This window comes from Ursus americanus, chromosome 30, assembly GCF_024610735.1.
Source record: "Ursus americanus isolate L20-20 chromosome 30, mUrsAme1.1.p, whole genome shotgun sequence".
NCBI classification, from domain to species: Eukaryota; Metazoa; Chordata; class Mammalia; order Carnivora; family Ursidae; genus Ursus; species Ursus americanus.
In genome coordinates, this window is record NC_142156.1 from 35,003,316 (window position 1) to 35,284,293 (window position 280,978).

Below are 280,978 nucleotides of genomic sequence, written 5' to 3' on the forward strand. Positions count from 1 at the left end.
TTCATCACATCTGTTGATTGCTTTGGATACGATGGACATGTTCACATAATTAACTCTTCCAGTTAAGGAGCATGGCGTAAGCTTCCATTTGTTTGTGTTGCCTTCCAAGTCTTTGACCCATACATTCTGCCCCCCTCGACACTCATGTTTTTCATTTCTTTTCTGTCATGTGTTGAGTGTACTATGTCTTTCTCATTTTTGGTTACTTTTATTCCTAGATTTTTTTGGTGCAATTGTAAAAGGCATTGCTTTTTTAATTTCTCTTTGTGAAAGTGTGTCATCAGTATACAGAAATGCAAGAAGTTGGGTCATCTGGGTGGCCCCATAGGTGAAGCGTCTGCCTTCAGCTCAGGTCATGAACCCAGAGTTCTGGGATCGAGCCCCGTGTTGGGCTCCCTGCTTAGCGAGGGTCTGCTTCTCCCTCTTTCTGACACTCCCCCTGCTCGTGCTTTTTCTTTTCCTGTCAAATAAATAAATAAAATCTGAAAACAAATAAAGACAACAGGTCTCTGTATATTGACTTTATATCCTGCAGTTTTCTTGCATTTGTTTATTCTAACAGTTTTTTTTTTTTTATGTGTGGAATCTTTCAGGATTTCATGTCATTTGCAAATAGTGACAGTTTTCCTGTATGGATTACATATCTTTCTCTTTTTTAAAAAGATGTTAGTGACCCTACAGTACTTCATTTGTTTTTGATGTAGTGTTCCATGATTCATTGTTTGCATATAACACCTAGTGCTCATTATGACACGTGCCCTCCTTAATACCCATCACCAGGATAACCCATTCCCCTATCCCTCCTTTTCTGCAACCTTCAGTTTGTTTCCCAGTGTCAATAGTCTCTCGTGGTTCATCTCCCCCTCTCATTCCCCCCCTTCACTTTTCCCTTCCTTCTTCTAATGTCCTCCATGCTATTCCTTCCATTCCACATAGGAGTCAAACCTTATGATAATTGTCTTTCTCTGCTTGACTTAATTTCACTTAGCATAATCCCCTCCTGGTCCATCCACGTTGGTGCAAGTGGTGGGTATTCAACCTTTCTGATGACTGAGTAATATTCCATTGTATAGATGAACCACATCTTCTTTGTCCATTCATCTGCTGAAGGACATCTTGGCCTCTTCTACAGTTTGGCTATTATGGACATTGCTGCTATGAACACTGGGCTACAGGTGCCCCCTCTTTTCATTACTCTGTGTCTATGGGGTAAATACCCAGTAGTGCAATTGGTGGGTCGTAGGATAGCTCTGTGTTTAACGTCTTGAGGAACCTCCATATTGTTTTCAAAAGTGGCTGTACCAGCTTGAATTCTCACGAGTAGTGTAAGAGGGCTCCCCTTTCTCCACATCCTGACTTTCTTTTATTTCCTGTCTTGTTAATTTTTCCCCAAGATTTTATTGATTTATTCCACAGAGATAGAGACACCAGAGAGAGAGGGAACACAAGCAGGGGGAGTGGGAGAGGAAGAAGAAGGCTCATAACGGAGGAGCCTTATGTGGAGCTCGATCCCTTAACACCAGGATCACGCCCTGAGCCGAAGGCAGACGCTTAACCTCTGTGCCACCCAGGTGCCCCCTGCCTTGTTAATTTTAACCATTCTAACTGGTGTAAGGTGGTATCTCATTGTCGTTTTGATTTGTATTTGCCTGATGGCAAGTGATGTGGAGCATTTTTTCATGTGTCTGTTGGCCATTTGTATATCTTCTCTGGAGAAGTATCTCTTCGTGTCTTCTGCCCATTTTTTGGGTGTCGAGTTTGAGGAGTTCTTTATAGATCTTGGATACCAGCCCTTTATCTGTAATATCATTTGCAGATATCTTCTTCGATTCCATAGGTTGCCTTTTTGTTTTGTTGATCGTTTGCTTTGCTGAGCAGAAGCTTTTTATCCTGATGAAGTGCCAATAGTTCATTTTTGCTTTTATTTCCTTTGGTTTTAGAGACGTGGCTTGCAAGAAGTTGTTGTGTCCAAGTTTGAAGAGTTTTTTTGACTTTGATATGAGACAGGAATCCATTATCTTTCTTTCCTGATTGTATTCGAGTCCTCTGTCTTTCTTGGTGAGCCTAGCTAAGTTTGTCACTTTTATCTTTCCAAAAAAGGCAGCTCTCATTTTCATGTTTTTTTTTTTCTTTATACTCTCTGTTGGATTTATTCATGCATTCCTTTTTGTTATTTCCTTATTTCTACTAATTTGGGGCTTTTTTTGTTGTTTTATTTTCTACTTCTTTACCACATAAATCAGGTTGTTTATTGGAGAGCATTCTCATGGATTGATGAAGACTTGAATTTCTATGAATGTCCCTAGTAGAGCTACTTTTGCTGCATCCCATAAGTTTTTGTAGGTTGTCTTTTTCATCAGTGACCAGGTACTTCTAATTTTTTTTTTATTTCTTCTTTGACCGTTGGTTGTTCAGTAGCATGTTCTTAAATCTTCACATATTTTTTTAAGATTTTTTTAGTATCTGACAGACAGTGAGACAGCGAGAGAGGGAATGCAAGCAGGGGGTTGGGAGAGGGAGAAGCGGGCTTCCGACTGAGCAAGGAGCCTGATTCAGGGCTAGATCCCAGGATCCTGGGATCACGACCCGAGCTGATGGCAGATCCTTAAGACTGAGCCACCCAGGCCCCCCAATCTCCACCTATTTTTTACTGTCCCATTTTTTTCTTGAGACTGATTTCTAGTTTCATATCATTGTGGTTGGACAAGATTTGAAGCAGAAGGTGAAGAGAGCATTCAGATGAAAGGTTTGTTTCCTAGATGGTTTTCTGAGGGCAGACCATGAGTTCTGTGGGGACGGAGGAAGGTTTTGTGATTCGGGGGTGGGGTTAACCCTTGCTAGAATTACTGACTACTACCATGCAGGCTGTGTGCTACCATTCACACCATAGTCCTGATGGACTTGTACTTCATTTGAAATATTTTCTAGGAGGTGTAGGCATAGCCTTCTCTAAAAGAAAGTTGCCATGTGAGTTCATGGCATGACCCCAGGTCAGCAACCAGGATGTATGGTATTGTGGGGGATCAGAAACAGGCTTTCTGTGGGAAGTGACAGAAATAGGGTATGGTGAGCTCCATGACCATAGGTGAGGTCCCGAGTGACCCACTGGGTGTTAGGTTCTGTGGATCGGTCTCATCAGGTGCTGTGGAGTTCAGGGACACCCTCCTACCTGTGGATTTGTGTGGAGACAGGTAGACATCAGTGTCTGGCCAGGCACGAGGGTCGCACTGGACCACCACCAGAGGTGCAGCGTGTGGGGGATCCACTGCTTGGTGTCCACGAAAGCTGACCAGGGTCTGTGACCGTGATTCCTAGCAGCTGCAAGGGGAGAGGAGGCCGGGGGTGGTGCACACTTCCTATACTTGTGGTCAGGACTAGACTGGAGCCGACTGAAGTCAGCCACACGGGGCACAGAAGGCACCCAGTCAGTGTAGCTGTGGGCACTGCTCCCATGGCACTTTTGGGCCGGCTCCCTGCTGCCGCCTCCTGCTTTTCATCATCATCTTCAAGGTCATGTGCCTCTGCTCTTGCCCCATGGCCTCCGGGGTATTGTCCGTCCTCCATCTGGCCCTCGTCCCTGGTGCCCTGTGCAGTCCGATGCCAGGGTAGCCTTCTCGAGACAAACATCTGGCCCTGATGGAACACTTCCATGGATCTCGTTTGATGCGGGGATGATGCCCTGCCCTGGAAGGGGGCTGCAGGTCCCCAATCAGGAGAGCCATGTCTCCCTTTTCAGCATGGCCTGCCCTCCCCTCAGTCTTCTTCAGGGAAGCTCTCCCCACTTCCTGAGATGACAGCTCTGAACTTGAAAATGAATGTTATTTTACATATCTCTATGCCTTAGTTCATCCATGGCATGTTTTTCAACCCCGTTAGTGGTTTTTTTTTTTTTTTAAGCAGTTCTGAAGGGCTGTCTGCTCAAGGAGGGGATGACCTCGGTGGGGCAGCATTCCTTCTCATCTCCCTTAGCATGTCTCTGAGCCCTGGGGCCAGCTGTCCCACTGAGGATTGAGGGACGGGAGCCAGCCCCTCCTGAGCCCAGGCTGTGTCAGTTGTGTAGACGGATGCGCGTCGGAGAGGTGGGCAGCTGGTATGGGTCAGGGGCAGGCAGTGTCTCCTCATTCCTTCCCTCCTTTCCTCCCAGAGGTAGCCCAGAGCTGCCTTCAACCCCTGCATCTCCAGATCCCTTGACCTATGCCTCCTGTGTTCAGCTGGTGACCTTGGAGTTTCACATGGATTCTACCTCCCCTACCCTCTGCTGTAGCAGTTCCTGGATCAGGGAAGGGTTCAGACCCTTGTCCGCTTTTGGTCTTCTTCCTGTCCCGCACCAAGCCCACCCACCTTTGCATCTTCCATGTATGTGCTTGGAAGCAAGCTCATCCACAGGGAACGTATTAGCCAAATGGATCCAGGCAATGAACATTGAAGTAGAGATCCAGGATCCATAATATACCTGCTCTGAAACCTGTCCCAAAGTCTGTGACTCTCTTACACTGAAACAGAAACAATAATAGCTTTCTGGACTGTGAAGTGACATGTGTCTCTACTTCCAATCTTGAATGCATAGGTGCTGAGACTGGACAGAAAAGGACCATGGCTCCCGTGGGCTAGGATCCACAGTAAGAACTCAGTGAAATCTGAATTCAAGGCATAGAGAGAATAATTATTGTAGAGTGAATTCTCCCAGGTAGGGCTTATGCACAGTGCACAGGAAAAGCTTTTTCAAAGAGGTTCCTGAAAGAAAAATCTTTTTTAAAAATTTATTTTAATTCCAGTAGTGGTAACATACAGTGTTACATTCGTTGCAGATGTACAATAGAGTGATTCAGTAATTCTATATATTAGTGGTCATCAAAAAAGTGTCCTCTTAATCCGCTTCATCTATTTCACTCATCCCTCTATCCACCTCCTCTCTGGTAACCATCCGTTTGTTCTCTCTTGTTAAGAGTTTGTATTTTGGTGTGTCTCCTTTTTCTCTTTTATTTATTTATATTTGTTTGTTTCTTAAATTCCCCATAAGAGTGACATCGTATGGGATTTGTCTTTCTCTGACTGACTGATTTTAGTTAGGATAATACTCTCTAGCTCCATCCATGTGTATGCAAATGGCAAGGTTTCATTCTTTTTCAAGCCGAGTAGTACTCCATTGTGTGTGTGTGTGTGTGTGTGTGTGTGTGTGTGTGTGTGAATACACACATCTATCATCTCATTTGTCAATTTTTCTACAGACACTTGTGTTGCTTCCATATTATGATATTGTAAATAATGGTGCAAGAAACATAGGGGCGCACGTATCCTTTTAAGTTTCTGTTTTCCTAGTCTTTGAGGAAATATCAGTAGAGTGATTGTTGGATTGTAGGGTAGTTCTATATTTCATTTTTTGAGGAACCTTCATACTGTTTTCCACGGTGGCCACCGCAGTTTGCATTCCCACCCACAGTTTGCGAGGATTCCCCTTTATCCACATCCTCCCAACACCTGCTCTTTGTTGTGCTTTTGATGTTAGCCATTCTGACAGGTTTGAGATATTACCTCATTGTCCTTTGGATTTACATTTTCCTGATGATGCGTGATGGTGAACATCTTTTCATGGGACTGTTGGCCATTTGTATTTCTTCTTTGGAGAAATGTCTGTCCATGTCTTCTGCCTATTTTTTAACTGGATTATTTTTTGGGGGTGGTCGAATAGTATCAGTTGTATATGTTTTGGACACTATCCCTTTATTGCATATGATCATTGCAAATATCTTCTCCCTTTGAGTAGGTTTTCTTATTATTTTTACGTTTTCATTGTTCTTCTGCCGTGTGGAAACTTTTTATTTTGCTGTATTCCCAATAGTTTATTTTTGCTTTCATTTCCTTTGCCTCAGGAGACAGTCCAGAAAAACGTTGGTATGGTCCATGTCAAGAAGTTACTGTCTTCCCTCCCGTAGGATTTTTATGGTTTCAGGTCTCATATTGAGGTCTTGAAACTGTTTTGTGTTTGTTTGTATTGTGTAAGAAAGCAGTCTAATTTCATTCTTTTGTGCGTAGCTGTCTAGGTTTCCCAACACCATTCGTTGTAGATACTGACCTTTTCCCTTTTGATATCATTGCTTGCTTTGTGGAAGATTCATGGACCACATAATTGTGGGTTTCTGTCTGAACTTGTATCCTGTTCCTTTGGTCACTGTGTCTATTTTTGTGCCGTACTGTCTTGTTAGGATGACTGCAGCTTTGTAGTATAACCTGAAATCTGAAATTGTGAGTCCTCCAGCTTTGTTTTTCTTTTCCACATTGCACTGGCTGTTTGGAATCTTTAGTGGTTCCATAAAAATGTTTAGGATTGTTTATTCGAGGTCTTTTATTCTTTAATTTAAATTCAATTAGGCAACTTACAGTACATCATTAGTTTCAGATGTAGTCTTCAATAAATTTTCAGTCGTGTGTAACACCCATTGCTCATTGTATTGTGTGGCCTCCTTAATGCCACTCATCCAGTTACCCCCCCCCACTTCTCCTCCAGCAATCATCAGTTTGTTGCGATAGTTAAGAGTCTATCATGGGTTTTCTCCCTCTCTGATGACTTCCCATTCTATTTTCCCTTCCTTCCCCTATGGTCTTCTTCCTTGTTTCTGATATTCCATATAAGAGTGAAAGCATATGATCATTCCCTTTCTTTCATTGACTTATTCCACTCAGCATAATACCCTCCAGCTCCACCCAGGTCCGTGTGATGGTAAGTACTCATCCTTTCTGATGGCTGAGTAATATTCCATTATATATATGATCCATATCTTCTTTATCCATTCTTCTGTCCATGGTCATCTGCACTCTTTCCACAGTTTGTCTATTATGGATATTGCTGCTATGAACACTGGGGTGCATGTGTCCCGTCTTCACTACCTCTGTCTCTTTGGGGTAAACACCCAGTAGTGCAATTCCTGGGGCATAGGGTAGGTTTATTTATAACTTCTTGAGGAAACTCCGTACCATTTTCAAGAGTGGCTCTACCGGACTGCATTCGCACAGGGGTGTAAGAGGGTTCCTGTTTCTCCACATCCTCTCCAACATGTATAGTTTCATGTCTTCTTATTTTTAGATATTCGGCCTCGTGTGATATGGCATCTATAGGGGTTTAGATTTGCATTTCCCTGAAGCCAAGTGATATGAAGGAATTATGCATGTATCTATTGGTCACCAGTATGTCGTCATCAGTGAAATAACTTCCCATTTTAATCCATCTCAAGACCTAAAGCTGGGTAAGGCACTGAAGCTGGATGATGCCATCGGTTGGAAGTGTGGAGAATTTCAAAAGATCTCCGTGGAGAGCAAGTTTAAAGGTCAGTGTGAAGCTACTAATTGGATCCGGGGAGATCTCTGAAAGTGGCAGTTCCCTGGGATGGGCTGAGGGGGCCCTCCGATTTTCCTACTATGAATCCTTGCTGTAGCCCCAAACGGACAGTTTCCTGCTGTGGGGCAGGCTGAGTCCTCTAGTCGTGCAGAGGTGAGCCCAATGCCTGGTACCTTGGAATCAGGCAAACGGTGAGGGGACCCTCAGCAGAAGACCCAGGGTTAGTTTAGGCTTCAAGAGACAGCAGGTCTGAACTGCCCAGTACTCAGAGAACTCCCAGGCCGACTGAGGAGAGTGCACAAGGGCGGGTGAATGTGAGCCTTGGGGTTTCATCCAGAAGGGCCCACAAATGTCAGAGTTCACCAGCAGGGGCTCTCAGGGGGTGCCCCAATTCTCTTGCTCTGAATGCTCTGTTGTGCCCCAAAACGGTACAGTTTCCTGTGGGCTGCAGGCTGAGTCCTACTGTGGGTCTCAGGTGTCCCCAATCCCCCAGAGTGGGGTGCCAGGACCCTGGGGAGGGGCCCCTCTCTGGTCAACCTAGGGTAAGGATTAGGGTCCAGGAGCCCAGCAGTGCCAATCTGCAGGCTCTGCGGCGAGCTCCATGGAGGGCTGAGATGAGGCCATTGGGGAGGGTGAGCATGGGCCTCAGGGTTGGGGCACGGGGGCTGCCAAAGCTGAGGACAGGCTCCGGGGGCCTCCCCATGTTCTCGAGCCCTGTATGCTCCATAGAGCCCCAAGGGGCACGGTTTCCTGCGGGGTGGCAGTCTTTGTCCTGCAGTGGGGCTCAGGTATCCCCAGTTCCCAGTGCTGCAGCCCCGGGCCCCGCGGGAGGGCCCTCCACAGCCGACCTAGGGTCAGGGCTACGCCCCAGGAACCCGGCAGGCCTGATCTGCCCGCTTTCCGACGAGTTCGGTGGCAGGCTGAAGGGAAGGCATGGGGCGGGATGAGCGTGGGCATTAGGGTTGGGGTGTAGGGAACCGCTGAGGATTGCTGGGGGCTCAGGTGGGCCCTACCAGTTCTCCTGCACGGGATGCTCTGCGGCGCCCCAAGGGGCATGGTTTACTGAGGGGTGACAGCCTGAGTCCCGTGGTGGGGTTCAGGTGTGCCCAATCTGCAGGGTTAGGGTACAGATTAGAGTACGGTTTAGGGTTAGGTATGGGTTACTGTTAGGGTTCGGGTGAGGGTAGGGGTTAGGGTTAGGGTAAGGTGAGGGTATGGGTTGGGGTTTTCTTTAGGGGTTACAGGTTAGGGGTTATGGGTTAGGGTACGGATTAAGGTTTAGGGTATAGTTTAGGGACTAGGGTTTGGGTTTAGGGTTAGGGTTAGGGTTGGAGTTCGGGTTAGTGTTAAGGTATGGGTTAGGGTTAGTGTACGGGTTAGGGTACGCATTAGGTACGGTTTAGGGTATGGGTTAGGGTACGGTTTAGGGTACGGTTTAGGGTTAGTGTACGGGTTAGGGTTACGGTACGGGTTTGGTTACGGTTTAGGGTTAGAGTTAGGATATGAGTTAGGGAACAGGTTAGGGATAGGGCACGGTTTAGGATTAGGGTATGGGTTAGGGTACATGTTAGGGTTAGGTACGGGTTAGGGTATGGGTTAGGGTCCGGTTTAGGGATAGGGTACGGGTTAGCATATGGGTTAGGGTACGGGTTAGGGTTTGGGTTAGGGGTAGGGTTAGCTAAAGGGGTAGGGTTAGGGGTAGGGTTGGGGGTAGGGTAGGGGTCGGGGTAGGTTTAGGGTTTTGGGTTAGGGTTTGGGATTAGCGGTTAGGGTTAGGGTTTAGAGTTTAAGCTTTCGGGTTTAGGGTTAGGGGTTAAGGTTTAGGGATTAGTGTTAGGGTTAGGGTTTAGGGTTTAAGGTTTATGGTTTAGGGTTAGGTTTAGGGTTAGGGTAGGGTTAGGGTAAGGTTTAGGGTTTAGGGTTAGGGTTAGGGTTAAGGGTTAGGGTTTAGTGCTTAGGGTTAGGGGTTAGGGGTTAGGGTTAGGGATAGACCCCAGAAGGCCAGCAGGCCCGATCCGCCTGCTGTGCCACGAGCAGATGGTCGGGCCGAGGTGAGGGCGATGTTGAGTGGGAGTGTGGGCCCCTGAGTTTTGGTGTGAGGGGCCTTCAAAGGTCGCCGGGGGCTCTGAGGGACCTGCCCATACTTCCGGCCTGAATGACTGGCAGCGCCCCTAGCGGACCAGGTGGCGACGTGGCAGCTGGGTGAGTGAGGTGCTGGTGCTCGGTGTCCCCAATCCCTGGCATTGCTGTGCTAGGCCCCTTGTGTGAGGCCCCTCAGTGGCCCACCTAGTGTTAGGGTTAACCGCCAGGTTAACGCCAGGGCCGATCTGCCGGCTGTGCGGTGAATGAAGGTGTGGGCCTAGGTGAGGGCGCTGGTGAGCGGGAGCGTAGTACCCAGCGTTTTGGCGCAGGGGGCCTTCGAATGTTGCCGGGGGCTAGTTTTGCCTTGCCCCTTCTCCCGCCCTGAATTACCGGTGGCGCCCCTAGAGGCCCAGGTGGCGGCGGGCCAAATGGTGAATCTGGTGCTGTGGCTTGGGGATTCCCAATCCCAGGCGTTGTGGCGCCAGGCCCCTAGGATGGGCCCTTCGGTGGGCAACCTATGGTTAGATTTAGCCCCCAGGAGCCCGGCAGGCCCAATCTGCCAGTTGTGCGGTGAGTGGAGGGGTGGACCGAGGTGAGGGCGCTGGCGAGCAGTGGCATGGTCCCAAGCGTTTTGTCCCAGGTTGCCTTCGAAGGTCGCCGGGGGCTCCGAGGGCCCTGCCCGTTCTCCCTCGCTGAATGACCGGCGGCGCCCCTAGTGGCCCGGGTGGCAGCGGGGCAGCCGGGTGTGTCCGGCGCTGGAGCTCTGGGTTCCCCAATCCCCGGTGTTGCGACTCTAGGCCCCTTGTTAAGGGCCCCTAGGGGGCCAACCTATGGTTAGATTTAGCCCCCAGGAGGCAGTCAGCCTGATCCGCCAGCTCTGTGGCGAGCAGAGAGGCGGGCGGAGGTGAGGCCGCTGGCGAGCGGGACCGTGGGCCCAGGCGTTTTGGCGCGGGGGTCCTTCGAAAGTCGCCGGGGGCTTGGAGGGCCCTGTATGTTCTTCTGCCCTGAATGACCTGTGGCTCCCCTAGCGGCCCGGGTGGAGGAGGGGCGGTAGGGTGAGTCGGGCGCTGGGGCTTGGGGGTCCCCAATCCTCAGCGTTGGGGCACCAGGCCCCTTCGGAAGGGCTCTAGGGGGCCGACCGAGCCTTACTGTTAGCCCACAGGAGGCCGGCAGACCCGATCTGCTGGCTGTGTGGCGAGCAGAGGGGCGGGTCGAGGTGAGGGCACTGGCAAGCGGGAGCGTGGGTTGAAGCATTTTGGTGTGGGGGGCATTCGAATGTCGCTGGGGGCTCAGAGCACCCTTCCCGTTAAAACGCGCTGAATGCCTGACGGTGCACCTAGCGGTCCGGGTTGCAGAGGGGTGGCAGGGTGAGTCCAGTGCTGGGGCTCGGGGGTCCCCGAACCCAGGCATTGCGGCACCAGGCCCCTTCGGAGGAGCCCCTCAGGGGACAACCTAGGGTTATGTGTAGCCCCCAGGAGGAGGGCAGGCCTCATCCGCCGGGTGTGCGGCGAAGGGATGGGCCGAGGTGAGGGCGCTGGCGAGTGGGAGCGTGTGCCCAAACGTTTTGGCGCAGGGGGCCTTCAAAAGTCACCGGGGGCTCGGAGGGCCCTGCCCGTTCTCCCGCCCTGAATGACCGGCGGCACCCCTAGCAGCCCGGGTAGCAGCGGGGTGACAGGGTGAGTCTGGCGCTGGGGCTCGGGGGTCCCCAATCACCTGCGTTGCAGAGCCAGGCCCCTTGGGATATGCCCCTCGGGGGCTTACCTATGGTTCGGGTTAGCCCCTAGGAGGCCGGCAGGCCCGATCCACCGGCTGTTTGGAGAGCGGAGGTGCGACCCGAGGTGAGGGTGCTGGCAAGCGGCAGCATTGGTCCAAGTGTTTTGGCGTGGGGGGCCTTCGAAAGTCACCGGGGTCTCGGAGGGCCCCACCCGTTCTCCCACCCTGAATGACCAGCGGCGCCCCTAGTGGCCCGGGTGGCGGCAGGGCGGCACGGTGAGTCTGGCGCTGGGGCTCGGGGATCAGAAATCCCAGGCGTTGTGGCGCCAGGCCCCATCGGTCGGGCCCCTCGAGGGCCAACCTAGGGTTAGTGTTAGCCCACAAGAGGCAGGCAGGCCTCATCAGAAGGTTGTGCGGCGAGCGGAGCGGTGGGCCGTGGAGAGGGCGCTGGTGAGCGGGAAGGTGGGCCCAAGCGTTTTAGCACGGGAGGTCTTTGAAAGTCGCCGAGGGCTCAGAGGGCCCTGTCCCTTCTCCCTTCTTGAATGACTGGCGGTGCCCCTACCGGCCCAGTTGGCGGCGGGGCGGCAGGGAGAGTTTGGCGCTGGGGCTCCGGTGTCCCCAATCCCCTGCGTTGCGGCGCAAGGCCCCTTGGGTGGGGCCACTCGTGGGCTGACCAAGTGTTAGGGTTAGCCCCCAGGATGCCGGCAGGCCTGATCTGCTGGCTGTGCAGCGAGCGGAGGGGCGGGCTGAGATGTGGGCGCTGGCGAGCGGGAGCGTGGGCCCAAGCGTTTTCACAAGTGGGGCCTTCGAAGATCTCCAGGGGCTCGAAGGGCCCTGCCTGTTCTCCCACACTGAATGACTGACGGCGCCCATAGTGGCTCGGGTGGTGTCGGGGCGGCAGGGTGAGTCCGGCGCTGGAGCTCAGGGGTCCCCAATCCCCGGCGTTGCGGCGCCAGGCCCCTTGGGAAGGCCCCCTCGGGGGTCGACCTAGGGTTGGGGTTACCCCCAGGAGGCGGGCAGGCCTGATCCGCCAGCTGTGCGGTGAGTGGAGGGGCGGGCCGAGGTAAGGGCGCTGGCGAGCAGGAGCGTGGGCCGAAGTGTTTTGTCACGGGGGGCCTTCAAAGGTCTCCGGGGGCTCAGAGGGCCCTACCTGTTCTCCCGCACTGAATGACTGGCGGCTCCCCTAGCAGCCAGGTTGTCGGCGGGGCGGCAGGGTGAGTCTGGCGCTAGAGCTCCGGGGACCCCAATCCCCGGCGTTGCGGCACCAGGCCCCTTGGGATGGACCCCTAGGGGGCCTACTTAGGGTTAGGGTTTGCCCCCAGGAGGCTGGGAGGCCCGATCCGCCAGCTGTGCGGCGAGCGGAGGGGCCGGCCGAGGTAAGGGCGATGGCGAGCGGGAGCGTGGTCCCAAGCACTTTGGCGCGGGGGGCCTTTGAAGGTCGCTGTGGGCTCATAGGGCCCTGCCTGTTCTCTCACCCTGAATGACCAGCGGTGCCCCTAGTGGCCCAGGTGGAGGCGGGGGGCATGGTGAGTCCTGCGCTGGGGCTCGGGAGTCCCCAATCCCCATCGTTGTGGCGCCAGACCCCTTGGGAGGGCCACTAGGGGGCCGACCTAGGTTTAGGGTTAGCCCCCAGAAGGCCCGCAGGCCCGATCTGCCAGCTGTGCGGTGAGCGGAGGGGAGGGCCGAGGTAAGGACGCTGGCCAGAGGGAGCGTGGGCCCAAGCGTTTTGGTGCGGGGGGCCTTCGAAGGTCGCCGGGGGCTTGGAGGGCCCTGCCTGTTCTCCCTCCCTGAATGACCGGCAGCGCCCCTAGCGGCCCAGGTGGTGGTAGGGCAGGAGGGTGAGTCCGGCGCTGGGGATCCGGAGTCCCCAATCCCCGGTGATGCGGCAATAGGAACCTGGGATGGGCTCCTCGGGAGCCCACCAATGGTTAGGGTAACACCCAGGAGGCCTGCAGTCCTGATCCACTGGCTCTACAGCGAGCGGAGGGGCTGACCGAGGTGAGGGCGCAGGCGAGCAGGAGCATGGGCCCAAGTGTTTTGGCATGGGGGGTCTTAGAAGGTCACCAGGGGCTCAGAGGGATCTGCCCATTCTCCCTCCCTGAATGACCGACGGTGCTCCTAGTGGCCTGGGTGGCAGCGGGGGGCATGGTGAGTCTGGCGCTGGGGCTCGGGGGTCCCCAATCCCAGGCATTGCGGTGCCAGGCCCATTCGGAGGAGCCCCTCAGGGGAAAACCTAGGGTTATGGGTAGCCCCCAGGAGGAGGGCAGGCCTCATCCGCCGGCTCTGTGGCGACCAGAGGGGCGGGCCGAGGTGAGGGCGCTGAGGAGCAGGAACGTGGGCTCAAGCGTTTTGGATGGGGGGCCTTCGAAGGTCGCCGTGGGCTCGGAGGGCCCTGCCCGTTCTCCCGCCCTGATGACCAGCGGCACCCATAGCGGCCCGGGTGGCGGCGGGGGTGGCAGGGTGAGTCCGGCGCTGGAGATCGAGGGTCCCTAATACCGGGCGTTGCAGCGCCACGCCCCTTGGGACGGGCCCCTCGGGGGCCGACCTAGGGTTAGGTTTAGCCCCCAGGAAGCTGGCAGGCTCGTTCCGCCCATGTGCGGTGAATGGAGGTGTGGGTCGAGGTGAGGTAGCTGGTGAGTGGGAGCGTGGGCCAGAGCATTTTGGCTTTGGCTCGGGGTGCCTTCGAAGGTCGCAGGTGTCTTGGATGGTTCTGCCACTTCTGTCGCCCTGAAGGACTGGTGACGCCCCTAGCACCCCATGTGGCGGCAGGGTGGCAGGATTCATCAGGCGCTGGGACGTGCGGGTCCCCAATCCCTGGCATGCGGCGCCAGGCTACTTGGGAGGGGCCCCTCGGGGGCGATCTAGGGATAGGGTTAGCCCCCAGGAAGCCAGCAGGCCCGATCTGCCAGCTCTGCAGCGAGAGGAGGGGTGGGCCGAGGTTAGGGCGCTGGGGAGCAGGAGCCCGGGAGCCAGAGTTTTTGCGCCGGGGGGCCTTTGAAGGTCAAAGGAGGATCGGAGGGCCCTGCCCGTTCTCCCTTCACGAATGAATGGCAACGCCCCTAGCACCCTGGGTGCTTGTGGGGTGGCAGAGTGAGTCCAGCACTGGGGCTCAGGGGTCCCAAATCCCCGGCATTGCGGTGCCAGGCTCCTTGGGAGGGGCCCCTCGGGGGCCGACCTAGGGTAAGTGTTACCCCCAGGAGTCCAGCAGGCCCGTTCTGCCAGCTCTGTGGCAGGCAGAGGGGCAGGCCGAGGTGAGGGCGCTGGCAAAAGGGAGTGTGGGCCCAAGCGTTTTGGCGCAGGGGGCCTTCGAAGGTCACTGGGGGCTTGGAGGGCCCTGCCTGTTCTCTTGCCCTGAAAGACTGGCAGCGCCCCTAGCAGCCCGGGTTGCTGCAGGGCGGCAGGGTGACTCCGGCGCTGGGCTCGGGAGTCCCCAATCCCCAGCGTTGTGGCGCCAGGCCCCTTGGGAGGGGCCCCCCGGGGGCTGACCTAGGGTTAGGGTTCGTCCCCAGGAGGCCCGCAAGCCCGGCGCTACGTGGCTCTGGCAATGTAACAAAAATGCCATACACTTATCTGTAAGAAATAACAGTGTACAGGAACCCTCTTAGCTCTAACATCATCATTTGTGAATACAGAAGCCAGCCCCAAAGTGGTCGTGGAAGTCTGACGAAAGGGCTAAGCACTTTTCTCTGAGTCACCACACTATACAGGGAAAGACCAATGTACATCATCTTTCACGAGTAGGAAGCATTAATGAAAAGGTTCTGGATTTCGAGGACTCTGACCCATTCTTATTGGTAATAAACCACTGTGTACAGGAAAACACCTTCAACTCTCATAAGCCTCCTCAATCCTGATTCTGATTCAACTTTGGGTGTGTAGGACTAGGGAAATGGCCACACCTTATTGCTAAGAAAGAACGATGTCAGGGTAATGCCCTTCAAGTCACATCAGCCTTGCTGAAGACGGAAGCAGGACTCAAGGTGGTTATGTTACCATGAGGTAAGGAAGATGAGCGTATAAGTGAGAAACAACAGTGGGCAGGACCTCTCTTCCAAGGAACAATATCTTTGCTTAATGTTGAATCCCTATGGTAAGTGGTTGTGGGCATTTGTGAGGTCAATATCTTAAGTGTTTTGTTAAACCTCTTGGCCATTCACAGATGAGACTAAGGTAGTTGGGGACTCCTAGGCAGTGATTTGTCCACTGTCAAAAATATGAAAAGATAAAAGAGACAGATGAGGTCTCCTCAGGCATTGTCCTTTATCCTCATCCTCCGTGAGGATGGCCATCTCTGGACAGCTCAGTGACAGGGTCTCATTCACAGTGGGGGCATCTGTTCCTCACAGACATCAGGCAGGGAAATGGATTTGGTTCTCTGTGCCAGCCCAGCCGCAGCTGAGTGTCACAGCACCCTCTTGTAGGCTCATAAGAGTTTCACTGTCACCAGGCAGGTCATTGTATTTGATAAACCACTGTGAGAGTTTGCAATCGTCTTCATCTGCAACCTCCTAGAGGCAAATGCAGATCTCTGGTACCATGTGAAGTCATGTGAAGGCATTGTGAGAAAGTGTCCTTTTGCTTAAGAAAAACATGGCTGGGGCTCCTGGCTGGCTCAGCCAGTTAAGCATGTGCCTTTGGCTCAGGTTATGATCCCAGGGTTCTGGGATCGAGCCCAGGCTCCCTGCTCAGCAGGAAAGGAGGTAGGGAAATAGCTTAGAACCCACAGAGAATGTGAATAAAGGGGAGTGAAATGGAACTTGGTCTGTGTTTTGCTTTAGGGATTGGAAGTTAGTTTTTTCTCAATTGTGATTGTTCTTGAAACAGAAAAGCTGTATTGGTTTTTTTTTACCTTTAATATTTTTTCTAATAATAATTTTTTAGTATGATATGTTAGTCACTATACAGTATTTCCTTAGTTTTTGATGTAGTGTTCCGTGATTCATTATTTGCATATAACACGCAGTGCTCCGTGCAATATGTACCTTCCTTAATACCCATCACTGGCCCATCCCAATCCCCCACCCCTCTCCCCTCTGAAGCCCTCAGTTTGTTTCCCAGAGTCCATAGTCTCTCGTGGTTCATTCCCCCTTCTGTTTAGGGTCCATTGTCTAAAGGGACAGACAGTGGAAGTTCACCAAATATAAGATCGAAATTTCATTGTTCATTATAGATGCCGCCAAGTAGTTCCCAGACATTTCATTCTACTGTAGTAATTCATTATACCTCTGCAGGTGCACGTGGAAGACAATTGATGCATGTATAGTGGTAATAAAACACGCCCCTCAGTAGTAGAATAAGAGAGGATGCATATGTGTAAAATTATTCGACTACAGCTTCCATGCTTTCCCTTTGGTTCCTTATTATCTATGAAATTGGACAATTTTTCTTCTCTAGGCTTAAAACTCATTGTCAGTATTTAGAGTTTTTCAATGCTGATCTTCTCCTGTATAAGTTACCAAACACCTAAAATATGTATGAACTTTAAAAAACGCTATATTGAAAATGACAGCAGGGAAGTTCCATTTTGTGAATATTGTGTCAATGGATCTCTATTTTGACATCAGTGTTCATTAGAAATGATGACATTTCATGTGAGTATAAATATCAATGTGAAAAAGAAAAGGTAGGAAGAACCTTGAATGTTTAAGTAATTGGTGAAATGACAGGTGTGTGTGTGTGTGGTGTGTGTGTGTGTGTGTGTGTGTGTGTGTGTGCTTGTGTGTGTGCAATTGATTTTCAGTGAATGGTTCAGCTTCTTGTAGGGCCTCCGAGAGAGCCCAGGTGAACCTTTCAATTAGTTGGTATCTGTTTTCAGAACATGGAAATCTCTTAATCCAATAGTAAATCAGGCAAGCTTTGAGGTCTTGAAGAGTTTCAGTCCTCAGCGATGGTGTTGCAGACCCTTGTGAGCAAACCCTACGGTATGCTCAGAGCCCCCATCAGCTAGTACCAACGTGTGACGATTTCAGACAGCATTTCCCAAAGAAGTACTTCTTGATTCTCTGACCTTGTCAGTTCCCTACACTTCCTTACACTACTTATATGATCAGTGTGTTTCAGGATAATCCCCACATGTGATATTTGCTATTTCCTACTAGTCCTATCTGTTTCTCATCTTCTTCTTTTATGGTAGGGGTTGGGAAGCAACATGTGTGGTGTAGGAAGGGGTGTGGTAGTTGTCCGCCTTCAGAGGACTGAATGATGTCTAGAAATTGTACTGTAGTTTGAGGTCAATTGTCCATCCTCTGAGTGTCAGGAATTCCATCACTTTACTTTGATGCTAGTCTGTTCTTCAAGCTGTCCTCAGAAATAAGGACGTCATCCATCTAGGGAATACTGGATTTTTATGTATGTTTTCATTTTAGGAAAGGCCTTGCTGTTCCTGAAAATAATACTGTAGAGCACCCTTTCCTGTTCTTATTGGCCATCAGTCAATCTTTGGGAAGTATTCGTTTATAAATAGACTTTTTATGGTTGATGAGCAGGAATTCTTTATTGACAAGTCTTTGTCAGTGTGTGTATTGCAAATTTTTACTTCCCAGCCTGTGGTTCACTTTTTCATTTTCTTATGGTCATAAGATAAGGAGAAATGTCACATTTTTATGAAGTCCCACTGAATTTTTTTAAAAGGTTAGTGCACCCTATGTCCTATCCCAGGATTGACAGGCTCTACGTTTTCTTTCAGAAACTGTCCAATGGGAAGCTACAATCCATCTCAAATTTATAAATTGAATTTTTAATTCTAATAGGGTATTTATAGACTGTTTTGGATTTTCTATGTACACATCGTATTATCTGTGAATAGTCACAATTATCCCCTCAATTCTTATACTTGCCTTCTAACACTGGTAGATTCTCCGATGCCACGTTCAATAGAGCAGCATTGTTTGAAGATTTTAATATACCTTTCTCAATATCTGACAGAAAAAGCAGACAAATCATTGGTAACAAATGTGACCTAATTGACATATAGGGAACATTGCATAATAAGTGCAGAATACATTATTTTCAAGTGGTCATAGACTCTTTACCCAAATAGACGATAGGTGGGGCCAGGAATCAAGTCTACAAATGTTAAACCCTGAAATTAACTAGATTCTATTCTTAGACCACAGGGGAATTGAGCCACAGTCATAGTGAAAAGAAAACCAGGAAGTCCTTCAATGTTTAAAAATTAAATGGAACTTTGCTACATATCCTAAAGGTCAGAGAGGGAATCTCAATGGAAATTCTGAACCTTTTCTACGTGAGGGCTCACACACAATGTCACTTTATTTGTGAAGAGAATTATAATAAACTAGAGAGTAGTTGAGCCTTAAGTCAGAGTTCTGCCTGCCCCAGCCACACCTGGCAGCCATGGCCTGTGGTCCGCCTCAGCTGTCCTTTCTGGTGGCCCTGAGCTAAGTGGTCAACATGGCCATATAGAAATGGGAAGCTGCCCACTCATAGTGATGGCAGTGCCCCCTCCCCAGCTGCCCTTTCTGGTGGCTCTGAGCTAAGTGGGTCAACATGGCCATATGGAAATTAGAAGCTCCCTACTCTTAGTGATGACGTTGTTATTGTATAGTCCTCACCAGTCCAACAACATGATTTCTGAGTGAACTATGACACAAGAGCAACTTCTTGGCCTTCCTTCAGGTTTGAAAATCATCTGGTGAGTCATGTATGAGAAATATGGATTCAACATGTGTTCTTTCTTCTGGAAAAGAAATAGACCCAATAGCAATTATGGCTTCCTGAGCACCTGTTCTTGAGAGACATCATACTGGCTCTTTGTAGCATTCTGCCTCTTAAACTTCAAACTAGGGTGTAGATATTTTTAGGCACATTTTCAGACGGTTAGAAAGGGACTCAGATGATATGAGTCACAGAGGATTTTAGTGTCAGAAACCTAAGTGGGACCCCCAAATTGACTCCAAATCCCTTGTTGTTCCATACAGGGTACTATTTCCCTCTTATCTCTGGTCTTTTCTATCAGGAAACCTATCAAGTATCAGGATTTTCTTGTCATGTGGACAACTGGAACGCATTCAGCGGGCCTTTTCACCTCTGCCCACGGTGATCTTTAAGATCATTATCTCAGTGGAGGACCTCTGGGTAAGATACTCAAAGATCCTTAGGAATACAGACAGTATAATATTTTCTGGTATTAAAGTTCCTAAAACCAACTAACTTTTTTAGTCCATTCAGTCTCTGGTATGTTCAGAGGGTGCTGCAAAACAGGTCTGAAATAGTATTTAAAAACACTCAGCTCAGCCTCTTCTACAAACTGAGCCAATGCTTATAAACATGGCTAAAATATTCCCTTACCTACGATGACTTCCCAGGCATCGTAGTGTTTACATGGTATGACTGTGACTTACATTAGTCAACATTTGCAGAGAAAGAACTTAGTGCATCCAGGGGGCACTTCATGTTGAAATTAGTTTGTGACTAGAGCTACTGTGTTTTATTCTGCAGTCCAAGGGAATGGTGCCAGACATCTCTAAGGTGTCTAGCAGTTCTACAATTCTGATTTTAAGCGGTCTGTGTGCTTCAGAGATTTGGGCAAGAGAAGGGCAGGAGTCCAGAGGCTGTGAACACTTCTGTTACCTGTGCTGACCATGGAGCAGGTAGCCTTCCGTGGGCATCATTTTGATTTCTTGGTACTCTTGTGAAAGGTGCTTTTGTCTCAAATTCCTACATTTAGTAGTAATTATAAAGATGAAAGTAATTTTTATCTTATATCATCTGTGGGCCCTGATCCTGGGATCCCAGGGAACCTATCCTTTAACATTTTACCCGGGTCAAAATGATTGGGCAAAAACTCAAGGCATGGGCCCTATTTCTGCCCCAAGCACATGTTGTACATCTGCTTCGAGAAGAAAACAATAACCAAAAACGCAAACATAAAGATAAGAAAAATAAAGAACCTCTTTGGCTCCCATAAGATTAAAGTCATACTGACATATACATACTGAAAATGCATGAAATCATTGCATTTCCTAAAGCCCAAGCCTTGGAGGGTCTGAGAGACACTGACCTTGCCCAGAAACAGGCACACCCCAGCAGGGAGGGCTGGTGCAGAAACGGAAAGGGCAGGACTCTGAGGGTGGTCTGCAGCTAGAGGGTTCCCTGGAAGGGGCCAGGTGTGTGGGGAGCCCGGCCCAGGACCCCACACATGCCTGTGCTGGGTGTTGGGTAGAGGAGGCACTTCTTGGACCCCCTGCACTTTCAGGGTTCCAGGGGCTTGAGGTTGGGTTGCCTGGCATCCCAGGGGTTGGGGCACCACCCTCCCTGACCAATCACCGCTTCGGGGTGGAGCTACATCTCTCTGGGCTATTCCAGAGTTGCAGTGGGGTGCAGACCTGGGTCAGAAGAAGGGGCACTGGGAGAGCGAGAGTTGCCCTGCGGAGGTCCCGGCTGGTGAGTGAGCAGCATGCACCAGGGGCGGGGGGGTCCGGGGGTAGGGTGCACCCCAGGTGGGAGGCAGGGTTCTGGAAGGGCACGTGGAGAGGGTTCATTGTGGGGACATGGGGATTCTTCTGCCCGATGTCCTCAACTGGCCTTATTCCCCATGCCCATGAACTCCAGGGCACCCACTCACCTGAGCTTTTGTGGGATGGGTTGCAGAATTTCAGGGTTTGCCTTGTTCCCCGGGAAGGGTGCGGGTAAGGACCTCACAGAGTCCCCACCTTCAGTGATGTGTCCCCCTGTTCTCTGACACAGTGCAGGTGATGCATTTTGAGCAGTACCCCGATTTCAGCAGGGTGTGCCCTGGTCCCCCAGGCACAGGTGTGGCAGTAGCAAGCCCCAGAGCCGTCCCCCAACTTCAGCATTATGCCCCGTGTGCCGCCGGGTTTGTGGTAATTGGCTGTTAGAATCATGCAGGGAAATCCTCCAGGTGGGGGCCTGGAGGCGGGCGTAAACCAGACCCCACTCTAGTTGTATTGGGAATAGACGAATTGAGGGTTTCATTAGAAGAGTAAGTCTGCTTTCCAGAAAAGGCAAGGTCATTGGTCTATTGAGAATGAAGATAATTACTGCTAAACAACAAGTATGTGTTGCCCCTTCACCCAGAAACCGAAGCAGCTGTGCAGGCTTTAGGTTAGAGGTGCCTTCTTCTCCACAGCTGACAGCACTTCTCTGCTCTGACACCAAGACAACCGAGGTTTTGAAGGTCAGCATCTGAGTCAGCGAGGAAGCTTGTCACAGGACGCCAGTGTTCAGAGAAAGCACAGGTATGTTTGGCAAAATGTCCTATCTATGTCAGGGCTGGAGGTAAAACCTCTCATTACCCCAAAACCTCCTGGGCTTTTCTCTTTTCTCTAGTTGAGCCACAAAGTAAATTTGAAGTAACTGTCAGCATTCTGGGTTTGGTGGAAGAATTACTTAGTCTCCCTGCTGCTAGAACTTTGCAGGGGATCACATTTCTCTGTCCATTTATTGATTACAAATGTATTTTGACCATCTGTTTCCTAGGAACCCTCTTTTATTAGAAAGGGAAGGCGAGATTCACTCTGTGCCTGTTTGTAACATCTAATTTGTTCCTTCATCTTACACTGTTTATTCAATTGGGCCTAAGATATGGTTGAGTGGCCAGCATCTAGAGTTAGGTGGCTTTTTTCATCTGATACAGACTTGGATGATGTCAATTATCAAAGGTGATGTTTCATCATTGATTAGTTTATTCATCAGAAGAGTTAAAATTAGGGTGGAGGGAAAATTGAAAATTATCCAAAGTGGCCTGTTCCTGTTTAAAAGTTGAGCTTGACTTTCTAGTTTTACTAAATGTATTATCTCGATATTTTGAGGTGCCATATTCTCTCTGTAGTTTCTTTGGTGGTGGAGTCAGAAGGAGAGTCTGGGAATTCTTTTGGATAGTGGCATGCTGGTGGCTTCAAGGGGCTTGGCGTCAGGAGCCTTGGGTGAATTCTGCAACTGCTTGCCTGACCCTGGGTGCATCTCCCAGAGGTTTTGTTTCCTCTTATGAAATTGCCGGCAGATAATGTTCTGCTTAAAGGGGAACCCTTCCATCCTGTTGGTGGCAATGCAAAGTGGTGCAGCCAGTCTGGGAAACAGTGTGGGGGTTCCTCAAAAAGTTAAACATTGAACAACCCCATGATCCAACAATTGCTCTCCTAGGTATTTACCCAAAGGATACAAAAATGCATATTCGAAGGGGGAACATGCACCATAATGTTTATAACAGCAATGTCCACAGTAGCCAAACTATGGAGAAAATCCCAAAGTCCATGCACTGTTGAATGAATAAAGAAGATGTGGGATATATATATATATATAATGGAATATGACCCAGCTTCAAAAAGAATGAAATCTTACCATTTGCAAGGATGTAGATGGACCTAGAGTGTATTAAGCTAAGCAAAATCATTGAGGAAAGACAAATATCCTATGCTCTCACGCTTGTGGAATTTCAGAAAGAAAACAGATGAACAGAGTGGAGGGGTGATGAGAGAGGCAAACAAGGAAATAGACTCAACCTTGGAGAACAAACTGAGTGTTGCTGCAGGACAGGGGCATGGGGGGAAGAGTTAAATGGGTGAGGGGTATTAAGGAGGGCACTTGTGATGAGCACCGGGTTCTGTATGCAGGTGAGGAATCACTAAATCTTACCCTTGAAGCGAATATTCCATGGCATGTGAACTAACTGGAATTTAAGTAAAAGAAGAAAGGAAAAAGTGTTCTGGTTCATGAAGAGTGAGGTAAAATTGTAGTGAATTGGGCTGTAGTCTTCTATAGATGATAGTTGTAAAACACCCTGTTGTAGGATACACTAGTTGCTTATCACATAAGGAGTCCTCAGAAAGCTGCAATGAAAGATTCAGGTCTCAGAGCATGTTCATGTTCCACTGATATGTTACAGTTTGCACAGGTAGGAAAGAAGGTGGAGAGAAAGGCAACAGAAGGGGAAAGAAGTGTGAACCTTTCATTAGTTAGCATTATAGCTTTCTCATGAAAGCCCTGCACCAGTGTGATTTTGGAAGCAGAGGAGGAATCAGGGAGCTTTTCAGAAGACGGGGGAGTTCCAGGTGTAGGTAATGCTGACAAAGGTCCCATAGGAGAGCTGAATGCATTCTGCAGCAAGGTGTGGGCAAGGTGGGCTCCAGGGGTGGCTGTGGGTCTCCTGGGTGAGAGTTATAACAGGTGAGGGCTGTGTGCAAGTTCCTGGCTGAGGACAAGTGAGGCACAGGTGGAGAGCTGGCAGAGAACCTTCTTCTGGGCCACCAGCCTCACCCAACACAGACAGCCTCATCTTCTGTCCCTGTCACTCCAATTCAGACTTCTCCGAAGGTGAGTGAGAACACATCAAGACCATTCGAAACAGAAGGGAAAGCATGTGCAATGGCTCTGGGGCAGGAGAATTCCAGGTATGTCCAGGAGCAGCAAGAAGGCCCTGTGGCCACAGGAGACAGCGTAGGACATGAGCTCATAGAGGTGACAGAGGGTGACAGAAAACCATTCCAGGGCTATAACCCCATGAGACCCTGTTTCACTGGGCCATCCTGGCTACAGTGTTGAGAACAGATGAGAGAGGTTGAAGATGGCAAGGCAGGTCTATGACAAAGCTTTTCCAGGAACTCAGGCACTGTGGACCAGACAGGTGGCCTTGGATGGAGTGGTTAGAAATATTCTGGGTCCATTTTGAAGATGGAGCTCACAGGATTTGCTGATGGGTTAGCTATTAGGAGCAGAAGAACGGAGGAATTGGGGTAGCTCCCAGCTGTTGTGGGTTGTCCTGATCGAGGGGAAGGAGAGGGTTTCTGGTTGTAGGAGGTAGTCCGTGTTCTGCATGCTGAGGAAGGTGCCTTTCCCGGTGGATCTGCTGAGTTTTGTGTCTGGGAGAACCTTTCACATCTCCTCCTTCAACAATGCTCAAGTACAAGTATCCCCCACTTTTTAAACATTCGCAGTAAGACACTGGGCTTTCTTGAAAGAACTACGTTATTACCCAGTTTCAGTAAGAGGAAGAGACCTGAAGAGGATTTCCCTCTTATGAAAAAAGGTGAACAGTGAGAATGGCGTTCAGCATCTGTTTTGGGGAGAAGCACGACAGAGGCGGCTTGCACCCCAACCAGCTCCTTCCACTGGGAACCACTCTCTGCATCCAGCCACCAGCACTTTGAATTGTGTCTGTGGGCTTCTGCTGTGCTTTATCTTCATTTATTCTGGGCCTCCGTTAGAAACTTGTGTGCTGAGGCCTAAGAAAAGCCAAAGAGAAGGAATTTTGGAGTCTGAGCAAACTGTCTAATTGTTCGTGTAAATTAATGGTCATTCCTTCTTGACACCATTTCTGCAGTGCAAGGTTTCTCAGAAGCCCTGTACTTTCAAAGAGCAGGGAAACCTGTACCCCATGCTGCGGGGTTAGTTTTAGTCTCCATGCTGGACAGAACATTTCATGATTGTCGGATTTTCTCATTCAAACATTGAGACTTTGACCACCTTCATCTGTTTCTACCACCCCATCCCCGAATCTGGCACCTACCAATCTGCTCTCAGTATCCATCCGTTCAGTATTTGTTTATTCCTCGTGGACTGTACATGAAAGCATCTGGTATTGGTCTTTTTGTGTCTGAGTTACTTGGCATAAGGCCCCCAAGTTCTGTGTTTCCTTGTCTGATTCTTGTGAATAATGCTGCCGTGAACGTGGGAGTGCATCTGTCTTTTTGAGGCATTATTTTTGTGTTCTCCGAATCAATACTCAGTAGAGCCATTACTGGGTCATGTGGTAGTTGCATTTATTTTTTCAGGAACCTCCATTCCGTTTGTCACAGTGGCTGCACCAATTTCCATTCCCACCAACAGTGCACAGTGTCTCGTCATCTGCACCCCCTTGACCCCACTTGCAGTCTGTCAACAGGTCTCTATATTGACTTTATATCCTGCACCTTTCTTGAATTTGTTTATTCTAACAGGTTTTTGTGTGTGTGTGTGTGTGTGTGTGTGGAATCTTTCAGGATTTCATGTCATTTGCAAATAGTGACAGTTTTCCTGTATGGATTTCATATTTTTCTCTTTTTTTAAAAATTGTTATTCACCCTACAGTACTTCATTTGTTTTTGATGTAGTGTTCCAAGATTCATTGTTTGCATATAACACCTAGTGCTCTTTATGACACATGCCCTCCTTTTTTTTTAAAGAATTTGTTTATTTATTCGACAGAGATAGACACAGCCAGCGAGAGAGGGAACACAAGCAGGGGGAGTGGGAGAGGAAGAAGCAGGTTCACAACGGTGGAGCCTGATGTGGGGCTCGATCCCATAATGCCGGGATCACGCCCTGAGCCGAAGGCAGACGCTTAACCGCTGTGCCACCCAGGTGCCCTAACACGTGGCCTCCTTAACCCATCACCAGGATAACCCATTCCCCTTCCCCTCCCTTTCTGCAACTTTCAGTTTGTTTCCCAGTGTCAGTAGTCTCTCATGGGTCATCTCCCCCTCTCAGTCCCCCCTTCACTTTTCCCTTCCTTCTTCTAATGTCCTCCATGCTATTCCTTCCATTCCACATAGGAGTGAAACCATATGATAATTGTCTTTCTCTGCTTGACTTAATTTCACTTAGCATAATCCCCTCCTGGTCCATCCACGTTGGTGCAAATGGTGGGTATTCATCCTTTCTGATGACTGAGTAATATATCACTGTATAGATGAACCACATCTTCTTTGTCCATTCATCTGTTGAAGGACATCTTGGCTCCTTCCACAGTTTGGCTATTATGGAAATTGCTGCTATGAACATTGGGCTACAGGTGCCCCTTCTATTCATTACTCTGTGTCTATGGGGTAAATACCCAGTAGTGCAATTGGTGGGTCATAGAATAGCTCTGTGTTTAACATCTTGAGGAACCTCCATATTGTTTTCAAAAGTGGCTGTACCAGCTTGAATTCTCACGAGTAGTGTAAGAGAGCTCCCCTTTCTCCACATCCTCTCTGACTTTTTTTATTTCCTGTCTCGTTAATTTTTTTCAAGATTTTATTTATTTATTCCACAGAGATAGAGACAGCCAGCGAGAGAGGGAACACAAGCAGGGGGAGTGGGAGAGGAAGATCCAGGCTCATAGCAGAGGAGCCTGATGTGGGTTCGATTCCATAATGCCAGGATCACGCCCTTAGCCGAAGGCAGACGCTTAACTGCTGTGCCACACTGGTGCCCCCAGCCTTGTTAATTTTAACCATTCTAACTGGTGTAAAGTGGTATCTCATTGTCGTTTTGATTTGTATTTGCCTGATGGCAAGTGATGTGGAGCATTTTTTCATGTGTCTGTTGGCCATTTGTATGTCTTCTCTGGAGAAGTATCTCTTTGTGTCTTCTGCCCATTTTTTGGGTGTCGAGTTTGAGGAGTTCTTTATAGATCTTGGATACCAGCCCTTTATTTGTAATATCATTGGCAGATATCTTCTTCGATTCCATAGGTTGACTTTTTGTTTTGTTGATCGTTTGCTTTGCCGAGCAGAAGCATTTTATCCTGATGAAGTGCCAATAGTTCATTTTTGCTTTTATTTCCTTTGCCTTTAGAGACGTGGCTTGCAAGAAGTTGTTGTGTCCAAGTTTGAAGAGTTCTTTTGATTTTGATATGAGACAGGAATCCATTATCTTTCTTTCCTGATTGTATTCGTGTCCTCTGTCTTTCTTGGTGAGTCTAGCTAAGTTTGTCAGTTTTGTTTATCTTTCCAAAAAAGGCACCTCTCATTTTCATTGTTTTTTTTTTTGTCTTTTTAATCTCCATTGGATTTATTCATGCATTCCTTTTTGTTATTTCCTTATTTCTACTAATTTGGGGCTTTGATGGTTGTTTTTTTTTTTCTACTTCTTTACCACATAAATCAGGTTGTTTATTGGAGAGCATTCTCATGGATTGATGAAGACTTGAATTTCCATGAATGTCCCCCATAAGGCTACTTTTGCTGCGTCCCATAAGTTTTTGTAGGTTGTCTTTTTCATCAGTGTCAAGGTACTTCTAAAATTTTTTTTATTTCTTCTTTGACTGTTGGTTGTTCAGTAGCATGTTTTTAAATCTCCACATATTTTTTTAATATTATTTAAGTATCTGACAGATAGTGAGACAGCGAGAGAGGGAACGCAAGCAGGGGGGTGGGAGAGGGAGAAGCGGGCTTCCCATTGAGCAAGGAGCCTGATTCGGGGCTAGATCCCAGGATCCTGGGATCACGACCTGAGGTGAAAGCAGATCCTTAATGACTGAGCCACCCAGGCCCCCCAATCTCCACCTATTTTTTACTGTCCCATTTTTTTCGTGAGACTGATTTCTAGTTTCATATCATTGTGGTTGGACAAGATTTGAATCAGAAGTTGAAGAGAAGATTCAGATGAAAGGTTTGTTTCCTGGAGGGTTTTCTGAGGGCAGACCATGAGTTCCGTGGGGATGGAGGAAGGTTAAGTGAGACGGGGGGGGGTGGGGTTAACCCTTGTTAGAATTACTGACTACTACCATGCAGGCTGTGTGCTACCATTCGCACCGTAGTCTTCATGGACTTGTACATCAGTAGAAATATTTTCTAGGAGGTGTAGGCATAGCCTTCTCTTAAGGAAAGGTGCCATGTGGGTTTATGGCATGACCCCAGGTCAGCAACCAGGATGTATGGTATTGTGGGGGATCAGAAGCAGGCTTTCTGTGGGAAGTGACAGAAATAGGGTATGGTGAGCTCCATGACCATAGGTGAGGTCCCGAGTGACCCACTGGGTGTTGGGTTCTGTGGATCTGTCTCATCAGGTGCTGTGGAATTCAGGGACACCCTCCTGTCTGTGGAATTGTGTGGAGACAGGTAGACATCAGTATCTGGCCAGGCACGAGGGTCGCACTGGACCACCACCAGAGGTGCAGCGTGCGGGGGAGCCACTGCTTGGTTTCCACGAAAGCTGACCAGGGTCTGTGACCGTGATTCCTAGCAGCTGCAAGGGGAGAGGAGGCCGGGGGTGGTGCACACTTCCTAGACTTGTGGTCAGGACTAGTCTGGAGCACACTGAAGTCAGCCACACCTGGCACAGAAGGCACCCAGTCAGTGTAGCTGTGGGCACTGCTCTGATGGTACTTTCGGGCCGCCTCCATGCTGCCACCTCCTGCTTTTCATCATCATCTTAAAGGTCATGTGCCTCTGCTCTTGCCCCATGGCCTCCGGGGTATTGTCCGTCCTCCATCTGACCCTCGTCCCTGGTGCCCTGTGCAGTCCGATGCCAGGGTAGCCTTCTCGAGACAAACATCTGGCCCTGATGGAACACTTCCATGGATCTCGTGTGATGTGAGAATGATGCCCAGGCCTGAAGGGGGCTGCAGGTCCCCAATCAGGAGAGCCATGTCTCCCTTTTCAGCATGGCCTGCCCTCCCCTCAGTCTTCTTCAGGGAAGCTCTCCCCACTTCCTGAGATGACAGCTCTGAACTTAAAAATGAATGTTATTTTACATATCTCTATGCCTTAGTTCATCCATGGCATGTCTTTCAACCCCGTTAGTGGGTATTTTTAGCAGTTTTGAAGGGCTGTCTGCTCAAGGTGGGCTCACCTGGGCGGGGCAGCTTTCCCTCTCATCTCCCTTAGCATGTCTCTGAGCCCTGGGGCCAGCTGTCCCAGTGAGGATTGAGGGACCTGAGCCAGCCCATCCTGAGCCCAGTCTGTGTCAGCTCATAGACTGATGCGTGTCGGAGTAGTGGGAAGATGGCATTGACCAGGTGCAGGCAGTGTCTCCTTCTCATTCCTTCCCTCCCTTCCTCCCAGAGGTGGCTCAGAGGAGCCTTCAACCCCTGCATCTCCAGATCCCTTGACCTGTGCCTCTTGTGTTCAGCTGTTGACCTTGGAGTTTCGCATGGATTCTACCTCCCGTACCCTCTCCCGTAGCAGTTCCTGGATCAGGGGAGGTGTCGGACCCTTGTCTGATTTTGGTCTTCTTCCTGTCCCACACCAAGCCCACCCACCTTTGCATCTTCCATGTATGTGCTTGGAAGCAAGCTCATCCACAGGGAACGTATTAGCCAAATGGATCCAGGCAATGAACATTGAAGTAGAGATCCAGGATCCATAATAAACCTGCTCTGAAACCTGTCCCAAAGTCTGTGACTCTCTCACACTGAAACAGAAACAATAATAGCTTTCTGGACTGTGAAGTGACATGTGTCTCTACTTCCAATCTTGAATGCATAGGTGCTGAGACTGGACAGAAAAGGACCATGGCTCCCGTGGGCTGGGATCCACGGTAAGAACTCAGTGAAATCTGAATTTGAGGCATGGAGTGAATAATTATTGTAGAGTGAATCCTCCCAAGTAGGGCTTATGCACATTGCACAGGAAAAGCTTTTTCAAAGAGGTTCCTGAAAGAAAAATCTTTTTTAAAAATTTATTTTAATTCCAGTGGAGGTAACATACAGTGTTATATTAGTTGCAGATGTACAATAGAGTGATTCAGTAATTCTATATATTATTCAGTGGTCATCAAGAAATCCCCTTCATCCCCTTAATCCCCTTCATCTATTTCACTCATCCCTCTATCCACCTCCTCTCTGGTAACGATCCGTTTGTTCTCTTGTTAAGAGATTGTATTTTGGTGTGTTTCCTTTTTCTCTTTTAGTTATGTATTTTTGTTTGTTTTTTAAATTCCCCATTAGAGTGACATCGTATGGGATTTGTCTTTCTCTGACTGAGTGATTTTAGTTAGGATAATACTCTCCAGCTCCATCCATGTGGCTGCAAATGGCAAGGTTTCATTCTTTTCAAGCCGAATAATACTCCATTGGGTGTGTGTGTATGTGTGTGTGTGTGTGTGTGTGTGTGTGTGTGTGTGTGTGTGTGAATACACACATCTATCATCTCATTTGTCAATTTTTCTACAGATACTTGGGTTACTTCCATATTGTGATATTGTAAATAATGGTGCAAGAAACATAGGGGTGCACGTATCCTTTTAAGTTACTGTTTGCCTATTCTTTGGGTAAATAGGAGTAGTGTGATTGTCGGATCGTAGGGTAGTTCTATATTTAATTTTTTGAGGAAACTTCATACTGTTTTCCACTGTGGCCACCACAGTTTGCATTCCCACCCACAGTTCGCAAGGATTCCCCTTTATCCACATCCTCCCAACACCTGCTCTTTGTTGTGCTTTTGATGTTAGCCATTCTGACAGGTTTGAGGTATTACCTCATTGTCCTTTGGATTTACATTTTCCTGATGATGGGTGATGGTGAACATCTTTTCACGGGACTGTTGGCCATTTGTATTTCTTCTTTGGAGAAATGTCTGTCCATGTCTTCTGCCTATTTTTTAACTGGATTATTTGTTTTTTTGGGGTCGAGTAGTATCAGTTCTATATGTTTTGGACACTATCCCTTTATTGCATATGATCTTTGCAAATATCTTCTCCCTTTGAGTAGGTTGTCTTATTATTTTTACGTTTTCATTGTTCTTCTGCTGTGGGGAAACTTTTTATTTTGCTGTATTCCCAATAGTTTATTTTTGCCTTCATTTCCTTTGCCTCAGGACACAGTCTAGAAAAACGTTGGTATGGTCCATGTCAAGAAGTTACTGTCTTCCCTCCTGTAGCATTTTTATGGATTCAGGTCTCATATTGAGGTCTTGAAACTGTTTTGTGTTTGTCTTTATTGTGTAAGAAAGCAGTCTAATTTCATTCTTTTGTGCATCGCTGTCTAGTTTTCCCAATACCATTTATTGTAGAGACTGTCCTTTTCCCTTTTGATATCGTTGCTTGCTTTGTGGAAGATTCATGGACCACATAATTGTGGGTTTCTGTCTGAACCTGTATCCTGTTCCTTTAGTCGCTGTGTCTATTTTTGTGCTGTACTGTCTTGTTAGGATGACTGCAGCTTTGTAGTATAACCTGAAATCTGAAATTGTGAGTCGTCCAGCTTTGTTTTTCTTTTCCACATTTCACTGGCTGTTCGGAATCTTTAGTGGTTCCATACAAATGTTTAGGATTGTGTATTCGAGGTCTTTTGTTCTTTAATTTAAATTCAATTAGCCAACTTACAGTACATCATTAGTTTCAGATGTAGTCTTCAATAAATTTTCAGTCGTGTGTAACACCCAGTGCTCATTGTATCGTGTGGCCTCCTTAATGCTACTCACCCAGTTACCCCCCCCCCCCAACTTCTCCTCCAGCAATCATCAGTTTCTTGGGATAGTTAAGAGTCCATCATGGGTTTTCTCTCTCTCTGATGACTTCCCATTCTATTTTCCCTTCCTTCCCCTATGGTCTCCTTCCTTGTTTCTGATATTCCACATAGGAGTGAAAGCATATGATCATTGTCTTTCTTTCATTGACTTATTCCACTCAGCATAATACCCTCAAGCTCCACCCAGGTAGGTGTGATGGTAAGTATTCATCCTTTCTGATGGCTGAGTAATATTCCATTATATATATAATCCACATCTTCTTTATCCATTCATCTATCCATGGTCATCTGCACTCCTTCCACAGTTTGTCTATTATGGATATTGCTGCTATGAACACTGGGGTGCATGTGTCCCATCTTAACTACCTCTGTCTCTTTGGGGTAAATACCCAGTAGTGCAATTGCTGGGACATAGGGTAGCTTTATTTATAACTTCTTGAGGAAATCCGTACCACTTTCAAGAGTTGCTGTACCGGACTGCATTCGTACAGGGTTGTAAGAGGGTTCCCGTTTCTCCACATCCCCTCCAACATGTATAGTTTCATGTCTTCTTATTTTTAGATATTCGGCCTCGTATAATATGGCATCTATAGGGGTTTAGATTTGCATTTCCCTGAAGCCAAGTGATATGAAGCATTTATGCATGTATCTTTTGGTCACCAATATGTCGTCATCAGTGAAATGACTTCCCATTTTAATCCATCTCAAGACCTAAAGCTGGGTAAGGCACTGAAGCTGGATGATGCCATCAGTTGGAACTGTGGAGAATTTCAAAAGATCTCCGTGGGCAGCAAGTTTAAAGGTCAGTGTGAAGCTCCTAATTGGATCCGGGGAGATCTCTTAAAGTGGGGGTTGCCTGGGATGGGCTGAGGGGGGCCCTCTGATTTTCCTGTGAATCCTTGCTGCAGCCCCAAATGGACAGTTTCCTGCTGTGGGGCAGGCTGAGTCCTCTAGTCGTGCAGAGGTGAGCCTAATGCCTGGTGCCTTGGAGGCAGGCAAATCTGGAGGGACCTTCAGCAGAAGACCCAGGGTTAGTTTAGGCCTCAAGAGACAGCAGGTCTGAACTGCCCAGTGCTCAGAGAACTCCCAGGCCGAGTGAGATGAGGGCACAAGGGCGGGTGAGTGTGAGCTTTGGGGATTCATCCGGAAGGGCCCACAAAGGTCGGGGTTCACCAGAAGGGGCTCTCAGGGGCTGCCCCAATTCTCTTGCCCTGCATGCTCTGTTGTGCCCGAAAATGGTACAGTTTACTGTGGGCTGCAGGCTGAGTCCTACGGTGGGACTTGGGTGTCCCGAATCCCCCGGAGTGTGGTGCCAGGACCCTGGGGAGGGGCCCCTCTGTGGCCAACCTAAGGTAAGGGTTAGGTCCAGGAGCCCGGCATGGACAATCTGCAGGCTGTGCGATGAGCTTTGTGGAGGGCTGAGAGGAGGCCATGGGGGAGGGTGAGCATGGGCCTCAGGGTTGGGTCACGGGGGACTGCCAAAGGTGGGGACGGGCTCCGGGGGCCTCCCCAAGTTCTCGTGCCCTGTAGGCTCTGTAGAGCCCCAAGGGGCACGGTTTCCTGTTGGGTGGCAAGCTGAGTCCTGCGGTGGGGCACAGGTATCCCAATTCCCTGGGGCTGCAGTGTAAGGCTCCTGGGGAGGCCCCCACACCTGCGGCCGACCTAGGGCTAGGGTTAGGCCCCAGGAGCCCCACAGGCCCGATCTGTTGGCTGTATGGCGAAGTGAGGGTGTGGGGAGGGTGAGCGTGGGCCTCAGAGTTGGGGTGCGGGAGGCCGCCGAAGTTCAGTGGTGCCTCTGGAGGGCCCTCCTGGTTCTCCTGCCCTGAATGCTCTATTGCCTCCCAAGGCGCATGGTTTCCTGCGGGGTGGCAGACTGAGTCCTGCTGTGGGGCTCAAGTGTCCCAAATCCCCGCGGTTGTGGCTCCAGGCTCCTGGGGAGGGGCCCCTCCACAGATGAACTAGGGTTAGGGTTGTGGCCCAGGAACCCTGCAGGCCAGATCTGCCCACTATGTGGCGAGCTCCGCCATGGGCTGAGGTGAGGGTGCAGGGTGGGGTGAGCATGGGCTTCAAGGTTGGGTTTAGGGATCACTGAAGTTCGCCAGGGGCTCTGGGGGCCCTCCTGGTTCTCCCGCCCTGAATGCTCTACAGCCTCCCAAAGGGCACGGTTTCCTGCAGGCTGGCAAGCATTGACCTGCAGTGGGGCTCAGGTGTCCCCATTCCCTGGGGCTGCGGCACCGGGCCCCAGGGGAGGGGCCCTACCCAGCCGACCTAGGGTCAGGTCTAGGCCCCAGGAACCCGGCAGGCCTGATCTGCCGGCTCTGCGACGAGCTCAGTGGCAAGCTGAAGGGAAGGTGTGGGTTGGGATGAGCGTGGGCCTCAGGGTTGTGGTGTACGGGGCCGCCGAGGATCGCTGGGGGCTCAGGGGGGCCCTACCAGTTCTCCTGCACGGGATGCTCTGTGGCGCCCCAAGGGGCATGGTTTCCTGAGGGGTGGCAGGCTGAGTCCCGTGGTGGGGCTCAGGTGTACCCAATCCCCGGGGTTAGGGTACAGATTAGGGTATGGGTTAAGGTTAGGGTATGGGTTACGGTTAGGGTATGGGTGAGTTTAGGGGTTAGGGTTAGGGTAAGGAGAGGGTACGGGTTAGGGTTGGGTTTAGGGGTTACAGGTTAGAGGTTATGGGTTAAGGTTGGAGTACGGTTAGGTTTAGGGTACGGGTTAGGATTAGGGTACGGGTTAGGGTACGCAGTAGGGTACGGTTTAGGGTATGGGTTAGGGTATGGGTTAGGGTACGGTTTAGGGTAAGTGTTGGCGTACGGATTTGGGTACAGTTTAGGGTACGGGTTAGGGTTAGGGTACGGGTTAGGTTTAGGGTACAGTTTAGGGTTATGGTCCAGGTTAGGTTACGGTTTAGGGTTAGGGTTAGGGTACGGGTTAGGGAACGGGTTAGGGATAGGGATAGGGTACGGTTTAGGGTTAGGGTATGGGTTAGGGTACGGGTTAGGGTACAGGTTAGGGTTAGGTATGGGTTAGGGTATGGGTTAGGGTCCGGGTTAGGGATAGGGTACAGGTTAGTGTATGGGTTAGGGTACAGGTTAGGGTATGGGTTAAGGTTAAGGTAAGGGTACTGGTTAGGGTTAGGGTACGGGTTACGGTTTAGGGTTTAGGGTTACGGTTAGGGTACGGGTCAGGGTTAGGTTAGGGGTAGGGTTAAGGTACAGGTTATGGTACGAGTTAGGGTATGGGTTAGGGTCGGGGTTAACGGTTTAGGGTTAAGGTTAGGGTACGGCTTAGGGTACTTGTTAGGGTTACGTTTAGGTTTAGGGTACGGTTTAAGTTATGGGTTAGGGTACAGTTTAGGGTTAGGGTTAGGGTACGTGTTAGGGTACGGGTTAGAGTTAGGGTTAAAGTACGGGTTAGGGTACAGGTTAGGGTTAGGTTTAGGGTTAGGTTACGGGTTAGGGGTGGGTTAGCTGAAAGGGTCGGGTTAAGGATAGGGTTAGGGTTTGGGGTTTGGGGTTAGTGGTTAAGGTTAGGGTTTAGTGTTTAGGGCTTCGGGATTAGGGTTAGGGTTTAGGGTTTAGTGTTAATGTTAGGGTTTAGGGTTTAAGGATTAGGGTTTAGGGTTAGGTTTAGGGTAGGGTTAGGGTAAGGGTTAGGGGTTAGGTTTAGTGTTAGGGTTCGGGGTTAAGGTTTAGGTTTTAAGGTTAGGGGTTAGGGTTTAGGGTTAGGTTTAGACCCCAGTAGGTCAGCAGGACCGATACGCTGGCTGTGCGTCGAGCAGAGGAGTGGGCCGAGGTGAGGTCGCTGGTGAGCGGGATTATGGTATCCAGCGTTTTGGCATAGGGGGCCTTTGAAAGTCGCTAGAGGCTCGGAGGGCCCTGCCTGTTCTCCTGCCCTGAATAACCGGCGACGCCCTAGCGGCTCCGATTGTGGTGGGGCGGCCGGGTGAGTCCCACGCTGCGGCTCGGGGATCACCAATCCCCGGCGTGGTGGCACCAGGCCCCTTGGGAGGTGCCCCTCTGGGGCCTACCTAGCTTTAGGGTTAGCCCCCAGGAGGCCGGCAGGCCCGATCCGCCGGCTGTGCGGTGAACGCAGGGGCATGCCGATGTGAATGCGCCCGCGCGGTAGCGTGAGCCCAAGCGTTTTGGCGTGGCGGGCCTTCGAAGGTCGCCGGGGCTCAGAGGGCCCTGCCCATTCTTCCGCCCTGAAATAGGACAGCACCCCCAGCGGGTAGGGTCACGGTGAGGCGGTAGGGTGAGTCCGGTGCTGGTGCTTGGGGGTCCCCAATCCCTGGCGTGGCGGCACCAGGCCCCTTGGGAAGGGCCCCTCGTGAGCTGTCCTAGGGTTAGAGTTAGATACCAGGAGGCCGGTAGGCCTGGTGCGCCAGCTGTGCGGCGAGCAGAGGAGCGTGCCGAGGTGAGGGCGCTGGTGAGCGGGAGCGTGGGCCCTAGCGATTTGGCGTGTGAGGCCTTCTAATGTCACTGGGGGATCGGAGGGCCCTGCCCGCTCTCCCGCCCTGAATGCCCGGTGGCGCCCTAGCGGCCAGGGTGGCGGCGGGGTGGCAGGGTGAGTCCGGAGCTGGGGCTTGGGGGTCCCCAATACCCGGCGTGGCACTGCCTGGCCCCTTGGGAGGGATCCCTCAGGGGCCGACCTAGGGTTATCGATAGCCCAAAGGAGGCCGGCAGGCCCGGTTTGCCGGCTATGTGGCATGCGGAGGAGCTGGCCTAGGTGAGTGCGCTGGTGAGCTGGAACGTGGGCCCAAGCGTTTTGGCACGGGGGGCCGTCGAAAGTCACCGGGGGCTCGAAGGGCTCAGCAAGTTCTTTCGCCCTGAATGACCGGCGGTGCCCTAGCGGCCCAGGTGGCGGCGGGGCGGCAGGGTTAGCCCAGAGCTGGGGCTCCGGGGTCCCCAAGCCCCAGCGTGGCGGCACCAGGTCCTTTGGGAGGGGCCCCTCGGGGGCTGAGGTAGGGTTTGGGTTAGCCCCCAGGGGGCCGGCAGGCCTGATCCGACAGCTCTAAGGCATGCAGAGGGGCTGGCTGAGGCAGGGCACTGGCGAGCAGGAGCGTGGACCCTAGGGTTTTGGCACCGGGAGCCTTTGAATGTCGGCGGGGGCTCGGAGGGCCTTGCCCGTTCTCCCTCCCTGAATGACCGGTGGCGCTCCTAGTGGCCCGGATCACGGCGGGATGGCAGGATGCGTCCGGCGGTGTGGCTCGGGGATCCTGAATCCCAGGCGTGGTGGCTCCAGGCCCCTTGGGAGGGGCCCCTCTGGGACCGACGTAGCGTTAGGGTTAGTCCCCAGGAGGCCGGCAGGCCCGATCCACTGCCTCTGCCGCATGCGGACAGGCTAGCCGAGGTGAGGGCGCTGGCGAGCGGGAGTGTGGGCCCAAGCGTTTTGGCGCGGCAGGCCTTCGAAGGTCGCCAGGGGCTCAGAGGGCCATGCCCGTTCTGCCATCTTGAATGAGGACGGTGCCCCTAGCGGGTCGGGTCGCGGCGGGGCGGCAGGGTGAGTCTGGCGCTGCTGCTCAGGGGTCCCCAATCCCCGGCGTGGCGGTGCCAGGCCCCTTGGGAAGGGCCACACGAAGGGTTTGGGTTAGCCCCAGGAGGCCAGCAGGCCCGATCCGCCTGCTGTGCGGCGTATGGAGGGGCTGGCCGAGGTGAGGACGCTGACGAGTGGGAGCGTGGGCCCAAGAGTTTTTGCGCGGGACCTTCGATGTTCGCTGGGGGCTCAGAGGGCACTGCACGTTCTCCCGCCCTGAATGACCGGTGGCGCCCCTAGCGGCCAGGGTGGCGGCGGGGCTGCAGGGTGAGTCCGGCGCTAGGGCTGGGGCATCTCCAATCCCTGGCGTGGTGACGCCAGGCCCCTTGGGAGGGGCCCCTCGGGGGCCGACGTAGGTTTTGGAGTTAGCTCCCAGGAGGCCGACAGGCCCGATCCGCCGGCTGTGTGGCGTGTGGAGGGGCTGGCCGAGGTGAGGGCGCTGGCAAGCGGGAGCGTGGGTCCAAGATTTTTGGCGAGGGGGTCTTTGAAGTTCGCCTGGGGCTCTGAGGGCCCTGCCCGTTCTCCCACCCTGAATGACTGGCGATGCCCCAGCCCGCCAGGTCACGGCAGGGCGGCAGGTGGGTCAGGCACTGGTGCTCGGGGGTCCCCAATCCCTGGCGTGGTTGCGCCAGGCCCCTTGCGAGGGGCCCCTCGTGAGCCCACCTAGGGTTAATGTTAGCCCCCAGGAGGCCAGCAGGCCCGATCCACTGGCTGTGCTCCAGTGTACGGGCAGGCTGAGGTGAGCACGCTGGCGCGCGGGAGCGTGGGCCCATGCGTTTTGGCGCAGGGGGTCTTCAAAGATCGACGGGGGCTCGGAGGGCCCTGCCGTTCTCCCGCCCTGAATGACCGGCGGCGCCCTAGCGGCCCGTGTGGTGGTGGGGTGGCAGGGTAAGTGCGGCGCGGGGCTCGGGCATCCCGAATTCCCAGCGTGGCGATGTCAGGTTCCTTGGGAGGGGCCCCTCGGGGGCCGACCTAGGGTTATGGTTAGCCCAAAGGAGGCCGGCAGGCCCGACTGCCAGCTGTGCGGCGAGAGGAGCGGTGGGCCGAGGTGAGGGCGGTGGCAAACGGGAGCGTGGGCCCAAGTGTTTTGGCCCGGGGTCGTTTGAATGTCACCGGGGCCTCGGAGGGCCCTGCCCGTTCTCCCGCCTGAATGAGGACAGCGCCCCGAGCAGGCCGGGTCACGGCGTGGAGGCAGAGTGAGACTGCCACCGGTGCTCGGGGGTCCCCAAGCCCCAGCGTGGCAGAGCCAGGCCCCTTGGGAGGGGCCCCTCTGGCGCCGACGTAGGGATTGTGTTAGCTCCAGGAGGCCGGCAGGACCTATCCGTAGGCTGTACAGCGAGCGGAGGGGCAGGTCGACGTGAATGCACTGGCGAGCGGGAGCGTGGGCCCAAGCATTTTGGCGAGCGGGCATTCGAAGTTTGCTGGCGGCTCGGAGAGCCCTGCCCATTCTAACGCCTTGAATGACTGGCGGCGCCCCTAGCGGCCCGGGTGGCGGCAGGGCGGCAGGGTGAGTCAGGCGATGGGGCTTGGGGGACCACAATCCCAGGAGTGGTGGCGCCAGGCACCTTGGAGGGGCCCCTTGGGGGCCAACCTAGGTTTAGGGTTAGCCCCCAGGAAGCCGGCAGGCCTGATCCGCCAGCTGTGTGGCGAGCAGAGGATGGGCCGAGGCAAGGGCGCTGGCGAACGGGAGCTTGGGCCCAAGCGTTTTGGCATGGGGGGACTTCGAAGGTCACCGGGGGCTCGGAGGGCCCTGCCCGATCTCCCGCCCTGAATGAAGACAGCGCCCCTAGCGGGCCGGGTCGCAGCGGGGCGGCAGGGTGAGTTCGGCGCTGGTGCTCGGGGGTCCCCAATCCCCGGCGTGGCAGCACCAGGCCCCTTGGGAGGGGCCCCTCTTGAGCCGACCTAGGGTTAGGGTTAGCCCAAAGGAGGCCGGCAGGCCTCATCCACCGGCTGTGCGGATTACGGAGTGGCGGGCCAAGGTGAGGGCGCTGGCGAATGGGAGTGTGGGCCCAGGCATTTTGGCGCAGGGGCCTTCGAATTTCGAGGGTGGCTTGAAAGGCTCTGCATGTTCTCCAGCTGGGAATGACCGGCGGCGCCCCTAGTGGCCCGGGTGGTGGTGGGGTGGCAGGGTGCGTCTGGCGTTGCGGCTCGGGGATCCCCAATCCCTGGCATGGCAGCGCCAGGCCCCTTGGGACGGTCCCCTCTGGGACCGACCTAGGGTTAAGGTTAGCCCCCAGGAGGATGGCAGGTCCGATCCGCCAGCTGTGCAGAGAGTGGAGGGGTGGGCCGACGTGAGGGCGCTGGTGAGTGGTAGCGTTGGCCCAAGCGTTTTGGTGCAGGAGGCCTTGGATGTTCGCAGGGGGCTCGGAAGGCCCTGCTCGTTCTCCCGCCCCGTGAGGACATTGCCCCTAGTGGGCTGGGTCATGGCCAGGCGGCAGGGTGAGCCCGCAGCAAGTGCTCGCGGGTCCCCAATCCCCAGCGTGGCGGCGCCAGGCACTTGGGAGTGGTCCCTCGGGGGCCGACCTAGGGTTAGGGTTAGCCCCAAGGAGGCCGGCAGGCCCGATCCGCCGGCTGTGCGGCAAGCAGAGGGGCGGGCTGAGGAGAGGGTGCTGGCGAGCAGGAGCGTAAGCCCAAGCATTTTGGTGCGGGGGGACTTCGAAGGTCACTGGGGGTTCGGAGGGCCCTGCCCGTTCTCCCACCCTAAATGACCGGCGGCGCCCCTAGCAGCCCGGGTGGCAGCGGGGTGGCAGGGTAAGTAATGCGCTGGGGCTCGAGGGTCCCCAATTCCCAGCGTGGTGGTGCAGGGCCCCTTGGGAGTGGCCCCTCGTGAGCAGACCTTGGGTTAGGGTTAGTCCCCAGGAGGCCGGCAGAACCGATCCGCTGGCTATATGGCGAAAGGGGGGGTGGGCTGAGGTGAGCGCGCTGGCGCGCGGGACCGTGAGCCCAAGCGTTTTGGCGCAGGGAGCCTTCAAAGGTCGCTGGGGGCTCAGAGAGTCCTGCCCGTTCTCCCACCCTGAATGAGAATGGCGCCCCTAGTGGGCAACAGGGTGAGTCTGGCGCTGGTGCTCAGGGGTCCCCAAGCCCGGGTGTGGCGGCGCTAGGCCCCTTGGGAGGGGCCCTCGGGCCCGACGTAGGGTTTGGGGTTAGCTCCCAGGTTGATGGCAGGCCCGATCTGCCGGATGTGCGGAGACCGGAGGGGTGGGCGAGGTGAGGGCGCTGACGAGTGGGAGTGTGGGCCCAAGTGTTTTGGCGCAGGGGACCTTTGAAGGTCGCCAGGGGCTCGGAGGGCCCTGCCTGTTCTCCGGCCCTGAATGACTGGCGGCACCCCTAGCGGCCATGGTGGCGGCTAGCGGCAGGGTGAATCTGGAGCTGGGGCTTGGGGGTCCCCAATCCCCAGCGTGGCGGCTCCAGGCACTTGGGAGGGGTCCCTCAGGGGCTGACCTAGGGTTAGTGTTAGCTCAAAGGAGGCCGGCAGGCCCGATACACTGGCTGTGCGGTGAGGGGAGTGGCGGGCCGAGGTCAGGGTGCTGGCAAGCAGGAGCGTGGGCCCAAGCGTTTTGGAGCAGGGGTCCTATTAAGGTCACCGGGGGCTCGGAGGGCCCTGAACTTTCTTCCGCCTTGCATGAGGACGGCACCCCTAGCGGGCCAGGTCGCGGTGGGGCGGAAGGGTGAGTCCGACGATGGTGCTCGGGGGTCCCCAATCCCCGGCGTGGTGGCCCCAGGCACTTGGGAGTGGTCCCTCAGGGTCCGACCTAGGGTTAGGATTAGCCCAAAGGAGGCCGGCAGACCCGAGCTGCCAGCTGTGCGGCGAGCAGAGGGGCGGGCCGACATAAATGCGCCTGGCGAGCGGGAGCGTGGGCCCAAGCGTTTTGGCACTGGGGGAGCCTTCAAAGCTCACCGGGGGTTCGGAGGGCCCAGCAAGTTCTCCCTCGCTGAATGTCCAGCAGCGCCCTAGCGGCCCGGGTGGCGGCGGGGCGGCAGGGTGAGCCCAGAGCTGGGGCTCCGGTGTCCCCAATCCCTCGTGTGGCGGAGCCAGGCCCCTTGGGAGGAGCCCATTGTGAGCCGACCTAGGGTTAGGGTTAGTCCCCAGGAGGTCTGTAGGCCCAATCCGCCAGCTGTGCGGCAAGAGGAGGGGCTGGCCGAGATGAGGGTGCTGGCGAGCTGGAGCGTGAGCCCAAGTGTTTTTTTGCGATGGGCCTTCAAAGGTCACCGGGGGCTCAGAGGGTCCTGCCCATTCTCCCGCACTGAATGACCGGCGGCGCCCCTAGAGGAGCAGGTGGCGGCGGGATGGCCAGGTGAGTCTGTCGCTGGGGCTTGGGGTTCCCCAATCCCCAGCGTTGCGGCTCCAGGCCCCTTGCTAGGGGCCCCTTGGGGGCCGACCTATGGTTAGGGTTGGCCCCCAGGAGGCCCGCAGGCCTGATCTGCCAGCTATGCGGCGAGCGGAGGGGCGGTCGGAGGTAAGGCCGCTGGCGATCAGGAGAGTGGGCCCAGGCGTTTTGGTGCGGGGGCCCTTCGAAGTTTGCCAGGGGTTCGGAGGCCCCTACCCGTTCTCCCGCCCTGAATGACGGGCGGCTCCCCTAGTGGCCCTGGTGGAGGAGGGGCATTAGGGTGCGTCGGGCGCTGGGGCTCGGGGGTTCCCAATCCTCGGCTTTGGGGTGCCAGGCCCCTTCGGAAGGGCTCTCAGGGGCCGACCGAGAGTTAGTGTTACCCCCAGGAGGCCGGCAGACCCGATCCGCCGGCTGTGTGGTGAGCAGAGGTATGGGCCGAGGTGAGGGCGCTGGAGAGCGGGAGCGTGGGCCCACGCGTTTTGGTGTGGGGGGCATTCGAAAGTCGCCGGGGGCTCAGAGCTCCCTTCCCGTTGTACCGCGCTGAATGCCGGAAGGTGCACCTAGCGGCCCGAGTCCCCAATCCCCGCGGTTGCGGCGCCACGCCCCTTGGGATTGGCCCCGAGGGGGCCGACCAAGGGATATTGTTAGCCCCCAGGGGTGGGGTGGGCTCGAATCGCCAGCTGTAGGGCCAGTGGAGTGGCAGGCCAAAGGGAGGGCGCTGGCGAGCGGGAGTGTGGGCCCAAGCGTTTTGGTGCAGATGGCCTTTGAAGGTCGCTGGGGGCTCGGAGGGCCCTGCCCATTCTCCCGCCCTGAATGACCGGTGCTGCCCCAAGCAGCCCGGGTGGCGGAGGGGCTGTAGGTTGAGTCGGGTGCTGTGGCTCGGGGGTCCCCAATCCCCGACATTGCAGCGCCAAGCCCCTTGGGAGGTGCCCCTCAGGTCTGACCTAGGGTTAGGGTTAGCCCCCAGGAGCCCGGCAGGCCCAATCCGCCAGCTGTGCTGTGAGCGGAGGGGCGGGCAGAGGGGCGGGCGCTAGAGAGCGGCAGCGTGGTCCTAAGCGTTTTGGCGCGGGGGGCCTTCGAAGTTCGCCGGGGGCTCGGAGGGCCCTACCCGTTCTCCCGCTCTGAATGACTTGCGGCACCCCTAGTGGCCTGGATGGCGGCGGGGCAGCAGCATGAGTTTGGCTCTGGGGCTCGGTGTCCCCAATCCCTGTATTGTGGCACCAGGCCCCTTGGGAGGGGCCCATCAGGGGCTGACCAAGGGTTAGGGTTAGCACCTAGGAGGCCGGCAGGCCCGATCCACCCACTGTGCGACTAGTGGAGGGGCGGGCCGAGGTGAGGGCGCTGGCGAGCGGGAGCGTGGACCCAAGCGTTTTGGCGCGGGGGTCCTTCGAAGGTCGCAGGGGGCTCGGAAGGGCCTGCCCGTTCTGCCACCCTGAATGACCGGCGGCGCACCCAGCAGCCCGGTGGCCTCGCGGCAGCTGTGTGAGTCCGGCGCTGGGGCTTGGGGGTCCCAATCCCCAGAGTTGGGCAGCCAGGCCCCTTGGGAGATTCCCTCGGGGGCCGACCTAGGGTTAGGGTTATCCCCCAAGAGCCTGTTAGGCCCGATCCGCCAGCTGTGCGGCGAGTGGAGGGGCGGGCCGAGGTGAGGGCGCTGAGGAGCCAGAGCGTGGGCTCAAGCGTTTTGGATGGGGAGGCCTTCAAAGGTCGCCGCAGGCTCGGAGGGCCCTGTCCTTCTCCCGCCCTGAATGACCAGTGGCACCCCTAGTGGACCGGGTGGCGGTGGGGCGGCAGGGTGAGTCCGGCGCTGGGGCTCGGCGGTCCCCAATCCCCGGCATTGCAGCGCCAGGCCCCTTGGGATGGGCCCCTAGGGGACCTACCTAGGGTTCGGGTTAGCCCCCAGGAGGCTGGGAGGCCCGATTCGCCAGCTGTGCGGCGAGTGGAGGGGCAGGCCGAGGTAAGGGCGATGGCGAGCAGGAGCGTGGTCCCAATCACTTTGGCGCGGGGGGCCTTTGAAGGTCGCTGGGGGCTTGGAGGGCCCTGCCCATTCTCCCGCCCTGAATGAACGGCGGTGCCCCTAGTGGCCCGGGTGGCGGCGGGGCGGAAGGGTGAGTCCGGCGCTGGGGCTCGGGGGTCCCCAATCCCCCAGCGTTGTGGCGCAAGGCCAGTTGGGAGGGGCAGCTCCGGGACCGTCCTAGGGTAAGGGTGAGCCCCCAGGAAGCCGACAGGTCCGATCCAGCAGCTGTGCGGTGAGAGGAGGGGCGGGCCGAGGTGAGGGCGTTGGCGAGCAGGAGTGTGGGCCAAAGGGTTTTGGCGCGGGGGGCCTTCGAAAGTCGCTGGGGGCTTGGAGGGCCCTGCCCGTTCTCCCGCCCTGAATGACCGGCGGTGCCGCTAGCGCCCCAGGTGTCGGTGGGGCGGCACGGTGGTTCTGGCGCTGCGGCTCGGGGTTCAGCAATCAGAGACGTGGTGCCAGGCCCCATCGGACGAGCCCCTCGGGGGCTGACATAGGTTTAGGGCTAGCCCCCAGGAGGCCAGAGGCCCGAACCGCCGGCTCTGCAGCGAGCGGAGGGGCAGGCCGAGGTGTGGGTGCTGACAAGCGGGAGAGTGAGCCCAAGCGCTTTGGTGCGGGGGGCCTTCGAAGGTCGTTGGTGGCTCGGAAGGCCCTACTCGTTGTCCCGCCCTGAATGACCGGCGGCACCCGGAGCTGCCTGGGTGGCGGTGGTCCGGCAGGGTGAGTCCGGCGCTGGGGCTCGGGGGTCCCCATCACCGCTTTGCTGCCCCAGGCCCCTTGGGATGGGCTCCTCGGGGGCCTACCTAGGGTTAGGGTTAGCCCCAGGAGGCCAGCAGTCTGATCTGCTGGCTGTGCGGCAAGCGTAGGGGCGGGCCAAGGTAAGGGCGCTGGTGAACGGGAGCGTGGTCCCAAGCTTTTTGGCGTGGGGGGCCTTCGAAGGTCTCCAGTGGCTCGGAAGGCCCTACCCGTTCTTCCACCATGAGTGACCGGCGGCGCCCCTAGCGGCCCGGATGGTGGCGGGGCGGCAGGGTGACTCTGGTGCTCGGGCTCGGGGGTCCTCAATCCCAGTTTGCAGGGATAGGCCCCTTCAGATGGGTCCCTCGGGGTCTGATCTAGGGTTTGAGTTAGCCCCCAGGAGGTCAGCAGGACCGATCCGCCAGCTCTGCAATGAGCAGAGGGGCGGTTCAAGATGAGGGCGCAGGGGAGCGGGACTGTCGGACCAAGCATTTTGGCGCGGGGCACCTTTGAATGTTGCCGTGGGCTCGGAGGGCCCTGCCTGTTCTCCTGCACTGAATGACCAGTGGCGCCCCTAGTGGCCCGGGTGGCGGCGGGACGACAAGGTGAGTCCTGGCTGGGGCTCGGGGGTCCCCAATCCCAGGCGTTGCGGTGCCAGTCCCCTTGGGAGGGGGCCCTCAGGGGCCGACCTAGGGTTAGTATAGCCCCCAGGAGACCGTCAGGCCCAATCTGTCGGTTGTGCGGCGTGCGGAGGGGCGGGCGGAGGTGAGGGCGCTGGCTAGTGGGAGCGAGGGCCCAAGCGTTTTGGCGCGGGGGGCCTTCGATTGTCACTGGGGGCTCAGAGGGTCCTGCCTGTTCCCCCGCCCTGAATGACCGGTGGCGCCCCTAGAAGCCAGGGTGGCGGCGGGGCGGCAGGGTGAGTCCGGAGCTGGGGCTCAGGGTTCCCCAATCCCCGACATGGCAGCGCCAGGCCCCTTGGGAGGGGCCCCTCGGGGGCGGACCTAGGGTTAATGATAGCCCCCAGAAGGCTGGCAGGCCAGATCTGCCGGTTGTGCGGCGAGCGGAGAGGCGGGCTGAGGTGAGAGCGCTGGTGAGCGGGAGCATGGGCCCAAGCGTTTTGGCGCGGTGGGTGTTTGAAGTACAACAGAGGCTCGGAGGACCCTGCCCGTTCTCCCACCTAAATGACCATAGGAGTCCCTAGCGGCCTCGGTTGAGGTGGAGTGGCAAAGTGAGACCGGCGCTGCGGCTTGGGGGTCCCCAATCCCCGGCGTTGTGGCACCAGGCCCCTTGGGACGGGCCCCTCGGGGGCCGACCTAGGGTTCGGGTTAGCCCCCAGAAGGCCCACATGCCCGATCCGCCAGCTGTGCGGCGAGCGGAGGGGAGGGCCGAGGTAAGGGCGCTGGCGAGCAGGAGCATGGGCCCAAGCGTTTTGGTGCCAGGGGCCTTCGAAGTTCGCTGGTGACTTGGAGTGCCCAGCCGTTCTCCCTTCCTGAATGACCAGCGGTGCCCCTAGCGGCCCAGGTGGCGGTAGGGCATGAGGGTGAGTTGGGCGCTGGGGCTCGGGAGTCCCCAATCCCTGGTGTTGCGGCAATAGGAACCTGGGATGGGCCCTTCGGGGGCCCACCAACGGTTAGATTAACACCCAGGAGGCTGGCAGTCCCCATCCAACGGCTGTGTAGCGAGCGGAGGGGCGGACCGAGGTGAGGGCGCAGGCGAGCGGGAGCATGGGCCCAAGCATTTTGGCGCGGGGGGCCTTCGAAGGTCACCAGGGGCTCGGAGGGATCTGCCCGTTCTCCCTCCCTGAATCACCGACAGTGCTCCTAGCAGCCCGGGTGGTGGTCGTGGGGCGACGCGGTGAGTCCGGCGCTGGGGCTCGGGGGTCCCCAATCCGAGGCATTGCATGCCAGGCCACTTCAGAGGGGCCCCTCAGCGCCCAACCTAGCGTTATGGGTAGCCCCCAGGAGGAGGGCAGGCCTCATCCACCAGCTCTGCAGTGAGCGGAGGGGCGGGCCGAGGTGAGGGCGCTGAGGAGCAGGAGCATGGGCTCAAGTGTTTTGGATGAGGGCGCCTTCAAAGGTCGCCTTGGGCTCGGAGAGCCCTGCCCGTTCTCCCACCCTGAATGACCAGCGGCACCCCTAGCGGCCCGGGTGGCGGCGGGGCGGCAGGGTGAGTCCGGCGCTGGGGCTCGGGGGTCCCTAATACCCGGCATTGCGGCACCAGGCCCCTTGGGACGGGCCCCTCGTGGGCCGACCTAGGGTTATGGTTAGCCCCCAGGAGGCTAGCAGGCTAGTTCCGCCCATGTGCGGTGAATGGAGGTGTGGGTCGAGGTGAGGTAGCTGGGGAGCGGGAGTGTGGGCCAGAGCATTTTGGCTTTGGCTCGGGATGCCTTCGAAGGTTGCAGGTGGCTCGGAGTGTCCTGCCCATTCTGTTGCCCTGAAGGACTGGCGACGCCCCTAGTGCCCCATGTGGTGGTGGGGCGGCAGGGTGTGTCTGGCGCTGGGACTTGGGGGTCCCCAATCCCTGGCATGCGGCACCAGGCCCCTTGTGAGGAGCCCCTCGGGGGCGACCAAGGGATAGGGTTAGCCCCCAGGAAGCCAGCAGTCCCGATCCACCAGCTCTGCGGCAGGCGGAGGGGCAGGCCGAGGTGAGGGCGCTGGTGAGAGGGAGTGTGGGCCCAAGCGTTTTGGCGCGGGGGCCTTCGAAAGTCACCGGGGGCTTGGAGGGCCCTGCCCATTCTCTTGCCCTGAAAGACTGGCGGCGGCCCTACCAGCCTGGGTTGCTGCGAGGCGGGAGGGTGACTCCGGCGCTGGGCTCGGGTGTCCCCAATCCACAGCGTTGTGGCGCCAGGCCACTTGGGAGGGGCCCCCCGGGGGCCGACCTAGGGTTAGGGTTTGTCCTCAGGAGTCAAGCAAGCCCGGTGCTAAGTGGTTCTGGCAATGTAACAAAAAAGCCATACACTTATCTGTAAGAAATAACAGTGTACAGGAACCCTCTTAGCCCTAACATCATCCTTTGTGAATATGGAAGCCAGCCCCAAAGTGGTCGTGGAAGTCTGACGAAAAGGCTGAGCACTTTTCTCTGAGTCACCACACTATACAGGGAAAGACCAATGTATATCATCTTTCACGAGTAGGAAGCATTAATGAAAAGGTTCTGGAAATTTGAGGACTCTGACCCATCCTTATTGGTAATAAACCACCCTGTACAGGAAAACACCTTCAACTCTCATCAGCCTCCTCAATCCTGATTCCGATTCAACTTTGGGTGTGTAGGACTAGAGAAACGCCCACATCTTATTGCTAAGAAAGAACAATGTCAGGGTAATGCCCTTCAAGTCACATCAGCCTTCCTGAAGACGGAAGCAGGAATCTAGGTGGTTATGTTACCATGAGGTAAGGAAGATGAGCGTATAAGTGAGAAACAACAGTGGGCAGGACCTCTCTTCCAAGGAACAATATCTTTGCTTAATGTTGAATCCCTATGGTAAGTGGTGGTGGGCATTTGTGAGGTCAAAATCTTAAGTGTTTTGTAAAACCTCTTGGTCATTCACAGATGAGACTAAGGTATTTGGGGACTCCTAGGCAGTGATTTGTCCACTGTCAAAAATATGAAAAGATAAAAGAGACAGATGAGGTCTCCTCAGGCATTGTCCTTTATCCTCATCCTCCGTGAGGATGGCCATCTCTGGACAGCTCAGTGGCGGGGTCTCATTCACAGTGGGGGCATCTGTTCCTCACAGACATCAGGCAGGGAAATGGACTTGGTTCTCTGTGCCAGCCCAGCCACAGCTGAGTGTCACAGCACCCTCTGGTGGGCTCATAAGAGTTTCACTGTCACCAGGCAGGTCATTGTATTTGATAAACCACTGGGAGAGTTTGCAATTGCCTTCATCTGCAACCTCCTAGAGGCAAATGCAGGTCTCTGGTACCATGTGAAGTCATGTGAAGGCATTGTGAGAAAGTGTCCTTTTGCTTATGAAAAACATGGCTGGGGTTCCTGGCTAGCTCAGCTAGTTAAGCATATGCCTTTTGCTCAGGTTATGATCCCAGGGTTCTGGGATCGAGCCCAGGCTCCCTGCTCAGCAGGAAAGGAGGTAGGGAAATAGCTTAGAACCCACAGAGAATGTGAATAAAGGGGAGTGAAATGGAACTTGGTCTGTGTTTTGCTTTAGGGATTGGAAGTTAGTTTTTTCTCAATTGTGATTGTTTTTGAAACAGAAAAGCTGTATTGGTTTTTTTTTTTTACCTTTATTTTTTTTTCTAAAAATAATTTTTTATTATGATATGTTAGTCACTGTACAGTATTTCCTTAGTTTTTGATGTAGTGTTCCGTGATTCATTATGTGCATATAACACCCAGTGCTCCATCAATATGTACCTTCCTTAATACCCATCACTGGCCCATCCCAATCCCCCACCCCTCTCCCCTCTGAAGCCCTCAGTTTGTTTCCCAGAGTCCATAGTCTCTCGTGGTTCATTCCCCCTTCTGTTTAGGGTCCATTGTCTAAAGGGACAGACAGTGGAAGTTCACCAAATATAAGATCGAAATTGAATTGTTCATTATAGATGCCGCCAAGTAGTTCTCAGACATTTCATTCTACTGTAGTAATTCATTATACCTGTGCAGTTGCACGTGGAAGACAATTGATGCATGTATATTGGAAATAAAACACGCCCCTCAGTAGTAGAATAAGAGAGGATGCATATGTGTAAAATTATTCGACTACAGCTTCCATGCTTTCCCTTTGGTTCCTTATTATCTATGAAATTGGACAATTTTTGTTCTCTAGGCTTAAAACTCATTGTCAGTATTCAGAGTTTTTCAATGCTGATCTTCTCCTGTATAAGTTACCAAACACCTAAAATATGTATGAACTTTAAAAAAATGCTATATTGAAAATGACAGCAGGGAAGTTCCATTTTGTGAATATTGTGTCAATGGATCTCTATTTTGACATCAGTGTTCATTAGAAATGATGACATTTCATGTGAGTATAAATATCAATGTGAAAAAGAAAAGGTAGGAAGAACCTTGAATGTTTAAGTAATTGGTGAAATGACAGGTGTGTGTGTGTGTGTGTGTGTGTGTGTGTGTGTGTGTGTGTGATTGATTTTCAGTGAATGGTTCAGCTACTTGTAGGACCTCCGAGAGAGCCCAGGTGAACCTTTCAATTAGTTGGTATCTGTTTTCAGAACATGGGAATCTCTTAGTCCAATAGTCAATCAGGCAACCTTTGAGGTCTTGAAGAGTTTCAGTCCTCAGCGATGGTGTTGCAGACCCTTGTGAGCTAACCCTAGGGTATGCTCAGAGCGCGCATTAGCTGGTACCAACGTGTGACGATTTCAGACAGCATTTCCCAAAGAAGTACCTCTTGAGTCTCTGTCCTTGTCAGTTCCCTACACTTTCTTACACTACTTATGTGAACAGTGTGTTTCAGGGTAATCCCCACATGTGATTTTTGCTATTTCCTACTAGTCCTATCTGTTTCTCATCTTCTTCTTTTATGGTAGGGGTTGGGAAGCAACGTGTGTGGTGTAGGAAGGGGTGTGGTAGTTGTCTGCCTTCAGAGGACCGAATGATGCCTAGAAATTGTACTGTAATTTCAGGTCAATTGTCCATCCTCTGAGTGTCAGGAATTCCATCACTTTACTTTGATGCTAGTCTGTTCTTCAAGCTGTCCTCAGAAATAAGGACGTCATCCATCTAGGGAATACTGGTTTGTGTGTATGTTTTCATTTTAGGAAAGGCCTTGCTGTGCCTGAAAATAATACTGTAGAGCACCCTTTCCTGTTCTTATTGGCGATCCGTCAATCTTTTGTGAAGTATTCGTTTATAAATAGACTTTTTATGGTTGATGAGCAGGGATTCTTTATTGACAAGTCTTTGTCAGTGTGTGTTTTGCAAATCTTTACTTTGCAGCCTGCGGTTCACTTTTTCATTTTCTTATGGTCATAAGATAAGGAGAAATGTCACATTTTTATGAAGTCCTGCTGAATTCTTTTAAATGGTTAGTGCACACTATGTCTTACCCCAAGATTGACAGGTTCTACGTTTTCTTTCAGAAACTGTCCAATGGGAAGCTACAATTCATCTCAAATTTATAAATTGCATATTTAATTCTAATAGGGTATTTATAGACTGTTTTGGATTTTCTATGTACACAATCGTATTATCTGTGAATAGGCACAATTATCCCCTCAATTCTTATACTTTTTGTTTCTCTTGCCTTCTAACACTGGTAGATTCTCCGATGCCACGTTGAATAGAGCAGCATTGTTTGAAGATTTTAATATACCTTTCTCAATATCTGACAGAAAAAGCAGACAAAACATTGGTAAAAATGTGACCTAATTGACATATAGGGAACATTCCATAATAAGTGCAGAATACATTACTTTCAAGTGGTCATAGACTCTTTACCCAAATAGATGATAGGTGGGGCCACGAATCAAGTCTACAACTGTTAAACCCTGAAATTAACTAGATTCTATTCTTAGACCACAGGGGAATTGAGCCACAGTCATAGTGAAAAGAAAACCAGGAAGTCCTTCAGTGTTTAAAAATTAAATGGAACTTTGCTACATATCCTAAAGATCAGAGAGGGAATCTCAGTGGAAATTCTGAACCTTTTCTACATGAGGGCTCACACACAATGGCACTTTCTTTGTGAAGAGCATTATAATAACCTAGACAGGAGTTGAGCCTTAAGTCAGAGTTCTGCCTGCCCCAGCCACACCTGGCAGCCTTGCCCTGTGGTCCCCCTCAGCTGTCCTATCTGGTGGCCCTGAGCTAAGGGGGTCAACATGGTCATATGGAAATGGGAAGCTCACCACTCATAGTGATGGCAGTGCCCCCTCCCCAGCTGCCCTTTCTGGTGGCTCTGAGCTAAGGGGGTCAACATGGCCATATGGAAATTAGAAGCTCCCCACTCTTAGTGATGACGTTGCTATCGTATCATCCTCACCAGTCCAACAACATGATTTCTGAGTGAAATATGACACAAGAGCGACTTCTTAGCCTTCCTTCAGGTTTGAAAATCATCTGGTGAGTCATCTATTCGAAATATGGATTCAACATGTGTTCTTTCTTCTGGAAAAGAAATAGACCCAGTAGCAATTATGGCTTCCTGAGCACCTGTTCTTGAGAGACATCATATGGCTCTTTGTAGCATTTTGCCTCTTAAACTTCAAACTAGGGTGTAGATATTTTTAGGCATATTTTCAGGTGGTTAGACAGGGACTCAGATGATATGTGTCACAGAGGATTTTAGTGTCAGAAACCTAAGCGGGATCCCCAAATTGACTCCAAATCCCTTGTTGTTCCACACCGGGTACTATTTCCCTCTTATCTCTGGTCTTCTCGATCTGGAAACCTATCAAGTATCAGGATTTTCTTGTCATGTGGACAACTGGAACTAATTCAGCGGGCCTTTTCACCTCTGCCCATGGTGATCATTAAGATCATTATCTCAGTGGAGGACCTCTGGGTAAGATACTCAAAGATCCTTAGGAATAGAGACAGTATAATATTTTTCTGGTATTAAAGTTACTGAAGGCAACTATCATTTTTAGTCCATTCAGGCTCTGGTGTGTTCAGAGGGTGCTGAAAAACAGGTCTGAAATAGTATTTAAAAACACTCAGCTCAGCCTCTTCCACAAAGTGAGCCAATGCTTATAAACATGGCTAAAATATTCCCTTACCTACGATGACTTCCCAGCCATCGTAGTGTTTATATGGTATGACTGTGACTTACATTAGTCAACATTTGCAGAGAAAGAACTTAGTGCATCCAGGGGACACTTCATGTTGAAATTAGTTTGTGACAACGAGCTACTGTGTTTTATTCTGCAGTCCAAGGGAATGGTGCCAGACATCTCTAAGGTGTCTAGCAGTTCTACAATTCTGATTTTAAGTGGTCTGTGTGCTTCAGAGATTTGGGCAGGAGAAGGGCAGGTGTCCAGAGACTGTGAACACTTCTGTTACCTGTGCTGACCATGGAGCAGGTAGTCTTCTGTGGGCATCATTTTGATTTCTTGGTACTCTTGTGAAAGGTGCTTTTGTCTCAGATTCCTCCATTTCGGAGTAATTATAATGATAAATGGAATTTTTATCTTATATCATCTGTGGGCCCTGATCCTGGGCTCCCAGGGAAGCTATCCTCTAACATTTTACCCGGCTCAGAATGACTGGGCAAAACCTTAAAGCCTGGGCCCTATTTCTGCCCCAATCACATGTTGTACATCTGCTTCGAGAAGAAAACAATAACCAAAAATGCCAACATAAAGATAAGAAAAAATAAAGAACCTCTTTGGCTCCCATAAGATTAAAATCATACTGACATGTACATACTGAAAACATAAGAAAGAGTCTGTCACTTTCTGGAATCTAAGAAGATCCTCATTGTGGTGTGTAACTCTATACGTAAAACAAAACAGAAAAAAATATATAAACCTGCCCCAAATGTTCCTTCCCCGGAGAACTCCCTTCTTGGTGAAGATTGTGTCTCCCAGGCAGCTGTCCTGACTTGTTTTTGAATAAAGGTCTCTTCCTTTCTCTCTAAAATGCTTTTAAAAGTTCATTCACGCAATGTCGACAATAAAGTGTTTTCTATTTAAGTGAGAAATAAGTGTTCCACTCTAGTTACATTGGGAATAGACGAATTGAGGGTTTCTTTAGAAGAGTAAGTCTGCTATCCATAAAAGGCAAGGTCATTGGTCTATTGAGAATGAAGATAATTACTGCTAAACAACAAATATGTGTTGCCCCTTCGCCCAGAAACCGAAGCAGGTGTGCGGGCTTTAGGTCAGAGGTGCCTTCTTCTCCACAGCTGACAGCACTTCTCTCCTCTGGCTCCAAGACACCCGAGGTTTTGAACGTCAGCATCGGAGTCAGCGAGGCAGCTTGTCACAGGACGCCAGTGTTCAGAGAAAGCACAGGTATGTTTGGCAAAATGTCCTATCTATGTCAGGGCTGGAGGTAAAACCTCTCATTATCCCAAAACCTCCTGGGCTTTTCTCTTTTCTCTAGTTGAGCCACAAAGTAAAATTGAAGTAGCTGTCAGCATTCTGGGTTTGGTGCAAGAATTACTTAGTTTCTCTGCTGGTAGAACTTTGCAGGGGATCACAATTTCTCTGTCCATTTATTGCTTACAAATGTATTTTGACAATTTGTTTCCTAGGAACCCTCTTTTATTAGAAAGGGAAGGTGAGATTCACTCTGTGCCTGTTTGTAACATCTAATTTGTTCCTTCATCTAACAGTGTTTATTCAATTGGGACTACGATATGGTTGAGTGGCCAGCCTCTAGAGTTAGGTGGTTTTTTTTCATCTGATACAGACTTGGATGATGTCATTTGACAAAGGTGATGTTTCATCATTGATTAGTTTATTTATCAGAAGAGTTAAAATTAGGGTGGAGGGAAAATTGAAAATTATCCAAAGCGGCCTGTTCCTGTTTAAAAGTTGAGCTTGAGGGGCGCCTGGGTGGCACAGTGGTTAAGCGTCTGCCTTCGGCTCAGGGCGTGATCCCGGAGTCCTGGGATCGAGACCCACATCTGGCTCCTCTGCTGTGAGCCTGCTTCTTCCTCTCCCACTCCCCCTGCTTGTGTTCCCTCTCTCGCTGGTTCTCTCTCTCTCTGTCAAATAAATGAAATCTTAAAAAAAAAATTGAGCTTGACTTTCTAGTTTTACTAAATGTATTATCTCGACATTTTGTGGTGCCATATTCTCTCTGTAGTTTCTTTGGTGGTGTAGTCAGAAGGAGAGTCTGGGAATTCTTTTGGATAGTGGCATGCTGGTTGCTTCAAGGGGCTTGACGTCAGGAGCCTTGGGGTGAAGTCTGCACCTGCTTGCCTGACCCTGGGGGCATCTCCCAGAGGTTTTGTTTCCTCTTATGAAATTGCCGGCAGATAATGTTCTGCTTAAAGGGGAACCCTCCCATCCAGTTGGTGGCAATGCAAAGTGGTGCAGGCAGTCTGGGAAACAGTGTGGGGTTCCACAAAAAGTTAAACATTGAACAACTGCATGATCCAGCAATTGCTGTCCTAGGTATTTACCCAAAGGATACAAAAATGCAGATTCAAAGGGGGAATATGCACCATGATGTTTATAGCAGCAATGTCGACAGTAGCCAAACTATGGAGAGAATCCCAAAGTCCATGCACTGATGAATGGATAAAGCAGATGTGGGATACATATATATAATGGAATATGACCCAGCTTCAAAAAGAATGAAATCCTACCATTTGCAAGGATGTGGATGGATATAGTGTGTATTAAGCTAAGCAAAATCATTGAGGAAAGATAAATATCCTATGCTCTCATGCTTGTGGAATTTCAGAAAGAAAACAGATTAACAGAGTGGAGGGGTGATGAGACAGGCAAACAAGGAAATAGACTCAACCTTGGAGAACAAACTGAGTGTTGCTGCAGGACAGGGGCGTGGGGGGAAGAGTTAAATGGGTGAGGGGTATTAAGGAGGGCACTTGTGATGAGCACCGGGTACTGTATGCAGGTGAGGAATCACTAAATCCTACCCCTGAAGCGAATATTCCATGGCATGTGAACTATCTGGAATTTAAGTAAGAGAAGAAAGGAAAAAGTGTTCTGCTTCATGAAGAATGAGGTAAAATTGTAGTGAATTGGGCTGTAGTCTTCTATAGATGAGAGTTGTAAAACACCCTGTTGTAGGATACACTAGTTTCTTATCACCTAAGGAGTCCTCAGAAAGCTGCAATGAAAGATTCAGATCTCAGAGCATGTTCATGTTCCACTGATATGTTACAGTTTGCACAGGTAGGAAAGAAGGTGGAGAAAAAGGCAACAGAGGGGGAAAGTAGGTGTGAACCTTTCATTAGTTAGTGTTATAGCTTTCTCATGAAAGCCTTGTGCCTGTGTGATTTTGGAAGAAGAGGAGGAATCCGGGAGTTTTGCAGGAGACGGGGGAGTTCCAGGTCTGGCTAAAGCTGACAGGGTCCCAGAGGAGAGCTGAATGCATTCTGCTGCAGGGTGTGGGCAGGGTGGGCTCCAGGGGTGGCTGTGGGTCTCCTGGGTGAGAGTTGTGACAGGTGAGGGCTGTGTGCAAGTTCCTGGCTGAGGACAAGGGAGGCACAGGCGGAGAGCTGGCAGAGAACCTTCTTCTGGGCCACCAGCCTCACCCAACACACACAGCCTCATCTTCTGTCCCTGTCACTCCAATTCAGACTTCTCCGAAGGTGAGTGAGAACACATCAAGAGCATTCGAAACAGAAGGGAAAGCATGTGCAAAGGCTCTGGGGCAGGAGAATTCCAGGTATGTCCAGGAGCAGCAAGAAGGCCCTGTGGCCACAGGAGACAGCTTAGGACATGAACTCGGAGAGGTGACAGAGGGTGATAGAAAGCCATTTCAGGGCTATAACCCCATGAGACCCTGTTTCACTGGGCCATCCTGGCTACAGTGTTGAGAACAGATGACAGAGCGTTGAAGATGGTAAGGCAGGTCAATGACGAAGCTTTTCCAGGAACTCAGGCACTGTGGACCAGACAGGTGGCCTTGGATGGAGTGGTTAGACCTATTCTGGGTCCATTTTGAAGATGGAGCTCACAGGATTTGCTGATGGGTTAGCTATTAGGAGCAGGAGAATGGAGGAATTGGGGTAACTCCCAGCTGTTGTGGGTTGTCCTGATCGAGGGGAAGGAGAGGGTTTCTCGGGGGGTAGGAGGTAGTCCATGTTCCGCATGCTGAGGAAGGTGCCTTTCCTGGTGTATCTGCTGAGGTTTGTGTCTGGGAGAACCTTTCACATCTCCTCCCTCAGCAATGCTCAAGTACAAGTATCCTCCACTTTTTAAACGTTCACAGTGAGACACTTGGTCTTCATGAAAGAACTACGTTATTACCCAGCTTCAGTAAGAGGATGAGACCTGAAGAGGATTTCCCTCTTATGAAAAAAGGTGAACAGTGAGAATCGCGTTCAGCATCTGTTTTGGGGAGAAGCACGACAGAGGCGGCGTGCACCCTAACTAGCTCCTTCCACTGGGAACCGCTCTCCGCATCCAGCCACCAGCACTTTGAATGGTGTCTGTGAGTCTCTGCTGTGCTTTATCTTCTTTTATGCTGGGCCTCCATTAGAAACTTGTGTCCTGAAGCCTAAGAAAAGCCAAAGAGAAGGAATTTTGGAGTCTGAGCACACTGTCTAATTGTTCTATGTAAAGTAATGGCCATTCCTTCTTGACACCATTTCTGCTGTGCAAGGTTTCTCAGAAGCCCTGTACTTTCAAAGAGCAGGGAAACCTATACCTCATTCTGGGGGGTTAGTTTTAGTCTCCATGCTGGACAGAACATTTCATGACTGTCGGATTTTCTCACTCAAACATTGAGACTTTGACCACCTTCACCCATTTCTACCACCCCATCCCTGAATCTGGCACCTGCCAATCTGCTCTCACTATCCATGCATTCAGTATTTGTTTATTCCACGTGGAATGTACATGAGAGCATCTGGTATTGGTCTTTCTGTCTCTGAGTTACTTGGCATAAAGCCCCCAAGTTCTGTGTTTCCATGTCTGGTTCTTTTGAATAATGCTGCAGTGAATGTGGGAGTGCATCTGTCTTTTTGAGGCTGTATTTTTGTGTTCTGCAAATCAATACTCTGTAGAGCCATTACTGGGTCATGTGGTAGTTGTATTTATTTTTTCAGGAACCTCCATACCATTTGTCACAGTGGCTGCAGCAAATTCCATTCCCACCAACAGTGCACAGTGTCCCCTCGTCTGCACACCCTTGACCCCACTTGGTGTCTGTCTCTAGGACAATTACTGTTCCAACAGTTGTGAGAGGATAGCCAATTGTGGGTTTGACTGATGTTTCCCTGACAATGATTAGTGATGTTGAACAACGTTTTCTGTCTGTTGGCACCTGTGTGCCATCTTTTGCAAGTATCTATTCACTATTCCCCCCATTTTTTTATACAGTTTTTTTTGTTTTGATTTGTATGAGTGTTGTGTTTATTTTGGATATTAGCCTCTTCTCACACATATGATTCGCAGATATTTTTTCTTATTGGGTCCGTGGCCTTTTAAGTTTTTGCTGGTGTCTTTTGCCGTGTGGAAGATTTCAGTTTGATGTTGTTCCACTTGTTTATTTTTGCTTTTGTTGTCTTTGCATTTGGTGTCCGATCTGAAGACTCTTTGCCAAAACCAATGTTGAGAGACTTAGTACCTGTGTCTTCTTGGAGGTTTATGAATTCGGGTCTTATGTTCAAATCATTTTTCCATTAAAAATTTTGTGTGTGGTGTAAGAAAGTGACCCAGTTATATTCTTCTGCATTTAGTGTCCAGTTTGCCTGTTACCGCTCACTGAAGAGATAGTCCTTCCCTCATGGCATATCTTCTGCTGCTGTGTCGTAAGTTAGGATCATCTACGTGTGGGTAAGTGTCTGAGCTTTCTGTTCTGTTCCACTGACCTGGTGTCTGTGTTTATGCCAGTACCATCCTGTTTTGATGACAAGAGCTTTGTAATCTAGCTTGAAATCCAGGAGTGTGTTGACTGCACCTTTCTTTGTCCAGGTTCCTTTGGGTATTTGGGGTCTTTTGTGATTCCATACAAGTTTGAGGACTGTTTTGTATTTCCTCGAACAATGCCACTGGAATTCAGATACGGATTTCGTAGATAGTCGATTGCTTTGGGTACGATGGACATGTTCACATAATTAACTCTTCCAGTTAAGGAGCATGGCGTATGCTTCCATTTGTTTGTGTTGCCTTCCAAATCTTTGACCCATACATTCTGCCCCCCTCGACACACATGTTTTTCATTTCTTTTCTGCCATGTGTTGAGTGTACTATGTCTTTCTCATTTTTGGTTACTTTTATTCCTAGATTTTTTTTTATGCAATTGTAAATTGCATTGCTTTTTTAATTTCTCTTTGCGAAAGTGTGTCATCAGTATACAGAAATGCAAGAAGTTGGGTCATCTGGGTGGCCCCATAGGTGAAGCGTCTGCCTTCAGCTCAGGTCATGATCCCAGAGTTCTGGGATTGAGCCCCGTGTTGGGCTCCCCGCTTAGCGAGGGTCTGCTTCTCCCTCTTTCTGACACTCCCCTGCATGTGCTTTTTCTCTTCCTCTCAAATAAATAAATAAAATCTGAAAAAAAAAGACAACAGGTCTCTGTATGTTGACTTTATATCCTGCAGCTTTCTTGAATTTATTTATTCTAACAGTTTTTTTGTGGAATTTTTCGGGATTTCATGTCATTTGCAAATAGTGACAGTTTTTCTGTATGGATTTCATATATTTCTCTTTTTTTAAAATGATGTTATTCAACCTACAGTACTTCATTTGTTTTTGATGAAGTGTTCCATGATTCATTGTTTGCATATAACACCTAGTGCTCATTATGACACGTGCCCTCCTTAATACCCATCACCAGGATAACCCATTCCCCTACCCTCCCTTTCTGCAAACTTCAGTTTGTTTCCCAGTGTCAATAGGCTCTCATGGTTCATCTCCCACTCTCATTCCCCCCCTTCACTTTTCCCTTCCTTCTTCTAATGTCCTCCATGCTATTCCTTCCATTCCACATAGGAGTGAAACCATATGATAATTGTCTTTCTCTGCTTGACTTAATTTCACTTAGCATAATCCCCTCCTGGTCCATCCACGTTGGTGCAAATGGTGGGTATTCATCCTTTCTGATGACTGAGTAATATATCACTGTATAGATGAACCACATCTTCTTCGTCCATTCATCTGCTGAAGGACATCTTGGCTCCTTCCACAGTTTGGCTATTATGGACATTGTTGCTATGAACATTGGGATACAGGTGCCCCTTCTTTTCATTACTCTGCGTCTATGGAGGAAATACCCAGTAGTGCAATTGGTGGGTCATAGGATAGCTCTGTGTTTAATGTCTTGAGGAAACTCCATATTGTTCAAAAGTGGCTATAGCAGCTTGTATTCTCATGAGTAGTGTAAGAGGGCTCCCCTTTCTGCACATCCTCTCTGACTTTTTGTAATTTCCTGTCTTGTTAATTTTTTTTAAAGATTTTATTTATTTATTCCACAGAGATAGAGACAGCCAGCGAGAGAGGGAACACAAGCAGGGGGAGTGGGAGAGGAAGAAGCATTCTCATAGCGGAGGAGCCTGATGTGGGGCTCGATCCCATAATGCCATGATCACGCCCTGAGCCGAAGGCAGACGCTTAACCGCTGTGCCACCCAGGTGCCCCCTGCCTTGTTAATTTTAACCATTCTAACTGGTGTAAGGTGGTATCTCATTGTCGTTTTGATTTGTATTTGCCTGATGGCAAGTGATGTGGAACATTTTTTCATGTGTCTGTTGGCCATTTGTATGTCTTCTCTGGAGAAGTATCTCTTTGTGTCTTCTGCCCATTTTTTGGGTGTCGAGTTTGAGGAGTTCTTTATAGATCTTGGATACCAGCCCTTTATCTGTAATATCATTTGCAGATATCTTCTTCAATTCCATAGGTTGCCTTTTTGTTTTGTTGATCGTTTGCTTTGCTGTGCAGAAGCTTTTTATCTTGATGAAGTGCCAATAGTTCATTTTTGCTTTTATTTCCTTTGCCTTTAGAGACGTGGCTTGCAAGAAGTTGTTGTGTCCAAGTTTGAAGAGTTCTTTTGATTTTGATATGATGCAGGAATCCATTATCTTTCTTTCCTGATTGTATTCGAGTCCTCTGTCTTTCTTGGTGAGTCTAGCTAAGTTTGTCAGTTTTGTTTATCTTTCCAAAAAAGGCAGCTCTCATTTTCATTGTTTTTTTGTCTTTTTAGTCTCTGTTGGATTTATTTATGCATTCCTTTCTTTATTTCCTTATTTCTACTAATTTGGGGCTTTGTTTGTTGTTTTATTTTCTACTTCTTTACCACATAAATCAGGTTGTTTATTGGAGACCATTCTCATGGATTGATGAAGACTTGAGTTTCTATGAATGTCCCCCGTTGAGCTACTTTCGCTGCATCTCATAAGTTTTTGCAAGTTGTCTTTTTCATCAGTGTCAAGGTACTTCTAAAATTTTTTTTGATTTCGTCTTTGACTGTTGGTTGTTCAGTAGCATGTTGTTAAATCTCCACATATTTTTTAAAGATTATTTAAGTATCTAACAGAGAGTGAGAGAGTGAGAGAGGGAACGCAAGCAGGGCGGTGGGAGAGGAGAAGCGGGCTTCCCGCTGAGCAAGGAGGCTGATTCCAGGCTAAATCCCAGGATCCTGGGATCAGGACCTGAGCTGAAGGCAGATCCTTAACAACTGAGCCACCCAGGCCCCCCAATCTCCACCTATTTTTCACTGTCCCATTTTTTTCTTGAGACTGATTTCTAGTTTCATATCATTGTGGTTGGACAAGATTTGAATCAGAAGTTGAAGAGAGGATTCAGATGAAAAGTTTGTTTCCTGGAGGGTTTTCTGAGGGCAGACCACGAGTTCCGTGGGACGGAGGAAGGTTTTGTGAGACGGGGGTTGGGGTTAACACTTGTTAGAATTACTGACTACTACCATGCAGGCTGTGTGCTACGGTTCACAACGTAGTCCTGATGGACTTGTACTTCATTAGAAATATTTTCTAGGAGGTGTAGGCATAGCCTTCACTTAAAGAAAGGTGCCATGTGGGTTTATGGCATGCCCGCAGGTCAGCAACCAGGATGTATGGTATTGTGGGGGATCAGAAACAGGCTTTCTGTGGGAAGTGACAGAAATAGGGTATGGTGAGCTCTAAGACCATAGGTGAGGTCCCGAGTGACCCACTGGGTGCTGGGTTCTGTGGATCTGTCTCATCAGGTGCTGTGGAATTCAGGGACACCCTCCTGTCTGTGGATTTGTGTGGAGACAGGTAGACATCAGTGTCTGGCCAGGCACGAGGGTCGCACTGGACCACCACCAGAGGTGCAGCGTGCGGGGGAGCCACTGCTTGTTTTCCACAAAAGCTGACCAGGGTCTGTGACCATGATTCCTAGCAGCTGCAAGGGGAGAGGAGGCCGGGGGTGGTGCACACTTCCTAGACGTGTGGTCAGGACTAGTCTGGAGCACACTGAAGTCAGCCACACCGGGCCCAGAAGGCACCCAGTCATTGTAGCTGTGGGCACTGCTCCATGGCACTTTCGGGCCGGCTCCATGCTGCCACCTCCCTCCTGCTTTTCCTCATCATCTTCAAGGTCATGTGCCTCAGCTCTTGCCCCATGGCCTCCGGGGTATTGTCCGTCCTCCATCTGGCCCTCGTCCCTGCTGCCCTGTGCAGTCCGATGCCAGGGTACCCTTCTCAAGACAAACATCTGGCCCTGATGGAACACTTCCATAGATCTCGTGTGATGCGAGGATGATGCCCTGCCCTGGAAGGGGGCTGCAGGTCACCAATCAGGAGAGCCATGTCTCCCGTTTCAGTATGGCCTGCCCTCCCCTCAGTCTTCTTCAGGGAAGCTCTCCCCACTTCCTGAAATGACAGCTCTGAACTTAAAAATGAATGTTATTTTGCATATCTCTATGCCTTTGTTCATCCATGGCATGTCTTTCAACCCTGTTAGTGGGTTTTTTTTTTTTTTTAGCAGTTCTGAAGTGCTGTCTGGTCAAGGAGGGGATGACCTGGGTGGGGCAGCTTTCCCTCTCATCTCCCTCAGCATGTCTCTGAGCCCTGGGGCCAGCTGTCCCACTGAGGATTGAGGGACCCGAGCCAGCCCATCCTGAGCCCAGGTTGTGTCAGCTGTGTAGACGGATGCGTGTCAGAGCAGTGGGCAGCTGGCATGAGCCAGGGGCAGGCAGTGACTCCTCATTCCTTCCCTCCCTTCCTCCCAGAGGTAGCTCAGAGCAGCCTTCAACCCAACATCTCCATATCCCTTAACCTATGCCTCCCGTGTTCAGCTGGTGACCTTTGAGTTTCTCATGGATTCTACCTCCCGTACCCTCTCCTGTAGCAGTTCCTGAATCAGGGGAGGGGTCGGGCTCTTGTCTGCTTTTGGTCTTCTTCCTGTCCCGTACCAAGCCCACCCACCTTTGCATCTTCCATGTATGTGCTTGGAAGCTAGCCCAACCACAGGGAACCTATTAGCCAAATGGATCCAGGCAAAGAACATTGAAGTAGAGATCCAGGATCCATAATAAACCTGCTCTGAAACTTGTCCCAAAGTCTGTGACTCTCTCACTCTGTAACAGAAACAATAATAGCTTTCTGGACTGTGAAGTGACATGTGTCTCTACTTCCAATCTTGAATGCATAGCTGCTGAGCCTGGACTGAAAAGGACCATGGCTTCCGTTGGCTGGGATCCACAGTAAGATCAGTGAAATCTGAATTCAAGGCATAGAGTGAATAATTATTGTAGAGTGAATCCTCCCAAGAGGGCTTATTCACAGTGCACAGGAAAAGCATTTTCCAAGAGGTTGTGGAAAGAAAAATCTTTTAAAAAAATTTATTTTAATTCCAGTAGAGCTAACATACAGTGTTACATTCGTTTCAGGTGTACAATAGAGTGATTCAGTAATTCTATATATTACTCAGTGGTCATCAAGAAAAGTGCCCTCTTAATCTGCTTCATCTATTTGACTCATCCCTCTATCCACCTCCTCTCTGGTATCCATCCCTTTGTTCTCTATTGTTAAGAGTTTGTATTTTGCTGCACCCATACTCAGGCAACCCGGTTGGGGTAGAGTTGCCCTGTCCCCTGCGAGGGGTGATGAGTGTGGGCAAGCTGTGAGCCAGTATTTCCAGGCTTTTGTTCCCTGGCGGCTTTCTCTGGTGATCTGCTGTGCCTCTTCTGAGAGTCAGAGCAGCAGAGACTGAATTGTCACAGAACAGAGGGATTGCAGCCTGTTGTCCACGGATGTTCTGGCCACTTTAACTCCATTACTGTTGGTGCTGCTCAACCCCATAGCGTCCCTGGATGTGTGCCCCACACCCGGTGTCCCTGCCCTCACTTCCAGGGCAGGTGCATCTCTGTCCTTTGTGTTTCTAAGGCCACCAGCCACCAGCCACCCCGCGAGCTTCCAGATCTCCAGGTCTCAGTCTGGATCCCGTGAGCACACCAGGATTACAGAGTTTCCTGAGAAGCCTGGTGGCATGCCACCTCCTTCAGGGTCTCAGTCCGCTCTTTCCCGGGTACCAACCGTGAGTCCCCCCGCTCACACATGCAGGTGGCCCACCAACCACCAGCCACCAGCCGCCCCGCGTGCTCCCGGGTCTCTGGGTCTGTCTATGCCCGGTGAGCACACCGGGATTCCTGAGTTCCGTGAGAAGACTGGTGGCGGGCGCACCTGGTTCAGGGTCTCAGTCTGCTGTTTCCAGGGTTCTGACCATGAATCTGCCTGCTCCCCTGTGCATGTGGCCTGCCAGCATCCAGCGGACCGCATGCGATCCAGGAGCTCCCAATCTCATTCTGGATGCCATGAGGACACTGGGATTCCTGTGTTCCGCGAGATGCCTGGTGGTGCGCTCTCATGGCTCACCAGTCTCAGTCTGCTCTCTGGGGGTGCCTTCCTTGAGTTTGCCCGCTCCCCTGTGCAGGTCGCTGCTACTTCCTGGAGCCCGAACGTGGCGGCTCCCTCCCGCTTCCTTTTATCTTCCAGCATCTGTGCTAGGTTTCAGGACTCCCCCCTTCCTACCTCAATACTCAGCGCTGGAGATGTTCATTTGTAGAGATCCAGATATATCTTCCTACCTCTCAGGCTGATTCCGTGGTTGTTTAGTCTGGTCTGGTACCTATCCAGCTGGACTCAGGGGACCTGCTGAAAAAGGGATCCCCTACTCCTCCGCCATCTTAACTCCTCTCTTGTACCTGAAATAGTATTTAAAAACACTCAGCTCAGCCTCTTCTACAAAGTGAGCCAATGCTTATAAACGTGGCTAAAATATTGCCTTACCTACAATGACTTCCCAGCCATCCTAGTGTTTAAATGGTATGACTGTGACTTACAATAGTCAACATTTGCAGAGAAAGAACTTAGTGCATCCAGGGGGCACTTCATGTTGAAATTAGTTTGTGACAATGAGCTACTGTGTTTTATTCTGCAGTCCAAGGGAATGGTGCCAGACATCTCTAAGGTGTCTAGCAGTTCTACAATTCTGATTTTAAGTGGTCTGTGTGCTTCAGAGATTTGGGCAGGAGAAGGGCAGGAGTCCAGAGACTGTGAACACTTCTGTTACTTGTGCTGACCATGGAGCTGGTAGTCTTCTGTGGGCATCATTTTGATTTCTTGGTACTCTTGTGAAAGGTGCTTTTGTCTCAAATTCCTCCATTTACTAGTAATTATAATGATGAAAGTAATTTTTATCTTATATCATCTGTGGGCCCTGATCCTGGGATCCCAGGGAAGCTATCCTTTAACATTTTACCCGGCTCAAAATGATTGGGCAAAAACTCAAAGCATGGGCCCTATTTCAGCCCCAAGCACATGTTGTACACCTGCTTTGAGAAGAAAACAATAACCAAAAATGCCAACATGAAGATAAGAAAAGATAAAGAACCTCTTTGGCTCCCATAAGATTAAAGTCATACTGACATGTACATACTGAAAATGCATGAAATCATTACATTTCCTAAAGCCCAAGCCTTGGAGGGTCTGAGAGCCACTGAACTTGCCCAGAACCAGACACACCCCAGCAGGGAGGCCTGGTGCAGAAAGGGAAGGGGCAGGACTCTGAGGGTGGTCTGCAGCTAGAGGGGTCCCTGGAAGGGGCCAGGTGTGTGTGGGGAGCCTGGCCCAAGACCCCACCCATGTCTGTGCTGGATGTTGGGTAGAAGAGGCACCTCTTGGACCCCCTGCACTTTCAGGGTTCCAGGGGCTTGAGGGCGGGTTGCCTGGCATCCCAGGGGCTGGGGCACCACCCTCCCTGACCAATCACTGCTTGGGGGTTGAGCTACGTCTCTGTGGGCTGTTCCAGAGTTGCAGTGGGGTGCAGACCTGGGGCAGAAGAAGGGCACTGGGAGAGAGAGAGTTGCCCTGCGGAGGTCCCGGCTGGTGAGTGAGCAGCAAGCACCAGTGGTGGGGGGGTCCGGGGATAGGGTGCACCCCAGGTTGGAGGCAGGGTTCTGGAAGGGCACTTGGAGAGGGTTCATTGTGGGGACTCAGGTGAGTTTTCTTTTCCTCTTTAAAGTCTCTTCTGCCCCATGTCCTCAACTGGCCTTATTCCCCATAACCGTGAACTCCAAGGCGCCCATTCACCTGAGCTTTTCTGGGATGGGTTGCAGAATTTCAGGGTTTCCCCTGTTCCCTGGGAAGAGGGCAGGTAAGGACCTCACAGAGTCTCCACCTTCAGTGATGTGTCCCCCGGTTCTCTGACACAGAGCAGGTGATGCATCTTGAGCAGTACCCCGAGTTCAGCAGGGTGTGCCCTGGTCCCCCAGGCACTGGTGTGGCAGTAGCAAGCCCCAGAGCCGACCCGCAACTTCAGCATTATGCCCCGTGTGCCCCCAGGTTAGTGGTAATTGGCTGGTAGAATCATGCAGGAAAATCCTCCAGGTGGGGGCCTGGAGGTGAGCGTAAACCAGACCCCACTCTAGTTGCATTGGGAATACATGAATTGAGGGTTTCTTTAGAAGAGTAAGTCTTGCTTTCCAGAAAAGGCAAGGTCATTGGTCTATTGAGAATGAAGATAATTACTGCTAAACAACAAGTATGTGTTGCCCCTTTACCCAGAAACCGAAGCAGGTGTGTGGGCTTTAGGTCAGAGGTGCCTTCTTCTCCCCATCTGACAGCACTTCTCTGCTCTGACTCCAAGACACCCGATGTTTTGAACGTCAGCATCTGAGTCAGCGAGGAAGCTTGTCACAGGACGCCAGTGTTCAGAGAAAGCACAGGTATGTTTGGCAAAATGTCCTAACTATGTCAGGGCTGGAGGTAAAACCTCTCATTATCCCAAAACCTCCTGGGCTTTTCTGTTTTCTCTAGTTGAGCCACAAAGTAAAATTGAAGTAGCTGTCAGCATTCTGGGTTTGGTGCAAGAATTACTTAGTTTCCCTGCAGGTAGATCTTTGCAGGGGATCACAATTTATCTGTCCATTTATTGCTTACAAATGTATTTTGACCATCTGTTTCCTAGGAACCCTCTTTTATTAGAAAGGGAAGGTGAGATTCACTCTGTGCCTGTTTGTAACATCTAATTTGTTCCTTCATCTAACAGTGTTTATTCAATTGGGCCTACGATATACTTGAGTGGCCAGCATCTAGAGTTAGGTGGCTTTTTTCATCTGATACAGACTTGGATGATGTCATTTGACAAAGGTGATGTTTCATCATTGATTAGTTTATTTATCAGAAGAGTTAAAATTAGGGTGGAGGGAAAATTGAAAATTATCCAAAGCGGCCTGTTCCTGTTTAAAAGTTGAGCTTGACTTTCTAGTTTTACTAAAAGTATTATCTCGATATTTTGAGGTGCCATATTCTCTCTGTAGTTTCTTTGGTGGTGAAGTCAGAAGGAGAGTCTGGGAATTCTTTTGGATAGTGGCATGCTGGTGGCTTCAAGGGGCTTGGCGTCAGGAGCCTTGGGGTGAAGTCTGCAACTGCTTGCCTGACCCTGGGTGCATCTCCCAGAGGTTTTGTTTCCTCTTATGAAATTGCTAGCAGATAATGCTCTGCTTAAAGGGGAACCCTCCCATCCTGTTGGTGGGAATGCAAAGTGGTGCAGCCAGTCTGGGAGCAGTGTGGGGGTTCCTCAAACTTAAACATTGAACAACCACATGATCCAGCAATTGCTGTCCTAGGTATTTACCCAAAGGATACAAAAATGCAGATTCGAATGTGGTACATGCACCATGATGTTTATAGCAGCAATGTCCACAGTATCCAAACTATGGAGAGAATCCCAAAGTCCATGCACTGATGAATGAATAAAGAAGATGTGGGATACATACATATATATATATAATGGAATATGACCCAGCTTCAAAAAGAATGAAATCTTACCATTTGCAAGGATGTGGATGGACCTAGAGTGTATTAAGCTAAGCAAAATCAGTGAGGAAAGACAAATATCCTATACTCTCATGCTTGTGGAATTTCAGAAAGAAAACAGATGAACAGAGTGGAGGGGTGATGAGAGAGGCAAACAAGGAAATAGACTTAACCTTGGAGAACAAACTGAGTGTTGCTGCAGGACAGGGGTGTGGGGGGAAGGGTTAAGTGGGTGAGGGGTATTAAGGAGGGCACTTGTGATGAGCACCAGGTTCTGTAGGCAGGAGAGGAATCACTAAATCTTACCCCTGAAGTGAATATTCCATGGCATGTGAACTAACTGGAATTTAAGTAAAAGAAGAAAGGAAAAAGTGTTCTGCTTCATGAAGAGTGAGGTAAAATTGTAGTGATTTTGGCTGTACTATTCTATAGACGATAGTTGTAAAACACCCTGATGTAGGATACACTTGTTGCATATCACATAAGGAGTCTTGCGAAAGCCGCAATGAAAGATTCGGGTCTCAGAGCATGTTCATGTTCCACTGATATGTTACAGTTTGCACAGGTAGGAAAGAAGGTGGAGAGAAAGGCAACAGAAGGGGATAGTAGGTGTGAACCTTTCATTAGTTAGCGTTATAGCTTTCTCATGAAAGCCTTGCGCCAGTGTGATTTTGGAACCAGAGGGGGAATCCGGAAGCTTTGCAGGAGACGGTGGCGTTCCAGGTCTGGGTAAAGCTGACAGGGTCCCAGAGGAGAGTTGAATGCATTCAGCAGCAGGCTGTGGGCAGGGTGGGCTCCAGGGGTGACTGTGGGTATCCTGGGTGAGAGTTGTGACAGGTGAGGGCTGTGTGCAAGTTCCTGGCTGAGGACAAGTGAGGCACAGGCAGAGAGCTGGCAGAGAACCTTCTTCTGGGCCACCAGCCTCACCCAACACACAGCCTCATCTTCTGTTCCTGTCACGCCAATTCAGAGTTTTCCGAAGGTGAGTGAGAACACATCAAGAGCATTCTGAACAGAAGGGAAAGCATGCGCAAAGGCTCTGGGGCAGGAGAATTCCAGGTATGTCCAGGAGCAGCAAGAAGGCCCTGTGGCCACAGGAGACAAGTTAGGACATGAGCACAGAGAGGTGGCAGAGGGTGACAGAAAGCCATTTCAGGGCTATAACCCCATGAGACCCTGTTTCACTGGGCCAACCTGGCTACAGTGTTGAGAACAGATGACAGAGCATTGAAGATGGCAAGGCAGGTCAATGACGAAGCTTTTCCAGGAACTCAGGCACTGTGGACCAGACAGGTGGCCTTGGATGGAGTGGTTAGACCTATTCTGGGTCCATTTTGAAGATGGAGCTCACAGGATTTGCTGATGGGTTAGCTATTAGGAGTAGTAGAATGGAGGAATTGGTGTACCTCCCAGCTGTTGTGGGTTGTCCTGATAGAGGGGAAGGAGAGGGTTTCTGGGGGTAGGAGATAGTCCTTGTTCCGCATGCTGAGGAAGGTGCCTTTCCCGGTGGATCTGCTGAGGTTTGTGTCTGGGAGAACCTTTCACATCTCCTCCCTCAGCAATGCTCAAGTACAAGTATCCCCCACTTTTTAAACGTTCTCAGTAAGACACTGGGCTTTCATGAAAGAACTACGTTATTACCCAGCTTCAGTAAGAGGAAGAGACCTGAAGAAGATTTCCCTCTTATGAAAAAAGGTGAACAGTGAGAATGGCGTTCAGCATCTGTTTTGGGGAGAAGCCCGACAGAGGCGGCGTGCACCCCAACCAGCTCCTTCTGTTGGGAACCTCTCTCAACAACCAGCCACCAGCACTTTGAATGATGTCTGTGAGCCTCTGCTGTGCTTTATCTTCATTTATGCTGGGCCTCCGTTAGAAACGTATGTCCTGAAGCCTAAGAAAAGCCAAAGAGAAGGAATTTTGAAGTCTGAGCACACTGTCTAATTGTTCTGTGTAAATTAATGGCCATTCCTTCTTGACACCATTTCTGCTGTGCAAGGTTTCTCAGAAGCCCTGTACTTTCTAAGAGCAGGGAAACTTATACCCCATGCTACGGGGTTAGTTTTAGTCTTCATGCTAGACAGAACATTTCATGACTGTCGGATTTTCTCCCTCAAACATTGAGACTTTGACCACCTTCACCCATTTCTACCACCCCATCGCCGGATCTGGCACCTGCCAATCTGCTCTCAGTATCTATGCATTCAGTATTTGTTTATTCCACGTGGAATGTACATGAGAGCATCTGGTATTGGTCTTTCTGTGTCTGAGTTACTTGGCATAAGGCCCCCAAGGTCTGTGTTTCCATGTCTGGTTCTTGTGAATAATGCTGCAGTGAACGTGGCAGTGCATCTGTCTTTTTGAGGCAGTATTTTTGTGTTCTCCGAATCAATACTCAGTAGAGCCATTACTGGGTCATGGGGTAGTTGTATTTATTTTTTCAGGAACCTCCATACCGTTTTTCACAGTGGCTGCACAAATTTCCATTCCCACCAACAGTGTACAGTGTCTCCTCGTCTGCACACCCTTGACCCCACTTGGTGTCTGTCTCTGGGACAATTGCTGTTCCAACAGTTGTGAGAGGATGGCCGAATGTGGGTTTGACTGATGTTTCCCTGACGATGATTAGTGAAATTGAACAACGTTTTCTGTCTGTTGGCACCTGTGTGCCATCTTTGGAAAGTATCTATTCACATATTCCCCCATTTTTTATACAGTTTTTTTTGTTTTGATTTGAATGAGTGTTGTGTGTATTTTGGATATTAGCCTCTTCTCACACATATGATTCGCAGATATTTTTTTTCTTATTGGGTCAGTGGCCTTTTAAGTTTTTGCTGGTTTCTTTGCCGTGTGGAAGATTTCAGTTTGATGTTCCACTTGTTTATTTTTGCTTTTGTTCCCTTTCATTTGGTGTCCGATCTGAAGACTCTTTGCCAACACCAATGTCGAGAGACTTAGTACCTGTGTCTTCCTGGAGGTTTATGGATTCAGGTCTTATTTTCAAATCATTCATCCATTAAAAATTTTGTGTGTGGTGTAAGAAAGTGGCCCAGTTATATTCTTCTGCATTTAGTGTCCAGTTTGCCTGTTACCGCTCACTGAAGACACAGTCCTTCCTAATGGCATATCTTCTGCTGCTGTGTCGTAAGTTAGGATCATCTACTTGTGGTTAAGTTTCTGAGCTTTCTGTTCTGCTCCACTGACCTGGTTTCTGTGTTTCTGCCAGTACCATCCTGTTTTGATGATAACAGCTTTGTAATCTAGCTTGAAATCCAGGAGTGTGTTGACTGCACCTCTTTCTCCAGGTTGCTTTGGGTATTTGGGGTGTTTTGTGATTCCATACAAGTTTGAGGACTGTTTTCTATTTCCTCAAATAATGCCACTGGAATTTCATCACATCTGTCGATTTATTTGGTACGATGGACATGTTCATATAATTAACTCTTCCAGTTAAGGGGCATGGCGTACGCTTCCATTTGTTTGTGTTGCCTTCCAAATCTTTGACCCATACATTCTGCCCCCCTCGACACACATATTTTTCATTTCTTTTCTGCTATGTGTTGAGTGTACTATGTCTTTCTCATTCTTGGTTACTTTCATTTCTAGATTCATTATGCAATTGTAGATGTCGTTACTTTTTAATTTTTCTTTGTGAAAGTGTGTCATCAGTATACAGAAATGCAAGAAGTTTGGTCATCTGGGTGGCTCCATAAGTGAAGCGTCTACCTTCAGCTCAGGTCATGATCCCAGAGTTCTGGGATCGAGCCCCGTGTTGGGCTCCCCGCTTAGCGAGGGTCTGCTTTTCCCTCTTTCTGACACTCCCCCTGCTCGTGCTTTCTCTCTTCCTCTCAAATAAATAAATAAAATCTGAAAAAAAAAGACAACAGGTCTGTATATTGACTTTATATCCTGCAGCTTTCTTGAATTTGTTTATTCTAACAGTTTTTTTTTTTTTTTTTTGTGGAATCTTTCGGGATTTCATGTCATTTGCAAATAGTGACAGTTTTCCTGTATGGATTTCATATCTCTCTTTTTTTTAAATTGTTATTCACCCTACATTACTTAATTTGTTTTTGATGTAGTGTTCCATGATTCATTGTTTGCATATAACACCTAGTGCTCATTATGACACGTGCCCTCCTTTTTTTTTAAAGAATTTATTTATTTATTCGACAGAGATAGAGACAGCCAGCGAGAGAGGGAACACAAGCAGGGGGTTGGGAGAGGAAGAGGCAGGCTCACAGCAGAGAAGCCTGTTGTGGGGTTTGATCCAATAACCCCAGAATCAAGCCCTGAGCCGAAGGCAGACGCTTAACTGCTGTTTCACCCAGGCGCCCCAACACGTGCCCTCCTTAATACCCATCACCAGGATAACCCATTCCCCTACCCCTCCCTTTCTGTAACCTTCAGTTTGTTTCCCAGTGTCAGTAGTCTCTCATGGTTCACCTCCTCCTCTCATTCCCCCCCTTCACTTTTCCCTTCCTTCTTCTAATGTCCTCCATGCCATTCCTTCCTTTCCACATAGGAGTCAAACCATATGATAATTGCCTTTCTCTGCTTGAATTAATTTCACTTAGCATAATCCCCTCCTGGTCCATCCACGTTGGTGCAAATGGTGGGTATTCATCCTTTCTGATGACTGAGTAATATTCCATTGTGTAGATGAACCACATCTTCTTTGTCTATTCATCTGCTGAAGGACATCTTGGCTCCTTCCACAGTTTGGCTTTTATGGACATTGCTGCTATGAACATTGGGATACAGGTGTCCCTTATTTTCATTACTCTGTGTCTATGGGGTAAATACCCAGTAGTGCAGTTGGTGGGTCGTAGGATAGCTCTGTGTTTAACGTCTTGAGGAAACTCCATATTGTTTTCAAAAGTGGCTGTACCAGCTTGAATTCTCACGAGTAGTGTAAGAGGGCTCCCCTTTCTTCACATCCTCTCTGACTTTTTTTTATTTCTGTCTTGTTAATTTTTTTTTCAAGATTTTATTTATTTATTCCACAGAGATAGAGACAGCCAGGGAGAGAGGGAACACAAGCAGGGGGAGTGGGAGAGGGAGAAGCAGGCTCATAGCGGAGGAGCCTGATGTGGCGCTCCATCCCATAATGCCAGGATCACACCCTGAGCCAAAGGCAGACGCTTAACCTCTGTGCCACCCAGGTGCCCCCTGCCTTGTTAATTTTAACCATTCTAACTGGTGTAAGGTGGTATCTCATTGTCGTTTTGATTTGTATTTGCCTGATGGCAAGTGATGTGGAGCATTTTTTCATATGTTTGTTGGCCATTTGTATGTCTTCTCTGGAGAAGTGTCTCTTTGTGTTTTCTGTCCATTTTTGGGGTGTCGAGTTTGAAGAGTTCTTTATAGATCTTGGATACCAGCCCTTTATCTGTAATATCATTTGCAGATATCTTCTTCAATTCCATAGGTTGCCTTTTTGTTTTTTGATCATTTGCTTTGCCAAGCAGAGCTTTTTATCCTGATGAAGTGCCAATAGTTCATTTTTGCTTTTATTTCCTTGGCCTTTAGAGACGTGGCTTGCAAGAAGTTGTTGTGTCCAAGGTTGAAGAGTTCTTTTGATTTTGATATGAGACAGGAATCCATTGTCTTTCTTTCCTGATTGTATTCGAGTCCTCTGTCTTTCTTGGTGAGTCAGTTTTGTTTATCTTTCCAAAAAAAGCCGCTCTCATTTTCATTGTTTTGTGTTTTTTTTTTTTTTTGTCTTTTTAGTCTCCATTGGATTTATTTATGCATTCCTTTTTGTTATTTCCTTATTTCTACTAATTTGGGCCTTTGTTTGTTGTTTTTTTTTCTACTTCTTTACCACATAAATCAGGTTGTTTATTGGAGAGCATTCTCGTGGATTGATGAACACTTGAATTTCTATGAATGTCCCCCTTAAAGCTACTTTTGCTGCATCCCATAAGTTTTTGTAGGTTGTCTTTTTCATAAGTGTCAAGGTACTTCTAAATTTTTTTTGATTTCTACTTTGACTGTTGGTTGTTCAGTAGCATGTTGTTAAATCCCCACATAGTTTTTTAAGATTATTTAAGTATCTGACAGAGAGTGAGACAGCGAGAGAGGGAACACAAGCGGGGGGTGGGAGAGGGAGAAGCGGGCTTCCCACGGAAAAAGGAGCCTGATTGGGGGCTAGATCCCAGGATCCTGGAATCAAGACCTGAGCTGAAAGCAGATCCTTAACAACTGAGCCACCCAGGCCCCATAAATGTCCCCCTATTTTTGACTGTCCCATTTTTTTCTTGAGACTGATTTCTAGTTTCATATCATTGTGGTTGGACAAGATTTGTAGCAGAAGGTGAAGAGAGCATTCAGATGAAAGGTTTGTTTCCTGGAGGGTTTTCTGAGGGCAGACCATGAGTTCCGTGGGATGGAGGAAGTTTTTGTGAGATAGGGGGTGGGGATAACCCTTGTTAGAATTACTGACTACTACCATGCAGGCTGTGTGCTACTGTTCACACCATAGTCCTGATGGACTTGTACTTCATTAGAAATATTTTCTAGGAGGTGTAGGCATAGCCTTCACTTAAAGAAAGGTGCCATGTGGGTTCATGCAATGACCCCAGGTCAGCAACCAGGATGTATGGTATTGTGGGGGATCAGAAGCAGGCTTTCTGTGGGAAGTGACAGAAATAGGGTATGGTGAGCTCCATGACCATAGGTGAGGTCCCGAGTGACCCACTGGGTGATGGGTTCTGTGGATCGGTCTCATCAGGTGCTGTGGAATTCAGGGACACCCTCCTGTCTGTGGATTTGTGTGGAGACAGGTAGACATCAGTGTCTGGCCAGGTACGAGGGTCGCACGGACCACCACCAGTGGTGCAGCGTGTGGGGGAGCCACTGCTTGGTTTCCAAGAAGGCTGACCTGGGTCTGTGACCGTGATTCCTAGCAGCTGCAAGGGGAGAGGAGGCCGGGGGTGGTGCACACTTCCTAGACTTGTGGTCAGGACTAGTCTGGAGCACACTGAAGTCAGCCACACCTGGCACAGAAGGCACCCAGTCAGTGTAGCTGTGGGCACTGCTCCCATGGCACTTTTGGCCTGGCTCCATGCTGCCAGCTCCTGCTTTTCATCATCATCTTCAAGGTCATGTGCCTCTGCTCTTGCCCCACGGCCTCCGGGGTATTGTCCGTCCTCCATCTGGCCCTCGTCCCTGGTGACCTGTGCAGTCCGATGCCAGGGTAGCCTTCTCGAGACAAACATCTGGCCTGATGGAACACTTCCATGGATCTCGTGTGATGCGAGGATGATGCCCTGCCCTGGAAGGGGGCTGCAGGTCCCCAATCAGGAGAGCCATGTCTCCCGTTTCAGTATGGCCTGCCCTCCCCTCAGTCTTCTTCAGGGAAGCTCTCCCCACTTCCTGAGATGACAGCTCTGAACTTAAAAATGAATGTTATTTTACATATCTCTATGCCTTAGTTCATCCATGGCATGTCTTTCAAACCCGTTGGTGGGTTTTTTTTTTTTCAGCAGTTCTGAAGGGCTGTCTGCTCAAGGAGGGGATGACCTGGGTGGGGCAGCTTTCCCTCTCATCTCCCTCAGCATGTCTCTGAGCCCTGGGGCCAGCTCTCCCACTGAGGATTGAGGGATCCGAGCCAGCCCATCCTGAGCCCAGGCTGCGTCAGCTCATAGACTGATGTGTGTCGGAGTGGTAGGCAGCTGGCATGTGCCAGGGGGAGGCAGTGTCTCCTTCTCATTCCTTCCCGCCCTTCCTCCCAGAGGTAGCTCAGAGCAGCCTTCAACCCCTGCATCTACAGATCCCTTGACCTATGCCTCCTGTGTTCAGCTGGTGACCTTGGAGTTTCGCATGGATTCTACCTCCGTACCCTCTCCCATAGCAGTTCCTGGATCAGGGGAGGGGTTGGACCTTTTCTACTTTTGGTCTTCTTCCTGTCCTGTACCAAGCCCACCCACCTTTGCATCTTCCATGTATGTGCTTGGAAGCAAGCCCATCCACAGGGAACGTGTTAGCCAAATGGATACACGTAATGAACATTGAAGTAGAGATCCAGGATCCATAATAAACCTGCTCTGAAACCGGTCCCAAAGTCTGTGACTCTCTCACATTGTAACAGAAACAATAATAGCTTTCTGGACTGTGAAGTGACATGTGTCTCTACTTCCAATCTTGAATGCATAGGTGCTGAGCCTGGACAGAAAAGGACCATGGCTCCCGTGGGCTGGGATCCACGGTAAGAACTCAGTGAAATCTGAATCTGTGGCATGAAGTGAATAATTATTGTAGATTGAATCCTCCCAAGTAGGGCTGATGCACATTGCACAGGAAAAGCTTTTTCAAAGAGGTTCCTGAAAGAAAAATATTTTTTTAAATTTATTTTTATTCCAGTAGAGCTAACATACAGTATTACATTCGTTTCAGGTGTACACTAGAGCGATTCAGTAATTCTATATATTACTCAGTGGTCATCAAGAAAAGTGTCGTCTTAATCCCCTTCATCTATTTCACTCATCCCTCTATTCACCTCCTCTCTGGTAACCATCCGTTTGTTCTCTCTTGTTGAGAATTTTTATTTTGGTGTGTCTCCTTTTTCTCTTTTAGTTATTTATTTTTGTTTGTTTTTTAAATTCCCCATTAGAGTGACATCGTATGGGATTTGTCTTTCTCTGACTGACTGATTTTATTTAGGATAATTCTCTCTAGCTCCATCCATGTGGCTGCAAATGGCAAGGTTTCATTCTTTTTCAAGCCGAGTAATACTCCATTGTGTGTGTGTGTGAATACACACATCTATCATCTCATTTGTCAATTTTTCTACAGACACTTGGGTTGCTTCCATATTGTGATATTGTAAATAATGGTGGAAGAAACATAGTGGTGCACGTATCATTTTATGTTACTGTTTTCCTATTCTTTGGGTAAATACGAGTAGTGTGATTGTTGGATCGTAGGGTAGTTCTATATTTAATTTTTTGAGGAACCTTCATACTGTTTTCCACGGTGGCCACCACAGTTTGCATTCCCACCCACAGTTTGCGAGGATTCCCCTTTATCCACATCCTCCCAACACCTGCTCTTTGTTGTGCTTTTGATGTTAGCCATTCTGACAGGTTTGAGGTATTACCTCATTGTCCTTTGGATTTACATTTTCCTGATGATGCGTGATGGTGAACATCTTTTCACGGGACTGTTGGCCATTTGTAATTCTTCTTTGGAGAAATGTCTGTTCATGTCTTCTGCCTATTTTTTAACTGGATTATTTGTTTTTTGGGGGTCGAGTTGTATCAGTTGTATATGTTTTGAACACTATCCCTTTATTGCATATGATCTTTGCAATTATCTTCTCCCTTTGAGTAGGTTGTCTTATTATTTTTACATTTTCATTGTTCTTCTGCCGTGTGGAAACTTTATTTTGCTGTATTCCCAATAGTTTATTTTTGCTTTCATTTCCTTTGCCTCAGGAGACAGTCTAGAAAAACGTTGGTATGGTCCATGTCAAGAAATTACTGTCTTCCCTCCTGTAGCATATTTATGGATTCAGGTCTCATATTGAGGTCTTGAAACTGTTTTGTGTTTGTCTGTATTGTGTAAGAAAGCAGTCTAATTTCATTCTTTTGTGCGTAGCTGTCTAGGTTTCCCAACACCATTTGTTGTAGATACTGACCTTTTCCCTTTTGATATCATTGCTTGCTTTGTGGAAGATTCATGGACCACATAATTGTGGGTTTCTGTCTGAACTTGTATCCTGTTCCTTTGGTCGCTGTGTCTATTTTTGTGCCATACTCTCTTGTTAGGATGACTGCAGCTTTGTAGTATAACCTGAAATCTGAAATGGTGAGTCCTCCAGCTTTGTTTTTCTTTTCCACATTGCACTGGTGTTCAGTATCTTTAGTGGTTCCATACAAATGTATAGGATTGTTTATTTGAGGTCTTTTATTCTTTAATTTAAATTCAATTAGCCAACTTACAGTACATCATTAGTTTCAGATGTAGTCTTCAATAAATTTTCAGTCGTGTGTAACACCTAGTGCTCATTGTATCGTGTGGCCTCCTTAATGCTACTCACCCAGTTAACCCCCCCCAACTTCTCCTCCAACAATCATCAGTTTCTTGCGATAGTTAAGAGTCCATCATGGGTTTTCTCCCTCTCTGATGACTTCCCATTCTATTTTCCCTTCCTTCCCCTATGGTCTTCTTCCTTGTTTCTGATATTCCACATAGGAGTGAAAGCATATGATCATTGCCTTTCTTTCATTGACTTATTCCACTCAGCATAATACCCTCCAGCTCCACCCAGGTCGGTGTGATGGTAAGTATTCATCCTATCTGATGGCTGAGTAATATTCCATTATATATATGATCCACATCTGCTTTATCAATTCATCTATCCATGGTCATCTGCACTCCTTCCACAGCTTCTCTATTATGGATATTGCTGCTATGAACACTGGGATGCATGTGTCCCTTCTTCACTACCTCTGTCTCTTTGGGGTCAATACCCAGTAGTGCAATTGTTGGGACATAGGGTAACTTTATTTATAACTTCTTGAGGAAACTCCATACCATTTTCAAGAGTGGCTGTACCAGACTGCATTCGTACAGGGGTGTAAGAGGGTTCCCGTCTCTCCACATCCTCTCGAACATGTATAGTTTCATGTTTTCTTATTTTTAGATATTCGGCCTCGTGTGATATGGCATCTATAGGGGTTTAGATTTGCATTTCCCTGAAGCCAAGTGATATGAAGGAATTATGCATGTATCTTTTGGTCACCAGTACGTCGTCATCAGTCTAATGACTTCCCATTTTAATCCATCTCAAGACCTAAAGCTGGGTAAGGCACTGAAGCTGGATGATGCCATCGGTTAGAAGTGTGGAGAATTTCAAAAGATCCCCCTGGAGAGCAAGTTTAAATGTCAGTGTGAAGGTACTAATTGGATCCGGGGAGATCTCTGAAAGTGGGGGTTGCCTGGGATGGGCTGAGGGGTGCCCTCCAATTTTCCTATAAATCCTTGCTGCAGCCCCAAATGGACAGTTTCCTGCTGTGGGGCAGGCTGAGTCCTCTAGTCGTGCAGAGGTGAGCCCAATGCCTGGTGCCTTGGAGGCAGGCAAACGGGGAGGGACCCTCAGCAGAAGACCCAGCGTTAGGTTAGGCCTCAGGAGACAGCAGGTCTGAACTGCCCAGTGCTCAGAGAACTCCCAGGCCGAGTGAGATGAGGGCACAAGGGCGGGTGAGTGTGAGCCTTGGGGTTTCATCCTGAAGGGCTCAAAGGTCGGGGATCACCAGAAGGGGCTCTCAGGGGGTGCCCCAATTCTCTTGCCCTGAATGCTCTATTGTTCCCCAAAATGGTACAGTTTCCTGTGGGCTGCAGGCTGAGTCCTACGGTGGGGCTTGGGTGTCCCCAATCCCCTGGAGTTGGGTGCCAGGACCCTGGGGAGGGGCCCCTCTGTGTCCAACCTAGGGTAAGGGTTAGGGTCCAGGAGATCAGCAGGGACAATCTGCAGGCTGTGCGGCGAGCTCTGTGGAGGGCTGAGAGGAGGCCATGGGGGAGGGTGAGCATGGGCCTCAGGGTTGGGGCACAGGGGGCTGCCAAGGATGGGGATGGGCTCCAGGGGACTCCCCAAGTTCTCGTGCCCTGTAGGCTCCATAGAGCCCCAAGGGGCACGGTTTCCTTTCAGGTAGCAAGCTGAGTTCTTCAGTGGGGCACAGGTATCCCAGTTCCCCGGGACTGCGGTGCAAGGCTCCTGGGGAGGCCCCCACACTCACGGCCGACCTAGGGCTAGGGTTAGGCCCAGGAGCCCCGCAGGCCCGATCTGTTGGCTGTATGGCTAGCTACACGGGCTGAGGTGAGGGTGTGGGGAGGGTGAGCGTGGGCCTCAGTGTAGGGGTGCGGGAGGTCGCTGACGTTCGCTGGTGGCTCAGGAGGGCCCTCCTGGTTCTCCAGCCCTGAATGCTCTATGGCCTCCCAAGGCACATGGTTTCCTGCGGTGTGGCAGACTGATTCCTGCTGTAGGCCTCAGGTGCCCTGAATCCCCGCAGCTGCAGCTCCAGGCTCCTGGGGAGGGGCCCCTCCATAGATGAACTAGGGTTAGGGTTGGGGCCCAGGAACCCCGCAGGCCAGATCTGCCCACTATGTGGTGAGCTCCACCGCGGGCTGAGGTGAGGGTGCGGGGTGGGGTGAGCGTGGGCTTCAAGGTTGGGTTTAGGGATCGCTGAAGTTCGCCGGGGGCTCTGGGGGCCCTCCTGGTTCTCCTGCCCTGGATGCTCTACAGCCTCCCAAGGGGCACGGTTTCCTGCGGGCTGGCAGGCTTTTTCCTGCAGTGGGGCTCAGGTGTCCCCAGTCCTTGGGGCTGTGGCACCGGGCCCCAAGGGAGGGGCCCTACCCAGCTGACCTAGGGTCAGGTCTAGGCCCCAGAAACCTGGCAGGCCTGATCTGCCGGCTCTGCGACGAGCTCGGTTGCAAGCTGAAGGGAAGGCGTGGGGCGGGATGAGCGTGGGCCTCATGGTTGGGGTGTAGGAGGCCGCCGAGGATCGCTGGGTGCTCAGGGGGTCCCTACCAGTTCTGCACGGGATGCTCTGTGGCACCCCAAGGGGCATGGTTTCCTGAGGCGTGGCAGGCTGAGTCCCGTGGTGGGGCTCAGGTGTACCCAATCCCCGGCTTAGGGTACGGATTAGGGTATGGGTTAAGGTTGGGTATGGGTTAAGGTTAGGTTATGGGTGAGGGTAGGGGTTAGGGTTAGTGTAAGGAGAGTGTACGGGTTAGGGTTGGGTTTAGGGGTTACAGGTTAGAGGTTATGGGTTAGGGTACAGATTAGGGTTTAGGGTACGGGTTAGGGTTTAGGGTTTGGGGTTAGGTTTAGGGTTAGTGTTGGAGTACGGGTTAGGTTTAGGGTACGGGTTAGGTTTTGGGTACGGGTTAGGGAACGGGTTAGGGATAGGGATTGGGTATGGTTTAGGGTTAGGGTGTGGGTTAGGGTACGGGTCAGGGTACAGGTTAGGGTTAGGTATGGGTTAGGGTATGGGTTAGGGTCCAGGTTAGAGATAGGGACAGGTTAGGGTGTGGGTTAGGGTACGGGTTAGGGTATGGGTTAAGGTTAAGGTAAGGGTACTGGTTAGGGTTAGGGTACGGGTTACGGTTTAGGGTTTAGGGTTATGGTTAGGGTATGGGTTAGCGTTAGGATATGGGTAGGGTTAGGGTACAGGTTATGGTACGAGTTAGGGTATGGGTTAGGGTCAGGGTTTAGGGTTTAGGGTTAAAGTTAGGGTATGGTTTAGGGTACTTGTTAGGGTTACAGTTAGGTTTAGGGTACAGTTTAAGTTACGGGTTAGGGTACAGTTTAGGGTTAGGGTTAGGGTACGGGTTAGGGTATGGGTTAGAGTACGTGTTAGGGTTATGGTTAGGGTTAGGGTAGAGGTGTGGGTTAGGGTTAGGGTACGGGTAGAGTAAGGGTTAGGGTACAGTTTAGGGTACGGTTTAGGGTTAGGTTACGGGTTAGGGGTAGGGTTTGCTGAAGGGGTAGGGTTAGGGGTAGTGTTAGGGGTATGGTAGGGGTCGGGGTAGGGGTAGGGTTTAGGGTTAGGGTTTGGGGTTTGTGGTTAGTGGTTTAAGTTAGTGTTTAGTGTTTAGGGTTTTGGGATTAGGGTTAGGGGTTAGGGTTTAGGGTTTAGTGTTAATGTTAGGATTTAGGGTTTAAGGATTAGGGTTTAGGGTTACGTTTATGGTAGGGTTAGGGTTAGGGTAAGGGTTAGGGTTTAGGGTTAGGGTTAGGGGTTAAGTGTTTAAGGTTAGGGGTTAAGGTTTATGGTTACGGTTGGACCCCAGTAGGCCAGCAGGACCGATGCGCCGGCACTGCAGGGAGCGGAAGAGTGGGACGAGGTGAGGGCACTGGCGAGCAGGAGTATGGTATCCAGCATTTTGGCGCAGGGGGCCTTTGAACGTCATTAGAGGCTCGAAGGGCCCTGCCCATTCTCCCGCCCTGAATGGCCAGTGGCACCCCTAGGGGCCCGGGTGGTAGCGGGGTGGCACAGTGAGTATGGCGCTGGGGCTCGGGGGTCCCCAATCCCTGGCGTTGCTGTGCCAGGCCCCTTGGGAGGTTCCCCTTGGGGGCCAACCTAAGTTTACGGTTAGCCCCCAGGAGGCTGGCAGGCCCGATCTGCTGGCTGTGCGGCGAGCAGAGGGGCGGGTCGAGGTGAGGGCGCTGGTGAGCGGGAGCATGGGCCCAAGCATTTTGGTGCGTGGGCCCTTAGATGTTCACCGGGACTCGGAGGGCCCTGCCCATTCTCCCGCCCTGAATGACCGGCGGTGCCCCTAGTTACCTGGGTGCCAGCGGGGCGGCAGTGTGAGTCCGACGCTGGGGCTTGGGGGTCATCAATCCCCGGTGTTGCGGCGACAGGCCCCTTGGGAGGGGCCCCTCGGGGACTGTCCTAGAGTTAGGTTAACCCCCAGGAGCCCGGCAGGCCCGATCCGCCTGCTGAGCAGCGAGTAGAAGACCAGGCCGAGGTGAGTGCGCTGGCGAGTGGGAGCGTGGGCCCAAGCGTTTTGGAGCGGGGGGGCCTTCAAAGGTCACCGGGGGCTCGGGGGGCCCTGCCAGTTCTCTCGCCTGAATGACCGTCGGCACCCCTAGCGGCCCGGGTTATGGCGGGGCGGCAGGATGAGTCCGGTGCTGAGGCTAGGGCTTTCCTATACCCGACGTTGCAGTGCCAGGCCCCTTGGGAAGGGCCCCTCTGGGGCCGATGTAGGGTTAGAGTTAGCCCTCAGGAGGCCGGCAGGCCCGACCCACCATCTTGAGGCGAATGGATTCATGGTCCGAGGTGAGGGCGCTGGCGAGTGGAGCATGGGCCCCAGCGTTTTGGTGCTGGGGGCCTTCAAAGTTCACCAGGGCTCAGAGGGCCCTGCCCGTTCTCCCGCCCAAAATGACCAGTGGCGCCCTAGCACCACTGGTGTCAGCGGGGCAGCAGGGTGAGTCCGGCATTACGACTCGATGGTCCCTAATCCCAGGCGTTGTGGCGGCAGGCCCCTTCAGAGGGGCCCCTCTGGGGCCAACCTAGGATTAGAGTTAGCCCCCAGGAGGCCGGCAGGCCTGATCCGCCAGCTGTGCAGAGAGTGGAGGGGCGGGCTGAGGTGAGGGCGCTGGCGAGCTCCAGCGTGGGCCCCAGCGTTTTGGCGCAGATGGCCTTCAAAAGTCACCAGAGTCTCGAGGGCCCTGCCCATTCTCCCACCCTGAAGGACCAGTGACGCCCCAGCGGGCCCGATGTCGACGGGGCGGCAGGGTGAGTCCGGCTCTGCAGCTCGGGTTTCCCCAATCCCCGGCTTTGGTCACCAGTCCCCTTGGGAGGGGCCCCTCTGAGGCCAACCTAGGGTTAGGGTTAGCCCCCAGGAGGCCGGCAGGCCCCATACGCCAGCTGTGCGGCGAGCAGAGGGGTGGGCCATGGTGCGGGCACTGGCGAGCTGGAAGGTGGTACCCAATGTTTTGGCGCCGGGGGCCCTTGAATGTCGCCAGGGACTTGGAGGGCCCTGCCCGTTCTCCCGCCCTGAATGATCGGCGGTGCCCTAGAGGCCTGGGTGTGGGCGGGGCGGAAGGGTGAGTCCAGCGTTGCGACTCGGGGGTCCCCAATCCCTGGCGTTCGGCGGCAGTCCCTTTGGGAGGGGCCCCTTGGGGGCCGACCTAGGGTTAGGGTTAGCCCCCAGGAGGCTGGCAGGCTCGATCCACCAGCTCTGTGGCTAATGGAGGGGTGAGCCAAGGTGAGGTCGCTGGTGAGCGGAAGCGTGGACCCCAACATTTTGGCTCGGTGGGCCTTCGAATGTCGCAGGGGGCTCGGAGGACCCTGCTCGTTCTCCCGCCATGAAGGACTAGCGACTCCCCTAGCTCCCCGGGTGGCAGCGGGGTGGCAGGTTCAGTCCGGCACTGGTGCTTGGGTTTCCCCAATCCCCAGCGTTGAGGCGCCAGGCTCTTTAGGAGGGGCCTCTTGGGAACTGTCCTAGGGTTATGTTAACCCCCAGGAGGCCAGCAGTCCCTATCCGCCGGCTGTGCAGTGAGCGGAGGGATTGACCGTGGTAGGGCACAGTCGAGTGTTAGCGTGGTACCCAGCGTTTAGGCGTGGGGGGCCTTCTTATTTCACCAAAGCCTCGGAAGGCCCTGCCGATTATCCCGCCCTGAATGCTCGGCAGCGACCCTAGCGGCCCATGTGGCGGCGGGGCGGCAGGGTGAGCCCGGCGCTGGGGCTTGCGGGTCCCCAATCCCTGCCGTTGTGGCACCAAGCCTCTTGGGAGGGGCCACTCTGGGGCCCACCTAGGGTATGGTTAGCCCCTAGGAGCCCAGGAGGCCGGATCCGCCAGCTGTGTCGCTAGAGGGGGGGCGGGCCGAGGTGAGTGCGCTGTAGAGTTGGAGCGTGGGCCGCAGCGTTTTGGCGCAGGGGACCTACGAATGTCCCCGGTGGCTCGGAGGGCCCTGCCCGTTCCCCCACCCTGAATGACCGGCGGCACCCAAAGTGGCCCGGGTGGCGGTGGAGGGGCAGGTTGAGTACATCGCTGGGGCTTGGGGGTCCCCAATCTCCAGCGTCGCGGCACCAGGCCCTTTGGGAGTGCCCTTCGGGGGCCAACCTAGGGTTAGGGTTAGCCCCCAGGAGGCCAACAGGCCCAATCCCCACAATGTGCGGCGAGCGGAAGTGCGGGCCGAGGTGAGGGCGCTGGGGAGCGGGAGCATGGGCACCAGCATTTTGGCGCGGGGAGCCTTTGAAGGTCACCGGTGGCTCAGAAGGCCCTGCCCTTCTCTCGCCCTCTATGACCAGCGGCGCCCCTAGCGGCCCGGGAGGGTACAGTGCGGCAGGGTGAGTCTGGCTCTAGGGCTCTGAGTCACCAATCCCCAGCATTGCAGAGCCAGGCCGCTTGGGATATCCCCACAGGGCTGACCTAGGGTTTTGGTTAGCTGACAGGAGCCCGGCAGGCCCTATCCACCAGCTCTGAAGCAAGTGGAGGTGTTGGCCGAGGAGAGGGCGCTGGCGAGCAGGATCCTGGGAGCCAACGTTTTTGCGCGGGGAGCCTTCAAAGGTCAGCGTGGGCTCGGAGGGCCCTGCCCGATCTCCTGCCCTGATTGACCGGTGGGGCCTCTAGCGGCTCGGGTGGCTGAAGGGCAGCAGGGTGAGTCCGGCACATGGGCTTGGGGTCCCCATCCCCAGCGTTGCAACGCCAGGCCCCTTGGGAAGGGCCCCTTGGGGGCCGACCTATGGTTAGGGTTAGCCTCCAGGAGCACCACAGGCCCGATACACCACCTGTGCATCGAGCGGAGAGTTCGGGCGAGGTGAGGGTGCTGGTGAACATGAGCCTGGGCCCAAGCGTTTTGGTTCGGTGCGCCTTCGAATGTCGGCAGGGGTTCCGAGGGCCCTCCAGTTCTCCCACCCTGAATGAATGGCGGCGCCCCTAGCGGCCCGTGTGGGGCGGGGCAGCAGCGTGAATCTGGCCCTGGGGTTTGGGGGTCCCCAATCCCTGGTGTTGTGGCGCCAGGCCCCTTAGGAAGGGACCTTCAGGGGCTGTCCTAGGGTATGGTTAGCGCCCAGGAGGCCGGCAGGCCCGAGTCGCTGGCTCTGCGAAGAGCAGAGGTGCGGGCCGAGTTGAGGGTGATGCAGAGCGGGAGCGTGGTCCCCAGCGTTTTGTTGCCCTGGGCCTTCGAATGTTGCCATGTCTCCAAGGGCCCTGCCCGTTCTCCTGCCCTGAATAACCAGCAGCGCGCTTTGCAGCTCCGTTGGTGGTGGGGCGGCAGAGTGAGTCCCGCGCTGCAGCTCAGGGATCCCCAATCCCCAGCGTTGAGAGGTCAGGCCCCTTGGGAGGGGCTCCTCATAGGCCGACCTAGGGTTAGAGTTAGCACCCAGGAAGCCAGCAGGCCCAATCCTCTGGCTGGGCAGCGAGAGGTACACGGGCCGAGGTAAAGGCTCTGGCGAGCGGGAGCGTGGGCCCCTGCATTTTGGCGTGGGAGGCTTCAAATGTCGCCTGTTTCTCCAGGGCCCTGTCCATTCTCCCGCCCTGAATGAGCGGCGGCGCCCCTAGCGGTCTGGGTGGTGACAGTGCGGCAGGGTGAGTCTGGCTCTGGGGCTCTGAGTCACCAATCCCCAGCGTTGCAGAGCCAGGCCCCTTGGGTTGTGCCCCATGGGGCCAACCTAGGATTTCAGTTATCCCCCAGGAGCCTGGCAGGCACTATCCACTGGCTCTGCAGCAAGCGGAGGGCCAGGCCGAGGTGAGGGCACTGGCGAGCAGGAAGATGGGAGCCAATGTTTTTGCATGGGGGGCCTTCGAAGGTCAGCGGGGGCTCGGAGGGCCCTGCCCATTCTCCCGCCCTGATTGACCAGTGGTCTCCAGCGGCTCAGGTGGCTGAAGGGCAGCAGGGTGAGTCCGGCACTTGGGCTCGGGGTCCCCATCCCCAGCGTTGTGATGCCAGGACCCTGGGAAGTGCCCCTCGGGGGCCGAACTATGGTTAGGGTTAGCCCCCAGGAGGCCGGCAAGCCCGATACACCACCTGGGCGTCAAGTGGAGAGTTGGGCTGAGGTGAGGGTGCTGGTGAATATGAGCCTGGGCCCAAGCGTTTTGGTTCAGGGCGCCTTCGAAAGTTGGCGGGGATTCGGAGGGCCCTGTCCATCCTCCCACCGTGAATGAACGGCGGCGCCCCTAGCGGCCCAGGTAGGGAGGGGCGGCAGGGTGCATCCAGCGCTGGGGCTTGGGGGTCCCCAATCCCCGGCGTTGCAGCATCAGGCCCCTTGGGAGGGGCCCTTCGGGGGCCAACCTAGGGTTAGGTTTAGCCCCTAGGAGGCCGGCAGGCCCTATTCGCCAGCTGTGTGGAGAGCAGAGTGGCAGACCTAGGTGAGGGCGCTGGTGAGTGGGAGGGTGGGCCTGGGCGTTTTGGCGCGGGGGGGCCTTCGAAGGTCGCCGTGTCTCAGAGGGCCCTGCCCGTTCTCCCGCCCTGAATGAACGGCAGCACCCCAAGCCCCGAGTGGCGGCTGGGCGGCAGGTGAGTCAGGTGCTGAGGCTCGGGGTCCCCAATCCCCGGCGTTGTGGTGCCAGGCCCCTTGGGAGGGGCCCCTCGGGGGCCGACCTAGGGTTAGGATTAGCCCCCAGGAGGCCGGCAGACCCTATCTGCCCGCTGTGTGGGGAGAAGAGGGGCGGGCCGAGGTGAGGGCATTGGGGAGTGGAAGCCTGGGCACCAGCGTTTTGGCACGGGGAGCTTTTGAAGGTCACCGGGGACTCGGAAGGACCTGCCACTTCTCTCGACCTGAATGACCGGCGGCGCCCCTAGCTGCCTGGGTGGTGACAGTGTAGCAGGGTGAGTCCGGCTCTGGGGCTCTGAGTCACCAATCCCAAGCATTGCAGAGTCAGAGCCCTTGAGATGTGCCCCATGGGGCGGACCTATGGTTTCAGTTAGCCCCCAGGAGCACGGCAGGCACTATCCACTGGCTCTGCAGCAAACGGAGGGGTGGGCCGAGGTGAGGGCGCTGGCAAGCGGGAGCGTGGGCACCAGCGTTTTGGCGCAGGGAGCCTTGGAAGGTCACCGGGCACTGGGAAGGCCCTGCCCTTCTTTCGCTGTGAATGACCGGCGGCGCCCTAGAGGCCCGGGTGGCGGCGTTGTGGCAGCGTGAGTCTGGTTCTGGGGCTTGGGGTCCCTGATCCCCGGCGTATAGGCACCAGAATCCTTGGAAGGGACCATGGAGGGTCGACCTATGGTTAGGGTTAGCCCACACAAGGCCGGCAGGCCCGATCCGCCCTCTGTGCAGGGAGCGGAGGGGCGGGCCGAGGTGAGGGCGCTGGGGAGCGGGAGCGTGGGCACCAGGGTTTTGGCGCGGGGAGCCTTCGAAGGTCAGCAGTGGCTCGGAGGACCCTGTCTGTTCTTGTGCCTTGAATGACCGGCGGCGCCCCTAGTGGCCTGAGTGGCAGCAGGGAGGCAGGGTGAGTCTGGCGATGGGGCCTGTGGTCCTAGTCCCAGGCTTTGTGGCGCCAGGCCCCTTGGGAGGGGCCCCTCTGGGGCCTGCCTAGCTTTAGGGTTACCCCCAGGAGTCCGGCGGCCTGATCCGCTGGCTGTGCGTGGAGCGGAGGGGCGGGCCGACGTGAATGCGCTGGCGAGCGGGAGCGTGGGCCCAAGAGTTTTGGCGCGGGGGGACTTTGAAAGTCACCAGGGGCTCAGAGGGCCCTGCCCATTCTCTTGCCCTGTGAGGACGTTGCCCCTAGGGGGCCGGGTCATGGCGGGGCGGCAGGGTGAGTCTGGAGCTATGGCTCGTGGGTCCCCAATCCCCAGCGTGGCGGCGCCAGGCACTTGGGAGTGGTCCCTCTGGGGCCTCCCTAGGGTTAGGGTTAGCCCAAAGGAGGTGGCAGGCCCATTCCTCTGGCTGTGCGGCGAGAGGAGTGGTGGGCCGAGGTGAGGGCGCTGGCGAGCGGGAGCGTGGGCCCAAGCGTTTTGGCGCGGGGGGCCTTCGAAAGTCGCTGGGGGCTTAGAGATCCATGCCCCTTCTCCCGCCCTGAATGACTGGCAGCACCCCTAGCAGCCCGGGTGGCAGCGGGGTGGCTGGGTGAGTCTGGCGCTCATGTTCATGGGTCCCCAATCCCCAGCGTGGCGGAGCCAGGACCCTTGGGAAGGGACCCTCGGGGGCCGACCTAGGTTTAGGGTTAGCCCCCAGGAGCCCAGCAGGCCCGATCCACCAGCTGTGTGGCGAGTGGAGGGGCGGGCTGAGGTGAGCGCGCTGGGAGCGGGAGGGTGGGCCCAAGCGTTTTGGCGCAGGGAGCCTTCGAAGGTCGCGGGGGGCTCGGAAGGGCCCTGCCCGTTCTCCCGCCCTGAATGACCGGTGGCGCCCCTAGCAGCCCGGGTGAAAGTCCGGCGCTGGGGCTCGATTGTCCCCAATCCCCGGCGTGATGGCGCCAGTCCCCTTGGGAGGGGCTCCTCAGGGGCTGAACTAGGGTTAGGGTTAGCCCCCAGGAGGCTGGCAGGCCGGATCCGCTCGCTGTGTGGCAAGCGGAGGGTGGGGCCCAGGTGAGGGCAATGGTGAGCCGGAGCGTGGGCCCTATCGTTTTTGGCGCGGGTTGCCTTCAAAGGTTGCAGGGGGTGCGGAGGGCCCTGCAAGTTCTCCCACTCTGAATGAGGACGGCGACCCTAGCGGGCCGGGTCTCAGCAGGGCAGCAGGGTGAGTCTGGCGCTGGTGCTCGGGGGTCCCCAATCCCCAGCATGGTGGTGCCAGACCCCTTGGGAGGGGCCCCTCGACAGCCAACCTAGGGTTAGGGTTAGACCCCAGGAGGCCGCCAGGCCTGATCCGCTGGTTGTGCGGCTTGCGGAGGGGCTGGCCAAGGTGAGGACACTGGTGAGCAGAAGCGTGGGCCGAAGCATTTTGGCGCGGGGGGCCTTGGAATGTCACCGGGGGCTCGGAAGGCCCTACCCATTCTCCCGCCCTGAATGACCGGTGGCGCCCCTAGTGGCCGGTGTGGTGGCGGGCCGGCAGGGTGAGTCCAGAGCTGGGGCTCAGGGGTCCCCAATCCCCGGCGTGGCAGTGCCGGGCACTTGGGTGTGGTCCCTCGGGTGCCGACCTAGCGTTAGGGTTAGGTCAAAGGAGGCCGGCAGGCCCCATCCACCGGCTGTGCAGATTATGGAGTGGCGGGCCAAGGTGCGGGATCTGGCGAGCGGGAGCGTGGGCCCAAGTGTTTTTGCGCGGGGGGCCTTCCAAGGTCGCCGGGGGCTCAGAGGGCCCTGCCTGTTCTCCCGCCCTGAATGAGCGTCGGCGCCCCTAGCAGCCCGGGTGGCTGCGGGGCGTCAGGGTGAGTTCGGCGCTGGTGCTTGGGGGTCCCAAGCAGGGGCGTGGCATCTCCAGGCCCCTTGGGAGGGGCCCCTCGGGGGCTGACATAGGGTTTGTGTTAGCCCCCAGGAGGCCAGCAGGCCCGATCTGCCAGGGGCAGGCTGAGGTAAAGGTGCTGGAGAGCAGGAGCATGGGCCCAGGCATTTTGGCGTGGGGGCCTTCGAAGATCGAGGGTGGCTTGGAAGGCTCTGCACGTTCTCCAGCCCGGAATGACCGGCGGCGCCCCTAGCGGCCCTGGTGGTGGTGGGGCGGCAGGGTGCGTCTGGTGTTGCGGCTCAGGGGGCCCAATCCCTGCGTGGCAGCACCAGGCCCCTTGGGACGGGCCCCTCTGGGGCCGACCTATGTTTAGGGTTAGCCCCCAGGAGGATTGCAGGCCCGATCTGCCAGCTGTTCAGAGAGTGGAGGGGCAGGCCCACGTGAGGGCGCTGGTGAGTGGTAGCATTGGCACAAGCGTTTTGGCGCCGGAGGCCTTGGATGTTCGCACAGGGCTCAGAGGGCCCTGCCAGTTCTCCCGCCCTGAATGACCGGCGGCGCCCCTAGCGGCCACGGTAGCAGCAGGGCGCAGGGTGAGTCTGGAGCTGGGGCCCAGGGGTCCCCAATCCCCAGCGTGGTGGCTCTAGGCACTTGGGAGGGGAACCTCAGGGGCTGACCTAGGGTTAGGGTTAGCTCAAAGGAGGCCGGCAGGCCCGATACACCAGCTGTGCAGTGAGGGGAGTGGCAGGCCGAGGTCAGGGCGCTGGCGAGCGGGAGCGTGGGCCCAAGCGTTTTGTCGAGGGGGCCTTCGAAGGTCGCCGGGGGCTCGGAAGGGCCCTGACCATTCTCCCGCCCTGAATGACCGGTGGCGCCCCTAGCGGCCAGGGTGGTAGCGGGTCGGCAGTATGAGTCCGGAGCTTGAGCTCAGGGGTCCCCAATCCCAGGCATGGCGGCGCCAGGCCCCTTGGGAGGGGAACCTCTTGAGCGGACCTAGGGTTAGGGTTAACCCCCAGGAGGCCGGCAGGTCCGATCCGCCAGCTGTGAGTCGAGCATAGGGGCGGGTCGAGGTGAGGGCACTGGCGAGCGGGAGCGTGAGCCCAAGCGTTTTGGCGCGGCGGGCCTTCAAAGGTCACCGTGGGTTCAGAGGTCCCTGCCCATTCTCCCGCCCTGAATGAGGACAGCGCCCCTAGCGGGCCTGGTCGTGGCACGGCGGCAGGGTGAGTCTGGCGATGGGTTCGGGGGTGTCCAATCCCTGGCGAGGTGGCCCCAGGCATCTTGGGAGTGGCCCCTAGGGGGCCGACCTAGGTTTAGGGTTAGCCCACAAGAGGCTGGCAGGCCTGATCCGCGGGCTGTGCGTGAGCGGAGGGGCAGGCCAGGGGAGGGCGCTTGCGAGCGGGAACGTGGGCCCAAGCGTTTTGGCATGGCCAGCCATCGAAGTCCGCTGGGGGGCTCAGAGGGCCCTGCCCGTCTCCCGCCTGGAATGAGGACAGCGCTCCTAGTGGGCCGGGTCGCGGCGGGGTGGCAGGGTGAGTTCGGCGCTGGTGCCCGGGGGTCCCCATTCCCCGGTCTGGTGGCCCCAGTCCCATTCGGAGGGGCCCCTCGTGAGCTGACCTAGGGATAGGGTTAGACCGCAGGAGGCCGGCAGGCCAGATCCACGGGCTGTGTGGTGTGGAGCGGAGGGCCGAGGTGAGGGCGCTGGCGAGTAGGAGCGTGGGCCCAAGCGTTTTGACGTGTTGGGCCTTCGAAAGTTGCCGTGGGTTCGGAGGGTCCTGCCTGTTCTTCCCTGAATGACCGGTGGTGCCACTCAAGGCCCGGGTGGCATAGGGGCAGCAGGGTGAGTCCGGCGCTGGGGTTCAGGGGTCCCCAATGCCCAGCGTTGCAGCACCAGGCCTCTTCGGAGGGGCCCCTTGGGGCCCGACCACGGGTTAGGGTTATCCCCAGGAGGCTGGCAGGCCAGATCCACTGGCTGTGCGGTGTGCGGAGCAGCCGTCCGAGGTGAGGGCGCTGGCTAGCGGAAGCGTGGGCCCGGGCGTTTTGGCGTGGTGGGCCTTTGAAGGTCGCCGTGTCTCGGAGCGCCCTGCCCGTTCTCCTGCCCTGAATGAACAGCAGCACCCCAAGCCCCCGGGCGGTGGCTCGGCATCAGGGTGAGTCCAGTGCTGAGGCTCGGGGTCCCCAATCCCCAGTGTTGCGGTGCCAGACCCCTTGGGAGGGGCTGCTCAGGGTCGATCTAGGGTTACGGTTGGCCCCCAGGAGGCCGGTGGACCCGATCAGCGGCTGTGCAGCATGCGGAGGGTAGGGCCGAGGTGATGGCACTGGCAAACCTGAGCATGAGCCGAAGCGTTTTAGCACGGGGGGCCTTCAAAGGTCAGCGGCGTCTCAGAGGGCCCTGCCCGTTCTCCTGCCCCGATTGACCGGTGGGCCCCTAACGGCTCAGGTGGCTGAAGGGCAGCAGGGTGAGTCCGGCACTTGGACTCGGGGTCCCCATGCCCAGCGTTTCGACGCCAGGCCCCTTGGGAAGTCCCCTCGGGGGGCAACCTATGGTTAGAGTTAGCACCCAGGAGGCCGGCAGGCCCAATACACCACCTGTGCATCGAGCAGAGAGTTTGGCCAAGGTGAGGGTGCTGGTGAACATGAGCCTGGGCCAAAGTGTTTTGGTTCGGGGCACCTTCAAAGGTCGGCGGGGGTTCGGAGGGCCCTACCTGTTCTCCCACCCTGAATGAACGTCAGCGCCCCTAGCGGCCCGGGTGGCAACAGTGCACCAGGGTGAGTCCTGCTCTGGGGCTCTGAGTCACCAATCCCAAGCGTTGCAGAGCCAGGCCCCTTGGGATGTGCCCCACGGGGCCGACCTAGGGTTTCGGTTAGCCCCCAGGAACCCAGCAGGCCCAATCCTCTCTCTGGGCGGCGAGAGGTGGGCGGGCCGAGGTAAAGGCGCTGGCGAGTGGGAGCGTGGGCCCCTGTATTTTGGCGCAGGAGGCTTCAAATGTCACCGGTTTCTCCAGGGCCATGTCCATTCTCCAGCCCTGAATGACTGGCGGCGGCCCTAGCGGGCCGGGTGGTGGCGTTGCGGCAGGGTGAGTCTCGCTCTGGGGCTTGGGGTCCCTGATCCCCGGCGAAGCGGCACCAGGACACTTGGGAGGGGCCCCTGGGTGGCTGACCTAGGGTTAGGGTTAGCCCCCAGGAGGTCAGCAGGTGGGATCCGCCCACTGTCTGGGGAGCGGAGGGTGGGGCCGAGGTGAGGGCGTTGGGGAGCGGGAGCATGGGCACCAGCGTTTTGGCACGGGGAGACTTTGAAGGCCACCGGGGCCTCGGAAGGCCCTGCCCCTTCTTTCGCCCTGAATGACCGGCAGTGCTCCTAGCAGCCCAGGTGGCGGCATTGTGGTAGGGTGAGTGTGGCTCTGGGGCTTGAGGTTCCCGATTCCTGGCGAAGCGGCACCAGGACCCTTGGGAGGGGCCCCTGGGTGGCCAACCTAGGGTTAGGGTTAGCACCCAGGAGGCTGGCAGGCGAGATCCGCCCGCTGTGTGTGGAGCGGAGGGGCGGGCCGAGGTGAGGGCGCTGGCGAGCAAGAGCGTGGGCACAAGCGTTGTGGCACCGGGGGCCTTCGAATGTCTCCGAGGACTCGGCGGGCCCTGCCCATTCTCCTCCCTGAATGACCGGCGGTGCCCCTAGCAGCCCAGGTGGCAGCGGGGCGGCATGTAAGTCCAGGCATAGGGCTCGGGGGTCCCCAGTCCACCGCGTTGCGGAGCCAGGCCCCTTGGGAGGGGCCCCTCGGAGGCTGACCTAGGGTTAGGTTTAGCCCCTAGGATGCCGGCAGGCCCTATTCGCCAGCTGTGTGGAGACTGGAGTGGCGGACCGAGGTGAGGGCACTGGTGAGCAGGAGCGTGGGCCCGGGTGTTTTGGTGCGGGGGGCCTTTGAAGGTCGCCGTGTGTTGAGGGCCCTGACCGTTCGCCCGCCCTGAATAAACGGCAGCACCCCAAGCCCCCATGTGGCGGCTGGGTGGCAGGGTGAATCCAGTGTTGAGGCTCGGGGGTCCCCAATCCCCAGCGTTGTGGCTCCAGACCCCTTGGGAGGGGCTGCTCGGGGGTTGATCTAGGTTTACGGTTAGCCCCCAGGAGGCCGGTGGACCCTATCAGTGGCTGTGCGGCACGCAGAGGGTTGGGCCGAGGTAAGGGCGATGCAGAGCGGGAGCGTGGTCCCCAGCGTTTTGGCGCCCTGGGCTTTCGAATGTTGCCATGGCTCAAAGGGCCCTGCCCATTCTCCTGCCCTGAATGACCGGGGGCGCCCCAGCAGCCCGGGTGGTGGCGCGGGGGCAGGGTGAGACCACAGTCGGGGCTTGGGTTCCCCAATCCCCGGCGTTGCAGCGCCAGTCCCCTTGGGAGGGGTCCCTCTGGTGCCCAGCTTGGGTTAGGGTTAGCCCCCAGGAGGGCGGCAGGCCCGATCCGCCAGCTCTGCGGCAATTGAAGTGGCTTGCTGAGGTGAGGGCGCTGGCGACCGTGAGTGTCGGCCCAAGCGTTTTGGCGCGGATGGCCTTCATAGTCACCAGAGGATCGGAGGGTGCTGCCCGTTCTCCCGCCCTGAATGGCCGGCGGCGCCCGTAGCGGCCCGGTTGGCGACTGGGCAGCAAGGTGAGTCCGGCACTGGGGGGTTCCCCAATCCCTGGCGTGGCGGCGCTGGGCACTTGGGAGTGGTCCCTCAGGGGCCGACCTAGGGTAGGGTTAGCCCAAAGGAGGCTGGCAGGCCCGATCTGCCAGCTGTGCGGCGAGCGGAGTGGTGGGCCGAGGTGAGGGCACTGGGGATCGGGAGCTTGGGCCCAAGCATTTTGGCACGGGGGGGCTTCGAAGGTCACTGGTGTCTCGGAGGTCCCCGCCCGTTCTCCTGCCCTGAATGAGGACGACGCTCCTAGCGGGCCGGGTCGCGGCGAGGCGGCAGGGTGAGTCTTGCGCTGGTGCTTGGGGGTCCCCAAGCCCCTGCGTGGTGGTGCCAGACCCCTTGGGAGGGGCCCCTCGGGGGCCAACGTATGATTTGGGTTAGCTCCTAGGAGGCCGTCAGGCCCGATCAGCCAGCTGTGTGGTGAGTGGAGGGGCGGGCCGAGTTGAGGCTGCTGGCGAGCGGGAGCGTGGGCCCAAGTGTTTTGGAGTGGGGAGCCTTCGAAGGTCTCCGGGTGCTCTGAGGGCCCTGCCTGTTCTCCCACCCTGAATGACCGGCGGCGCCCCTATTGGCCAGGGTGGAGGCGGGGCGGCACGTTGAGTCCGGCTCAGGGGCTCGGGGGTCCCCAATCCCCACGTTGCGGCGCCAAGCCCCTTGGGAGGGGCCCTCGTGGGCCGACCTATGGTTAGGGTTAACCCCCAGGAGGCCAGCAGGCCCGATCCACCGACTGTGCCGTGAGGGGAGGCGCGGGCCGAGGTGAGGGCGCTGGCGAGAAGGAGCATGGGCCTAAGCGTTTTGGGGCGGGGGGCCTTCGAATGTCGCAGGGGCCTCGGAGGGCCCTGCCCGTTCTCCCGCCCTGAATGACCAGTGGCTCCTCTAGCGGCCCAGGTGGAGGCGGGGTGGCAGGGTGAGTCCGGCGCTGGGGCTTGGTGGTCCAAAATCACGGGCGTTCCGGCATCAGGCGTTTTGGTAGAGGCCCCTCTGGGGCCGACCTCAGGTTAGTGTTAGCCCCCAGGAGGCCTGCAGGCCCAATCTGCTGGCTGTGCGGTGAGTGGAGGGCCGAGCAGAGGTGAGGTCGCTGGCGAGCGAGAGCATGCGCCCAAGCGTATTGGTGTGAGAGGCCTTCAAGGTCGCCAGGGGCTCGGAGGGCCCTGCCCGTCCTCCCGTCCTGAAAGACCAACGGCGCCCATAGCGGCCCGGGTGGCGATGGGGAGGCACGGTGAGTCCGATGCTGGGTTTCATGGGTCCTCAATCCCTGTCGTTGCGGTGCAAGGCCACTTAGGAGGGGCCCCTCGGGGGTCGACCTAGGTTTAGGGTTAGCACCCAGGATGCCAGCAGGCCCGATCCGCCCGCTGTGCGGCGAGTGGAAGGGCGGCCCAAGGTGAGGGCGCTTCGAGCGGGAGCGTGGGCCCAAGCGTTTTGGCGTGGGGGGCCTTCGAAGGTTGCTGAAGACTCGGAGGGCCCTGCCCATTCTTCCGCCCTGAATGACCGGCGGCGCCCCAAGCAGCCCGGGTGGTAGTGGGGCGGCAGGGTGAGTCCGGTGCTGGGGCTTGGGGGTCCCCAACCCGGCGTTGCGGTCCCAGTCCCCTTGGGAGGGTCCCCTCGGGGGCCGCCCTAGGGTTAGTGTTAGCCCCCAGGAGGCCGGCAGGCCCAATCCGCTGGCTGTGCGGTGTGCAGAGGGGCAGGCCGAGGTGAGGACGCTGGTGAGCGGGAGCGTGGGCTCAAGCGTTTTGATGCGGGAGGTCTTCGAAGGTCGCCGGGGGGTGGAGGGCCCTGCAAGTTCTCCCACGCTGAGTGACCGGTGGCGCTAGCGGCCTGGGGGGTGGTGGTCTGGCAGGGTGAGTCTGGCGCTGGGGCTGGGGGTCCCCAATCCCCGGCATTGCGGCTCTAGGCCCCTTGGGAGGGGCGCCTCTAGGCCCGACCTAGTGTTAGGGTGAGTCCCCATGACGCCGGGAGGCCCGATCCTCTGGCAGTGCGTGGAGAGGAGGGGCGGGCCGAGGTATGGGCGCTGGCGAACGGGAGCGTGGGCCCAAGCTTTTTGGCGTGGGGGGCCTTCAAAGGTCTCCGGTGGCTCGGAGGTCCCTACCCATTCTCCAGCCCTGAATGACCGGCGACGACCTTAGCAGCCCGGGTGGCGGCGGGGCAGCAGGGTGTGTTCGGAGCTGGGGCTCAGGGGTCCCCGATCCCCACTTTGCGGCGCCAGACCCCTTGGGAGGGGCTCCTCGGGGGCTGACCTAGGGTTAGGCTTAGCCCCCAGGAGGCCGGCAGGCCCGATCCGCCAGCTGTGCAGCGAGTGGAGGGGAAGGCCCAGGTGAGGGCGCAGGCGAGCGGGAGTGTGGGCCCAAGCGTTTTGGCGTGGTGGGCCTTTGAAGGATGACGGGCTAGGAGGGCTCTGCCCGTTCTCCTGCACTGAATGTACTGAGGCGCCCGTAGCGGATGTGTGGCAGCGGGGCGGAAGGGTGAGTCGGCGCTTGTTCTCGGGGGTCCCCAATCCCTGGCATTGCGGCGCCATGCCCCTTGGGATGGGTCCCTTGGGGTCCGACCTAGGGTTTGAGTTAGCACCCAGGAGGCTGGCAGGACCAATCCACTGGCTCTGCAACGAGCGGAGGGGTGGTTCGAGATGAGCGCGCTGGAGTGCAGGGCCGTGGGACCAGGCACATTGGCGCGGGGGGTCTTCGATGGTTGCAGGTGGCTCAGAAGGCCCTGCACGTTCTCCTGCCCTGAATGAACGGCGGCAACCCTAGCAGCCCAGCTGGCGGCGGGGCAGCAGTGTGAGTCCAGCGCTGGGGCTTGGGAGTCCCCAATCCCCGGTGTTGCGGCGCCAGGCCCCTTGGGAGGGGCCCCTCGGGGGCAAACCGAGGGTTAGGTTTAGCCCATAGGAGGCCGGCAGGCCCTATTCGCCAGCTGTGTGGAGACTGGAGTGGCGGACCGAGGTGAGGGCGCTGGTGAGCAGGAGCGTGGGCTCGGGTGTTTTGGCATGGGGGGCCTTTGAAGGTCGCCATGTCTCAGAGGGCCCTGCCCGTTCTATCGCCCTGAATGAACGGCAGCACCCCAAGCCCCCGGGTGGCGGCTGGGTGGCAGGGTGAGTCAGGTGCTGAGGCTCGGGATCCCCAATCCCCGGCGTTGCGGCACCTGACCCCTTGGGAGGGGCCCCTCGGGTGTCGATCTAGGGTTACGGTTAGCCAACAGGAGGCCAGTGAACCCAATCAGCGGCTGTGCGGCACGCAGAGGGTTGGGCCGAAGTGAGGGCGCTGGCAAGCAGGAGCGTGGGAGCCAACTTTTTTGAGCGGGGGGCCTTCGAAGGTCACAGGGGAAACGGAAGGCCCTGCCAGTTCTCCCACCTGAATGACCCGCGGCGCCCCTAGCGGCCCGGGTGGCGGCAGGGCGGCAGGTGAGTCCAGCGCTGGGGCTCGGCGGTCCCCAATCCATCGCGTTGCGGCACCAGGCCCCTTGGGAGGGGCCCCTCGGGGGCTGACCCAGGGTTAGGGTCAGACCCCAGGACACCAGCAGGCTCAATCCGCCAGCTTTGCGGCGAAAGGATTGGTGGGTCGAGGTGAGGTCTCTGTGGAGCGGGAGCGTGGGCCCCGGTGTTTTGGTGCGGGGGGCCTTTGAAGGTCACCTTGTCTCAGAGGACCCTGCCCTTTCTCCCTCCCTGAATAATGGCAGCACCCCAAGACCCCGGGTGGCAGCTGGGCGGCAGGGTGAGTCCGGCGCTGGGGCTCGGGAGTCCCCAGTCGCTGGTGTTGCGGCACCAGGCCTATTGGGAGGGGCCGCTCAGGGGTCAATCTAGGGTTACGGTTAGCCCCCAGAAGGCCGGTGGACCCGATCAGCGGCTGTGCAACACGTGGAGGGTTGCCCCGAGGTGAGGGTGCTGGTGAGCCTGAGCATGACCCCAAGTGTTTTAGCGCGGGGGGCCTTCGAAGGTCGGCGGGGGCTCGGAGGGCCCTGCTGGTTCTCCCACCCTGAATGAATGGCGGCGCCCCTAGAGGCCCGTGGGGGGCGGGGCGGCAGGGTGCATCTGGCGCTGGGGCTTGGGGGTCCCCAATCCTCAGCATTGCGGCACCAGGACTCTTAGGAAGGGACCCTCAGGGGCCATCCTAGGGTTAGGGTTAGGGCTAGCGCCCAGGAGGCCGGCAGGCCCGATCCGCCAGCTGTGAGAAGAGCGGAGTTGTGGGCCAAGTTGTGGGCGATGGCGAGCGGGAGCGTGGGCCCCAGCGTTTTGGCACGCTGGGCCTTGGAATGTTGCCATGGCTCGGAAGGACCTGCCCATTTTCCTGCCCTGAATAAAGAGCGGCGCCCCTAGTGGCTCTGTTGGCGGTTGGGAGGCAGGGTGAGTCTGGCGCTGCGGCTCGGGGTCCCCATCCCCAGCGTTGCGATGCCAGGTCCCTTGGGACGAGCCCCTCAGGAGCCAACCTAGGGTTAGGTTTAGCCCCCAGGAGGCCGGCAGGCCCTTTTCGCAACCTGTGTGGAGAGTGAAGTGGCGGACCGAGGTGATGGCGCTGGTGATTGGGAGCATGGGCCTGGGCGTTTTGGTGTGGGGAGCCTTCGAAGGTCACCATGTCTAGGAGGACCCTGCCCGTTCTACCGCCCTGAATGAACGGCAGCACCCCAAGCCCCCGGGGTGGCGGCTGGGCGGCAGGGTGAGTCAGGTGCTGAGGCTCGGGGTCCCCAATCCCTGGCATTGCGGCACCAGGCCCCTTGGGAGGGGCCCTCGGGGGCCGATCTAGGGTTACAGTTAGCCCCCAGGAAGCCGGTGGACCTGATCAGCGGATGTGGGGCATGTGGAGGGTTCAGCCGAGGTGAGGGCGCTGGAGAGACTGAGCATGAGCCCAAGCTTTTTAGCGCGGGGGGCCTTCGAAGGTCAGCAGTGGCTTGGAGGGACCTGCCCGTTCTCCCGCTCTGAATGACCGGCGGGGCCCCTCGCGGCTCGGGTGGCTGAAGGGCAGCAGGGTGAGTCAGGCACTTGGGCTCGGAGTCCCCATCCCAGGCGTTGCGGCGCAAGGCACTTGGGAAGTGCCTCTCGGGGGCCGACCTACAGTTCGGGTTAGCCCCCAGGATTCTGGCAGGCCGGAAACACCGCCTGTGCGTCGAGCGGAGAGTAGGGCCGAGGTGAGGGTGCTGGTGAACATGAGCCTGGGCCCAAGCGTTTTGATTTGGGGTGGCTTCGTAGGTCTGCGAGGGTTCAGAGGGCCCTGCCCTTTCTCCCTCCCTGAATGAACGTCGGCTCCCCTAGCGGCCCGGGTGGGGCGGGGCGGCAAGTTGCATCCAGTGCTGGGGCTTGGGGGTCCCCAATCCCGGACTTGTGGTGCCAGGCCCCTTGGAAGGGGCCCCTCAGGGGCCAACCTAGGGTTAGGTTTAGCCCGTAGAAGGCCGGCGGGCCTTATTCGCCAGCTGTGTGGAGAGCGGAGTGGCGGACCAAGGTGAGGGCGCTGGTGAGTGGAGGGGTGGGCCTGGGCGTTTTGGCGCAAGGGGTCTTCGAAGGTCGCCATGTCTCGGAGGGCCCTGCCCCTTCTCCTGCCCTGAATGAACAGCACCACTCCAAGCCCCCGCGTGGCGGCTGGGCAGCAGGGTGAGTCAGGTGCTGAGGCTCGGGATCCCCAATCCCCAGCGTTGTGGTGCCAGGCCCCTTGGGAGAAGTGACTCGGGGTCGATCTAGCGTTACGGTTAGCCCCCAGGAGGCCGGTAGACCCGATCAGCACCTGTTCGGCACGTGGAGGGTTTGGCCGAGGTGAGGGCGCTGGCGAGACTGAGCATGAGCCCAAGCGTTTTAGCGTGGGGGGGCCTTCGAAGGTCGGCGGGGGCTCGGAGGGACCTGCCTGTTCTCCCGCTCTGAATGACCGGCGGGGCCCCTCGCGGCTCGGGTGGCTGAAGGGCAGCAGGGTGAGTCCGGCACTTGGACTCGGGGTCCCCATCCCCAGCGTTGCAGCCCCAGGCCACTTGGGAGGGGCCCCTGGGGGGCCGACCTAGGGTTTGGGTTAGCCCTCAGGAGACCAGCAGGCCAGATCCTCCCACTGTGCGGTGAGCGGAGGGGCGGGCCAAGGTGAGGGCGCTGGGGAGTGGGAGCGTGGGCACCAGCGTTTTGGCGCCCTGGGCCTTTGAATGTTTCCATGGCTCGGAGGGCCCTGCCCCTTCTGGCTGAATAAACAGCGGCGCCCCTAGCAGCTCCGTTGCTGGTGGGGTGATGGGGGGAGTCCCGCACTGCGGCTCAGGGATCCCCAATACCCGGCGTTGCGGCCCCAGGCCCCTTGGTATGGGCCCCTCGGGGGCAGACCTAGGCTTAGGGTTAGCCACCAGGAGGCCGGCAGGCCCGATCGGCTGGCTGTGCGGTCTGTGGAGCAGCGGTCCGAGGTGAGGGCGCTGGTGAGCGGGAGCATAGGCCCAAGCGTTTTGGTGCGGGGCGCCTACGAATGTCTCCGGGGGCTCGGAAAGCCCTGCCCCTTCTTTCGCCATGAATAACCGGCGGCGCCCTTAGCGGCCTGGGTGTGGCAAGGTGGCAGGGTGAGTCCGGCACTGCGGCTCGGGGGTCCACATAACCTGGCTTGTGGAGCTAGGCCCCTTGGGAGAGGCCACTCGGGGGCCGACCTAGGCTTAGGGTTAGCCCCCAGGAGGCTGGCAGGCCCTATTCGCCGGCTGTGCAATGAGCTGATCGGCGGGCCGAGGTGAGGGCGCTGGCGAGCGGGAGCGTGGGCCCAAGCTTTTTGGCGCAGGGGGCCTTCAAAGGTCGCCGGGGCTTGGAGGGCCCTGACCATTCTCCCATCCTGAATTACTGGCGGCGCCCCTAGCGGCCCAGGAGGCGGCGGGGGTGGCAGGTTGAGTCCGGCGCCGGTGCTCGGGGGTCCCCAATCCCCAGTGTTGCGGCCCCAGGCCCCTTGGGAGGTGCCCCTCGGGGACTGAACTAGGGTTAGGGTTAGCCCCCAGGAGGCCGGCAGGCCCAATCGGCTGGCTGTGCGTTGTGCGGAGCAGCGGTCTGAGGTGAGGGCACTGGCGAGCGGGAGCGTGGGCCCAGGCATTTTGGCGCGGTGGGCCTTTGAAGGTCGCTATGTCTCGGAGCACCCTGCCCGTTCTCTGCCCTGAATGAACAGCAGCACCCCAAGCCCCCGGGTGGTGGCTGGGTGGCAGTGTGAGTCCAGTGCTGAGGCTCGGGTTCCCCAATCCCCGGCGTTGCGGCGCCAGGCCCCTTGGGAGAGGCCACTCGGGGTTGATCTAGGGTCGACCCCGAGCGGCCTCGGGGTTGACCCTAGTCGACCGCACCCCCCAGGAGGCCGGTGAACCCGATCAGCGGCTGTGCAGCACGCAGAGGGTTGGGCCGAGGTGATGGCGCTGGCAAACCTGAGCATGAGCTGAAGCGTTTTGGCACGGGGAGCCTTTGAAGGCCACCGGGGTCTTGGAAGGCCCTGCCCCTTCACTTGCCCTGAATTAACGGCAGTGCCCCTAGCGGCCCGGGTGGCGGCATTGCGGTAGGGTAATTGTGGCTCTGGGGCTTGAGGTTCCCGATCCCCGGCGAAGTGGCACCAGGACCCTTAGGAGGGGCCCCTGGGTGGCCGAACTAGGGTTAGGGTTAGCACCCAGGATGCTGGCAGGCGGTCTCCACCTGCTGTGTGTGGAGCGGAGGGGCGGTCCGAGGTGAGGGCACTGGCGAGCAAGAGCGTGGGCACAAGCGTTTTGGCACGGGGGGCCTTCGAATGTCTCCGGGGACTCGGCGGGCCCTGCCCATTCTCCTCCCAGAATGACCTGCGGCGCCCCTAACAGCCCAGTTGGCGGCGGGGCGGCATGTGCATCCGGGCATAGGGCTAGGGGTCCCAGTCCACTGCCTTGCAGCGCCAGGCCCCTTGGGAGGGGCCACTCGGAGGCTGACCTAGGGTTAGGTTTAGCCCCTAGGATGTCGGCAGGCCCTATTCACCAGCTGTGTGGAGACTGGAGTGGTGGACCGAGGTGAGGCCACCGGTGAGCAGGAGCGTGGGCCCGGGTGTTTTGGCGCGGGGGGCCTTTGAAGGTCGCTGTGTCTCAGAGGGCCCTGCCTGTTCTCCCGCCCTGAATGAACATCAGCACCCCAAGCACCCGGGTGGCGGCTGGGTGGCAGGGTGAGTCCAGTGCTGAAGGCTCGGGGGTCCCCAATCCCTGGCGTTGTGGCTCCAGACCCCTTGGGAGGGGCCCCTCGGGGGTCGATCTAGGGTTAAGGTTAGCCCCCAGGAGGCCGGTGGACCCGATCAGTGGCTGTGCGGTTCGTGGAGGGTTGGGCCGAGGTGAGGGCGCTGGCGAGACTGAGCATGAGCCCAAGCGTTTTATTGCGGGGGGCCTCGAAGTTCGGCAGGGGCTCGGAGGGACCTGCCCGTTCTCCCGCTCTGAATGACCGGCGGGGCCCCTAGAGGCTCCGGTGCCTGAAGGGCAGCAGGGTGAGTCTGGCACATGGGTTGGGGTCCCCATTCCCGGAGTGTGGTGCCAGGACACTTTGGGAAGGGCCCCTCCGGGGCCGACCTACAGTTAGGGTTAGCCCCCAGGAGGCCAGCAGGCCCGATACACCGCCTGTGCATCGAGCGGAGAGTTGGGCCGAGGTGAGGGTGCTGGTGAACATGAGCCTGGGCCCAAGCGTTTTGGTTCGGGGCACCTTCGAAGGTCGGTGGGGGTTCAAAGGGCCCTGCCCATTCTCCCACCCTGAATGAATGGCGGCGCCCCTAGCGGCACATGTGGGGCGGGGCGGCAGGGTGCATCCAGCACTGGGGCTTGGGGTCCCCAATCCCCGGCGTTGTGGCGCCAGGCCCCTTAGGAAGGGACCCTCAGGGGCCGTCCTAGGGTTAGGGTTAGCGCCCAGGAGGCCGGCAGGCCCGAGTTGCCGGCTCTGTGAGGAGAGGAGCTGCAGGCCGAGTTGAGGGCGATGCAGAGCGGGAGCGTGGTCCCCACCGTTTTGGCGCCCTGGGCCTTCGAATGTTGCCATGGCTCAAAGGGCCCTGCCCGTTCTCCTGCCCTGAATAAGCAGCGGCGCCCCTACCGGATCCGTTGGTGGTGGGGCGGCAGGGTGAGTCCCACACAGTGGCTTGGGGATCCCCAATCCGCAGCATTGTGGGGCCAGGCCCCTTGGGAGGGGCTCCTCATGGGCCGACCTAGGGTTAGAGTTAGCACCCAGGAAGCTGACAGGCCGAATCCTCTGGCTGGGCGGTGAGAGGTGCGTGGGCCGAGGTAAAGGCTCTGGTGAGCGGGAGCGTGGGCCCCTGCATTTTGGCGTGGGAGGCTTCAAATGTTGCTGGTTTCTCCAGGGCCCTGTCCGTTCTCCTGCCCTGAATGACCGGTGGCGCCCCTAGCAGCCCGGGTGGTGGTATTGCGGCAGGGTGAGTCTGGCTCTGGGGCTTGGGGTCCCTGATCCCTAGCGTAGCGGCACCAGGACCCTTGGGGGGGGTCCATCGAGGGTCGACCTAGGGTTAGGTTTAGCCTAAAGGAGGCCGGCAGGCCTGAACCGCCGGCTGTGCAGCGAGTGGAGGGCCAGGCCTAGATGAGGGAGCTGGCCAGTGGGAGCGTGGGCCCAAGAGTTTTGGCACTGGTGGCCTTCGAATGTAGCCGGGGGCTCAGAGGGCCCTGCCCGTTCTCCACCCTGAATGACCGGCGGCGCCCCTAGCGGCCTGGGTGGTGGCAGGGCCGCAGGGTTCATCTTGCGGTGAGGCTCAGATGTCCCCAATCCCTGGCATGGCGGTGCCAGGCCCCTTGGGAGGGGCCCCTCTGGGGCCTACCTAGCTTTAAGGTTAGCCCCCAGGAGGCCGGCAGGCCGGATCTGCCAGCTGTGCAGCGAGCGGAGGGGCTTGCCGATGTCAATGCGCTGGCGAGTGGGAGCGTGGGCCCAAGCGTTTTGGTGCGGGGGGCGTTCGAAAGTCACCGGGGTTTAGGAGGGCCCTGCCTGTTCTCCCACCCTATGAGGACGTTGCCCCTAGCGGGCCGGATCACAACAGGGTGGCAGGATGAGTCCAGAGCTGGGGCTCGGGGGTCCCCAATCCCCGGCGTGGCATCGCCAGGCCCCTTGGGAGGGTTCCCTCTGGGCTGACCTATGGTTATGGTTAGCCCAAAGGAGGTCAGCAGGCCCGATCTGCTGGCTGTGCAGCGAGCGGAGGGACGGGCCGAGGTGAGGGCGCTGGCGAGCGGGAGCTTGAACCCAAGCGTTTTCGCGTGGCGGGTCTTCAAAGGTCGCCGGGGGCTCGGAGGGCCCTGCCCGTTCTTCCGCCCTGAAATAGGACAGCAACCCCAGCGGGTAGGGTCATGGTGAGGCAGCAGGGTGAGTCCGGCGCTGGTACTTGTGGGTCCCCAATCTCTGGCGTGGCAGCACCAGGCCCCTTGGGAAGGGCCCCTTGTGAGCCGTCCTAGGGTTAGAGTTAGACCCCAGGAGGCCGGCAGGCCTGGTCCGCTGGCTGTGCGGGGAGCAGAGGGGTGGGCCGAGGTGAGGGCGCTGGGAGCGGGAGCGTGGGCCCTAGCGTTTTGGCACGTGGGGCCTTCGAATGTCGCTGAGGGCTCGGAGGACCCTGCCTGTTCTCCCACCCTGAATGCCCGGCGGCGCCCTAGCGGCCAGGGTGGTGGAGGGGCGGCAGGGTGAGTCCGGAGCTGGGGCTCGGGGGTCCCCAATACCCACCGTGGCACTGCCTGTCCCCTTGGGAGGGGTCCCTCGGGGGCCGACCTAGGGTTATCGTTAGCCCAAAGGAGGCTGGCAGGCCCGGTTCGCTGGCTATGCGGCGTGTGGAGGGGCTGGCCTAGGTGAGGGCGCTGGTGAGCGGGAGCGTGGGCCCAAGCGTTTTGGCGTGGGGGGACTTTGAAAGTCACCAGGGGCTCGAAGGGCTCAGCAAGTTCTTCCGCCCTGAATGACCAGCGGCGCCCAAGCGGCCCGGGTGGCGGCGGGGTGGCAGGGTTAGCCCAGAGCTGGGGCTCGGGGGTCCCCAAGCTCTGGTGTGGCGGCACCAGGCCCATTGGGAGGGTCCCCTCGGGGGCTGATGTAGGGTTTGGGTTAGCCCCCAGGAGGCCAGCAGGCCGGATCCGCCAGCTCTATGGAATGCAGAGGGGCTGGCCGAGGCAGGGCACTGGCGAGCGGGAGCATGGACCCTAGTGTTTTGGCGCCAGGAGACTTTGAATGTCGGCGGGGGCTTGGAGGGCCTTGCCCGTTCCCCTCCCTGAATGACCAGCGGAGCTCCTAGCGGCCCGGGTGTCGGCGGCGTGGCAGGATGCGTTCAGCGGTGAGGCTTGGGGATCCCGAATCCCAGGCGTGGTGGCGCCAGGTCCCTTGGGAGGGGCCCCTCTGGGGCCAACCTAGCATTAGGATTAGCCCCCAGGAGGCCGACAGGCCCGATCCACCGGCTCTGCCACATGCGGAGGGGCTAGCGGAGGTGAGGGCGCTGGCGAGCGGGAGCGTGAGACCAAGAGTTTTCGCGCGGGGCTTTCAAAGTTCAGAGGGGCTAGGAGGGCACTGCACGTTCTCCTGCCCTGAATGACCAGCAGCGCCCATAGAGGCCAGGGTGGCGGCGGGGCTGCAGGGTGAGTCCGGCGCTAGGGATCGGGCATCCCCTATCCCTGGCGTGGCAACACCAGGCCCCTTGGGAGGGGCCCATCGGGAGCCAACATACGGTATGGAGTTAGCTCCCAGGAGGCCGACAGGCCTGATCCGCCAGCTGTGTGGCGTGTGGAGGGGCTGGCCAAGGTGAAGGCGCTGGCGAGCGGGAGCATGGGCCCAAGCTTTTTGGTGAGGGGGCCTTCGAAGGTCGCCTGGGGCTCTGAGGGCCCTGCCCGATCTCCTGCCCTGAATGACCGGCGACGCCCCTAGCCCTCCGGGTCGCGGCGGGGCAGCAGGGTGAGTCAGGCACTGGTGCTCGCGGGTCCCCAATCCCCGGCGTGGTGGCGCCAGGCCCCTTGAGAGGGGCCCCTTGTGAGCCCACCTAGGGTTAGTGTTAGCCCCCGGGAGGCCGGCAGTCCCGATCCACTGGGTCTGCGGCCAGTGGAGGGGCGGGCTGAGGTGAGCGTGCTGGTGCGCGGTAGCATGGACCCATGCATTTTGGCGTGGGGGCCTTCGAAGGTTGCCGGGGCTTGGGAGGCCCTGCCCGTTCTCTCGCCCTGAAAGACTGGCGGCGCCCCTAGCAGCCCGGGTTGCTGCGGGGCGGCAGGGTGACTCCGGTGCTGGGCTCGGGGGTCCCCAAACCCCAGCGTTGTGGCACGAGGCCCCTTAGGAGGTGCCACTTGGGGGCCGACCTAGGGTTAGGGTTCGTCCCCAGGAGGCCGGCAAGCCCGGCGCTAAGTGGTTCTGGCAATGTAACAAAAATGCCATACACTTATCTGTAAGAAATAATAGTGTACAGGAACCCTCTTAGCCCTAACATCATCCTTTGTGAATATGGAAGCCAGCCCCAAAGTGGTCGTGGAAGTCTGACGAAAGGGCTAAGCACTTTTCTCTGAGTCACCACACTATACAGGGAAAGACCAATGTACATCATCTTTCACGAGTAGGAAGCATTAATGAAAAGGTTCTGGAATTTCGAGGAATCTGACCCATCCTTATTGGTAATAAACCACCGTGTACAGGAAAACACCTTCAACTCTCATCAGCCTCCTCAATCCTGATTCCTATTCAACTTTGGGTGTGTAGGACTAGGGAAACGTCCACGTCTTATTACTAAGAAAGAACGATGTCAGGGTAATGCCCTTCAAGTCACCTCAGCCTTCCTGAAGACAGTAGCAGGAATCAAGGTGGTTGTGTTACCATGAGGTAAGGAAGATGAGCATATAAGTGAGAAACAACAGTGGGCAGGACCTCTCTTCCAATGAAAAGTATCTTTGCTTAATGTTGAATCCCTATGGTAAGTGGTTGTGGGCATTTGTGAGGTCAAAATCTTAAGTGTTTTGTAAAACGTCTTGGTCATTCACAGATGAGACTAAGGTAGTTGGGGACTCCTTGGCAGTGATTTGTCCACTGTCAAAAATATGAAAAGATAAAAGAGACAGATGAGGTCTCCTCAGGCATTGTCCTTTATCCTCATCCTCCGTGAGGATGGCCATCTCTGGACAGCTCAGTGGCAGGGTCTCATTCACAGTGGGGGCATCTGTTCCTCACAGACATCAGGCAGGGAAATGGATTTGGTTCTCTGTGCCAGCCCAGCCACAGCTGAGTGTCACAGCACCCTGTCGTGGGCTCATAAGAGTTTCACTGTCACGAGGCAGGTCATTGTATTTGATAAACCACTGGGAGAGTTTGCAATTGCCTTCATCTGCAACCTCCTAGAGGAAAATGCAGATTTCTGGTACCATGTGAAGTCATGTGAAGGCATCGTGAGAAAGTGTCCTTTTGCTTAAGAAAAACATGGCTGGGGCTCCTGGCTGGCTCAGCCAGTTAAGCATGTGCCTTTGGCTCAGGTTATGATCCCAGGGTTCTGGGATCGAGCCCGGGCTCCCTGCTCAGCAGGAAAGGAGGTAGGGAAATAGCTTAGAACCCACAGAGAATGTGAATAAAGGGGAGTGAAATGGAACTTGGTCTGTGTTTTGCTTTAGGGATTGGAAGTTAGTTTTTTCTCAATTGTGATTGTTCTTGAAACAGAAAAGCTGTATTGGATTTTTTATTACCTTTAATTTTTTTCTAATAATAATTGTTTATTATGATATGTTAGTCACTATACAGTATTTCCTTAGTTTTTGATGTACTGTTCCGTGATTCATTATTTGCATATAACACCCAGTGCTCCATGCAATATGTACCTTCCTTAATACCCATCACTGGCCCATCCCAATCCCCCACCCCTCTCCCCTCTGAAGCCCTCAGTTTGTTTCCCAGAGTCCTAGTCTCTCGTGGTTCATTCCCCCTTCTGTTTAGGGTCCATTGTCTAAAGGGACAGACAGTGGAAGTTCACCAAATATAAGATCGAAATTTCATTGTTCATCATAGGTGCCGCCAAGTAGTTCCCAGACATTTCATTCTACTGTAGTAATTCATTATACCTGTGCAGGTGCACATGGAAGACAATTGATGCATGCATACTGGTAATAAAACATGCCCCTCAGTAGTAGAATAATAGAGGATGCATATGTGTAAAATTATTCGACTACAGCTTCCATGCTTTCCCTTTGGTTCCTTATTATCTATGAAATTGGACAATTTTTGTTCTCTAGGCTTAAAACTCATTGTCAGTATTCAGAGGTTTTCAGTGCTGATCTTCTCCTGTATAAGTTACCAAACACCTAAAATATGTATGAACTTTAAAAAACGCTATATTGAAAATGACAGCAGGGAAGTTCCATTTTGTGAATATTGTGTCAATGGATCTCTATTTTGACATCAGTGTTCATTAGAAATAATGACATTTCATGTGAGTATAAATATCAATGTGAAAAAGAAAAGGTAGGAAGAACCTTGAATGTTTAAGTAATTGGTGAAATGACAGGTGTGTGTGTGTGTGTGTGTGTGTGTGTGTGTGTGTAATTGATTTTCAGTGAATGGTTCAGCTTCTTGTAGGGCCTCTGAGAGAGCCCAGGTGAACCTTTCAATTAGTTGGTATCTGTTTTCAGAACATGGGAATCTCTTAGTCCAACAGTCAATCAGGCAAGCTTTGAGGTCTTGAAGAGTTTCAGTCCTCATCGATGGTGTTGCAGACCCTTGTGAGCAAACCCTAGGTATGCTCAGAGCCCTCATTAGCAGGTACCAACGTGTGACGATTTCAGACAGCATTTCCCAAAGAAGTACCTCTTGCGTCTCTGTCCTTGTCAGTTCCCCACACTTCCTTACACTAGTTATGTGATCAGTGTGTTTCAGGATAATCCCCACATGTGATTTTTGCTATTTCCTACTAGTCCTATCTGTTTCTCATCTTCTTCTTTTATGGTAGGGGTTGGAAAGCAACCTGTGTGGTGTAGGAAGGGGTGTGGTAGTTGTCTGCCTTCAGAGGACCGAATGATGCCTAGAAATTGTACTGTAGTTTGAGGTCAATTGTCCATCCTCTGAGTGTCAGGAATTGCATCACTTTACTTTGATGCTAGTCTGTTCTTCAAGCTGTCCTCAGAAATAAGGACGTCATCCATCTAGGGAATACTGGTTTGTGTGTATGTTTTCATTTTAGGAAAGGCCTTGCTGTTCCTGAAAATAATACTGTAGAGCACCCTTTCCTGTTCTTATTGGCGATCCGTCAATCTTTTGTGAAGTATTCGTTTATAAATAGACTTTTTATGGTTGATGAGCAGGAATTCTTTCTTGACAAGTCTTTGTCAGTGTATGTATTGCAAATCTTTACTTCCCAGCCTGCGGTTCACTTTTTCATTTTCTTATGGTCATAAGATAAGGAGAAATGTCACATTTGTATGAAGTCCCACTGAATTCTTTTAAATGGTTAGTGCACCCTATGTCCTACCCCAAGATTGACAGGTTCTACGTTTTCTTTCAGAAACTGTCCAATGGGAAGCTACAATCCATTTCAAATTTATAAATTGCATTTTTAATTCTAATAGGGTATTTATAGACTGTTTTGGATTTTCTATGTACACAATCGTATTATCTGTGAATAGGCACAATTATCCCCTCAATTCTTATACTTTTTGTTTCTCTTGCCTTCTAACACTGGTAGATTCTCCGATGCCACGTTGAATAGAGCAGCATTGTTTGAAGATTTTAATATACCTTTCTCAAAATCTGACAGAAAAAGCAGACAAAACATTGGTAACAAATGTGACCTAATTGACATATAGGGAACATTCCATAATAAGTACAGAATACATTATTTTCAAGTGGTCATAGACTCTTTAACCAAATAGATGATAGGTGGGGCCACGAATCAAGTCTACAAATGTTAAACCCTGAAATTAACTAGATTCTCTTCTTAGACCTCAGGGGAATTGAGCCACAGTCATAGCGAAAAGAAAACCAGGAAGTCCTTCAATGTTTAAAAATTAAATGGAACTTTGCTACATATCCTAAAGGTCAGAGAGGGAATCTCAATGGAAATTCTGAACCTTTTCTACATGAGGGCCCACACACAGTGGCACTTTATTTGTGAAGAGCATTATATAACCTAGACAGGAGTTGAGCCATAAGTCAAAGTTCTGCCTGCCCCAGCCACACCTGGCAGCCTTGGCCTGTGGTCCCCCTCAGCTGTCCTTTCTGGTGGCCCTGAGCTAAGGGGGTCAACATGGCCATATGGAAATGGGAAGCTCCCCACTCATAGTGATGACGGTGCCCCCTCCCCAGCTCCCCTTTCTGGTGGCTCTGAGCTAAGGGTGTCAACATGGCCCTATGGAAATTAGAAGCTCCCCACTCTTAGTGATGACGTTGCCATTGTATCATTCTCACCAGTCCAACAACATGATTTCTGAGTGAACTATGACAGAAGAGCGACTTCTTGGCCTTCCTTCAGGTTTGAAAATCATCTGGTGAGTCATCTATTAGGAATACGGATTTAACATGTGTTCTTCTTCTGGAAAAGAAATAGACCCAATAGCAATTATGGCTTCCTGAGCACCTGTTCTTGAGAGACATCATACTGGCTCTTTGTAGCTTTCTGCCTCTTAAACTTCTCAACTAGGGTGTAGATATTTTTAGGCACATTTTCAGGTGGTTAGACAGGGACTCAGATGATATGAGTCACAGAGGATTTTAGTGTCAGAAACCTAAGTGGGATCCCCAAACTGACTCCAAATCCCTTGTTGTTCCATACAGGCTACTATTTCCCTCTTATCTCTGGTCTTCTCAATCTGGAAACCTATCAAGTATCAGGATTTTCTTGTCATGTGGACAACTTGAAAGAATTCAGCTGGCCTTTCACCTCTGGCCATGGTGATCATTAACATCATTATCTCAGTGGAGGACCTCGGGTAAGATACTCAAAGATCCTAAGGAATACAGACAGTATAATATTTCCTGGTATTAAAGTTACTGAAACCAACTATGTTTTTTAGTCCATTCAGGCTCTGGTAGGTTCAGAGGGTGCTGTAAAACAGGTCTGAAATACTATTTAAAAACACTCAGCTCAGCCTCTTCTACAACGTGAGCCAATGCTTATAAACATGGCTAAAATATTCCCTTACCTACGATGACTTCCCAGCCATCCTAGTGTTTATAGGGTAAGAGTGTGACTTACAATAGTCAACATTTGCAGAGAAAGAACTTAGTGCATCCAGGGGGCACTTCATGTTGAAATTAGTTTGTGACAACGAGCTACTGTGTTTTATTCTGCAGTCCAAGGGAATGGTGCCAGACATCTCTAAGGTGTCTAGCAGTTCTACAATTCTGATTTTAAGTGGTCTGTGTGCTTCAGAGATTTGTGCAGGAGTAGGGCAGGAGTCCAGAGACTGTGAACACTTCTGTTACCTGTGCTGACTATGGAGCAGGTAGCCTTCTGTGGGCATCATTTTGATTTCTTGGTACTCTTGTGAAAGGTGCTTTTGTCTCAAATTCCTCCATTTAGGAGTAATTATAATGATAAAAGAAATTTTTATCTTATATCATCTGTGGGCCCTGATCCTGGGATCCCAGGGAAGCTATCGTTTAACATTTTACCCAGCTCAGAATGATTGGGCAAAACCTCAAATCATGGGCCCTGTTTCTGCCCCAAGCACATGTTGTACATCTGCTTCGAGAAGAAAACAATAACCAAAAATGCCAACATAAAGATAAGAAAAAATAAAGAACCTCTTTGGCTCCCATAAGATTAAAGTCATACTGACATGTACATACGGAAAACATAAGAAAGAGTCTGTCACTTTCTGGAATCTAAGAAGATCCTCATTGTGGTGTGTAACTCTGTACGTAAAACAAAACAGAAAAAATATATAACCCTGCCCCAAATGTTTCTTTCCCGGAGCACTCCCTTCTTGGTGAAGATTGTGTCTCCCAGAGAGTTGTCCTGACTTGGGTTTGAATAAAGTTCTCTTCCTTTCTCTCTAAAATGTTTTTAAACAGTTAATTCACACAGTGTCGACAATAACAGTGTTTTCTATTTCAGTGAGAAATAAATGTTTCACTCTAGTTGCATTGGGAATAGACAAATTGAGGGATTATTTAGAAGAGTAAGTCTGCTTTCCAGAAAAGGCAAGGTCATTGGTATATTGAGAAAGAAGATAATTACTGCTAAACAACAAATATGTGTTGCCCCTTCACCCAGAAACCGAAGCAGGTGTGCGGGCTTTAGGTCAGAGGTGCCTTCTTCTCCACAGCTGACAACACTTCTCTGCTCTGGCTCCAAGACACCCGAGGTTTTGAACGTCAGCATCTGAGTCAGCAAGGCAGCTTGTCACAGGACGCCAGTGTTCAGAGAAAGCACAGGTATGTTTGGCAAAATGTCCTATCTATGTCAGGGCTGGAGGTAAAACCTCTCATTATCCCAAAACCACCTGGGCTTTTCTCTTTTCTCTAGTTGAGCCACAAAGTAAAATTGAAGTAGCTGTCAGCATTCTGGGTTTGGTGCAAGATTTACTTAGTTTCCCTGCTGGTAGAACTTTGCAGGGGATCACAATTTCTCTGTCCGTTTATTCCTTACAAATGTATTTTGACAATTTGTTTCCTAGGAACCCTCTTTTATTAGAAAGGGGAGGTGAGATTCTCTCTGTGCCTGTTTGTAACATCTAATTTGTTCCTTCATCTAACAGTGTTTATTCAATTGAGCCTAAGATATAGTTTAGTGGCCAGCATCTAGAGTTAGGTGGCTTTATTCATCTGATAATGACTTGGATGATGTCATTTGACAAAGGTGATGTTTCATCATTGATTAGTTTATTCATCAGAAGAGTTAAAATTAGGGTGGAGGGACAATTGAAAATTATCCAAAGCGGCCTGTTCCTGTTTAAAAGTTGAGCTTGACTTTCTAGTTTTACTAAATGTATTATCTCGATATTTTGAGAAGCCATATTCTCTCTGTAGTTTCTTTGGTGGTGGAGTCAGAAAGAGTGTCTGGGAATTCTTTTGGATAGTGGCATGCTGGTGGCTTCAAGAGGCTTGGCGTCAGGAGCCTTGGGGTGAATTCTGCAACTGCTTGCCTGACCCAGGGTGCATCTCACAGAGGTTTTGTTTCCTCTAATGAAGTTGCCGGCAGATAATATTCTGCTTAAAGGGGAACCCTCCCATCCTGTTGGTGGCAATGCAAAGTGGTGCAGCCAGTCTGGGAAACAGTGTCGGGGTTCCTCAAAAAGTTAAACATTGAACAACCCCATGATCCAGCAATTGCTCTCCTAGGTATTTACCCAAAGGATACAGAAATGCAGATTCAAAGGGGGAACATGCACCATGATGTTTATAGCAGCAATATCCACAGTAGCCAAACTATGGAGAGAATCCCAAAGTCCATGCACTGATGAATGGATAAAGCAGATGTGGGATACTTATATATAATGGAATATGACCCAGCTTCAAAAAGAATGAAATCTTACCATTTGCAAGGATAGGATGGATCTAGAGTGTATTAAGCTAAGGAAAATCAGTGAGGAAAGACAAATATCCTATGCTCTCACGCTTGTGGAATATCAGAAAGAAAACAGATGAACAGAGTTGAGGGGTGATGAGAGAGGCAAACAAGGAAATAGACTCAACCTTGGAGAACAAACTGAGTGTTGCTGCAGGACAGGGGCATGGGGGGAAGAGTTAAATGGGTGAGGGGTATTAAGGAGGGCACTTGTGATGAGCACCGGGTACTGTATGCAGGTGAGTAATCACTAAATCCTACCCCTGAAGCGAATATTCCATGGCATGTGAACTAACTGGAATTTAAGTAAGAGAAGAAAGGAAAAAGTGTTCTGCTTCATGAAGAATGAGGTAAAATTGTAGTGAATTGGGCTGTACTATTCTATAGATGAGAGTTGTAAAACACCCTTTTGTAGGATACACTAGTTTCTTATCACATAAGGAGTCCTCAGAAAGCTGCAATGAAAGATTCAGATCTCAGAGCATATTCATGTTCCACTGATATGTTACAGTTTGCACAGGTAGGAAAGAAGGTGGAGAGATAGGCAACAGAAGGGGGAAGTAGGTGTGAACCTTTCAGTAATTAACGTTATAGCTTTCTCATGAAAGCCTTGTGCCAGTGTGGTTTTGGAAGAAGAGGAGGAATCCAGGAGCTTTGCAGGAGACGGGGGAGTTCCAGGTCTGGGTAAAGCTGACAGGGGTCCCAGAGGAGAGCTGAATGCATTCTGCAGCAGGGTGTGGGCAGGGTGGGCTCCAGGGGTGGCTGTGGGTCTCCTGGGTGAGAGTTGTGACAGGTGAGGGCTGTGTGCAAGTTCCTGGCTGAGGACAAGTGAGGCACAGGCGGAGAGCTGGCAGAGAACCTTCTTCTGGGCCACCAGCCTCACCCAACACACAGCCTCATCCTCTGTTTCTGTCACTCCAATTCAGACTTCTCCGAAGGTGAGTGAGAACACATCAAGAGCATTCTGAACAGAAGGGAAAGCATGTTCAAAGGCTCTGGGGCAGGAGAATTCCAGGTATGTCCAGGAGCAGCAAGAAGGCCCTGTGGCCACAGGAGACAAGTTAGGACATGAGCTCAGAGAGGTGACATAGGTTTACAGAAAGCCATTCCAGGGCTATAACCCCATGAGACCCTGTTTCACTGGGCCATCCTGGCTACAGTGTTGAGAACAGATGACAAAGGGTTGAAGATGGCAAGGCAGGTCAATGACGAAGCTTTTCCAGGAACTCAGGCACTGTGGACCAGACAGGTGGCCTTGGATGGAGTGGTTAGACCTATTCTGGGTCCATTTTGAAGATGGAGCTTACAGGATTTGCTGATGGGTTTGCTATTAGGAGCAGGGGAATGGAGGAATTGGGGTAACTCCCAGCTGTTGTGGGTTGTCCTGATCAAGGGGAAGGAGAGGGTTTCTCGGGGGGTAGGAGGTATTCCGTGTTCCGCATGCTGAGGAAGGTGCCTTTCCTGGTGGATCTGCTGAGGTTTGTGTCTGGGAGAACCTTTCACATCTCCTCCCTCAGCAATGCTCAAGTACAAGTATCCCCCACTTTTTTTTTTTTTTTAAAGATTTTATTTATTTATTTGACAGGGATAGAGACAGCCAGTGAGAGAGGGAACACAAGCAGGGGGAGTGGGAGAGGAAGAAGCAGGCTCATAGCGGAGGAGCCCGACGTGGGGCTCGATCCCGTAACGCTGGGATCACGCCCTGAGCCGAAGGCAGACGCTTTAACCGCTGTGCCACCCAGGCGCCCCAGTATCCCCCACTTTTTAAACGTTCACAGTAAGACACTTGGTTTTCTTGAAAGAACTACGTTATTACCCAGCTTCAGTAAGAGGAAGAGACCTGAAGAGGATTTCCTTCTTATGAAAAAAGGTGAACAGTGAGAATCGCATTCAGCATCTGTTTTGGGAAGAAGCACGACAGAGGCTGCATGCACCCCAACCAGCTCCTTCCTCTGGGAACCTCTCTCCTCATCCAGCCACCAGCACTTTGAATGGTGTCTGTGAGCCTCTGCTGTGCTTTATCTTCATTTATGCTGGGCCTCCGTTAGAAACTTGTGTCCTGAGGCCTAAGAAAAGCCAAAGAGAAGGAATTTTGGAGTCTGAGCACACTGTCTAATTGTTCCGTGTAAATTAATGGCCATTCCTTCTTGACACCATTTCTGCTGTGCAAGGTTTCTCAGAAGCCCTGTGCTTTCGAAGAGCAGGGAAACCTATACCCTATGCTGCGGGGTTACTTGTAGTCTCCGTACTGGACAGAACTTTTCATGACTGTCGGATTTTCTCACTCAAACATTGAGACTTTGACCACCTTCACCCGTTTCTACCACCCCATCCCTGAATCTGGCACCTACCAACCTGCTCTCAGTATCTATGTGTTCAGTATTTGTTTATTCCACGTGGAATGTACATGAGAGCATCTGGTATTGGTCTTTCTGTGTCTGAGTTACTTGGCATAAGGCCCCCAAGGTCTGTGTTTCCATGTCTGGTTCTTGTGAATAATGCTGCAATGAACGTGGGAGTGCATCTGTCTTTTTGAGGCAGTATTTTTTTTTAATGATTTTTTATTATATTATGTTAGTCACCGTACAGTACATCCCCGGTTTCCGATGTAAGGCTCGATGATTCATTAGCTGTGTATAACACCCAGTTCACCATGCAATACGTGCCCTCCTTACTACCCATCACCGGTCTATCCCATTCCCCCACCCTCCTCCCCTCTGAAGTCCTCAGTTTGTTTCTCATAGTCCATAGTCTCTCGTGTTTCATTCCCCCTTCTGATTACGCCCCCTTTCTTTATCCCTTTCTTCCCCTACTGATCATCCTAGTTCTTATGTTCCATAGATGAGAGAAATCATATGATAGTTGTCTTTCTCTGCTTGACTTATTTCACTTAGCATTATCTCCTCCAGTGCCGTCCATGTTGTAGCAAATGTTGAGAACTCGTACTTTCTGATAGCTGAGTAATATTTCATTGTATATATGGACCACAACTTCTTAATCCAGTCATCTGTTGAAGGGCATCTCGGCTCCTTCCACAATTTAGCTATTGTGGACATTGCTGCTATGAACATTGGGGTGCATATGGCCCTTCTCTTCACTACGTCTGTATCTTTGGGGTAAATACCCAGTAGTGCAATGGCTGGATCATAGGGTAGCTCCATTTTTAACTTTTTAAGGGACCTCCACACTGTTTTCCAGAGTGGCTGTACCAACTTGCATTCCCACCAACAATGTAGGAGGGATCCCCTTTCTCCACATCCTCTCCAACAATTGTTGTTTCTTGCCTTGTCTATTTTTGCCATTCTAACTGGCGTAAGGTGGTATCTCAGTGTGGTTTTGATTTGAATTTCCTTGATGGCTAATGATTTTGAACATTTTTTCATGTGTCTGTTAGCCATTTGTATGTCTTCATTGGAAAAGTGTCTGTTCACATCTTCTGCCCATTTTTTGATTTGTTTATTTGTTTCTCGTGTACTGAGTTTGAGAAGTTTTTTGTAGATCTTGGATACCAGTCCTTTATCTGTAGTGTCATTTGCAAATATATTCTCCCATTCCGTGGGCTGTTGAGGCAATATTTTTGTGTTCTCCGAATCAATACTCAATAGAGCCATTACTGGGTCATGTGGTAGTTGCTTTTATTTTTTCAGGAACCTACATACCGTTTGTCACAGTGGCTGCACCAATTTCCATTCCCACAAACAGTGCACAGTGTCTCCTCGTCTGCACACCCTTGACCCCACCTGGTGTCTGTCTCTGGACAATTGCTGTTCCAACAGTTGTGAGGGGATAGCCGATTGTGGTTTTGACGGATGTTTCCCTGACGATATTTAGTGATGTCGAACAAGTTTTTCTGTCTGTGGGCACCTGTGTGCCATCTTTGGAAAGTATCTATTCACATATTACCTCCCATTATTTATACAGTTTTTTTTTTTGTTTCTTTTGATTTGTATGAGTGTCGTGTGTATTTTGGATATTAGCCTCTTCTCACACATATGATTCGCAGATATTTTTTCTTATTGGGTCAGTGGCCTTTTAAGTTTTTGCTGGTGTCTTTTGCCGTGGGGAAGATTTCAGTTTGATGTTGTTCCACTTGTTTATTTTTGCTTTTGTTGCCTTTGGAGTTGGTGTCCGATCTGAAGACTCTTTGCCAAAACCAATGTCGAGAGAATTAGTACCTGTGTCTTCTTGGAGGTTTATGGATTCAGGTCTTATGTCCAAATCATTCATCCATTAAAAATTTTGTGTGTGGTGTAAGAAAGTGACCGAGTTATATTCTTCTGCATGTAGTGTCCAGTTTGCCTGTTACTGCTCACTGAAGAGACAGTCCTTCCCTCATGGCATATCTTCTGCTGCTGTGTCGTAAGTTAGGATCATCTATGTGTGGGTAAGTTTCTGAGCTTTCTGTACTGTTCCACTGACCTGGTGTCTGTGTTTATGCCAGTACCATCCTGTTTTGATGACAACAGCTCTATAATCTAGCTTGAAATCCAGGAGTGTGTTGACTGCACCTCTTTCTCCAGGTTGCTTTGGGTATTTGGGGTCTTTTGTGATTCCATACAAGTTTGAGAACTGTTTTCTATTTGCTCGAATAATGCCACTGGAATTCAGATAGGGATTTCATCACATCTGTCGATTGATTTGGGTACGATGGACATGTTCACATAATTAACTCTTCCAGTTAAGGAGCACGGCGTATGCTTCCATTTGTTTGTGTTGCCTTCCAAATCTTTGACCCATACATTCTGCCCCCCTCGACACACATGTTTTTCATTTCTTTTCTGCCATGTGTTGAGTGTACTATGTCTTTCTCATTTTTGGTTACTTTTATTCCTAGATTTTTTTTGATGCAATTGTAAATGGCATTGCTTTTTTAATTTCTCTTTGTGAAAGTGTGTCATCAGTATACAGAAATGCAAGAAGTTGGGTCATCTGGGTGGCCCCATAGGTGAAGTGTCTGCCTTCAGCTCAGGTCATGATCCCAGAGTTCTGGGATTGAGCCCCGTGTTGGGCTCCCCGCTTAGCGAGGGTCTGCTTCTCCCTCTTTCCAAACTCCCCCTGCATGTGCTTTTTCTCTTCCTCTCAAATAAATAAATAAAATCTGAAAAAGAATAAAGACAACAGGTCTCTTTATATTGACTTTATATCTTACAGCTTTCTTGAATTTGTTTAAACTAACAATTTTTTTGTGGAATTTTTCTGGATGTCATGTCATTTGCAAATAGTGACAGTTTTCCTGTATGGATTTCATATCTTTCTCTTTTTTAAAAATGATGTTAGTCACCCTACAGTACTTCATTTGTTTTTGATGAAGTGTTCCATGATTCATTGTTTGCATATAACACCTAGTGCTCATTATGACACGTGCCCTCCTTAATACCCATCAACGGGATAACCCATTCCCCTACCCTCCCTTTCTGCAACCTTCAGTTTGTTTCCCAGTGTCAGTAGTCTCTCATGGTTCATCTCCCCCTCTCATTCCCCCCCCTCACTTTTCCCTTCCTTCTTCTAATGTCCTCCATGCTATTCCTTCCATTCCACATAGGAGTCAAACCTTATGATAATTGTCTTTCTCTGCTTGACTTAATGTCACTTAGCATAATCCCCTCCTGGTCCATCCACGTTGGTGCAAATGGGGGGCATTCATCCTTTCTGATGACTGAGTAATATTCCATTGTATAGATGAACCACAACTTCTTTGTCCATTCATCTGCTGAAGGACATCTTGGCTCCTTCCACAGTTTGGCTATTATGGACATTGCTGCTATGAACATTGGGATACAGGTGCCACTTTTTTCATTACTCTGTGTCTATGGGGTAAATACCCAGTGGTGCAATTGGTGGGTCGTAGGATAGCTCTCTGTTTAATGTCTTGAGGAACCTCCATATTGTTCAAAAGTGGCTATACCAGCTTGAATTCTCACGAGTAGTGTAAGAGGGCTCCCCTTTCTGCACATCCTCTCTGACTTTTTGTAATTTCCTGTCTTGTTAATTTTTTTTTTCAAGATTTTATTTATTTATTCCACAGAGATTGAGACAGCCAGTGAGAGAAGGAACAGAAGCAGGGGGAGTGGGAGAGGAAGAAGCAGGCTCATGACGGAGGAGCCTGATGTGGGGCTCGATCCCATAATGCCAGGATCACGCCCTGAGCCGAAGGCAGATGCGTAACCACTGTGCCACCCAGGTGCCCCCTGCCTTGTTAATTTTAACCATTATAACTGGTGTAAGGTGGTATCTCATTGTCATTTTGATTTGTATTTGCCTGATGGCAAGTGATGTGAAGCATTTTTTCATGTGTCTCTTGGCCATTTGTATGTCTTCTCTGGAGATGTATCTCTTTGTGTCTTCTGCCCATTTTTTGGGTGTTGAGTTTGAGGAGTTCTTTATAGATCTTGGATACCAGCCCTTTATCTGTAATATCATTTGCAGATATCTTCTTCGATTCCATAGGTTGCCTTTTTGTTTTCTTGATCGTTTGCTTTGCCGTGCAGAAGCTTTTTATCTTGATGAAGTGCCAATAGTTCATTTTTTGCTTTTATTTCCTTTGCCTTTAGAGACGTGGCTTGCAAGAAGTTGTTGTGTCCAAGTTTGAAGAGTTCTTTTGATTTTGATATGATACAGCAATCCATTATCTTTCTTTCCTGATTGTATTCGAGTCCTCTGTCTTTCTTGGTGAGTCTAGCTAAGTTTTTCAGTTTTGATTATCTTTCCAAAAAAGGCAGCTTTCAATTTCATTGTTTTTGTTTTTTTGGTCTTTTTAGTCTCTGTTGGATTTATTTATGCATTCCTTTTTTTATTTCCTTATTTCTACTAATTTGGGTCTTTGTTTGTTGTTTTATTTTCTACTTCTTTACCACATAAGTCAGGTTGTTTATTGGAGACCATTCTCATGGATTGATGAAGACTTGAGTTTCTATGAATGTCCCCCATAAAGCTACTTTTGCTGCATCCCATAAGTTTTTGTAAGTTGTCTTTTTCATCAGTGTCAAGGTACTTCTAAAATCTTTTTTGATTTCATCTTTGACTGTTGGTTGTTCAGTAGCATGTTGTTAAATCTCCACATATTTTTTTAGGATTATTTAAGTATCTGACAGAGAGTGAGGCAGTGAGAGAGGGAACACAAGCAGGGGGGTGGGAGAGGGAGAAGCGGGCTTCCCGCTGAGCAAGGAGCCTGATTCCAGGCTAAATCCCAGGATCCTGGGATCAGGAACTGAGCTGAAGGCAGATCCTTAACAACTGAGCCACCCAGGCCCCCCAATCTCCACCTATTTTTGACTGTCCCATTTTTTTCTTGAGACTGATTTCTAGTTTCATATCATTGTGGTTGGACAAGATTTGAAGCAGAAGGTGAAGAGAGCATTCAGATGAAAGGTTTGTTTCCTGGAGGGTGTTCTGAGGGCAGACCATGAGTTCTGTGGGGACGGAGGAAGGTTTTGTGAGACGGGGGGTGGGGTTAACCCTTGTTAGAATTGATGACTACTACCATGCAGGCTATGTGCTACCGTTCACACCGTAGTCCTTATGGACTTGTACTTCATTAGGAATATTTTCTAGGAGGTGTAGGCATAGCCTTCTCTTAAAGAAAGCTGCCATGTGGGTTCATGGCATGACCCCAGGTCAGCAACCAGGATGTATGGTATTGTGGGGGATCAGAAACAGGCTTTCTGTGGGAAGTGACAGAAATAGGGTATGGTGAGCTCCATGACCATAGGTGAGGTCCCGAATGACCCACTGGGTGTTGGGTTCTGTGGATCTGTCTCATCAGGTGCTGTGGAATTCAGGGACACCCTCCTGTCTGTGGATTTGTGTGGAGACAGGTAGACATCAGTGTCTGGCCAGGCACGAAGGTCTCACTGGACCACCACCAGAGGTGCAGCGTGCGGGGGGGCCACTGCTTGTTTTCCACGAAAGCTGACCAGGTTCTGTGACTGTGATTCCTAGCAGCTGCAAGGGAAGAGGAGGCCGGGGGTGGTGCACACTTCCTCGACTTGTGGTCAGGACTAGTCTGGAGCCCACTGAAGTCAGCCACACCGGGCACAGAAGGCAACCAGTCAGTGTAGCTGTGGGCACTGCTCCCATGGTACTTTCGGGACGGCTCCATGCTGCCACCTTCTGCTTTTCATCATCATCTTCAAGGTCATGTGCCTCTGCTCTTGCCCCATGGCCTCCGGGGTATTGTCCGTTCTCCATCTGGACCTCGTCCCTGTTGCCCTGTGCAGTCTGATGCCAGGGTAGCCTTCTCGAGACAAAGTCTGGCCCTGATGGAACACTTCCATGGATCTCGTGTGATGCGAGGATGATGCCCTGCCCTGGAAGGGGGCTGCAGGTCCCCAATCAGGAGAGCCATGTCTCCCGTTTCAGTATGGCCTGCCCTCCCCTCAGTCTTCTTCACGGAAGCTCTCCCCACTTCCTGAGATGACAGCTCTGAACTTAAAAATGAATGTTATTTTACATATCTCTATGCCTTAGTTCATCCATGGCATGTCTTTCAACCCCGTTAGTGGGTTTTTTTTTTTTTTTAGCAGTTCTGAAGGGCTGTCTGCTCAAGGAGGGGATGGCCTGGGTGGGGCAGCTTTCCCTCTCATTTCCCTCAGCATGTCTCTGAGCCCTGGGGCCAGCTGTCCCACTGAGGATTGAGGGACCCGAGCCAGCCCATCCTGAGCCCAGGCTGTGTCAGCTGTGTCGACTGATGCGTGTCGGAGCAGTGGGCAACTGGCAAAGGCCAGGGACAGGCAGTGTCTCCTTCTCATTCCTTCCCTCCCTTCCTCCCAGAGGTAGCTCAGAGCAGCCTTCAACCCCTGCATCTCCAGATCCCTTGACCTATGCCTCCTGTGTTCAGCTGGTGACCTTGGAGTTTCCCATGGATTCTACCACCTCTAGCCTCTCCCGTATCAGTTCCTGGATCAGGGGAGGTGTCGGACCCTTTTCTGTTTTTGGTCTTCTTCCTGTCCCTCACCAAGCCCACCCACCTTTGCATCTTCCATGTATGTGCTTGGAAGCAAGCCCATCCACAGGGAACCTATTAGCCAAATGGATCCAGGCAATGAACATTGAAGTAGAGATCCAGGATCCATAATAAACCTGCTCTGAAACCTGTCCCAAAGTCTGTGACTCTCTCACAATGTAACAGAAACAATAATAGCTTTCTGGACTGTGAAGTGATATGTGTCTCTACTTCCAAACTTGAAGGTATAGGTGCTGTGCCTGGACAGAAAAGGACCATGGCTCCTGTGGGCTGGGATCCATGGTAAGAACTCAGTGAAATCTGAATTTGAGGCATGAAGTGAATAATTATTGTAGAGTGAATCCTCCCAAGTAGGGGTTTTACACATTGCACAGGAAAAGCTTTTTCAAAGAGGTTCCTGAAAGAAAAATCTTTTTTTAAAATTTATTTTCATTCCAGTAGAGCTAACATACAGTGTTACATTCGTTTCAGGTGTACAATAGAGTGATTCAGTAATTCTATATATTACACAATGGTCATCAAGAAAAGTGTCCTCTTAATCCCCTTCATCTATTTCACTCATCCCTCTATCCACCTCCTCTCTGGTAACCATCCGTTTGTTCTCTATTGTTAAGAGTTTGTATTTTGGTGTGTCTGCTTTTTCTCTTTTAGTTATTTATTTTTGTTTGTTTTTTAAATTCCCCATTAGATTGACATCGTATGGGATTTGTCTTTCTCTGACTGACTGATTTTAGTTTGGATAATACTCTCTAGCTCCATCCATGTGGCCGCAAATGACAATGTTTCATTCTTTATCAAGCTGAGTCATACTCCATTGTGTGTGTGTGTGTGTGTGTGTGTGTGTGTGTGTGTGTGTGAATACACACATCTATCATCTCATTTGTCAATTTTCCTACAGACACTTGGGTTGCTTCCATATTGTGATATTGTAAATAATGGTGGAAGAAACATAGTGGTGCATGTATCATTTTATGTTACTGTTTTCCTATTCTTTGGGTAAATACGAGTAGTGTGATTGTTGGATCGTAGGGTAGTTCTATATTTAATTTTTTGAGGAACCTTCATACTGTTTTCCACGGTGGCCACCACAGTTTGCATTCCCACCCACAGTTCGCGAGGATTCCCCTTTATCCACATCCTCCCAACACCTGCTCTTTGTTGTGCTTTTGATGTTAGCCATTCTGACAGGTTTGAAGTATTACCTCATTGTCCTTTGGATTTACATTTTCCTGATGATGCGTGATGGTGAACATCTTTTCATGGGATTGTTGGCCGTTTGTATTTCTTCTTTGGAGAAATGTCTGTCCATGTCTTCTGCCTATTTTTTAACTGGATTATTTGTTTTTTGGGGGTCGAGTAGTATCAGTTGTATATGTTTTGGACACTATCCCTTTATTGCATATGATCTTTGCAAATATCTTCTCCCTTTGAGTGGGTTTTCTTATTATTTTTATGTTTTCATTGTTCTTCTGCCGTGTGGAAACTCTTTATTTTGCTGTATTCCCAATAGTTTATTTTTGCTCTCATTTCCTTTGTCTCAGGGCACAGTCTAGAAAAACGTTGGTATGGTCCATGTCAAGAAGTTACTGTCTTCCCTCCTGTAGGATTTTTATGGATTCAGGTCTCATACTGAGGTCTTGAAACTGTTTTGTGTTTGTCTGTATTGTGTAAGAAAGCAGTCTAATTTCATTCTTTTGTGCGTAGCTGTCTAGTTTTCCCAACACCATTTGTTGTAGACAGTGTCCTTTTCCCTTTTGATATCGTTGATTGCTTTGTGGAAGATTCATGGACCACATAATTGTGGGTTTCTGTCTGAACTTGTATCCTGTTCCTTTGGTCGCTGTGTCTATTTTTGTGCCGTACTGTCTTGTTAGGAAGACTGCAGCTTTGTAGTATAACCTGAAATCTGAAATTGTGAGTCCTCCAGCTTTATTTTTCTTTTCCACATTGCACTGGCTGTTCGGAATCTTTAGTGGTTCCATACAAATGTTTAGGATTGTTTCTTCAAGGTCTTTTATTCTTGAATTTAAATTCAGTTAGCCAACTTACAGTACATCATTAGTTTCAGACGTAGTCTTCAATAAATTTCCAGTCGTGTGTAACACCCAGTCCTCATTGTATCGTGTGGCCTCCTTAATGCTACTCACCCAGTTACCACCCCCCCAATTTCTCCTCCAACAATCATCAGTTTCTTGTGATAGTTAAGAGTCCATTATGGGTTTTCTCCCTCTCTGATGACTTCCCATTCTATTTTCCCTTCCTTCCCCTATGGTCTTCTTCCTTGTTTCTGATATTCCACATAGGAGTGAAAGCATATGATCATTGTCTTTCTTTCATTGGCTTATTCCACTCAGCATAATACCCTCCAGCTCCACCCAGGTTGGTGTGATGGTAAGTATTCATCCTTTCTGATGGCTGAGTAATATTCCATTATATATATGATCCACATCTTCTTTATCCATTCATCTATCCATGGTCATCTGCACTCCTTCCACAGTTTGTCTATTATGGATATTGCTGCTATGAACACTGGGGTGCATGTGTCCCGTCTTCACTACCTCTGTCTCTTTGGGGTAAATACCCAGTAGTGCAATTGCTGGGACATAGGGTAACTTTATTTATAACTTCTTGAGGAAACTCCGTACCATTTTCAAGAGTGGCTGTACCGGACTGCATTCGTACAGGGGTGTAAGAGGGTTCCCGTTTCTCCACATCCTCTCCAACATGTATAGTATCATGTCTTCTTATTTTTAGATATTCGGCCTCATGTGATATGGCATCTATAGGGGTTTAGATTTGCATTTCCCTGAAGCCAAGTAATATGAAGCATTTATGCATGTATCTTTTGGTCACCAGTACGTCGTCATCAGTGAAATGACTTCCCATTTTAATCCATCTCAAGACCTAAAGCTGGGTAAGGCACTGAAGCTGGATGATGCCATCGGTTGGAAATGTGGAGAATTTCAAAAGATCTCTGTGGAGAGCAAGTTTAAAGGTCAGTGTGAAGCTCCTAATTGGATCCGGGGAGATCTCTGAAAGTGGGGGTTGCCCGGGATGGGCTGAGGGGTGCCCTCCAATTTTCCTATGAATCCTTGCTGCAGCCCCATATGGACAGTTTCCTGCTGTGGGGCAGGCTTAGTCCTCTAGTCGTGCAGAGGTGAGCCCAATGCCTGATGCCTCTGAGGCAGGCAAATGGGGAGGGACCCTCAGCAGAAGACCCAGGGTTAGGTTAGGCCTCAAGAGACCGCAGGTCCAAACAGCCCAGTGCTCAGAGAACTCCCAGGCCGAGTGAGATGAGGGCACAAGGGCGGGTGAGTGTGAGCTTTGGGGTTTCATCCAGAAGGGCCCACAAAGGTCGGGGTTCACCAGAAGGGGCTCTCAGGGGGTGCCCCAATTCTCTTGTCCTGAATGCTCTGTTGTGCACCAAAATGGTACAGTTTACTGTGGGTTGCAGGCTGAGTCCTACGGTGGGGCTTGGGTGTCCCCAATCCGCTGGAGTGGGGTGCCAGGACCCTGGGGAGGGGCCCCTCTGTGGCCAACGTACGGTCAGGGTCAGGGTCCTGGAGCCCGTCAGGGACAATCTGCAGGCTGTGCGGCGAGCTCTGTGGAGGGCTGAGAGGAGGCCATGGGGGAGGGTGAGCATGGGCCTCAGGGTTGGGGCACGGGGGCCTGCCAAAGGATAGGGATGGGCTCCGGCGGCCTCCCCAAGTTCTCGTGCCCTGTAGGCTCCGTAGAGCCCCAAGGGGCATGGTTTCCTGTCGGGTGACAAGCTGAGTCCTGCGCCTGGGCACAGGTATCCCAAATCCCTGGTGCTGCGTTGTAAGGCTCCTGGGGAGGCCCCCACACCCGCGGCCGACCTAGGGCTAGGGTTAGGCCCAGGAGCCCCGCAGGCCCGATCTGCTGGCTGTATGGCGAGCTACATGGGCTGAGGTGAGGGTGTGGGGAGGGTGAGCGTGGGCCTCAGGGTTGGGGTGCGGGAGGCCGCTGAAGTTCGCTGGTGGCTCAGGAGGGCCCTCCTGGTTCTCCCGCACTGAATGCTCTATGGCCTCCCAAGGCGCATGGTTTCCTGCGGGGTGGCAGACTGAGTGCTGCAGTGGGGCTCAGGTGTCCCCACTCCCTGGGGCTGCGGTACCGGGCCTCAGGGGAGGGGCCCTACCCAGCCGACCTAGGGTCAGGTCTAGGCCCCAGGAACCCGGCAGGCCTGATCTGCCGGCTCTGAGACGAGCTCGGTGGCAAGCTAAAGGGAAGGCGTTGGGCGGGATGAGCATGGGCCTCATGGTTGGGGTGTAGGGGGCCGCCAAGAATCACTGGGGGCTCAGGGGGGCCCTACCAGTTCTCCTGCACGGGATGCTCTGTGGCGCCCCAATGGGCATGGTTTCCTGAGGGGTGGCAGGCTGAGTCCCGTGGTGGGCCTCAGGTGTACCCAATCCCCGGTGTTAGGGTACGGATTAGGGTATGGGTTAAGGTTAGGGTATGGGTTACGGTTAGGGTATGGGTGAGGGTAGGGGTTAGGGTTAGGGGAAGGAGAGGGTACAGGTTAGGGTTGGGTTTAGGGGTTACAGGTTAGAGGTTATGGGTTAGGGTACAGATTAGGGTTTAGGGTACGGGTTAGGGTTTAGGGTTTGGGTTTAGGGTTAGGGTTAGGGTTGGAGTACGGGTTAGGTTTAGGGTAGGGGTTAGGGTTAGGGTATGGGTTAGGGTACATATTAGGGTACGGTTTAGGGTACAGGTTAGGGTACGGTTTAGGGTAAGTGTTGGCGTATCGATTTGGGTACAGCTTAGGGTACGGGTTAGGGTTAGGGTACGGGTTAGGGAACGGGTTAGGGATAGGGATTGGGTACGGTTTAGGTTAGGGTATGGGTTAGGGTACGGGTTAGGGTACAGATTAGGGTGAGGTATGGGTTAGGGTATGGTTTAGGGTCCGGGTTAGAGATAGGGTACGGGTTAGGGTATGGGTTAGGGTACGAGTTAGGGTATGGGTAAGGTTAAGGTAAGGGTACTGGTTAGGGTTAGGGTACGGGTTACGGTTTAGGGTTTAGGATTACGGTTAGGGTACGGGTTAGGGTTAGGGTACGGGTAGGGTTAGGGTACGGGTTATGGTACAAGTTAGGGTATGGGTTAGAGTCAGGGTTTAGGGTTTAGGGTTAATGTTAGGGTATGGGTTAGGGTACTTGTTAGGGTTACGGTTAGGTTTAGGGTACGGTTTAAGTTATGGGTTAGGGTACAGTTTAGGGTTAGGGTACAGTAGGGTACGGGTTAGAGTACGTGTTAGGGTTGCGGTTAGGGTTAGGGTACAGGTTAGGGTTAGGGTTAGGGTACGGGTAGAGTTAGGGTTAGGGTACGGGTAGAGTTAGGGTTAGGGTACGGGTTAGGGTTAGGTTTAGGGTTAGGTTATGGGTTAGGGGTAGGGTTAGCTGAAGGGGTAGGGTTAGGGGTAGGGTTATGGGTATGGTAGGGGTCGGGGTAGGGTTAGGGTTTCGGGTTAGGGTTTCGGGTTTGGGGTTAGTGGTTAAGGTTAGGGTTTAGTGTTTAGGGTTTCGTGATTAGTGTTAGGGGTTAGGGTTTAGGGTTTAGTGTTAATGTTAGGGTTTAGGGTTTAAGGATTAGGGTTTATTGTTAGTTGTGGGGTAGGGTTACGGTTAGGGTAAGGGTTAGGGTTTAGGGTTAGGGTTAGGGGTTAAGTTTTAGGGATTAAGATTAGGGGTTAGGGTTTAGGGTTAGGGTTTGAACCCAGTAGGGCAGCAGGACGGATGTACTGGCTGTGCGGGGAGCGGAGGAGTGGGACGAGGTGAGGGCGTTGTCCAGCAGGAGTATGGTATCCAGCGTTTTGGCACAGGGGGCCTTTGAATGTCGCTAGAGGCCCAGAGGGCCCTGCCCGTTCTCCCGCCCTGAACGAGAGGCGGCGCCCCTAGCGGCCCGGGTGGTGGCTGGTGGCAGTGTGAATCTGGCACTCAGTTTGTGGGTCCCCAATGCCATGCGTTGCAGCACAAGGCCCCTTGGGAGGGGCCCCTCTGGTGCCGTCCTAGGGTTACTGTTAGCAACCAGGAGTCCGGTAGAAATGATCCCCTAGCTGTGCGGTAGCAGAGGGTCAGGCCGAGGTGATGGCGCCGGCGAGCTCCAGCGTGGGCACCAGCGTTGTGGCGCGGATGGTCTTCAAAACTCACCGGAGTCTCGAGGGCCCTGCCCGTTCTCCCACCCTGAAGGACCAGCGACGCCCAAGCGGGCCCGATGTCGACGGGGCGGCAGGGTGAGTCCGCCGCTGCGGCTCGGGTGTCCCCAATCCCCGGCTTTGGTCACCAGTCCCCTTGGGAGGGGCCCCTCTGGGGCCAACCTAGGGTTAGGGTTAGCCCCCAGGAGGCCGGCAGGCCCCATACGCCAGCTGTGCGGCGAGCGGAGGGGCGGGCCATGGTGAGGGCACTGGCGAGCTGGAAGGTGATACCCAAAGTTTTGGCGCCGGGGGCCCTCGAATGTCACTGGGGACTCGGAGGGCCCTGCCCGTTCTCCCGCCCTGAATGAGTGGCGGCTCCCCTAGCAGCCCGAGTGGTGGCGGGGCGGCAGGGTGGGTATGGCGCTGAGGTTCGGGGGTCCCCAATGACAGGCGTTGCGGCACCAGGCCCCTTGGGAGGGGCCCCTTGGGGGCCGACCTAGGGTAAAAGTTAACTCCTGGAGGACAGCAGGCATGATCCGCAGTCTGGGGCGAATGGAGGCACGGTCGAAGATCAGGGCGCTGGCGAGCAGGAGAGTGGGCCACAGCGTTTTGGCGCTGGGGGTCTTCGAAGGTCACCGGGACAGGGAGGGCCCTGCCCGTTCTCCCTCCCTGAATGATCGGTGGTACCCTAGTGGCCCGGGTGTGGGCGGGGAGGAACGGTGAGTCCAGCGTTGCGACTCGGGGGTCCCCAATCCCTGGTGTTCGGCGGCAGTCCCTTTGGGAGGGGCCCCTTGGGGGCCGACCTAGGGTTAGGTTTAGCCCCCAGGAGGCCGGCAGGCTCGATCCACTGGTTCTGTGGCGAATGGAGCGGTGGGCCAAGGTGAGGTCGCTGGGAGCAGAAGCGTGGGCCCCAACATTTTGGTTCGGTGGGCCTTCGAATGTCGCAGGGGGCTCAGAGGGCCCTGCTCGTTCTCCCACCATGAAGGACCGGCGACGCCCCTAGCTCCCCGGGTAGCAGCGGGGTGGCAGGGTCAGTCCGGCACTGGTGCTTGGGTTTCCCCAATCCCCAGCGTTGCCGCGCCAGGCCCCTTGGGAGGGGCCCCTCGGGGACTGTCCTAGGGTTAGGTTAACCCCCAGGAGGCCAGCAGTCCCGATCTGCCGGCTGTGCAGTGAGCGGAGGGATTGACTATGGTAGGGTGCAGTCGAGCGGTAGCGTGGTACACAGCGTTTTGGCGTGGGGGGCATTCTTATTTCACCGGAGGCTGGGAGGGCCCTGCCTGTTATCCCGCCCTGAATGCCAGGCGGCGCCCCTAGCGGCCCGCATGGCGGCAGGGCGGCAGGGTGAGCCCGGCGCTGGGGCTTGTGGGTCCCCAATCCCTGCCATTGCGGCACCAAGCCTCTTAGGAGGGGCCACTCTGAGGCCCACCTAGGGTTAAGGTTAGCCCCGAGGAGCCCGGAAGGCCGGATCTGCCAGCTGTGTGGCTAGAGGGGTGCGGGCCGAGGTGAGGGCGCTGTAGAGCGGGAGCGTGGGCCTCAGCGTTTTGGCGCGGGGGACCTAGGAATGTCGCCGGGGGCTCGGAGGGCCCTACCTGTTCCCCCACCCTGAATGACCGGCGGCGCCCCAAGTGGCCTGGGTGGCGGCGGAGGGGCAGGTTGAGTACATCGCTGGGACTTGGGGGTCCCCAATCTCCAGCGTCGCAGCGCCAGGTCCTTTGGGAGTGCTCTTCGGGGGCCGACCTAGGGTTAGGGTTAGCCCCCAGGAGGCCAGCAGGCCGATATGATGGCTGTGGGGCGAGCGGAGGGGTGGGCCGAGGTGAGGGCGCTGGGGAGCGGGATTGTGAGCCCCTGCATTTTGGCGCTAGAGGCTTCAAATGTCGCCGGTTTCTCCAGGGCCCTGTCTGTTCTCCCTCCCTGAATGACCGGAGGCGCCCCTAGCGGCCCGGGTGGCAGCGTTGTGGGAGGGTGAGTCTGGCTCTGGGGCTTGGGGTCCCAGATCCCCGGGGTGGTGGCACCAGGACCCTTGAGAGGGGCCCCTGGGGGGCCGACCTAGGGTTAGGGTTAGCCCCAAGGAGACCGTCAGGCCCAATCCGCACACTGTGCCGCGAGCAGAGGTGCGGGCCGAGGTGAGGGCGCTGGAGAGCAGGAGCGTGGGCACCAGCGTTTTGGCATGGGGAGCCTTTGAAGGTCACCGGTGGCTCAGAAGGCCCTGCCCTTCTCTCGCCCTCTATGACCTGTGGCGCCCCTAGCAGCCCGGGTGGGTACAGTGAGGCAAGGTGAGTCTGGCTCTGGGTCTCTGAGTCATCAATCCCCAGCATTGCAGAGCCAGGCCACTTGGGATGTCCCCACAGGGCCGACCTAGGGTTTTGGTTAGCTGCCAGGAGCCCGGCAGGCCCTATCCACCAGCTCTGAAGCAAGCGGAGGGGCGGGCCGAGGTGAGGGCGCTGGCGAGCAGGATCCTGGGAGCCAACGTTTTTGCGCGGGGAGCATTCAAAGGTCAGCGTGGGCTCGGAGAGCCCTGCCAGGTCTCCTGCCCTGATTGACTGGCGGGGCCTCTAGCGGCTCGGGTGGCTGAAGGGCAGCAGGGTGAGTCCGGCACATGGGCTCGGGGTCCCCATTCCCAGTGTTGCGATGCCAGGCCCCTTGGGAAGGGCCCCTTGGGGGCCGACCTATGGTTAGGGTTAGCCTCCAGGAGTGCCGCATGCCCGATACACCACCTGTGCCTCGAGCGGAGAGTTGGGTCGAGGTGAGGGTGCTGGTGAACATGAGCCTGGGCCCAAGTGTTTTGGTTCGGTGCGCCTTCGAATGTCGGCAGGGGTTCGGAGGGCCCTCCAGTTCTCCTACTCTGAATGAATGGCGGTGCCCCTAGCGGCCCGTGTGGGGCGGGGCGGCAGCGTGCATCTGGCGCTGGGGCTTGGGGGTCCCCAATCCCTGGCGTTGCGGCGCCAGGCCCCTTAGGAAGGGACCTTCAGGGGTTGTCCTAGGGTTATGGTTAGCGCCCAGGAGGCCGGCAGGCCCGAGTCGCCGGCTCTGCGAAGAGCGGAGGTGTGGGCCGAGTTGAGGGTGATGCAGAGCGGGAGCGTGGTCCCCAGTGTTTTGGCGCCCTGAGCCTTTGAATGTTGCCATGTCTCCAAGGGCCCTGCCCATTCTCCTGCCCTGAATAACCAGCGGCGCGCTTTGCGGCTCCGTTGGAAGTGGGGCGGCAGGGTGAGTTCCGCGCTGCAGCTCAGGGATCCCCAATCCCCAGTGTTGAGGGGCCAGGCCCCTTGGGAGGGGCTCCTCTTGTGCCGACCTAGGGTTAGAGTTAGCACCCAGGAGGCCGGCAGGCCCAATCCTCTGGCTGGGCGGCGAGAGGTACACGGGCCGAGGTAAAGGCTCTGGAGAGCGGGAGCGTGGGCCCCTGCATTTTGGAGCGGGAGGCTTCAAATGTCGCCTGTTTCTTCAGGGCCCTGTCCATTCTCCCGCCCTGAATGAGGGCGGCGCCCCTAGCGCCTGGGTGGCAACAGTGCGGCAGGGTGAGTCTGGCTCTGGGGCTCTGAGTCACCAATCCCCAGTGTTGCAGAGCCAGGCCCCTTGGGTTGTGCCCCACGGGGCAGCCCTAGGATTTCAGTTAGCCCCCAGGAGCCTGGCAGGCACTATCCACTGGCTCTGCAGCAAGCAGAGGGGCGGGCCGAGGTGAGGGCGCTGGCAAGCAGGAGGATGGGAGCCAATATTTTTGCGCGGGGTCCTTCGAAGTTCAGCGGGGGCTCGGAGGGCCCTGCCCGTTCTCCCGCCCTGATTGACCAGTGGTCTCTAGCGGCTTGGGTGGCTGAAGGGCAGCAGGGTGAGGCCGGCACTTGGGCTCGGGGTCCCCATCCCCAGTGTTGTGATGCCAGGCCCCTGGGAAGTGCCCCTCGGGGGCCGAACTATGGTTAGGGTTAGCCCCCAGGAGGCCGGCAGGCCCGATACACCACCTGGGCATCGAGCGGAGAGTTGGGCTGAGGTGAGGGTGCTGGTGAATATGAACCTGGGCCCAAGCGTTTTGGTTCGGGGTGCCTTCGAATATTGGCGGGGATTCGGAGGGCCCTGTCCATCCTCCCACCGTGAATGAATGGCAGCGCCCCTAGCGGCCCAGGTGGGGAGGGGCGGCAGGGTGCATCTGGCGCTGGGGCTTGGGGGTCCCCAATCCCCGGCGTTGTGGCACCAGGCCCCTTGTGAGGGGCCGTTCGGGGGCCAACCTAGGGTTAGTTTTAGCCACTAGGAGGCCAGCTGGCCCCATTCGCCAGCTGTGTGGAGAGCAGAGTGGCAGACCTAGGTGAGGGCGCTGGTGAGTGGGAGGGTGGGCCTGGGCGTTTTGGCGCGGGGGGCCTTCGAAGGTCGCCGTGTCTTGGAGGGCCCTGCCCATTCTCCCGCCCTGAATGAACGGCAGCACCCCAAGCCCCCGAGTGGTGGCTGGGCGGCAGGTGAGTCAGGTGCTGAGGCTCAGGGTCCCCAATCCCTGGCGTTGTGGCACCAGGCCCTTGGGAGGGGCCCCTCGGGGGCCGACCTAGGGTTAGGGTTAGCCCTCAGGAGTCGTGCAGGCCCGATCCGCCCCCTGTGCGGGGAGCGGATGGGCGGGCCGAGGTGAGGGCATTGGGGAGTGGAAGCGTGCGCACCAGCGTTCTGGCGCAGGGAGCTTTTGAAGGTCACCGGTGTCTGGGAAGGACCTGCCACTTCTCTCGACCTGAATGACCGGCGGCGCCCCTAGCTGCCTGGGTGGTGACAGTGTGGCAGGGTGAGTCCGGCTCTGGGGCTCTGAGTCACCAATCCCAAGAATTGCAGAGCCAGACCCCTTGGGATGTGCCCCACGGGGCCGACCTAGGGTTTCAGTTAGCCCCCAGGAGCCCGGCAGGCACTATCCACTGGCTCTGCAGCAAACGGAGGAGTGGGCCGAGGTGAGGGCGCTGGGGAGCGGGAGCGTGGGCACCAGCGTTTTGGCGCGGGGAGCCTTTGAAGGTCACTGGGGACTCGGAAGGCCCTGCCCTTCTCTTGCCCTGAATGACCGGCGGCGCCCCTAGCGGCCCAGGTGGTGAGGGGTGGCAGGGTGAGTCAGGCCCTGGGGCTTGGGTATCTGCAATCCCCAGCGATATGGCACCAGGCCCCTTGGGAGGGGCCCCTCGGATGACAACTTAGGGTTAGGATTTTTCCCTAGGAACTCGGCAGGTCCTATTCGCCAGCTGTGTGGAGAGTGGAGTGGCGGACCGAGGTGAGGGCGCTGGTGTTTGGGAGCGTGAGCCCGGGCATTTTGGCGCGGGGGGGATTCGAAGGTCACCGTGTCTCGGAGGGCCCTGCCCGTTCTCTCGCCCTGAATGAATGGCAGCACCCCAAGCCCCTGGGTGGTGGCTGGATGGCAGGGTGAGTCAGGTGCTGAGGCTCGGGGTCCCCAATCCCCGGCGTTGCGGCGCCAGGCCCCTTGGGAGGGGCCACTCGGGGGTCGATCTAGGGTTATGGTTAGCCCCCTGGAGGCCGGTGGACCCGATCAGCGTCTGTGCGGCACGTGGCGGGGTGGGCCAAGGTGAGGGCGCTGGCAAGCCTGAGCATGAGCCCAAGCGTTTTAGCGTGGGGGGCCTTCGAAGGTCGGCGGTGGCTCGGAAGGACCTGCCCATTCTCCCGCTCTGAATGACCGGCGGGGCCCCTAGTGGCTCAGGTGGCTGAAGGGCAGCAGTGTGAGTCCGGCACTTGGGCTTGGTTGCCCCATCCCCGGCGTTGGGGCGCCAGGCCACTTGAGAAGGGCCCCTTGGGGGCCGAACTACAGTTAGGGTTAGCCCCCAGGAGGCTGGCAGGCCCTATACACTGCCTGTGCGTGGAGCAGAGAGTTAGGCCGAGGTGAGGGTGCTGGTGAACATGAGCCTGGGCACAAGCATTTTGGTTCTGGGCGCCATCGAAGGTGGGCGGGGGTTCGGAGGCCCCTGCCAGTTCTCCCACCCAGAATGAATGGCGGCGCCCCTAGCGGCCCGTGTGGGGCGGGGCGGCAGGGTGCACCTGGCGCTGGGTCTTGGGGGTCACCAATCCCCGGCGTTGCGCCGCAAGGCTCCTTAGGAAGGGACCCTAAGGGGCCGTCCTAGCATTAGGGTTAGCGCCCAGGAGGCCGGCAGGCCCGATCTGCTGGCTGTGCGAGGAGTGGCGGTGTGGGCCGAGTTGAGGGGGCTGCCGAGCGGGAGCATGGGCACCAGCGTTTTGGCGTCCTAGGCCTTCAAATGTTGCCATGTCTCGGAGGGCCCTGCCCATGCTCCTGCCCTGAATAACCAGCGGCGCCCTTAGTGGCTCTGTTGGCGGTGGGGCTGCAGGGTGAGTCCTGAGCTGTGGCTCGGGGATCCCCAATCCCCAGCATTGTGGGGCCAGGCCCCTTGGGAGGGGCTCCTCGTTGGCCGACCTAGGGTTATAGTTAGCACCCAGGAGGCCGGCAAGCCCAATCCTCTGGCTGGGCAGCGAGAGGTGGGCGGGCCAAGGTAAAGGCGCAGGCGAGTGGTAGCGTGGGCCCCTGCATTTTGGCGCGGGAGGCTTCAAATGTAGCTGGTTTCTCCAGGGCCCTGTCCGTTCTCCCGCCCTGAATGAGCGGCGGCACCCCTAGCGGCCCGGGTGACGCCGTTGCGGCAGCGTGAGTCTGGTTCTGGGGCTTGGGGTCCCCGATCCCCAGCGTATAGGCACCAGAATCCTTGGGAGGGACCATGGAGGGCCAACCTACGGTTAGGGTTAGCCCACACAAGGCCGGCAGGCCGGATCCGCCCTCTGTGCAGGGAACGGAGGGGCGGGCCGAGGTGAGGGCGCTGGGGAGCGGGAGCGTGGGCACCAAGGTTTTGGCACAGGGAGCCTTCGAAGGTCACCAGTGGCTCAGAGGACCCTGTCTGTTCTCGCACCCTGAATGACAAGCGGCGCCCCTAGTGGCCCGAGTGGCAGCAGGGAGGCAGGGTGAGTCTGGCGATGGGGCCTGTGGTCCTTGTTCCAGGCTTGGTGGCACCAGGCCCCTTGGGAGGGGCCCCTCTGGGGCCTGCCTAGCTTTAGGGTTACCCCCAGGAGTCCGGCGGCCTGATCCGCTGGCTGTGCGTCGAGCGGAGGGGCCGGCCGATGTGAATGCGCTGGCGAGCGGGAGCGTGGGCCCAAGCGTTTTGGCGCGGGGGGCCTTCAAAAGTCACCGGGGGCTCAGAGGGCCCTGCCCATTCTCTTCCCCTGTGAGGACGTTGCCCCTAGCGGGCCGGGTCACGGTAGGGCGGCAGGGTGAGTCTGGAGCTAGGGCTCGTGGGTCCCCAATCCCCAGCGTGGCGGCGCCAGGCTCTTGGGAGTGGTCCCTCGGGGGCCTACCTAGGGTTAGGGTTAGCCCAAAGGAGGCCTGCAGGCCCATTTCGTAGGCTGTGCAGAGAGAGGAGTGGTGGGCCAAGGTGAGGGCGCTGGCGAGCGGGAGCGTGGGCCCAAGCGTTTTGGCGTGGGGGGCCTTTGAAAGTCGCTGGGGGCTCAGAGATCCATGCCCCTTCTCCCGCACTGAATGACTGGCAGTGCCCCTAGCAGCTCCGGTGGTGGCGGGGCGGCTGGGTGAGTCTGGCGCTCATGCTGTGGGTCCCCAATCCCCGGCGTGGCAGAGCCAGGACCCTTGGGAAGGGCCCCTCGGGGGCCGACCTAGGTTTAGGGTTAGCCCCTAGGAGCCTGGCAGGCCCGATCCACCAGCTGTGTGGCGAGCGGAGGGGCGGGCTGAGGTGAGCGCGCTGGCGAGCGGAAGCCTGGGCCCAAGCATTTTGGCGCAGGGGGGCTTCGAAGGTCGCCAGGGGCTAGGAGGGCCCTGCCCCTTCCTCTGCCCCAAAGGACCAGTGGTGCCCCTAGCAGCCCGGGTGGCGGCGGGGTGGCAGTGAAATTCCGGTGCTGGGGCTCAATTGTCCCCAATCCCCGGCGTGATGGCGCCAGTCCCCATGGGAGGGGCTCCTCAGGGGCTGAACTAGGGTTAGGGTTAGCCCCCAGGAGGCTGGCAGGCCCAATCTGCTCGCTGTGTGGCGAGCAGAGGGTGGGGCCCAGGTGAAGGCAATGGTGAGCGAGAGCGTGGGCCCTAGCGTTTTGGCGTGGGTTGCCTTCGAAGGTCACAGGGGGCTCGGAGGGCCCTGCAAGTTCTCCCACTCTGAATGAGGACGGTGACCCTAGCAGGCCAGGTCTCGGCAGGGCAGCAGGGTGAGTCCGGCACTGGTGCTCGGGGGTCCCCAATCCCCGGCGTGGTGGTGCCAGACCCCTTGGGAGGGGCCCCTCGACAGCCAACCTTGGGTTAGGGTTAGACCCCAGGAGGCCGCCAGGCCCGATCTGCTGGTTGTGCGGCTTGCAGAGGGGCTGGCTGAGGTGAGGGCACTGGTGAGCAGAAGCGTGGGCCGAAGCATTTTGGCGCAGGGTGCCTTCGAATGTCACCAGGGGCTTGGAGGGCCCTGCCCATTCTCCAACCTAGATGACCAGCGGCGCCCCTAGTGGCCCGGGTGTCGGCGGGGTGGCAGGGTGTGTCCGGCGGTTTGGCTCGGGGGTCCCCAATCACCGGCGTGGCAGCGCCAGGCCCCTTGGAAGGGGCCTCTCGTGAGCTGACCTAGGGAAGGGTTAGCCCCCAGGAGGCCAACAGGCCCGATCTGCCGGCTGTGCAGTGAGTGAGGGGTGGGCTGCGGTGAGCCCGCTGGCGAGCAGGAGCGTGGGCCCAAGCATTTGGGTGCAGGGGGCCTTCGAATGTCACCGGGGGCTCGGAAGGCCCTGCCCGTTCTCCCGCCCTGAATGACCGGTGGCTCCCCTAGTGGTCGGTGTGGTGGTGGGCCGGCAGGGTGAGTCCAGAGCTGGGGCTCGGGGGTCCCCAATCCCCGGCGTGGCAGCACCGGGCACTTGGGAGTGGTCCCTCGGCTGCTGACCTAGCGTTAGGTTTAGCTCAAAGGAGGCCGGCAGGCCCCATCCACTGGCTGTGCGGATTACGGAGTGGCGGGCCAAGGTGAGGGCTCTGGTGAGCTGGAACATGGGCCCAAGTGTTTTTGCACGGGGGGCCTTCCAAGGTCGCCAGGGGCTCAGAGGGCCCTGCCCGTTCTCCCGCCCTGAATGAGCGTTGATGCCCCTAGCAGCCCGGGTGGCTGTGGGGTGGCAGGGTGAGTTCAGCGCTGGTGCTTGGGAGTCCCCAAGCAGGGGTGTGGCGGTTCCAGGCCCCTTGGGATGGGCTCCTCTGGGGCCGACCTAGGGTTAGGGTTAGCCCCCAGGAGGATTGCACGCCCGATCCGCCAGCTGTTCAAAGAGTGGAGGGGCGGGCTGACCTGAGGGCGCTGGTGAGTGGTAGCGTTGGCCCAAGCGTTTTGGTGCGGGAGGCCTTGGATGTTCACCGGGGGCTTCGAGGACACTGCCAGTTCTCCCGCCCTGAATGACCGGCGGCGCCCCTAGCGGCCACGGTGGCAGCAGGGTACAGGGTGAGTCTGGAGCTGGGGCTCAGGGGTCCCCAATCCCCGGCGTGGCGGCTCCAGGCACTTGGGAGGGGAACCTCAGGGGCTGACCCAGGGTTAGGGTTAGCTCAAAGTAGGCCGGCAGGCCTGATACACCAGCTGTGCAGTGAGGGGAGTGGTGGGCCGAGGTCAGGGCACTGGCGAGCGGGAGCATGGGCCCAAGCGTTTTGGCGAGGGGGCCTTCGAAGTTCGCCGGGGGCTCGGAACGGCCCTGCCCGTTCTCCTTCCCTGAATGACCGGTGGCGCCCCTAGCGGCCAGGGTGGTGGCGGGTCGGCAGGATGAGTCCGGAGCTCAGGCTCAGGGGTCCCCAATCCCTGGCATGGCGGCGCCAGGCCCCTTGGGAGGGGACCCTCTTGAGCCGACCTAGGGTTAGGGTTAGCCCCCAGGAGGCCGGCAGGTCCGATCCACCAGCTGTGAGTCGAGCATAGGGGCGGTCGAGGTGAGGGCACTGGCGAGCGGGAGTATGAGCCCAAGCCTTTTGGCGCGGCGGGCCTTCAAAGGTCTCTGTGCGTTCTGAGGGCCCTGCCCATTCTCCCGCCCTGAATGAGAACAGCGCCCCTAGCGGGCCTGGTCGCGGCGGGGCGGCAGGGTGTCTGGCGATGGGGTTCGGGGGTGTCCAATCCCCAGCAAGGTGGCGCCACGCACCTTGGGAGGGGCCCCTATGGGGCCGACCTAGGTTTAGGGTTAGCCCACAAGAGGCTGGCAGGCCCGATCCGCCGGCTGTGCATGAGCGGAGGGGCGGGCCAGGGGAGGGCGCTTGCGAGCGGGAGCGTGGGCCCAAGCATTTTGGCATGGCCAGCCTTCGAAGTCCCCCAGGGGCTCAGAGGGCCCTGCCCATCTCCCGCCTGGAATGAGGACAGCGCTCCCAGTGGGCCGGGTCACGGCGGGGCGGCAGGGTGAGTTCGGCGCTGGTGCTCGGGGGTCCCCAATCCCCGGTCTCGCGGCCCCAGTCCCCTTCGGAGGGGCCCGTCTTGAGCCGACCTAGGGATAGGGTTAGACCACAGGAGGCCAGCAGGCTGGATCTGCCGGCCATGCTGGGAGCAGAGTGGCGGGCTGAGGTGAACGCACTGGTGCGCGGGAGCATGGCCCAAGCGTTTTGGCGCAGGGGGCTTTCGAAGTTCGCCGGGGGCTCGGAAGGCCCTGCCCGTTCTCCCACCCTGAATGACCCGCGGTGCCCTAGTGGCCCGGGTGGCGGTGGGGTGGCAGGGTAAGTCCGGCACTGGGGCTCGGGGGTCCCCAATCCCTGCCGTGGCAGCAGCAGTCCCATTGGGAGGGGCTCCTCAGGGACCAACCCTGGGTTAGGGTTAGCTCCCAGGAAGCCCGCAGGCCCGATCAGCCCGCTCTGAGGCAAGCGGAGGGGCTGGCCAAGGTGAGGGCGCTGGCGAGCGGGAGCGTGGGCCCAAGCGTTTTGGGGCGGGGGGCCTTCGAAGGTCGACGGGGGCTCGGAGGGCCCTGCCAGTTCTCCCGCCCTGAATGACCGTTGGCGCCCCTAGCGGCCCGGGTGGCGGCAGGGCGGCAGGGTGAGTCTGGAGCTGGGGCTCGGGGGCCAGCTGTCAGGACGTGGCGGTGCCTGGCCCCTTGGGACGGGTCCCTTGGGGGCCGACCTAGGGTTAGGGTTAGCGCAAAGGAGGCCGGCAGGCCTGATCCGCCGGCTGTGTGGCGAGCGGAGGGGCGGGCCGAGGTGAGGGCGCTGGCGAGCGGGAGCATGATCCCAATCATTTTGGCACGGGGGGCCTTCGAAGTTCGCTGGTGGCTTGGAGGGCCCTGTCCGTTCTCCCGCCCTGAATGACCGGCCACGCTCCTAGCAGCCCGGGTGGCGGCGGGGCGGCTGGGTGAGTCAGGCGCTCGTGCTCGGGGGTCCCCAATCCCCGGCCTGGCGGCACCCGGCCCTATGGGAGAGGTCCCTCGGGGTCCGACCTAGGGTTAGGGTTATCCGAAAAGAGGCCGGCAGGCCCGACCCACTGGCTGTGAAGCGAGAGGAGGGGCAGTCCGAGGTGAGGGCGCTTTCGAGCGGGAGCGTGGGCCCAAGCGTTTTGGTGCAGGGGGCCTTCGATGGTCGCCGGGGAATCAGAGGGTCCTGCCTGTTCCCCCACCCTGAATGACCGGCAGCGCCCCTCGAAGCCAGGGTGGCAGCGGGGCGGCATGTTGAGTCCAGAGCTGGGGCTCGGGGTTCCCCAATCCCCGGCGTGGTGGCGCCAGGCACTTGAGAGTGGTCCCTCGGGGGCCGACCTAGGTTAGGGTTAGCCTAAAGGATGCCGGCAGGCCCGGTCTGCCGGCTGTGCGGAGAGCGGAGAGGCTAGCTGAGGTGACGGCGGTGGCGAACAGGAGCGTGGGCTCAAGCGTCTTGGTGTGGGGGGCCTTCGAAGGTCTTCGGGGGGTGGAAGGCCCTGCACGTTCTCCCACCCTGATTGAACGGCGGTGCACATAGCGGCCCGGGTGGTGGCGGTCCGGCAACGTGAGTCAGGCTCTGGGGCTCGTGGGTCCCCATTCCCGGGCGTTGCGGCTCGAGGCCCTTTGGGAGGGGCCCCTTGGGGCCCGACCTAGGGTTAGTGTGAGAACCCAGGATCCCGGGAGGCCCTATCTGCCGGCTCTGCTTCAAGAGGAGGGGCAGGCTGAGGTAAGGTCTAGGGCGAGCGGGAGTGTGGGCCCAACTGTTTTGGCGTGGGGGGACTTTGAAGGTCTCCGGGGGCTCAGAGGGCCCTACCCGTTCTCCCGCCCTGAATGACCGGCGGCGCCCCTAGTGGGCCAGGTGACGGTGGGGTGGCAGGGTGTGTTTGGAGCTGGGGCTCAGGGGTCCCCAATCTCTGTCATTGCGGTGCCATGCCCCTTGAGAGGGGCCCCTTGGGCGCTGACCTAGAGTTAGGGTTATCCCCCAGGGCACCGGCAGGCCCGATCCGCCAGTTGTGCGGCAACGGTAGGGCAGGCTGAGGTGAGGGCGCTGGTGAGTGGGAGCGTGGGCCCAAGCGTTTTGGCGTGGGGGGTCTTCAAAAGTTGCCGGGGGCTCGGAGGGCCCTGCCCGTTCTCCCGCCCTGAATAACCGGCGGTGCCCCTGGCGCCCCGGGTTGTGGTGGGGTGGCCGGGTGAGTCCGGTGCTGGGACTCGGGGGTCCCCAATCCCAGGCCTTGCAGCTCCAGGCTCCTTGGGAGGGGCCCATCGGGGGCCGACCTAGGTTTAGGGTTAGCCCCCAGGAAGCTGGCAGGCCTCATCCGCTGGCTGTGCTGCGAGCAGAGCGGTGCGCCGAGGTGAGGGCGCTGGCGTACGGGGGCGTGGGCCCAGCCTTTTGGTGCGGGGGGCCTTCAAAAGTCGCTGGGGGCTCGGAAGGCCCTGCCCGTTCTCCCGACCTGAATGATCGGCGATGCCCCTAGTGGCCCGGGTTGTGGTGGGGCGGCACGGTAAGTCCGGCGCTGGGGCACGGGCGTCCCCAATACTCGGTGTTGTGTTGCCAGGCCCCTTGGGAAGGGCCCTCGGGATCCGAACCAGCGTTAGTGTTATCCCCCAGGAGGCCGGCAGACCCGATCTGCCAGCTGTGTAGCGAGCAGTGGGGCAGGCCGAGGTGAGGGCACTGTAGAGTGGGAGTGTGGGCCCAAGCGTTTTGGCATGGGGGTATTCGAAAGTCACCGGGGGTTCAGAGCGCACTTCCCATTCTACCGCGCTGAAAGCCCGATGGCGCACCTAGCGACTCGGGTTGCAGAGGGGTGGCAGGGTGAGTCCGGTGCTGGGGCTCGGGGATCCCCAATCCCTGGCGTTTCGGCACCAGACCCCTTGGGAGGGCCCCTCAGGGGCTGACTTAGGGTTTGGGTTAGCCTCCAGGAGGCCAGCAGGCCCGATCCGCCAGCTGTGCAGCCAGTGGATGGTCGGGCGGAGGTGAGGTCGCTGGCGAGCGGGAGCGTGGGCCCAAGTGTTTTGGCGCGGGGGGTGTTCAAAGGTCGCCGGGGGCTCCGAAGGCCCTGCCCGTTCTCCCGCCCTGAATGAGGACGTTGCCCCTAGCGGGCTGGGTCGCAGTGGGGCGGTAGGGTGAGTCTGGCGCTGGGGCTCGGAAGTCCCCAATCCCCGTCATGGCGGTGCCAGGCCCCTTGGGAGGGGCCCCTTGGGGGCCGACATAGGCTTAGAGTTAGCCCCCAAGAGGCCAGCAGCCCCGATCTGTCCGCTGTACGGCGAGTGATGTGGCAGGCCGAAGTGAGGGTTCTGGTGAGCGGGAGCGTGGGCCCGAGTGTTTTCGCACGGGGGGCCTTCAAGTTCGCCGTTGGCTCGGAGGGCCCTGTCCGTTCTCCCGCCCTTAATGACCAGCAGGGCCCCTAGCGGCCCCGGGTGGCAGCGGGGTGGGAGGGTGAGTCTGGCAATGGGGCTCGGGGGACACCAAACCCCAGCTTGGTGGCGCCAGGCACCTTGGGAGGGGCCCCTCGGGGGCTGACTTAGGTTTAGGGTTAGCCCCCAGGAGGCCGGCAGGCCCGATCCACTGGCTGTGTGGCAAGTGGAGGGGCGGGCCGAGGTGAGGGCGTTGGCAAGCGGGAGCATGGGCCCAAGCGTTTTGGCGCGGGTGGGCTTCGAAGGTTGCCAGGGGCTCGGAGGGCCCTGCCCGTTCTCCCGCCTTGAATGACTGGCAGCGCCCCTAATGGCCCGGGTGGAGGCGGGGTGGTAGGGTGGCTCCGGAGCTGGGGATCGGGGGTCCCCGATCCCCGGCGTGGCGGCGCCAGGCCCATTGGGAGGGGCCCCTCGGGGGCTGATGTAGGGTTTGGGTTAGCCCCCAGGAGGCTGGCAGGCCCGATCTGCCGCCTGTGCGGTGTGCGGAGGGACTGGCCTAGGTGAGGGCGCTGGTGAGCGGGACCGTGGGCCCAAGCGTTTTGGTGCGGGGGTCTTCGAATGTCGCCTGGGGCTCTGAGGGCCCTGCCCGTTCTCCCGCCTGAATGAGGACAGCGTCCCGAGCGGGCCGGGTCAGGGCGCGTCGGCAGGGTGAGACTGCCGCAGGTGCTCGGGGGTCCCCAAGCCCCAGCATGGCAGAGCCAGGCCCCTTGGGAGGGGCCCCTCGGGCGCCGACATAGGGTTTGTGTTAGCTCCAGGAGGCCGGCAGGACCTATCCGTAGGCTGTACTGTGAGTGGAGGGGCGGGTCAACGTGAATGCACTGGCGAGCGGGAGTGTGGGCCCAGGCGTTTTGGCGCAGGGGCCTTCGACGTTTGAGAGTGGTTGGAAGGCTCTGCATGTTCTCCAGCCCGGAATGACCGGCGGCGCCTCTAGGGGCCCGGGTGGCGGCGGGGTAGCAAGGTGCATCTGGCGTTGCGGCTCGCGGGCCCCCAATCCCCGGCGTGGCAGCGCCAGGCCCCTTGGGATGGTACCCTCTGGGACCGACCTAGGGTTAGGGTTAGCCCCCAGGAGAATGGCAGGCCTGATCAGCCAGCTGCGCAGAGAGTGGAGGGGCGGGCCGACATAAGGGCACTGGTGAGTGGTAGCGTTGGCCCAAGCGTTTTGGTGCAGGAGGCTTTGGATATTCGCCGGGGGCTCGGAGGGCCCTGCCCGTTCTCCCGCCCCGTGAGGACATTGCCCCTAGCAGGCTGGGTCATGACGGGTCAGCAGGGTGAGCCCGCGGCAAGTGCTCGCGGGTCCCCAATCCCCGGCGTGGCAGTGCCAGGCACTTGGGAGTGGTCCCTCAGGGGCCGATCTAGGGTTAAGTTTAGCTCAAAGGAGGCTGGCAGGCCCGTTCTGCTGGCTGTGCGCTGAGCGGAGTTGTGGGCTGAGGTGAGGGCGCTGGCGAGCGGGAGAGTGGGCCCAAGCGTTTTGGCGCGGGGGGCCTTCGAAGGTCGCCGGGGGCTCGGAGTTCCATGCCCCTTCTCCCGCCCTGAATGACCGGCAGTGCCCCTAGCATCCCGGGTGCTGGGGGGGGCGGCTGGGTGAGTCTGGCGCTCATGCTCGTGGGTTCCCAATCCCCGTCGTGGCGGTGCCAGGACCCTTGGGAAGGACCACTCTGGGGCCGACCTAGGTTTAGGGTTAGCCCCAGGAGGCCGGCAGGCCCGATCCCCCGGCTGTGCTGTGAGCAGAGGTGCGGGCCGATGTGAATGCTAGGCGAACGGGAACGTGGGCCCAAGTGTTTTGGCAGGGGGGGCCTTCGATGGTCACCTCGGTCTCGGAGGGCCCTGCCTGTTCTCCCGCCCTGAATGACCGGCGGCGCCCCAAGCGGCATGGGTGGTGGGGAGCAGCAGGGTGCATCCGGCGGTGGGGCTCCGGTGTCCCCAAGCCCTGGCGTGGCCATGCCAGGCAACTTGGGAGGGGTCCCTCAGGGGCCGACCTAGGTATAGGGTTAGTCCCCAGGAGGCTGGCAGGCCCGATCTGCCGGCTCTGCGGCGAGCGGAGGGGCGGGCTGAGGTGAGCGCGCTGGCGAGCGGGAGCATGGGCTGAAGCGTTCTGGCGCAGGGGGACTTTGAAGGTCGCCGGGGGCTCGGAGGGCCCTGCCAGTTCTCCCGCCCTGAATAACCGGCGGCGCCCTATCGGCCCAGGTGGCAGCGGGGTGGCAGGGTAAGTCCAGCGCTGGGGCTCGAGGGTCCCCAATCCCCAGCGTGGCGGCGCCAGGCTCCTTGCTATGGGCTCCTTGGGGGCTGACCTAAGGTTAGGATTAGCCCCCAGGAGGCCGGCAAGCCCGATCCGCCCGGTGTGCGGCGAGCGGAGGGGTGGGCCGAGGTGAGGGCGCTGGCGAGCGGGAGCATGGGCCCACGCGTTTTGGTACGGGGGGCCTTCGAAGGTCGCTGGGGGCTCAGAGGGCCCTACCCGTTCTCCCGCCCTGAAGGAGGACGGCGCCCCTAGCGGGCCGGGTCGTGGCAAAGCAGCAGGGTGAGTCTGGTGCTGGTGCTCTGGGATCCCCAAGCCCCAGTGTGGCGGCGCCAGGCCCCTTGGGAGGGGCCCCGCGGGGGCCAACGTAGGGTTTGAGTTAGCTCCCAGGAGGCCGACAGGCCCTATCAGCCGGCTGTGTGGCATGCGGAGGGGTGGGCCAAGTTGAGCGCGCTGGCGAGCTGGAACGTGGGCCCAAGCGTTTTGGCACTGGAGGCCCTCGAATGTCACCGGGGGCTCGGAGGGCCCTGACCTTTCTTCCGCCCTGAATGAGGACAGCGCCCTTAGCGGGCCGGGTCGCGGTGAGGCGGCAGGGTGAGTCCAGCTATGGTGCTCGGGGGCCCCAATCCCTGGCGTGGTGGCACCAGGCACCTGGGAGTGGTCCCTCGGGGTCCGACCTAGGGTTAGGATTAGCCCAAATGAGGCCGGCAGGCCCGAGCTGCCGGCTGTGTGGCGAGCGGAGGGTTGGGCCGACCTAAATGTGCCTGGCGAGCGGGAGCGTGGGCACAAGCGTTTTGGCACGGGGGGGCCTTCGAAGCTCACCAGGGGTTTGGAGGGCCCAGCAAGTTCTCCCGCCCTGAATGTCCAGCGGCGCCCTAGCGGCCCGGGTGGCGGCGGGGCGGCAGGGTGAGCCCAGAGCTGGGGCTCCGGTGTCCCCAATCCCTGGTGTGGCGGAGCCAGGCCCCTTGGGAGGGGCCCCTCGTGAGCCGACCTAGGGTTAGGGTTAGTCCCCAGGAGGTCAGTAGGCCCAATCCGCCAGCTCTGCGGCGAGAGGAGGGGCTGGCCGAGATGAGGGTGCTGGCGAGCTGGAGCGTGAGCCTAAGCGTTTTGGCGCCAGGGGCCTTCAAAGGTCACTGGGGCTCAGAGGGTCCTGCCCGTTCTCCCGCACTGAATGACCGGCAGCGCCCATAGCGGAGCAGGTGGCGGCGGGATGGCCAGGTGAGTCTGTCGCTGGGGCTCGGGGTTCCCCAATCCCCAGCGTTGCGGCTCCAGGCCCCTTGCTAGGGGCCCCTTGGGGGCCGACCTATGGTTAGGGTTGGCCCCCAGGAGGCCCACAGGCCCGATCCGCCAGCTATGCGGCGAGCGGAGGGGCGATTGGAGGTAAGGCCGCTGGCGATCTGGAGAGTGGGCCCAGGCGTTTTGGCGCAGGGGCCCTTCGAAGTTCGCCAGGGGTTCGGAGGCCCCTGCCCGTTCTCCCGCCCTGAATGACGGGTGGCTCCCCTAGTGGCCCTGGTGGAGGAGGGGCATTAGGGTGAGTCGGGCTCGGGGGTTCTCAATCCTCGGCGTTGGGGTGCCAGGCCACTTCGGAAGGGCTCTCAGGGGCCGACCGAGCGTTAGTGTTACCCCCAGGAAGCCGGCAGACACGATCTGCCAGCTGTGTGGCGAGCAGAGGGACGGGCCAAGGTGAGGGCACTGGAGAGCGGGAGCATGGGCCCAAGCGTTTTGGTGGGGGGGCATTCAAAAGTCGCCGGGGGCTCAGAGCGCCCTTCCCATTGTACCGCGCTGAATGCCCGAAGGCGCACCTAGTGGCCCGAGTCCCCAATCCCCGGGGTTGCGGTGCCACGCGCCTTGGGATTGGCCCCAAGGGGGCCGACCAAGGGATATTGTTAGCCCCCAGGGGTGTGGTGGGCTTGAATCGCCAGCTGTAGGGCGAGTGGAGGGGCAGGCCGAAGGGAGGGTGCTGGTGAGCGGGAGTGTGGGCCCAAGCGTTTTGGCGCAGATGGCCTTTGAATGTCGCCGGGGGCTCGGAGGGCCCTGCCCATTCTCCTGCCCTGAATGACCGACACCGCCCCAAGCGGCCCGGGTGGCGGAGGGGCGGTAGGTTGAGTCGGGCGTTGGGGCTCAGGGGTCCCCAATCCCCGACATTGCGGCGCCAAGCCCCTTGGGAGGGGCCCCTCAGGTCCGACCTAGGTTTAGGGTTAGCTCCCAGGAGGCCTGCAGTCACAATCCACCAGCTGTGTGGCGAGCGGAGGGGCGGGCCGAGGGGCGGGCGCTGGAGAGCGGGAGCTTAGTCCTAAGCGTTTTGGCGCGGGGGGCCTTTGAAGTTCACCGGGGGCTCGGAGGGCCCTACCCGTTCTCCCGCTCTGAATGACCTGCGGCACCCCTAGCAGCCCGGATGGCGGTGGGGCAGCAGCGTGAGTTTGGCTCTGGGGCTCGGTGTCCCCAATCCCTGTATTGTGCACCAGGACCCTTGGGAGGGGCCCATCGGGGGCCGACCAAGGGTTAGGGTTAGCACCCAGGAGGCCGGTAGGCCCGATCCACTGGCTGTGCAACGAGTGGAGGGGCGGGCTGAGGTGAGGGCGCTGGCGAGCGGGAGTGTGGACCCAAGCGTTTTGGCGCGGCGGTCCTTCGAAGGTCGCGGGGGGCTCGGAAGGGCTTGCCCGTTCTGCCACCCTGAATGACCGGTGGCACCCCTAACAGCCCGGTGGTGTCGCGGCAGCCGTGTGAGTCTGGCGCTGGGGCTTGGGGGTCCCAATCCCCGGTGTTGGGCAGCCAGGCCCCTTGGGAGATTCCCTCGGGGGGGCGACCTAGGGTGAGGGTTATCACCCAAGAGCCTGTTAGGCCCAATCTGCCAGCTGTGCGGCGAGCGGAGGGGTGGGCCGAGGTGAGGGCGTTGGTGAGCGGGAGCGTGGACCTAAGCATTTTGGCGCAGGTTGCCTTCGAAGATCGCCGGGGGATCGGAGGGCCCTGCCCGTTCTCCCTCCCTGAATGACCGGCGGCGCCCCTAGCGGCCCGGGTGGCGGCGGGGTGACTCGGTGAGTCCGGCGCTGGGGCTTGGGGGTCCCCAATCCCAGGCATTGTGGTGCCAGGCCCCTTCAGAGGGGCCCCTCAGGGGCCCACCTATGGTTATGGGTAGCCCCCAGGAGGAGGGCAGGCTTCATCTGCCGGCTCTCCTGCGAGTGGAGGGGCGGGCCGAGGTGAGGGCACTGAGGAGCGGGAGCGTGGGCTCAAGCGTTTTGGATGAGGAGGCCTTCGAAGGTCGCCGCAGGCTCGGAGGGCCCTGTCCGTTCTCCCACCCTGAATGACCAGTGGCACCCCTAGCGGACCGGGTGTCGGTGGGGTGGCAAGTTGAGTCCGGTGCTGGGGCTCGGGGGCCCCCAATCCCCTGCGTTGTGGCGCCAGGCCCCTTGGGATGGGCCCCTAGGGGACCTACCTAGGGTTCGGGTTAGCCCCCAGGAGGCTGGAAGGCCCGATCTGCTGGATGTGTGGCGAGTGGAGGGGCAGGCCAATGTAAGGGCGTTGGCGAGCGGGAGTGTGGTCCCAAGCACTTTGGCGCGGGGGGCCTTCGAAGGTCGCTGGTGGCTCGGAGGGCCCTGCCCATTCTCCCGCCCTGAATGAACGGCGGTGCCCCTAGCGGCCCGGGTGGTGGCGGGGCGGCAGTGTGAGTCTGGCGCTGGGGCTCGGGGGTCCCCAATCCCCAGCGTTGCGGCGCCAGGCCCATTGAGAGGGGCAGCTCCACGCCCGTCCTAGGGTAAGGGTGAGCCCCCAGGAGGACAGCAGGTCCGATCCAGCAGCTGTGCGGTGAGCGGAGGGGTGGGCCGAGGTGAGGGCGCTGGCGAGTGGGAGCGTGGGCCAAAGGGTTTTGGCGTGGGGGGCCTTCGAAAGTCGCTGGGGGCTTGGAGGGCCCTGCCCGTTCTCCCGCCCTGAATGACCGGCGGAGCCCCTAGCGGCTCGGGTGGCAGTTGAGCCACAGGGTGAGTCCGGCACTGGGGCTCGGGGGTCCGAATCCCTGGCGTTGCGGGCCAGGCCCCTTAGGAAGGGCCCCTCGGGGGCCAACCTAGGGTTAGGGTTAGCCCCAAATATGCTGGCAGGCCTGATCCCCCAGCTGTGTGGCGAGCGGAGGGGCGGGCCGAGGTGAAGCGTTGGCGAGTGGGAGCGTGGGCCCAAGCGTTTTGGCGCGGGGAGCCTTTGAAGGTCGCTGGGGGCTCGGAGGGACCTACCCATTCTCCCGCCCTGAATGACCAGCGGCGCCCCTAGCGGGCCGGGTGGCGGCGGGGCTGCACGGTATGTTCGGAGCTCGGGTTCGTGGGTCCTCAATCCCTGCGTTGCGAGGTCAGGCCCCTTGGGAGGGGCTCCTTGGGGGCCAACCTAGGGTTAGGGTTAGCCCCCTGGAGGCCGGCAGCCCCGATCCGCCATCTGTGCAGCGAGTGGAGGGGCAGGCCAAGCTGAGGGCACAGGCAAGCGTGATCGTGGACCCAAGCGTTTTGGTGCGGGGTGCCTTCGAAGGTCGCCCGGGGCTTAGAAGGCCCTGCCCGTTCTCACACCCTGAATGATCAGCGGCGCCACTAGTGGCTTGGGTGTTGAAGGGGCGGCAAGGTGAGTCTGGCGCTGCGGCTCGGGGGTCAGCAATCAGACATGTTGTGGCACCAGGCCCCATCGTACGAGCCCCTCCGGGGCTGACCTAGGGTTAGGGTTAGCCCCCAGGAGGCCGGCAGGCCCGATCCGCTGGCTGTGGGGCGAGGGGAGGGGTGGGCCGAGGTGAGGGCACAGGCGAACGGGACCATGGGCCCAAGCATTTTGGCGCGGGGCTCCTTCAAATGTCATCGTGGGCTAGGAGAGCCCTGCTTGTTCTCCCGCTCTGAATGACTGGCAGTGCCCCTAGCGGTCCGGGTGGTGGCGGGACAGCAAGGTGAGTCCTGGCTGGGGCTCGGGGGTCCCAATCTCCGGCTTTGCCGCGCCAGACCCCTTGGGAGGGGCCCCTTGGAAGCCGACCTAGGGTTAGTGTCAGCCCCCAGGAGGCCAGCAGGCCCGATCTGCCAGTTGTGCGGCGAGCGGAGGGGCGCGGAGGTGAAGGCACTGGCGAGCCGGAGCATGGGCCCAAGCGTTTTGGCTTGGTGGGCCTTCAAAGGACGACGGGGACTCGGAGGGCCCAGTCCCTTCTCCCGCACTGAATATCCTGTGGCACCCCTAGGAGCTGGGTGGCGGCGGGGTGGCAGGATGAGTCCGGCGCTAGGGCTCAGGGGTTCCCAAACCCCGGTGTTGCGCCGCCAGGCTCCTTGTAATGGACCACTTGGGGGCCGACCTAGGGTTAGGGTTAGCCCCCAGGAGGCCGGCAGGCCCGATCTGCCAGCTGTGCGGTGAGCAGAGGGGCGGGCCGAAGTGAGGGCACTGACTAGCGGAAGCGTGGGCCCAAGCGTTTTGGTGCGGGGGACCTTCGAAAGTCTCCGGGGACTCGGAGGGCCCTGCCCGTTCTCCTGCCCTGAGTGACCAGTGGCGACCATAGTGGCCCGGGTAGTGGCGGGGCGGCAGGTTGAGTCTGACGCTGGGGCTCTGGGGTCCCAAATCCCCGGCGTTGCAGTGCCAGGCCCCTTGGGAGGGGCCCCTTGGGGGCCGCCCTAGTGATAGTGTTAGCCCACAGGAGGCCGGCAGGCCCGATCCGCCAGCTGTCCGGCAAGCGGAGGGGCGGGCCGAGATGAGGGCGCTGGCGAGAAGGAGCGAGGGCCCAAGCGTTTTGGCATGGGGGGCTTCGAAGGTCGCAGAACGCTCGGAGGGCCCTGCCCATTCTCCTGCCCTGAATGACGCGCGGCGCCCCTAGTGGACCGGGTGTCCGGGTGGTGGCAAGTTGAGTCCGGCTCTGGGGGTCGGAGGTACCCCATCTCTGGCGTTGCGGTACCCGGCCTCTTTGGTGCTGACCTAGGGTTAGGGTTAGCCCACAGGAGGCTGGCAGGCTTGATCCACCAGCTGTGGGGCGAGCGGAGGGGCATGCCGAGGTGAGGGCGCTGGCGAACGGGAGCGTGGGCCAGAGCATTTTGGCTTTGGCTCGGGGTGCCTTCAAAGTTCGCAGGTGGCTCAGAGGGTCCTGCCCGTTCTGTCGCCCTGAAGGACTGGCGACGCCCCTAGTGCCCCATGTGGTGGTGGGGCAGCAGGGTGCTTCCGGCGCTGGGACTTGGGGGTCCCCAATCCCTGGCATGTGGCGCCAGGCCACTTGGGAGGGGCCCTTTGGGGGCGACCAAGGGATAGGGTTAGCCCCCAGGAAGCCAGCAGGCCCGAACCGCCAGCTCTGCAGCGAGCTAAGGGGTGGGCCGAGGTTAGGGTGCTGGCGAGCAGGAGGGTGGGAGCCAGAGTTTTTGCGCGGGGGGCCTTCGAAGGTCGCAGGGGGATCGGAGGGCCCTGCCCGTTCTCCCTTCCTGAATGACTGGCAATGCCCCTAGCGCCCTGGGTGCTTGGGGGTGGCAGAGCGAGTCCAGCACTGGGGCTCGGGGGTCCCAAATCCCTGGCATTGCGGTGCCAGGCTCCTTGGGAGGGGCACATCAGGACCCGACCTAGGGTAAGTGTTAGCCCCCAGGAGTCCAGCAGTCCCATTCCCCCAGCTCTGCGGCAGGTGGAGGGGCAGGCCTAGGTGAGGGCGCTGGCGAGACGGAGTGTGGGCCCAAGCGTTTTGGCGCAGGGGGCCTTCGAAAGTCGCCGGGGGCTTGGAGGGCCCTGACTATTCTCTCGCCCTGAAAGACTGGCGGCGCCCCTAGCAGCCCGGGTTCCGGCAGGGCGGCAGGGTGACTCCGGCGCTGGGCTCGGGGGTCCCCAATCCCTGGCTTTGTGGTGCCAGGCCCCTTGGGAGGGGCCCCTCGGGGGCCCACCTAGGGTTAGTGTTAGTCCCCAGGAGGCCGGCAAGCCCGGCGCTAAGTGGTTCTGGCAATGTAACAAAAATACCATACACTTATCTGTAAAAAATAACAGTGTACAGGAACCCTCTTAGCCCTAACATCATCCTTTCTGAATATGGAAGCCAGCCCCAAGGTGGTCGTGGAAGTCTGATGAAAGAGCTAAGCACTTTTCTCTGAGTCACCACACTATACAGGGAAAGACCAATGTACATCATCTTTCACGAGTAGGAAGCATTAATGAAAAGGTTCTGGAATTTCGAGGACTCTGACCCATCCTTATTGGTAATAAACCACCCTGTACAGGAAAACACCTTCAACTCTCATCAGCCTCCTCAATCCTGATTCCGATTCAACTTTGGGTGTGTAGGACTAGGGAAATGTCCACATCTTATTGCTAAGAAAGAACGATGTCAGGGTAATGCCCTTCAAGTCACATCAGCCTTCCTGAACATCAACGTGGTTATGTTACCATGAGGTAAGGAAGATGAGCATATAAGTGAGAAACAACAGTGAGCAGGACCTCTCTTCCAAGGAACAGTATCTTTGCTTAATGTTGAATCCCTATGGTAAGTGGTTGTGGGCATTTGTGAGGTCAAAATCTTAAGTGTTTTGTAAAACCTCTTGGTCATTCACAGATGAGACTAAGGTAGTTGGGGACTCCTAGGCAGTGATTTGTCCACTGTCAAAAATATGAAAAGATAAAAGAGACAGATGAGGTCTACTCAGGCATTGTCCTTTATTCTCATCCTCCGTGAGGATGGCCTTCTCTGGACAGCTCAGTGGCAGGGTCTCATTCACAGTGGGGGCATCTGTTCCTCACAGACATCAGGCAGGGAAATGGATTTGGTTCTCTGTGCTAGCCCAGCCACAGCTGAGTGTCACAGCACCCTGTCGTGGGTTCATAAGAGTTTCACTGTCAACTGGCAGGTCATTGTATTTGATAAACCACTGGGAGAGTTTGCAATTGCCTTCATCTGCAACCTCCTAGAGGCAAATGCAGTCACTAGTACCATGTGAAGTCATGTGAAGGCATCGTGAGAAAGTGTCTTTTTGCTTAAGAAAAACATGGCTGGGGCTCCTGGCTGGCTCAGCCAGTTAAGCATGTGCCTTTGGCTCAGGTTATGATCCCAGGGTTCTGGGATCGAGCCCGGGCTCCCTGCTCAGCAGGAAAGGAGGTAGGGAAATAGCTTAGAACCCACAGAGAATGTGAATAAAGGGGAGTGAAATGGAACTTGGTCTGTGTTTTGCTTTAGGGATTGGAAGTTAGTTTTTTCTGAATTGCGATTGTTCCTGAAACAGAAAAGCTGTATTGGTTTTTTTCTTACCTTTAATTTTTTTCTAATAATAATTGTTTATTATGATATGTTAGTCACTATACAGTATTTCCTTAGTTTTTGATGTAGTGTTCCGTGATTCATTATTTGCATATAACACCCAGTGCTCCATGCAATATGTACCTTCCTTAATACCCATCACTGGCCAATCCCAATCCCCACCCCTCTCCCCTCTGAAGCCCTCAGTTTGTTTCCCAGAGTCCATAGTCTCTCGTGGTTCATTCCCCCTTCTGTTTAGGGTCCATTGTCTAAAGGGACAGACAGTGGAAGTTCACCAAATATAAGATCGAAATTGAATTGTTCATTATAGATGCCGCCAAGTAGTTCCCAGACATTTCATTCTACTGTAGTAATTCATTATACCTGTGGAGGTGCACGTGGAAGACAATTGATGCATGTATAGTGGTAATAAAACACACCGCTCAGTAGTAGAATAATAGAGGATGCATATGTATAAAATTATTCGACTACACCTTCCATGCTTTCCCTTTGGTTCCTTATTATCTATGGAATTGGACAATTTTTGTTCTCTAGGCTTAAAACTCATTGTCAGTATTCAGAGTTTTTCAATGCTGATCTTCTCCTGTATAAGTTACCAAACACCTAAAATATGTATGAACTTTAAAAAATGCTGTATTGAAAATGATAGCAGGGAAGTTCCATTTTGTGAATATTGTGTCAATGGATCTCTCTTTTGACATCAGTGTTCATTAGAAATGATGCCATTTCATGTGAGTATAAATATCAATGTGAAAAAGAAAAGGTAGGAAGAACCTTGAATGTTTAAGTAATTGGTGAAATGACAGGTGTGTGTGTGTGTGTGTGTGTGTGTGTGTGTGTGTGTGTGTGTGTAATTGATTTTCAGTGAATGGTTCAGCTTCTTGTAGGACCTCCGAGAGAGCACAGGTGAACCTCTCAATTAGTTGGTATCTGTTTTCAGAACATGGGAATCTCTTAGTCCAATAGTCAATCAGGCAAGCTTTGAGGTCTTGAAGAGTTTCAGTCCTCAGCGATGGTGTTGCAGACCCTTGTGTACTAACCCTAGGTATGCTCAGAGCCCTCATTAGCTGGTACCAACGTGTGACGATTTCAGACAGCATTTCCCAAAGAAGTACCTCTTGAGTCTCTGTCCTTGTCAGTTCCCGACACTTCCTTACACTAGTTATGTGATCAGTGTGTTTCAGGATAATCCCCACATGTGATTTTTGCTATTCCATACTAGTCCTATTGTTTCTCATTTTCTTCTTTTATGGTAGGGGTTGGGAAGCAACCTGTGTGTTGTAGGAAGGGGTGTGGTAGTTGTCTGCCTTCAGAGGACCGAATGATGCCTAGAAATTGTACTGCAGTTTGAGGTCAATTGTCCATCCTCTGAGTGTCAGGAATTCCATCACTTTACTTTTATGCTAGTCTGTTCTTCAAGCTGTCCTCAGAAATAAGGACGTCATCCATCTAGGGAATACTGGTTTGTGTGTATGTTTTCATTTTAGGAAAGGCCTTGCTGTTCCTGAAAATAATACTGTAGAGCACCCTTCCCTTTTCTTATTGGCCATAAGTCAATCTTTTGTGAAGTATTCGTTTATAAATAGACTTTCTATGGTTGATGAGCAGGAATTCTTTCTTGACAAGTCTTTGACAGTGTGTGTATTGCAAATCTTTACTTCCCAGCCTGCGGTTCACTTTTTCATTTTCTTATGGTCATAAGATAAGGAGAAATGTCACATTTTTATGAAGTCCTGCTGAATTCTTTTAAATGGTTAGAGCACCCTATGTCCTACCCCAAGATTGACAGGTTCTACGTTTTCTTTCAGAAACTGTCCAATGGGAAGCTACAATCCATCTCAAAGTTATAAATTGCATTTTTAATTCTAATAGGGTATTTATAGACTGTTTTGGATTTTCTATGTACACAATCATATTATCTGTGAATAGTCACAATTATCCCCTCAATTCTTATATTTTTTTTTTTCTTGCCTTCTAACACTGGTAAATTCTCTGATGCAACGTTGAATTGAGCAGCATTGTTTGAAGATTTTAATATACGTTTGTCAATATCTGACAGAAAAAGCAGTCAAAACATTGGTAACAAATGTGACCTAATTGACATATAGGGAACATTCCATAATAAGTGCAGAATACATTATTTTCAAGTGGTCATAGACTCTTTACCCAAATAGATGATAGGTGGTGCCACGAATCGAGTCTACAAATGTTAAACCCTGAAATTAACTAGATTCTATTCTTAGACCACAGGGGAATTGAGCCACAGTCATAGTGAAAAGAAAACCAGGAAGTCCTTCAATGTTTAAAAAAATTAAATGGAACTTTGCTACATATCCTAAAGGTCAGAGAGGGAATCTCAGTGGAAATTCTGAACCTTTTCTACATGAGGGCTCACACACAATGGCACTTTCTTTGTGAAGAGCATTATAATAACCTAGACAGGAGTTGAGCCTTAAGTCAGAGTTCTGCCTGCCCCAGCCACACCTGGCAGCCTTGGCCTGTGGTCCCCCTCAGTTGCCCTTTCTGGTGGCCCTGATCTAAGGGGGTCAACATGGCCATATGGAAATGGGAAGCTCCCCACGCATAGTGATGATGGTGCCCCCTCCCCAGCTGCCCTTTCTGGTGGCTCTGAGCTAAGGGGGTCAACATGGCCTTATGGAAATTAGAAGCTCCCCAATCTTAGTGATGACATTGCTATCGTTTCATCCTCACCAGTCCAACAACATGATTTCTGAGTGAACTATGACACAAGAGTGACTTCTTGGCCTTCCTTCAGGTTTGAAAATCATCTGGTGAGTCATCTATTCGAAATATGGATTCAACATGTGTTCTTTCTTCTGGAAAAGAAATAGAACCAATAGCAATTATGGCTTCCTGAGCACCTGTTCTTGAGACACATCATACTGGCTCTTTGTAGCATTCTGCCTCTTAAACTTTAAACTAGGGTGTAGATATTTTTAGGCACATTTTCAGGTGGTTAGACAGGGACTCAGATGATATGAGTCACAGAGGATTTTAGTGTCTGAAACCTAAGTTGGGTCCCCAAATTGACTCCAAATCCCTTGTTGTTCCATACAGGGTACTATTTCCCTCTTATCTCTGGTCTTCTCGATCTGGAAACCTATCAAGTATCAGGATTTTCTTGTCATGTGGACAACTGGAACGAATTCAGCGGGCCTTTTCACCTCTGCCCATGGTGATAATTAAGATCATTATCTCAGTGGAGGACCTCTGGGTAAGATAATCAAAGATCCTTAGGAATAGAGACAGTATAATATTTTTTTGGTATTAAAGTTACTGAAGCCAACTATCTTTTTTAGTCCATTCAGGCTCTGGTATGTTCAGAGGGTGCTGTAAAACAGGTCTGAAATAGTGTTTAAAAACACTCAGCTCAGCCTCTTCCACAACGTGAGCCAATGCTTATAAACATGGCTAAAATATTCCCTTATCTACGATGATTCCCAGCCATTGTAGTGTTTATATGGTATGACTGTGACTTACATTAGTCAACATTTGCAGAGAAAGAACTTAGGGCATCCAGGGGACACTTCATGTTGAAATTAGTTTGTGACAACCAGCTACTGTGTTTTATTCTGCAGTCCAAGGGAATGGTGCCAGACATCTCTAAGGTGTCTAGCAGTTCTACAATTCTGATTTTAAGTGGTCTGTGTGCTTCAGAGATTTGTGCAGGAGTAGGTCAGGAGTCCATTGGGAATAGACGAATTGAGGGATTCTTTAGAAGAGTAAGTCTGCTATCCAGAAAAGGCAAGGTCATTGGTCTATTGAGAATGAAGATAATTACTGCTAAACAACAAGTATGTGTTGCCCCTTCACCCAGAAACCGAAGCAGGTGTGCAGGCTTTAGGTCAGAGGTGCCTTCTTCTCTCCAGCTGACAGCACTTCTTTGCTCTGGGTCCAAGACACCCGAGGTTTTGAACGTCAGCATCGGAGTCAGCGAGGCAGCTTGTCACAGGACGCCAGTGTTCAGAGAAAGCACAGGTATGTTTGGCAAAATGTCCTAACTATGTCAGGGCTGGAGGTAAAACCTCTCATTATCCCAAAACGTCCTGGGCTTTTCTCTTTTCTCTAGTTGAGCCACAAAGTAAAATTGAAGTAGCTGTCAGCATTCTGGGTTTGGTGCAAGAATTACTTAGTTTCCCTGCTGGTAGAACTTTGCAGGGGATCACAATTTCTCTATCCATTTATTGTTTACAAATATATTTTGACCATCTGTTTCCTAGGAACCCTCTTTTATTAGAAAGGGAAGGTGAGATTCACTCTGTGCCTGTTTGTAGCATCTAATTTGTTCCGTCATCTAACAGTGTTTATTCTATTGGGCCTAAGATATGGTTGAGTGGCCAGCTTCTAGGGTTAGGTGGCTTTTTTTCATCTGATACAGACTTGGATGATGTCATTTGACAAAGGTTATGTTTCATCATTGATTAGTTTATTCATCAGAAGAGTTAAAATTAGGGTGGAGGGAAAATTGAAAATTATAAAAGCGGCCTGTTCCTGTTTAAAAGTTGAGCTTGACTTTGTAGTTTTACTAAATGTATTATCTCGATATTTTGAGGTGCCATATTCTCTCTGTAGTTTCTTTGGTGGTGGAGTCAGAAGGAGAGTCTGGGAATTCTTTTGGAAAGTGGCATGCTGGTGGCTTCAAGGGGCTTGGCGTCAGGAGCCTTGGGGTGAAGTCTGCAACTGCTGGCCTGACCCTGGGTGCATCTCCCAAGGTTTTGTTTCCTCTTATGTAATTGCCGGCAGATAATGTTCTGCTTAAAGGGGAACCCTCCCATCCTGTTGGTGACAATGCAAAGTGGTGCACCCAGTCTGGGAAACAGTGTGGGGGTTCCTCAAAAAGTTAAACATTGAACAACCCCATAATCCAGCAAATTGCTCTCCTAGGTATTTACCCAAAGGATACAGAAATGCAGATTCAAAGGGGGAACATGCACCATGATGTTTATAGCAGCAATATCCACAGTAGCCAAACTATGGAGAGAATCCCAAAGTCCATGCACTGATGAATGGATAAAGCAGATGTGGGATACATATATATATATAATGGAATATGACCCAGCTTTAAAAAGAATGAAATTTTACCATTTGCAAGGATGTGGATGGATCTAGAGTATATTAAGCTAAGCAAAATCAGTGAGGAAAGACAAATATCCTATCTCTCACACTTGTGGAATTTCAGAAGGAAAACAGATGAACAGAGTTGAGGGGTGATGAGAGAGGCAAACAAGAAAATAGACTCAACCTTGGAAATCAAACTGAGTGTTGCTGCAGGACAGGGGCATGGGGGGAAGAGTTAAATGGGTGAGCAGTATTAAGGAGGGCACTTGTGATAAGCACCGGGTACTGTATGCAGGTGAGGAATCACTAAATCCTAAACCCGAAGCGAATATTCCATGGCATGTGAACTAACTGGAATTTAAGTAAAAGAAGAAAGGAAAAAGTGTTCTGCTTCATGAAGAGTGAGGTCAAATTGTAGTGATTTGGGCTGTACTATTCTATAGAGGGTAGATGTAAAGCACCCTGTTGTAGGATACACTAGTTTCTTATCACATAAGGAGTCCTCAGAAAGCTGCAATGAAAGATTCAGGTCTCAGAGCATGTTCATGTTCCACTGATATGTTACAGTTTGCACAGGTAGGAAAGAAGGTGGAGAGAAAGGCAACAGAAGGAGAAAGTAGGTGTGAACCTTTCATTAGTTAGCATTATAGCTTTCTCATGAAAGCCTTGCGCCAGTGTTATTTTGGAAGAAGAGGAGGAATCCGGGAGCACTGCAGGAGACAGAGGATTTCCAGGTCTGGGTACAGCTGACAGGGGTCCCAGAGGAGAGCTGAATGCATTCTGCAGCAGGGTGTGGGCAGGGTGGGCTTCAGGGGTGGCTGTGGGTCTCCTGGGTGAGAGTTGTGACAGGTGAGGGCTGTGTGCAAGGTCCTGGCTGAGGACAAGGGAGGCACAGGCAGAGAGCTGGCAGAGAACCTTCTTCTGGGCCACCAGCCTCACCCAACACACATCCTCACCTTCTGTCCCTGTCACTCCAATTCAGACTTCTCCGAAGGTGAGTGAGAACACATCAAGAGCATTCTGAACAGAAGGAAAAGCATGTGCAAAGGCTCTGGGGCAGGAGAATTCCAGTTATGTCCAGGAGCAGCAAGAAGGCCCTGTGGCCACAGGAGACAGCTTAGGACATGAGTTCAGAGAGGTGACATAGGGTGACAGAAAGCCATTCCAGGGCTATAACCCCATGAGACCCTGTTTCACTGGGCCATCCTGGCTACAGTGTTGAGAACAGATGACAGAGGGTTGAAGATGGCAAGGCAGGTCAATGACGAAGCTTTTCCAGGAACTCAGGCACTGTGGACCAGACAGGTGGCCTTGGATGGAGTGGTTAGACCTATTCTGGGTCCATTTGAAGATGGAGCTCACAGGATTTGCTGATGGGTTAGCTATTAGGAGCAGGAGAACGGAGGAATTGGGGTAACTACCAGCTGTTGTGGGTTGTCCTGATCAAGGGGAAGGAGAGGTTTTCTCAGTGGGTAAGAGGTAGTCCGTGTTCCGCATGCTGAGGAAGGTGCCTTTCCCAGTGGATCTGCTGAGGTTTGTGTCTGGGAGAACCTTTCACATCTCCTCCCTCAGCAATGCTCAAGTACAAGTATCCCCCACTTTTTCAACATTCACAGTAAGACACTGGGCTTTCATGAAAGAACTACGTTATTACCCAGCTTCAGTAAGAGGAAGAGACCTGAAGAGGATTTCCCTCTTATGAAAAAAGGTGAACAGTGAGAATCGCGTTCGGCATTGTTTTGGGGAGAAGCACGACAGAGGCGGCGTGCACTCCAACCAGCTCCTTCCTCTGGGAACCGCTCTCCGCATCCAGCCACCAGCACTTTGAATTGTGTCTGTGAGCCTCTGCTGTGCTTCATCTTCATTTATGCAGGGCCTCCGTTAGAAACTTGTGTGCTGAGGCCTAAGAAAAGCCAAAGAGAAGGAATTTTGGAGTCTGAGCATGCTGTCTAATTGTTCGTGTAAATTAATGGCCATTCCTTGTTGACACCATTTCTGTTGTGCAAGGTTTCTCAGAAGCCCTGTACTTTCAAAGAGCAGGGAAACCTATACCCCATGCTGCGGGGTTAGTTTTAGTCTCCATGCTGGACAGAACATTTCATGACTGTCGGATTTTCTCACTCAAACATTGAGACTTTGACCACCTTCACCCGTTTCTACCACCCCATCCCCGAATCTGGCACCTACCAACCTGCTCTCAGTATCTATGTGTTCAGTATTTGTTTATTCCACGTGGAATGTACATGAGAGCTACTGGTATTGGTCTTTCTGTGTCTGAATTAATTGGCATAAGGCCCCCAAGGTCTGTGTTTCCATGTCTGGTTCTTGTGAATAATGCTGCAGTGAACGTGGGAGTGCATCTGTCTTTTTGAGGCAGCATTTTTGTGTTCTTCTAATCAATACTCAGTAGAGCCATTACTGGGTCATGGGGTAGTTTTATTTATTTTTTCAGGAACCTCCATACCGTTTGTCACAGTGGCTGCACCAATTTCCATTCCCACCAACAGTGCACAGTGTTTCCTCATCTGCACACCCTTGACCCCACCTGGTGTCTGTCTCTGGGACAATTGCTGTTACAACAGTTGTGAGGGGATAGCCAATTGTGGGTTTGACTGATGTTTCCCTGACTATGATCAGTGATGTCGAACAACTTTTTCTGTCTATTGGCACCTGTGTGCCATCTTTGGAAAGTATTTGCTCACTGAAGAGACAGTCATTCCCTCATGGCATATCTTCTGCTGCTGTGTCCTAAGTTAGGATCATCTACCCGTGGGTAAGTTTCTGAGCTTTCTGTTCTGTTCCACTGACTTGGTGTCTTTGTTTATACCAGTACCATCCTATTTTGTTGACAACAGCTTTATAATCCAGCTTGAAATCCAGGAGTGCTTTGACTGCACCTCTTTCTCCAGGTTGCTTTGCAGATTTGGTGTCTTTTGTGATTCCATACAAGTTTGAGGACTGTTTTCTATTTCCTCGAATAATGCCACTGGAATTCAGATAGGCATTTCATCACATCTGTCGATTGCTTTGGGTACGATGGACATGTTCACATAATTAACCACTCCAGTTAAGGAGCATGGCGTATGCTACCATTTGTTTGTGTTGCCTTCCAAATCTTTGACCCATACATTCTGCCCCCCTCGACACACATATTTTTCATTTCTTTTCTGCCATGTGTTGAGTGTACTATGTCTTTCTCATTCTTGGTTACTTTTATTCCTAGATTTTTTTATGGAATTGTAAATGGCGTTGCTTTTTAAATTTCTCTTTGCGAAAGTGTGTCATCAGTATACAGAAATGCAAGAAGTTGGGTCATCTGGGTGGCTCCATAAGTGAAGCGTCTACCTTCACCTTCGGTCATGATCCCAGAGTTCTGGGATCGAGCCCCGTGGTGGGCTCCCTGCTTAGTGAGGGTCTGCTTTTCTCTCTTACTGACACTCCCCCTGTTCGTGCTTTTTCTCTTCCTGTCAAATAAATAAATAAAATTTGAAAAAAATAATGACAACAGGTCTCTGCATATTGACTTTATATCCTGCAGCTTTCTTGAATTTTTTTATTCTAACAGTTTTTTTTTTTTTGTGGAATCTTTCGGGATTTCATGTCATTTGCAAATTGTGCCAGTTTCCCTGTATGGATTTCATATCTTTCTCCTTTTTTAAAACTGTTATTCACCCTATAGTACTTCATTTGTTTTTAATGTAGTGTTCCATGATTGATTGTTTGCATATAACCCCTGGTGCTCATTATGACAAGTGCCCTCCTTTTTTTTAAAAAAAGAATTTATTTATTTATTTGACAGAGATAGAGACAGCCAGCGAGAGAGGGAACACAAGCAGGGGAAGTGGGAGAGGAAGAAGCAGGCTCACAGCGGAGGAGCCTGTTGTGGGACTCGATCCCATAATGCCAGGATCACGCCCTGAGCCGAAGGCAGACGCTTAACTGCTGTGCCACCCAGGTGCCCCCTGCCTTGTTAATTTTAACCATTCTAACTGGTGTAAGGTGGTATCTCATTGTCGTTTTGATTTGTATTTGCCTGATGGCAAGTGATGTGGAGCATTTTTTCATGTGTCTGTTGGCCATTTGTATGTCTTCTCTGGAGAAGTAACTCTTTGTGTCTTCTGCCCATTTTTTGGGTGTCGAGTTTGAGGAGTTCTTTATAGATCTTGGATACCAGCCCTTTATCTGTAATATCATTTGCAGATATCTTCTTCAGTTCCATAGGTTGCCTTTTTGTTTTGTTGATCGTTTGCTTTGCCAAGCAGAAGCTTTTTATCCTGATGAATGCCAATAGTTCATTTTTGCTTTTATTTCCTTTGCCTTTAGAGACGTTGCTTGCAAGAAGTTGTTGTGTCCAAATTTGAAGAGTTCTTTTGATTTTGATATGATACAGAAATCCATTATCTTTCTTTCCTGATTGTATTCGAGTCCTCTGTCTTTCTTGGTGAGTCTAGCTAAGTTTGTCAGTTTGTTTATCTTTCCAAAAAAGGCAGCTCTCATTTTCATTATTTTTTTTGTCTTTTTATTCTCCGTTGGATTTATTTATGCATTCCTTTTTGTTATTTCCTTATTTCTACTAATTTGGGGCTTTGTTGGTTGTTTTTTTTTCCAATACTTTACCACATAAATCAGGTTGTTTATTGGAGAGCATTCTCATGAATTGATGAAGACTTGAATTTCTATGAACGTCCCCCATAAAGCTACTTTTGCTGCATCCCATAAGTTTTTGTAGGTTGTCTTTTTCATCAGTGTCAAGGTACTTCTAAAATTTTTTTGATTTCTTCTTTGAGTGTTGGTTGTTCAGTACCATGTTGTTAAATCTACACATATTTTATTAAGATTATTTAAGTATCTGACAGAGAGTGAGACAGCGAGAGAGTGAACGCAAGCAGGGGGGTGGGAGAGGGAGAAGTGGGCTTCCCACTGAGCAAGGAGCCTGATTCGGGGCTAGATCCCAGGATCCTGGGATCACGACCTGAGCTGAAAGCAGATCCTTAACGACTGAGCCACCCAGGCCCCCCAATCTCCACCTATTTTTTACTGTCCCATTTTTTTCTTGAGACTGATTTCTAGTTTCATATCATTGTGGTTGGACAAGATTTGAAGCAGAAGGTGAAGAGAGCACTCAGATGAAAGGTTTGTTTCCTGGAGGGTTTTCTGTGGTTAGACCATGAGTTCCTTGGTGATGGAGGAAGGTTGTGTGAGATGGGGGGTGGGGATAACCCTTGTTAGAATTACTGACTACTACCATGCAGGCTGTGTGCTACCGTTCACACCATAGTCCTGATGGACTTGCACTTCATTAGAAATATTTTCTAGGAGGTGTAGGCATAGCCTTCACTTAAAGAAAAGTGCCATGTGGGTTCATGGCATGACCCCAGGTCAGCAACAAGGATATATGGTATTGTGGGGGATCAGAACCAGGCTTTCTGTGGGAAGTGACAGAAATAGTTTATGGTGAGCTCCATGACCATAGGTGAGGTCCCGAGTGACCCACTGGGTGTTGGGTTCTGTGGATCTGTCTCATCAGGTGCTGTGGAATTCAGAGACACCCTCCAGTCTGTGGATTTGTGTGGAGACAGGTAGACATCAGTGTCTGGCCAAGCACGAAGGTCTCACTGGACCAATACCAGAGGTGCAGCGTGCGGGGGAGCCACTGCTTGGTTTCCACGAAAGCTGACCAGGGTCTGTGACCATGATTCCTAGCAGCTGCAAGGGGAGAGGAGGCCGGGGCTGGTGCACACTTCCTAGACTTGTGGTCAGGACTAGTCTGGAGCCCACTGAAGTCAGGCACACCGGGCATGGAAGGCACCCAGTCAGTATAGCTGTGGGCACTGCTCCCATGGTACTTTCGGGCCAGCTCCATGCTGCCACCTCCTGCTTTTCATCATCATTTTCAACGTCATGTGCCTCTGCTCTTGCCCCATGGCCTCCGGGGTATTGTCCGTCCTCCATTTGGCCCTCGTCCCTGGTGCCCTGTGCAGTCCAATGCCAGGGTAGCCTTCTCGAGACAAACATCTGGCCCTGATGGAACACTTCCATGGATCTCGTGTGATGCGAGGGTAATGCCCTGCCCTGGGAGGTGGCTACACGTCCCCAATCAGGAGAGCCATGTCTCCCTTTTCAGCATGGCCTGCCCTCCCCTCAGTCTTCTTCAGGGATGCTCTCCCCACTTCCTGAGATGACAGCTCTGAACTTAAAAGTGAATGTTATTATACATATCTCTATGCCTTAGTTCATCCATGGCATGTCTTTCAACCCCGTTAGTGTTTTTTTTTGTTTTGTTTTGTTTTGTTTTGTTTTTTTTTTTTAGCAATTCTGAAGGGCTGTCTGCTCAAGGAGGGGATGACCTGGGTGGGGCAGCTTTCCCTATCATCTCCCTCAGCATGTCTCTGAGCCCTGGGGCCAGCTGTCCCAGTGAAGATTGAGGAAACCGAGCCAGCCCATCCTGAGCCCAGGCTGTGTCAGCTCATAGACTGATGCGTGTCGGTGGGCAGCTGGGATGGGCCAGGGGCAGGCAGTGTCTCCTTCTCATTCCTTCCCTCCCTTCCTCCCAGAGGTAGCTCAGAGCTGCCTTCAACCCCTGCATCTCCAGATCGCTTGACCTATGCCTCCTGTGTTCAGCTGGTGACCTTGGAGTTTCACATGGATTCTACCTCCCAAACCCTTTCCCGTAGCAGTTCCTGGATCACGGGAGGGTTCAGACCCTTGTCTGCATTTGGTCTTCTTCCTGTCCCGCACCAAGTCCACCCACCTTTGCATCTTCCATGTATGTGCTTGGAAGCAAGCCCATCCACAGGGAACCTATTAGCCAAATGGATCCAGGCAATGAACATTGAAGTAGAGATCCAGGATCCATAATAAACCTGCTCTGAAACCTGTCCCAAAGTCTGTGACTCTCTCACACTGAAACAGAAACAATAATAGCTTTCTGGACTGTGAAGTGACATGTGTCTCTACTTCCAGTCTTGAATGCATAGGTGCTGAGCCTGGACTGAAAAGGACCATGGCTCCCGTTGGCTGGGATCCATGGTAAGAACTCAGTGAAATCTGAATTTGAGGCATGGAGTGAATAATTATTGTAGAGTGTCTCCTCCCAAGTAGGGCTTTTGCACATTGCACAGGAAAAGCTTTTTCAAAGAGCTTCCTGAAAAATCTTTTTAAAAAATTTATTTTAATTCCAGTAGAGCTAACATACAGTGTTACATTCGTTTCAGGTGTAAAATAGAGTGATTCAGTAATTCTATATATTACTCAGTGGTCGTCAAGAAAAGCTTCCTCTTAATACCCTTCATCTATTTCACTCATCCTTCTATCCACCTCCTCTCTTGTAACCATCCGTTTGTTCTCTATTGTTAAGAGTTTGTATTTTGGTGTGTCTCCTTTTTCTCTTTTAGTTATTTATTTTTGTTTGTTTCTTAAATTCCCCATTAGAGTGACATCGTATGGGATTTGTCTTTCTCTGACTGACTGATTTTAGTTAGGATAATACTCTCTAGCTCTATCCATGTGGCTGCAAATGGCAAGGTTTCATTCTTTGCAAGCCGAGTAATACTCCATTGTGTGTGTGTGTGTGTGTGTGTGTGTGTGTGTGTGTGTGAATACACACATCTATCATCTCATTTGTCAATTTTTCTACAGACACTTTGGTTGCTTCCATATTGTGATATTGTAAATAATGGTGCAAGAAACATAGGGGTGTACGTATCCTTTTAAGTTACTGTTTTCCTATTCTTTGGTTAAATACAAGTAGTGTGATTGTTGGATCGTAGGGTAGTTCTATATTTAATTTTTTGAGGAACCTTCATACTGTTTTCCACGGTGGCCACCACAGTTTGCATTCCCACCCACAGTTCGCGAGGATTCCCCTTTATCCACATCCTCCCAACACCTGCTCTTTGTTGTGCTTTTGATGTTAGCCATTCTGACAGGTTTGAGGTATTACCTCATTGTGCTTTGGATTTACATTTTCCTGATGATGGGTGATGGTGAACATCTTTTCACAGGACTGCTGGCCGTTTGTATTTCTTCTTTGGAGAAATGTCTGTCCATGTCTCCTGCCTATTTTTAACTGGATTATTTGTTTTTTGGGGGTCGAGTAGTATCAGTTGTATATGTTTTGGACACTATCCCTTTATTGCATATGATCTTTGCAAATATCTTCTCCCTTTGAGTACGTTGTCTTATTATTTTTACATTTTCATTGTTTTTCTGCCGTGTGGAAACTTTTTATTTTGCTGTATTCCCAATAGTTTATTTTTGCTTTCATTTCCTTTGCCTCAGGACACAGTCTAGAAAAACATTGGTATTGTCCATGTCAAGAAGTTACTGTCTTCCCTCCTGTAGGATTTTTATGGGTTCAGGTCTCATATTGAGGTCTTGAAACTGTTTTGTGTTTGTCTTTATTGAGTAAGAAAGCAGTCTAATTTCATTCTTTTGTGCGTAGCTGTCTAGTTTTCCCAACACCATTTGTTGTAGAGACTGTCCTTTTCCCTTTTGATATCGTTGCTTGCTTTGTGGAAGATTCATGGACCACATAATTGTGGGTTTCTGTCTGAACTTGTATCCTGTTCCTTTGGTCGCTGTGTCTATTTTTGTGCCGTACTGTCTTGTTAGGATGACTGCAGCTTTGTAGTATAACCTGAAATCTGAAATGGTGAGTCCTCCAGCTTTGTTTTTCTTTTCCACATTGCACTGGCTGTTCGGAATATTTAGTGGTTCCATACAAATGTTTAGGATTGTTTATTCGATTTCTTTTATTCTTTAATTTAAATTCAATTAACCAACTTACACTATATCATTAGTTTCAGATGTAGTCTTCAATAAATTTCCAGTCGTGTGTAACACCCAGTGCTCATTGTATCGTGTGACTTCCTTAATGCTACTCACCCAGCTACGCCCCCCCCCCACTTCTCCTCCAGCAATCATCAGTTTCTTGCGATAGTTAAGAGTCCATCATGGGTTTTCTCCCCCTCTGATGACTTCCCATTCTATTTTCCCTTCCTTCCCCTATGGTCTTCTTCCTTGTTTCTGATATTCCACATAGGAGTGAAAGCATATGATCATTGCCTTTCTTTCATTGACTTATTCCACTCAGCATAATACCCTCCAGCTCCACCCAGGTCGGTGTGATGGTAAGTATTCATCCTTTCTGATGGCTGAGTAATATTCCATTATATATATGATCCACATCTTCTTTATCTATTCATCTATCCATGGTCATCTGCAATCCTTCCACAGTTTGTCTATTATGGATATTACTGCTATGAACACTGGGGTGCATGTGTCCCGTCTTCACTACCTCTGTCTGTTTGGGGTAAATACCCAGTAGTGCAATTGTTGGGACATAGGGTAGCTTTATTTATAACTTCTTGAGGAAACTCTGTACTATTTTCAAGAGTGGCTGTACCGGACTGCATTCGTACAGGGGTGTAAGAGGGTTCCCGTTTCTCCACATCCTCTCCAACATGTATAGTTTCATGTCTTCTTATTTTTAGATATTCTGCCTTGTGTGATATGGCATCTATAGGGGTTTATATTTGCATTTCCCTGAAGCCAAGTGATATGAAGCATTTATGCATGTATCTTTTGGTCACCAGTACGTCGTCATCAGTGAAATGACTTCGCATTTTAATCCATCTCAAGACTTAAAGCTGGGTAAGGCTCTGAAGCTGGATGATGCCATCGGTTGGAAGTGTGGAGAATTTCAAAAGATCTCCATGGAGAGCAAGTTTAAAGGTCAGTGTGAAGCTACTAATTGGATCCGGGGAGATCTCTGAAAGTGGGGGTTGCCGGGGATGGGCTGAGGGGGCCCTCCGATTTTCCTATGAATCCTTGCTGTGGCCCCAAATGGACAGTTTCCGGCTGTGGGGCAGGCTGAGTCCTCTAGTCGTGCAGAGGTGAGCCCAATGCCTGGTGCCTTGGAGGCAGGCAAATGGGGAGGGACCCTCAGCAGAGGACCCAGGGTTAGGTTAGGCCTCAAGAGACAGCAGGTCTGAACTGCCCAGTGCTCAGAGAACTCCCAGGCCGAGTGAGATGAGGGCACAAGGGCAGGTGAGTGTGAGCCTTGGGGTTTCATCCGGAAGGGCCCACAAAGGTCGGGGTTCACCAGAAGGGGCTCTCAGGGGGTGCCCCAATTCTCTTGCCCTGAATGCTCTATTGTTCCCCAAAATGGTACAGTTTACTGTGGGCTGCAGGCTGAGTCCTAAGTGGGGCTTGGATGTCCCCAATCCCCCGGAGTGTGGTGCCAGGACCCTAGGGAGGGACCCCACAGTGGCCAACCTAGGGTAAGTGTTAGGGTCCAGGAGCCCAGCAGGGACAATCTGCAGGCTGTGCGGCGAGCTCTGTGGAGGGCTGAGAGGAGGCCATGGGGGAGGGTGAGCATGGGCCTCAGGGTTGGGGCACGGGGGGCTGCCAAAGTAGCAACAGGCTCCGGGGGCCTCCCCAAGTTCTCATGCCCTGTAGGCTCCATAGAGCCCCAAGGGGCACGGGTTCCTGTCGGGTGGCAAGCTGAGTCCTGCAGTGGGGCACAGATATCCCAATTCCACGGGTCTGTGGTGTAAGGCTCCTGGGGAGACCCCCACACCTGCGGCCGGCCTAGGGCTAGAGTTAGGCCCCAGGAGCCCCGCAGGCCCGATCTGCTGGCTGTGGCGAGCTACACGGGCTGAGGTGAGGGTGTGGGGAGGGTGAGCGTGGGCCTCAGGGTTGGGGTGCGGGTGGCCGCCGAAGTTCGCTGGTGGCTCAGGAGGGCCCTCCTGGTTCTCCCGCCCTAAATGCTCTATGTCCTCCCAAGGCGCACCCGGGGTGGCAGACTGAGTCCTGCTGTGGGGCTCTGGTGTCCTGAATCCCCACGGCTGCTGCTCCAGGCTCCTGGGGATGGGTCCCTCCACAGATGAACTAGGGTTAGGGTTGGGGCCCAGGAACTCCGCAGGCCAGATCTGCCCACTATGTGGCGAGCTCCGCCACGGGCTGAGGTGAGGGTGTGGGGTGGGGTGAGCATGGGCTTCAAGGTTGGGTTTAGGGATCGCTGAAGTTCGCCGGGGGCTCTGGGGGCCCTCCTGGTTCTCCCACCCTGAATGCTCTACAGCCTCCCAAGGGGCACGGTTTCCTGCGGGCTGGCAGGCTTTGTCCTGCAGTGGGGCTCAGGTGTCCCCAGTCACTGTGGCTGCGGCACAGGGCCCCAGGGGAGGGGCCCTACCCAGCCGACCTAGGGTCAGGTCTAGGCCCCAGGAACCCGGCAGGCCTGATCTGCCGGCTCTGCGACAAGCTCTGTGGCAAGCTGAAGGGTAGGCGTGGGGTGGGATGAGCGTGGGACTCAGGGTTGTGGTGTAGGGGGCTGCCGAGGATCACTGGGGCCTCAGGGAGGCCCTACCAGTTGTCCTGCACGGGTTGCTCTGTGGCGCCCCAAGGGGCATGGTTTCCTGAGGGGTGGCAGGCTGAGTCCCGTGGTGGGGCTCAGGTGTACCCAATCCCTGGGGTTAGGGTACGGATTAGGGTACGGGTTAAGGTTAGGGTATGGGTTACGGTTAGGGTATGGGTGAGGGTAGGGGTTAGGGATAGTGTAAGGAGAGGGTACGGGTTAGGGTTGGGTTTAGGTGTTACAGGTTGGAGGTTATGGGTTAGGGTACAGATTAGGGTTTAGGGTACAGGTTAGGGTTTAGGGTTTGGGTTTAGGGTTAGGGTTGGAGTACTGTTTAAGTTTAGGGTACAGGTTAGGGTTAGGGTACGGGTTAGGGTACGCATTAGGGTACGGTTTAGGGTACGGATTAGGGTACGGTTTAGGGTAAGTGTTGGCGTACCGATTTGGGTACGGTTTACGGTATGGGTTAGGGTTAGGGTACGGGTTAGGGTTAGGGTACAGTTTAGGGTTATGGTACAGGTTAGGTTACAGTTTAGGTTTAGGGTTATGGTACGGGTTAGGGAACGGGTTAGGGATAGGGATAGGGTACGGTTTAGGGTTAGGGTATGGGTTAGGGTACGGGTTAGGGTACAGGTTAGGGTTAGGTATGGGTTAGGGTCCGGGTTAGGGATAGGGCACGGCTTAGGGTATGTGTTATGGTACGGGTTAGTGTATGGGTTAAGGTTAAGGTAAAGGTACTGGTTAGGGTTAGGGTACGGGTTACGGTATAGGGTTTAGGTTTACAGTTAGAGTACGGGTTAGGGGTAGCTTACGGGTAGGGTTAGGGTACGGGTTATGGTACGAGTTAGGGTATGTGTTAAGGTCAGGGTTTAGGGTTTAGGGTTAATTTTAGGGTACGGGTTAGGGTACTTGTTAGGGTTACGGTTAGGTTTAGGTTATGGTTTAAGTTACGGGTTAGGGTACAGTTTACGGTTAAAGTTAGCGTACGGGTTAGGGTACGGGTTAAAGTACGTTTTAGGGTTATGGTTAGGGTACAGGTTAGGGTTAGGGTACGGGTTAGGGTACGGGTTAGGGTTAGGTTTAGGGTAGGTTACGGGTTAGGGGTAGGGTTAGGGGAAGGGTTAGGGGTATGGTAGAGGTCGGGGTAGGGTTAGGGTTTAGGGTTAGGGTTTGGGGTTTGGGGTTAGTGGTTAAGGTTAGGGTTTTGTGTTTAGGGTTTCGGGATTAGGTTTAGGGGTTAGGGTTTAGGGTTTAGTGTTAATATTAGGTTTTAGCGTTTAAGGATTAGGGTTTAGGGTTAGGTTTAGGGTAGGGTTAGGGTTAGGATAAGGGTTAGGGTTTAGGGTTAGGGTTAGGATTAGGGGTTAAGGTTTATGGTTTAAGGTTAGGCGTTAGGTTTTAGGGTTAGGGTTAGACCCCAGTAGGCCAGCAGGACCGATGCGCCGGCTGTGCGGCGAGCGGAGGAGTGGGCCGAGGTGAAGGCGCTGGCGAGCGGGAGTATGGTATCCAGTGTTTTGGCGCTGTGGGCCTTATAACGTCACTAGAGGCTCGGAGGTCCCTGCCCGTTCTCCCGCCTTGAATGACCAGCGGTATCCCTAGCGGCCCGAGTGGTGGCAGGGTGGCAGTGTGAGTCTTGCACTGTGGTTTGGAGGTCCCCAATGCCGTGTGTTGCAGCGCAAGGCCCCTTGGGCGGGGCCCCTCTGGGGCCGTCCTAGGGTTAGTGTTAGCACCCAGGAGTCCGGCAGGCGTTATCCGCCAGCTGTGTGGTAGCGGAGGTCCGGGCCAAGGTGATGGCGCCCACGAGCTGGAGCGTGGGCCCAAGCATTTTGGCGTGGGGGCCTTGGAAGGTCGCCGGGGGATTTAAGGGCCCTGCCGGTTCTCCAGCCCTGAATACCCAGAGGCGCCCTTAGTGGCCCCGGTGGTGGCGGAGCGGCACGGTGAGTACGGAGCTGGGGCTTGGGGGTCCCCAATCCCTGGCGTTGCTGCGCCAGGCCCCTTGGGAGGTTACTCTCGGGTGCCAACCTAGGGTTAGGGTTAGACCCCAGGAGGCTGGCAGGCCCGATCCACTGGCTGTGCAGCGAGCAGAGGGGTGGGCCGAGGTGAGGGTGCTGGTGAGCGGGAGCATGGGCCCAAGCATTTTGGCCCATGGGGCCTTAGAAGTTCACTGGGACTTGGAGGGCCCTGCCCGTTCTCCCACCCTGAATGACCGGCGGCGCCCCTAGCAGCCCGGGGGGCGGCGGGGCGGCAAATTGAGTCCCGGATGGGGCTCAGGGGTCGCCAATCCCTGGCGCTGCGGCGCCAGGCCCCTTGGGAAGGCCCCCTCGGAGGCTGCCCTAGGGCTAGTGTTAGCCCCCAGGAGGCCAGCAGGCCCGATCCGCCAGTGGTGCGGTGAGCGGAGGGGTGGGCCGAGGTGAGGGCGCTGGTGAGCGGGAGCGTGGGCCCAAGCCTTTTGGCGCGGTGGACCTTCGAATGACGACGGGACTTGGAGGGCCCTGCCCGTTCTCCCACACTGAATGTCTTGCGGCGCCCCTAGCAGCCCATGTGGTGGCGGAGCGGCAGGGTGATTCCAGCACTGGGGGTCAGGGGTTCCCAATCCCCGGCATTGCGGCTCCAGGTCCCTTGGGTGGGTACCTCAGGGGCCGACCTATGGTTAGGGTTAGACCCCAGAAGGCCGGCAGGCCCGATCCGCCAGCTATGAGGCAAGTGGAGGGGCGGGCGGAGGTGAGGCCGCTGGCGAGCGGGAGTATGGGCCCAGGCGTTTTGGCACGGGGGTCCTTCGAAGGTCACCAGGGGCTTAGAGGGCCCTGCCTCTTTCTCCCGCCCTGAATGACCTGCGGCTCCCCTAGTGGCGCAGGTGGTGGCAGGTCGGCATGTTGAGTCCGGCCTTGGGGCTCGGGGGTCCCTAATCCCTGGGGTTGCTGCGCCAGGCCCCTTGGGAGGGGCCCCTTGGGTGCCGCCCTAGGGTTAGGGTTAACCCCTAGGAAGCTGGCAGGCCCTATCCGCCGGCTGTGCGGCGAGCGGAGGGGTGGACCGAGGTGAGGGCCCTGGTGAGCGGGAGTGTGGGCCCAAGCGTTTTGGCGCAGGGGCCTTCGAAGGTCACCAGGGGCTTGGAGGGCCCTGCCAGTTCTGCCCCCCTGAATGACCGGGGGTGCCCCTAGCAGCCCGGGTGGTGGCGTGGGGGCAGGGTGAGACCCCAGTCAGGGCTCGGCTTCCCCAATCCCCGGCGTTGCGGCGCCAGTCCCCTTGGGAGGGGTCCTTCTGGGGCCCAACTTGGATTAGGGTTAGCCCCCAGGAGGGCGGCAGGCCCGATCCGCCAGCTCTGCGGCGATTGAAGTGGCGTGCTGAAGTGAGGACGCTGGCGACCGGGAGCGTCGGCCCAAGCATTTTGGCGCAGATGGCCTTTGTAGTCGCCACAGGCTCGGAGGGCGCTACTCGTTCTCCTGTCCTGAATGACCGGCAGCGCCCATAGCGGCCCGGTTGGCGACGGGGCGGCAAGGTGAGTCCAGCACTGGGGGGGGGTCCCCAATCCCCGGCGTGGCGGCGCCGTGCACTTGGGAGTGGTCCCTCGGGAGCTGATCTAGGGTAGGGTTAGCCCAAAGGAGGCCGGCAGGCCGGATCCGCCAGCTGTGTGGCAAGCGGAGTGGTGGGCTGAGGTGAGGGCGCTGGCCATCGGGAGCGTGGGCACAAGCATTTTGTTACGGGGGGGCTTCGAAGGTCACTGGTGGCTCGGAGGCCCCCGCCCATTCTCCCGCCCTGAATGAGGACGACGCTCCTAGCAGGCCGGTTCGCGGCGAGGCGGCAGGGTGAGTCTTGCGCTGGTGCTTGGGGGTCCCCAAGCCCCGGCGTGGCGGTGCCAGGCCTCTTGGGAGGGGCCCCTCGGGGGCCGACATATGGTTTGGGTTAGCTCCCAGGAGGCCGTCAGGCCCGATCAGCCAGTTGCGCGTTGAGCGGAGGGGCGGGCCAAGGTGAGGCTGCTGGCGAGCGGGAGCATGGGCCCAAGCGTTTTGGCACGGGGAGCCTTCGAAGGTCTCTGGGTGCTCTGAGGACCCTGCCCGTTCTCCCGCCCTGAATGACCGGCGGCGCCCCTATCGGCCAGGGTGGAGGTGGGGCAGCACGTTGAGTCCAGCGCAGGGGCTCAGAGGTCCCCAATCCCCATGTTGCAGCGCCAAGCCCCTTGGGAGGGGCCCTCGTGGGCCGACCTACGGTTAGGGTTAACCCCCAGGAGGCCAGCAGGACCGATCCGCCAGCTGTGCCACGAGCGGAGGCGCGGGCAGAGGTGGGGGCACTGGCGAGAAGGAGCATGGGCCTAAGCATTTTGGGGCGGGGGGCCTTCGAATGTCGCAGGGGGCTCAGAGGGCCCTACCCGTTCTCCCGCCCTGAATGACCGGTGGCGCCCCTATCAGCCCAGGTGGAGGCGGGGCGGCAGGGTGAGTCCGGCGCTGGGGCTCGGGGGCCAAAATCACGGGCATTCCGGCACCAGGCCTGTTGGGAGAGGCCCCTCTGGGGCCGACCTAGGGTTAGTGTTAGCCCCCAGGAGGCCTGCAGGTCTGATCTGCTGGCTGTGCGGTGAATGGAGGGGTGAGCTGAGGTGAGGTCGCTGGCGAGCAAGAGCGTGCACCCAAGCATATTGGCGTGGGGGGCCTTCGAGGTCGCCAGGGGCTCGGAGGGCCCTGCCCATCCTTCCGTCCTGAAAGACCGACGGTGCCCATAGTGGCCCGGGTGGCGATGGGGAGGCACGGTGAGTCCGACGCTGGGTTTCGTGGGTCCTCAATCCCCGGCGTTGTGCTGCAAGGCCACTTAGGAGGGGCCCCTCAGGGGTCGACCTAGGTTTAGGGTTAGCACCCAGGATGCCAGCAGGCCCGATCCGCCCGCTGTGCGGTGAGTGGAAGGGCGGCCCAAGGTGAGTGCGCTTCGAGTGGGAGCGTGGGCCCAAGCGTTTTGGCGTGGGGGGCCTTCGAAGTTCGCGGAAGACTCAGAGGGCCCTGCCCGTTCTCCCGCCCTGAATGACCGGTGGTGCCCCAAGCAGCCTGGGTGGTGGTGGGGCGGCAGGGTGAGTTTGGCGCTGGGGCTTGGGGGTCCCCAACCCGGCGTTGCGGTCCCAGGCCCCTTGGGAGGGTCCCCTCGTTGGCCGACCTAGGGTTAGTGTTAGTCCCCAGGAGGCCAGCAGGCCTGATCCGCCGGCTGTGTGGAGAGCGGAAGCGCTGGCCGAGGTGAGGCCGCTGGCAAGCGGGAACGTGGGCCCAAGTGTTCTGGCGCGCAGGGCCTTCAAAATTCCCCGGGGGCTTGGAGGGCCCTGCCGGTTCTCCCGCCCTGAATGATCCTCGGTTCCCCTAGGGGCCCGGGTGGAAGAGGGGGGGCAGGGTGAGTCTGGTGCTTGGGCTTGGGGGTCCCAAATCCCCAGCATGGCGGCACCAGCACCTTGGGAGGGGCCCCTCGGGTGCTGAACTAGGGTTAGGGCTACCCCCCAGGAGGCCGACAGGCCTGATCGGCCAGCTTTGCAGCGAGCAGATGGGAGGGCCGAGGTGAGGGCGCTGGTGAGCTGAAGCATGGGCCCAAGCATATTGGAGCAGGGGGCCTTCAAAGGTTGCCAGGGGCTAGGAGGGCCCTGCCCTTTCTCCCGCCCTGAATGACCGGCGGCGCCCCTAGCAGCCCGGGTGGCGGCAGAACGGCAAAGTGAGTCCTGGTTGGGGCTCGGGGGTTGCCAATCCCTGGCGCTGCTGCACCAGGCCCCTTGGGATGGGCCCCTCGGTGGCTGCCCTAGGGGTAATGTTAGCCCCCAGGAGGCCAGCAGGCCCGATCCGCCGGCTGTGTGGCGAGCGGAGGGGTGGGCCGAGGTGAGGGCGCTGGCGAGCGGGAGCGTGGGCTCAAGCGTTTTGGCATGGGGGGCGTTTGAAGGTCATCGGGGGTTCGGAGGGCCCTTCCCGTTCTCCCGCCCTGAATGACCGGCGGCACCACTAGCGGCCCGGGGGCGGGAGGGCGGCAGGGTGAGTCCGGCGCTGGGGCTAGGGGTCCCCAATCCCCAGCGTTGTGGCGCCAGGCCCAATGGGAGGGGCCACTTGGGGGCAAACCTAGGGTTAGGGTTAGCCCCCAGGGGGTCGACAGGCCGGATCTGTCAGCTGTGTGGAGAGCGGATGGGCGGGCCAAGGTGAGGGGGCTGGCAAGCGGGAGCGTGGGCCCAGACGTTTTGGTGCGGGGAGCCTTTGAACGTCACCGGGGTCTCGGAGGGCCCTGCCCGTTCTCCCGCACTGAATGACCGGCGGCGCCTCTAGCATCGCGGGGTGGCGGCAGGGTGGCCGGGTGAGTCCGGCGCTGGGGCTCAGGGTTCCCCAATCCCCGGCGTTGAGGCTCCAGGTCCCTTGGGTGGGTACGTCGGGGGCCGACCTATGGTTAGGGTTAGACCCCAGGAGGCCGGAAGGCCTGATCTGCCAGCTATGCGGCGAGTGGAGGGGCGGGCAGAGGTGAGGCCGCTGGCGAGTGGGAGCGTGGGCCCAGGCGTTATGGCGCAGGGGTCCTTCGAAGGTCACCAGGGCCTTGGAGGGCCCTGCCCGTTCTCCCGCCCTGAATGACCAGCGGCTCCCCTAGCGGCCCGGGTGTCGGCAGGTCGGCATGTTGAGTCCGGCCTTGTGGCTCGGGGGTCCCCAATCCCTGGGGTTGCTGCGCCAGGCCCCTTGGGATGGGCCCCTTGGGTGCCGACCTAGGGTTAGGGTTAACCCCCAGGATGCTGGCAGGCCCTATCCGCCGGCTGTGCGGCGAGTGGAGAGGTGGACCGAGGTGAGGGCCCTGGTGAGCAGGAGCGTGGGCCCAAGCGTTTTGGCGCGGGGGCCTTCGAAGTTTGCCGGGGGCTTGGAGGGCCCTGCCAGTTCTGCCACCCTGGATGACCGGGGGCGCCCCTAGCAGCCTGGGTGGTGGTGCGGGGGCAGGGTGAGACCGCATTCGGGGCTCAGCTTCCTCAATCCCCGGCATTGCAGCGCCAGTCCCCTTGGGAGGGGTCCCTCTGGGGCCCAGCTTGGGTTAGGGTTAGCCCCCAGGAGGGCGGCAGGCCCGATCCGCCAGCTCTGCGGCGATTGAAGTGGCTTGCTGAGGTGAGGGCGCTGGTGACCGGGAGCTTTGGCCCAAGCATTTTGGCGCGGATGGCCTTCGTAGTCGCCAGAGGCTCAGAGGGCGCTGCCTGTTCTCCCTCCCTGAATGACTGGCAGCGCCCATAGCGGCCTGGTTGGTGACAGGGCGGCAAGGTGAGTCCAGCACTGGGGGAGGGTCCCCAATCCCCGGCGTGGCGGCGCCGGGCACTTGGGAGTGGTCCCTCGGGGGCCGACCTAGGGTAGGGTTAGCCCAAAGTAGGCTGGCAGGCCCGATCCGCCAGCTGTGCGGCGAGCGGAGTGGTGGGCCGAGGTGAGGGCGCTGGCGATCAGGAGCGTGGGCCCAAGCATTTTGGCACGGGGGCCTTCGAAGGTCGCTGGTGGCTCGGAGGCCCCTGCCCGTTCTCCCGCCCTGAATGAGGACGACGCTCCTAGCGGGCCGGGTCGCGGCGAGGCGGCAGGGTGAGTCTTGTGCTGGGGCTCGGGGGTCCCCAACCCGGTGTTGCAGTCCCAGGCCCCTTGGGAGGGTCCCCTCGGGGGCCGACCTAGGGTTAGTGTAAGTCCCCAGGAGGCCAGCAGGCCGATCTGCCAGCTGTGCGGCATGCAGAGAGGCAGGCTGAGGTGAGGGCGCTGGCGAGTGGGAGCGTGGGCCCAGGCATTTTGGCACGGGGGCCTTCGAAGGTCACCAGTGGCTCGGAGGGCCCTGCCCGTTCTCCTGCCCTGAATGACCGGCGGCGACCCTAGCGGCCCGGGTGGCCTGGGGGCGGCAAGTTGAGTCCGGCGCTGGTGCTCGGGGGTACCCAATCCCCGGCGTTGCGGTGCCAGGCCTCTTGGGAACCGACCTAGGGTTAGGGTTAGCCCCCAGGAGGCCGGCAGGCCAGATCCGCCGGCTGTGCGGAGAGCGGAAGCGCTGGCCGAGGTGAGGCCGCTGGTGAGCAGGAGTGTGGGCCAAAGCGTTCTGGCTCGGGCGGCCTTCGAAGGTCCCTGGGGGCTCGGAGGGCCCTGCCCGTTCTCCTGCCCTGAATGTCCGGCAGCACGCCTAGCGGCCCGGCTTGCGGCAGGGCAGCAGGGTAGAGTCTGGCGCTGGGGCTCAGGGGTCTCCAATCCCAGGCGTTGTGGCGATAGGCGCCTTGGGATGGGCCCCTTGGTGGCTGACCTAGGGTTAGAGTTTGCCCCAGGAGGCCAGCAGTCCTGATCCGCCCACTCTGCAAGGAGCAGAGGGGTGGTCCGAGATGAGGGCGCTGGCGAGCAGGTGCTTGGGTCTAAGCGTTTTGGTGCGGGGGGCCTTCGGAGGTCGCCGGGGGCTCGGAGGGCCCTGCACGTTCTTCCGCCCTGAATGACCGGCGGCTACCCTAGCGGCCCGTGTAGAGGACGGGTGGTAGGGTGAGTCGGGCGCTAGGGCTCAGGGTCCCCAATCCTCAGCGTTGGGGCGCCAGGCCCCTTCGGAAGGGCTCTAGGGGACCGACCAAGCGTTACTGTTAGCCCCCAGAAGGCTGGCAGACCCGATAAGCCGGCTGTGTGGCGAGCAGAGGGATGAGCCGAGGTGAGGGCGCTGTCGAGCAGAAGCGTGGGCACAAGCGTTTTGGCTTGGGGGGGAATTCGAAAGTCGCCGGGGGCTCAGAGCGCCCTTCCCGTTCTACCGCACTGAATGCCCGACAGCACACCTAGCGGCCCGGGTTGCAGAGGGGCAGCAGTGTGAGTCCGGCGCTGGGGCTCGGGGGTCCCCAATCCCCGGTGTTGCAGCGCCAGGCCCCTTGGGAGGGGCCCCTCGGGTGCGACCTAGTGTTAGGGTTAGCCCCCAGGAAGCTGGCAGGCCCGAATCGCCAGCTGTGTGGCGAGTGGAGTGTCGGGCGGAGGTGAGGCCACTGGCAAGCATGAGCATGGGCCCAGGAGTTTTTGCGGGGGGGGTCCTTCGAAGGTCGCCGGGTGCTCGAAGGGCTGTGCACTTTCTTCCGCCCTGAATGACAGGTGGCTACCCTAGCGGCCCAGTTAGAGGAGGGGTGGTAGGGTGAGTCTGGCGCTGGGGCTAGGGGTCCCCAGTCCTCGGCATTGGGGTGCCAGTCCCCTTTGGAAGGGCTCTAGGGGGCCGACCAAGCATTACTGTTAGCCCACAGGAGGCCGGCAGACCCGATCCGCCGGCTGTGTGGCGAGCAGAGGGGCAGACTGAGGTGAGGGCACTGGCGAACGGAAGTGTTGGCCGAAGCGTTTTGCCTGGGGAGGCTTTTGAAGGTCGCCGGGGACTCGGAGGGCCCTGCCTGTTCTCCCGCCCTAAATGACCATAGGGGCCCCTAGCGGCCCCGGTGGCGGTGGAGCAGCAAAGTGAGTCCGGCGCTGTGGCTCAGGGGTCACCAATCCCTGGCGTTGTGGCCCCAGGCCTCTTGGGAGGGCCCCCTTGGGTGCCGACCTAGGGTTAGGGTTACCCCCAGGAGGCCGGTAAGCCCGATCTGCCGGCTGTGCGGCGAGCGGAGGGGCGGGTTGAGATGAGGGCGTTGGCGAGTGGGAACGTGGGCCCAAAGTTTCAGAGCGAGGGTCCTTCGAAGGTCACGAGGGACTCAGAGGGTCCTGCCCATTCTCCCTCCCTGAATGACCGATGGAGCCCCTCGCAGCACTGGTGGCAGCGGGGCGGCAGGGTGAGTCCGGCGCTGGGTCTTGGGGGTCCCCAATGCCCGGCGTTGCGGCGCCAGGACCTTGGGAAGGGCCATTTGGGGGCCGACCTAGGGTTAAGTTAGCCCCCAGGAGGCCCACAGGCCTGATCCGCCAGCTATGCGGCGAGCGGAGGGGTGGTCTGATGTGAGGGCACAGGTGAGCAGGAGCTTGGGCCCAATCGTTTTGGCGTGGGGGGTCTTCGAAGGTCGCCAGGGCCTTGGAGGGCCCTGCCCGTTTTCCCGCCCTGAATGACTGATGGTGCTCCTAGCAACCTGGATGGCGGCGAGGCGGCACGGTGAGTCCCGCGCTGGGGCTCAGGGTCAGCAATCCCAGGCGTTGTGTCGCCAGGCCCCATTGGAGGGGCCCCTCGGGGGCCGACCTAGGGTTGGGTTTAGCCACCAGAGGGCCAGCGGGCCTGATCCGCCGGCTATCCGGTGAGCGGAGGGGCAGGCCAAAGTGAGGGCGCTGGCGTGCGAGAGCCTGGGCTCAAGCGTTTTGGCGCGGGGTCCCTTTGAAGGTTGCCGGGGGCTCGAAGGGCCCTGCCCGTTTTCCAGCCTTGAATATCCGGCGGCAACCCTAGTGGCCCGGGTGGCGGCGGGGCGGCAGGTTGAGTCCGGCGCTGGGGCACGGGGGTCCCCAATCCCCGGCGTTGCGGCGGCAGGCCCCTTGGGAGGGGCCCTTTGCGGACTGAACTAGGGTTAGGATTAGCCCCCGGGAGGCCGGCAGGCCCTATCCGCCAGCTGTGCTTGGAGCGGAGGGGCAGGCCGAGGTGAGGGCTCTGGCGAGCGGGAGCGAGGGCCCAAGCGTTTTGGCATGGGGGGACTTCGATGGTTGCCGGGGGCTCGGAGGGCCTTGCCCATTCTGTCGCCGTGAATGACCGGCGGCGCCCCTACCGGCCCGGGTAGCAGCGGGGCAATAGGGTGAGTCTGGCGCTGGGGATCGTGGGTTCCCAATCCCCAGCATTGCTGCGCCAGGCCCCTTGGGAAGGGCCCCTAGTGGGCCAAACTAGGAATAGGGATAGTCCCCAGGAGGCTGGCAGGCCCAATCCGCTGGCTGTGAGTCTAGCGGAGGGGCGGGCCGAGGTGAGGGCGCTGGCGAGCGGGAGCATGGGCCCAAGCGTTTTGGCGCGGGGGGCCTTCGAAAGTCGCTGGGGGCTCAGGGGGCCCTGCCCGTTCTCCCACCCTGAATGACCGATGGCGCCCCTAGAGGACCGGGTGGCAGCGGGGCAGCAGGGTGACTCCGGCGCTGGGGCTCGGGGGTCCACAATCCCCGGCGTTGCAGCGCCAGGTGCCTTGAGAGGGACCCCTCGTGGGCTGCCCTATGGTTAGGGTTAGCCCCCAGGAGGCCGGCAGGCCCGATCGGCCAGCTTTGCGGTGAGCAGAGGGGCGGGCCGAGGTGAGGGCGCTGACAAGCGGGAGTGTGGGCACAAGCGTTTTGTTGAGGGGTGCCTTCGAAGTTCACCCGTGGCTCGGAGGGCCCTGCCTGTTCTCACGCCCTGAATGACCGACGGTGCCGCTAGAGGTCCGTGTGGTGGTGGGGCGGCACGGTGAGTCTGGCGCTGGGGCTCCGGGGTCCCCAATCCCAGGCATTGTGCCAGGCCCCTTCGGAGGGGCCCCTCAGGGGCCAACGTAGGGTTATGGGTAGCCCCCAGGAGGAGGGCAGGCCTCATCCGCCGGCTCTGCGGCAAGCACAGGGGTGGGCCGAGGTGAGGGCGCTGAGGAGTGGGAGCGTGGGCTCAAGTGTTTTGGATGAGGGGGCCTTCGATGATCGCCGCGGGCTTGGAGGGCCCTGCCGTTCTCCCGCTCTGAATGACCAGCGGCACCCATAGAGGCCCGGGTGGCGGCGGGGCGGCAGGGTGAGTCCATGCGCTGGGGTTCGGGGGTCCCCAATACCCGGGGTTGCGGCGCCAGGCCCCTTGGGACGGGCCCCTCGAGGGCCGACCTAGGGTTAGGCTTAGCCCCCAGGAGGTCGGCAGTCCCTGTCAGCCGGGTGTGCAGTGAAGGGGTGGGCCGAGGTGAGGGCGCTAGTGAGTGGGAGCGTGTGTCCAAAGGTTTTGGCGCGGGGGGCCTTCAAAGGTCGCCGGAGTCTCGGAGGGCCCTGCCCGTTCTCCCGCCCTGAATGACCAGTGGCACCCCTAGTGGCCCAGGTAGCAGCGGGGTGACACGGTGAGTCCGGCACTGGGGCTCAGGGGTCCCCAATACCCAGTGTTGCGGAGCCAGGCCCCTTGGGATATGCCCCTCGGGGGCCGACCTATGGTTAGGTTAGCCCCTAGGAGGCCGGCAGTCCGGATCCGCCTGCTGTTTGGAGAGCAGAGGGGCGGGCCGAGGTGAGGGCGCTGGTGAGCTGCAGCATTGGTCCAAGCGTTTTGGTGTGGGGTCCTTTGAAAGTCGCCGGGGGCTCGGAGGGCCCCGCCCGTTCTCCCACCCTGAATGACCGGCGGCGCCACTAGCGGCCTGGGTGGCGGCGGGGCGGCACGGTTAGTCCAGCGCTGGGGCTCTGGTGTCAGCAATCCCAGGCGTTGTGGTGCCAGGCCCCATCGGATGGGCCCCTAGAAGGCTGACCTAGGATTAGGGTTAGCCCACAGGAGGCCGGCAGGCCTCATCAGCCTGTTGTGCGGTGAGCGGAGGGGCGGGCCGAGGTGATGGTGCTGGCGATCGGGAAGTTGGGCCCAAGTGTTTTAGCGCGGGAGGTATTCGAAGGTTGCCTGGGGCTCAGAGGGCCCTGCCCCTTCTCCCTCCTTGAATGACCGGTGGCGCCCCTACCGTCCCAGTTGGCGGCGGGGCAGCAGGGAGAGTCTGGCGCTGGGGCTCGGGTGTCCCCAATCCCCAGTGTTGCAGCGCAAGGCCCCTTGGGCGGGGTCTCTCGTGGGCCGACCAAGTGTTAGGGTTAGCCCCCAGGATGCCGACAGGCCTGATCTGCAGGCTGTACGGCAAGCAGAGGAGCGGGCTAAGATGTGGGTGCTGGCGAGCAGGAGCATGAGCCCAAGCGTTTTTGCAAGTGCGGCCTTCGAATGTCGCCCGGGCCTCGAAGGGCCCTGCCTGTTCTCTCGCACTGAATGACCGGTGGCGCCCCTAGAGGCTCCGGTGGCGTTGGGTCGGCAGGGTGAGTCCGGCGCTGGAGCTCGGGGGTCCCCAATCCCCAGCGTTGTGGCGCCAGGCCCCTTGGGAAGGCCCGCTCGGGGGTCGACTTGGGTTAGGGTTACCCCCAGGAGGCCAGGAGGCCCGATCTGCGAGCTGTGCGACGAGCGGAGGGGCGGGCTGAGATGAGGGCACTGGCGAGCGGGGAATGTGGGCCCAAGCATTTTGGCACGAGGGGCCTTCAAAGGTCGCCAGGGGCTCGGAGGGCCCTGCCCATTCTCCTGCCCTGAATGACCGACGGCGCCCCTCGCGGCCCGGTTGGCAGCGGGGCGGCAGGGAGAGTGTGGCACTGGGGCTCGGGGTTCCCCAATCCCCAACTTTGCAGCGCCAGGGCCTCTGGGAGGGGCCCCTTGTGGATGGACCTAGGGTTAGGTTTAGCCCCCGGGAGGCCGGCAGGCCTGATCCGCCGGCTGTGTGGCGAGCAGAGGGGCGGGCCGAGATGAGGGTGCTGGCGAACGGGAACATGGGCCTAAGCGTATTGGCGCGAGTGACCTTCGAAGGTCGCCGGGGTCTAAGAGGGCCCTGCCCATTCTCCCTCCCTGAATGACCAGCGGCGCCTCTACCGGCCCTGTTGGTGGCAGGGAAGCAAGGTGAGTCCGGTGCTGGGGCTCAGGGGTCCACAATCCTCGGCATTGCAGCACCAGGTGCCTTGGGAGGGGGCCCGCGTGGGCCAATCTAGGGTTAGGGTTAGCCCCCCGGAGGCCGTCAGGCCAGATCGGCAAGCTTTGCGGTGAGTGGAGGGGCGGGCTGAGGTGAGGGCGCTGACAAGCGGGAGCGTGAGCGCAAGCGTTTTGATGCGGGGTGCCTTCGAAGGTCACCCATGGCTCGGAGGGCCCTGCCTGTTCTCACGCCCTGAATGATCGGCGGTGAAGCTAGGGCCCTGGGTGGCGGTGAGGCGACACGGTGAGTCCGGCGCTGGGGCTCAGGGGTCAGCAATCCCAGACGTTGTGGCGCCAGGCCTCATCGGACGGGCCCCTCAGGGGCCGACCTAGGGTTAGGGTTAGCCCCCAGGAGGCCGGCAGGCCAGATCTGCCAGCTGTGCGGTGAGTGGAGGGGTGGGCCGAGATAAGGGCGCTGGAGAGCGGGAGCGTGGGCCGAAGCGTTTTGTCGCGGGGAGCCTTCAAAGGTCTCCGGGGGCTCAGAGGGCCCTACCCGTTCTCCCGCACTGAATGACCGGCGGCTCCCCTAGCGGCCCGGGTGGCGGCGGAACAGCAGGGTGAGTCCGATGCTGGGGCTTGGTAGTCCCCAATCCCTTGTGTTGTGGCACCAGGCCCCTTGGGATGGGCCACTAGGGGGCCTACCTAGAGTTAAGGTTAGCCCCCAGGAGGCTGGGAGGCCTGATCCACTGGCTGTGTGGCGAGCGGAGGGGCAGGCCGAGGTAAGGGCGATGGCGAGCGGGAGCATGGTCCCAAGCGCTTTGGGCCGGGGGGCCTTCGAAAGTCGCTGGGGGCTCGGAGGGCCCTGCCGTGCTCCCGCCCTGAATGACGGGTGCTGCCCCTTGTGGCCCGGGTGGTGGTGGGGGGCATGGTGAGTCTGGCGCTGGGGCTCAGGAGTCCCCAATACTCATCATTGCGGCGCCAGGCCCCTTGGGAGGGGCCACTAGGGGGTCGACCTAGGGTTCGGGTTAGCCCCCAGAAGGCCCGCAGGCCCAATCCGCCAGCTGTGCGGCGAGTGGAGGGGAGGGCCGAGGTAAGGGCGCTGGCGAGCGGGAGCATGGGCCCAAAGTTTTGGAGCGAGGGGCTTTCGAAGGTCACCAGGGGCTCAGAGGGTCCTGCTCGTTCTCCCGCCCTGAATGACCGGGGGTGCCCCTTGTGGCCCGGGTGGCGGTGGGGGGCATGGTGAGTCCGGTGCTGGGGCTCAGGAGTCCCCAATCCCCATCGTTAGGGCGCCAGGCCACTTGGGAGGGGCCCCTCGGGGGCGACCTAGGGATAGGGTTAGCCCCCAGGAAGCCAACAGGCCCGATCTGCCAACTCTGCACCGAGTGGAGGGGTGGGCCAAGGTTAGGGCACTGGAGAGCAGGAGCATGGGAGTCAGAGTTTTTGCGCCGGGGGCCTTCGAGGTCGCAGGGGGATCGGAGGGCCCTGCCCGTTCTCCCTTCCTGAATGACTGGCAACGCCCCTAGCGCCCTGAGTGCTTGCGGGGTAGCAGTGTGAGTCCAGCACTGGGGCTCGGGGGTCCCAAATCCCTGGCATTGCGGTGCCAGGCTCCTTGGGAGGGGCCGCTCAGGGGCCGACCTAGGGTAAGGGTTAGGCCCCAGGAGTCCAGCAGGCCCGTTCCACCAGCTCTGCGGCAGGCGGAGGGGCAGGCCGAGGTGAGGGCGCTGGCGAGAGGGAGTGTGGGCCCAAGCGTTATGGTGCGGGGGGCCTTCGAAGGTCTCCGGGGGCTTGGAGGGCCCTGCCCGTTCCCTCGCCCTAAAAGACTGGCGGTGCCACTAGCAGCCCGGGTTGCTGCGGGGTGGCAGGGTGACTCCGGCGCTGGGCTCGGTGGTCCCCAATCCCCGGTGTTGTGGTGCCAGGCCCCTTGGGAGGGGCCTCTCGGGGGCAGACTAGGGTTAGGGATCGTCCCCAGGAGGCCGGCAAGCCCGGCGCTAAGTGGTTCTGGCAATGTAACAAAAATGCCATACACTTATCTGTAAGAAATAACAGTGTACAGGAACCCTCTTAGCCCTAACATCATCCTTTGTGAATATGGAAGCCAGCCCCAAAGTGGTCGTGGAAGTCTGACGAAAGGGCTAAGCACTTTTCTCTGAGTCACCACACTATACAGGGAAAGACCAATGTACATCATCTTTCACAAGTAGGAAGCATTAATGAAAAGGTTCTGGAATTTCGAGGACTCTGACCCATCCTTATTGGTAATAAAACACCGTGTACAGGAAAACACCTTCAACTCGCATCAGCCTCCTCAATCCTGATTCCGATTCAACTTTGGGTGTGTAGGACTAGGGAAATGTCCACATCTTATTGCTAAGAAAGAATGATGTCAGGGTAATGCCCTTCAAGTCACCTCAGCCTTCCTGAAGACGGAAGCAGGAATCAAGGTGGTTATGTTACCATGAGGTAAGGAAGAAGAGCATATAACTGAGAAACAACAGTGGGCAGGACCTCTATTCCAAGGAACAGTATCTTTGCTTAATGTTGAATCACTATGGTAAGTGGTTGTGGCCATTTGTGAGGTGAAAATCTTAAGTGTTTTGTAAAACGTCTTGGTCATTCACAGATGAGACTAAGGTATTTGGGGACTCCTAGGCAGTGATTTGTCCACTGTCAAAAATATGAAAAGATAAAAGAGACAAATGAGGTTTCCCCAGGCATTGTCCTTTATCCTCATCCTCCGTGAGGATGGCCATCTCTGGACAGCTCAGTGGCAGGGTCTCATTCACAGTGGGGGCATCTGTTCCTCACAGACATCAGGCAGGGAAATGGATTTGGTTCTCTGTGCCAGCCCAGCCACAGCTGAGTGTCACAGCACCCTCTCGTGGGCTCATAAGGGTTTCACTGTCACGAGGCAGGTCATTGTATTTGATAAACCACTGTAAGAGTTTGCAATTGCCTTCATCTGCAACCTCCTAGAAGCAAATGCAGGTCTCTGGTACCATGTGAAGTCATGTGAAGGCATCGTGAGAAAGTGTCCTTTTGCTTAAGAAAAACATGGCTGGGGCCCCTGGCTGGCTCAGGCAGTTAAGCATGTACCTTTGGCTCAGGTTATGATCCCAGGGTTCTGGGATTGAGCCCGGGCTCCCTGCTCAGCAGGAAAGGAAGTAGGGAAATAGCTTAGAACCCACAGAGAATGTGAATAAAGGGGAGTGAAATGGAACTTGGTCTGTGTTTTGCTTTAGGGATTGGAAGTTAGTTTTTTCTCAATTGTGATTGTTCTTGAAACATAAAAGCTGTATTGGTTTTTCTTACCTTTAATTTTTTTCTAATAATAATTGTTTATTATGATATGTTAGTCACTATACAGTATTTCCTTAGTTTTTGATGTAGTGTTCCGTGATTCATTATTTGCATATAACACCCAGTGCTCCATGCAATATGTACCTTCCTTAATACCCATCACTGGCCCATCCCAATCCCCCACCCCTCTCCCCTCTGAAGCCCTCAGTTTGTTTCCCAGAGTCCATAGTCTCTCGTGGTTCATTCCCCCTTCTGTTTAGCGTCCATGTCTAAAGGGACAGACAGTGGAAGTTCACCAAATATAAGACCGAAAATTCATTGTTCATTATAGATGCCGCCAAGTAGTTCCCAGACATTTCATTCTACTGTAGTAATTCATTATACCTGTGCAGGTGCACGTGGAAGACAATTGATGCATGCATAGTGGTAATAATACACGCCCCTCGGTAGTAGAATAAGAGAGGATGCATATGTGTAAAATTATTCGACTACAGCTTCCATGCTTTCCCTTTGGTTCCTTATTATCTATGGAATTGGACAATTTTTGTTCTCTAGGCTTAAAACTCATTGTCAGTATTTAGAGTTTTTCAATGCTCATCTTCTCCTGTATAAGTTATCAAACACCTAAAATATGTATGAACTTTAAAAAACGCTATATTGAAAATGACAGCAGGGAAGTTCCATTTTGTGAATATTGTGTCAATGGATCTCTATTTTGACATCAGTGTTCATTAGAAATGATGCCATTTCATGTGAGTATAAATATCAATGTGAAAAAGAAAAGGTAGGAAGAACCTTGAATGTTTAAGTAATTGGTGAAATGACAGGTGTGTGTGTGTGTGTGTGTGTGTGTGTGTGTGTGTGTGTGTGTGTAGTTGATTTTCAGTGAATGGTTCAGCTTCTTGTAGGGCCTCCGAGAGAGCCCAGGTGAACCTTTCAATGAGTTGGTATCTGTTTTCAGAACATGGGAATCTCTTAGTCCAATCGTCAATCAGGCAAGCTTTGAGGTCTTGAAGAGTTTCAGTCCTCAGCGATGGTGTTGCAGACCCTTGTGAGCAAACCCTAGGGTATACTCAGAGCCCTCATTAGCTGATACCAATGTGTGACGATTTCAGAGAGCATTTCCCAAAGAAGTACCTCTTGAGTCTCTGTCCTTGTCAGTTCCCTACACTTCCTTAAACTAGTTACGTGATCAGTGTGTTTCAGGATAATCTCCACATGTGATTTTTGCTATTTCCTACTAGTCCTATCTGTTTCTCATCTTCTTCTTTTATGGTAGGGGTTGGGAAGCAACGTGTGTGGTGTAGGAAGGGGTGTGGTCGTTGTCTGTCTTCAGAGGACCGAATGATGCCTAGAAATTGTGCTGTAGTTTGAGGTCAATTGTCCATCCTCTGAGTGTCAGGAATTCCATCACTTTACTTTGATGCTAGTCTGTTCTTCAAGCTGTCCTCAGAAATAAGGACGTCATCCATCTACGGAATACTGGTTTGTGTGTATGTTTTCATTTTAGAAAAGGCCTTGCTGTTCCTGAAAATAATACTGTAGAGCACCCTTTCCTGTTCTTATTGGCCATCAGTCAATCTTTTGTGAAGTATTCGTTTATAAATAGACTTTCTATGGTTGATGAGCAGGAATTCTTTATTCACAAGTCTTTGTCAGTGTGTGTATTGCAAATCTTTACTTCCCAGCCTGCGGTTCACTTTTTCATTTTCTTATGGTCATAAGATAAGGAGAAATATCACATTTTTACGAAGTCCCACTGAATTCTTTTAAATGGTTAGTGCACGCTATGTCCTACCCCAAGATTGACAGGTTCTACGTTTTCTTTCAGAAACTGTCCAATGGGAAGCTACAATCCATTTTCTCTGTCCATTTATTGCTTACAAATGTCACATTTTTATGAAGTCCCACTGAATTCTTTTAAATGGTTAGTGCACCCTATGTCCTACCCCAAGATTGACAGGTTCTACGTTTTCTTTCAGAAACTGTCCAATGGGAAGCTACAATGCAATTTCTCTGTCCATTTATTGCTTACAAATGTATTTTGACCATCTGTTTCCTAGGAAACCTCTTTTATTATTTTATTATTATTATTATTATTATTATTATTATTAATTGCATTTTTAATTCTAATAGGGTATTTATAGACTGTTTTGGATTTTCTATGTACACAATCGTATTATCTGTGAATAGTCACAATTATCCCCTCAATTCTTATACTTTTTGTTTCTCTTGCCTTAAAACACTGGTAGATTCTCCGATGCCACATTGAATAGAGCAGCACTGTTTGAAGATTTTAATATACCTTTCTCAATATCTGACAGAAAAACCAGGCAAAACATTGGTAACAAATGTGACCTAATTGACATATAGGGAACATTCCATAATAAGTGCAGAATACATTATTTTCAAGTGGTCATAGACTCTTTACCCAAAGAGATGATAGGTGGGGCCACGAATCAAGTCTACAAATGTTAAACCCTGAAATTAACTAGATTCTATTCTTAGACCACAGGGGAATTGAGCCACAGTCATAGCGAAAAGAAAACCAGGAAGTCCTTCAATGTTTAAAAAAATTAAATGGAACTTTGCTACATATCCTAAAAGTCAGAGAGGGAATCTCAATGGAAATTCTGAACCTTTTCTACATGAGGGCTCACACACAATGGCACTTTCTTTGTGAAGAGCATTATAATAACCTAGACAGGAGTTGAGCCTTAAGTCAGAGTTCTGCCTGCCCCAGCCACACCTGGCAGCCTTGGCCTGTGGTCCCCCTCAGCTGTCCTTTCTGGTGGCCCTGAGCTAAGGGGGTCAACATGGCCATATGGAAATGGGAAGCTCCCCACACATAGTGATGACGGTGCCCCCTCCCCAGCTGCCCTTTCTGGTGGCTCTGAGCTAAGGGGGTCAACATGGCCCTATGGAAATTAGAAGCTCCCCACTCTTAGTGATGGCGTTGCTATTGTATCATCCTCACCAGTCCAACAACATGATTTCTGAGTGAAATATGACACAAGAGCGACTTCTTGGCCTTCCTTCAGGTTTGAAAATCATCTGGTGAGTCATCTATTAGAAATACGGATTCAACATGTGTACTTTCTTCTGGAAAAGAAATAGACCCAATAGCAATTATGGCTTCCTGAGCACCTGTTCTTGAGAGACATCATACTGGCTCTTTGTAGCATTCTGCCTCTTAAACTTCTCAACTAGGGTGTAGATATTTTTAGGCACATTTTCAGGTAGTTAGACAGGGACTCAGATGATATGTGTCACAGAGGATTTTAGTGTCAGAAACCTAAGTCGGATCCCCAAATTGACTCCAAATCCCTTGTTGCTTCATACAGGGTACTATTTCCCTCTTATCTCTGGTCTTCTCGATCTGGAAACCTATCAAGTATCAGGATTTTCTTGTCATGTGGACAACTGGAACGAATTCAGCTGGCCTTTTCACCTCTGCCCATGGTGATCATTAACATCATTATCTCAGTGGAGGACCTCTGGGTAAGATACTCAAAGATCCTTAGGAATACAGACAGTATAATATTTTTCTGGTATTAAAGTTACTGAAACCAACCATCTTTTTTAGTCCTTTCAGGCTCTGGTATGTTCAGAGGGTACTGTAAAACAGGTCTGAAATAATATTTAAAAACACTCAGCTCAGCCTCTTCTACAAAGTGAGCCAATGCTTATAAACATGGCTAAAATATTCCCTTACCGACGATGACTTCCCAGCCATCGTAGTGTTTATATGGTATGACTGTGACTTACATTAGTCAACATTTGCAGAGAAAGAACTTAGTGCATCCAGGGGGCACTTCATGTTGAAATTAGTTTGTGATAACGAGCTACTGTGTTTTATTCTGCAGTCCAAGGGAATGGTGCCAGACATCTCTAAGGTGTCTAGCAGTTCTACAATTCTGATTTTAAGTGGTCTGTGTGCTTCAGAGATTTGGGCAAGAGAAGGGCAGGAATCCAGAGACTGTGAACACTTCTGTTACCTGTGCTGACCATGGAGCAGGTAGCCTTCTGTCGGCATCATTTTGATTTCGTGGTACTTTTGTGAAAGGTGCTTTTGTCTCAAATTCCTCCATTTAGTAGTAATTATAATGATGAAAGTAATTTTTATCTTATATCATCTGTGGGCCCTGATCCTGGGCTCCCAGGGAAGCTATCCTTTAACATTTTACCCGGCTCAAAATGACTGGGCAAAACCTCAAAGCATGGGCCCTGTTTCTGCCCCAAGCACATGTTGTACATCTGCTTCAAGAAGAAAACAATAACCAAAAATGCCAACATAAAGATAAGAAAAAATAAAGAACCTCTTTGGCTCCCATAAGATTAAAGTCATACTGACATGTACATATGGAAAACATAAGAAAGAGTCTGTCACTTTCTGGAATCTAAGAAGATCCTCATTGTGGTGTGTAACTCTGTATGTAAAATGAAACAGAAAAAAATATATAAGCCTGCCCCAAATGTTCCTTCCCCGGAGCACTCCTTTTCTTGGTGAAGATTGTGTCTCCCAGGCAGCTGTCCTGACTTGGGTTTGAATAAAGGTCTCTTCCTTTCTCTCTAAAATGTTTTTAAAAGTTCATTCACGCAATGTCGACAATAACAGTGATTTCTATTTAAGTGAGAAATAAATGTTCCACTCTAGTTTCTTTGGGAATAGTCGAATTGAGGGTTTCTACAGAAGAGTAAGTCTGCTATCCAGAAAAGGCAAGGAAATTGGTCTATTGAGAATGAAGATAATTACTGCTAAACAACAAGTATGTGTTGCCCCTTCGCCCAGAAACCGAAGCAGGTGTGCAGGCTATAGGTCAGAGGTGCCTTCTTGTCCCCAGCTGACAACACTTCTCTGCTGTGGCTCCAAGACACCTGAGGTTTTGAACGTCAGCATTGGCGTCAGGGAGGCATCTTGTCACAGGACGCCAGTGTTCAGAGAAAGCACAGGTATGTTTGGCAAAATGTCCTATCTATGTCAAAGCTGGAGGTAAAACCTCTCATTATCCCAAAACCTCCTGGGCTTTTCTCTTTTCTCTAGTTGAGCCACAAAGTAAAATTGAAGTAGCTGTCAGCATTCTGGGTTTGGTGCAAGAATTACTTAGTTTCCCTGCTGGTAGTACTTTGCAGGGGATCACAATTTCTCTGTCCATTTATTGCTTACAAGTGTATTTTGACCATCTGTTTCCTAGGAACCCTCTTTTATTAGAAAGGGAAGGTGAGATTCACTCTGTGCCTGTTTGTAACATCTAATTTGTTCCTTCATCTAACAGTGTTTATTCAATTCGGCCTACAATATGGTTGACTGGCCAGCAGCAAGAGTTAGGTGGCTTTTTTTCATCTGATACAGACTTGGATGATGTCATTTGACAAAGGTGATGTTTCATCATTGATTAGTTTAGTCATCAGAAGAGTTAATATTAGGGTGGAGGGAAAATTGAAAATTATCTAAAGCAGCCTGTTCCTGTTTAAAAGTTGATCTTGACTTTCTAGTTTTACTAAATGTATTATCTCGATATTTTGAGGTGCCATATTCTCTCTGTAGTTTCTTTGGTGGTGGAATCAGAAGGAGAGTCTGGGAATTCTTTTGGATAGTGGCATGCTGGTGGCTTCAAGGGGCTTGGCGTCAGGAGCCTTGGGGTGAAGTCTGCAACTCTTTGCCTGATCCTGGGTGCGTCTCACAGAGGTTTTGTTTCCTCTTATGAAATTGCCAGCAGATAATGTTCTGCTTAAAGGGGAACCCTCCCATCCTGTTGGTGACAATGCAAAGTGGTGCAGCCAGTCTGGGAAACAGTGTGGGGGTTCCTCAAAAAGTTAAACATTGAACAACCACATGATCCAGCTATTGCTCTCCTAGGTATTTACCCAAAGGATACAAAAATGCAGATTCAAAGGGGGAACATGGACCATGATGTTTATAGCAGAAAGGTCCACAGTAGCCAAACTATGGAGAGAATCCCAAAGTCCATGCACTGATGAATGGATAAAGCAGATGTGGGATACATATATATATACTGGAATATGACCCAGCTTCAAAAAGAATGAAATCTTATCATTAGTTAGCATTATAGCTTTCTCATGAAAGCCTTGCGCCAGTGTTATTTTGGAAGAAGAGGAGGAATCCGGGAGCTTTGCAGGAGACGGGGGAGTTCCAGGTCTGGCTAAAGCTGACAGGGGTCCCAGAGGAGAGCTGAATGCATTCTTCAGCAGGGTGTGGGCAGGGTGGGCTCCAGGGGTGGCTGTGGGTCTCCTGGGTGAGAGTTGTGACAGGTGAGGGCTGTGTGCAAGGTCCTGGCTGAGGACAAGGGAGGCACAGGCGGAGAGCTGGCAGAGAACCTTCTTCTGGGCCACCAGCCTCACCCAACACACATCCTCATCTTCTGTCCCTGTCCCTCCAATTCAGACTTCTCCGAAGGTGAGTGAGAACACATCAAGAGCATTCTGAACAGAAGGGAAAGCATGTGCAATGGCTCTGGGGCAGGAGAATTCCAGGTATGTCCAGGAGCAGCAAGAAGGCCCTGTGGCCACAGGAGACAGCTTAGGACATGAGTTCAGAGAGGTGACATAGGGTGACAGAAAGCCATTCCAGGGCTATAACCCCATGAGACCCTGTTTCACTGGGCCATCCTGGCTACAGTGTTGAAAACAGATGACAGAGGGTTGACGATGGCAAGGCAGGTCAATGACGAAGCTTTTCCAGGAACTCAGGCACTGTGGACCAGACAGGTGGCCTTGGATGGAGTGGTTAGACCTATTCTGGGTCCATTTTGAAGATGGAGTTCACAGGATTTGCTGATGGGTTAGCTATTAGGAGCAGGAGAACAGAGGAATTGGGGTAAATCCCAGCTCTTGTGGGTTGTCCTGATTGAGGGGAAGGAGAGGGTTTCTCAGGGGGTAGGAGGTAGTCCGTGTTCCGCATGCTGAGGAAGGTGCCTTTCCTGGTGGATCTGCTGAGGTCTGTGTCTGGGAGAACCTTTCACATCTCCTCCCTCAGCAATGCTCAAGTACAAGTATCCCCCACTTTTTAAACGTTCACAGTAAGACACTTGGTTTTCTTGAAAGAACTACATTATTACCCAGCTTCAGTAAGAGGAAGAGACCTGAAGAGGATTTCCCTCTTACAAAAAATTGTGAAAAGTGAGAATCGCGTTCCGCATTGTTTTGGGGAGAAGCACGACAGAGGCGGCGTGCACCCCAACCAGCTCCTTCCGCTGGGGACCGCTCTCCGCATCCAGCCACCAGCACTTGGAATGGTGTCTGTGAGCCTCTGCTGTGCTTTATCTTCATTTATGCTGGGCCTCCATTAGAAACGTGTGCCCTGAAGCCTAAGAAAAGCCAAAGAGAAGGAATTTTGGAGTCTGAGCACACTGTCTAATTGTTCCGTGTATATTAATGGCCATTCCTTGTTGACACCATTTCTGCTGTGCAAGGTTTCTCAGAAGCCCTGTACTTTCTAAGAGCAGGGAAACCTATACCCCATGCTGCAGGGTTAGTTTTAGTCTCCATGCTGGACAGAACATTTCATGACTGTAGGATTTTCTCACTCAAACATTGAGACTTTGACCACCTTCATCCGTTTCTAGCACCCCATCCCCGAATCTGGCACCTACCAATCTGCTCTCAGTATCTATGCGTTCAGTATTTGTTTATTCCACGTGGAATGTACATGAGAGCATCTGGTATTGGTCTTTCTGTGTCTGAGTTACTTGACATAAGGCCCCCAAGGTCTGTGTTTCCATGTCTGGTTCTTGTGAATAATGCTGCAATGAAAGTGGGAGTGCATCTGTCTTTTTGAGGCAGTATTTTTGTGTTCTCCAAATCAATTATCTGTAGAGCCATTACTGGGTCATGTGGTAGTTGCATTTATTTTTTCAGGAACCTCCATACCGTTTGTCACAGTGGCTGCACCAATTTCCATTCCCACCAACAGCGCACAGTGTCTCCTCGTCTGCACACCCTTGACCCCACCTGGTGCCTGTCTCTGGGACAATTGCTGTTCCAACAGTTGTGAGGGGATAGCCGATTGTGGGTTTGACTGATGTTTCCCTGACGATGATGAGTGATGTCAAACAACTTTTTCTGTATGTTGGCACCTGTGTGCCATCTTTGGAAAGTATCTATTCACATATTCCCCCATTTTTTAATACGGATTTTTTTCTTTTGATTTGTATGAGTGTTGTGTGTATTTTGGATATTAGCCTCTTTTCACACATATGATGCGCAGATATTTTTTCTTATTGGGTCAGTGGCCTTTTAAGTTTTTGATGGTTTCTTTTGCCAAGTGGAAGATTTCAGTTTGAAGTTGTTCCACTTGTTTATTTTTGCTTTTGTTGCTTTGTGTTTGGTGTCCTATCTGAAGACTCTTTGCTAAAACCAATGTCGAGAGACTAGTATCTGTGTCTTCTTGGAGGTTTATGGATTCAGGTCTTATGTTCAAATCATTCATCCATTAAAAATTTTGTGTGTGGTGTAAGAAAGTGACCCAGTTATATTCTTCTGCATTTAGTGTCCAGTTTGCCTGTTACCGCTCACTGAAGACACAGTCCTTCCTAATGGCATATCTTCTGCTGCTGTGTCGTAAGTTAGGATCATCTACTTGTGGTTAATTTTCTGAGCTTTCTCTTCTGTTCCACTGACCTGGTGTCTGTGATTATGCCAGTACTATCCTGTTTTGATGATAAGATCTTTGTAATCTAGCTTGAAATCCAGGAGTGTGTTGACAGCACCTTTCTTTCTCCAGGTTGCATTGGGTATTTGGGGTCTTTTGTGATTCCATACAAGTTTGAGGACTGTTATCTATTTCCTTGAATAATGCCACTGAAATTCAGATAGGGATTTCATCCCATCTGTCGATTGCTTTGGGTACGATGGACATGTTCACATAAGTAACTCTTCCAGTTAAGGAGCATGGCGTAAGCTTCCATTTGCTTGTGTTGCCTTCCAAATCTTTGAACCACACATTCTGCCCCTTTGACACACATGTTTTTCATTTCTTTTCTGCCATGTGTTGAGTGTATTACGTCTTTCTCATTTTTGGTTACTTTTATTCCTTGATTTTTTTTTGATGCAATTGTAAATGGCATTACTTTTTTAATTTCTCTTTGCAAAAGTGTGTCATCAGTATACAGAAATGCAAGAAGTTGGGTCATCTGGGTGTCCCCATAGGTGACGCATCTGCCTTCAGCTCAGGTCATGATCCCAGAGTTCTGGGATCGAGCCCCGTGTTGGGCTCCCCACTTAGCGAGGGTCTGCTTCTCCCTCTTTCTGACACTCCCCCTGCATGTGCTTTTTCTCTTCCTCTCAAATAAATAAATAAAATCTGAAAAAAATAAAGACAACAGGTCTGTATATTGACTTTATATCCTGCAGCTTTCTTGAATTTGTTTAAATTAACAGTTTTTTTTGTGGAATTTTTCAGGATTTCCTGTCATTTGCAAATAGTGACAGTTTTCCTGTATGGATTTCATATCTTTCTCTTTTTTAAAAATGATGTTAGTCACCCTACAGTACTTCATTTGTTTTTGATGAAGTGTTCCATGATTCATTGTTTGCATATAACCCCTGGTGCTCATTATGACACGTGCCCTCCTTAATACTCATCACCAGGATAACCCATTCCCCTGCCCTCCCTTTCTGCAACCTGTTTGTTTCCCAGTGTCAATAGTCTCTCATGGTTCATCTCCCCCTCTCATTACCCCCCTTTACTTTTCCCTTCCTACTTCTAATGTTCCATGCTATTCCTTCCATTCCACATAGGAGTCAAACCTTATGATAATTGTCTTTCTCTGCTTGCCTTAATTTCACTTAGCATAATCCCCTCCTGGTCCATCCACGTTGGTGCAAATGGTGGGTATTCATCCTTTCTGATGACTGAGTAATATTTCACTGTATAGATGAACCACATCTTCTTCGTCCATTCATCTGCCAAAGGACATCTTGGCTCCTTCCACAGTTTGGCTATTATGGACATTGTTGCTATGAATATTGGGATACAGGTGCCCCTTCTTTTCATTACTCTGTGTCTATGGGGTAAATACCCAGTAGTGCAATTGGTGGGTCATAGGATAGCTCTGTGTTTAATGTCTTGAGGAACCTCCATATTGTTCAAAAGTGGCTATACCAGCTTGAATTCTCACGAGTAGTGTAAGAGGGCTCTGCTTTCTCCACATCCTCTCTGACTTTTTGTAATTTCCTGTCTTGTTAATTTTATTTTTCAAGATTTTATTTATTTATTCCACAGAGGTAGAGACGGCCAGCAAGAGAGGGAACACAAGCAGGGGGAGTGGGAGAGGAAGAAGCAGGCTCATAGCGGAGGAGCCTGATGTGGGGCTCGATCCCATAATGCCAGGATCACTCCCTGAGCCGAAGGCAGACGCTTAACCGCTGTGCCACCCAGGTGCCCCCTGTCTTGTTAATTTTAACCATTCTAACTGGTGTAAGGTGGTATCTCATTGTTGTTTTGATTTGTATTTGCCTGATGGAAAGTGATGTGAAGCATTTTTTCATGTGTCTATTGGCCATTTGTATGTCTTCTCTGGAGAAGTATCTCTTTCTGCCCATTTTTTGGGTGTCGAGTTTGAGGAGTACATTATATATCTTGGATACCAGCCCGTTATCTGTAATATCATTTGAAGATATCTTCTACGATTCCATAGGTTACCTTTTTGTTTTGTTGATCGTTTGCTTTGCCGTGCAGAAGCTTTTTATCTTGATGAAGTGCCAATCGTTCATTTTTGCTTTTATTTCCTTTGCCTTTAGAGATGTGGCTTGCAAGAAGTTGTTGTGTCTAAGTTTGAAGAGTTCTTTTGATTTTGATATGATACAGGAATCCATTAACTTTCTTTCCTGATTGTATTCGAGTCCTCTGTCTTTCTTGGTGAGTCTAGCTAAGTTTGTCAGTTTTGTTTATCTTTCCAAAAAAGGCCGCTCTCATTTTCATTGTTTTTTTTTTTTGTCTTTTTAGTCTCCATTGGATTTATTTATGCATTCCTTTTTGTTATTTCCTTATTTCTACTAATTGGGGCCTTTGTTTGTTGTTTTATTTTCTACTTCTTTACCACATAAGTCAGGTTGTTTATTGGAGACCATTCTCATGGATTGATGAAGACTTGAGTTTCTATGAATGTACCCCGTAGAGCTACTTTTGCTTCATCCCATAAGTTTTTGTAAGTTGTCTTTTTCATCAGTGTCAAGGTACTTCTAAATTTTTTTTTTATTTCTTCTTTGACTGTTGGTTGTTCAGTAGCATGTTGTTAAATGTCCACATATTTTTTTAAGATTATTTAAGTATCTGACAGAGAGTGAGACAGTGAGAGAGGGAACGGAAGCAGGGGGGGTGGGAGAGGGAGAAGCGGGCTTCCCACTGAGCAAGGAGCCTGATTCCAGGCTAATTCCCAGGATCCTGTGATCATGACCTGAGCTGAAGGCAGATCCATAACAACTGATCCATCCAGGCCCCCCAATCTCCACCTATTTTTGACTGTCCCATTTTTGTCTTGAGACTGATTTCTAGTTTCATATCATTGTGGTTGGACAAGATTTGAAGCAGAAGTTGAAGAGAAGATTCAGATGAAAGATTTGTTTCCTGGAGGGTTTTCTGAGGGCAGATCATGAGTTCCGTGGGACGGAGGAAGGTTTTGTGTGACGGGGGTGGTGTTAACCCTTCTTAGAATTACTGACTACTACCACGCAGGCTGTGTGCTACTGTTCACACTGTAGTCCTGATGGACTTGTACTTCATTAGAAATATTTTCTAGGAGGTGTAGGCATAGCCTTCTCTAAAGGAAAGGTGCTATGTTGGTTCATGGCATGAGCCCAGGTCAGCAACCAGGTCTTGTGGGGGATCAGAAACAGGCTTTCTGTGGGAAGTGACAGAAATAGGGTATGGTGAGCTCCATGACCATAGGTGAGGTCCCGAGTGACCCACTGGGTGTTGGGTTCCGTGGATCTGTCTCATCAGGTGCTGTGGAATTCAGGGACACCCTCCTGTCTGTGGATTTGTGTGGAGACAGGTAGACATCAGTGTCTGGCCAGGCACGAGGGTCGCACTGGACCACCACCAGAGGTGCAGCGTGCGGGGGAGCCACTGCTTGGTTTCCACGAAAGCTGACCAGGGTCTGTGACCATGATTCCTAGCAGCTGCAAGGGGAGAGGAGGCCGGGGGTGGTGCACACTTCCTAGACTGGTGGTCAGGAGTAGTCTGGAGCCCACTGAAGTCAGCCACACCTGGCCAGGAGGCACCCAGTCAGTGTAGCTGTGGGCCCTGCTCCCATGGTACTTTGGGCCACCTCCATGCTGCCACCTCCTGCTTTTCATCATCATCTTCAAGGCCATGTGCCTCTGCTCTTGCCCCATGGCCTCCGGGGTATTGTCCGTCCTCCATCTGGCCCTCATCCCTGGTGCCCTGTGCAGTCTGATGCCAGGGTAGCCTTCTCGAGACAAACATCTGGCCCTTATGGAACACTTCCATGGATCTTGTGTGATGCGAGGATGATGCCCTGCCCTGGAAGGTGGCTGCAGGTCCCCAATCAGGAGAGCCATGTCTCCCTTTTCAGTATGGCCTGTCCTCCCCTAAGTCTTCTTCAGGGAAGCTCTCCCCACTTCCTGAGATGACAGCTCTGATCTTAAAAATGAATGTTATTTTACATATCTCTATGCCTTAGTTCATCCATGGCATGTCTTTCAACCCCATTACTGGTTTTTTTTTTAGCAGTTCTTAAGGGCTGTCTGCTCAAGGAGGGGATGACCTGGGTGGGGCAGCTTTCCCTCTCATCTCCCTCAGCATGTCTCTGAGCCCTGGGGCCAGCTGTCCCACTGAGGATTGAGGGACGCAAGCCAGGCCATCGTGAGCCTAGGTTGTGTCAGCTGTGTAGACGGATGCGTATCGGAGCGGTGGGCAGCTGGCATGGGCCAGGGGCAGGCAGTGTCTCCTCATTCCTTCCCTCCCTTCCCCCCAGAGGTAGCTCAGAGCAGCCTTCAACCCCTGCATCTACAGATCCCTTGACGTATGCCTCCTGTGTTCAGCTGGAGACCTTTGAGTTTCGCATGGATTCTACCTTTCGTACCCTCTCCCTTAGCAGTTCCTGGATCAGGGGATGGGACGGACTCTTGTCTGCTTTTGATCTTCTTCCTGTCCCACACCAAGCGACCCACCTTTGCATCTTCCATGTATGTGCTGGAAGCAAGCCCATCCACAGGGAACCTGTTAGCCAAATGGATCCAGGCAATGAACATTGAAGTAGAGATCCAGGATCCATAATAAACCTGCTCTGAAACCTGTCCCAAAGTCTGTGACTCTCTCACACTGAAACAGAAACAATAATAGCTTTGTGGACTGTGAAGTGACATGTGTCTCTACTTCCAATCTTGAATGCATAGGTGCTGAGCCTGGACAGAAAAGGACCATGGCTCCCGTGGGTTGGGATCCACAGTAAGAACTCAGTGAAATCTGAATTCAAGGCATAGAGTGCATAATTATTGTAGAGTGAATCCTCCCAAGTAGGGCTTATGAACATTGCACAGGAAAAGCTTTTTCACAGAGGTTCCTGAAAGAAAAATATTTTTTAAAAATTTATTTTAATTCCAGTAGAGCTAACATACAGTGTTACATTCATTACAGGTGTATAATAGAGTGATTCAGTAATTCTATATATTACTCAGTGGTCATCAAGAAAAGTGTCCTCTTAATCCGCTTCATCTATTTGACTCATCCCTCTATCCACCTCCTCTCTGGTAACCATCCATTTGTTCTCTATCGTTAAGAGTTGTTGTAATTTGCCACACCCATACTCAGGCAACCCTGTTTGGGTAGAGTTGCCCTGTCCCCTGCGAGGGGGAATGGGTGTGGCACGCAGTGAGCAGGTATTTCCAGGCTTTTGTTCCCTGGTGGCTTTCTCTAGTGGTCTGCTGTGCCTCTTCTGAAAGTCAGAGCAGCAGAGGCTAAATTGTCACAGAACAGAGGGATTGCGGTGCGTTCTCCACGGATGTTCTGGCCACTTGAACTCCGTTACTCTTGGTGCTGCTCAACCGCATAGTGTCCCTGGATGTGTGCTCCAGCCCCGGTGTCCCTGCCCACACTTCCAGGGCAGGCACATCTCTGTCCTTTTTGTTTCTAAGGCCACCAGCCTCCAGCCGTCCCTGCGAGCTCCCAGATCTCCAGGTCTCAGTCTGGATCCCGTGAGCACACCAGGATTATGGAGTTTCCTGAGAAGCCTGGTGGCATGCCAACTCCTTCAGAGTCTCAGTCTGCTGTTTCTCGGGTGCCAACCGCGCGTCAGCCTGCTCCCACATGCAGGTGGCCCACCAGCCGCCAGCCGCCCCGCGTGCTCCTGGGTCTCTGGGTCTGTCTATGCCCAGTGAGCACACTGGGATTCCGGAGTTCCGTGAGAAACCTGGTGGCGGGCGCACCTGGTTCAGGGTATCAGTCTGCTGTTTCCAGGGTTCTGACCATGAATCTGCCTGCTCCCCTGTGCAGGTGGCCTGCCAGCCTCCAGCGGACCCGCACGCGCTCCAGGAGCTCCCAATCTCATTGTGGATCCCATGAGCACACTGGGATTCCTGTGTTCCGCGAGATGCCTGGTGGTGTGCTCTCTGGGCTCACTGGTCTCAGTCTGCTCTCTAGGGGTGCCTTCTGTGAGTCTGACTGCTCCCCTGTGCAGGTGGCTGCTACTTCCTGGCACCCAAACACGGCGGCTCCCTCCCCCTTCCTTTTATCTTCCAGTATCTGTGCCAGGTTTCAGGACTCCCTGCTTCCTACCTCATACTCAGCACTGGAGATGTTCATTTGTAGAGATCCAGATATATCTTCCTGCCTCTCAGGCTGATTCCGTGGTTGTTTAGGCTGGTTTGGTACCTATCCCACTCCACTCAGGGGACCTGCTGAAAAAGGGGTCCCCTACTCCTCCGCCATCTTAACTCCTCTCTTGTACCTGAAATAGTATTTAAAAACACTCAGCTCAGCCTCTTCTACAAAGTGAGCCAATGCTTATAAACATAACTAAAATATTGCCTTACCTACGATGACTTCCCAGCCATCCTAGTGTTTAAATGGTATGAATGTGACTTACATTAGTCAACATTTGCAGAGAAAGAACTTAGGGCATCCAGGGGGCACTTCATGTTGAAATTAGTTCGTGACAACGAGCTACTGTTTTATTCTGCAGTCCATGGGAATGGTGCCAGACATCTCTAAGGTGTCTAGCAGTTCTACAATTCTGATTTTAAGTGGTCTGTGTGCTTCAGTGACTTGGGCAGGAGAAGGGCAGGAATCCAGAGACTGTGAACACTTCTGTTACCTGTGCTGACCATGGAGCAGGTAGCCTTCTGTGCGCATCATTTTGATTTCTTGGTACTATTGTGAAAGGTGCTTTTGTCTCAAATTCCTCCATTTAGTAGTAATTATAATGATGAAAGTAATTTTTATCTTATATTATCTGTGGGCCCTGATCCTGGGCTCCCAGGGAAGCTATCCTTTAACATTTTACCTGGCTCAAAATGATTGGGCAAAACCTCAAAGCATGGGTCCTATTTCTGCCCCAAGCACATGTTGTACATCTGCTTCGAGAAGAAAACAATAACCAAAAATGCCAACATGAAGATAAGAAAAAATAAAGAACCTCTTTGGCTCCCATAAGATTAAAGTCATACTGACATGTACATACTGAAAATGCATGAAATCATTGCATTTCCTAAAGCCCAAGAACCAGGCACACCCCAGCAGGGAGGGCCGGTGCAGAAAGGGAAATGGCAGGACTCTGAGGGTGGTCTGCAGCTAGAGGGGTCCCTGGAAGGGGCCAGGTGTGTGGGGGGCGCCCGCCCAGGACCCCACCCATGCTTGTGCTGGGTGTTGGGTAGAGGAGGCACCTCTTGGACCCCCTGCACTTTCAGAGTTCCAGGGGCTTGAGGGTGGGTTGTCTGGCATCCCAGGGGCTGGGGCACCACTGTTCCTGACCAATCACCACTTGGGGTAGAGCTACGTCTCTGTGGATTGTTCCAGAGTTGCAGTGGGGTGCAGACCTGAGGCAGAACAAGGGGCACTGGAAGAGATAATGTTGCCCTGCGGAGGTCCCGGCTGGTGAGTGAGCAGCATGCAACAGGGGCAGGGGGTTCCAGGGGTAGGGGGCGCCCCAGGTGGGAGGCAGGGTTCTGGAAGGGCACATGGAGAGGGTTCATTGTGGGGACTCAGGTGAGTTTTCTTTTCCACTTTAAAGTCTCTTCTGCCCCATGTCCTCAACTGGGCTTATTCCCCATACCCGTGAACTCCAGGGCGCCCACTCACCCGAGCTTTTGTGGGATGGGTTGCAGAATTTCAGGGTTTCCCCTGTTCCCCGGGAAGAGTGCGGGTAAGGACCTCACAGAGTCCCCACCTTCAGTGATGTGTCCCCCGGTTCTCTGACACAGTGCAGGTGATGCACCTTGAGCAGTACCCCGAGTTCATCACGGTGTGCCCTGGTCCCCCAGGCACAGGTGTGACAGTAGCAAGCCCCAGAGCGGTCCCCCAACTTCAGCATTATGCCCCGTGTGCCCCCTGGTTAGTGGTAATTGGCTATTAGAATCATGCAGGAAAATCCTCCAGATGGGGGCCTGGAGGTGAGCGTAAACCAGACCCCACTCTAGTTGCATTGGGAATACACGAATTGAGGGTTTCTTTAGAAGAGTAAGTCTTGCTTTCCAGAAAAGGCAAGGTCATTGGTCTATTGAGAATGAAGATAATTACTGCTAAACAACAAGTATGTGTTGCCCCTTTACCCAGAAACCGAAGCAGGTGTGTGGGCTTTAGGTCAGAGGTGCCTTCTTCTCCCCAGCTGACAGCACTTCTCTGCTCTGGCTCCAAGACACCCGAGGTTTGGAACGTCAGCATCTGAGTCAGCGAGGAAGCTTGTCACAGGACGCCAGTGTTCAGGGAAATCACAGGTATGTTTGGCAAAATGTCCTAACTATGTCAGGGCTGGAGGTAAAACCTCTCATTATCCCAAAACCTCCTGGGCTTTTCTCTTTTCTCTAGTTGAGCCACAAAGTAAAATTGAAGTAGCTGTCAGCATTCTGGGTTTGGTGCAAGAATTACTTAGTTTCCCTGCAGGTAGAATTTTGTAGGGGATCACAATTTCTCTGTCCATTTATTGCTTACAAATGTATTTTGACCATCTGTTTCCTAGGAACCCTCTTTTATTAGAAAGGGAAGGTGAGATTCACTCTGTGCCTGTTTGTAATATCTAATTTGTTCCTTCATCTAACAGTGTTTATTCATTTGGGCCTACGATATGGTTGAGTGGCCAGCATCTAGAGTTAGGTGGCTTTTTTCATCTGATACAGACTTGGATGATGTCATTTGACAAAGGTGATGTTTCATCATTGATTAGTTTATTCATCAGAAGAGTTAAAATTAGGGTGGAGGGAAAATTGAAAATTATCCAAAGCGGCCTGTTCCTGTTTAAAAGTTGAGCTTGACTTTCTAGTTTTACTAAATGTATTATCTCGATATTTTGAGGTGCCATATTCTCTCTGTAGTTTCTTTGGTGGTGGAGTCAGAAGGAGAGTCTGGGAATTCTTTTGGATAGTGGCATGCTGGTGGCTTCAAGGGGCTTGGCGTCAGGAGCCTTGGGGTGAAGTCTGCAACTGCTTGCCTGACCCTGGGTGCATCTCCCAGAGGTTTTGTTTCCTCTTATGAAATTGCCGGCAGATAATGTTCTGCTTAAAGGGGAACCCTCCCATCCTGTTGGTGGCAATGCAAAGTGGTGCAGCCTGTCTGGGAGCAGTGTGGGGGTTCCTCAAAATTTAAACATTGAATATCCACATGATCCAGCAATTGCTGTCCTAAGTATTTACCCAAAGGATACAAAAATGCAGATTTGAAGGGGGAACATGCACCATGATGTTTATAGCAGCAATGTCCACAGTAGCCAAACTATGGAGAGAATCCCAAAGTCCATGCACTGATGAATGGATAAAGCAGATGTGGGATACATATATATATAATGGAATATGACCCAGCTTCAAAAAGAATGAAATCTTACCATTTGCAAGGATGTGGATGGACCTAGAGTGTATTAAGCTAAGCAAAATCAGTGAGGAAAGACAAATATCCTATGCTATCATGCTTGTGGAATTTCAGAAAGAAAACAGATGAACAGAGTTGAGGGGTGTTGACAGAGGCAAACAAGGAAATAGACTCAACCTTGGAGAACAAACTGAGTGTTGCTGCAGGACACGGGTGTGGGGGGAAGAGTTAAATGGGTGAGGGGTATTAAGGAGGGCACTTGTGATGAGCACCGGGTACTGTATGCAGGTGAGGAATCACTAAATCTTACCCCCGAAGCGAATATTCCATGGCATGTGAACTAACTGAAATTTAAGTAAAAGAAGAAAGGAAAAAGTGTTCTGCTTCATGAAGAGTGAGGTGAAATTGTAGTGATTTGGGCTGTACTATTCTATAAATGAGAGTTGTAAAACACCCTGTTGTAGGATACACTAGTTTCTTATCACATAAGGAGTCCTCCGAAAGCTGCAATGAAAGATTCAGGTCTCAGAGCATGTTCATGTTCCACTAATATGTTACAGTTTGCACAGGTAGGAGGGAAGGTGGAGAGAAAGGCAACAGAATGGGAAAGTAGGTGTGAACCTTTCATTAGTTAGCGTTATAGCTTTCTCATGAAAGCCTTGCGCCAGTGTGATTTTGGAAGAAGAGGGGGAATCTGGGAGGTTTGCAGAGACGGGGGAGTTCCAGGTCTGTGTAAAGCTTACAGGGTCCCAGAGGACAGCTGAATGCATTCTGCAGCAGGGTGTGGGCAGGGTGGGCTCCAGGGGTGGCTGTGGGTCTCCTGGGTGAGAGTTGTGACAGGTGAGGGCTGTGTGCAAGTTCCTGGCTGAGGACAAGGGAGGCACAGGCGGAGAGCTGGCAGAGAACCTTCTTCTGGGCCACCAGCCTCACCCAACACACATCCTCATCTTCTGTCCCTGTCACTCCAATTCAGACTTCTCCGAAGGTGAGTGAGAACACATCAAGAGCATTTGAAAGAGAATGGAAAGCATGTGCAAAGGCTGTGGGGTAGGAGAATTCCAGGTGTGTCCAGGAGCAGCAAGAAGGCCCTGTGGCCACAGGAGACAGCTTAGGACATGAGGTCAGAGAGGTGACAGAGGGTGACAGAAATCCATTCCAGGGCTATAACCCCACGAGACCCTGTTTCACTGGGCCATCCTGGCTACAGTGTTGAGAACAGATGACAGAGGGTTGACGATGGCAAGGCAGGTCAATGACGAAGCTTTTCCAGGAACTCAGGCACTGTGGACCAGAGAGGTGGCCTTGGATGGAGTGGTTAGACCTATTCTGGGTCCATTTTGAAGATGGAGTTCGCAGGATTTGCTGATGGGTTAGCTATTAGGAGCAGGAGAATGGAGGAATTGGGGTAACTCCCAGGTGTTGTGGGTTGTCCTGATCGAGGGGAAGGAGAGGGTTTCTGGGGGTAGGAGGTAGTCCGTGTTCCACATGCTGAGGAAGGTGCCTTTCCTGGTGGATCGGCTGAGGTTTGTGTCTGGGAGAACCTTTCACATCTCCTCCCTCAGCAATGCTCAAGTACAAGTATCCCCCACTTTTTAAACGTTCACAGTAAGACACTGGGCTTTCTTGAAAGAACTACGTTATTACCCAGCTTCAGTAAGAGGAAGAGACCTGAAGAGGATTTCCCTCTTACGAAAAATTGTGAAAAGTGAGAATCGCGTTCAGCATCTGTTTTGGGGAGAAGCACGACAGAGGCGGCGTGTACCCCAACCAGCTCCTTCCGCTGGGAACCGCTCTCCGCATCCAGCCACCAGCACTTTGAATGGTGTCTGTGAGCCTCTGCTGTGCTTTATCTTCATTTATGCTGGGCCTCCATTAGAAACGTGTGCCCTGAAGCCTAAGAAAAGCCAAAGAGAAGGAATTTTGGAGTCTGAGCACACTGTCTAATTGTTCCGTGTATATTAATGGCCATTCCTTGTTGACACCATTTCTGCTGTGCAAGGTTTCTCAGAAGCCCTGTACTTTCAAAGAGCAGGGAAAACTATACCCCATGCTGCAGGGTTAGTTTTAGTCTCCATGCTAGACAGAACATTTCATGACTGTCGGATTTTCTCACTCAAACATTGAGACTTTGACCACCTTCACCCGTTTCTAGCACCCCATCCCCGAATCTGGCACCTACCAATCTGCTCTCAGTATCTATGCGTTCAGTATTTGTTTATTCCACGTGGAGTGTACATGACAGCATCTGGTATTGGTCTTTCTGTGTCTGAGTTACTTGGCATAAGGCCCCCAAGGTCTGTGTTTCCATGTCTGGTTCTTGTGAATAATGCTGCACTGAATGTGGGAGTGCATCTGTCTTTTTGAGGCAGTATTTCTGTGTTCTCCGAATCAATACTCAGTAGAGCCATTACTGGGTCACGTGGTAGTTGCATTTATTTTTTCAGGAACCTCTATACCGTTTGTCACAGTGGCTCCACCAATTTCCATTCCCACCAACAGTGCACAGTGTCTCCTCGTCTGCACACCCTTGACGCCACTTGGTGTCTGTCTCTGGGACAATTGGTGATCCAACATTTGTGAGGGGATAGCCGATTGTGGGTTTGACTGAGGTTTCCCTGATGATGATTAGTGATGTCGAACAACTTTTTCTGTATGTTGGCACCTGTGTGCCATCTTTGGAAAGTATCTATTCACATATTCCCCCCGTTTTTTATACGTTTTTATTTTGTTTTGATTTGTGTGAGTGTTGTGTGTATTTTGCATATTAGCCTCTTCTCACACATATGATTCGCAGATATTTTTTTTCTTATTGGGTCAGTGGCCTTTTAAGTTTTTGATGGTTTCTTTTGCCTTGTAGAAGATTTCAGTTTGATGTTGTTCCACTTGTTTATTTTTGCTTTTGTTGCTTTGCGTTTGGTGTCCGATCTGAAGACTCTTTGCCAAAACCAATGTCGAGAGACTTAGTACCTGTGTCTTCTTGGAGGTTTATGGATTCAGGTCTTATGTTCAAATCATTCATCCATTAAAAATTTTGTGTGTGGTGTCAGAAAGTGACCCAGTTATATTCTTCTGCATTTAGTGTCCAGTTTGCCTGTTATGCTCACTGAAGAGACAGTCCTTCCCTCATGACATATCTTCTGATGCTGTGTCATAAGTTAGGATCATCTATGTGTGGGTAAGTTTCTGAGCTTTCTGTTCTGTTCCAGTGACCTGGTGTCGGTGTTTATGCCAGTACCATCCTGTTTTGATGACAACAGCTTTGTAATCTAGCTTGAAATCCGGGAGTGTGTTGACTGCACCTTTCTTTCTCCAGGTTGCATTGGGTATTTGGGGTCTTTTGTGATTCCATACAAGTTTGAGGACTGTTTTCTATTTCCTCGAATAATGCCACTGGAATTCAGATAGGCATTTCATCACATCTGTCGATTGCTTTGGGTACGATGGACATGTTCACATAATTAACTCTTCCAGTTAAGGAGCATGGCGTATGCTTCCATTTGTTTGTGTTGCCTTCCAAATCTTTGACCTAAACATTCCGCCCCCCTCGACACACATGTTTTTCATTTCTTTTCTGCCATGTGTTGAGTGTACTATGTCTTTCTCATTCTTGGTTACTTTTATTCCTAGATTTTTTTTGATGCAATTGTAAATGGCATTGCTTTTTTAATTTCTCTTTGCGAAAGTGTGTCATCAGCATACAGAAATGCAAGAGGTTGGGTCATCTGGGTGGCCCCATAGGTGAAGCGTCTGCTTTCAGATCAGGTCATGAACCCAGAGTTCTGGGATCGAGCCCCGTGTTGGGCTCCCCACGTAGCGAGGGTCTGCTTTTCCCTCTTTCTGACACTACCCCTGCTCGTGGTTTTTCTCTTCCTGTCAAATAAATAAATAAATAAAATCTGAAAAATAAATAAAGACAACAGGTCTCTATATTGACTTTATATCCTGCAGCCCTCTTGAAAATGTTTATTCTAACAGTTTTTTTTTTTCTTGTGGAATCTCTCGGGTTTTCATGTCATTTGCAAATAGTGACAGTTTTCCTGTATGGATTTCATATCTTTCTCTTTTTTAAAATGAATTTAGTCACCCTACAGGACTTCATTTGTTTTTGATGTAGTGTTCCATGATTCATTGTTTTGCATATAACACCTAGTGCTCATTATGACACGTGCACTCATTAATAACCATCACCAGGATAACCCATTCCCCTACCCCTCCCTTTCTGCAACCTCAGTTTGTTTCCCAGTGTCAGTAGTCTCTCATGGTTCATCTCCCCCTATCATTCCCCCCCTTCACTTTTCCCTTCCTTCTCCTAATGTCCTCCATGCTATTCCTTCCATTCCACATAGGAGTGAAACCATATGATAATTGTCTTTCTCTGCTTGACTTAATTTCACTTAGCATAATCCCCTCCTGGTCCATCCACGTTGGTGCAAATGGTGGGTATTCATCCTTTCTGATGACTGAGTATTATTCTATTGTACAGATGAACCACATCTTCTTTGTCCATTCATCTGCTGTGGAGCATTTTTTCAGGTGTCTGTTGACCATTTGTATGTCTTCTCTGGAGAAGTATCTCTTTGTGTCTTCTGCCCATATTTTGGGTGTCGAGTTTGAGGAGTTCTTTATAGATCTTGGATACCAGCCCTTTATCTGTAATATCATTTGCAGATATCTTCTTTGATTCCATAGGTTGCCTTTTTGTTTTGTTGATCGTTTGCTTTGCCGTGCAGAGCTTTTTATCTTGATGAAGTGCCAATAGTTCATTTTTGGTTTTATTTCCTTTGCCTTTAGAGACGTGGCTTGCAAGAAGTTGTTGTGTCCAAGGTTGAAGAGTTCTTTTGACTTTGATATGAGACAGGAATCCATTATCTTTCTTTCCTGATTGTATTTGAGTCCTCTGTCTTTATTGGTAAGTCTAGCTAAGTTTGTCAGTTTTGATTATCTTTCCAAAAAACGCAGCTCTCATTTTCATTGTTTTTGTTTTTGTGGGGTTTTTTTTTTGTCTTTGTTGGATTTATTTATGCATTCCTTTTTGTTATTTCCTTATTTCTACTAATTTGAGGCTTTGTTTGTTGTTTTATTTTCTACTTCTTTACCACATAAATCAGGTTGTTTATTGTAGAGCATTCTCATGGATTGATGAAGACTTGAATTTCAATGAACGTCCCCCATAGAGCTACTTTTCCTGCATCCCATAAGTTTTTGTAGATTGTTTTTTGATCAGTGACCAGGTATTACTAATTTTTTTTATTTCTTCTTTGACTGTTGGTTGTTCAGTAGCATGTTGTTAAATCTCCACATATTTTTTTAAGATTATTTAAGTATCTGACAGAGAGTGAGACAGGGAAAGAAGGATTGCAAGCAGGGGGGTGGGAGAGGGAGAAGGGGCTCACCTCTGAGCAAGGAGCCTGATTCGGGGCTAGATCCCAGGATGCTGGGATCATGACCTGAGCTGAAGGCAGATTCTTAACAACTGAGCCTCCCAGGCCCCCCAATCTCCACCTATTGTTGACTGTCCCATTTTTTTCTTGAGACTGATTTCTAGTTTCATATCATTGTGGTTGGACAAGATTTGAAGCAGAAGGTGAAGAGAGCATTCAGATGAAAGGTTTGTTTCCTGGAGGGTTTACTGAGGGCAGATCATGAGTTCGGTGGGGTCGGAGGAAAGTTAAGTGAGACGGGGGGGTGGAGTTAACCCTTGTTAGAATTACTGACTTCTACCGTGCAGGCTGCGTGCTACCGTTCACACCGTAGTCCTCATGGACTTGTACTTCATTAGAAATATTTTCTAGGACGTGTAGGCGTATCCTTCTCTAAAAGAAAGGTGCCATGTGAGTTCATGGCATGACCCCAGGTCAGCAACCAGGATATATGGTATTGTGGAGGATCAGAAACAGGCTTTCTGTGGGAAGTGAGAGAAATAGGGTATGGAGAGCTATGACCATAGGTGAGGTCCCGAGTGACCCACTGGGTGCTGGGTTCTGTGGATCTGTCTCATCAGGTGCTGTGGAATTCAGGGCCACCCTCCTGTCTGTGGATTTGTGTGGAGACAGGTAGACATCAGTGTCTGGCCAGGCACGAGGGTAGCACTGGACCACCACCAGAGGTGCAGTGTGTAGGGTAGCCACTGCTTAGTTTCCATGAAAGCTGACCAAGGTCTGTGACCATGATTCCTAGCAGCTGCAAGGGGAGAGGACGCTGGGGGTGGTGCCCACTTCCCAGGGTTGTGGTCAGGACTAGTCTGAAACCCACTGAAGTCAGCCACCAGGCACAGAAGGCACCCAGTCAGTGTAGCTGTGGGCACTGCTCCCATGGTACTTTCGGGCCGGCTCCATGCTGCCACCTCCTGCTTTTCATCATCATCTTCAAGGTCATGTGCCTCTGCTCTTGCCCCATGGCCTCCGGGGTATTGTCCGTCCTCCATCTGGCCTCGTCATTGGTGCCCTGTGCAGTCCGATGCCAGGGTAGCCTTCTCGAGACAAACATCTGGCCCTGATGGAACACTTACATGGATCTCTTGTGATGCAAGGATTATGCCCTGCCCTGGAAGGGGGCTGCAGGTCCCCAATCAGGAGAGCCATGTCTCCCTTTTCAGCATGGCCTGCCCTCCCCTCAGTCTTCTTCAGGGAAGCTCTCCCCACTTCCTGAGATGACAGCTCTGAACTTAAAAATGAATGTTATTTTACATATCTCTATGCCTTAGTTCATCCATGGCATGTCTTTCAACGCCGTTAGTGGTTTTTTTTGTTTTTTTTTTTTTTTGTTTTTTTTTTTAGCAGTTCCGAAGGGCTGTCTGCTCAAGGAGGGGATGACCTGGGTGGGGCAGCTTTCCCTCTCATCTCCCTCAGCATGTCTCTGAGCCCTGGGGCCAGCTGTCCCACTGAGGATTGAGGGATGCGAGCCAGCCCCTCCTGAGCCCAGGCTGTGTCAGCTGTGTAGATGGATGCGTGTCAGAGCGATGGGCAGCTGGCATGGGCCAGGGGCAGGCAGTGTCTCCTCATTCCTTCCCTCCCTTCCTCCCAGAGGTAGCTCAGAGCAGCCTTCAACCCCTGCATCTCCAGATCCCTTGACCTGTGCCTCCTGTGTTCAGCTGGTGACCTTGGAGTTTCCCATGGATTCTACCTCCCGTACCCTCTCCTGTAGCAGTTCCTGGATCAGGGGCGTGGTCAGACTCTTGTCTGCTTTTGGTTTTCTTCCTGTTCCGCACCAAGCCCAGCCACCTTTGCATCTTCCATGTATGTGCTTGGAAGCAAGCCCATCCACAGGGAACCTATTAGCCAAATGGATCCAGGCAAAGAACATTGAAGTAGAGATCCAGGATCCATAATAAGCCTACTCTGAAACTTGTCCCAAAGTCTGTGACTCTCTCACACTGAAACAGATACAATAATAGCTTTCTGGACTGTGAAGTGACATGTGTCTCTACTTCCAATCTTGAATGCATAGGTGCTGAGCCTGGAGAGAGAAGGACCATGGCTCCCGTGGGCTGGGATCCACAGTAAGAAGTCAGTGAAATCTGAATTTGAGGCATGGAGTGAATAATTATTGTAGAGTGAATCCTCCCAAGTAGGGCTTATGAACATTGCACAGGAAAAGCTTTTTCACAGAGGTTCCTGAAAGAAAAATATTTTTTAAAAATTTATTTTAATTCCAGTAGAGCTAACATACAGTGTCACATTCGTTTCAGGTGTACAAGAGAGTGATTCAGTAATTCTATATATTACTCAGTGGTCATCAAGAAAAGTGTCCTCTTAATCCGCTTCATCTATTTGACTCATCCCTCTATCCACCTCCTCTCTGATATCCATCCATTTGTTCTCTATTGTTAAGAGTTTGTATTTTGCTGCACCCATACTCAGGCAACCCTGTTTGGGTAGAGTTGCCCTGTCCCCTGCGAGGGGGGATGGGTGTGGGCAAGCTGTGAGCCAGTATTTCCAGTCTTTTGTTCCCTGGCGGCTTTCTCTGGTGGTCTGCTGTGCCTCTTCTGAGAGTCAGAGCAGCAGAGGCTGAATTGTCACAGAACAGAGGTATTGCGGCGTGTTCTCCACGGATGTTCTGGCCACTTTAACTCTGTTACTGTTGGTGCTGCTCAACCCCATAGTGTCCCTGGATGTGTGCCCCACACCTGGTATCCCTGCCCTCACTTCCAGGGCAGGCGCATCTCTGTCCTTTGTGTTTCTAAGGCCACCAGCCCCCAGCTGCCTCCTCGATCTCCCAGATCTCCAGGTTTCAGTCTGGATCCCGTGAGCACACCAGGATTACGGAGTTTCCTGAGAAGCCTGGTGGCATACCACCTCCTTCAGGGTCTCAGTCTGCTGTTTCCCGGGTGCCAACCGCGAGTCCGCCTGCTTCCCCATGCAGGTGGCCCACCAGCTGCCAGCCGCCCCGTGTGCTCCCAGGTCTCTGGGTCTGTCTATGCCCGGTGAGCACACCGGGATTCCGGAGTTCCGTGAGAAGCCTGGTGGTGGGCGCACCTGGTTCAGGGTGTCAGTCTGCTGTTTCCAGGGTTCTTTTTTTTTTTTTTTTTTAAAGATTTTATTTATTTATGTGACAGAGAGACAGCCAGAGAGAGAGGGAACACAGCAGGGGGAGTGGGAGAGGAAGAAGCAGGCTCACAGCAGAGGAGCCCGATGTGGGACTCGATCCCGGTACGCCAGGATCACGCCCTGAGCCGAAGGCAGACGCTTTAACGCCTGCGCTACCCAGGCGCCCCTGTTTCCAGAGTTCTGACCATGAATCTTCCCGCTCCACTGTGAAGGTGGCCTTTCAGCCTCCAGTGGACCCGCACAGGCTCCAGGAGCTCCCAATCTCATTCTGGATCCCACGAGCACACTGGGATTTCTGTGTTCCAGGAGATGCCTGGTGGTGTGCTCTCTGGGCTCACCAGTCTCATTCAGCTCTCTAGGGGTGCCTTCTGTGAGTCTGCCAGCTCCCCTGTGCAGGTGGCTGCTACTTCCTGGCGCCCAAACGCGGCGGCTCCCTCCCCCTTCCTTTTATCTTCCAGTATCTGTGCCAGGTTTCAGGACTCCCTGCTTCCTACCTCAATACTCAGCGCTGGAGATGTTCATTTGTAGAGATCCAGATATGTCTTCCTGCCTCTCAGGCTGATTCCGTGTTTGTTTAGGCTGGTCTGGTACCTATCCAGCTGGACTCAGGGGACCTGCTGAAAAAGGGGTCCCCTACTCCTCCGCCATCTTAACTCCTCTCTTGTACCTGAAATAGTATTTAAAAACACTCAGCTCAGCCTCTTCTACAAAGTGAGCCAATGCTTATAAACATGGCTAAAACATTGCCTTACCTACGATGACTTCCCAGCCTTCCTAGTGTTTAAATGGTATGACTGTGACTTACATTAGTCAACATTTGCAGAGAAAGAACTTAGTGCATCCAGGGGGCACTTCATGTTGAAATTAGTTTGTGACAACGAGCTACTGTGTTTTTTATTCTGCAGTCCAAGGGAATGGTGCCAGACATCTCTAAGGTGTCTAGCAGTTCTACAATTCTGATTTTTAGTGGTCTGTGTGCTTCAGAGATTTGGGCTGGAGAAGGGCAGGAATCCAGAGACTGTGAACACTTCTGTTACCTGTGCTGACCACGGAGCAGGTAGCCTTCTGTGGGCATCATTTTGATTTCTTGGTACTCTTGTGAAAGGTGTTTTGTGTCAAATTCCTCCATTTAGTAGTAATTAAAATGATGAAAGTAATTTTTATGTTATATCATCTGTGGGCCCTGATCCTGGAATCCCAGGGAAGCTATCCTTTAACATTTTACCTGGCTCAAAATGATTGGGCAAAACCTCAAAGCATGGGCCCTATTTCTGCCCCAAGCACATGTTGTACATCTGCTTCGAGAAGAAAACAATAACCAAAAATGCCAACATGAAGATAAGAAAAAATAAAGAACCTCTTTGGCTCCCATAAGATTAAAGTCATACTGACATGTACATACTGAAAATGCATGAAATCATTGCATTTCCTAAAGCCCAAGAACCAGGCACACCCCAGCAGGGAGGGCCGGTGCAGAAAGGGAAATGGCAGGACTCTGAGGGTGGTCTGCAGCTAGAGGGGTCCCTGGAAGGGGCCAGGTGTGTGGGGGGCGCCCGCCCAGGACCCCACCCATGCTTGTGCTGGGTGTTGGGTAGAGGAGGCACCTCTTGGACCCCCTGCACTTTCAGAGTTCCAGGGGCTTGAGGGTGGGTTGTCTGGCATCCCAGGGGCTGGGGCACCACTGTTCCTGACCAATCACCACTTGGGGTAGAGCTACGTCTCTGTGGATTGTTCCAGAGTTGCAGTGGGGTGCAGACCTGAGGCAGAACAAGGGGCACTGGAAGAGATAATGTTGCCCTGCGGAGGTCCCGGCTGGTGAGTGAGCAGCATGCAACAGGGGCAGGGGGTTCCAGGGGTAGGGTGCGCCCCAGGTGGGAGGCAGGGTTCTGGAAGGGCACGTGGAGAGGGTTCATTGTGGGGACTCAGGTGAGTTTTCTTTTTCCCTTAAAAGTCTCTTCTGCCCCATGTCCTCAACTGACCTTATTCCCCATCCCCGTGAACTCCAGGGCACCCACTCTCCTGAGCTTTTGTGGGATCGGTTGCAGAATTTCAGGGTTTCCCCTGTTCCCCTGGAAGAGTGCGGGTAAAGACCTCACACAATCCCCACATTCAGTTCTCTGACACAGTGCAGGCGATTCATCTTGAGCAGTACCGCAAGTTCAGCAGGGTGGACCCTCGTCCCCCAGGCACAGGTGTGGTAAGTAGCAAGCCCCAGAGCCCTCCTCCAGCTTCAGCATTATGCCCCATGTGCCCCCGGGTTAGTGATAATTGGCTATTAGAATCATGCAGGAAAATCCTCCAGGTGGGAACCTGGAGGTGGGCATAAACCAGACCCCACTGTAGTTGCATTGGGAATAGATGAATTGAGGGTTTATTTAGAAGAGTAAGTCTGCTTTCCAGAAAAGGCAAGGTCATTGGTCTATTGAGAATGAAGATAATTACTGCTAAACAACAAGTATGTGTTGCCCCATCGCCCAGAAACCGAAGGAGGTGTGCAGGCTTTAGGTCAGAGGTGCCTTCTCCCCAGCTGACAGCACTTGTATGCTCTGGCTCCAAGACACCCGAGGTTTTCAACGTCAGCATCTGAGTCAGCAAGGCAGCTTGTCACAGGACGCCAGTGTTCAGAGAAAGCACAGGTATGTTTGGCAAAATGTCCTAACTATGTCAGGGCTGGAGGTAAAACCTCTCATTATCCCAAAACCTCCTGAGCTTTTCTCCTTTCTCTAGTTGAGCCACAAAGTAAAATTGAAGTAGCTGTCAGCATTCTGGGTTTGGTGGAAGAATTACTTAGTTTCCCTGCAGGTAGAACTTTGCAGGGGAGCACAATTTCTCTGTCCATTTATTGCTTACAAATGTATTTTGACCATCTGTTTCCTAGGAACCCTATCTTATTAGAAAGGGAAGGTGAGATTCACTCTGTGCCTGTTTGTAACATCTAATTTGTTGCTTCATCTAACAGTGTTTATTCAATTGGGCCTAAGATATGGTTGAGTGGCCAGCATCTAGAGTTAGGTGGATTTATTCATCTGATACAGACTTGGATGATGTCATTTGACAAAGGTGATGTTTCATCATTGATTAGTTTATTCATCAGAAGAGTTAAAATTAGGGTGGAGGGAAAATTGAAAATTATCCAAAGCGGCCTGTTCCTGTTTAAAAGTTGAGCTTGACTTTCTAGTTTTACTAAATGTATTATCTCGATATTTTGAGGTGCCATATTCTCTCTGTAGTTTCTTTGGTGGTGGAGTCAGAAGGAGAGTCTGGGAATTCTTTTGGATAGTGGCATGCTGGTGGCTTCAAGGGGCTTGGCGTCAGGAGCCTTGGGGTGAAGTCTGCAACTGCTTGCCTGACCCTGGGTGCATCTCACAAAGGTTGTGTTTCATCTTATGAAATTGCCGGCAGATAATGTTCTGCTTAAAGGGGAACCTTCCCATCCTGTTGGTGACAATGCAAAGTGGTGCAGCCAGTCTGGGAAACAGTGTGGGGGTTCCTCAAAACTTTAAACATTGAACAAACCCATGATCCAGCAATTGCTCTCCTAGGTATTTACCCAAAGGATACAAAAATGCAGATTCAAAGGGGGAACATGCACCATGATGTTTATAGCACCAATGTCCACAGTAGCCAAACTATGGAGAGAATCCCAAAGTCCATGCACTGATGAATGGATAAAGCAGATGTGGGATACATATATATACTGGAATATGACCTAGCTTCAAAAAGAATGAAATCTTACCATTTGCAAGGATGTGGATGGACCTAGAGTGTATTAAGCTAAGCAAAATCATTGAGGAAAGACAAATATCCTATGCTCTCATGCTTGTGGAATTTCAGAAAGAAAACAGATGAACAGAGTTGAGGAGTGATGAGAGAGGTAAACAAGGAAATAGACTCAACCCTGGAGAACAAACTGACTGTTGCTGCAGGACAGAGGTATGGGGGAAGAGTTAAATGGGTGAGGGGTATTAAGGAGGGCACTTGTGATGAGCACCGAGTTCTGTATGCAGGTGAGGAATCACTAAATCCTACCCCTGAAGCGAATATTCCATGGCATGTGAACTAACTGGAATTTAAGTAAGAGAAGAATGGAAAAAGTGTTCTGCTTCATGAAGAGTGAGGTAAAATTGTAGTGAATTGGGCTGTACTATTCTATAGATGAGAGTTGTAAATCACCCTGTTGTAGGATACACTAGTTTCTTATCACATAGGGAGTCCTCAGAAAGCTGCAGTGAAAGATTCAGGTCTCAGAGCATGTTCATGTTCCACTGATATGTTACAGTTTGCACAGGTAAGAAAGAAGGTGGAGAAAAAAGGCAACAGAAGGGGAAAGTAGGTGTGAACCTTTCATTAGTTATCATTATAGCTTTCTCATGAAAGCCTTGCGCCAGTGTGATTTTGGAAGCAGAGGGGGAATCCGGGAGCTTTGCAGGAGACGGGGGAGTTCCAGGTCTGGGTAAAGCTGACAGGGGTCCCAGAGGAGAGCTAAATGCATTCTGCAGGAGGGTGTGGGCAGGGTGGGCTCCAGGGGTGGCTGTGGGTCTCCTGGGTGAGATTTGTGACAGGTGAGGGCTGTGTGCAAGTTCCTGGCTGAGGATAAGTGAGGCACAGGTGGAGAGCTGGCAGAGAACCTTCTTCTGGGCCACCAGGCTCACCCAACACACATCCTCATCTTCTGTCCCTGTCACTCCAATTCAGACTTCTCCGAAGGTGAGTGAGAACACATCAAGAGCATTCTGAACAGAAGGGAAAGCATGTGCAAAGGCTCTGGGGAGGAGAATTTCAGGTATGTCCAGGAGTAGAAAGATGGCCCTGTGGCCAGAAGAGACAGCTTAGGACATGACCTCAGAGAGGTGACAGAAAGCCATTCCAGGGCTATAACCCCATGAGACCCTGTTTCACTGGGCCATCCTGGCTACAGTGTTGAAAACAGATGACAGAGGGTTGAAGATGGCAAGGCAGGTCAATGACAAAGCTTTTCCAGGAACTCAGGCACTGTGGACCAGACAGGTGGCCTTGGATGGAGTGGTTAGACCTCTTCTGGGTCCATATTGAAGATGGGGCTCACAGGATTTGCTGATGGGTTAGCTATTAGGAGCAGGAGAACAGAGGAATTGGGGTAACTCCCAGCTGTTATGGGTTGTCCTGATCGAGGGGAAGGAGAGGGTTTCTGGGGGTAGGAGCTAGTCCGTGTTCCGCATGCTGAGGAAGGTGCCTTTCCCGGTGGATCTGCTGAGGTCTGTGTCTGGGAGAACCTTTCACATCTCCTCCCTCAGCAATGCTCAAGTACAAGTATCCCCCACTTTTTAAACGTTCACAGTAAGACACTGGGCTTTCTTGAAAGAACTACGTTATTACCCAGCTTCAGTAAGAGGAAGAGACCTGAAGAGGATTTTCCTCTTATGAAAAAAGGTGAACAGTGAGAATCGCGGTCAGCATCTGTTTTGGGGAGAAGCACGACAGAGGCAGCGCGCACGCCAACCAGCTCCTTCCACTGAGAACCGCTCTCCGCATCCAGCCACCAGCACTTTGAATGGTGTCTGTGAGCCTCTGCTGTGCTTTATCTTCATTTATGCTGGGCCTCCGTTAGGAACTTGTGTGCTGAGGCCTAAGAACAGGCAAAGAGAAGGAATTTTGCAGTCTGAGCACACTGTCTAATAGTTCGTGTAAATTAACGGTCATTCCTTCTTGACACCATTTCTGCTCTGCAAGGTTTCTCAGAAGCCCTGTACTTTCAAAGAGCAGGAAATCCTATACCCCATGCTGCAGGGTCAGTTTTAGTCTCCATGCTGGACAGAACATTTCATGACTGTCAGATTTTCTCACTCAAACATTGAGACTTTGACCACCTTCACCCGTTTCTACCACCCCATCCCCGAATCTGGCACCTACCAATCTGCTCTCAGTATCTATGCGTTCAGTATTTGTTTATTCCACGTGGAATGTACATGAGAGCATCTGGTATTGGTCTTTCTGTGTCTGAGTTACTTGGCATAAGGCCCCCAAGGTCTGTGTTTCCAAGTCTGGTTCTTGTGAATAATGCTGCACTGAATGTGGGAGTGCATCTGTCTTTTTGAGGTAGTATTTTTGTGTTCTCCAAATCAATACTCAGTAGAGCCATTACTGGGTCATGTGGTAGTTGCATTTATTTTTTCAGGAACCTCCATACCGTTTGTCACAGTGGCTGCACCAATTTCCATTCCCACCAACAGTGCACAGTGTTTCCTCATCTGCACACCTTGACCCCACCTGGTGTCTGTCTCTGGGACAATTGCTGTTCCAGCAGTTGTGAGGGGATAGCCGATTGTGGGTTTGACTGATGTTTCCCTGACGATGATGAGTGATGTCAAACAACTTTTTCTGTATGTTGGCACCTGTGTGCCATCTTTGGAAAGTATCTATTCACATATTCCCCCATTTTTTAATACAGATTTTTTTCTTTTGATTTGTATGAGTGTTGTGTGTATTTTGGATATTAGCCTCTTTTCACACATATGATGCGCAGATATTTTTTCTTATTGGGTCAGTGGCCTTTTAAATTTTTGATGATTTCTTTTGCCAAGTGGAAGATTTCAGTTTCAAGTTGTTCCACTTGTTTATTTTTGCTTTTGTTGCTTTGCGTTTGGTGTCCTATCTGAAGACTCTTTGCTAAAACCAATGTCGAGAGACTAGTATCTGTGTCTTCTTGGAGGTTTATGGATTCAGGTCTTATGTTCAAATCATTCATCCATTAAAAATTTTGTGTGTGGTGTAAGAAAGTGACCCAGTTATTTTCTTCTGCATTTAGTGTCCAGTTTGCCTGTTACTGCTCACTGAAGAGACAGTCCTTCCCTCATGGCATATCTTCTGCTGCTGTGTCGTAAGTTAGGATCATCTACGTGTGGGTAAGTTTCTGAGCTTTCTGTTCTGTTCCAGTGACCTGGTGTCTGTGTTTATGCCAGTACCATCCTGTTTTGATGACAAGAGCTTTGTAATCTAGCTTGAAATCCAGGAGTGTGTTGACTGCACCTTTCTTTCTCCAGGTTGCTTTGGGTATTTGGGGTCTTTTGTGATTCCATACAAGTTTGTGGACTGTTTTCTATTTGCTCGAAGAATGCCGCTGGAATTCATATAGGGATTTCATCACATCTGTCGATTGCTTTGGGTACGATGTACATGTTGACATAATTAACTTTTCCAGTTAAGGAGCATGGCGTAAGCTTCCATTTGTTTGTGTTGCCTTCCAAATCTTTGACCCATACATCCTGCCCCCCTCAACACAAATGTTTTTCATTTCTTTTCTGCCATGTGTTGAGTGTACTATGTCTTTCTCATTTTTGGTTACTTTTACTCCTAGATTTTTTTTGGATGCAATTGTAAATGGCATTGCTTTTTTTAATTTCTCTTTGCGAAAGTGTGTCATCAGTATGCAGAAATGCAAGAAGTTAGGTCACCTGAGTGGCCCCATAGGTGAAGCGTCTGCCATCACCTCAGGTCATGAACCCAGAGTTCTGGCATTGAGCCCCAGGTTGGGCTCCCCGCTTAGCGAGGGTCTGCTTCTCCCTCTTTCTGACACTCCACCTGCTCATGCTTTTTCTCTTCCTCTCAAATAAATAAATAAATAAAATCTGAAAAAAAGACAGCAGGTCTCTGTATATTGACTTTATATCCTGCAGCTTTCTTGAATTTGTTATTTCTAACCGTTTTTTTTTTTTTTTGTGGAATTTTTCGGGATTTCATGTCATTTGCAAATAGTGACAGTTTCCTGTATGGACTTCATATCTTTCTTTTTTTTTAAAATGATGTTAGTCACCCTACAGTACTTCATTCGTTTTTGATGTAGTGTTCCATGATTCATTGTTTCCATATAACACCTAGTGCTCATTATGACACGTGCCCTCCTTTTTTTAAAAAAGAATTTACTTATTTATTCGACAGATATAGAGACAGCCAGGGAGAGAGGGAACACAAGCAGGGGGATTGGGAGAGGAAGAAGCAGGCTCACAGCGGAGGAGCCTGTTGTGGGGCTTGATCCCATAATGCCGGCATCACGCCCTGAGTCGAAGGCAGACGCTTAACCGCTGTGCCACCAAGGCGCCCCAACACGTGCCCTCCTTAATACCCATCACCAGGATAACCCATTCCCCTTCCCCTCCCTTTCTGCAACCTTCAGTTTGTTTCCCAGTGTCAGTAGTCTCTCATGTTTCATCTCCCCCTCTCATTCCCCCCCTTCACTTTTCCCTTCCTTCTTCTAATGTCCTCCACGGTATTCCTTCCATTCCTCATAGGAGTGAAACCATATGATAATTGTCTTTCTCTGCTTGACTTAATTTCACTTAGCATAATCCCCTCCTGGTCCATCCACGTTGGTGCAAATGGTGGGTATTCATCCTTTCTGATGACTGAGTAATATTCCATTGTATAGATGAACCACATCTTCTTTGTCCATTCATCTGTTGAAGGACATCTTGGCTCCTTCCACAGTTTGGCTATTATGGACATTGTTGCTATGAACATTGGGATACAGGTGCCCCTTCTTTTCATTACTCTCTGTCTATGGGGTAAATATCCAGTAGTGCAATTGGTGGGTCGTAGGATAACTCTGTGGTTAACGTCTTAAGGAACCTACATATTGTTTTCAAAAGTGGCTGTACCAGCTTGAATTCTCACGAATAGTGTAAGAGGGCTCCCCTTTCTCCACATCCTCTCTGACTTTTTTTTATTTTTGTCTTGTTAATTTTTTTCCAAGATTTTATTTATTTATTCCACAGAGATAGAGACAGCCAGCGAGAGAGGGAACACAAGCTGGGGGAGTGGGAGAGGAAGAAGCAGGCTCATAACGGAGGAGCCTGATGTGGGGCTCGATCCCATAATGCCAGGATCACGCCCTGAGCTGAAGGCAGACGCTTAACCACTGTGCCACCCAGGTGCCCCCTGCCTTGTTAATTTTAACCATTCTAACTGGTGTAAGGTGGTATCTCATTGTCATTTTGATTTGTATTTGCCTGATGGCAAGTGATGTGGAGCATTTTCATGTGTCTGTTGGCCATTTGTATGTCTTCTCTGGAGAAGTATCTCTTTGTGTCTTCTGCCCATTTTTTGGGTGTCGAGTTTTAGGAGTTCTTTATAGATCTTGGAAACCAGCCATTTATCTGTAATATCATTTGCAGACATCTTCTTCAATTCCATAGGTTGCCTTTTTGTTTTGTTGATCGTTTGCTTTGCCAAGCAGAAGCTTTTTATCCTGATGAAGTGCCAATTGTTCATTTTTGCTTTTATTTCCTTTGCCTTTAGAGACGTGGCTTGCAAGAAGTTGTTGTATCCAAGGTTGAAGAGTTCTTTTGATTTTGATATGAGACAGGAATCCATTATCTTATTTTCCTGATTGTATTCGAGTCCTCTGTCTTTCTTGGTGAGTCTAGCTACGTTTGTCAGTTTTGTTTATCTTTCCAAAAACAGCAGCTCTCATTTTCATTGTTTTTTTTGTTGTTGTTGTTGTCTTTTTCATCTCCATTCGATTTATTTATGCATTCCTTTTTGTTATTTCCTTATTTCTACTAATTTGGGGCTTGTTTGTTTTTTTTTTCTACTTCTTTACCACATAAATCAGGTTGTTTATTGGAGAGCATTCTCATGGATTGATGAAGACTTGAATTTCTATGAATGTCCCCCATAAAGCTACTTTTGCTGCATCCCATAAGTTTTTGTAGGTTGTCTTTTTCTTCACTGTCAAGGTACTTCTAAAATTTTTTTGATTTCTTCTTTGACTGTTGGTTGTTCAGTAGCATTTGTTAAATCTCCACATATTTTATTAAGATTATTTAAGTATCTGACAGATAGAGACAGTGAGAGAGTGATCACAAGCAGGGGGGTGGGAGAGGGAAAAGCGGGCTTCCCACTGAGCAAGGAGCCTGATATGGGGCTAGATCCCAGGATCCTGGGATCAAGACCTGAGCTGAAAGCAATCCTTAACGACTGAGCCACCCAGGCCCCAAAAATCTCCACCTATTTTTGACTGTCCCATTTTTTTCTTGAGACTGATTTCTAGTTTCATATCATTGTGGTTGGACAAGATTTGAAGCAGAAGGTGAGGAGAGCATTCAAATGAAAGGTTTGTTTCCTGGAGGGTTTTCTGAGGGCAGACCATGAGTTTCGTGGGGATGGAGGAAGGTTTTGTGAGATGTGGGGTGGGGTTAACCCTTGTTAGATTTACTGATTACTAACATGAAAGCTGTGTGCTACCGTTCACACCATAGTCCTGATGGACTTGTACTTCATTAGAAATATTTTCTAGGAGGTGTAGGCATAGCCTTCACTTAAAGAAAGGTGCTATGTGGGTTCATGGCATGACCCCAGGTCAGCAACCAGGATGTATGGTATTGTGGGGGATCAGAAACAGGCTTTCTGTGGGAAGTGACAGAAATAGGGTATGGTGAACTCCATGACCATAGGTGAGGTCCCGAGTGACCCACTGGGTGTTGGGTTCTGTGGATCTGTCTCATCAGGTGCTGTGGAATTCAGGGCCACCCTCCTGTCTGTGGATTTGTGTGGAGACAGGTAGACACCAGTGTCTGGCCAGGCACGAGGGTCGCACTGTACTACCACCAGAAGTGCAGCGTGTGTGGGAGCCACTGCTTGGTTTCCACGAAAGCTGACCAGGTCTGTGACCGTGATTCCTAGCAGCTGCAAGGGGAGAGGAGGCCGGGGGTGGTGCAGACTTCCTAGAGTTGTGGTCAGGACTAGTCTATGCCCATTGACGTCAGCCACACCTGGCACAGAAGACACCCAGTCAGTGTAGCTGTGGGCACTTCCTATGGTACTTTCGGGCTGGCTCCATGCTGCCACCTCCTGCTTTTCATCATCATCTTCAAGGTCATGTGACTCTGCTCTTGCCCCATGGCCTCCGGGGTATTGTCAGTCCTCCATCTGGCCCTCGTCCCTGGTGACCTGTGCAGTCCGATGCCAGGGTAGCCTTCTCGAGAAAAACATCTGGCCCTGATGGAACACATCCATGGATCTCGTGTGATGCGAGGATGATGCCCTGCCCTGGAAGGGGGCTGCAGGTCCCCAGTCAGGAGAGCCATGCCTCCCTGTTCAGCATGGCCTGCCCTCCCCTCAGTATTCTTCAGGGGAGCTCTCCCGACTTCTGGAGATGACAGCTCTGAACTTAAAAATGAATGTTATTTTACATATCTCTATGTCTTAGTTCATCCATGGCATGTCTTTCAACCCCGTTAGTGGTTTTTTTTTAGCAGTTCAAGGAGGGGATGACCTGGGTGGGGCAGCTTTCCCTCTCATCTCCCTCAGCATGTCTCTGAGCCCTGGGGCCAGCTGTCCCACTGAGGATTGAGGGACGCGAGCCAGCCCCTCCTGAGCCCAGGCTGTGTCAGCTCATAGACTGATGCGTGTTGAAGCGGTGGGCAGCTGGCATGGGACAGGGGCAGGCAGTGTCTCCTTCTCATTCCATCCCTCCCTTCCTTCCAGAGGTAGCTCAGAGCAGCCTTCAACCCCTGCATCTCCAGATCCCCTGACCTGTGCCTCCTGTCTTCATCTGGTGACCTTGGAGTTTCGCATGAATTCTCCCACCCGTACCCTCTCCCCTAGCAGTTCCTGGATCAGGGGAGGGGTCGGACCCTTGTCTGTTTTTGGTCTTCTTCCTGTCCCGCACTATGCCCACCCACCTTTGCATCTTCCATGTATGTGCTTGGAAGCAAGCCCATCCACAGGGAACCTATCAGCCAAATGGATCCAGGCAATGAACATTGAAGTAGAGATCCAGGATCCATAATAAACCTGCTCTGAAACCTGTCCCAAAGTCTGTGACTCTCTCACACTGAAACAGAAACAATAATAGCTTTCTGGACTGTGAAGTGACATGTGTCTCTACTTCCAATCTTGAATGCATAGGTGCTGAGCCTGGACTGAAAAGGACCATGGCTCTCGTGGGCTGGAATCCACGGTAAGAATTCAGTGAAATATGAATTTGAGGCATGCAGTGAATAATTATTGTAGAGTGAATCCTTCCAAGTAGGGCTTATGCACATTGCACAGGAAAAGCTTTTTCAAAGAGGTTCCTGAAAGAAAAATCTTTTTTTTTTATTTATTTTAATACCAGTAGAGCTAACATAGTGTGTTACATTCGTTTCAGGTGTACAATAGAGTGATTCAGTAATTCTATATATTACTCAGTGGTCATCAAGAAAAGCGTCCTCTTAATCCCCTTCATCTATTTCACTCATCCCTCTATCCACCTCCTCTCTGGTAACCATCCGTTTGTTCTCTATTGTTAAGAGTTGTATTTTGGCGTGTCTCCTTTTTCTCTTTTAGTTATTTATTTTCTTTTTTTAAAAAATTCCCCATTAGAGTGACATCGTATGGGATTTGTCTTTCTCTGACTGACTGATTTCAGTTAGGATAATACTCTCTAGCTCCATCCATATGGCTGCAAATGGCAAGGTTTCATTCTTTTTCAAGCCGAGTAATACTCCATTGTGTGTGTGTGTGTGTGTGTGTGTGTGTGTGTGTAGTGTGTGTGAATACACACATCTATCATCTCATTTGTCAATTTTTCTACAGACACTTGGGTTGATTCCATATTGTGATATTGTAAATAATGGTGCAAGAAACATAGGGGTGCACATATCCTTTTACGTTACTGTTTTCCTTTTCTTTGGGTAAATACGAGTAGTGTGATTGTTGGATCGTAGGGTAGTTCTATATTTAATTTTTTGAGGAACCTTCATACTGTTTTCCACGGTGGCCACCACAGTTTGCATTCCCACCCACAGTTCGCGAGGATTCCCCTTTATACACATCATTCCAACACCTGCTCTTTGTTGTGCTTTTGATGTTAGCCATTCTGCCAGGTTTGAGGTATTACCTCATTGTGCTTTGGATTTACATTTTCCTGATGATGAATGATGGTGAACATCTTTTCACGGGACTGTTGGCCATTTGTATTTCTTCTTTGGAGAAATGTCTATCCATGTCTTCTGCCTATTTTTTAACTGGATTATTTGTTTTTTGGGGTCGAGTAGTATCAGTTGTATATGTTTTGGACACTATCCCTTTATTGCATATGATCTTTGCAAATATCTTCTCCCTTTGAGTAGGTTGTCTTATTATTTTTACGTTTTCATTGTTCTTCTGCCGTGTGGAAACTTTTTATTTTGCTGTATTCCCAATAGTTTATTTTTGCTTTCATTTCCTTTGCCTCAGGACACAGTCTAGAAAAACGTTGGTATGGTCCATGTCAAGAAGTTACTGTCTTCCCTCCTGTAGGATATTTATGGATTCAGGTCTCATATTGAGGTCTTAAAACTGTTTTGTGTTTGTCTGTATTGTGTAAGAAAGCAGTCTAATTTCATTCTTTTGTGCGTAGCTGTCTAGTTTTCCCAACACCGTTTGTTGTAGAGACTGTCCTTTTCCCTTTTGATATCGTTGCTTGCTTTGTGGAAGATTCATGGACCACATAATTGTGGGTTTCTGTCTGAACTTGTATCCTGTTCCTTTGGTCGCTGTGTCTATTTTTGTGCCGTACTGTCTTGTTAGGATGACTGCAGCTTTGTAGTATAACCTGAAATCTGAAATTGTGAGTCCTCCAGCTTTGTTTTTCTTTTCCACATTGCACTGGCTGTTTGGAATATTTAGTGGTTCCATACAAATGTTTAGGATTGTTTATTCGAGGTCTTTTGTTCTTTAATTTAAATTCAATTAGCCAACTTACAGTACATCATTAGTTTCAGATGTAGTCTTCAATAAATTTTCAGTTGTGTGTAACACCCAGTGCTCATTGTATAGTGTGACCTCCTTAATGCTACTCACCCAGTTACCCTCCCAAACTTCTCCTCCAGCAATCATCAGTTTCTTGCGATAGTTAAGTGTCATTATGGGTTTTCTCCCTCTCTGATGACTTCCCATTCTATTTTCCCTTCCTTCCCCTATGGTCTTCTTCCTTGTTTCTGATATTCCACATAGGAGTGAAAGCATATGATCATTGTCTTTCTTTCATTGACTTATTCCATTCAGCATAATACCCTCCAGCTCCACCAAGGTCGGTGTGATGGTAAGTACTCATCCTTTCTGATGGATGAGTAATATTCCATTATATATATGATCCACATCTTCTTTATCCATTCATCTATCCATGGTCATCTGCACTCCTTCCACAGCTTGTCTCTTATGGATATTGCTGCTATGAACACTGTGGTGCATGTGTCCCATCTTCACTACCTCTGTCTCTTTAGGGTAAATACCCAGTAGTGCAATTGCTGGGACATAGGGTAACTTTATTTATAACATCTTGAGGAAACTCCGTACCATTTTGAAGAGTGGCTGTACCGGACTGCATTCGTACAGGGGTGTAAGAGGGTTCCCGTTTCACCACATCCTCTCCACCATGTATAGTTTCATGTCTTCTTATTTTTAGATATTCGGCCTCGTGTGATATGGCATCTATAGGGGTTTAGATTTGCATTTCCCTGAAGCCAAGTGATATGAAGCATTTATGCATGTATCTTTTGGTCAGCAGTACATCATCATCAGTGAAATGACTTCCCATTTTAATCCATCTCAAGACCTAAAGCTGGGGAAGGCACTGAAGCTGGATGATGCCATTGGTTGGAAGTGTGGAGAATTTCAAAAGATCTCTGTGGAGAGCAAGTTTAAAGGTCAGTGTGAAGCTACTAATTAGATCCGGGGAAATCTCTGAAAGTGGGGGTTGCCTGGGATGGGCTGAGGGGGGTCCTCCGATTTTCCTATGAATCCTTGCTGCAGCCCCAAATGGACAGTTTCCTGCTGTGTGGCAGGCTGAGTCCTCTAGTCGTGCAGAGGTGAGCCCAATGCCTGGTGCCTTGGAGGCAGGCAAACGGGGAGGGACCCTCAGCAGAAGACCCAGCGTTAGGTTAGGCCTCAAGAGACAGCAGGTCCAAACTGCCCAGTGCTCAGAGAACTCCCAGGCCGAGTGAGATGAGGGCACAAGGGCGGGTGAGTGTGAGGCATCGGGTTTCATCCGGAAGGGCCCACAAAGGTTGGGGTTCACCAGAAGGGGCTCTCAGGGGGTGCCCCAATTCTCTTGCCCTGAATGCTCTGTTGTGTCCCAAAATGGTACAGTTTACTGTGGGTTGCAGGCTGAGTCCTACGGTGGGGCTTGGGTGTCCCCAATCCCCTGGAGTTGGGTGCCAGGACCCTGGGGCCGGGCCTCTCTGTGGCCAACCTAGGGCAAGGGTTAGGGTCCAGGAGCCCGGCAGGGACAATCTGCAGGCTGTACGGCGAGCTCTGTGGAGGGCTGAGAGGAGGCCATGGGGGAGGGTGAGCATGGGCCTCAGGGTTGGGGCAATGGGGGCTGCCAAAGGATGGGAATGGGCTCCGGGGGCCTCCCCAAGTTCTCGTGCCCTGTAGGCTCTGTAGAGCCCCAAGGGGCATGGTTTCCTGTCGGGTGGCAAGCTGAGTCCTGCGGTGGGGCACAGGTATCCCAATTCCCCGGGGCTGCAGTGTAAGGCTCCTGGGGAGTCCCCCACACCCGCGGTCGACCTAGGGCTAGGGTTAGGCCCCAGGAGCCCCGCAGGCCCGATCTGCTGGCTATATGGCTAGCTACATGGGCTGATGTGAGGGTGTGGGGAGGATGAGCGTGGGCCTCAGGGTTGGGGTGCGGGAGGCCGCTGAAGTTCGCTGGTGGCTCAGGAGGGCCCTCCTGGTTCTCCCGCACTGAAGCTCTATGGCCTCCCAAGGCACATGGTTTCCTGCGGGATGGCAGACTGAGTGCTGCTGTGGGGATCAGGTGTCCCGAATCCCCGCAGCTGCGGCTCCAGGCTCCTGGGGAGGGGCCCCTCCACAGATGAGCTAGGGTTAGGGTTGGGGCCCAGGAAACCCGCAGGACAGATCTGCCCACTATGTAGCGAGTTCCGCCACGGGCTGAGGTGAGGGTGTGGGGTGGGGTGAGCATGGGCTTCAAGTTTGGGTTTAGGGATCGCCGAAGTTCGCTGGGGGCTCTGGGGGCCCTCCTGGTTCTCCCGCCCTGAATGCTCTACAGCCTCCCAAGGGGCATGGTTTCCTGCGGACTGGTAGGCTTTGTCCTGCCGTGGGGCTCAGGTGTCCCCAGTCCTTGGGGCTGCGGCACCGGGCCCCAGGGGAAGGGCCCTACCCAGCCGACCTAGGGTCAGGTCTAGGCCTCAGGAACCCGGCAGGCCTGATCTGCCGGCTCTGCGACGAGCTCGGTGGCAAGCTGAAGGGAAGGCGTGGGGTGGGATGAGCGTGGGACTCAGGGTTGGGGTGTAGGGGGCCGCCGAGGATCGCTGGGGTCTCAGGGGGGCCCTACCAGTTCTCCTGCACGGGATGCTCTGTGGCACCCCAAGGGGCATGGTTTCCTGAGGGGTGGCAGGCTGAGTCCCGTGGTGGGGTCCAGGGGTACCCAATCCTCGGGGTTAGGGTACGGATTAGGGTATGGGTTAAGGTTAGGGTATGGGTTACGGTTAGGTTATGGGTGAAGGTAGGGTTTAGGGTTAGGGGAAGGAGAGGGTATGGGTTAGGGTTGGGTTTAGGGGTTACAGGTTAGAGGTTATGGGTTAGGGTACAGATTAGAGTTTAGGGTAAGGGTTAGGGTTTAGGGTTTGGGTTTAGGTTTAGGGTTAGGGTTGGAGTACGGGTTAGGTTTAGGGTACGGGTTAGGGTTAGGGTACGGGTTAGGGTACACATTAGGGTACGGTTTAGGGTACGGGTTAGGGTACGGTTTAGGGTAAGTGTTGGCGTACGGATTTGGGTATAGCTTAGGGTACGGGTTAGGGTTAGGGTACGGGTTAGGGAACAGGTTAGGGATAGGGATTGGGTACGGTTTAGGGTTAGGGTATGGGTTAGGGTACGGGTTAGGGTACAGATTAGGGTTAGGTATGGGTTAGGGTCCGGGTTAGAGATAGGGTCCGGGTTAGGGTATGGGTTAGGGTACGTGTTAGGTTATGTGTTAAGGTTAAGGTAAGGGTACTGGTTAGGGTTAGGGTACGGGTTACGGTTTAGGGTTTAGGGTCACAGTTAGGGTACGGGTTAGGGTTAGGGTACAGATAGGGTTAGGGTACGGGTTAAGGTACGGATTATGGTATGGGTTAGGGTCAGGGTTTAGGGTTTATGGTTAACGTTAAGGTATGGGTTAGGGTACTTGTTAGGGTTACGGTTAGGTTTAGGGTACGGTTTAAGTTACGAGTTAGGGTACAGTTTAGGGGTAGGGTTAGGGTACGCGTTAGGGTATGGGTTAGAGTACATGCTAGGGTTACGGTTAGGGTTAGGGTACAGGCTAGGGTTAGGGTACGGGTAGAGTTAGTGTTAGGGTACGGGTTAGGGTTAGGTTTAGGGTTAGGTTACGTGTTAGGGGTAGGGTTCGCTGAAGGGGTAGGGTTCGGGGTAGGGTTAGGGGTATGGTAGGTGTCGGGGTAGGGTTAGGGTTTGGGGTTTGGGGTTAGTGGTTAAGGTTAGGGTTCAGTGTTTATGGTTTCGTGATTAGGGTTAGAGGTTAGGGTTTAGGGTTTAGTGTTAATGTTAGGGTTTAGGGTTTAAGGATTAGGGTTTATTGTTAGGTTTAGGGTAGGGTTAGGGTTAGGGTAAGGGTTAGGGGTTAGGGGTTAGGGTTAGGGTTAGGGTTAGGGGTTAAGGTTTAGGGTTTAAGGTTCGGGGTTAGGGTTTAGGGTTAGGGTTAGCCCCCAGGAGCCTGGCAGGCTGGATCTGCCTGCTGAGCAGCGAGCAGAGGGGTGGGCCGAGGTGAGTGCGCTGGCGAGCGGAGCATGGTCCCAAGCGTTTTGGAGCGGGGGGCCTTCGAAGGTCACTGGGGGCTCGGAGGGCCCTGCCCGTTCTCTCACCTGAATGACTGGTGGCGCCCCTAGGGGTCCAGGTGATGGCGGGGCGGCAGGGTAAGTCGGTGCTGAGGCTCGGGCTTCCCTATACCCGAAGTTGCAGTGCCAGGCCCCTTGGGAAGGGCCCCTCTGGGGCCGATGTAGGGTTAGAGTTAGCCCTCAGGATGCCGTCAGGCCCAATCCACCATCATGAGGCGAATGGAATCCCAGTCCGAGGTGAGGGCGCTGGTGAGTGGAGCGTGGGCCCCAGCGTTTTCGTGCTGGGGGCCTTCAAAGTTCACCGGGGCTCAGAGGGCCCTGCCCGTTCTCCCGCCCAAAACGACCGGTGGCGCCCTAGCACCACTGGTGTCAGCGGGGCAGCAGGGTGAGTCCGGCATTAAGACTCGAGGGTCCCCAATACCCAGCATTGTGGCGGCAGGCCCCTTCCGAGGGGCCCCTATGGGGCCAACCTAGGATTAGAGTTAGCCCCCAGGAGGCCGGCAGGCCTGACCCGCCAGCTGTGCAGAGAGCGGAGGGGCGGGCTGAGGTGAGGGCACTGGCGAGCTCCAGCGTGAGCCCCAGCGTTTTGGCACGGATGGCCTTCAAAAGTCACCGGAGTCTCGAGGGCCCTGCCCATTCTCCCACCCTGAAGGACCAGCGACGCCCCAGCGGGCCCGATGTCGACAGGGCGGCAGGGTGAGTCTGGCGCTGCGGCTTGGGTGTCCCCAATCCCCGGCTTTGGTCACCAGTCCCCTTGGGAGGGGCCCCTCTGGGGCCAACCTAGGGTTAGAGTTAGCTCCCAGGAGGCCGGCAGGCCCCATACGCCAGGTGTGCGGCGAGTGGAGGGGCGGGCCATGGTGAGGGCACTGGCGAGCTGGAAGGTGGTACCCAAAGTTTTGGCACCGGGGGCCCTCGAATGTCGCCGGGGACTCGGAGGGCCCTGCCCGTTCTCCCGCCCTGAATGAGTGACGGCTCCCCTAGCAGCCCGAGTGGTGGCGGGGCGGCAGGGTGGGTCTGGCGCTGAGGCTCGGGGGTCCCCAATGCCAGGCTTTGCGGCACCAGGCCCCTGGGGAGGGGCCCCTTGGGGGCCGACCTAGGGTAAAGGTTAGCTCCTGGAGACCGGCAGGCATGATCCGCAGTCTGGGGCGAATGGAGGTGCGGTCGAAGATCAGGGCGCTGGCGAGCAGGAGAGTGGGCCCCAACGTTTTGGCACTGGGGGCCTTCGAAGGTCACCAGGGCAGGGAGGGCCCTGCCCGTTCTCCCGCCCTGAATGATCGGCGGTACCCTAGCGGCCCGGGTGTAGATGGGGCGGAACGGTGAGTCCAGCGTTGCGCCTCGGGCATCCCCAATCCCTGGCGTTCGGCGGCAGTCCCTTTGGGAGGGGCCCCTTGGGGGCCGACCTAGGGTTAGGGTTAGCCCCCAGGAGGCCGGCAGGCTCGATCCACTGGCTCTGTGGCGAATGGAGGGGTGGGCCAAGGTGAGATCGCTGGCGAGCGGAAGCGTGGACCCCAACATTTTGGCTCGGTGGGCCTTCGAATGTCGCAGGGGGCTCGGAGGGCCCTGCTCGTTCTCCTGCCATGAAGGACTGGCGACGCCCCTAGCTCCCCGGGTGGCAGCGGGGTGGCAGGGTCAGTCAGGCACTGGTGCTTGGGTTTCCCCAATCCCCAGCATTGTGGCGCCAGGCCCCTTGGGAGGGGCCCCTCGGGGACTGTCCTAGGGTTAGGTTAACCCCCAGGAGGCCAGCAGTCCCGATCCGCCGGCTGTGCAGTGAGCGGAGGGATTGACCGTGGTAGGGCGCAGTCGAGCGGTAGCGTGGTACCCAGCGTTTTGGCGTGGGGAGCCTTCTTATTTCACCGGAGGCTCGGAGGGCCCTGCTGGTTTTCCTGCCTGAAGGCCCGGCGGTGCCCCTAGCGGCCCGCGTGGCGGCAGGGCAGCAGGGTGAGCCCGGCGCTGGGGTTTGCGGGTCCCCAATCCTGCCATTGCGGCACCAAGCCTCTTGGGAGGGGCCACTCTGAGGCCCACCTAGGGTTATGGTTAGCCCCAAGGAGCCCGGGAGGCAGGATCCGCCAGCTGTGTCGCTAGAGGGGGGGCGGGCTGAGGTGAGGGCGCTGTAGAGCGGGAGCGTGGGCCTCAGCGTTTTGGCGCCGGGGACTTCTGAATGTTGCCGGGGGCTCAGAGGGCCCTGCCCGCTCCCCCACCCTGAATCACCGGCGGCGCCCCAAGTGGCCCAGGTGGCAGCAGAGGGGCAGGTTGAGTACATCGCTGGGGCTTGGGGGTCTCCAATCTCCGGCGTCATGGCGCCAGGCCCTTTGGGAGTGCCCTTCGGGGGCCGACCTAGGGTTAGGGTTAGTCCCCAGGAGGCCGGCAGGCCCAATACGATGGCTGTGGGGCGAGCAGAGGGGTGGGCCAAGGTGAGGGCGCTGGCGAGTGGAAGCATGGTACCCAACGTTTTGGCGCGGGGGGCCTTGGAAGGTCGCCAGGGGTCTGAGGATCCTGCCCTTTCTCCCGCCCTGAATGACTGGCGGCACCCTTAGCAGCCTGGGTGGTGGCGGGGAGGCATGGTGAGTCTGGCGCTGAGGCTCGGGAATCCCCAATCCCAGGCGTTGGGGCACTAGACCCCTAGGATGGGCCCCTTGGGGCCGACCTAGGGTTAGGTTTAGCCCCTAGGAGGCCTGCAGGCCTGATTTGCTGGCTGTTTGACAAGCGGAGGGGCGGACTGAGGTGAGGGCCCAGGTGAGTGGGAGCATGGGCCCCAGTGTTTTGGCGCAGATGGCCTTCGAAAGTCGCTGGGTTCTCGAGAGCCCTGCCCGTTCTCCCACTCTGAATGACCTGCGATGCCCCAGTGGGTCTGGTGTCGGCGGGGTGGCAGGGTGATTCCGGCGCTGCAGCTAGGGGGTCCCCAATCCCAGGCATTGTGGCACAAGTCCCCTTGGGAGTGGCCCCTCGGGGGCCAACCTAGGGTAGGGTCAGCCCCCAGGAGGCCGGCAGGCCCGATACGCCACTGTGGGGCGAGCGGAGGGGTGGGCTGAGGTGAGGGTGCTGGTGAGTGGGAGCGTGGGCATAGCGGTTTGGCTCCCGGGGCCTTCGAATGTCTCGCAGCTCAGAAAGCCCTGCCCCTTCAACTGACCTGAATGACCAGCTGCGCCCCTAGCAGCCCGGGTGACATGGGACAGCAGGGTGAGTCCGGCGTTAGAAATCGGGAGTCCCCAATTCCCGGCGTTGCGGGATCAAGCCTCTTAGGATGGGCCCCTCGTGGGCCGATCTAGGGTTAGAGTTAGCTCCCAGGAGGCCGGCAGGTCCGATATGCCAGCTAGACTGCGAGAGGAGGGGCGGGCCGAAATAAAGGTGCTGGCGAGCAGGAGCCTGGGAACCAGCGTTTTGACTTGGAGCTTTCAAAGTTCGCCGGGGTCTCCAGGGCCCTGCCCGTTCTCCCACCCTGCATGAACGGCGGCGCCCCTAGCGGCCCGGGTGTGAGGGGTGGCAGCGTGAGTCAGGCCCTGCGGCTCGGGTATCTCCAATCCCCAGCGATGCGGCATCAGGCCCCTTGGGAGGGGCCCCTCGGATGACAACTTAGGGTTGGGTTTAGCCCCTAGGAACTCGGCAGTTCCTATTCACCAGCTGTGTGGAGAGTGGAGTGGCGGACCTAGGTGAGGGCGCTGGTGTTTGGGAGCGTGGGCCCGGGCGTTTTGGCACGGGGGGGATTCGAAGGTCACCGTGTGTCGGAGGGCCCTGCCCATTCTCCCGCCCTGAATGAACGGCAGCACCCCAAGCCCCTAGGTGGTGGCTGGGCGGCAGGGTGAGTCAGGGGCTGAGGCTCAGGGTCCCCAATCCCCCGCGTTGCGGCGCCAGGCCCCTTGGGAGGGAACCCCTCGGGGGTCGATCTAGGGTTACGGTTAGCCCCCCGGAAGCCGGTGGACCCGATCAGCGTCTGTGCGGCACGCAGCGGGGTGGGCCGAGGTGAGGGCGCTGGCGAGCCTGAGCATGAGCCCAAGCGTTTTAGTGTGGGGGGCCTTCGAAGGTCAGCGGGGGCTCGGAGGGACCTGCCCGTTCTCACACTCTGAATGACCGGCGGGGCCCCTAGTGGCTCAGGTGGCTGAAGGGCAGCAGGGTGAGTCTGGCACTTGGGCTCAGTTGCCCCATCCCCGGCGTTGGGGCGCCAGGCCACTTGAGAAGGGCCCCTTGGGGGCTGACCTACAGTTAGGGTTAGCCCCCAGGAGGCCGGCAGGCCCTATACACCGCCTCTGCGTGGAGCAGAGAGTTGGGCCGAGGTGAGGGTGCTGGTGAACATGAGCCTGGGCACAAGCATTTTGGTTCTGGGCGCCATCGAAGATGGGCGGGGGCTCGGAGGCCCCTGCCAGTTCTCCCACCCAGAATGAATGGCGACGCCCCTAGCGGCCCGTGTGGGGCGGGGCGGCAGGGTGCACCCAACGCTGGGGCTTGGGGGTCGCCAATCCCCGACGTTGCACTGCAAGGCTCCTTAGGAAGGGACCCTCAGGGGCTGTCCTAGGGTTAGGGTTAGCGCCCAGGAGGCCAGCAGGCCCGATCCGCACACTGTGCGGCAAGCGGAGGTGTGGGCCGCGTTGAGGGTGATGTCGAGCAGGAGCGTGGGCCCCAGCGTTTTGGCGCCCTGGGCCTTCGAATGTTGCCATGTCTCGGAGGGCCCTGCCCATTCTCCTGCTCTGAATAACCAGCGACGCCCCTAGCGGCTCCGTTGGCAGTGGGGCGGCAGGATGAATCCCACGCTGTGGCTCGGGGATCCCCAATCCCTGGTGTTGCGGTGCCAGGCCCCTTGGGAGGGGCTCCTCCTGGGCCGACCTAGGGTTAGAGTTAGCCCCCATGAGACTGGCAAGCCCGATCCTCTGGCTGGGCGGCGAGAGGTGGGCGGGCCGAAGTAAAGGTGCTGGGGAGCGGAATTGAGGGCCCCTGCATTTTGGCGCTGGAGGCTTCAAATGTCGCCAGTTTCTCCAGGGCCCTGTCCTTTCTCCCGCCCTGAATGACTGGCAGCGCCCCTAGCGGCCCGGGTGGCAGCGTTGTGGGAGGGTGAGTCTGGCTCTGGGGCTTGGGGTCCCAGATCCCCGGCGTAGTGGCACCAGGATCCTTGCGAGGGGCCCCTGGGGGGCCGACCTAGGGTTAGGGTTAGCCCCAAGGAGACCATCAGGCCCAATCCGCACACTGTGCGGCAAGCGGAGGTGCGGGCCGAGGTGAGGGCTCTGGGGAGCGGGAGCGTGGGCACCAGCGTTTTGGCGCGGGGAGCCTTTGAATGTCACAGGTGGCTCAGAAGGCCCTGCCCTTCTCTCACCCTCTTTGACCGGCGGGGCCCCTAGCGGCCCGGGTGGGGACAGTGTGGCAGGGTGAGTCTGGCTCTGGGGCTCTGAGTCACCAGTCCCCAGCATTGCAGAGCCAGGCCGCTGGGGATGTCCCCACAGGGCCGACCTAGGGTTTTGGTTAGCTGCCAGAAGCCCGGCAGGCCCTATCCACCAGCTCTGAAGCAAGCGGAGGGGTGGGCCGAGGTGAGGGCGCTGGCGAGCAGGATCCTGGGAGCCAACGTTTTTGCGCAGGGAGCCTTCAAAGGTCAGCGTGGGCTCAGAGGGCCCTGCCTGATCTGCCCTGATTGACCGGCGGGGCCTCTAGTGGCTCCGGTGGCTGAAGGGCAGCAGGGTGAGTCCGGCACATGGGCTCGGGGTCCCCATCCCCAGTGTTGCGTTGCCAGGCCCCTTGGGAAGGGCCCCTTGAGGGCCGACCTATGGTTAGGGTTAGCCTCCAGGAGCCCCACAGGCCCGATACACCACCTGTGCGTCGAGTGGAGAGTTGAGGCAAGGTGAGGGTGCTGGTGAACATGAGCCTGGGCCCAAGCGTTTTGGTTCGGTGCGCCTTCGAAGGTCGGCAGGGGTTCGGAGGGTCCTCCAGTTCTCCCACCTTGAATGAATGGCGGTGCCCCTCGCGGCCCGTGTGGGGCGGGGTGGCAGCGTGCATCCGGCGCTGGAGCTTGGGGGTCCCCAATCCCTAGCGTTGCGGCACCAGGCCCCTTAGGAAGGGACCTTCAGGGGCTGTCCTAGGTTTAGGGTTAGCGCCCAGGAGGCTGGCAGGCCCGAGTTGCCGGCTCTGCGAAGAGCGGAGGTGTGGGCCAAGTTGAGGGTGATGCAGAGCGGGAGCGTGGTCCCCAGCGTTTTGGCGCCCTGGGCCTTCGAATGTTGCCATGTCTCAAAGGGCCCTGCCGGTTCTCCTGCCCTGAATAACCAGCGGTGCGCTTTGCTGCTCCGTTGGCGGTGGGGTGGCAGGGTGAGTCCCGCACTGCGGCTCAGGGATCCCCAATCCCCAGCGTTGTGGGGCCAGGCCCCTTGGGAGGGGCTCCTCGTGGGCGGACCTAGGGTTAGAGTTAGCACACAGGAGGCCAGCAGGCCCAATCCTCTGGCTGGGCGGCGAGAGGTGCATGGGCCGAGGTAAAGGCTCTGGCGAGCGGGAGCGTGGGCCCCTGCATTTTGGCGCAGGAGGCTTCAAATATCACCAGTTTCTCCAGGGCCCTGTCCATTCTCCCGCCCTGAATGAGCGGCGGCGCCCCTAGCGGCCTGGGTGGGGACAGTGCGGCAGGGTGAGTCTGGCTCTGGGGCTCTGAGTCACCAATCCCCAGCGTTGCAGAGCCAGGCCCCTTGGGTTGTGCCCCTCGGGGCCCACCTAGGATTTCAGTTAGCCCCCAGGAGCCTGGCAGGCACTATCCACTTGCTCTGCAGCAAGCGGAGGGGCTGGCCGAGGTGAGGGCGCTGGCGAGCAGGAGGATGGGAGCCAATGTTTTTGCGCGGGGTGCCTTCGGGGTCAGCGGGGGCTCGGAGGGCCCTGCCCATTCTCCCGACCTGATTGACCAGTGGTCTCTAGCAGCTCGGGTGGCTGAAGGGCAGCAGGGTGAGTCCGGCACTTGGGCTCGGGGTCCCCATCCCCAGCGTTGTGACGCCAGGCCCCTGGGAAGTGCCCCTCGGGGGCCGAACTATGGTTAGGGTTAGCCCCCAGGAGGCCGGCAGGCCCGATACACCACCTGGGCGTCGAGCGGAGAGTTGGGCTGAGGTGAGGGTGCTGGTGAATATGAGCCTGGGCCCAAGCGTTTTGGTTCGGGGCGCATTCGAAAGTCGACGGGGATTCGGAGGGCCCTGTCCATCCTCCCACCGTGAATGAACAGCGGCGCCCCTAATGGTCCGGGTGGGGAGGGGCAGCAGGGTGCATCCAGCGCTGGGGCTTGGGGACCCCCAATCCCCAGCGTTGTGGCACCATGCCCCTTGGGAGGGGCCCTTTGGGGGCCAACCTAGGGTTAGGTTTAGCCCCTAGGAGGCCAGTAGGCCCTATTCGCCAGCTGTTTGGAGAGCGGAGTGGGAGACCTAGGTGAGGGCGCTGGTGAGTGGGAGGGTGGGCCTGGGCGTTTTGGCGCGGGGGGCCTTCGATGGTCACTGTGTCTCGGAGGGCCGTGCCCGTTCTCCCGCCCTGAATGAACATCAGCACCCCAAGCCCCCGAGTGGTGGCTGGGTGGCAGGTGAGTCAGGTGTTGAGGCTCGGGGTCCCCAATCCCCGGCGTTGTGGCGCCAGGCTCCTTGGGAGGGCCCCCTCAGGTGCCGACCTAACGTTAGCGTTGCCCCCAGGAGGCCAGTAGGCCCGATCTGCCTGCAGTGTGGTGAGCGGAGGGGCGGGATGAGATGAGGACGTTGGCGAGCGGGAATGTGGGCCCAAAGTTTTGGAGCGAGGGGCCTTCGAAGGTCACCAGGGGCTCAGAGTGTCCTGCCCGTTCTCCCGCCCTGAATGACCGGGGGTGCCCCTTGTGGCCCGGGTGGCGGTGGGGGGCATGGTGAGTCCGGTGCTGGAGCTCAGGAGTCCCCAATCCCCATCGTTGAGGCGCCAGGCCCCATGGGAGGGGCCACTAGGGGGCCAACCTAGGGTTTGGGTTAGCCCCCAAAAGGCCCGCAGGCCCGATCAGCCAGCTGTGCGGCGAGCAGAGGGGAGGGCCAAGGTAAGGGCGCTGGCCAGCGGTAGCGTGGGCCCAAGCGTTTTGGTGCCGGGGGCCTTCGAAGGTCGCCAGTGACTTGGAGGACCCTTGCCATTCTACCTCACTGAATGAACTGCGGCGCCCCTAGCGGCCCAGGTGGCGGTAGGGCGGGAGGGTGAGTTGGGCGCTGGGGCTCGGGAGTCCCCAATCCCAGGTGTTGCGGCAATAGGAACCTGGGAGGGGCCTCTCGGGGGTCCACCAAAGTTAGGGTAACACCCAGAAGGCTGGCAGTCCCGATTCACCGGTTGTGCAGCGAGCGGAGGGGCGGACCGAGGTGAAGGCGCAGGCGAGCAAGAGCATGGGCCCAAGCGTTTTGGCACGGGGGGCCTTCAAATGTTGCCAGAGGCTCAGAGGGATCTGCCCGTTTTCCCTCCCTGAATGACCCACGGTGTTCCTAGCGGCCCGGGTGGTGGCGGGGCAACACGGTGAGTCCGGCGCGGGAGTTCGAGGGTCCCCAATCCCAGGCATTGCGGTGCCAGGCCCCTTCGGAGGGGCCCCTCAGGGGCCCACGTAGGGTTATGGGTAGGCCCACGAGGAGGGCAGGCCTCATCCACCGGCTCTGCAGCGAGGGGAGGAGCGAGCCAAGGTGAGGGTGCTGAGGAGGGGGAGCGTGGGCTCAAGCGTTTTGGATGTGGGGGCCTTCGAAGGTCACCATGGGCTCAGAGGGCCCTGCCCGTTCTCCCACACTGAATGACCAGGGGCACTCCTAGCGGCCCGGGTGGCGGCGGGGCGGCAGGGTGAGTCTGGCGCTGGGGCTCAGGGGTTCCTAATACCCAGCGTTGTGGCGCCAGGCCCCTTGGGACGGGCCCCTCAAGGGCTGACCTAGGGTTAGGTTTAGCCCCCAGGAGACTGGCAGGCTCATTCTGCCCATGTGCAGTGAATGGAGGTGTGGGTCGAGGTGAGGTAGCTGGCGAGCGGGAGCGTGGGCCATAGCATTTGGCTTTGGCTCGGGGTGCCTTCGAAGGTCGCAGGTGGCTCGGCGGGTCCTACCCGCTCTGTTGCCCTGAAGGACTGGCGACGCCCCTAGCACCCTATATGGCGGCGGGGTGGCAGGGTGCGTCCGGCGCTGGGACTTGGGGGTCCCCAATCCGTAGCATGCCGTGCCAGGCCACTTGGGAGGGGCCCCTCGGGGGCGACCTAGGGATAGGGTTAGTCCCCAGGAAGCCAGCAGGCCCGATCCGCCAGCTCTGCAGTGAGTGGAGGGGTGGGCCGAGGTTAGGGCACTGGAGAGCAGGAGCGTGGGAGCCAGAGTTTTTGCGCCGGGGGCCTTCGAGGTCCTAGGGGGATTGGAGGGCCCTGCCTGTTCTCCCTTCCTGAATGACTGGCAACGCCCCTAGCGCCCTGGGTGCTTGGGGGGTGGCAGAGTGAGTCCAGCACTGGGGCTCGGGGGTCCCAAATCCCTGGCATTGTGGTGCCAGGCTCCTTGGGAGGGGCCCCTCGGGGGCCGACCTAGGGTAAGTGTTAGCCCCCAGGAGTCCAGCAGGCACATTCCGCCAGCTCTGAGGCAGGCGGAGGGGCACGATGAGGTGAGGGCGCAGGTAAGAGGGAGTGTGGGCCCAAGCGTTTTGGCGCGGGGGGACTTCGAATGTCGCCGGGGGCGTGGAGGGCCCTTCCCGTTCTCTCGCCCTGAAAGACTGGCGGCGCCCCTAGCAGCCCGGGTTTCTGTGGGGCGGCAGGGTGACTCTGGCGCTGGGCTCAGGGGTCCCCAATCCCCTGCGTTGTGGCGCCAGGCCCCTTGGGAGGGGCCCCTCGGGGGCCGACCTAGGGTTCGTCCCCAGGAGGCCGGCAAGCCCGGCGCTAAGTGGTTCTGGCAATGTAACAAAAATGCCATACACTTATCTGTAAGAAATAACAGTGTACAGGAACCCTCTTAGCCCTAACATCATCCTTTGTGAATATGGAAGCCAGCCCCAAAGTGGTCATGGAAGTCTGACGAAAGGGCTAAGCACTTTTCTCTGAGTCACCACACTATACAGGGAAAGACCAATGTACATCATCTTTCACGAGTAGGAAGCATTAATGAAAAGGTTCTGGAATTTCGAGGACTCTGACCCATCCTTATTGGTAATAAACCACCGTGTACAGGAAAACACCTTCAACTCTCATCAGCCTCCTCAATCCTGATTCCGATTCAACTTTGGGTGTGTAGGACTAGGGAAATGTCCACATCTTATTGCTAAGAAAGAACGATGTCAGGGTAATGCCCTTCAAATCACATCAGCCTTCCTGAAGACAGAAGCAGGAATCAAGGTGGTTATGTTACCATGAGGTAAGGAAGATGAGCATATAAGTGAGAAACAACAGTGGGCAGGACCTCTCTTCCAACGAACAGTATCTTTGCTTAATGTTGAATCCCCATGGTAAGTGGTTGTGGGCACTTGTGAGGTCAAAATCTGAAGTGTTTTGTAAAACCTCTTGGCCATTCACAGATGAGACTAAGGTAGTTGGGGACTCCTAGGCAGTGATTTGTCCACTGTCAAAAATATGAAAAGATAAAAGAGACAGATGAGGTCTCCTCAGGCATTGTCCTTTATCCTCATCCTCCGTGAGGATGGCCATCTCTGGACAGCTCAGTGGCAGGGTCTCATTCACAGTGGGGGCATCTGTTCCTCACAGACATCAGGCAGGGAAATGGATTTGGTTCTCTGTGCCAGCCCAGCCACAGCTGAGTGTTACAACACCCTCTCGTGGGCTCATAAGAGTTTCACTGTCACCAGGCAGGTCATTGTATTTGATAAACCACTGGGAGAGTTTGCAATTGCCTTCATCTGCAACCTCCTAGAGGAAAATGCAGATCTCTGGTATCATGTGAAGTCATGTGAAGGCATGGTGAGAAAGTGTCCTTTAGCTTAAGAAAAACATGGCTGGGGCTCCTGGCTGGCTCAGCCAGTTAAGCATGTGCATTTGGCTCAGGTTATGATCCCAGGGTTCTGGGATCGAGCCCGGGCTCCCTGCTCAGCAGGAAAGGAGGCAGGGAAATAGCTTAGAACCCACAGAGAATGTGAATAAAGGGGAGTGAAATGGAACTTGGTCTGTGTTTTGCTTTAGGGATTGGAAGTTAGTTTTTTCTCAGTTGTGATTGTTCCTGAAACAGAAAAGCTGTATTGGTTTTTTTTTTTACCTTTAATTTTTTTCTAATAATAATTGTTTATTATGATATGTTACTCACTATACAGTATTTCCTTAGTTTTTGATGTAGTGTTCCGTGATTCATTATTTGCATATAACACCCAGTGCTCCATGCAATATGTACCTTCCTTAATACCCATGACTGGCCCATCCCAATCCCCCACCCCTCTCCCCTCTGAAGCCCTCAGTTTCTTTCCCAGAGTCCATAGTCTCTCGTGGTTTATTCCCCCTTCTGTTTAGGGTCCATTGTCTAAAGGGACAGACAGTGGAAGTTCACCAAATATAAGATCAAAATTTCATTGTTCATTATAGATGCCACCAAGTAGTTCCCAGACATTTCATTCTACTGTAATAATTCATTACACCTGTGCAGGTGCCCGTGGAAGACAATTGATGCATGCATAGTGGTAATAAAACATGCCCCTCAGTAGTAGAATAATAGAGGATGCATATGTGTAAAATTATTCGACTACAGCTTCCATGCTTTCCCTTTGGTTCCTTATTATCTATGAAATTGGACAATTTTTGTTCTCTAGGGTTAAAACTCATTGTCAGTATTCAGAGTTTTTCAATGCTGATCTTCTCCTGTAAAAATTACCAAAAACCTAAAATATGTATGAACTGTAAAAATTGCTATATTGAAAATTACAGCAGGGAAGTTCCATTTTGTGAATATTATGTCAATGGATCTCTATTTTGACATCAGTGTTCATTAGAAATGATGACATTTCATGTGAGTATAAATATCAATGTGAAAAAGAAAAGGTAGGAAGAACCTTGAATGTTTAAGTAATTGCTGAAATGACAGGTGTGTGTGTGTGTGTGTGTGTGTGTGTGTGTGTGTGTGTAATTGATTTTCAGTGAATGCTTCAGCTTCTTGTAGGGCCTCCGAGAGAGCCCAGGTGAACCTTTCAATGAGTTGGTATCTGTTTTCAGAACATGGGAATCTCTTAGTCCAATAGTCAATCAGGCAAGCTTTGAGGTCTTGATGAGTTTCAGTCCTTAGAGATGGTGTTGCAGACCCTTGTGAGCAAACCCTACGGTATGCTCAGAGCCCTCATTAGGTGGTACCAAGGTGTGACGATTTCAGACAGCATTTCCCAAAGAAGTACCTCTTGAGTCTCTGTCCTTGTCAGTTCCCTACACTTCCTTACACTAGTTATGTGATCAGTGTGTTTCAGGATAATCCCCACATGTGATTTTTGCTATTTCCTACTAGTCCTATCTGTTTCTCATCTTCTTCTTTTATGGTAGGTGTTGGGAAGCAACGTGTGTGGTGTAGGAAGGGGTGTGGTCGTTGTCTGCCTTCAGAGGACCGAATGATGCCTAGAAATTGTACTGTAGTTTGAGGTCAATTGTCCATCCTCTGAGTGTCAGGAATTCCATCACTTTACTTTGATGCTAGTCTGTTCTTCAAGCTGTCCTCAGAAATAAGGACGTCATCCATCTAGGGAATACTGGTTTGTGTGTATGTTTTCATTTTAGGAAAGGCCTTGCTGTTCCTGAAAATAATACTGTAGAGCACCCTTTCCTGTTGTTATTGGCCATCAGTCAATCTTTTGTGAAGTATTCGTTTATAAATAGACTTTTTATGGTTGACGAGCAGGAATTCTTTCTTGACAAGTCTTTGTCAGTGTGTGTATTGCAAATCTTTACTTCCCAGCCTGCGGTTCACTTTTTCATTTTCTTATGGTCACAAGATAAGGAGAAATGTCACATTTTTATGAAGTCCCCCTGAATTCTTTTAAATGGTTAGTGCACCCTATGTCCTACCCCAAGATTGACAGGTTCTACGTTTTCTTTCGGAATCTGTCCAATGGGAAGCTACAATCCATCTCAAATTTATAAATTGCATTTTTAATTCTAATAGGGTATTAATAGACTGTTTTGGATTTTCTATGTACACAATCGTATTATCTGTGAATAGTCACAATTATCCCCTCAATTCTTATACTCTTTGTTTGTCTTGCCTTCTAACACTGGTAGATTCTCCGATGCCATGTTGAATAGAGCAGCATTGTTTGAAGATTTTAATATACCTTTCTCATAATCTGACAGAAAAAGCAGACAAAACATTGGTAACAAATGTGACCTAATTGACATATAGGGAACATTCCATAATAAGTGCAGAATACATTATTTTCAAGTGGTCATAGACTCTTTACCCAAATAGACGATAGGTGGGGCCACGAATCAAGTCTACAAAGGTTAAAACTTGAAATTAACTAGATTCTATTCTTAGACCACAGGGGAATTGAGCCACAGTCATAGCGAAAAGAAAACCAGGAAATCCTTCAATGTTTAAAAATTAAATGGAACTTTGCTACATATCCTAAAGGTCAGAGAGGGAATCTCAATGGAAATTCTGAACGTTTTCTACATGAGGGCTCACACACAATGGCACTTTCTTTGTGAAGAGCATTATAATAACCTAGACAGGAGTTGAGCCTTAAGTCAGAGTTCTGCCTGCCCCAGCCACACCTGGCAGCCTTGGCCTGTGGTCCCCCTCAGCTGTCCTTTCTGGTGGTCCTGAGCTAAGGGGGTCAACATGGCCATATGCAAATGGGAAGCTCCCCACTCATAGTGACAGCGGTGCCCCCTCCCCAGCTGCCCTTTCTTGTGGCTCTGAGCTAAGGGGGTCAACATGGCAGTATGGAAATTAGAAGCTCCCCACTCTTACTGCTGTCGTTGCTATCGTATCATCCTCACCAGTACAACAACATGATTTCTGAGTGAAATATGACACAAGAGCGACTTCTTGTCCTTCCTTCAAGTTTGAAAATCATCTGATGAGTCATCTATTAGAAATATGGATTCAACATGTCTTCTTTCTTCTGGAAAAGAAATAGACTCAATAGCAATTATGGCTCCTGAACACCTGTTCCTGAGAGACATCATACTGGCTCTTTGTAGCATTCTGCCTCTTAAACTTCTCAACTAGGGTGTAGATATTTTTAGGCACATTTTCAGGTGGTTAGACAGGGACTCAGATGATATGAGTCACAGAGGATTTTAGTGTCAGAAACCTAAGTGGGATCCCCAAATTGACTCCAAATCACTTGTTGTTCCATACAGGGTACTATTTCCCTCTTATCTCTGGTCTTCTCGATCTGGAAACCTATCAAGTATCAGGATTTTCTTGTCATGTGGACAACTGGAACGAATTCAGCAGGGCTTTTCACCTCTGCCCATGGTGATCATTATCTCAGTGGAGGACCTCTGGGTAAGATACTCAAAGATCCTTAGGAATACAGACAGTATAATATTTTCCTGGTATTAAAGTGACTGAAACCAACTATCTTTTTTAGTCGATTCAGGCTCTGGTATGTTCAGAGGGTGCTGTAAAACAGGTCTGAAATAGTATTTAAAAACACTCAGCTCAGCCTCTTCTACAACGTGAGCCAATGCTTATAAACATGGCTAAAATATTCCCTTACCTACGATGACTTCACAGTCATCGTAGTGTTTATATGGTATGACTGTGACTTACATTAGTCAACATTTGCAGAGAAAGAACTTAGGGCATCCAGGGGGCACTTCATGTTGAAATTAGTTTGTGACAATGACCTACTGTGTTTTATTCTGCAGTCCAAGGGAATGGTGCCAGACATCTCTAAGGTGTCTAGCAGTTCTACAATTCTGATTTTTAGTGGTCTGTGTGCTTCAGAGATTTGGGCAAGAGAAGGGCAAGAGTCCAGAGACTGTGAACACTTCTGTTACCTGTGCTGACCATTGAGCAGGTAGTCTTCTGTGGGCATCATTTTGATTTCTTGGTACTCTTGTGAAAGGTGTTTTTGTGTGAAATTCCTCCATTTAGGAGTAATTATAATGATAAAAGGAATTTTTATCTTATATCATCTGTGGGCCCTGATCCTGGGCTCCCAGGGAAGCTATCCTTTAACATTTTACCCAGCTCAAAATGACTGGGGAAAACCTCAAAGCATGGGCCCTGTTTCTGCCCTAAGCACATGTACATCTGCTTCAAGAAGAAAACAATAACCAAAAATGCCAACATAAAGGTAAGAAAAAATAAAGAACCTCTTTGTCTCCCATAAGATTAAAGTCATACTGACATGTACATACGGAAAACATAAGAAAGAGCCTGTCACTTTCTGGAATCTGAGAAGATCCTCATTGTGGTGTGTAACTCTATACGTAAAACGAAACAGAAAAAAATATATAAGCCTGCCCCAAATGTTCCTTCCCCGGAGCACTCCCATCTTGGTGAAGATTGTGTCTCCCAGGCAGCTGTCCTGACTTGGGTTTGAATAAAGGTCTCTTCCTTTCTCTCTAAAATGTTTTTAAAAGTTCATTCACGCAATGTCGACAATAACAGTGTTTTCTATTTAAGTGAGAAATAAATGTTCCACTCTAGTTGCATTGGGAATAGACGAATTGAGGGTTTCTTTAGAAGAGTAAGTCTGCTTTCCAGAAAAGGCAAGGTCATTGGTCTATTGAGAATGAAGATAATTACTGCTAAACAACAAGTATGTGTTGCCCCTTCGCCCAGAAACTGAAGCAGGTGTGCAGGTTTTAGGTCAGAGGTGCCTTTTTCTCCCCAGCTGACAGCACTTCTCATCTCTGGCTCCAAGACACCAGAGGTTTTGGACGTCAGCATCGGAGTCAGCGAGGCAGCTTGTCACAGGACGCCAGTGTTCAGAGAAAGCACAGGTATGTTTGGCAAAATGTCCTAACTATGTCAGGGCTGGAGGTAAAACCTCTCATTATCTCAAAACCTCCTGAGCTTTTCTCTTTCTCCAGTTGAGCCACAAAGTAAAATTGAAGTAGATGTCAGCATTCTGGGTTTGGTGTAAGAATTACTTAGTTTCCCTGCTGGTAGAACTTTGCAGGGGATCACAATTTCTCTGCCCATTTATTGCTTACAAATGGATTTTGACCATCTGTTTCCTAGGAACCCTCTTTTATTAGAAAGGGAAGGTGAGATTCACTCTGTGCCTGTTTGTAACATCTAATTTGTTCCTTCATCTAGCAGTGTTTATTAAATGGGCCTAAGATATGGTTGAGTGGCCAGCATCTAGAGTTAGGTGGCTTTATTCATCTGATACAGACTTGGATGATGTCATTTGACAAAGGTGATGTTTCATCATTGATTAGTTTATTCATCAGAAGAGTTAAAATTAGGGTGGAGGGAAAATTCAAAATAATCCAAAGCGGCCAGTTCCTGTTTAAAAGGTGAGCTTGATTTCTAGTTTTATTAAATGTATTATCTCGATATTTTGAGGTGCCATATTCTCTCTGTAGTTTCTTTGGTGGTGGAGTCAGAAGGAGAGTCTGGGAATTCTTTTGGATAGTGGCATGCTGGTGGCTTCAAGGGGCTTGGTGTCAGGAGCCTTGGGGTGAAGTCTGCAACTGCTTGCCTGACCCTGGGTGCATCTCACAGAGGTTTTGTTTCCTCTTATGAAATTGCCGGCAGATAATGTTCTGCTTAAAGGGGAACCCTCCCATCCAGTTGGTGGGAATGTGACGTGGTGCAGCCAGTCTGGGAAACTGTGTGGGGGTTCCTCAAAGAGTTAAACATTGAACAACCATATGATCCAGCAATTGCTCTCCTGGGTATTTACCCAAAGGATACAAAAAGGCAGATTCAAATGGGGAACATGCACCATGATGTTTATAGCAGCAATGTCCGCAGTACCCAAACTATGGAGAGAATTCCAAAGTCCATGCACTGATTAATGGATAAAGCAGATGTGGGATACATATATATAATGGAATATGACCCAGCTTCAAAAAGAATGAAATCTTACCATTTGCAAGGATGTGGATGGATCTAGGGTGTATTAAGCTAAGCAAAATCAGTGAGGAAAGACAAATATCCTATGCTCTCACGCTTGTGTAATTTCAGAAAGAAAACAGATTCACAGAGTGGAAAGGTGATGAGAGAGGGAAACAAGGAAATAGACTCAACCTTGGAGAACAAACTGAGTGTTGCTGCAGGACAGGAGCGTGGGGGAAAGAGATAAATGGGTGAGGGGTATTACGGAGGGCACTTGTGATGAGCACCAGGTTCTGTATGCAGGTGAGGAATCACTAAATCCTACCCCTGAAGCGAATATGCCATGGCATGTGAACTAACTGGAATTTAAGTAAGAGAAGAAAGGAAAAAGTGCTCTGATTCATGAAGAGTGAGGTACAATTGTAGTGAATTGGGCTGTACTATTCTATAGATGAGAGTTGTAAAACACCCTGTTGTAGGATACACTAGTTTCTTATCACATAAGGAGTCCTCAGAAAGCTGCAATGAAAGATTCAGATCTCAGAGCATGTTCATGTTCCACTGATATGTTACAGTTTGCACAGGTAGGAAAGAAGGTGGAGAAAAAGACAACAGAAGGGGAAAGTAGGTGTGAACCTTTCATTAGTTAGCGTTATAGCTTTCTCATGAAAGCCTTGTGCCAGTGTGATTTTGGAAGAAGAGGAGGAATCCGGGAGCTTTGCAGGAGACGGGGGAGTTCCAGGTCTGTGTAAAGCTGACAGGGGTCTCAGATGAGAGCTGAATGCATTCTGCAGCAGGGTGTGGGCAGGGTGGGCTCGAGGGGTGGCTGTGGGTCTCCTGGGTGTGAGTTGTGACAGGTGAGGGCTGTGTGCAAGTTCCTGGCGGAGGACAAGTGAGGCACAGGCGGAGAGCTGGCAGAGAACCTTCTTCTGGGCCACCAGCCTCACCCAAAACACACAGCCTCATCTTCTGTCCCTGTCACTCCAATTCAGACTTCTTCGAAGGTGAGTGAGAACACATCAAGAGCATTCTGAACAGAAGGTAAAGCATGTGCAAAGGTTCTGGGGCAGGGGAATTACAGGTATGTCCAGGAGCAGCAAGAAGGCCCTGTGACCACAGGAGACAGCTTAGGACATGAGGTCAGAGAGGTGACAGAGGGTGACAGAAAGCCATTCCAGGGCTATAACCCCATGAGACCCTGTTTCACTGGGCCATCCTGGCTACAGTGTTGAGAACAGATGACAGAGGGTTGAAGATGGCAAGGCAGGTCAATGATGAAGCTTTTCCAGGAACTCTGGCACTGTGGACCAGACAGGTGGCCTTGGATGGAGTGGTTAGACCTATTCTGGGTCCATTTTGAATATGGAGCTCACAGGATTTGCTGATGGGTTAGCTATTAGGAGCAGGAGAACGGAGGAATTGGGGTAACTCCCAGCTGTTGTGGGTTGTCCTGATCGAGGGGAAGGAGAGGGTTTCTCAGGGGGTAGGAGGTAGTCCGTGTTCCGCATGCTAGGAAGGTGCGTTTCCCAGTGGATCTGCTGAGGTTTGTGTCTGGGAGAACCTTTCACATCTCCTCCCTCAGCAATGCTCAAGTACAAGTATCCCCCACTTTTTAAACGTTCACAGTAACACACTTGGTTTTCTTGAAAGAACTACATAATTACCCATCTTCAGTAAGAGGAAGAGACCTGAAGAGGATTTCCCTCTTACGAAAAAAGGAGAACAGTGAGAATCGCGTTCAGCATCTGTTTTGGGAGAAGCACAACAGAGGCAGCGTGCACCCCAACCAGCTCCTTCCACTGGGAACCGCTCTCCGCATCCAGCCACCAGCACTTTGAATGGTGTCTGTGAGCCTCTGCTGTGCTTTATCTTCATTTATGCTGAGCCTCCGTTAGGTACTTGTGTCCTGAGGCCTAAGAAAAGCCAAAGAGAAGGAATTTTGGAGTCTGAGCACACTGTCTAATTGTTCCGTGTAAATTAATGGCCATTCCTTCTTGACACCATTTCTGCTGTGCAAGGTTTCTCAGAAGCCCTGTACTTTCAAAGAGCAGGGAAACCTATTCCCCATGCTGCGGGGTTAGTTTTAGTCTCCATGCTGGACAGAACATTTCATGACTGTCGGATTTTCTCACTCAAACATTGAGACTTTGACCACCTTCACCCGTTTCTACCACCCCATCCCCGAATCTGGCACCTACCAATCTGCTCTCAGTATCTATGCGTTCAGTATTTGTTTATTCCACGTGGAATGTACATGACAGCATCTGGTATTGGTCTTTCTGTGTCTGAGTTACTTGGCATAAGGCCCCCAAGGTCTATGTTTCCATGTCTGGTTCTTGGGAATAATGCTGCAGTGAACGTGGGAGTGCATCTGTCTTTTTGAGGCAGTATTATTGTGTTCTCCGAATCAATACTCAGTAGAGCCATTACTGGGTCGTGTGGTAGTTGCATTTATTTTTTCAGGAACCTCCATACCGTTTGTCACAGTGGCTGCACCAATTTCCATTCCCACCAACAGTGCACAGTGTCTCCTCGTCTGCACACCCTTGACGCCACTTGGTGTCTGTCTCTGGGACAATTGCTGTTCCAACAGTTGTGAGGGGATAGCCGATTGTGGTTTTGACTGATGTTTCCCTGACGATGATGAGTGATGTCGAACAACATTTTCTGTCTGTTGGCGCCTGTGTGCCATCTTTCGAAAGTATCTATTCACATATTCCCCCCACTTTTTTATACTTTTTTTTATTTTGATTTGCATGAGTGTTGTGTGTATTTTGGATATTAGCCTCTTCTCACACATATGATTCGCAGATATTTTTTCTTATTGGGGCAGTGGCCTTTTACGTTTTTGATGGTTTCTTTTGCCATGTGGAAGATTTCAGTTTCATGTTGTTCCACTTGTTTATTTTTGCTTTTGTTGCCTTTGCATTTGGTGTCCGATCTGAAGACTTTTTGCCAAAACCAATGTCGAGAGACTTAGTACCTGTGTCTTCTTGGAGGTTTATGGATTCAGGTCTTATGTTCAAATCATCCATCCATTAAAAATTTTGTGTGTGGTGTAAGAAAGTGACCCAGTTATATTCTTCTGCATTTAGTGTCCAGTTTGCCTGTTACCGCTCACTGAAGAGACAGTCCTTCCCTCATGGCATATCTTCTGCTGCTGTGTCATAAGTTAGGATTATCTACGTGTGGGTAAGTTTCTGAGCTTTCCGTTCTGTTCCAGTGACCTGGTGTCTGTGTTTATGCCAGTACCATCCTGTTTTGATGACAAGAGCTTTGTAATCTAGCTTGAAATCCAGGAGTGTGTTGACTGCACCTTTCTTTGTCCAGGTTGCTTTGGATATTTGGGGTCTTTTGTGATTCCATACAAGTTTGAGGACTGTTTTCTATTTCCTCAAATAATGCCACTGGAATTCAGATAGGCATTTCATTACATCTGTCGATTGCTTTGGGTACGATGGACATGTTCACATAATTAACTCTTCCAGTTAAGGAGCATGGCGTAAGCGTCCATTTGTTTGTGTTGCCTTCCAAATCTTTGACCCATACATTCTGCCCCCCTCGACACACATGTTTTTCATTTCTTTTCTGCCATGTGTTGAGTGTACTATGTCTTTCTCATTTTTGATTACTTTTATTCCTAGATTTTTTTGATGCAATTGTAAATGGCATTGCTTTTTTAATTTCTCTTTGCGAAAGTGTGTCATCAGTATACAGAAATGCAAGAAGTTGGGTCATCTGGGTGGCCCCATAGGTGAAGCATCTGCCTAGAGCTCAGGTCATGATCCCAGAGTTCTCAGATCGAGCCCCGTGTTGGGCTCCCCGCTTAGTGAGGGTCTGCTTCTCCCTCTTTCTAACACTCCCCCTGCATGTGCTTTTTCTCTTCCTGTCAAATAAATAAAAACTGAAAAAAAAAAAAACAACAGGTCTCTGTATATTGACTTTATATCCTGCAGCTTTCTTGAATTTGTTTATTCTAACAGTTTTTTTTGTGTGTGTGTGTGGAATCTTTCGGGATTTCATGTCTTTGCAAATAGTGACAGTTTTCCTGTATGGATTTCATATCTTTCCCTTTTTTTAAAATGAATTTAGTCACCCTACAGTACTTCATTTGTTTTTGATGTAGTGTTCCATGATTCATTGTTTGCATATAACACCTAGTGCTCATTATGACACGTGCCCTCCTTAATACCCATCACCAGGATAACCCATTCCCTTACCCCTCCCTTTCTGCAACCTTCAGTTTGTTTCCCAGTGTCAATAGTCTCTCATGGTTCATCTCCCCCTCTCATTCCCCCCCTTCACTTTTCCCTTCCTTCTCTTAATGTCCTCCATGCTATTCCTTCCATTCCACATAGGAGTGAAACCATATGATTATTGTCTTTCTCTGCTTGACTTAATTTCACTTAGCATAATCCCATCCTTGTCCATCCACGTTGGTGCAAATGGTGGGTATTCATCCTTTCTGATGACTAGTAATATTCCATTGTATAGATGAACCACATCTTCTTTGTCCATTCATCTGCTGAAGGACATCTTGGCTCCTTCCACAGTTTGGCTATTATGGACATTTCTGCTATGAACATTGGGATACGGGTGCCCCTTCTTTTCATTACTCTGTGTCTATGGGGTAAATACTCAGCAGTGCAATTGGTGGGTTGTAGGATAGCTCTGTGTTTAACGTCTTGAGGAACGTCCGTATTGTTTTCAAAAGTGGCTGTACCAGCTTGAATTCTCACGAGTAGTGTAAGAGTGCTCCCCTTTCTCCACATCCTGACTTTATTTTATTTCCTGTCTTGTTAATTTTTTTCCAAGATTTTATTGATTTATTCCACAGAGATAGAGACAGCCAGTGAGAGAGGGAACACAAGCAGGGGGAGTGGGAGAGGAAGAAGCAGGCTCATAACAGAGGAGCCTGATGTGGGGCTCGATCCCATAATGCCAGGATCATGCCCTGAGCCGAAGGTAGACGCTTAAGCTCTGTGCCACCCAGGTGCCCCCTGCCTTGTTAATTTTAACCATTCTAACTGGTATAAGGTGGTATCTCATTGTCATTTTGATTTGTATTTGCCTGATGGCAAGTGATGTGGAGCATTTTTTCATGTGTTTGTTGGCCATTTGTATATCTTCTCTGGAGAAGTATCTCTTTGTGATTTCTGCCCATTTTCGGGTGTCGAGTTTGAGGAGTTCGTTATAGATCTTGGATACCAGCCCGTTATCTGTAATATCATTTGCAGATATCTTCTTCGATTCCATAGGTTGCCTTTTTGTTTTGTTGATCGTTTGCTTTGCCGTGCAGAAGCTTTTTATCTTGATGAAGTGCCAATAGTTCATTTTTGGTTTTATTTCCTTTGCCTTTAGAGACATGGCTTGCAAGAATTTGTTGTGTCCAAACTTGAAGAGTTCTTTTGACTTTGATATGAGACAGGATTCCATTATCTTTCTTTCCTGATTGTACTCGAGTCCTCTGTCTTTCTTGGTGAGTCTAGCTAAGTTTGTCAGTTTTGTTTATCTTTCCAAAAAAGGCGGCTCTCATTTAATTTTTTTTTGTCTTTTTAGTCTCCGTTGGATTTATTTATGCATTCCATTTTGTTATTTCCTTATTTCTACTAATTTGGGGCTTTGTTTGTTGTTTTTTTTTCTACTTCTTTACCACATAAATCAGGTTGTTTATTGGAGAGCATTCTCATGGATTGATGAAGACTTGAATTTCTATGAATGTCCCCCATAACGCTACTTTTGCTGCATCCCATAAGTTTTTGTAGGTTGTCTTTTTCATCAGTGTCAAGGTACTTCTAAAATTTTTTTTGATTTCTTCTTTGACTGTTGGTGGTTCAGTAGCATGTTGATAAATCTCCACATATTTTTTTAAGATTATTTAAGTATCTGACAGAGAGTGAGACAGCGAGAGATGAACGTAAGCAGGGGGGTGGGAGAGGGAGACGTGGGCTTCCCACTGAGCAAGGAGCCTGAATGGGGCTAGATCCCAGGATCCTGTATTCAGGACCTGAGCTGAAGGCAGGTCCTTAACGACTGAGCCACCCAGGCCCCCCAATCTCCACCTATTTTTGACTGTCCCATTTTTTTCTTGAGACTGATTTCTAGTTTCATATCATTGTGGTTGGACAAGATTTGAAGCAGAAGGTGAAGAGAGCATTCAGATGAAAGGTTTGTTTCCTGGAGGGTGTTCTGAGGGCAGACCATGAGTTCCGTGGGGATGGATGAAGGTTTTGTGAGACGGGGGGTGGGGTTAACAATTGTTAGAATTACTGACTACTACCATGCTGGCTCTTGTCAACCGTTCACATCGTAGTCCTCATGGGCTTGTACTTCATTAGAAATATTTTCTAGGAGGGGTAGGCATAGCTTTCTCTAAAAGAAAGGTGCCATGTGAGTTCATGGCATGACCCCAGGTCAGCAACCAGGATATATGGTATTGTGGGGGATCAGAAACAGGCTTTCTGTGGGACGTGACAGAAATAGGGTATGGTGAGCTCCATGACCATAGGTGAGGTCCCGAGTGACCCACTGGGTGTTGGGTTCTGTGGATCTGTCTCATCAGGTGCTGTGGAATTCAGGCACACCCTCCTGTCTGTGGATTTGTGTGGAGACAAGTAGACATCAGTGTCTGGCCAGGCACGAGGGTCGCACTGGACCACCACCAGAGGTGCAGCGTGAGGGGGAGCCACTGCTTGTTTTCCACGAAAGTTGACCAGGGTCTGTGACCGTAATTCCTAGCAGCTGCAAGGGGAGAGGAGGCCGGGGGTGGTGCACACTTCCTAGACTTGTGGTCAGGACTAGTCTGGAGCACACTGAAGTCAACCACACCAGGCACAGAAGGCACCCAGTCAGTGTAGCTGTGGGCACTGCTCCCATGGCACTTTCGGGCCGGCTCCATGCTGCCACCTCCTGCTTTTCATCATCATCTTCAAGGTCATGTGCCTCTGCTCTTGCCCCTGGCCTCCGGGGTATTGTCCGTCCTCCATCTGCCCTCGTCCCTGGTGCCCTGTGCAGGCCGATGCCAGGGTAGCCTTCTCGAGACAAACATCTGGCCCTAATGGGACACTTCGATGGATCTCGTGTGATGCGAGGATGATGCCCTTCCCTGGAAGGGGGCTGCAGGTCCCCAATCAGGAGAGCCGTGTCTCCCTTTTCAGCATGGCCTGCCCTCCCCTCAGTCTTCTTCAGGGAAGTTCTCCCAACTTCCTGAGATGACAGCTCTGAACTTAAAAATGAATGTTATTTTACATATCTCTATGCCTTAGTTCATCCATGGCATGTCTTTCAACCCCGTTACTTTTTTTTTTTTAGCAGTTCTGAAGGTCTGTCTGCTCAGGGAGAGGATGACCTGGGTGGGGCAGCTTTCCCTCTCATCTCCCTCAGCATGTATCTGGGCCCTGGGGCCAGCTGTCCCACTGAGGATTGGGGGGCCGAGCCAGCCCATCCTGAGCCCAGGCTGTGTCAGTTGTGTAGACTGTTGTGTGTCGGAGCGGTGGGCAGATGGCATGGGCCAGGGGCAGGCAGTGTTTTCTTCATTCTTTCCCTCCCTTCCTCCCATAGGTAGCTCAGAGCAGCCTTCAACCCTTGCTACTCCAGATCCCTTGACCTATGCCTCCTGTGTTCAGCTGGTGACCTTGGAGTTTCACATGGATTCTACCTCCCGTACCCTCTCCTGTAGCAGTTCCTGGAACCAGGGGGGTCGGACCCTTGTCTGTTTTTGATCTTCTTCCTGTGCCGCACCAAGCCCACTCACCGTTGCATCTTCTATGTATGTGCTTGGAAGCAAGCCCATCCACAGGGAACCAATTAGCCAAATGGATCCAGGTAATGAACATTGAAGTAGAGATCCAGGATCCATAATATACCTGCTCTGAAACCTGTCCCAAAGTCTGTGACTCTCTCACACTGAAACAGAAACAATAATAGCTTTCTGGACTGTGAAGTGACATGTGTCTCTACTTCCAATCTTGAATGCATAGGTGCTGAGCCTGGACAGAAAAGGACCATGGCTCCCGTGGGTGAGATCGACAGTAAGAACTCAGTGAAATCTGAATTCAAGGCAGAGAGTGAATAGTTATTGTTGAGTGAATCCTCCCAAGTAGGGCTTATGCACATTGCAGAGGAAAAGCTTTTTCAAAGAGGTTCCTGAAAGAACAATCTTTTTTCAAAATTTATTTTAATTCCACTAGAGCTAACATACAGTGTTACATTCGTTTCAGGTGTACAATAGAGTGATTCAGTAATTCTATATATTACTCATGGTCATCATGAAAAGCGTCCTCTTAATCCGCTTCATCTCTTTCGCTGATCCCTCTCTCCACCTCCTCTCTGGTAACCATCCTTTTGTTCTCTCTTGTTAAGAGTTGTATTTTGGTGTGTCTCCTTTTTCTCTTTTAGTTGTTTATTTTTGTTTGTTTTTTAATTCCCCATTAGAGTGACATCGTATGGGATTTGTCTTTCTCTGACTGACCTATTTCAGTTAGGATAATACTCTCTAGCTCCATCCATGTGGGTGCAAATGGCAAGGTTTCATTCTTTTTCAAGCCGAGTAATACTCCATTGTGTGTGTGTGCATGTGTGTGTGAATACACACGTCTATCATCTCATTTGTCAATTTTTCTACAGACACTTGGGTTGCTTCCATATTGTGATATTGTAAATAATGGTGCAAGAAACATAGGGGTGCACATATCCTTTTAAGTTACTGTTTTCCTATTTTTTGGGTAAATACGAGTAGTGTGATTGTTGGATCATAGGGTAGTTTTATATTTAATTTTTTGAATAACCTTCATACTGTTTTCCACGGTGGCCACCACAGTTTGCATTCCCATCCACAGTTTTGGAGGATTCCCCTTTATCCACATCCTCTCAACACCTGCTCTTTGTTGTGCTTTTGATGTTAGCCATTCTGACAGGTTTGAGGTATTACCTCATTGTCCTTTGGATTTACATTTTCCTGATGATGGGTGATGGTGAACATCTTTTCACGGGACTGTTGGCCATTTGTATTTCTTCTTTGGAGAAATGTCTGTCCATGTCTTCTGCCTATTTTTTAACTGGATTATTTGTTTTTTGGGGGTCGGGTAGTATCAGTTCTATATGTTTTGGACACTATCCCTTTATTGCATATGATCTTTGCAAATATCTTCTCCCTTTGAGTAAGTTGTCTTAATATATTTACGTTTTCATTGTTCTTCTGCAGTGTGGAAACGTTCTATTTTGCTGTATTCCCAATAGTTTATTTTTGCTTTCATTTCCTTTGCCTTAGGACACAGTCTAGAAAAACGTTAAAATGGTCCATGTCAAGAAGTTACTGTCTTCCCTCCTGTAGGGTTTTTACGGATTCAGGTCTCATATTGAGGTCTTGAAACTGTTTTGTGTTTGTCTGTATTGTGTAGGAAAGCAGTCTAATTTCATTCTTTTGTGTGTAGCTGTCTGGTTTTCCCAACAAAATTTGTTGTAGAGACTGTCCTTTTCCCTTTTGATATCATTGCTTGCTTTGTGGACCACATAATTGTGGGTTTCTGTCTGAACTTGTATCCTGTTCCTTTGGTCGCGGTGTCTATTTTTGTGCCGTACTGTCTTGTTAGGATGACTGCAGCTTTGTAGTATAACCTGAAATCTGAAATTGTGAGTCCTCCAGCTTTGTTTTTCTTTTCCACATTGCACTGGCTGTTTGGAATCTTTAGTGGTTCCATACAAATGTTTAGGATTGTTTATTCAAGGTCTTTTGTTCTTTAATTTAAATTCAATTAGCCAACTTACAGTACATCATTAGTTTCAGATGTAGTCTTCAATAAATTTTCAGTTTTGTGTAACACCCAGTGCTCATTGTATAGTGTGACCCCCTTAATGCTACTCACCCAGTTACCCCCCAAAACTTCTCCTCCAGCAATCATCAGTTTCTTGCGATAGTTAAGAGACCATCATGGGTTTTCTCCCTCTCTGATGACTTCCCATTCTATTTTCCCTTCCTTCCCCTATGGTCTTCTTCCTTGTTTCTGATATTCCACATAGGAGTGAAAGCATATGATCATTGTCTTTCTTTCATTGACTTATTCCACTCATCATAATACCCTCCAGCTCCACCCTGGTTGGTGTGATGGTAAGTATTCATCCTTTCTGATGGCTGAGTAATATTCCATTATATATATGATCCACATCTTCTTTATCCATTCATCTATCCATGGTCATCTGCACTCCTTCCACAGCTTGTCTATTATGTATATTGCTGCTATGAACACTGTGGTGCATGTGTCCCGTCTTCACTATCTCTGTCTCTTTGGGGTAAATACCCAGTAGTGCAATTGCTGGGACATAGGGTAGCTTTATTTATAACTTCTTGAGGAAACTCCGTACCATTTTCAAGATTGGCTGTACCAGACTGCATTCATACAGGGGTGCAAGAGGGTTCCCGTTTCTCCACATCCTCTCCAACATGTATAGTTTCATGTCTTCTTATTTTTAGATATTCGGCCTCATGTGATATGGCATCTATAGGGGTTTAGATTTGCATTTCCCTGAAGCCAAGTGATATGAAGCTTTTATGCATGTATCTTTTGGTCACCAGTACGTCGTCATCAGTGAAATGACTTCCCATTTTAATCCATCTCAAGACCTAAAGCTGGGTAAGGCACTGAAGCTGGATGATGCCATCGGTTGGAATTGTGGAGAATTTCAAAAGATCTCCGTGGAGAGCAAGTTTAAAGGTCAGTGTGAAGCTACTAATTGGATCCGGGGACATCTCTGAAAGTGAGGGTTGCCTGCGATTGCCTGAGGAGGGCCCTCCGATTTTCCTATGAATCCTTGCTGCAGCCCCAAATGACAGTTTCCTGCTGTGGGGCAGGCTGAGTCCTCTAGTCGTGCAGAGGTGATCCCAATGCCTACTGCCTTGGAGGCAGGCAAACAGGGAGGGACCCTCAGCAGAAGACCCAGGGTTAGGTTAGGCCTCAAGAGACAGCAGGTCTGAACTGCGCAGTGCTCAGAGAACTCCCAGGCCGAGTGAGATGAGGGCACAAGGGCGGGTGAGTGTGAGCCTTGGGGTTTCATCCGGAAGGGCCCCCAAATGTCGGGATTCACCAGAAGGGGCTCTCAGGGGGTGCCCCAATTCTCTTGCCCTGAATGCTCTGTTGTGCCCCAAAACGGTACAGTTTCCTGTAGGCTGCAGGCTGAGTCCTACAGTCGGGCTTGGGTGTCCCCAATCCCCCAGAGTAGGGTGCCAGGACCCTGGGGAGGGGCCCCTCTGTGGCTAACCTAGTGTAAGGGTTAGGGTCCAGGAGCCCGGCAGGGACAATCTGCAGGCTGTGCGGCGAGCTCTGTGGAGGGCTGAGAGGAGGCCATGGGGGAGGGTGAGCATGGGCCTCAGGGTTGGGGCACGGGGGGCTGCCAAAGGTGGCGATGGGCTCCGGGGTCCTCCCCATGTTCTCGTGCCCTGTAGGCTCTGTAGAGCCCCAAGGGGCACAGTTTCCTTTCGGGTGCCAAGATGAGTCCTGCGGTGGGGCACAGGTATCCCAATTCCCCGGGGCTGTGGTGTAAGGCTCCTGGGGAGTCCCCCATACCCGCGGCTGACCTAGGGCTCGGGTTAGGCCCCAGGAGCCCCCCAGCCCAATCTGCTGGCTGTATGGCGAGCTACACGGGCTGAGGTGAGGGTGTCAGGAGGGTGAGCATGGGCTTCAGGGTTGGGGTGCGAGGGGCCACCGATGTTCGCTGGTGGCTCAGGAGGGCCCTCCTGGTTCTCCCTCCCTGAATGCTCTATGGCCTCCCAGGGCGCACAGTTTCCTGCGGGGTGGCAGACTGAGTCCTGCTGTGGGGCTCAGGTGTCCCGAATCCCCGCGGCTGCGGCTCCAGGCTCCTGGGGAGGGGCCCCTGCACAGATGAACTAGGGTTAGGGTTGGGGCCCAGGAAACCCGCAGGACAGATCTGCCCACTATGTGGCGAGCTCCACCGTGGGCTGAGGTGAGGGTGTGGGGTGGGGTGAGCATGGGCTTCAAGGTTGGGTTTAGGGATCGCCGAAGTTCGCCAGGGGCTCTGGGGGCCCTCCTGGTTCTCCCGCCCTGAATGCTCTACAGCCTCCCAAGGGGCACGGTTTCCTCGGGCTGGCAGGCTTTATCATGCAGTGGGGCTCAGGTGTCCCCAGTTCCTGGGGCTGCGGCACCGGCCCCCAGTGGAGAGGCCCTACCCAGCCGACCTAGGGTCAGGTCTAGGCCCCAGGAACCCGGCAGGCCTGATCTGCCTGCTCTGCGACGAGCTCGGTGGCAAGCTGAAGGGAAGGCGTGGGGTGGGATGAGCATGGGACTCAGGGTTGGGGTGTAGGGGGCCGCCGAGGGTCGCTGGGGTCTCAGGGGGGCCCTACCAGTTCTCCTGCACGGAATGCTCTGCGGCGCCCCAAGGGGCATGGTTTCCTGAGGGGTGGCAGGCTGAGTCCCGTGGTGGGGTCCAGGGGTACCCAATCCTCGGGGTTAGGGTACAGATTAGGGTATGGGTTAAGGTTAGGGTATGGGTTACGTTTAGGGTATGGGTGAGGGTAGGGGTTAGGGTTAGGGTAAGGAGAGGGTATGGGTTAGGTTTGGGTTTAGGGGTTACAGGTTAGAGGTTATGGGTTAGGGTACAGATTAGGGTTTAGGGTAAGGGTTAGGGTTTAGGGTTTGGGTTTAGGGTTAGGGTTAGGGTTGGAGTACAGGTTAGGTTTAGCATATGGGTTAGGGTTAGGGTATGGGTTAGGGTACGCATTAGGGTACAGTTTAGGGTATGGTTTAGGGTTAGTGTTGGCATTCGGATTAGGGTACGGTTTAGGGTAGGGGTTATGGTTAGGGTACGGGTTAGGGTTAGGGTATAGTTTAGGGTTATGGTACAGGTTAGGTTACGGTTTAGGGTTAGGGTTAGGGTACGGATTAGGGAACGGATTAGGGATAGGGATAGGGTACGGTTTAGGGTTAGGGTATGGGTTAGGGTATGGGTTAGGGTACAGGTTAGGGTTAGGTATGGGTTAGGGTATGGGTTAGGGTCCGGGTTAGGGATAGGGTACAGGTTAGGGTATGGGTTAAGTAAGGCAAGGGTACTGGTTAGGGTTAGGGTATGGGTTACGGTTTAGGGTTTAGGGTTACGGTTAGGGTATGGGTTAGGGTTAAGGTACGGGAAGGGTTAGGGTACGGGTTATGGTACGAGTTAGGGTATGGGTTAGGGTTAGGGTTAAGGGTTTAGGGTTAATGTTAGGGTATGGGTTAGGGTACTTGTTAGGGTTACGGTTAGGTTTAGGGTACGGTTTAAGTTATGTGTTAGGGTACAGTTTAGGGTTAGGGTTAGTGTACGGGTTAGGGTACGCGTTAGAGTACGTGTTAGGTTTAGGGTACAGGTTAGGGTTCGGGTTAGGGTATGGGTTAGAGTTATGGTTAGAGTATGGGTTAGGGTAAGGGTTAGGGTTAGGTTACGGGTTAGGGGTAGGGTTAGCTGAAGGGGTAGGGTTAGGGGTAGGGTTAGGGGTATAGTAGGGGTCGGGGTAGGGTTAGAGTTTAGGGTTAGGGTTTGGGGTTTGGGGTTAGTGGTTAAGGTTAGGGTTTAGTGTTTAGGGTTTCGGGATTAGGGTTGGGGTTAGGATTTAGGGTTTAGTGTTAATGTTAGGGTTTAGGGTTTAAGGATTAAGGTTTAGGGTTAGGTTTAGGGTAGGGTTAGGGTTAGAGTAAGGGTTAGGGGTTAGTGTTAGGGTTAGGGTTAGGGTTAGGGGTTAAGGTTTAGGGTTTAAGGTTAGGGGTTAGGGTTTAGAGTTAGGGTTAGACCCCAGTAGGCCAGCAGGACCGATGCGACGGCTGTGCGGCGAGCGGAGGAGTGGGCCGAGGTGAGGGCGCTGGCAAGCGGTATTATGGTATCCAGCATTTTGGCGCAGGGGGCCTTTGAACGTCGCTAGAGGCTCGGAGGGCTCTGCCCATTCTCTCTCCCTGAATGACCGGCGGCGCCCCTAGCTGCCCGGGTGGTGGTGGGGTGGCAGTGTGAATCTGGCGCTGCGGTTTGGGGGTCCCCAATGCCATGCATTGCAGCACAAGGCCCCTTGGGAGGGGCCCCTCTGATGTGGTCCTAGGGTTAGTGTTAGCACCCAGGAGTCCGGCAGGCATGATCCTCCAGCTGTGCGGTAGCGGAGGGCCAGGCTGATGTGAAGGGGTCTGTTAGCTGGAGCGTGGCCTGAAGCATTTTGACATGGAAGGCCTTGGAAGGTCGCCGGGGGATTGGAGGGCCCTGCCGGTTCTCCCGCCCTGAGTGGCCAGCGGCTCCCCTAGCGGCCCGGGTTGTGGCGGGGCGGCACCTTGAGTACGGTGCTGGGGCTCGGGGGTCCCCAATCCCTGGCGTTGCTGCGCCAGGCCCCTTGGGAGGTTCCCCTTGGGGGCCAACTTACAGTTAGGGTTAGCCCCCAGGAGGCTGGCAGGCCCGATCCACTGGCTGTGCGGCGAGGAGAGGGGCGGGCCGAGGTGAGGACGCTGGTGAGTGGGAGCATGGGCTCAAGCGTTTTGGCACATGGGGCCCTAGTAGTTCACAGGGGCTCGGAAGGCCCTGCCCATTCTCCCGCCTGAATGACCGGCGGCGCCCCTAGTCGCCCGGGTGCCGGCGGGGCGGCAGGGTGAGTCCGGCGCTGGGGCTTGGGGGTCATCAATCCCCAGTGTCGCGGTGACAGGCCCCTTGGGATGGGCCCCTCGGGGGCCAACCTAGGGTTTGGGTTAGCCCCCAGGAGCCCGGCAGGCCCGATACACCACATGTGCGGCGAGTGGAGGGGTGGGACAAAGTGAAGGCGCTGGTGAGCGGGAGCATGGGCCCAACCATTTTGGTGCAGGAGGGCCTTCGAAAGTCGCCAGAGGCTCGGAGTGCCTTGCCGTTATCCCGCTCTGAATGACTAGCGGGGCCCCTAGCGGCTCCGGTGGCTGAAGGGCAGCAGGGTGAGTCCGGCACATGGACTCGAGGTCCCCATCCCTGGCGTTGCGGCGCCATGCCACTCGGGAAGTGCCTCTCGGGGGCTGATCTACACTTGGGGTTAGTCCCCAGGAGGCCGGCAGGCCCGATACACCACATGTGCGGCGAGCGGAGCGGTGGGCCGAGGTGAGGGTGCTGGTGAACATGAGCCGGGGCCGAAGCGTTTTGGTTCCGGGCGCCTTCGAAGGTTGGAGGGAGTTCAGAGGGCCCTGCCAGTTCTCCAACACTGAATGAATGGTGGCGCCCCTAGAGGCACGTTTAGGAAGGGACCCTCAGGGGCCGTCCTAGGGTTAGGGTTAGCGCCCAGGAGGCTGGCAGGCCGGATCTGCCAGCTGTGCGAGGAGCGGAGGTGCGGGCCGAGTTGAGGGCGATGGCGAGCAGGAGCAAGGGCCCCAGCGTTTTGGTGCCCTGGGCCTTGGAATGTTGCCATGGCTCAGAGGGCCCTGCCCTTTCTCCTGCCCTGAATAACCAGTGGCGCCCCTAGTGGCTCCGTTGGTGGTGGGGCCGCAAGGTGAGTCCTGAACTGTGGCTCAGGGATCCCCAATCCCTGGCGTTGCGGGGGCAGGCCCCTTGGGAGGAGCTCCTCGTGGGCTGACCTAGGGTTAGAGTTAGCCCCCAGGAGGCTGGCAGGAACAATCCTCTGGCTGGGTGGCGAGAGGTGGGTGGGCAGAGGTAAAAGCTCTGCCGAGCGGGAGCGTGGGCCCCTGCATTTTGGCGCTGGAGGCTTCAAATGTCCCCAGTTTCTCCAGGGCCCTGTCGTACTCCCGCCCTGAATGACCGGCGGCGCCCCTAGCAGCCCGGGTGGTGGCGTTGAGGCAGGGTGAGTCTGGCTCTGGGGCTTGGGGACCCCGATCCCCAGTATAGCAGCACCAGGACCCTTGGGAGGGGCCCCTGAGGGGCTGACCTAGGGTTAGGGTTAAGACCCAGGAGGCCGGCAGGCCCGATCCGCCCGCTGTGCTGAGAGCTGAGGGACAAGCCAAGGTGAGGGCATGGGGAGTGGGAGCCTGGGCACCAGCGTTTTGGCCCAGGGAGCCCTTAAGGTCACCGGGGGCTCAGAAGGCCCTGCCCCTTCTCTCGCCCTGAATGACCTGTGGCGCCCCTAGCAGCCCAGGTGGCGACAGTGTGGCAGGGTGAGTCTGGCTCTGGGGCTCTGAGTCACCAAACCCCAGCGTTGCAGAACCAGGCCCCTTGGGATGTCCCCCATGGGGCCGACCTAGGGTTTCGTTTAGCCCCCAGGAGCCCAGCAGGCCTTATCCACCAGCTCTGCAGCAACCGGAGGGGCGGGCCAAGGTGAGGGCGCTGGGGAGCAGGAGGGTGGGAGCCACCTTTTTGCGCAAAGGTCCTTTGAAGGTCTCAGGGGAAATGGAACGCCCTGCCAGTTTTCCCACCCTGAATGACCTGCGGCGCCCCTAGCAGCCTGGGTGGTGGCGTGGCAGCAGGTGAGTCCGACGCTGGGGCTCGGGGGTCCCCAATCCACCGCGTTGCAGCACCAGGCCCCTTGGGAGGGGCCCCTCGGGAGCTGACCTAGGTTACGGTCAGCCCGCAGGACACCAGCAGGCTCAATCCGCCAGCTGTGCGGCGAATGTAGGTGTGTGTCGAGGTGAGGTCTCTGTCAAGAGGGAGCTTGGGCCCAAGCATTTTGGCTCCGGGGGCCTTCGAATGTTTCCGGGCACTTGGCGGGCCGTGCCCATTCTCCTCCCTGAGTGACCGGCAGCTCCCCTAGCTGCCCAGGTGTGGCGGGGCGGCAGGGTGAGTCAGGCACTGTGGCTCAGGTATCCCTAATCCCCGGTGTTGCGGCACCAGGCCCCTTGGGAGGGGCCCCTCGGGGGCCAACCTAGGGTTAGGTTTAGCCCCTAGGAGGCCGGCAGGCCCTATTCACCAGCTGTGTGGAGACTGGAGTGTTGGACCGAGGTGAGGGCGCTGGTGAGTGGGATCGTGGGCCTGGGCGTTTTGGCGCGGTGGGCCTTCGAAGGCCGCCATGTCTCGGAGGGCCCTGCCCGTTCTCCCGCCCTGAATGAACGGCAGCACGCCAAGACCCCGGGTGGCAGCTGGGTGGCAGGGTGAGCCAGGTGCTGAGGCTCGGGATCCCCAATCTCTGGCGTTGGAGCACCAGGCCCCTTGGGAGGGGCCCCTCGGGGGTCGATCTAGGGTTACGGTTAGCTCCCAGAAGGCCAGTGGACCCGATCAGCAGCTGTGCAACACGCAAAGCGTTGGGCCGAGGTGAGGGCACTGGCGATCAGGAGCGTAGGAGCCAACTTTTTTGAGCGGGGGGCCTTCGACAGTCGCAAGGGAAATGGAAGGCCCTGCCAGTTCTCCCACCCTGAATGACCCGCAGCGCCCCTAGCGGCCTGGGTGGTGGCAGGGCAGCAGATGAGTGCGGCGCTGGGGCTCGGGGGTCCCCAATCCACTGCGTTACAGCAGCAGGGCCCTTGGGAGGGACCCCTCGGGGGCTGACCCAGGGTTAGGGTCAGACCCCAGTACGCAAGCAGGCTCAATCCGCCAGCTGTGCGGCAAAAGGAGTGGTGGGTCGAGGTGAGGTCTCTGTGGAGCAGGAGCGTGGGCCCGGGCGTTTTGGCGCGGGAGACCTTTGAAGGTCACCGTGTCTCGGAGGGCCCTGCCCTCTCTCCCTCCCTGAATAATGGCAGCACCCAAGGCCCCGCGTGGCAGCTGGGCGGCAGGGTGAGTCCGGCACTGGGGCTCGGGAGTCCCCAATCCCCAGTGTTGCGGCGCCAGGCCACCTGGGATGGTCCACTGGGGGCCAGCCTTGGGTTAGGGTTAGCCCCCAGCAGGCCGGCAGGCCCGATCCACCCACTGTGCGGGGAGCGGAAGGGCAGGCCAAGGTGAGGGCGCTGGGGAGCGGGAGCGTGGGCACCAGCGTTTTGGCGTGGGGAGCCTTTGAAGGTCACTGGGGACTCGGAAGGCCCTGCCCCTTCTCTTGCCCTGAATGACCGGCGGCGCCCCTAGCGGCCCGGGTGGCGACAGTGTGGCAGGGTGTGTCCAGCTCTGGGGCTCTGAGTCACCAATCCCCAGCATTGCAGAGCCAGTCCCCTTGGGATGTGCCCCACGGGGCCGACCAAGGTTTTTGGTTAGCCCCCAAGAGCACGGCAGGCCCTATCAACCTGGTCTGAATCAAGTGGAGGGGTGGGCCGAGGTGAGGGCACTGGCGAGCAGGAGCATGGGAGCCTACGTTTTTGCACGGGGGGCCTTCGAAATTCAGGGGGCCTCGGAGGGCCTGCCCGTTCTCCTGCCCTGATTGACCGGTGGGCCCCTAGCGGTTCGGGTGCCTGAAGGGCAGCAGGGTGAGTCCAGCACTTGGGCTCGGGGTCCCCATCCCCGGCGTTGCAGCGCCAGGCCACTTGGGAAGGGCCCCTCGGGGGCCGACCTACAGTTATGGTTAGCCCCCAGGAGGCCGGCAGGCCCGATACACCACCTGTGCATAGAGGAGAGAGTTGGGCCAAGGTGAGGGTGCTGGTGAGCTGGAGCGTGGGCCCGGGTGTTTTGTCGCGGAGGGCCTTTGAAGGTCGCCCTATTTCGGAGGGCCCTGCCCATTCTTCCGCCCTGAATGAATGGCACCATCCCAAGCCTCCGTTTGGCGGTTAGGCAGCAGGGTGAGTCCAGTGCTGAGGCTCGGGGGTCCCCAATCCCCAGCGTTGCGGCACCAGGTCCCTTGGGAGGGGCCACTCAGGGTCGATCTAGCGTTGCGGCTAGCCCCCAGAAGGCCAGTGGACCTCATCAGCGGCTGTGCAACACATGGAGGGTTGGGCCGAGGTGAGGGCACTGGCGAGCCTGAGCATGAGCCCAAGCATTTTAGCGCGGGGGTCCTTTGAAGGTCAGCGGGTGCTCAGACGGCCCTAACCGTTCTCCTGCACTGATTGACCGGTGGGCCCCTAGCGGCTCGGGTGGCTGAAGGGCAGCAGGATGAGTCCGGCACTTGGGCTCAGTGTCCCCATCCCCAGCGTTGCAACACCAGGCCCCTTGGGAAGGGACCCTGGGGGGCCGACTTATGGTTAGGGTTAGCCCTCAGGAGTCCGGCAGGCCTGATACACCACCTGTGCATCGAGCGGCGAGTTGGGCCGAGGTGAGGGTGCTGGTGAACATGAGCCTGAGCCCAAACGTTTTCATTCGGGGCGACTTTGAAGGTCGGCAGGGATTCGGAGGGCCCTGCCCGTTCTCCCACCCTGAATGTACGGCGGTGTCCCTAGCAGCCCGGGTGGGGTGGGGCTGCAGGGTGCTACCGGCACTGGGGTTGGGGGTCCCCAATCCCCGGCGTTGCGGCACCAGGACCCTTGGGAGGGGCCAACCTAGCGTTAGGTTTAGCCCCCAGGAGGCCGGCAGGCCCTATTCGCCAGCTGTGTGGAGAGTGGAGTGGCGGACGGAGGTGAGGGCGCTGGTGAGTGGGAGGGTGGGTCTGCCGTTTTTGCGCGGGGGGGGGGTTCTGCCGTTTTTGCGCGGTTAGCCCCCAGGAGGCCGGTGGACCCGATCAGCGGCTGTGCGGCACGCGGAGGGTTGGGATGAGGTGAGGGCACTGGCGAGACTGAGAATGAGCCCAAGCTTTTTAGTGTGGGGGGCCTTCGAAGGTCGGCGGGGCCTCGGAGGGACCTGCCCGTTCTCCCGCTCTGAATGACCGGCGCGGCCCCTAGCGGCTCGGGTGGCTGAAGGGCAGCAGGGTGAGTCCAGCACTTGGGCTCAGGGTCCCCATCCCCGGCGTTGCGGCGCCAGGCCACTTGGGAAGGGCCCCTCGGGGGGCCGACCTACAGTTAGGGTTAGCCCCCAGGAGGCTGGCAGGCCCAATACACCACCTGTGCGTCGAGCGGGGGGGCCTTCGAAGGTCGCTGGTTTCTCCAGGGCCCTGTCGTTCTCCTGCCCTGAATGACCGGCGGCGCCCCTAGCGGCCCGGGTGGCAGCGTTGAGGCAGAGTGAGTCTGGCTCTGGGGCTTGGGGTCCCCGATCCCCAGTGTAGCAGCACCAGGACCCTTGGGAGGGGCCTCTGAGGGGCCGACCTAGGGTTAGGGTTAAGACCCAGGAGGCCGGCAGGCCCGATCCGCCCGCTGTGCTGAGAGCTGAGGGGCAAGCCAAGGTGAGGGCATGGGGAGCGGGAGCCTGGGCACCAGCGTTTTGGCCCAGGGAGCCCTTGAAAGTCACCAGGGGCTCGGAAGGCCCTACCCCTTCTCTCGCCCTGAATGACTTGCGGCGCCCCTAGCGGCCCGGGTGGCGACAGTGCGGCAGGGTGAGTTTGGCTCTGGGGCTCTGAGTCACCAAATCCCAGCGTTGCAGAACCAGGCCCCTTGGGATGTCCCCCATGGGGCCGACCTAGGGTTTGGGTTCGCCCCCAGGAGCCCAGCAGGCCTTATCCACCAGCTCTGCAGCAACTGGAGGGGCAGGCCAAGGTGAGGGCGCTGGGGAGCAGGAGCGTGGGAGCCACCTTTTTGCGTGGGGGGTCCTTCAAAGGTCTCAGGGGAAATGGAACACCCTGCCAGTTCTCCCACCCTGAATTACCTGCGGCGCCCCTAGAGGCCCGGGTGGTGGTGCGGCAGCAGGTGTGTCTGGCGCTGGGGCTCAGGGGTCCCCAATCCACCGCATTGCGGGGCCAGGCCCCTTGGGAGGGGCCCCTCAGGGGTCGATCTAGGGTTACAGTTAGCCCCCAGAAGGCCAGTGGACCCGATCAGCGGCTGTGCAACACGTGAAGGGTTGGGCCGAGGTGAGGGCGCTGGCGAGCCTGAGCATGAGCCCAAGCGTTTTAGCGGGGGGGGGCTTTGAATGTCAGCGGGTGCTGTGAGGGCCCTAACCGTTTTCTTACCCTGATTGATCGGTGTGCCCCTAGCGGCTCGGGTGGCTGAAGGGCAGCAGGGTGAGTCTGGCACTTGGGCTCGGTGTCCCCATCCCCAGCGTTGCGATGCCAGGCCCCTTGGGAAGGGCCCCACGGGGGCCAACCTATGGTTAGGGTTATCCCCCAGGAGTCCGGCAGGTCCGGTACACCACCTGTGCGTCGAGCGGCGAGTTGGGCCGAGGTGAGGGTGCTGGTGAACATGAGCCTGAGCCCAAGCTTTTTCGTTTGGGGCGCCTTCGAAGGTCGGCGGGGGCCCGGAGGGCACAGCCCGTTCTCCCACCCTGAATGAACGGCAGTGTCCCTAGCGGTCCGGGTGGTGCGGGGCAACAGGGTGTAACTGACGATGGGGTTGGGGGTCCCCAATCCCCAGCGTTGGGCTGCCAGGCCCCTTGGGAGGGGCCCTTTTGGGGCCAACCTAGGGTTAGGGTTAGCCCCTAGGTGGCCGGCAGGCCCTATTCGCCAGCTGTGTGGAGAGTGGAGTGGTGGATGGAGGTGAGGGCGTTGGTGAGTGGGAGGGTGGGCCTGCCGTTTTTGGTGCAGGGGGGCCTTCAAAGGTGGCCATTTCTTAGAGGTCCCTGCCCGTTCTCCTGCCCTGAATGATCGGCACCACCCCAAGCCCCCGGGTGACAGCTGGTCGGCAGGGTGAGTCAGGTGCTGAGGCTCAGGATCCCCAATCCCCGGTGTTGCAGCACCCGGCCCCTTGGGAGGGGCCCCTCGGGCGTCGATCTAGGGTTACGGTTAGCCAACAGGAGGCCGGTGGACCCGATCAGCGGCTGTGCGGCATGCAGAGGATTTGGCCGAGGTGAGGGCGCTGGCGAGCAGGAGCGTGGGAGACAACTTTTTTGAGCGGGGGCCTTCGAAGGTCGCAGAGGAAATGGAAGGCCCTGCCAGTTCTCCCATCTGATTGAGCCTCGGCACCCTTAGCGGCCCGGGTGAGGCAGGGCGGCAGGTGAGTCTGGTGATGGGGATTGGGGGTCCCCAATCCACCACATTGCGGTACCAGGCCCCTTGGGAGGGGCCCCTCGGGGGCTGACCCAGGGTTAGGTTCAGACCCCAGTACGCAAGCAGGCTCAATCCGCCAGCTGTGCGGCGAAAGGTGTGGTAGTTCGAGGTGAGGTCTCTGTGGAGCGGGAGCATGGGCCCTGGCTTTTTGGCATGCGGGGCCTTTGAAGGTCACCGTGTCTCAGAGGGCCCTGCCCTTTCTCCCTCCCTGAATAATGGCAGCACCCAAGACCCCGGGTGGCAGCTAGGGGTCAGGGTGAGTCCGGCGATGGGGCTCAGGAGTCCCCAATCCCCGGTGTTGCGGCGCCAGGCCCATTGGGAGGGGCCACTCGGGGGTCAATCTAGGGTTACAGTTAGCCCCCAGAAAGCCGGTGGACCCGATCAGCCGCTGTGCAACACGTGGAGGGTTGCCCCGAGGTGAGGGCGCTGGCGAGCCTGAGCATGAGCCCAAGCGTTTTAGCGTGGGGGTCCTTTGAAGGTCAGCGGGTGCTCAGACGGCCCTAACCGTTCTCCTGCACTGATTGACCGGTGGGCCCCTAGCGGCTCGGGTGGCTGAAGGGCAGCAGGGTGAGTCCGGCACTTGGGCTCGGTGTCCCCATCCCCAGCGTTGCGACACCAGGCACCTTGGGAAGGGACCCTGGGGGGCCGACCTATGGTTAGGGTTAGCCCTCAGGAGTCCGGCAGGCCCGATACACCACCTGTGCGTCGAGTGACGAGTTGGGCCGAGGTGAGGGTGCTGGTGAACATGAGCCTGAGCCCAAGCGTTTTCGTTCGGGGCAACTTCGAATGTCGGCAGGGGTTCGGAGGGCCCTGCCCGTTCTCCCACCCTGAATGTACGGCGGTGTCCCTAGCGGCCCGGGTGGGGCGGGGCGGCAGGGTGCCACCGGCACTGGGGTTGGGGGTCCCCAATCCCCTGCATTGTGGCACCAGGCCCCTTGGGAGAGGCTAACCTAGCGTTAGGTTTAGGCCCTAGGAGGTTGGCAGGCTCTAGTCGCCAGCTTTGTGGAGAGTGGAGTGGCAGACCGAGGTGAAGGCGCTGGTTTGTGGGAGCTTGGGCCTGGGCGTTTTGGCACAGGGGGCCTTCGAAGGTCGCCGTGTCTCAGAGGGCCCTGCCCATTCTCCCGCCCTGAATGAACGGCAGCACCCCAAGCCCCCGGGTGGCAGCGGGGCGGCAGGGTGAGTCAGATGCTGAGGCTCGGGGTCCCCAATCCCCAGCGTTGGGGCACCAGGCCCCTTGGGAAGGGCCCCTCGGGGGTCGATCTAGGGTTACAGTTAGCCCCCATGAGGCCGGTGGACCCGATCAGTGGCTGTGCGGCACACAGAGGGTTGGGCCGAGGTGAGGGGGCTGGCGAGACTGAACATGAGCCCAAACGTTTTAGCGTGGGAGGCCTTCGAAGGACGGTGGGGTCTCGGAGGGACCTGCCCGTTCTCCCCGCTCTGAATGACTGGCGGGGCCCCTAGTGGCTCGGGTGGCTGAAGGGCAGCAGGGTGAGTCCGGCACTTGGGCTTGGGGTCCCCATTCCCGGCGTTGCGGTGCCAGGCCACTTGGGAAGGGCCCCTAGGGGTCCGACCTACAGTTAGGGTTAGCCCCCAGGAGGCCAGCAGGCCCCATACACTGCCTGTGCGTCGAGCGGAGAGATGGGCCGAGGTGAGGGTGCTGGTGAACATGAGCCTGGGCCCAAGCGTTTTGGTTCGGGGTACCTTCGAAGGCCGGTGGGGATTCGGAGGGCCCTGGCAGTTCTCCCACCCTGAATGAATGGCGGCGCCCCTAGCGGCCCGTGTGGGGGGGGCGTCAGGGTGCATCAGGCGCTGGGGCTTGGGTTCCCCAATCCCTGGCGTTGTGGCACCAGGCCCCTTAGGAAGGGACCCTCAGGGGCCGTCCTAGGGTTAGGGTTAGCGCCCAGGAGGCCGGCAGGCCCAAGTCGCTGGCTCTGCGAGGAGCGGAAGTGTGGGCCGGTTTGAGGGCGATGCCGAGCGGGAGCGTGGTCCCCAGCGTTTTGGCACCCTGGGCCTTCGAATGTTGCCATGGCTCGGAGGGCCCTGCCTCTTCTCCTGCCCTGAATAACCAGCGGCGCCCCTAGCGGCTCCGTTGGCAGTGGGGCGGCAGGGTGAGTCCTGCCCTTTGGCTCGGGGAACCCCAATCCCCGGCATTGCTGCGCCAGGCTCCTTGGGAGGGGCTCCTCGTGGGCCGACCTAGGGTTAGAGTTAGCCCCCAGGAGGCGGGCAGGCCCAATCCTCTGGCTGGGCGGTGAGAGGTGGGCGGGCAGAGGTAAAGGCCCTGTGGAGCGGAAGCATGGGCCCCTGCATTTTGGTGTGGGAGGCTTCAAATTTCGCTGGTTTCTCCAGGGCCCTGTCCGTTCTCCCACCCTGAATGACCGGTGGCGCCCCTAGCGGCCCGGGTGGTGGCGGGGTGGCAGGTGAGTCCGGCGCTGGGGCTCAGGGGTCCCCAATGCACCGCATTGTGGTGCCAGGCCCCTTGCAAGGGGCCCCTTGGGGGATGACCTAGGATTAGGCTTAGCCCCCAGGACGCTGGCAGGCTCAATCCGCCAGCTGTGTGGCAAATTGAGGGGTGGGTCGAGGTGAGATCTCTGTCGAGCGAGAGCGTGGGCTCAAGGGTTTTGGCTCCGGGGGCCTTCGAATGTTTCTGGGGACTCGACGGGCCCTGCCCATTCTCCTCCCTGAGTGAATGGCAGCGCCCCTAGCAGCCCAGGTGGTGGTGGGGCGGCAGGGTGAGTCAGGCACTGCGGCTCGGGTATCCCCAATCTCCGGCATTGTGGTGCCAGGCCCCTTGGGAGGGGCCCCCTGGGGGCCAACCTAGGGTTAGGTTTAGCCCCTAGGAGGCTGGCAGGCCCTATTCCCCAGCTGTGTGGAGACTGGAGTGACGGACCGAGGTTAGGGCGCTGGTGAGCGGGAGTGTGGGCCCGGGCGTTTTGGTGCGGGGGGCCTTTGAAGGTTGCTGTGTCCCTGAGGGCCCTGCCCGTTCTCACGCCCTGAATAACGGCAGCACTCCAAGCCCCCGGGTGACAGCTGGGGGGCAGGGTGAGTCCAGTGCTGAAGCTGGGGGTCCACAATCCCCGGCATTGCAGCGCCAGGCCCCTCGGAAGGGGCCCCTCGGGGGTCAATCTAGGGTTACGGTTAGCCCCCAGAAGGCCGGTGGACCCGATCAGCAGCTGTGCAACACGCGGAGGGTTGGGCCGAGGTGAGGGCACTGGCGAGACTGAGCATGAGCCCAAGTGTTATAGTGCGGGGGGACTTCAAAGGTCGGCGGGGGCTCAGAGGGCCCTGCCGGTTCTGTCGCCCTGAATGACCGGCGGTGCCCCTAGCGGCCCAGGTGGCGACAGTGCGTCAGGGTGAATCCGGCTCTGGGGCTCTGCGTCACCAATCCCCAGCGTTGCAGAGCCAGGCCCCTTGGGATGTGCCCCTCGGGCTCAACCTAGGGTTTCGGTTAGCCCCCAGGAGCCTGGCAGGCCCTATCCACCAGCTCTGAAACAAGTGGAGGGTTGGGCCGATGTGAGGGCACTGGCGAGCAGGAGCATGGGGCCAACATTTTTGCGAGGGGAGCCTTCGAAGGTCAGCAGGGGCTCGGAAGGCCGTGCCTGTTCTCCTGCCCTGAATGACCAGTGGCGCCCCTGCGGCCCGGTTGGCAGCAGGGCGGCAGGGTGAGTCCGGAGCGAGGGCTCGGGGGATCCCAAGCCCTGGTGTGGCGGCGCCAAGCCCCTTGGGAGGGGCTCCTCAGGGGCTGACTTATGGTTTGGTTTAATCCCCAGGAGGCAGGTGGGCCTGATCCGCCGGCTATGTGGTGTGCGGAGTGGCTCACTGCATTGAGGGCGCTGGCGAGTGGGAACGTGAGCACAAGCGTTTTGGCGCGGGGTGCCTTCGAAAGTCACCGGGGGCTCAGAGGGCCCAGCAAGTTCTCCCACCCTGAATGACCGGCGGTGCCCTCGTGGCCTGGATGGCGGCGGAGCAGTAGGGTGAGCCCGGAGCTGGGGCTCGGGGATCCCCAATCCCTGGTGTGGCATCGCCAGGCCCCTTGGGAGGGGTCCCTCTCGGCTGATGTACGGTTATGGTTAGCCCAAAGGAGGCCGGCAGGCCAGATCCGCCGGCTGTGCGGCGAGCAGAGTGGTGGGCCGAGGTTAGGACGCTGGTGATCGGGAGCGTGGGCCCAAGCGTTTTGGTGCGGGGGGCCTTCGAAGGTCTCCGGGGGCTCGGAGGGCCCTGTCCGTTCTCCCACCCCGAAGGACCGGCGGTGTCCCTAGCAACCCAGTTGGCGGCGGTGTGGCAGTGTAAGTCTGGTGCTGGGGCTCGAGGGTCCCCAATCCCCGGCATGGCGGTGCCAGTCCCCTTGGGAGGGGCTCCTCAGGGGCCGACCTACGGTTAGGGTTAGCCCCCAGGAGGCTGGCAGGCCTGATCCACCGGCTGTGTGGTGAGCGGAGTGGTGGGCCGAGGTGAGGGCAATGGTAAGCGGGAGCATGGGACCTAGCGTTTTGGTGCAGGTTGCCTTCGAAGGTCGCAGGGGACTCGGAAGGCCCTGCCCTTTTTACCACTCTGAATGAGGACGGCGCCCCTAGCGGGCTGGGTTGTGGCAGGGCGGCAGGGTGAGTCCAGCGCTGGTGCTCGGGGGTCCCCAATCCCTGGCGTGGTGGTGCCAGACCCCAGGAGGGGCCCCTCGACAGCCAACCTAGGGTTAGGGTTAGACCCCAGGAGGCCGGCAGGCCCGATTCACCGGTTGTGCAGCTTGCGGAGGGGCTGGCCGAGGTGAGGGCGCTGGTGAGCGGAAGCGTGGGCCAAAGCATTTTGGCGTGGGAGGCCTTCAAATGTCACCAGAGGCTCAGAGGGCCCTGCCCATTCTCCAACCCAGATGACCGGCAGCGCCCCTAGCGGCCCGGGTGGCGGCAGGGCGTCAGGGTGCATCCGGCAGTTTGCTTTGGGGGTCCCCAATCCCTGGCGTGGCGGCGCCAGGCCCCTTAGGATGGGCCCCTCAGGAGCCAACCTAGGGTTATGGTTAGCTCCAGGCGGCCGGCAGGCCCGATCCGCTGGCTGTGTGGCGAGCAGAAGGGCAGGCCGAGGTGGGGGCGCTGGGGAGCGGGAGCGTGGGCCCAAGCGTTTTGGTGTGGGGGGCCTTCAAAAGTCGGCGGGGGCTTGGTGGGCCCTGCCCGTTCTCCCGCCCTGAATAACCGGCAGCGCCCCTAGTGCCCCGGGTTGCGGTGGGGCGGCCGTATGAGTCCGGCGCTGGGGCTCGGGGGTCCCCAATCCCAGGCCTTGCAGCTCCAGGCTCCTTGGGAGGGGCCCATCGGGGGCCGACCTAGGTTTAGGGTTAGCCCCCAGGAAGCTGGCAGGCCCGATCCGCCAGCTGTGTAGTGAGCAGAGGGGCAGGCCGAGGTGAGGGCGCTGTCAAGTGGGAGCGTGGGCCCAAGCATTTTGGCGTGGGGGCATTCGAAATTCACCGGGGGTTCAGAGCGCACTTCCCGTTCTACTGCACTGAAAGCCCGACGGCGTACCTAGCGGCTTGGGTTGCGGAGGGGCGGCAGGGTGAGTACAGTGCTGGGGCTCGGGGATCCCTAATCCCCGGCATTGCAGCACCAGACCCTTTGGGAGGGGCCCCTCGGGGGCTGACATAGGGTTTGGGTTAGCCTCCAGGAGGCCGGCAGGCCCAATCCGCCAGTTGTGCGGCAAATGGAGGGTCGGGCGGAGGTGAGGCCACTGGCGAGCGGGAGCACGGGCCCAGGCGTTTTGGCGTGGGGGTCCTTCAAAGGTTGCCGGAGGCTCAGAGGGCCCTGCACGTTCTTCCACCCTGAATGACCGGCAGCTACCCTAGCAGCCTGGGTAGAGGACGGGCGGTATGGTGAGTCAGGCGCTGGGGCTCGGGGTCCCCAATCCTCAGCATTGGGGCACCAGGCCCCTTTGGAAGGGCTCTAGGGGGCCGACCGAGAGTTACTGTTAGCCCCCAGGAGGCCGGCAGACCCGATCTGCCAGCTGTGTGGTGAGCAGAGGGGCAGGCCAAGGTGAGGGAGCTGTTGAGCGGAAGCGTGGGCCCAAGAGTTTTGTCGTGGGGGGCATTCAAAAGTCACTGGGGGCTCAGAGCGCCCTTCCCGTTCTACCGCACTGAATGCCCGACGGCGCACCTAGCAGTGCAGGTTGCAGAGGGGCGGCAGGGTGAGTCCGGTGCTGGGGCTCGGGGGTCCCCAATCCCAGGCATTGCAGAGCCAGGGCCTTTGGGATGGGCCCCTCGGGGGCTGACCAAGGGTTATTGTTAGCCCTCAGGAGGCCAGTAGGCCCGATCCACTGGCTGTGCGGTGAGTGGAGGCATGGGCCCACGTGAGGGCGCTTGAGAGCAAGAGCGTGGGCTCAAGCGTTTTGGAGCGGGGGGCCTTCGAAAGTCATCGGGGGTTCGGAGGGCCCTTCCTGTTCTCACACCCTGAATGACTGGCGGCTCCCCTAGCAGCCCGGGTGGCGGCAGGTCTGCCGGTTGAGTCCGGCCTTGGGGCTCGGGGGTCCCCAATCCCTGGGGTTGCTGTGCCAGGCCCTTTGGGAGGGGCCCCTTGGGTGCCTACCTAGGGTTAGGGTTAACCCCCAGGACGCCTGCAGGCCCTTTCCGCTGGCTGTGCGGTGAGCGGAGGGGCGGACAGAGGTGAGAGCCCTGGCGAGCGGGAGCGAGAGCCCAAGCGTTTTGGCGCAGCGGGTCTTCGAAGGTCTCCGGGGGCTCGGAGGGCCATGCCCGTTCTCCCATCCTGAATGAGGACGGTGCCCCTATCAGGCCGGGTCATGGCGGGGCTGCAGGGTGAATCCGGCGCTGGTGCTCGGGGGTCCCCAATCCCCGGCATGGCGGTGCCAGGCCCCTTGGGAGGGGCCCCTTGGGCACCGAAGTAGGGTTTGGGTTAGCCCCAGGAGGCCGGCAGGCAGACGGAGGTGCTGGCCGAGGTGAGGACGCTGACGAGAGGGAGCGTGGGCCCAAGAGTTTTCGCGCATGGGCCTTCGATGTTCACTGGGGGCTCGGAGGGCACTGCACGTTCTCCTACCCTGAATGACCAGCGGCACCCCTAGCGGCCAGGGTGTCGGTGGGGCTGCAGGGTGATTCCGGCGCTGGGGTCGGGTTTCCCCAAACCCCGGCGTGTTTTGCGCCAGGCACCTTGGGAGGGGCCTTCAGGGGCCGACCTAGAGTTAGGGTTAGACCAAAGGAGGTCGGTAGGCCCGATCTGCCAGGTGTGCAGCGAGCGGAGTGTCGGGCCGAGGTGAGGGCGCTGGCGACAGGGATCGTGGGCCCAAGTGTTTTGGTGCTGGGGGCCTTCGAAGGTCGCCAGGGGCTCTGAGGGCCCTGCCCATTCTACCGCCCTGAATGACCGGCGGCATCCCTATTGGCCCGGGTGGCGGCGGGGCGGCAGGGTGCGTCTGGCGCTGGGGTTCGAGAGTCCCCAATCCCTGGCGTGGCAACGCCAGGCCCCTTTGGAGGGGCCCTCGGGGACCGACCTAGGGTTAGGGTTAGCCCCAAGGAGGCCGGCAGGCCCGATCCGCCAGCTGTGCAGGGAGTGGAGAGGTGGGCCGAGGTGAGGGCGCTGGGGAACGGGTGCATGGGCCCAAGCATTTTGGGGCTAGGGCCTTCGATGATCCCCAGGGGATCGGAGGGCTCTGATCGTTCTCCCACCCTGAATGACCGTCACGCCCCTAGTGGCCCGGGATGTGGTGGGACGGCAGGGGGAGTCCGATGCAGGGGCTCGGGGATCCCAAAGCCCGGCATTGAGGCAACTCACCCCTTGGGAGGAGCCCCTCGTGGGCCGACCTAGGGTCGCGTTAGCCCCCAGGAGGCCAGCAGGCCTGATCCAACAGCTGTGCATCGAGAAGAGGGTGGGCCAAGGTGAGCAAGCTGGTGAGTGGGAACATGGGCCCAAGCGTTTTGGCGTGGGGGGCCTTCGAAGTCATTGGGGGTTCAGAGGGCCCTGCCTGTTCTCCCACACTGAATGACCAGCGGCGCCCCTAGCAGCGCAGGTGGCGGAGGGGTGGCCGGGTGAGTCCGTTGCTGGGGCTCGGCGTTCCCCAATCCCCAGCGTTGTGGCTCCAGGCCCCTTCCTAGGGGCCCCTTGGGGGCCGACATATGGTTAGGGTTGGCCCCCAGGAGGCCAGCAAGCCCGATCCACCAGCTATGCGGCGAGCAGAGGGGCGGTCAGAGGTAAGGCCGCTGGCTGTCTGGAGAGTGGGCCCAGGCGTTTTGGCGCGGGGGTCCTTCGAAGGTTGCCAGGAGCTTGGAGGGCCCTGCCCGTTCTCCCGCCCTGAATGACGGGCGGCTCCCCTAGCGGCCCTGGTAGAGGAGGGCCGTTAGGGTGAGTCGGGCGCTGGGGCTCAGAGCGCCCTTCCCGTTGTACCGCGCTGAATGATCGAAGGCGCACCTAGCAGCCTGGGTCCCCAATCCCTGGCGTTGCGGCGCCACACCCCTTGGGATTGGCCACGAGGGGGCCGAACAAGGGATATTGTTAGCCCCCAGTGGTGGGGTGGGCTCAAATTGCCAGCTGTAGGGTGAGTGAAGGGGCGGGCCGAAGGGAGGGCGCTGGCGAGCGGGAGGGTTTTGGTGCAGATAGCCTTTGAAGGTCGCCGGGGGCTCGGAGGGCCCTGCCCATTCTCCCGCCCTGAATGACCAGCGTCGCCTCAAGCGGCCCGGGTGGTGGAGGGGCAGTAGGTTGAGTCGGGCGCTGGGGCTCCGGGGTCCCCAATCCCCAGCATTGTGGTGCCAGGCCCCTTGGGAGGGGCCCCTCGGGTCTGACCTAGGGTTAGGGTTAGCACCCAGGAGGCCGGCAGGCCCAATCCGCCAGCTGTGCAGCGAGCGGAGGGGCGGGCCAAGGGGCAGGCGCTGGAGAGCGGGTGGGTGGTCCTAAGCGTTTTGGAGCGGGGGGCCTTCGAAGTTCGCCAGGGGCTCAGAGGGCCCTACCCGTTCTCCCGCTCTGAATGACCTGCAGCACCCCTAGCGGCCCGGGTGGCGGCGGGGCAGCAGCATGAGTTTGGCTCTGGGGCTGGGTGTCCCCAATCCCCATATTGTGGCACGAGGCCCCTTGGGAGGGGCCCATCGGGGGCCGACCAAGGGTTAGGGTTAGCACCCAGGAGGCCGGCAGGCCTGATCCACTGGCTGTGTGATGAGTGGAGGGGCGGGCCGAGGTGAGGGCGTTGGCTAGAGGGAGCATGGACCCAAGCGTTTTGGCGTGGGGATCCTTCGAAGGTTGCCGGGGGCTGGGAAGGGCCTGCCCGTTCTGCCACCCTGAATGATCAGCGGCGCGCCTAGCAGCCCGGTGGCGTCGCAGCGGCGGTGTGAGTCTGGCGCTGGTGCTCGGGTGGTCCCAATCCCTGGCGTTGGGCAGCCAGGCCCCTTGGGAGATTCCCTTGGGGGCTGACCTAGGGTTAGGATTATCCCCCAAGAGCCTGTTAGGCCCGATCCGCCAGCTGTGCGGCGAGCGGAGGGGTGGGCTGAGGTTAGGGCGTTGGTGAGCGGGAGCGTGGGCCCAAGCGTTTTGGCGCAGGTTGCCTTCGAAGATCGCCGGGGGATCGGAGGGCCCTGCCCGTTCTCCCACCCTGAATGACCACCGGCGCCCATTGCATCCCGGGTGGTGGCGGGATGGCAGGTTGAGTCCGGCGCAGGGGCTCGGGGGTCCCCAATCCCCGGCGTTGCGGCGCCAGGCCCCTTGGGAGGGGCCCCTCAGGGGCCAAGCTAGGGTTAGGGTAGGCCCCGAGGAGGCCAGCAGGCCGGATCTGCTGGCTGTGCGGTGAGCAGAGGGGCGGGCGGAGGTGAGGCCGCTGGCGAGCGGGAGTGTAGGCCCAGGCGTTTTGGCGCAGGGCTCCCTCTAAGGTCGCCGGGGGATCGGAGGGCCCTGCATGTTCTCCCGCCCTGAATGACTGGTGGCTAACCAGCGGCCCGTGTGGAGGAGGTGCGGTAGGGTGAGTCGGGCACTGGGGCTCGGGGGTCCCCAATCCCCGCATTGGGGCTCCAGGCCCCTTCAGAAAAGCTCTAGGGGGCCTACCAAGCATTACTGCTAGCCCCCAGGAGGCCGGCAGACCCGATCTGCCGGCTACGTGGCGAGCAGAGGGGCAGGCTGAGGTGAGGGCACTGTCAAGAGGGGGCGTGGGCCCAAGCGTTTTGGCGCAAGGGGCCTTCTAAGGTTGCCGGGGGCTTGGAGGGCCCTGCCTGTTCTCCTGCCCTGAATGACCAGCGGCGCCCTAGGGGCCAGGGTGGCGGCGGGGTGGCACGTTGAGTCCGGCGCTGGGGCTTGGGGGTCCCCAATCCCCACGTTGAGTTGCCAGGCCCCTTGGGAGGACCCCTCATGTACCGACCTAGTGTTAGGGTTAGCCCCCAGGAGGCCGGCAGGCCCGATCCGCCGGCCGTGACGCGAGCGGGGACGCAGGCTGAGGTGAGGGCGTTGGTGAGAAGGAGCATAGGCCCAAGAGTTTGGGATGTTGGGCCTTCGAAGGTCGCAGGGGGCTTGGAGGGCCCTGCCTGTTCTCCCGCCCTGAATGACCCGCGGCGCCCCTAGTGGCCTAGCTGCAGGCGGGGCGGCAGGGTGAGTCCTGTGCTGGTGCTTGGGGTTCCAAAATCACCGATGTTCTGGTGCCAGGCCTCTTGGGAGAGGCCCCTCGGGGTCCGACCTAGGGTTAAAGTTAGCCCCCATGAGACCAGCAGGCCCGATCCGCCGGCTGTGCCGCGAGTGGGGGCGCGGGCCGAGGTGAGGGCGCTGGAGAGAAGGAGCATGGGCCCAAGAGTTTTGGGGCATTGGGACTTCGAAGGTCGCAGGGGCTCGGCGGTCCCCAATCCCCAGCATGGTGGCGACAGGCCCCTTGGGAAGGGCCCCTCAGGGACCGACCTTGGGTTAGGGTTAGCCCCCAGTAGGCCGGCAGGCCTGATCCACTGGCTGTGCGGCCAGTGGAGGGTCTGGCCGAGGTGAGGGTGCTGGCGAGTGGGAGCATGAGCCCAAGCGGCTTGGAGGGCCCTGCCCGTTCTCCCGCCCTGAAAGACCAGCGACTCCCATAGCGGCCCGGGTTGCAGCGCTCCGGCTTGGTGAGTCCACTGCTGGGGTTCGGGGATCCCTAATCCCCAGAGTTGCAGCGCAAGGCCCCTTGGGAAGGCCCCTCGTGAGCTGACCTAGGGTTAGGATTAGCCCCCAGGAGGCCGACAGGCCCGATCCACCTGCTGTGCGGCGAGTGAAAGGGCGGCCCGAGGTGATGGCATTTCTAGCGGGAGTGTGGGTAACACTCAGGAGGCCGGCAGTCCTGATCCACCAGATGTGCAGCGAGCTGAGGGGCGGACCGAAGTGAGGGCGCAGGCGAGCAGGAGCATGGGCCCAAGCGTTTTGGCATGGGGGGCCTTCGAAGGTCGCCAGTGGCTCATAGGAATCTACCAGTTCTCCCTCCCTGAATGATCGACGGCGCTCCTAGTGGCCCGGGTTGCAGCAGGGCAGCAGGGTGAGTCTGGCGCTGGGGCTCGGGAGACCCCAATCCCCGTTGTTGCGGCGCCAGGCCCTTTGGGAGGGTCCACTAGGGGGCCGACCTAAGGTTAGGGTTAGCCCCCAGAAGGCCCGCAGGCCCGATGCGCCAGCTGTGCGGCGAGTGGAGGGGCGGGCCAAGGTAAGGGCGCTGGGGAGCGGGAGCGTGGGCCCAAGCGTTTTGGTGTGGGGGGCCTTCGAAGGTTGCTGGTGGCTCAGAGGGCCCTGCCTGTTCTCCCTGCCTGAATGACTGGCGGCGCCCCCAGCGGCCAAGGTGGCAGTAGTGCGGGAGAGTGAGTCCGGCCTTGGGGCTCGGGGGTCCCCAATCCCTGGCGTTGCGGCAATAGGAACCTATGATGGGCCCCTCCAGGGCTCACCAACCATTAGGGTAACACCCAGGAGGCCGGCAGTCCCGATCCACCGGCCATGCAGCGAGCTGAGGGGCGGACCGAAGTGAGGGCACAGGCGAGCAGGAGCATGGGCCCAAGCATTTTGGTGCGGGAGGCCTTCGAAATTTGCCAGGTCTCGGAAGGCACTGCCCGTTTTTCCACTCTGAATGACCGGCGGTGCCCCTAGCTGCCCTGGGGGCTGCGTGGCAGCAGTGTGAGTCTGGCGCTGGGCCTCCGGGGTCCTCAATCCCCGTCATTGCGGAGACAGGCACCTTGGGATCGGCCCCTAGGGGGCTGACCTAGGGTTAGGGTTAGCCACCAGGAGGCCGGATGGCCAGATCCGCCGGCTGTGCGGCGAGTGGAGGGGTGGGCTGAGGTGAGGCTGCTGGCGATCGGGAGCGTAGGCCCAAGCGTTTTGGAGCGGGGAGACTTCGAATTCTCTGGGTGCTCGGAGGGCCCTGCCCGTTCTCCCGCCCTGAATGACTGGCAGCGCCCTATCGGCCAGGGTGGAGGCAGGGCGGCACATTGAGTCTGGCGATGGGGCTCGGGGGTCCCCAATTCCCACGTTGCGGTGCCAAGCCCCTTGGGAGGGGCCCTCGTGGGCGGACCTATGGTTAGGGTTAACCCCCAGGAGGCCAGCAGGCCCGATCCCCCAGCTGTGCCACGAGTGGAGGCATGGGCCGAGGTGAGGGCGCTGGTGAGAAGGAGCATGGGCCTAAGCGTTTTGGGGCGGGGGGCCTTTGAAGGTCGCCAGAGGCTCGAAGGGCCCTGCCCATTCTGCCACCCTGAATTAACGCGCCACCCCTAGCAGCCTGGGTGGCGGCGGGGTGGCAGGGTGAGTCCGGTGCTGGGGCTCGGGTTTCCCCAAACACCGGCCTTGCTGCGCCAAGCCCCTTGGGAGGGGCCCCTCTGGGGCCGACCTAGGGTTAGTGTTAGCCCCCAGGAGGCCGGCAGGCCTGATCCGCCAGCTGTGGGGCGAGCGGAGGGGCGGCCCGAGGTGAGGGCACTGGCGAGCTGGACCGTGGGCCCAAGCGTTTTGGCGCGGGGTGCCTTCGAATGTCACTGTGGGCTAGCAGGGCCCTGCCCTTTCTCCCGCACTGAATGACCGGCGGCTG